Below are 288,358 nucleotides of genomic sequence, written 5' to 3'. Positions count from 1 at the left end.
GCCGCCCGCCCCGCGCCGGGGGGTGCCGCGGCGGAGGGCAGGGAGCACTTACCTAGGGAAATTCTCCTTCAGCTTCCGCAGGCTCTGCCGGGTGGGCTGCACGTGCCCCAGGAACTGCGCTATTTCGTCGTACTGGGCTTTGCTCAGCTTCATGCCTCGCACCGCCCCCCCGCCGCCGGGGCTCCGAGCGGCGCGGCCGTGCGGGGCGGGGAGAGGTAGGAGGCACAGCGCCACCGGGGGTCGTGGCGGCCACGGGGCGCCCTTCCCGAACAGTCCGCCCAGCGCACCGCACCGCACCGCGCCGTGCCTCCGCCTGGCGCTGCCGCCCGCAGCCCCGCCCCGCTGCCCGGGGCGGAGCGGCGGGGCCGGGCCCGGCCGGGCCGGAGGTGGGGGGAGGAAGGCGGCCGACATCCCGCGCCCGCCGCTCGGCTCTGCGCAGCCGCCCGGCCGGCAGGGGAGCGCTCCGGGCCCGGGCCCCGGCCCCGGCCCGGTGAAGCAGGGGAAGCTGGGCCGCGGCCTGCTGTTCTGAAGTAAGAATTTCAAGGCCGTTTGCAAAAGTGGCTTAGAAACTGCTGTTTCTCCTACTTTTAGGAAAAAAAAAAATAATAATAATAAAATTGACATGGTGATGCTACAGCTGCAGGTCCTAACATCCTAACAGGGACCAGGACCTTCAAGGACCTGGTCCAACCATCACCCTACTACCAATATCACCCCACTACACCATGGCCCTTAGTGCCAGGTCCAACCTTTCCTTGAACAACCCTGTGGATGGTGACTCATTAAATACCAGTAGGCACGTTGCCAGCCTTAATTTCTGTGCTTGCCTTTAAAAAATAATACCAAATAAGATAGATAACATCCTTTTATTAGCAACATATATAAGCTGGATGTTATTAAGTAAATTAACTCTGAGTAACAAGTATGAGTATTCCCTTTAGTTTTGGTTGAATCACATTCATGAGCCATATTCAGGCTACATTATTGCCAAATCTATATAACTTGGAGTCCCAAACTTAAGATTTCAAACAGAATCAGACTTGCAGGATGGTTTGGTTTGGCAGGGACATTAAGGACCATCCAGTTCCAAGTCCCTGCTATGGGCAGGGACACCTCCCACCAGACCAGGCTGTCCAAAGCCCCATCCAGCCTGGCCTTGAACACTTCCAGGGATGGGGCATCCATAACTTCTCTGGGCATAACCTGCTCCAGCACCTCACCACCCTCATGGTAAAGAATTTCTTTCTAATGCCTTATCTAAATCTACCCATTTTTAGCTTAAAGCCATTAGCCCTTGTCCTATCACTGCACTCCCTGACAGAGTCCCCCCCCAGCTTTCTTGTAGGCCCCCTTTAGGTACTGGAAGGCTGCTATAAGGAGTTTTCATGTGAGCTTCTGGATCTATGGCCTAAATATAACAAGCTTCAAGCATTTAGTTGCCTCACAATAAAAGACAAGTCAGTGCCAAATTATAAGATTCCATTTATAGATACTCCATTTTGTAAGCCAAACCATAGATTCCATCCCTTACTCAAAGACCAAAAAATAATATGTGAAATTGACAGAATATAATTATTTTAAGGGAGAATATCATTTAATGTAAAAACACCTTATTTAGCTCTGTGAAGTAGTATCCTTGGTACTAGAAGATTTGTGTATTTGGGACAAAGGGAAATGTTCCTTTCTATATGATACCCATTTTAAAGGCCCATGAGGTTATAATAAAGAAACAAATAAATAGTGGTCCTAAATAAATAAATAAATCTCACTCTCTTTATTGTGAAATTGTTTTTTTAAAACAGTAATGTTACTACCTATAACTTCTAGGTTTATCTCTGTTCATCTCCCTTGTTCAGTAGTACATTTTCTTGGCTATTATTTTTAATCCAATGACACTTCAGTCTGGAATACAGATGTGGAATAGGTTAGAAGAACTGTAGTATAAAATTACCAGTTTATGGATCAAACTATGAATGTCTGATATGTCTATTAGATATGTGTTGGATATGCTTCACAGATTCTTGTACTAGAACAAGGTTTTGTTTTTTTAAATAATTTTGAAATCTACAACTAAATAACCTTCTAGCACAAAGGTTCACTGAAACCAAGATGAGCTAATAGCATGCTGTCGTAAAGAGATAATAGCCCTCAGATATAGGAACCACTGCTTTTCATCTCAGAGAAGCATTTACAGTGATATTTAAAACATAGATGGGGAGTTCTGCATACAAAACATAAGTCACTCTCTCATAAATTAGTTAGTACAGAACTATTCCAATGAAATGCTCAAAATTCCAATGAGAAAAAAAATGAGATGTTCCTATCAGTAGCAGTTGATTGCATATTTTTCCCCATCAATTAAACAGCCATTGCAATTTTAGTACACAAAACAAAGATTAGAGCATGTGTAGTTAATATGCTGGCATTTATATTGTAAGATGTTATGAATGATGGAAGCTTGCAGTAATCCAGTAAGCAACTGCATGAAATACGTGAGGGAAGAAAACTGCACAAAAGCCTTAGATTTACTTTTGGCTCAGGGAGCATCATCTACCTTGTTTGGATGCTGGGGGAGCATTCTCAGGAAACATTGCTGTGTGCTTGCTTAGCTCTTATATTTTTTCCTAGGTGTCTGACCCTGGCAGCTGTTCTTCCCAATTTTTGCCTTGGGTCTATCTGAAGAAAAAAATGGGGGAAAAAAGGAAGAAGGCTTGTAAACTGTAGGTGAAGGAAAAAAACAAAACAAAACAAAACAAAAACAAACAGAAATAACAAAGACAGGGAACCAGAGTGAAACACCTAGCAGAGGATTTGCAGTGATACCTACCATTGCTTTTAGAGAGTCAGCCCATAGTTGGTGTAGGAGGGTAAGTAATGGTGCCTTGGTCTGTTTTTGATTTGATTTGATTTGATTTGATTTGATTTGATTTGATTGTAACTGTGATTAGCAGGTGTACCCCATTACCCTGAGAAGATGATTGCATAGTGTGATTTACAGCTGAGTTCAAATACAATTCATCAGTCTCCACAGAGCTTAAAAGCACTATGTTTTGAGAATAGATAATGATAGCGTGATATTATGGGCAATCAATTTATGCCTGAAGTGCAAGTTTTGATTTGATTTTTGTGACTTTCCAACTGTCTTTTTACTTTCCCACCCCATTTCTTCACAGGCACAATCTCTGGTCCATGTTGTTTTCTCTTGCAAAATTAATGCAAAGAAAGCTAGTATTCACTTGTTTTTTTCCAGTTTGTTTGTATACGTTAGCATTGGAAACTGTGGTAAAATCTTACAACTGACTGAAGAGGCTATTAAAATTTGCTGCTGCTTGTAGTATTCTCACTTCATTCAGTTTAGTGTACATTCTTGCATGTACTTTTCAGTCTTTTGATGTATTTTTGTGTGTCTTTTGTTATGAAATGTAGCTCCGCTTATTTTACATTTTTGTATTACAAGAAAAACTTGAGCATGCTTCCACTTAACTTAGTAGCAACTACATGTATATCTGTAACAGGTCTAATAAACACCTCCACGGGGTACAGTTGTTACCTCATAAACAAGGAGAACCCTCAGTTTATCATCTCATTTGTATCCATAGGTTTTAATGTACTTTCTGAAAGTGATTGTATTGTGAAACAAACCGCAGTATGTTCAGTTTGTTACACAAAAAAAAAGGAACAGGTGGTCTATATATCACTGTTAAATATTGACTGTTTTGCCAATTCACAAGATAAGTCACTGTTTTTTTCTGTTTTTCCCCTAAAAGTGTTTGTGGGTTTGCTTGATACCACAGTAATGTGAAAAGCACAACAATAACAGAATGGTTATACATATAGCAGGATACCAATTCAAAAAGGCAGGTGGGCATCATTCTCCTTCTGGGTCTTCAGACCTATTGCTCATAATCACAGTCACTGTGTCAAATTAATGTAGTTTCCTGTACTACTATTATACCCAGTGTTTCTCTCTTTAGAATATGTATTTGCTTATTGAAGTAATTTGGAAAAAGTCTGCATTTGCACAGTGTTTTGCAAACATTGTTTTATATACATGGGGCCTGCCTGATCTATGATCGATTGAAAGTATATCAACTTTAATGGACTTGAAAACTTGGATGTTTTTTATGGTTCTAAGCTGCATGTTTATGTATTTTCTGTAAGATGCTGTGAAAGAATTTTGAAAATGAGAGTTATTTAAAAATCAATTTCTATAACTGAGATATTAACATGCTCAGAGTGTTCATATTCTGCCACTTGACTCCTCTGTAGTTCCACATGATGAAATTTCTGGAGTTTTGATCTGCCTTTTAAAACTCCCAATAGTCAGATGGAGAAACCAATGTGAAAATGTCTTTCTGCTTTCAAATTCAATTACTTAAAGTTAATTTGCCCTCTTTGTCTATATGTGTTAAAATATCATCAACTACAGCATACTGCTTTTTTTCCCCAAGGGAAAAAAAAAAAAAAAAAAAAAAGCTTCATTCCTTGTACAAAGAAAACACTGTAGCTGTGTGATAAATGAGATTGTTTTCTGTAGGACCTTTGCCTCATTTGTTGCAGAATTTGGAATATGTACCAGGTGAATGAAGCAAGAACTACAGAAAGAAAAGGTGTTAAGATAGTTTGACTATTGCCAGGTAATACGGATTCTCTCCTTGCCTCATTTGTGGACTTTTTTTATGGAAGCTTAGAAGATTTGGTAGAATTTTCATTCCATGTGGCCTTTTTTACACAACATACACGTTATTCTGTGCCAGACATATAATTGAATTACATAGGTGCCATAAGCTGCTGCCTAAAGAGATCATCCTGGCCTGTTGTGGTCAGTGTCAGACTGACCTGTGCACTTTTATTGCACTTTTATTGCTACTGATAATTTTGTGCATACAACTGTCAGGCAGACCAGCAGATCCAGCTGAAAACTTACCATGCCAAAAAAAACAAACAAGTAAACAAATAAAACTAAAAATATTATTATTCATCTAGTTCAACTTGTGGATCCAACTCGCTGAATAGCACACGTACAACAGGTGCGTAGTCAGAGGCAGCAGGGCTACTTCGCATGGATGGTGGCAGAGCCCTGGGGGACTAACCTTACAAAATAGATATCTAAATTAGGTGCCAACCATTACACAATATGATTATCCTGCATATGTTCTGCTAAGAATTTACATTTAAAAGCCTTCTTGCACAAAATGCTAAGCTCTGTCAATGGGAGTGAATTTAATGGAAGTTGTACTTTGAACATGCAGAGTACTCAGCACAGTACTCAGGAAATTGGGGTGCTAAGTATATTACACAGGAGAACCCAAAACAAAGGACAGTTTGGGCCTAAATCTTTCATCTTACATATGTATGAATGAAATACAAATATATATACACCCCTACATGAAATTATATGAAAATGCACAACAGATGAAAAGGTTTATTTTGGAAATAAATTTGTTAATATGTATCATCATGCTAGTGTTTATGCAATAAACTGCTATGGTAATAAGCTTCATTACAAATGTAAATTTCATTAGCAAAATGAAACTAGTAAGACTATTCTTAGTATATACAGCATGGACAGCATTCAATAAATAATAAGTGAGGCCAAATTTTTAATTTAGAAGTTAAAAAGTACTGGAAAAAGGTGCTGCCTGTTTTCTGTGCAAGTAAGGCAAAGGAAGAAAAAAAAAGGAAATTAAGAACTATTTTATAATGCAGATAAGCAGAAGGACTGAATCAAGGTTGCACAGCAAAATGAGCAATATAACTTCCACATTTTTCAGTCTGACGTTATAACAGTAATGCTGCAGTGTGTAAATATATTACGACAAACTTGTAACCAATTAAAATATAACAATTGCGGTGGCATAAAGATGCACTTTGTGTTAGATTGTTTTCAGTTTTCAGTATTTATTTTTTAGCCTGCTTATTAGCAAAATTCAGTGACTTTGCAATGTGTTTTCCAGGCATTCTTGTGAGACAGCATTTGCTAAGTTGTTTTTATTAACTTGGTAGAAACATAGTATGCCAGTGCATCTAACTACCCTGTCTGCTTCTCTTTTCTTACAGCCAAAAGTATATCAAATAGAAAGGTAAATCCTACACAAGCCTAAAAGTAGCTCCAGGATTGCATTTTATTTTTTTCCAACAAATTTCTTAAATATAAACAAATTCTGAACAAATTCTGCATAACCAGGAACTATGAAAGAGATACCAGGTTGGTGTTAGCTCCCTGACCCATTGACTCAGCCAGTATCTATCAGCTGGCACCAGAGATGTAGATTTGTAGGGCTGTATGCTGTTGTTTGGTTCTTTTTTTTTTTTTTTTTTTTTTTTTTTCCTGTCCATGTCTTTTTGCTTCAACACAGAGGAAATAAATGAAAAAAGCAAAGGGTTGTTTGCATAGCTTGCTATGACTCACCACATGAGCTATTTGACTTTAATGGGGGCTGCATATGATTAGCCAGCCTGAAAATTAGGATCTTATTATGCGTAGTCTGGAACTCTCAGCATATGACAGTTTTTCAGGAACTTTGAATTATTTTAGATTAGATAAGCTTTGGGAGGGACATAAAGATAAATTAAGGGTTTTGTGTGCCTTTTTTATTTTTTTCGCTAGCGGTGAAATTTCTGTTGTCACCTTATACTTAAGGACTTGTATTGAATCGTTCAGGTTTCATTCACTGATTTTCTTCCCAAATGTTTGATGTTTTATTGCCCAAAGATTCTTACCTCTCATTACATGTCAAGTATTTTCACTGTAAAGGATTGTAATATTCTTGAATGATTGTTGTCACAGAATCATAGAAACATAGAATGCAGCTAACCTGAAGAGATCATGTAGGCAGCCGGATCAGATATTTGATGGTATCTGATATAACTGCTCTGTCTCATACTGAAATATTTCTAATTTGTTATTGTAGACTTTGATAATAAGGTTTTCATCATCTCCACTAGCAACACGTTCCAGTATTTTACTTCACTTGAAGTTTGAAAGCTTGCTTCTAATGTTTATTTCCAGTTTCACGTGTTGCAAATTAAACCATTTACTTTCTGTTCTGTACTTTGAGCAAAGTGAAGAATCACTGTGTTTTTTTTTTTTTTACTTTTTTCAAGGTTATTATAGTGCTGATCCACTTCTTCCATTTTTGTCTTACACTGCATGCAAGCTCAATTCTTTCAGTCCTTTTTTGTAAGCCATTCTTTTCTCAAAGGATTGTCACTTTTTCCTTTACATTTTGCAACATCTTTCTTAAAATCCAGTGCAAAAACTACTTCAGCTGAGGCACTTTGTTTTGCTGATTAGACTGAAAATTCTCATATTTTCTAAGCGAGACTTCTGGGTATAACTTCTCAACTTAGTGAAAATAAAATCATCTTGCAAGTTTTTCTTCTGTCTTTATGCACTTGTCAGTTTGCTGTGCTAGCTCATTGAAGTAGACCATTAAGGAGAAGTAAAGTATGTGTAGCCAATAGATACTTAGGCCTGTCTCTCATACTATGAGATTCAGTGGGCAAATTACAAGAAAATAAGAATCTGAAATACCAATGGGTGAACACTAATATTTTAAATATTTTTGCATGGAAATTTTTAATAGCATTACAATTTTGTGAGTCTTCCATTTTTTCTGAAACCCACTCTTTCTAACACGTGTAAAGCATATTTGACATTTGTAATAATGGAATGATTAGGCATGTTACTGACATCAAGGTTTAAGGGACTAGGTGACATAGGGAATTTATGTTCCACTCTAATCCATTTATCGGCCTCCTCTGGGACCTGTTTTTAAATCTAACTCAAGCCATACCAATTGGAGGGAAAAAACCCTACCTAATCCAACAGCCTAGAAAACACATACATGTAAGAAATTGTTGTCTAAGATCCCCCAAAGCCCCTTTTAAGTAATTAAGTAAAAATATTAATTATTTATATTATGTCATTTTCTCTGGAATCATTTGGATATTTGTTCAGATCTAATGTTGTTCAGTTCAAGAATCAAGGGAGGTGATACAGATGGATTAGTTGAGCCACTAATAAATGAAATAGAAAAGTATGTAATTCCATAGAGCAGTAGTCATTAATGATTTCTTTGCACATCATATCATTTTTTTTTTTTTAATTATTATTAGTAGTAGTAGTTTTTTAAATCTTCCTGAATTGATAGTGCTTTCTCTTTTGGTCAGGGAGAAAAGGTTTGGGTGTACGTACATCATGCAAGTATCTACAGTAATACTAAAATCAGTTGTTTCAAAGACATCCCAAGTGGCAATGTAGATTGCCTAAATTTATACAGTCCTGAAGTAGCCTCTTATTCCCCTGTAATAAAACAGTTGCTCTTTCTGTCCTATAAACTAAGTGAAACTGCCATTTGGTTAGTAATAAGAGATGTATAGGACTAGATTTTGTTTTTATGTACCTGAGTATGAATCCAGAATTATTTAATTGAAGTCAAAGTGATGTAAGGTTGTTCAGTATCAGTCACATAGTACAACTTATATTGACATGGTTGATTACCTTTATAATGTAAAGAATGGTAACATAATTACTAGTATTACTTGATATTTGGCATTGGTATTAAGTAAAATTATCTGAAGAAATTCAACTCATGTGCTGGTGCAGGAAGCTGTGTATTTTACATGTTCATTCAGAATAATTTGCTGCCTACTGAAGTGCCGATCTCAGGGTTTAAAGATGAAAAATACACCCCTATTTTTCAAATATTTATGACTAGAACCCAACATATTTAAACTTTGCTGACCTTTACATAGTTATGACATAAATATCATCACTTGGTTATCCTTGCCATTTATCTGGCATGGAAAAAGTAAAACAAGAGGTTAAGTAGTCCCTAAGGGTAAGTTAAAATGTAGACTACTGCCGTGTTGCATGGCTTTAGTATACCTAGTGTCTTTCCTGGCAGGTTGATGCTCAAAGCAATAAAGTAGTTTTGTATATGATGCCATTTAAGAAAAAATTGTTTAGAAAATGAGTTTACAGTTTCCATATTTAGTATTGTAATTGTAAAGATTGTATTTGATAGTATTTGTGTTAGATCTACAAAGCCTAACTCTTGCTTTCTGTGTAAGCAGTTGTGTTCAAAATGAGTTTAAAATATAACTTAACTTGCTAATACATATATATGTTCTTTCTGATCTGAAGCCAGAAGGAAAGCCTTCATAACATATATGGTAGGGCTTTCATTAATTATGGGTCATAATTCAGCACCTCTGACTGAATTAGAGAACATCTTTTCAAAACAGTAACCAGAATAATCTTTAACTCCTGATTTAATATCACAGAGAAATAAAATAATCTTGCTAAGTTCTTTATGGTTAATTACTTCCACTGTTGACTGGGAGTAGCCTGATTTGCACTTGTCTAGCTTTATTTTTCTACCTTATTTTTATTACAGCTTGATTTTGGTAGGTTGTGTGCTAGTTTTATCGATTTGAAGTCACTGTTGCTGCTCGCAGTATTATCCTTTGTAACTACCAGGTGCTCTTTGGCAAAAGGAGGAAGTTAATGAAACAGGAGAAGGATTATAAAATGAAAAATGAAGCCTGTCAGACGAAGGATAACAGAAAGAACCCAAGACATCTATTCCAGGCAACATCTGGTGTCTGTGAGGCTAGAAGAGGCAGCTGAAGCGGGCAGAAGTGGTACTGTGATCTATTCAATTTTTCCAGCCCTGTTTAGTAAGGATATCTTACTTAAATATAATGATGATAATGCCCCACTTGTTTTAATCTGGTGGCTGGATCACAAGAGATGGAGGAGTGTTAATTGTTAAAACAACCCTCGTCTCTTGTCTTTCCTTGTTTCTGCTTGCCTTGATGTTTCCACTTAGTAACCAGTACCAACAGTGCCTAAAAGGAGTTTATCCATGGACATTAAGCATTCAAAACATACTGTGGTGAATTTTACTATGGATATTTACGTGTCCTTAGGAGTTTCTAAGAAAACTGTTGCACTAATTCATGTGCTAAGAAAGAATATTTAAGCTATCATATCATTTTAAAGTTAATCCAAAAGGAAGCAAATTTTCTTACTTAAAATAGATATGGATTTTCTTGGGCCTTTGTAGAGGTTGGAATCTAGTTGTCCAGATGATCATCCCTGAATTTGTAAATGTAATTTAAATTAATTGAATCTCATGGAGATCAACAAGGAGAAATGGAGTTGTACATCTTGGGAGGAATAACGCCAGACTCCAGTGCCTGCTAGGATCCTCCTGTCTTGCAAGCAGTTTTGCTGAAAAGGATTTCGGGGTCCTGCTGTACGAGAAACTGACTATGAGTCAGCAGTGCACTCTCATGGCAGAAATGGCAACAGTAACTTCATGGAGAGGAGCATTGTCATCAGACTGAGGGAAGTGATTTTTCCTCTCTATTCAGCGTTGGTGAGGCTGCACATCAAGCCCTGTGTCCAGTTCTGGGCTCCGCTCTACAGGAGAGATTCAGATATGCATATACAGATACAAAGTCCAGTGCAGGCCCACAAGGTGGAGCATCTTTCATATGAGCGGCTGAGAGAGCTGGGACTGTTCAGCCTGGAGAAGAGGAGGCTCAGGGGAAATTGTGTCAATGGGTAGAAATACTTGAATGTAGAAGAGGGAGCCATACGCTTCTCAGTAATGCCCACTAACAAGACCGGAGGCAATGGGCACAAATTAAAGCACATGAAATTCCATCTGAACACAAGAAATCACTTTTTTACTGTGAGGGTTGGCCTAGGTGAGGGTCCTTCCAATCCAAATGGTTTTGTGATTCTGTGAAATTTGTATGATGAAAGAAAGATGGTTTTAGGAAAAGTCATTGAAATATGTTTTGTTTAAACCCACTTAGTCTTTACACCTAGCAAGTCTTTACACCTAACAGGACAGTATTTTACATCTAGCTCTTTGTCTTTACTATAAGCACGACCCTTATTTTTGAGCTCTTTTAAAGCATTATATTTTTCTTCCAGTATTTATATTTAGTACAACACTTAGGCTTAATTTCTAGAAGATAAGAAGTGATTAATTTCTTACACATCTTTTATTTAGTATATCCAAATAAAATTAAGAATTTGCATCAGTAAGATTTTTTTTTTTAATCTAAGCCATTTTAAGAAAAAAATTTTTACAATTTTAGTGACACTTCTGTATAATAAGCTGAAATGGACTTTAGTTATACTGGGCAGCTTATAGACCAGGTCTGCCACATTGCATAGTCAGTCATTATATGTTAATTATTAGAATGGATATAACTGTGAGTATGATGGTGTATTTGCACTCTGTACTTTTATGTATTACTGTGGTAGTTTGTTAATCAAAGTCTTCTGCTGTGCAGGTCTGCCACTGTGGCAGAGCATCTGGCAAGCTTGGATATGTGGCTTCCTCTGACCACCTCAGAACATGGACATGATGTACTGTACCAGACTGTGTAGACATAACTGCCACGAGTTATGTGAAGGGAGTTTGCATAGCTTTGGTCAAAAATAATCAGAGAACAATATCACAAAGCCTTTTGGCTGAAATTTGATGTTGTAAACTGCAACTGAAAATCTAAATAGATTAAGGATTTGATTGTCCAGTCCTCACAAGACCCAATTTCTCACAGATTATAATAGTAAATATTTGTGGCAAATGTTAAAATTCTCGGAATGAATATCTGTAAAACTTTGTGATAAAATTTAAAAGCTAGAACTTCAGCATTCTGTTTGGCTACTTCAGGCTTTCTACTTGGGGAACTGGAGAACTGTTCCCTAGTTCTAGCAACAATTCAGGATGATGATTAATTGGAATATTCATTCTGTTAATTTATGAATGTGTATGGTGTGTTTTTTACATGCCACAAGGCTTTTCTGTGAATACATTTAGAGAGTTAACCCTTCTCTGAGTCCTAACATTAAACTCCACAACCAAATTTAGGTTAGTTTAAGGTTTTATGGAAAAGAAATAAAATATTGACACCTCCTACCCTGAGTTTCCACAGACAGTGGTGAAACTATAATGGTTGGTCTAAAATAAATTTTCTTTCAAAACTGAACAAAAATATGGAGGGGAAAAACACTAGTACACTGGAAAAAAGAAACATTTTTTAGCAACAACAAAAAAAGTGAATCCAAAATCTTTGCATGTTTTTGGTTGGTTGTTTAATCCCATTCCAGTCATTGTTCTTGACAGTGAAATGCCACAGAAAAGAACATTGGTTAAGGAAGTTTTAAGTAATAATTATAATCTTCCTGTTTATTGAAGTGAGAGAAAGACAATGAAAAGGAAACTGCTTCAGATCAATCCCTACTAATTTAAAGTATTTATAGAATCACTAATGAAAGCATGATTCTTAAAAAGCTCGGGAGAATATAATGTTGTAGCATATGTGCATTTATTTTCAAGTAAAAACTTTTTTAGGTACTTTCCTAAGTTTCTTAAGTTTCTTTCTGGTTACCACTACCACTTACCTGTCCCTGTTACCAAACATAGTGATCTTTACTGATAAACTTAGCCCCAAATCAATAATTTCACAGATAGGAAAGTAAAACAGAATATAGTCCTTTGAATGAGTCATGTTAGTTGTCAGTTTTGTAAAAACAATGTTATACTTGTCTTCTAAATAATACTGCAGAAGTCTCTTGTAAATCCTTTAGCAACTTCTAATCCTTTACAGGTTGTAAAATCATAGCTGAAAGGCAGGCAGAAAAGGAATGTGCAACTAAGACATCTGTTATTGTTGTATCAATGATGATATATAACCAGATCTGAAGTAATAACATTTTAACAAGGACTAGAGTCTTATCCAAAACAAGATCTCATCCACTTCCACGTCTACATTTACTGCATTCATAAGAATGAAGTGAAGTTTATAATTGAGCAATCTTATCAATTAGTGCTTGTAGGACATCACAGGTATACTACAGTCTGGTTTAGATTAATAGGTTTGCAGCCAAGCAGTATCTTAACATACAGAGGTATCTGTAAACCATCTTAAAAGTAATGTATTTCTGTGCTGCTTATAAAACAGTATTCATTATTATAAAAAAAAAAAAAAAAAAAAAAAAGCTATATTTTGTAAATTCAGCACTGGGAAATTTGTTTACTACTAATGTATTTTCTAGCCCATTAAGGACAAGCAGCATATTATGCTCCATTTAATAAAAGATTTACAAGTCACTTGTGTGGAGGGTTATTCTAGAACAATTTTGGGGTGTAGATGCAGCTGTCTTTTAGAGATGGTTTGTTATTGTGTTGATTTTGAAAAGCATTCTTAACTACATTTTAGTGCCACATAAGATCCAAAGGGTTAAGTGTTCAACTTGTTTGAAAATGACACAAAGCTACAAAATGGTTAAATAGTGAGACAGCTTGGAAATGGAAAAGAACTTTCCATCTGTACTGGGAAAGGAGAGATGGGGAGAAAATATATATATTTTTTAACCTATTGCCACACTTTTCAGCCATGTTAGTAAAAACAAAAATACGCAGTGGAAGAAATGCTTTTGTTTCTTTCCTTAAAGCCTTTTGGTTTAATTTTGGTAAAATGGTTAATAGTGCATTTTAGTATATTTCAATACCTATTCATCCTGTAATAGCTAGTTAGCTCTTAATTTTGGTGACTTCAGTGTGGAATTGATATGAGCTGAAAAAATGAGACCTATGTGCCATTGTTCTATATGATTAACTGTGGAGGCTGTGGCTTTATTTAAATTATGTAGCCCATGGGAATTGGTCCAAAAAATCCATGGCATTTGGTAAAAAAGCCCATGATCCAAAAGCTACTTGATAGGGCTTTAAACTTAATACTTATTATTAATTTTTAAGCTTTAAGGTTATCTGTGTTTTAGTCTATATTGTGTTACTGACACAGCACTGTAGTATTGTATTCCTACTTTTGCTATTATTTATTATTTTAAAATATCTTTGCAAATAAGTCTTTTAGGCCTTTTACCAAGTTAGATTCTTACTGGAATTGGAAAAATTAATTAACTGCCTATTGAAAATTCAGCTCCATTTTTCTTTGTGGGAGAAGACAAAGTGTATTGCTCTTTACCTTGCTTGCAGGCAACTCAGAAGTGTATTGTGTGTGTTTTTCTGTCCTTTGCAATGGATCATGCATTAGTACATATTAATACTTAGGAAACATGTGCATTTGTTTTCCTGCAAAAGTATTCCAGTTCAGAGGGACACCTACCTTTTATTGTCTAAAGCCAAGATGTATGTCTTGCTTTTTCCTTGAAAAGCATTGTATTATCATGATTCTATGCTTTAAAAAAATAAGAATATACTTACCTTTGTCTGTGAAAAATAGTTGCAAATGCTACTTCACTTCTTGAAGAACTGTTAAACAGATCCTACTGGAAGAGTACCCAGGGGTCTAGTATATATTTGGGTATATTAGATACATTCAGATTCGTGAAATATCATTAGAGACAGAAACCCTACTAGGACTTGTGTAACCATGGGAAATTAACTTCCCAGATACAGAATGGAGAACAAATGTTGCTGCTAATGTCAGAATCCAGTTCCACGTATGTGATGGCTGACATTTTTTTCAGTGTATTGTCACTAAATTTATAAGATTTGACATTGTTTTGAAAATTTGTAACGTAATGAAGGCATTTATAAATTAAGATTAAATCATGTCTAAGGAGACAGATATTATTGAAAAGTAAAACAACAGATGCAGAAATAATATTCTTCAATGAGTGTTTTGGGGGTGATTTTATTTAATATTTTCATTAATGGCACTGGCACAAGCTGGTAGATGCTCATGTTTGATGTTTGTAGGCTTTTATGCAAAAATATCTTACTGCTGGGTGACCTTGAAAATGGGCTGAAATTCCATAATACGATGTGAAAATAACAAGAATTTCAGCTATAAATTACACATTCTTGACTGTAAACTTAAAAGCTGAAGGTTCTTGTGGGTCTGATGTATTTTTAGTAAAGAAGATAAGTACTGAATCCGTCGTACGCGAGGCTGGTATGTCTGAACATCTGGAATACTGCAGTATATTTCTGGTTAGCTGCTGTCAGTAAAGATGAATTCAGATGAGATGGGGGCAGCTGAACAAAGTCAGGCAGAGCCATAAGGCTAAACTTAAGTTTAGCCCCTAAACTTAAGAGTTTAGCCTGCTTAGTGTATTAAATCAAAGACTGAGAGGTGGTACAACAGTTACCTACAAAAACATTGATGGGCAATAAACCACAAAGTGGGAAATGACCTGTTTAAAGCAAATGGCCGTTACCAAAAGAACCAATGGTCATAAGTTGGGACATTGTTAAATGTAAACTGAAAAATTACATTTCTGCCCATGAAGAGAATGAAATATTGAAGCTGCCTTATGAGTAGTTGCTCCAGAGACAAAGGAGCAAATAGTTTTCCATAGAAAGTTTCATAAATTTGACAGGTTTTATATGGTGTGGTTACCTAAGTTACTAGAGTGGGACTAGACTCCTGCAACTCTGAGTTAGCAGGGTGTACCTAAGTTTCTTGTATGATATGTTTTCTTTTGTTTCAGTCTTTTTCTCTCTCCTTTTGTAAATACCAAGAACAGTTATGTACAACCTAAATGTATATCTGGGTTAAACACAGATTGCTACTTGAAGGCTGCTCACTGGGCCTCGATGACATCCAGTTCCTGACATGTGGAGGTCTAGCTGTTCTAATGCCTTTCTGATTTTAAGTGCCTAGGTCCACTGATGGATCAAAATTTACTTCTTCCCACTATTTGGCTTGCATTGTACAAGAAACTTAAAATGAAAAAAGTAGAAAATACATCTCAAGTTGTCTTCCCATGCTTGTCCTGATCCAGTTCTCTGTTGCGTATGAATGCTGAAAAACTCCCTAGAGTCATTTATCCTTCATTCAGGGTCAGTTACTATATGTTAGGTAAAAACAGCCTTAACAGCATTTTCTTTCTCTCTCTCTCTCTCTTTTTTTTTTTTCCCCACAAGTGAAAATTAAATTCTGTTAATTATTTGGATTCAGAGCTACACGAATACCATTTAAAAACTTAATTTCTACATTTTTTAGCTCAAATCAACTTTTAAAATATAGAAAACTGCTGGAGTTTCATAGTACTATATGTAGAATTAACCCAAAGTTTTATTACACCATAATTTGTCTTGTAGTTATCTCACATTTTTAGTTTGTTTGTCAACAGACTTGACTTTAAAGAAATTCTGGAGGAGATTTGTAAATAGAAGTAATATCTTTTATTAGATCATTTGGCATATTTGGAGAAGTTAGACTTGCAGGTACACAAGTCACTCTTCCATGCGTGAAATAGCAGCAGTTGAGAGCAGTTGCTCAGAGATAGCAGACGTACATCAATTCAAACATCTTTAAAAGAAAAGCAGTTAGTACTTGTGGAAGGGACAGGATGATAGGCAGTAAGGGAACAGGAGAGAAAGACAAAAATACTTCCTCTAGGGAAAAAAGACAATGTTTATAGCACAGAGAGGTTAGTTTGGGAGGGAAAGAAGGGCGATTAAAAGGTGTTATAAAACCACTGTCTCTTGCATCCATGATTTTTGGTATTCAGTAGAGTTACAAGTTTTGATTACCAAAACTTCAATAGCATTTGTAGGTTTTACTTGGCCATAAGGACATAGAGTCTGAGCAATCGGGAAAGACTGAGAGATCATTGCTGTTTCACTTTTGGCAGATGAACACTTTTTTTTTCTTTACGGGCTGTGTCAGTTCACTCTGGGATGTAGTTTTTGCTTAGTTTTACATACATTGTGGTTATGATGGCAAGTTACTAGGATAAAATGTATTACATTCCTGAAAGTACAGTTGTAGTACTGAAAGATAGTGATGGTTCTGTTGAGAGATTATTTATTGCAGTAATAATAAAGAGGTGTTGTCAGATTTTACGTTTCTTGCTCAGATATGGTCTTCATCCATTCAGTGTGTTTGGACCATCCTTAGGATGTTTCTGATGGTGACTTTTCTGAGCTTACAGACTGTTCAAAGGCTAAGGTGGTTCTTGGAACACATCTTCAAGTGGCATCTTCTTCCAGAAGTGCTTATATGATTTGTATGATTTTAATGATATATGATTTTAATCATATGATTTTCTGTTAATGTTAATGATTTTCTGTTTAAGTCCTGAGCACAAGGTTATCTGACAGCTGTAGTTCCTTGTGTGATGTTCAGGTATATCTCTTTCAAAAAAAGAGAGCGATATTTTTATAGAAGTATGCTGGTTGATTAAAAGTCTTCTTTGGATGGATGAAACAGGTATCACAAGACTCTTCTTCAGAGTGAATGGGATGGCATCTGAGGATGCTTGATTTGTGTGCATGTGTGTTTCAGATAGCTGCAGGTTTATGGGGTTAAATTAGTTAATCTTTGGGTTTGAATGCATTTTAGTTTATAGATTACCATATTACCATCATCAACATCTTACCATGATGTTGACCTTAATATCTAGCAACAGGTCTTAGTATATGACTCTTTCAGAGGCACTTTGACAAAAGAGTCATAATTATTGAATTTGTGACTGTAATTAGTGACGAAGTCCAGTTTTCTGTTTATGGTGATGAAGATGTTACTCATACGTCTTATGACATATGGACCTGGTGGTACATACCTAGTGGTGAGTAGTTGTTCGTTTATTTAGCTCTGAAAGCTGCTGCTTCTGTTAAAGACACAAAAAAGGGTTTGTGTGCCCAAAAGTTTATCTAGTATGTTCAACAATGCCAGCTGCCCTAATCCTGCCTCTGTCCTTAGACTGTCTTGGTTACAACAAAGTACTGTGGGAGAAATAAAACCTTTCTGCCTTTCAAGCCTCCTTTTTCTTAGTTTATCTGCACTCAAGCTGACCTTTGCTAGCTCTGTTTTTAATTCTCCTCGTATACTCATTTTTAGTAGGGGATATATGTTGTAAGTAACCAAGGTCAAATTTCTGAGCCCTTGTATGTTAACCCAATGATTTCTAGACCTCTTTAATCCTTTCCTACACCAGCAGCTGTAGTAATAAGGGTCAAGGGGCTGCTAGGGATTGAGGTCATTAGCTTTTTTGTTGTATTTATTCATTTTGTTGGTGTTTTTCACTGATCAGTCTTAATGAATATTATCCATTTAGTTAGAACAGCATTTGACCTTTCCAGAAGCATGGATGTTTGATTTTTAAGTTTATTTTCTTTTGACTAATAACTAATGCTGCTTTTCAGATATGGAAAGAAATTCTTTCACTTCATCATGCTGTGAACTCTCTGTCTATTACATTGAATACCTCATCATTAATGTGTATAAAGTCACATCCCACTGGAGAAATGGAAAAACTCCACAGATTTCAATGAAAGCTTTTAAGGCTACCATTGATATTAATGATAATTTAAAGTGAAAGGACTCGGTTCCTTACTGCTTGCAACAAGTAAACTACTAGGTTTTATGTTACTGCTTAAAATAGCGACTGTGTCATTGCTTTAGCATATATTTCTGTTCTGTTCTTTTTTGTGTGATAGAACCATAAGAGTACACGGTCTAAATCTTTGGGTCTTTTAGTGTTTTGTAAACATGGAAAAATGGTGAATGCACACCATTGCATAACATGGAGAAAAACCAGAGAATTCATGTTGATCAGTTTGAGTCTTCAGCTGCTCCAATATAAACGTAAAGCTAAACTGTTAGGTTCTTTTCTACTCCAGTTTTCATCATCTCTACACGAGGAAAGCTAAGGACAGTAGGGACTAGAACATAACCTGAAAATTGACAAACTTCTGCATTTATGGACTCAAGCAGAAACTGCATACCACACGGTAAACCCCTAACTGACTGCATCATGCTTTTAGCACTCATTCTTCTGTTGTAGTTAAAATTGTTTGGTTTATGCTTTAATGTTTGAAGTATTCTCAGCTGCTACTGGTGAGAAGCAATTTCTGCACACTGAGGAGGAAAGAGTTTATCGTATTTGGTGTTGCTTTTAGTGATATGGATGCTTGCTCTCTAGGTATTGTACTGAGATCAGCTAACTCATTTCATTAAAAAGTCCTTTAGGTGGTAGTTATATTTGGTTACCACTGAGTTGATGTGGATCTGAACCAGAAACACAGAAGTGAAAGGCTTTCTATCCTACTAACAATTTCCTGAGCTTTCCATTCTCCTATATTAAGAGGGGTTGTTATAGAGTGGAAAAATGCCCCATCATAAAGCTGTAAGGTTAAAACTACAGCCCTTCTCCCTTCCCCAACACTCCTTAAACTATGGATCTTGTTTGCTATGGGAAGTGAACTGCAGGAGGAAGCCAGATGGCAGCTGTATTGAGCTGCTGCTTTGTTGTGCAGGATGGGTGCCCCTCCTCCCTTCTCCAAAGCAAATGTTGATTCACAAATGAGAGGTTTATATATCTGAATGAGGGATTCATACGATTTGTTGTTGTTGTTGTTGTTTAAATGTCTGTTCTTTTAATAGTTTGCAAAAGAAATTGGTTGTGTGCTCATAATAAGAAACAGTTTGAGCTGTATAGGTGGCAAAGTTGTATAATTTTAAGGTGAACTCTGTGAAATGGTACACATAGCCACGGTTATTTTATTACTCTCAGTTAAACTGCCTGAAGTGCTGCATGAGCACAGCACGCCTCTTGTAAAACATATTCCAAGGAGAAAAAAAAATAAAATTATATTTTATTTTAACGTAGAGTATAATTAATATGTCAGTAATGGACTAAAAAAAGTGAACTTGTTAAAATATGTTTAAATAAACACATTTCTAGCCAGAGGATGATTATTAAATCTCATCTTCACAGGGAAGATACATTGTATGGGTGTGATTTACTTCATAGAATCTGCACCAAATCTTTGAGTGCTTCGTGGAGCTTAAAACATTTATTAAAATTCTACAAATTAACTTGCTTATCCAGGATTACCAGTGATGTGCTCACATATGTTGTAGAGAACCATAAACTCTGCAATTCTTGGAAGCTAATCCTCAAAGCTGATTTTTTTTTTAATTTCTTCATAAAACAAAATTAAGTGTAAGTTTATATATTTTTTAACTGTTGGCAGACATGTTTCATTGCCATTATATTTGTGATGCAGAATAATTAAGAGTTTTAAATTTCCAAGTGTGCCAAAGTGGATCTTCAGCTAAGACCACACATGTACACAGTATAAGGTTCATAGGATAATTAACTAGATGTTTGTTTCTTTCCTTGATGACTAAGGTCATCTTCTTATAAATCCAAAAACAATGAATAGATATAACAAGAGGAGCTCACCATAAGCACTTTTTTTCAAGTCTCCAGTGCTGAATTCTGTCTGGCACGGTTGTCAGCAGCATGTTCCAGATTCTGTCTTTTGCCATAAACTGCTTTCTAAGCACAATGGAAATAGCATAGAAACGTAAGAATTAGGAAATTGTGTTATTAACAAGCTGCATTTTTAACCACCATGGGGGATTTACTTAGACTGCCTAGTGTGCTTCAGAATGTGTTTTTTAATGTAAATAGCTACTAAGAAAAAATTCAGATCCTCAGATGAATGTCAGAAATGAGCCTTAACAAAACATTTTTAAGAATATATACCAAATAAAGCAATGTGGTTTTCCCTGTTCTTTCTTCTCTTTCTTGCTGTCTTTCTCTCCTTTCTGATGTCAGTTTATATCTTTTATAATGCAGATATAAGATGAGAGAGAAAGAGGGAATAACTCTGTAGTACAGGTGGAAACAGTTAAAAGAACTGGGTTGGAATTTTAAAACTGATATTCCTCCCTCTCAGCATACCACATTAAAAAGTAGTTTGGGGTGCCTGGCATCTTCATGACTAGTAATATAAGTAAATATCAGCAGTATTTAGGATCATTGTGAATTGGCATGCATATGGTTTATATATAAATATAAATAAATAAATGCATATATATGCATTCAATGTCTTTGTGTATATTACAGATACATAATAGACAGACATATATGTTGAAATCTATGTTTCACATCAAACCTCTACAGTATGCTTCATGAGGGAGACAAGACCCATGTGTTTTGCAGAAGCTTTTAAAGCTGTTTCATTTATTTTATTAGCCTTTAATGAATGTAATTAGAACCCAAGTAATTAAATGCAATTGTGCTCAGTATGTTCCTGTTGTAAATTGCCCTAAACAATGTGCATGGTGTGAACAAATTTGTGGGATTAATAGAGGATAGATAATGTTTTTGGATAGTATTTCACACTAAACGGCCGCAGAGAGAAACAAAGAAGCTGGCGCAGTGTCATTAATCTTAGTCAACTGGCAGTTCTGGTGTAATTTGCATGACTTAGGCAGTGACACAAGATGGGGCTAGCTTGGGATGGGTGTTAGATCACTAGGATACATATGTATTTATTTCTCTTTAGTACTCTGATTTATAAGTAGAAAGAAGTTTGTTTGAAGAAACTGATTCATTCTGTTTTCATCTTTGTTTTTTATCTTAGATTAATAGAATTACTGGCAGTATATTGTATGTGTTCCTTTGTTTTTATAGTTAGCATATTGGTTTATGGATATTAAAAAACATCTGTGCATCCTTGTCATCACAGAAGAAAGGCAGATGTGCTGTGATTGGATAGTGTGTTGCTAGTGGAATAGATTTTTTCTTTACTCTCTCTGCTGTGTCTTGTTTCCTGGTTTAAAGGATATAAGGATACAGGAAGATATATCTGTATTTGTTTCTGAAAAACCTTAGAGTACTTACAGTTAGAATATACATTTCAATTCTTCATTCCCTTTATCCATATATTTATTCTAAAAATCATTGAGTGTATATAACCTGATTGAGTAGAAGCGTAACTCAACAACCATAAAATGCTTGTTATATTTTAGTAGAGTAATAAATTCTCACAAAATAGTGGTGGCCACTGTAGTTAATTTCCACAAGAATTTTTAAATGCCCTCATTTGGGTAAGTTTAAATGTTCTTAAACACAATTGGCTGGAAATGTCTGTCAAAGTGAACTGTTTTGCTGAAAGCTGGAACAGAAATATTAGAAGGATGAGTCAAATTTGAGTCTTGTTAGATGAGTATTTCTGTCCCAAACCCTAACATTGTTTTCAAAATAGCTTCCTAAAAAGCTAAGCTTTCTATATAGGACAAAGTTACTTTTCTTATAATAGATCTGTAATTGATCTGGACTCATTCCTTAACACTGAAATAACCATCCCCTGAGTTTTTTGACTAACAACCCTGCCAAAAACTTTTGTGCTGAACTTACGCATGTAAGTAAATTCTTACCCATGTAAGTAAGTTCTGGACGATGTTATTCTGTGAAATATGTTGCTTATGTACACCTAATCATGTTGTGATCCTACCTTAGTATTAACTTAGTAGCATAGCAAAATTGAATGATGAAAAAATGGAGAATCTTCAGAAACCCTTAAGACTTTGCAGTCTTAACAGATAAACAGGAAGGAATTCCTGCTTCAACAATATCTGGATCTTTTAATTACAAATTTCCAACACAGGAAGATCATGCTTAACCAGGTCTGAGGAAGGGTGACATAGGGTGTTCTGAGGCTGTTCTGAGCCAAGTAGTTTCCTGTTGTGCACATCCTATAAACTATATTTCTTATACTTCTAAAATTATATTTAAAGCTATTTCATTTTACCTTAATTTATTTTAAAATTGCAAGTTAAATAACAAAAAGAAGGAATTTAACATACAAATTGCATGGACAACTGAAGTCCTTTTAAGTGGTTTGATAATGATAAAATGTTTATGTTTATATCGCAGCATAAAAACAATATTGTCATCCTACTTTTAATACTAATTTTGCAAAGATTAGGCACTGATATATAGCCATGCTGTTGTCTGTTTGCAGTGTTGCAACATTAAGTGCTCCCAGAAACACTGTGGTACTACTATGAAACAAAAAGGTGTATTCCAGTGAAATGTGAAAACAACATGATTTTTATACAATGCTTCATAAGGTAAATATAACAACAAATACTGACAATGAAAATTTTCAGGCATTTGGTTAAGCCACCTAAATCTGAAGCTGATTTGTCACTAACTAATTGCCTTATCTTCTGAAACGTGAGCAAATAGTGCAAAAAAGTAAGTGACTTTGGTTTAAACATATTAATAATTCTACATTTGAAGAAAAAATCATTAGCAGTATATCCATACTGATGAAAAGGGTAATGTTGGCATTATAATTAATTTACTTGTAGCAATTTGGAAAAATATAAACTGCTTAAGGTATATGGTATCTTCTACTGAGAATTTTAGTAAAGGAGAAAAGAGTATTAGGATAGTAAGATGAAGTAAGTAGAAATGTACCACTGTGTATTTAACATCACCTGGATGACCTTACTTTTGATGCTTCCCAACTCCCTTCAACACATTCTTATTTTTGTTTCTTTAAGAAGACTTAATTAAGAAGTCCTGAGTAGTTATAATAATATTCCACGATAATGTTTTCATTTAGAAATGCAATTAGATTTCTAGTTCTGTCTTCATTCTGTAGAGTTTTAGTCCAGTGGAACTTCACTCTACCTAGGGAATTACACTACTCTAGATATAGTGCAGTCAAGTAGAGAATGTTGCCCTGTTGATACATGAGCACAGTGTGATTTTTTTTCTCTTCATATGGTGCAAGTAAATATGATTTTATTTTCCAGTAATGCAAGTTTTGGAGATATTGGACAGATGAATAGCTGTTGTAGAGAACTTTGCTCACACTGAAAAGCCTGGAAGTGCAAGAGATTCAACTCAATTATTTTTGTGTCAACTCTACAGCTGTCTCACCATACTACACAACATTTTTGGCATTGTAACTTAGTCAAAATATATTTAGGGGGAAATAATTCAAATCAAAACAGTATGATAATCCAAAAGTTAAGTAATATTTAAGAAATCTCTTCCCAGCATCCATGCATTTCAAACAATACACATTTATATCTTTGCTCTTGGTTAGCAAATACATGTTATGAAAAGCAAACCAAACCAAACCAAACCAAACCAAAACTATTGTTATTTCTTTGATGACCAGTATAATGTGCAAAACAGCAAAAGTAATTAATTAACAATTCATGAAAGTAGTTGACTCCTATTAATGTGCCATTGACCCAAGCACCGCTGTTCAAAATTTAAAGACCAGGGACCATAATATTTATTATGAGGTCAGGCATATCGATATAGCATTAAAATGAGTCAAATTTAGTATACTAGATACATGGCAATGCAAAAAGTGTTACAGTTACACAGTTTTTAAGCAGCAGAAAAGTTATCTGATCCAGGATTTCTTATTTGGCAATTATTCTGAAAGAATGTAGAGCAAATGTTTTATTGGATTTGTGTTTGGTGTGAGGGCTCAACAAATGTTGAGGCACTGTGGTATGCTTATGCAAAGCAACAAATTCTGTGGGCGGCAGAGTCTCCCTTTTCTGCCCTTCCAATTATTTTCTTAATTATTTTGCATAATGTTTGGAGAACTTCATCCCTCTGGTCCATTAGAACAGATTGCTTTAAACTGTAGACTTCTAGAAGAACAACATAATTTCCCCAAATTATTTTCTGTTGTATTCATAAATGTAAATCTTACACTCCCCTCTTCTTTCTATGTGGCTTGTTTCTTGCACTGCATGTATTTACTGTCTGTTCCGTGAAATGGAGTTTTTTTGAGAATAAGTTGGTCAGGGAGAAGAAACACGTATATCTGGTCTGTCTGTGTTTAGTTAACAAAGCTGTATATGGATGTTGATAACTTTAAAATGCAGATGCAAAACCAAATTACAGCTGAAAATTGAGTTCACTTTGCTAGCACTTAAAGATAGTCATTTTTTTCTTTCAGTAATTCTATTGCTTTAAACTGTATCTGCTGTATTTCAGTTATCCAGCTGAAAAGAAACCTATTTTTGATTAGGGTATCTGTATGGATAGATCCTGACTAAAATGTAATCAAATTGGAATACCATTGAGAAGTTGGATTTAATCTGGGGTTTTTCTAGGTATGTTTTGTTAATATGATATATGGAAGTCTCTGGGCTTGAGTTCATTCTAGTCTAAAATCTAGTAATAGTTTTTATGTATGAATTCACAAAAGCAAGCATACAAATCTCAAGGAAGCCAAACCTCCCAATTTCCCATTTAATGTTACGTGTACAAGGCAATTTGCAGATCCCCCTTAATCCTGTGATTAATTCTATCACAGTTTGAGGTAAATGGGAGAGATAATTCCTCATTACACATGAAGAAGCTGAGACCACTGTTATGATTTTCCTGGATTCCACACTGATTCAGATGTCCCTGTACTGTTCTAAATCTTATTCTGCAGCTAATTTCAAACTCAGGTTTACCTGGTTAGGGATTTTGTATCTCTTCCAAGGCATTTACACTTCTGTGGATTTGAGGAGATTCTTGGATGTGAAACCAACAGGAAGAGGTGGTTGCAATTTACAAAGTTTGAAAAAAATAGAGTATCTAGGAAAATTAAAATTTCTTTTTGAAGAGAAGTGGTAGCACCTGTATTTCCTGGGGTTAACAAAATAATGATTGATTTTCTGTGTGACGTTGTAGAAGGGGCCAGTTTTGTTGCTGCTCTAGGCGGGGAGATTCTTTTGACATGGTTTTGTGTTCACATTGCATGTTTGGTACCTCCACAGCAGAAATTGCTAGCATTATCTCATTAACTGCTTTTCACAATTAATTTTAACACTTTATGTTAGGTGGTATTTCATATTATTTAATCTCAGTATTAGAAATTAATCTACTATTATAACATGTTAATCCTGTTATTAGAAAGTATATTTTATTACATGTTATTGATCATCTTATAATTCAATGTCATTTTTTATTACTAAAGCTACTAATACCAACATAATTTAATTTACATATAAAAAATGAGATGTCCTTGTTGAATGGGTCAAACTCCTTGAACCATTCAACACTGACCTAAAGCAGGCAAGATGTATAGAATTTGCTGGCCACTGCAAGGATTGCTTCCTTCTCTTTACTTTAGAACCTTGGCTTGATAAGAAGGGAAATGCAATAGGTTGCAGGGTGTTCTTCAACTGTATTCATATTCATATTCACCCAAGGGTACTGAGAGAACTGGCAGAGGAGCTGGCCAAGCCACTGTCCATCATTTATCAGCAGTCCTGGTGATCGGGGGAGGTCCCAGTTGACTGGCGGCTAGCAAATGTGACGCCCATCTACGAGAAGGGCCGGAGGGCAGACCCAGGAAACTACAGGCCTGTCAGTTTGACCTCAGTGCCAGGGAAGCTCATGGAGCAGATCCTCCTGAGAGTCATCATGCAGCACTTGCAGGGCAAGCAGGCGATCAGGCCCAGTCAGCATGGGTTTATGAAAGGCAGGTCCTGCTTGACGAACCTGATCTCCTTCTATGACAAAGTGACGCGCTGGGTGGATGAGGGAAAGGCTGTGGATGTGGTCTACCTTGACTTCAGCAAGGCTTTTGACACCGTCTCCCACAGCATTCTCCTCAAGAAACTGGCTGCTCTTGACTTGGACTGGCGCACGCTTCATTGGGTTAGAAACTGGCTGGATAGCCGGGCCCAAAGAGTCGTGGTGAACGGAGCCAAGTCCAGTTGGAGGCCAGTCACTAGTGGCGTCCCCCAGGGCTCGGTGCTGGGGCCGGTCCTCTTTAATATCTTCATCGATGATCTGGACGAGGGCATTGAGTGCACCCTCAGTAAGTTTGCAGATGACACCAAGTTAGGTGCGTGTGTCGATCTGGTTGAGGGTAGGAAAGCTCTGCAGGAGGATCTGGATAGGCTGCACCGATGGGCTGAGGTCAACTGCATGAAGTTCAACAAGGCCAAGTGCCGGGTCCTGCACCTGGGGCGCAATAACCCCAAGCAGAGCTACAGGCTGGGAGAGGAATGGTTGGAGAGCTGCCAGGCAGAGAAGGACCTGGGAGTGGTGGTTGATAGTCGGCTGAATATGAGCCAGCAGTGTGCTCAGGTGGCCAAGAAGGCCAACGGCATCCTGGCTTGTATAAGAAACAGTGTGACCAGCAGGGCTAGGGAAGTGATCATCCCTCTGTACTCAGCTCTGGTGAGGCCGCACCTCAAGTACTGTGTTCAGTTTTGGGCCCCTCGCTACAAGAAGGACATGGAGGTGCTTGAGCGGGTGCAGAGAAGGGCGACGAAGCTGGTGAGGGGCCTGGAGAACAAGTCCTACGAGGAGCGGCTGAGGGAGCTGGGCTTGTTCAGCCTGGAGAAGAGGAGGCTCAGGGGCGACCTTATCGCTCTCTATAGGTACCTCAAGGGAGGCTGTAGCGAGGTGGGGGTTGGTTTGTTCTCCCACGTGCCTGGTGACAGGACGAGGGGGAATGGGCTTAAGTTGAGCCAGGGGAGTTTTAGGTTAGATGTTAGGAAGAACTTCTTTACTGAAAGGGTTGTGAGGCATTGGAACAGGCTGCCCAGGGAAGTGGTGGAGTCACCATCCCTGGAAGTCTTCAAAAGACGTTTAGATGTAGAGCTTAGGGATATGGTTTAGTGGGGACTGCTAGCGTTAGGTCAGAGGTTGGACTCGATGATCTTGAGGTCTCTTCCAACCTAGAAATTCTGTGATTCTGTGTGATATTTCCTTGTGTAAAGGGCAAATGGAATAAATAACACTAAGCTATGTTTTCCTATTGGTAATACTGGAATTTTTGTGCTACCAACATGGTACTTAGATGTTTGCATGCATGTGCACATACACTCAGGAAGTATATGTGACTGTGTTGAACTGTGCTGTAGGATAGCTGTACTTCTATTGCAAACAAATTAGGAAAAGTTTCGAGGCAACATCCAACACTAATTTAAAACAGCTTCCTATTTCATTTATTCGTCATCCTTCAACAAGTAACAGTCCCCCTAGGACACATGAATGTAAAGAGTTCAAGGGACAGTCACATGTTTGTGACCAGCTACTCTTTTAAACATTGATGTTGTTTTAATATGCTTGGGCTGCAAACTATTGATATAAATTTAATGAAAAAGCTTTTTTTGGTGAAAGAAATAGATTTATCATGACAAAACTCACTGATTTTTGCACATGAATGAGCTTCTTGAAAATACCTTGGCAGGGAAATCATAGTTAAATGCTCACCATGTCTACTTTTTATCATACAAAATGGACCTTTCCTGTTCAGTTCATGTGGTACAGTAGTATAATTGAAAACAAAAGTAGCATGCTTAACACAATTCCAGCGCTGTCATGCTTCTTTCTCTGTGCTAGGAGATGGTAAGATACAGCCAATGGTATTTTTTCTAGTAATTCATGAAGTTTGTTGAGGGAAAAAAACAAACTAGAAATCTACAAGTGTAAGCCTTACTATATTATTCAAGACACATGATTATACATAAATAAGTTGTACATATTCATATAATTGTTATATGGCATTTGTTTGAAATATTTAGCTTAGCAAGTCAATAAAAAGCAAAATTCATACACTTTATCCTAATTATGAAATGATTGACTCATCATATATAATTACTTTCAAAGTGGAATTGGTTTCTCATATAAAAATGTCCCCAATTCAATTAAGAAATACCTTCGTATTCTCTGCTGTAGCTAAGGAGTGGACAAGAACACAATCTAGTGTCAAAAGGTGCAGAGCCTATTGTCTTATATCATTTTAACCCAGCTCCAGTTTTATGCTTTTTGTAATGCTTGGAGATAAGTAGAATAGGAACAGAGCTAGTTTTGACTTCCATGGTTTGTACCATGTTTTTTTTACAAAACATGTCAGTTTTTGTACCAAACTGACTGAGGCCTTTGAATAGCCATTGCCCATTGGTAAGGGTTTTGTGTTTCCCTGCTCTCTGTTTAAATATGGGCCTTGACTCTGCCTCACAGGTGTGGGAAGTGGAGCTGCCCAGCTACTGGCATGACTGGAGGTGGCTTCCTTGCTCATCAGGGAGCTGTTCTGCTTGTAATGAGTCCAGCAGCCAGATTAAAGAGTTCAGTAGTGAGATGTTCACCTGAGGAGTTGGAAACCTATCTTTCAGGCTAGATACCACCATTACCTGCCATATTGCCAGCAGTGATTCCCATTCCCCAAAGTAGCAGCTTCCAGCTCATGTCCAGCTATGTGCGGGTTTGAAATGTCTTAATTCTGCTACTGATAGATTGCACTTGGAGAGCTGCTGCCTCCAGCACAGTGTGATTGTTCAAGCACAGAGATTGAGACAACGCTCACAATAAGCATTGCTTTGACATAGTGTTAGGTCACACTTTTAGGATAAATAGTGATGCAAACTTGCACCTGAACTTATGAACTTTAGAGGAGTGCATAGGACTTGCACAGGCGCATTGCTGACTGAGCTCAGTTAGTACCTTTGGCTGTGGTAGGATTGCTGTTTGATCATTGCCAAGTGGCTTATCACACAGCTACAACTAGCAAGCAGACAACTTGCTATGCTACCTGCCCACTTTGATGCTCTTTTAAGAAGTTATTGGTATCACTGCAATGAATAGTTGTTTATATTTTCTACCTTAATTTTACCATGCTATTGATTTTAACCCAGTAATAAACTAACTTCACAATTTTACCTATTCTGAGAAATAAAGCAATAGAAAATAATTGTAATTTTTCTGACTGTTCTGCTAAAAACCCTCCCCCTGCCCCCTTTTTTTATAAATATGGTTAAACTTTTTTTTTGCCTCAAATTCTAGCAGCATTTTGATTCAGTAAATTTAATGCTTAAGTATAGCACTTTACAATACATGTACATTAATTTGAAATAATACTCTTGCTGCATTGCCAAATTTGTCTCAGGATTGATTTTTTGAACTCCCTTTTAATGTTAGATTACATGTATGGACCAGCTCTTTCCAGAAAGACTCAGCCTGGAGGGAGTTAGAAATGCAGAAGAAGCATGATGAACACTGGTTCTCCCACTCTCTTTCTTCAGAGCTTTAGAGCACGCAAAGAACATTTATGATTTCTTGTAGCATCTTTTCTGGATTTTGTGGCTGGAGAAATCGGTAAAATGCCCACTGGGATTTGTGGAAATCTTCCCAGTGATTTTAGCATATGGCAGACTGGGCCTAAAGGAAGCAATCCCCAAAGATAGAGGGCCTGCAACTGTGAATTTACATGTGCAGTAGGAAATGTCAGATTGCAGATCCAGAAGAAAAGACGGAAGACTTTGGGAATTTCTGCCCTAAGATCTATCAACTATTTTCAGAACCATGAAGCAGAGAGCTGTTTATGTTTGTTACTACTTTTTAATTCCTGTTGGCAGTGACATGCAGACTATGAAATGTGTTAGGCTTGATTTACATAAATCAGAAGGTTGTCAGCTTCTTCTCTTTAGATGTCTATGTTGCCTTAAAATCCAAACTGATGACCTCATTGTAACACAAATAAATAGTGTTAGTAAATGTTATTATAAATTTCCTCTATTACTGAACATACAGATGGAAATGCAAAGTTAAAATTTGTGATATTTTCTTACATACACTATGCTTTGTTACCATTCTTCCATATTTTTGAAATATTCTTTTCAATTATCAAAAAAGGATTGATTATGTTTTTCGCAATGCTTAACCATATTCACTAAACTTGATATTTTGTTGAAAATATAATTTATTTCTTGGTATACCTCATTTTATACCACAATGAAACAGAAAAGAGATGAAACATTTTCATCTCTTAATTCAATAGTTATTTTTCTATGTCACCAAGAGTGCAGACATTTCGTAGGAGACATTAAGGGAAATATAGGAAATACTATAATTATAATCAGAAAAGTTCTGGATAATTTTATGACTGCAAAGAACATCTGTAGTTTTGCATGCTCGTAGCATACTAGGATTACCCAGTTGATTAGATGTGTTGTTAGATACTTAAAGATGGTTGTTTTGTTTTGTCCTGAGGCATTAACTCGTCATGAAGGGAAGTTACTGATCACAGTGCACTAATCACTTAATGATTCAACTTGCTGGTTCACCCTACACATTAAAAAACAAACAAACAAGTAAACAAAAAAACATAAACACTGTTTTTTCTAGATTTCAGAATAATTAGTGAATTGTACATAAAATGCACAATTTTCTCTTGGAATCTTGAATTTTGTACAGGTCTGTCCAGGAAGACTTTGGTTTGTCTGCCAGAAGTATGGTTATCAGGATAACAAAGTAATGATTTCAGTTGCCATCAGTAAATATCATTCTGCAAATGGAGTATCTGTAATTTTTAGAGAGGCATTTAGTGCATATAGTGTTCTCCTTAGTGGTGAATGCTACCGGTTATGTGAAATCATCCAAATCATCCTGTCACTTTTGAAATAAACTACTAAGCTCTGGACTTTTTAAAATAATACTTTTTTTTTTTTTTTTTTTTGTCACCCTTATAAATGTGCCCTTTCCAAATTTTTCTTCTTCTTGCTTTTAGAATAATGAAATGACTAAAAAGACTATGCTTGTAATTAAAAGTCATTTTTAAATAACCTCAGAAGATTGTTTCTAGAAATCAAAACATCTTTATGGTCCCATTTCTAAGGAAAGAAAGACAAGTGACTGGGATCCTGTACACTTTACTGTAGTCTACATTAATTACCTTCTATTAAAAAATGACAAAGACCTTTTTGAAAGGGAATCTGGCACTCTTTCCACAGAAATGATGGCAGACACCCTACTCTCTGCTGATTTCTTGACACTTCTAATTACCTGTATTCATTTGAAATCGTTTCCTTTGTAGTGAGTTATTGGCATGATTTTCAGAGAACAAGAGGAAAATGGAAAACATTTTAGCAAGTTAAGAAAAAAAAATCAACAGTATCATTGTTTGCAGCTTTTGTTGAAACTACCTACGTGAGTCATTTGAGGGACATGAAGGTAAATGAAAGGTTATACTTTGCCCTGCACGTTGTCGCTGGTATTTGTAATGTCAATAACTGTAGAAGGTTGTCAGGAAACTGAAGAGATAAAGGTCAATAGCAATGACAAATATATCATTGTATGTGTTTGAATATGCAATATCAGCCTAATCTCGTGGTGGAGGTTTTCACACCCTGGAAATATCAATCAGGTGCTGTATCAGAACTATCCATTGTTTTCTGGGTAGCTAGAATTAAATAGAAGATCAGTAGATTTAAGTTTTAGCATGTTTACCTTATTTTTCCCAGATTGCAATTTTTATTTAGTAGAGAGAAACAAGTTATTTTCTCAAAAAAGATGTTTTCTCTGAAATAAAACTCTAAAAGAGATTTAAAAAATAACAACAAAACAATAAACAAACAAAATATTGTAGGTTCCTTAATGTGTTCTTGGATGGGACATTGCACATTAGTTTCTATTTAACATTGGATATTGGCAAATTTTTGAAATATTTTTACAAATTGTAGCTTTCTGATAATTCTGTGTAAACCCATATTTTTTTTTTCCTATGCTATCAAGGACAACTGCATCTCACTCCAAGTGCCTCTTACAGGAATAGAGGCATTTTATTTTTCATGAACTATACCAATTTTTCAGAGCTCTGTGAAAGAAAGCAACCCCAACCTACAGTTAAATGTGTAAAGGAATAATCCTTTAGAGAGAGTTACCTTACAGTTGAACACATCAAAGTACTGGAATCTAACTTGTCACAAATGTGGTCCTGATTTAGAAAAACTTCTCATTTGACCTATAGGAGAATGCCAAATCACGTCATAACATTGTTATGTGATTTTCTGTGATTATGCAAAAACAGAAAAACAAGAGTTGGAGAACAAGGAAAGAAAATACATCCAAGCTCTATGTGACATTGACAGTGGAAACAGAACTTAGTTTGGTGCAAACCTTGAGGTAGGAAGGTAGGGGAGGGATGCACAAGGATGAGTTGTGAGAATAGCAAGAAGGAAGTATTGCAACAAAAATTGATCTTGTTTGAGAGACAATTGGAAGAAGTAGTCTTTGGGGGTAGAGTATTCAAAAAAGTGACTGTGGGAACCTAAGGGAAAAGTGAACACACAATTACTGATCAGAGATGAAGTCAAATGTAGTGAAAAAACAGTGAAAACACAATAAAGGCACAATGATACTATCATAAATGTATCGAAACATCAGTCTGTGTGAAACGTTTGTAAATCTGGATTTTTTTAAATAAACCAACTATAAAAATATTCACTAAACCCAAATTACTGCTCCCCTTTACAAGATGCTAGTACTTTGAACCTTTGTAATGCTTGGGTACCACTACTGTGAAGAGCCCTGAAATTCTGGCACCTTAATAGAGAACTCTAAGAACTTTGTGGCTGCTTGTTTTTGGATGACTTATAGTTTTAGGCTTCATTCTGTTTACAACAGTAGCGACTGATTTCAGTGATGTCACTTGCTTCTGAGCACATTTTACCTTTTAGTTTTAATTTAGTAAGCAAGCCACTTTTATGCGCTTAATTGCAATTTTAAACTGCATCATAAGTCTATGCTGTTCAGCAAAGCACTTAAGAATATGCTTGTATCCTACCAAAGTTCAGAGAGTTTAAGGAAGTCCTTGAAGAAGTCCACTGTTGGCTGAAGTGTTTTGCCTGGGTCATTTCCTAGAAGTACTTTTGACCTCCCGATGCATTTTTTTTTCTCCTTAGAGTAAACATCCTAGCTGGGTTTCCCAGGACACAGTAATGACTGAGAAGGTAGTACCCCCGTTACAGGTATAACAGTGTATCCTTCCACCTCTGCCTAATTTTAAACCATCTGTCACCCAAGTACTTTGGAAAACTTTTTCAGATTGTTAAAACAAAAATATCCCATTTTGTACAAAACATTACTATTTTCTGAAATATCACAGCTTAAGATAGTATCTTGTTCTTCAGTCACATGATATATGTACTTACATATATACTTCATTAAACCAGTTACTGAAATGCACCACTGATTAAAGGAAATTTTACAATGCTATCTGAGAAATGGGCTTGTAGTTCTCTGCTGTCCATTGCATACTCTGTTGGCCTATGAATTTTAGCCTATGTTGAAGTTTTGTCTTCCATGAACACATGGTGCCTGACATAAATGATGATCGATGAAGCTGATAATGGATGATTCTTTTTTTCTCTCTCCCTCTGTCCCTTCTCCGTTCCCTGTTTTTCTTTTCCTCCCTCCCCCCCCTTTCTCCATCTCTCCCTTTCATCTCTTTCTCCATCTCCTCCCTCTCTTTCCTCTCTCCCTCATCTCTCTCTTTCACTCTCTCTTGCCTTCTGGGCTGTGGCACAAGGGTTTTCTTTTAAAGTGCTTTTAAAGGTATTTGCCTGCCTGTTTTATGTATCTATGTAGTTCCACATATGTTGCTTCATTAGACTTCTCCCCCCTCTCTCTCTCACACACACAGGTATGTGTTAAGTTTTCCATTGGAAAGCAGACCAGGCCTTTGTTACAGACCAGCACTTCTATTTTCTAATAACTATTCTATTAGTATTAGTAAATTCTATTTACTAATAGTAAGACCAGGCTTACTATTTTCACTCAAATGCTTAATTATATCATTATCCAAGGTCTGTTACATACTCAAGATCATGACATTGCTATGAGATGGCTGCAATTAAAAGGCTGTGAGGAGACAGTCACACTGCTGTTTTGAGTCTGCATTTTAGCACTCTGGAATGGGGATAATCCTTCAGCAGTTGCAAGCTTTGTGTGTTTTTGTGTGCAAGAAACAAAAAATAATTCACAATGTGCTGCATAGCTATCAGATAGCCTCCTATGTACTGTAAAATACATGGCTGAGAATTAGGTGCTCCCAATGCCTAGGTAATTTGTAGGTCAAAATGCATTGCTTTGGAAATGGAAAACTTTTAAGTACTTCTGAAATATACATTTGCCTCCTGTATACATGTGAATTGATAGATCCATTAGACTGACGGATTCTTCTGATTTAGTTAGCATTGGATGTTTCATATAAGCAGTGAAAGTTCTGCAGCTATACATACCTGAATCAAATTTTCTAGTCTGTGGGGCATTATTTGGAGTCCATGCCTGATTCTCTGAATGAAGAAAATAATATGTCATTACCAATTAAAGGTTTTGGTACTCATTTTCAGATAAAGTAGTTCCGCACTTCATTTTGTTTTGCAGGGATTCAGCCTGGGAACACTGGAATCTAGTCTGAACTTCAGAAGAGCACTGCCCAGCTCATGAGTGAGTACTGCCTTTTCTCTCATCAAAAAGGAGTGTGTGCATACAGTGGCAGTGGGCCATAATAAAGCACATCTTTCCTACCCATTTTCTGAAGTATAGTAGCCCTTACATTCTAGAAATTTATCTGCACTGGCTTAATAAATATCCCAATAACATACATTATTTTTTCATTTTATTGCCAGGTAAACTACCGGTATTGCACAAGTCAATACATGTGTTTGCATTAATGCATAATGGCAAAATCTTTTTGGATTTTAAGAACTCTGTAAAAGTGCCAAAAATAAATTAGGTCACACTTGAATTTTTTCTTATTAAAAGGAAGAGTGCTGTGTATTTTTATCATATGTGGATATAAATATAAAAGACCTAAAAATAGACACATGCAAGTGTCTCCCAGATTCCACCTTGCTATTTAATGCGGAATTTTAAAGCCCTCACATGTGAAATGATTTTTATTTAGAAATGCGTATTTGTGATTTCTTTTTGACAAAGAAAGGCCTTTTGTTCTGGTTTCTTCAACAGAACCTCATTTTGTGACTTTCTACTGTCCCCTAGTGGCATTTTAATCTTTATAACTATTGTGATATTGCCATTTTGCATTGCTTCTGTGTTTTTCTGTTTCCTTGAGACTATCATTAACAAACATTTAAAATACTATTAAACAACCCATCAACTGACTGTGGAAGCAATAACATTGCTCTTTAGCCCAAGCGGTCCTTTCAGATATTTTAAAATGATATAAACAAAGCCAGCAACCATATGCTATCTATATAATGCATTACTTCATTACAGTAAACATTTCAGATTTGCAGAATGTTAACACAAACCTGATGAAAGAAAAATGTTATTAGTTGTGACGAGCCTATACATACCCTACAGTAGCTAAAATGTAATTTGTGACAGGTTAGAGAATTATTATCGGTAGTCTTACAGCATGTGTTCCAGCTATTCCTTTTATTTTCTTCCCTTTAAGCTCACACTGCATTTCCATTAGATTGTTTGCAAATTTACTATACCCCACAGTCTCACTTTTATATAAAATATAAATATATTACAGAGATGTACCATATTAGTAGCTATCTCAACTGATAGCTATTGAGAATGGACTTCTTAAGTTTTCCATGTGTTATACAAAGATACATACGTTTGATAGTTTTGCTTCCTTGAAACACATAGTTGCTTTTTCTTTCTTGTGGATCTGTATGTCTCCTTTCTTCACTTTAGTAAGACTCACACATGTTTTCTCAATTTCACCTTGTTTTTGGTTTGGATATGCTGGGGTTCTATTTTTTTGTTGTTTTGTTTTGTTTGTTTGTTTGTTTTCAGTTTTGTATACAACCAAAATAAGACTACTGTAGTCTCTGCTGTCATGGGCTTCAGTGATTAGTTCTCTCATGCTGATCATAGATTTTATTTTACAATTAATACTACAATATTTCTTAATCAAATTATATATATGTGTGTGTATAAATACTTGATATTACAGATTATTACCTGTAATTTTATATTGATGAGTCACACTTAATATAGGAATTTAGCTCTTCCCCAGATTTGGAAAATCTGAATAAGATAATTGACAATTTATTTAGTATAACCAAAGAAATGAAAGTGCAAAAACCCAGAAGATATATATATATTTCTAAAAAGTATACTTGCACTCACACACATAAATTCAGATTTACAAGAATAAAAACTCCTTTAAACTGTTTTTTTTTTTTTTTTCCCTGTAAGATTAACAAAATAGAGGTCAGCACAAGAAATGCATATTTAGTATCTATCATACTATCTTTAGTTAATAGCTATAAAAAATGACAGTGCTGCAAGTACAAGGTATAGTGAAATTTGGCCCATTAACTCAGTATTTTAGGAATCAAAGAGAGATATACTGCATTAACGACTTCTTGGCACTGTCACTAGAGTATTATGCATATAATAACTATGACACTAATACTACCATTTTACACTTTTATCTTGAACCAGCGCAAAGGTAGAAACCCTTCAGCCATCATATTTTCTTAGAATGGTTCATTATATGCTGTATGCCTTGGTTTGGAAATGAGAAAGAACATAGTATGACATTTTATGCAATTTATTTTGTTAAAAAGCTGACAAGAATTGGTGCCAGTTTTGAGCCTTGTCTGTCTTCAGTAGTCATATTGTGACTGTGTAGATCTGCTTATCCATCCTTAGGGTTGATTAAGATATCCCTAAACAAAGACCTGGAGTGCTGTCACTTTGGGCACATACACACAAAAATGCAACCAATGTTAACGTTCTCATTAATATTGTTTTTCAGATGTGGAAAGGAGACATTCTAAAGCCCTCAGATTATTTAGTCTCACAAGAAAGCTGAAAATCTGTTCCTCTTTATTTGTACGTTTTCATATAATGTGGTACAGCTTTCAGAATTGCTTCTTTGATGACATTCTTTTCAAACAGTAACATCTCAAATTGAAATATAGAACTTCTGCAGCTTTATTTCTCACAGATTTCTGTGTTCTTCATTTTTTAAAAAAATAATCCTTCAGTAAGCAGATTTGTATTATGATATAGCTGTTGTGCTATTGGAAACACTGCAATTACTTTGACAGGCTAAAATGGAGTGGAATTTTTTCTTTAAATGTTGTGTAGCTTTGTTTTAGTGAAACATAGTTTGTTCATAGACTTAGTTTAACAGAAAAATATATCAATATGCTTTTTATTAGGAAGCTATATGTTTCTGGATGTCTATAGAATTTCCTGAAAAAGAGTTGTTATAAGTTTGCCTAATTACTACTAAGATATTGCAGAAGATTAGAAAATAGATGGCCTGTAAATCACTAGAATAATATAACACTATCAGTGGCCTACTTCCCCAAAATTAGTTTTCTCCAAAACATCTAATAAAGTTAAGCAGTCTCACTTTTTACAACTCAGGAGACTATCTAAACAGAATGAACAGATTTATAGGGTTATTTTTAGTACGTGTCACTAGCATTACAAATTACATTTGCTTTTGAAACTTATTTGACATTCTTGGTACAAAAATATAGTCAGAAATCTCATTAAAGTCCTTCATAAAGTACAGTCTTTATAGGGTTGTTACCTCTCCCCTCAAAATGGAGGAAAAAAAACAACAAACAAACATGCATGTGCACATCATGTGGTTTGGATTTGATGTTATTTTTTAGTACTATTAAAAAAAAAAAAAAAGAAATTGAAACACCTGCAGATGAATGTGTGAAGAATGTGTATATAAATAATTGCCTAACTCACAACTAGCTAAGTAACCAAGCATTTTGTCACTGTGCAGTATTTCACAGAGCAACAGGTAAATGCTGTCATGTCTAAAATAGTACTTATTTTCTTCCGTCATCCTAATAAGTAATTGCTTACTGAGGTAAAATAAGGATTAGGTTCTTGAAGGGCAGAAGGTTGTGTTTTCTGAAAGCCATTCTTATGTGAATCATATATATATATATATATAAAGGGTTATATAAGATTCTGAGTATATTTTCTGAAAATACAGTGCTGTGCTCCATGATGAACTACAGTTACACACATATGTTAAATGTAGCTGGGGAAGAGTGCTTGTGTGTGTGTGTTTATGTTTAATAGCATACAGCTTTTGTACTTTTTTTTTTTCCCCCAAATATTTATATGAACTGCAGAACATTGAGGAGATAAAACTGAATCCATGTTTAACCAGTTTATGTGTTCTTTTATACCTATGGAAATATTTTTGTGATGTGAAAGTATAAAGGAAACCTAAACTGACATTGCTATTTTTTGCCTTCTCGAGCTATCGGATTAATCAGGTTGTGTAGAAATGTGGAATAAGGAATAAGTATTTGATGTGGCTAGGGTCATACATATCATTCAGCTGTAGAATTCAAGTAGATCTTAAATTTCAAGATATGACAACAAACAGAAATTTTACATAGACAACTCTGATAAGATTATATTTTGGAATAACATTTTTTGGAACTGCTAGAGTACTGAAATGTTCAGTGTATTGTGAGAAAAATACATTGCCTGGCAGACTAACTTCTTTTCTTATGCATATATATGTGTGCAATTCTATAGGTTTTTAAAAATCAGTTTGCTATAGCCATTTTTAAGTATTAAAAGTCAATGTGCAGCACTTAAACATTGAAACAAATCATTTCTATAAATGTATCTCTTGACAGATTGCTTTTTACAAGGCTGGTATGGAATTGAAAGAATAAAATGACACGGTCAGGCTAATATTAATCATATCTATGGTAAAGAGGAAATTGAGGTAACTTGGAAGAGTTAAAAGTGGGCTGGTTTCTTTCCAGACATATATTTAGGAGGTTTTTGTTTTATCTGGCTGAATATTAATTCAGCAAAGTAAAAGTAGCAAATGGTTACTGTAGTCTGCCAGCAAATTGTGTATGAAACAAAGAATTACTAGGTTTGTACAAGCTGATAAAAAATTACTATACAGACAAAGCCATTTAAAATTTGCAGCTCCAACCAGACAATTTTTTATGTTTTACAAACAAGTACAATTACATTTTGAATGACCTTATGCCACAATGATGATATAAAGAACAGATTTGTCTCTACTCCTGGCTCTAGCTTGTATATCCTATATACATTAGTGCATTTCAGTCTGTATAGCTGTGATTGTTTATCTTTGTCAATTTTAAGATATGAATTAAACTCAAATGTCTTTCAAATATGATACTGTACTTACTCTGTTCAAATAATAAAAATAATTTATTGCAGTAATCTGGATTTATGTCTTGGTTAGTTAGAGTAAATATATGGCCTCTATGGGATTCCCTTTTGCCCCCTAAATTCCACAGTGTTTTAAAATGTACTCCTCAATTAGAGAAAGTTTAGCATCTTTTGTACAAAATGTTATAAAATTTAAACTAGTGAGAAATTAAAAAATGTTGTCAGGCTAAACATGTTATTTCAAATACACATTTTGTCTTTAAAGTCAGCAGAGTTAAAATTAGCTCACAGGACACATTTGAAAACTAAAAGGCTGAAAAATCTATGTAATATATTTTAACCATATACATATGCCTATTATAATCAAAACATTAAAGGCATCTAAAATGTCACCAGGGACTCCTATCTACCTGGGACACCTTTTATTATACAGTATTTAACCAAGTATTTATGTTTGTATTTGTGGAGTTAAAATATTTTTCTGATTCATGGTATTATCCTGATTCATAATTTTTCCTTTTTCCTTTCTTTCATGTTCATGATAAACCCACACCTATTCATCCATCCATATTAATGAATCAGTACAAAAGTAGAGATACTAAAGAAAAATGATCTCGTTAATTGAAGACAGTCTTGTATTCTATTGCAATGGGAAATATAGAATCTGCTCAACACTTTTTAGAAAAGTCTGCTTATGGTATTTTGACTAGCAAAATCTAACGCATGTAAAAACGTTAGCTCTAACAAGAGCAATCACTCATTACCTTTTATAGATAGGCTTTTTCAGCAAAAAGTTTAATGAGAGAGAAGTGATGAGAGGATTTTCATTATTAGTAGAAAAATAGACTGCTATATGTTACAATAATTATACCTTTTCTTTGTAGTTTTGTGCATTCTGTAAAGAATTAAATTTATGAAATTATTAAAGAGAGTATACTAGTATATAATCACAATTTACCTTACTTTCTAAAATGTTGTTGTCACTGGGAACAGTGCTTTTAAATTGGGGAATGCAGATTTTAACTGTTTTGAGCCAGATACTTTTAGTTATACATAGATAAACATACATAAATAAACATTTTGTATACATACAAAATACATAATAAATATTATGAAAAATATGCATTCTGAAAAGAGTTGGCCTTTTTATATTGGGGAATAAAAGGTACTGTTCAATGTTGTTCAAGCCAGGATAAGTATATTGTTCCATCTTACTATTCCTCCACTAACTGTACCTATAAACATCAGTATTATATCTAGCACAACATGTGGATCGTTTAAATACAAGGTGATCCCCTAAATGAGCATGTACTAAGTGAGAAAGCATTTTTGATAACTTTATTGTGCATTTCTGTATCTAGGTATGCTTTTAATTAAACACTAGTCTATAAATAAGCAAATAATAGAAGTTAGCAGGGAAGCAGTTGGTCTAAATCATGACAGTAGCTCATTTATCTTTGTCCTAACAAGACAATAGGAAATGACACTAAGCCGTTGTTTTCTATGCATTAAGATTTCCTTCTTAAACAAATGCAATTGAGGCAGTTTGTTTTTCAGCGACAGCCCAGCACGCAATGCCAGTGGCCAGAGTTTTGTCTTGTCTTCATCCAGGGAAGGATTAATCTTTGTGATGGTGCAAACAAAATGTATGTCTGAGGTCAAAGTGCGGGTTGCCTTTTGGGATCTGCATTACATTAATGTCATTTTTGGGTTCCTGATGTTAATCAAAACCAACACCATAAAGCGTCACTTAGCTAATTTGTGTATTATTGTCAATGTTACCATTAATTATGCGTTTGTGAGGAAAAAGAGGATTAATGAGATGTCACAGGTAATTTACAATGATCAGGCTCCCCAGGACATTAAGAAAACACTAGCTGTGTAAGATTACCATTCAAACATAATAGTGCTCATGCAGGAAAGTCTTTGTTAAGTCTCTGAACCAAGTTTTTCTATCAGAATGGAATTTATCTTATATTGGCCATACAATATTTATTTTAAATTAATAGCTGTATATCAGTGTATATGTATATCACAGTGTATATGTATATCAGTGTATACATATATTTTGATGAGCTCTCTGTTGAACACTGAAATAAAAAAATGGTGTCACATTTTAATTGGGAAATCTTTGGAAAAATGTGCTCTGTTGTACTGAATTGTGGAGAAATACTCTCTTCACTGAGAAATTTCTACAGGCTACATCCATCACCACAAAGATCTCCAAGGAGGGAGAGTCCACCTCTCTGGGTGGACTGCTGTCTCTCTCCTGTGCCAGTAAAGTGTTTCTGGATGGAACCTCCTGTGTTCTAGTTTGTGCCCATTGCCTCTTGTCCCAGCACTGGGCACCACTGAAAAGAGCTTGGCTCCATCTTTGCATCTTCAGGTATTTATAGGCACTGATAAAGTCCACCCCCCCAAGCCTCCTCTTCTCCAGTCTGAACAGTCGAACTGTCCCAGTTCTCTCAGCAGTTTCTTACAGAAGATGTGCTCCAGCCCCTTTGACGTCTTGGTAGCTTTCATTGGACTCATTTCAGTATGCCTAGGTCTCTCTTACACTGGAGAGCCTAGAACTGGACATGGTGCTCCAGGTGCAGCCTCATCAATACTGAGTAGAGTTGACAGACTACCTGCCTTGACCTGCTGGCAGTACTTTGCCTAATGTAGACACGAAACCATTAGCCTTAGCAGCAAGGACACATTACTGACTCATGTTCAGCTTGGTATCCACCAGGGATACTATGTTTTTATTTAGGTTTAGGACATAAAACAGGTATAGAATATCTGCTGCTGTCCACTTGACATGGTGTATTAGCTATACTAAAGATTTTGAAGTAGAACTCTGTAGATAACTCATTAAACACTTCTAAAATAAATGGTGTGATATTACACAAGAACTAGAACAAAGATACAGAATGATTAAACAAGACTTTTATGATACATAGATTTTAGTGCTAGCTTCATGCTAGTTTTTAGATTACTAGTTTTTTTTTTTATGACAAACTGGGTAGATTTGGAAAGATTTATGTGTAAACTTAAAAGCTTGTATTTGCATACAAGCAAATACATCATGTAAAGCTGTCACTTCATGTAATCATTGATGATCAAGATACTAAGAAATAAGTGCAGGCAAACAGCAAATGAGAGACCTGGTGCCTATGTACTCCCTTAGCAAGCAAGATTCCATTTGCCTTTGACAGAGGACAGAGTCAGTATAAATTAAGTGAGCACATTGCGTACCCAGAATTCCCTATAACCATACAGAGATTTGGGAGAATCTCAGGGGTGTGAGGTGATGTGGATCGCCTCCCACCTCCCACACAGAGGAGAGAGTTAGAATCAAATCTCCAACATCTGGGATAAATACTGTGCCTAATGAATTACTTTTTAAGAGGTTATAATATCTCTTTCCCACATCTATGAAATATTTTATTTGCTCTGAATTCAAGATAGTAGAGAGTTGTCTTGTGATTTTGTAAAGAAACAAGAACAAGTATATCTGTTAAATTCAAAACATTTTCTCTCAACCAAACTAAAAATGAATAATTGATGCAGCTTAACTAAAGGTAGCAAAGATTTTGCTGAGTTTGGAGTTCTCTAGAGGTATTATTAAGGGACTTCTTGAATATTCTTTTACTGCTCTTATTAATTGCTCTTAGCTGAAATTTTGTGTCCTGTTTGGTCTCAGTCACATTTTTTTTTGAAAACGCAAGCTTGCGTGTTTGCAAAAATATGTCTTTTGGGTCAGTTTAATGATTGCTCTGCAGAACATAGGTTTTACTGGCTTCGTAATCCAGGTGCATGTCAGATTTGGCAAAACAGCTACAGCAAATTCAGTTTGCTCAAGTATGCTAGAAAATCAGTAGCGTGGAAAGTCACAGGTCTTTCTCTATGAATTAAGGAAGGAATCAAAGTTAAGAAAAATGGGTTAAAGCAGGATAGTAACATGCCAAACAGCTTCAGGGAAAATCTACATTTTTTCTCTGCACTCAAACAAAATACTAATGAGCTTATTAAAATAAAGTGACAAAAAAAAGATGCTTTACTTTCTCTGTTTGACCTTTGTGCAGTGAAGGTAAACATATTGCGTCTTTTGAATAATACATGCAAGACTACTTATTGGATACATTTATAATCAGTATGTACATAATTAGATGTTTTGATATAACTTCTGTTTATGAAAAAATATACTATTCTAACAGAAATTAAATCTGGATTTTGAAAAGAAATAGAATATTATCAAATATAAACTTCTATGCGACAGCAACTGCATTTTTCTCTACTAACTCTCATGGAAGAGATGAGTAATGTTTGCAACATTCTGTTTAAAAAAGCAATAAACACAATTTTAGTGAGAAACTAACTGAAGACTAATTTTTTTTGGAATTATTTTTATCTCACAAAATAAAATTTGTGATATTACAAATCGTCAATTGAGATATTTAAGTTATTAAACAATGGAAGAAAACAATGTTGCCATTGTGTAGTATTCAGATTTGACAGATGAAAGCAGATTTTCTTAGCAAACATGAAGTCTGAGGGGACTTGTCTGTCAACTTATGAGCTGAGCTGGGTGAATGTAATACATTGTCATAATGCCCAAGAAACACTGAGAATTTATAAATATTTTGGGTGCATTTAAATAATTAAACAAATATTTTATGAGATTTAGTATTTTCATCAATGACCTGTTAATAAAGGAGTTCACGGGTTAATTATAACTATTTAGTAAATGATAAAGTTGCTGTCATGTTGCCTTATTTCTCAGTTGAGTATAATATTATATGTTTATTTTAATTGTTTTATTTTACAGCTGTGATTATTTTAAATTATATGATTTTTTTAAATGTCTTTTTAAAATAAGTTTCAACCTGTTCTTTTACTGAGTTCAGACACACTAAATTAACAAATCAATACCATATCTTGGGGTTTATAAATTGAAATAATTTGCACAAGTGGTAAAAAAGCTTGTGATAAAAATAATGTGGAAATTTTTATCTCCTAAAATTGTTGACTTAAAGAAATACTATAATATAGAAATCTTTTGCTATTTCTCAACCTTAAATCTTGTGACAACTTCAAAGATTTGATTTCTCCCAACTGGTGAATTTCCTTGAAGTAAAGTAACATGATCAATGCTATTCCAAAATAAAATGCAGGACCACACGCTATGCTTGATTTTGAAATGTTGTGCAGTTTCTTTTAACTTGGTAACACAGACATCAGCACATGAAAGTTCTTTTAGTATTAGGTTACAGTGCAAGTGAATTTGAATGCAGAAAAATCATAGTATAGAGAGGCAAGTAAAGCAGACCAATCTTCAAGTTTAATAGTCAAACAGTAGTAAGCAATTATTTCTGGTATTAGTATCATCCTGTAGTATTCTTAACAGGAAATTGGAACAACTATTGTGGAAGTTGTTCTACTTACTAAAGCAGAATACGGGCAGGCAGATTAAAATGTGCATGGTATTTATTTATTTATTTTTATTTTTATTTTTATTTTTAAACTTTCTGGAATAGTTTTTTAAAACAATGCTCCCATTACATGTTTTATATTTGGTAAGTATTGCTATTGTTTCATGGGCTATCACTATAGATTCATACAAATCTATAAGCTTTGAACATCTTACTTCTTTAGAGCTCTTTCTTATTTGTACAAGTTCCTATATTTTGTTTTGAACAGTGGATCATTTGCAATTCTGCTAAGGAACACAGATGTTAAAATAAAATTGGCCAAATATTTCTTCAGGTTTGTTTAGCAGATATGATTTGGCTATTACGAATTTGGGATAATAATGCTAACTTTTAACTTTATTTCTCAATGCCTTTTACTGTATTAGACCTTTATACTCTGTTGAATGAGTGTTTACTCTTACCAGGTCTTCTGGCTCATGTGTATGTGCATTCAAACCTGCTCTGACCTTACTGAAATTAGTTTCTCATAGTTCCCTATTCTTTCTCCTGTATTCAGTCAATTTTGGTAATTATCTCAATGGCAATGGTTTCTGTTTTGTTTTAACATAGGAAACTTTAACAAGTAAAAGGAATGTAAGGTATGGTTGATCTTCTTCAATCGAGCAGAACCTAAGACCCTGATGATAATTTTCTATCATTATTTCTTTGATTCTTTTGAATACAGCAGTACATTAAATTTAAATTTGATTTCTCAAGATTTTTATCTAACTTCCCTGTATGTTTTCAGACATATTTGTGATTGATATTATAAAATCAGCATGTGTTTTTCACAGGTTGTTGTTGTTGTTTTTCTTTTCCTATTTGATGGTAGTCTTTCCTGGTTAGGGTCTCAGTCACATTTTTTTGAAACCACAGGCTTGTGTGTTTGCAAAAATCTGTCTTTTGGGTCAGTTTAATGATTGCTCTGCAGAACAAACTGCTCTTTGTTAGGTAAGGTCAATTAATGTGCAACACCCTATGTAGGTAGAAATATTTAAACAACAGAAGTCTTCTAGTCATCTGCCCTCTTTTTTATAATGTAATCTCTTATTATAAAGAGTATATTGCTTTTGCATTAAAACATTCAGATTTTGAGTATGTCCAAAATTTTTGTGGTGAAAAGAGAGCTAAGTTTTATGTAAACAAACATGCTATATGAAAACAGATGAATTTTGGGGTTGGGACTCTTGCAGATGTCATAAATGCCAACTTTTTTCCACATGGTACTAAAATCTTAAACAGAAGGAATAACATTCTATATGTAATTCTGTAGTGATTTTTTAAATTTAATTACTAGTTATATTATTTTCAATTTAACTGCAAGGTAGCCTAAATTCATTTTAGTCCTCATCTGAGCTCTGAAATTTGAACCATGACAGTAGAAGCAGAATAATTATTCCCTCGCTGTCATTAGAAAAGTACCCAGGGTAGATATTTTCTTTTTACTGTACATTAGCCAAAGGTAAGTGGTAGTTAAAAAACTCACAATTAATTGTTAGCAGAATTGGGTTTCTTTTATAGTTCAGGTACAAAAAAGCAGTGTGACTTGACAGATGTCTTAGATCTTAAATGGTTTGTTCTTAAGAATACGTTTAAAAGTATGATTTGAATATTTGAAGTTTACTTACATTTCAGCTATTTTTCTCATCTAATAAATGGGATAGTTCTGATTTTTAGCCACTGCCATTTTTTTTTCTCAATCTTTATTATATCTCTTCTGATAACATATTACTGTAGTTATAGCATCAAAGACCATCCTACATAACTTGTGCTTGTTGACAGAGAAAACTACCTTCCATTTATGAACGGTGCTCTACGTTCCCATTTAATGTAGTGCTGTGCACATTGTTTTACTCACGTATGAAAATACTTTTTTTCATTTGTAAAATGAACCTTGATTATATTTCTCTCAGAATGATTTTCAGTTTGTATTAGTAAACCCAAGTTTCATCACCATATTCTAAATGTCTCCAAGGGCCTCATGGTGATGCCCCTGAGGTCTCTGTGTGAGTCTTGGAGCTGACAGAATCAAAAGCAGATCAGGTGTTTAGTGAAGTGGAAGTACATGTATACCATTTCTAGGAAAGGGGTAAGAGCAGCAGGTCCATTGCAGCAGAAGCCAAGCTGTGCCCATGTGTTTGTGCTCCTGCAAGCTGTGACCCTGGGATTGCGATACACACCTTCCCTCAAGAGTGTGTTGACTCTGATGCTCATCTGATCTTGTGACAAGCTAGCTCAGGCAAAAAATAAATAAATAAAATTAAAATCAGCAACCATCTTCTCCCCTCCTGTTCCTTTAGAAGGGCTGTTTATGTCTAGTTTGTTTCCTGAAACAGAGCAAAGGAGACTCCAAGGGTGACAATTCCAGTTGGTGCATTCTTCTGTGGAATCCCAGTCAGAGGCTATGATATCCAGCTCAAATTTTGAGCTGGAACAAACTGCACTTTATTTATTTATTTATTTATTTATTTATTTATTTATTTATTTATTTGACAAAGGAAAAAAGCAGTCTGGCCCTAAACTTAGCCACCCATTTCAGGACTTTGCTGCTTTTCCTTCAGCATGACCATATAAAATCAAACAATCTAGGAACTGATTTAGCCAAAATCTACTATTTTTTTTTTCCCATGGTACTTTTCAACCAGATCACTTTCTCTTACAAGATTACACAAGGAAAGGACAAGTGCAGGGAGTGAGAAAATCTGGGAAGACTAACTGAGCCTACTGTTTTATGACAGGGTTTATGCTGGCTAGAAACGTTAATTTAATTACATATTGTGAAAGGCTGTTGTAGTTGCTAAGGGAGATTCATGAGGGTCCACAAAGTGTGTAGCAGCCAACAGAAGGAATTGATTGTCATTATGCACAGAGGCTCATAGCAGCTGATGAGAAAAGCCTAGACCAGATGTGTTGAAAGTTTCTTGCAGCTGATGGAAAAGGTCCAGGCTGTCTAATGTGAGAGACATACGGCAGCTGATACAGTGGCCTAAGGGTTCTAAAGAATAGTTATGGGACAAAAAATTGGTCAGGAACTTGAAAGTGCGTGAAGCTTTTTTCTCTCCTAAACAAAAACAGGTTTGCAATAATCTGCAGAGGCCCAAATCCTTCTCCTCCCACACCCCAGAGACTCCCTAATTGTGAATTTGCATTGTTCTTCTGTGCAGTTTTGCCTATGGCCTTTGGCAGCTGCTCTGTTGATCCCATCCTGCTCCAGATCCTGGTAACAAGAACCTGGCTGGACATCTGTCATCAATCATTATGGGAATGTGATGCTTGTTGCATTCAAGTAGCATTTGATATACATGTATAATTGCAGACAGGCAGGTTGTATTTTCAGTTAGTACAACAGAAGACCTTGAAGAGATAAAATAAGGGAATTGGCATTTATTTTCTTAGTCTTCTAGTATCTTTGTGTACTTTTTGAATATAAGACTGTGGGTTGGATATTAACATCAGCTAGTTTAAATATAATCTTCTTTTTCCTTTGTACCCTCAGATGTTAGATTTTCTAGTTCTGTTTAGCCACAGATAACCATTCTTATTTGCAGCAAAACCAAATGGAACTTAAACTGTTCATTTTAACAAAACAATACAAGTACTGTGGAGACAACTGTCTCCATTAAATAATTTTGCATTTTATCTATAACGTTTCTAGAACTGTAGTTGTTAGGATGTAAACATGCTTAGCTCAAAGAGCAACAAATGGTATATGTTTATTTGTCAATACAGTGAAAATACAATGACCTCTAATAGAAATCTTCACCTAAAACTGCAGCAACTCAGTGCTGTGCTTGAAGCTGCAAAAAGTCAAATCTGGTTCTCAGCTCAGTGCCAGCTGGGCTCCAGCTTCTGTTAGATTTAGTAGGATCTGGCAGCATCTGCTCCTGTCTGGCATAGGCTAGAGGATCTCAGCAGCACTGAGATCCTTGAGACCAAGGCTTATGGGTGGTTGGTGTCTGCTGGGTCTCAGAACAGACCAATGCAGACAGTCAGTGACAACTGTAATTTAGGATCCTCAGCCAGTCAACAGATAGTGCTCCTATTCAGTGCCATCAGGTATGTTGCCTGTCCTTTCCGAAAGTGCATTCTTAAAGTGTGTCTTTAAGTAAAAGTAATTGAAAAGATGCTGCATCGGATTGGCACAGTACACAAGAAACTAATTCAGTTACCATAACTTAATAGCCTAGTAGAGGTGCTGCTTCTGACATCCTTGGCTTGCATGTCACCAGCTGCCCTCACCAGTTTCCATTTTGCGTGCAATTCTATGATTGGGTTACCAGGACTGACATGGATTTCAGCATACCCTCTCACCTGTGTGAGAACTTTATGTTTGGAAGTATTTGAAAAGAATATAAGCTTTTCATGTCTGCTATGTCTTTGGGCTTTGTTACTTGCTATCATAAATTATTATTTTAATTGATTTGGGCAATTAAACTTAAATGAAAGGGGATCCGAGAGGATTTTTTTTTTCTTTAATAATGTACTTATGTTTTGCAATGAATGCTTTAGAAAAAAAAATCCCATTTGGTTTTTATTTTAGCATACAAAATCCAGGTGTTTTCTTTTCTTACGTGTGCAGGTGTTTGATTCTTATGTAGGTCTTACCTTTACTTTTCTTTGTTGTCAGGCTTTCAATATTACTCCTTTTATTAGCATTTGAATATTTACAAATTTACATGTTGCTTTAAGTTTTTAGTGCAATATCCTTAGAATACGTGGATATCCTTTTAAAGTAAAATTGTAATTCATTGTATTCTGGATCTTTATTTTAGTTTTAATCTGAATACTTAAAAGAACCTTCCTTAATCTGAGTAGGCTCGATGATTTTGTACAGGTAATTACTGATGGTTGCTGGTTAATATGTAAATGACTTTTACTGCTAAGTGCAAAGCTTTTGTTAAGACTTGTTGGAAGTCTGAAACCGTGCCACTGATAGGGGATATTTAAAGGGTCGTAAAGTCTATAGGCAGTTGTATAAACTGTGAGTTTAAAAACAAATAAATAAAGAAATTGACGAGGTTTCATGCATTCACAAAGGTCCTAGGGTCCTCAGAGAATTACTTCTATATAATAGCAAATTGGGTTGCTATTATATAACATAAAACTGGAAGATGTTTCTCTATGGTGATATTCAATTGTGGGCTGTAATTCTCAGGTAGGGAATTCTCAGTTCTTTTTTCCCTGTTCTGGAAACACTATCTTTTATTATCTTGGAAAATAATAAAATATGCAATGGAATTTGGCTGTCATAAATTGCCCATTCCCCTTAAAACTGTTTTTAGAAATCAGATAGAAATGTTTAAGTCAAATGAAAATAGATGTTTTGAAATCTACATATTGTTGTACTTACTGTCTTAGACTATTTTGTATACCTGCAGCTGCAGTTTTTTCTTGTCTCTTTATTTTTTTTATTCTTGTCAGTGGTGATTTGAGGCCAGTTACGTTCTAATAAACCCCAGGATTAATATTTTGTTTGTTATAATTTAGTAGGAAATATTGTGAGAATCAATGCTTTTGTCCCAGAGAAGTTATGAACAGAATAATGCAGGGGAGAACACATTTTGCTAGCCAGATTCAAATGTAGGATGTTCCTATTCTGTAGGAACATAGTATTATACATAAAAATCACTACTTTGTTATTCTTTCCAAGTGTTCAGGCTGAAAGCTGAAATGCATGGCCTGATAGAGTTGGGAGTTGGATCAAGCCCTGAATACTGTAATGGTCCTTTGTGTGTGTGTGTATACGTGTTTTTCTTTTACCTGCTAAGTAAGTGTTTTGTTCTGTTTTCAGAGGAACTGAGGACTAAACTGCAGTTAAGATTTAGATCAGTTTACAATGCACATCTTCTGCTCTAGCCGAGCATAACTGCAGTTATGCTTGTTCTTGGACTATTTCAGTTGTAAAGACTCCTGATACTTTTTTCTACTTACTGTGTGTGCAGGAAAAAAAAAAAATAAATCCTGTAGATTAAAGTGTGGATGAACTGATTTTAAAAGACAGATGCTGACATACAGAGAAAGGAAAGTCTTTTTGAAGGAAACTTTGTTTAAACTGATCTCAGAATACTGTAACTTTCCAACTGATAGCATACCTCTTTTTTATAGTTTATAAACAGAACCTTTTTTCCTAACCATGTATGATTCTAACTTGTTCTCTGCTGTTCTTAATTTAGACTATTGTGGTGAAGTACTGAAGCCAGATCCCATACCTTGTTATGCTGAGAAAATCTGTGTTCCATCATTTTCTTTATTGTGAAAGACTTTGTTTATTCAATGTTTAATTTACTATCCTCTAGGTGACCTAAGAGTCATCTATTTTTTTTATTTTATTTTTTTAATAAAAAGTATGTGTAGAGAAAAGTCAAGGTAATCTGCATGTGACTATTTTTGTCCTATGTTTAATTCCATTTTTTTCCCTCTGGAATACTAACAGAAAAAAATGCCAGAAGAAGAGCAGTGAAATCAATCTGTGTCCGTTTGTTATAATCATTTCCACTTAAGCCCACCAAAATCCATTGGAAAGGATATTAAATCAGAAAAGAAGTTGACAGAAAGAAATTACACAGATATAGGAGGGCCCTGAAATATGTTTTTGAATAATATAATGTTATTATCTCTGGCATTTAATACGTATTTTCACAAATCTCCAGTAACTTTTCATTGGATCAGATGGATTCAATATTAATTATAAATTTGTTTACTCATGTATACTGAACAAAAGCATCCAATTCAAAAAGTGCTTGGAAACAAGAGTGGCAATGGTAGATAGCAAGATTCTTGCATTAGTTGAGATGGAATACAAAAGAATATATATATATGTGTATATATATTTATTTAACTGTTCTTACCCTGTTTTTTAGGGCAGCCTTTAAAATCTATAATATATACTGGATAATGCTACAATAGATAGATATAGATATCCAGATATTCTATCTAATAGAGCTACAATCAAGCAGTGCAAGTCTTTTCTCACAAGAATGAAATTTATTTCATTCCAGAAGGCCAATCATGAACATCTCTTTCTGTAGTCAGCCTTAGCACTTGCTCTCTATTCAAGGATTCATTTTAATCTCAATGATTGCAGAAAACTGGCAAAGGCCAGAACTCTTTCATAGAGGGTTATCTGGCCACATGCTGGTTCCTCATTGGCTTATTTCTGGGGATAAAGCTCTCAAGTTTTGTGAGCTTTATGGGATTTAGGTAAAGATTACACTTTATTCTTCAGTCTTTAAGGATATTGCTAAAATACCAACTGTTCTACTGGCCTTGTCCCAAAAGTGAAGGTCTAGAAACAACAGATTACAATGCAGAGTGCCATAGAAGGTTATATGATTTTTTTTTTCCTTCAATATCTCATCAAACCTTTGAGTTTTCTGTATAAATTAGGTCTTCATGAAGTGCTTGAGAGACGTGGCAGATCTTGCTTAGGATTTCTGAACACATAATAGGAGAGGATGTGACATCACAAATTGTTAGCACACCAAGAGCTTCTTAAAAACATAGTCCTTCAGTATAGTTCAATACTTTAGGGATACTTTTGGCAGAGTTTTCTGTGGTAGAACCCAATATGTCTAAGCCGCTCACTGGAGTATAATTTTAGACTGGAACCCATGCCATCGTCTCTTTGAATATCAGGCGAAGATTGAAGTGGAAAGACAGCAAGAGTAACGTAGAAGGCTGCTAATTGAAAACTGGACCTGGAAGTTTAATGAAAATTATGTTCATAGTAGCTTAACACAGATTTCGTGTGTTGTGCATAGTTTCACCTTTTCCTCACAACAAGAAATGTGCTTTAGATGTAGTAGAGGTAAGTATCTTATGGAAATGTTTGGTTTTCAGTTGCCAAGTACATGCTATTCTTCCTGAAATCTGCAATTTCGAAATATTATTTAGATCCAAATAGTATGTGTAAGTATTTGACTCTTAAGATCTGCTCTGAATATGTTGACATAGTTAACTTTTTGCTCTCATCAATAAATCTTTTGAAATTGTGATGATGAGAAAATGAAATAAATGTGTACAAATATGTAAATATTTATAGGTAAAATGGGGCCAGATATTTTGCTTATGTAGTCTTCCATAACTGGTTAATTTAAGTGGAAGACTGGTGTTTTCCATCATTTGAGAACTCAGGCTAAAATATTTATATGTACATGTACACAAACATATGATAAAATGTATAAAGTTGGTCTCTTCATTATTTTTAAATTTAATTTAGTTTCTGAGTACATTACAGTAATTTTAATTAGTACATAGTGTGCCAACAGCAAATCATATATAGCACAGAAGCAATGAAGAAATTATGCCATTCATCACTGCATTGGCATCCAGGCTGAGTTTTGATCAGAGGTAAAATGAGCTGAGCAGTTGTACTGAATTGCTAACAGTGTGATGTTTAGGAGCTGGCTGTTTTTATCAAGACAGAAATTGTTTTTTATTCTTCACCTCTGATCATCTTACTTTGTCTTACCTGAAATTCAGTTTTACCTGGGATGGAACGAGGTTGCATTGATAAAATGAAGGGCCCTACTTGTTTCTTCTGTCTTTTGCATGCTGCGGCATACAGGCTAAAATTGGATTTAAGTAAAAGTCAGAAAACTTTTATTATAGTAAGGGTGGGTAACCATTGGAATAAATTGAAAGTGCCTGACTCAGTGAGAATTTTAAGAAATTAAACAAAAACTTATTAGGAAAGGTTTGGAGATAACTGGACTCTGGTCAAGCAGAGTGTTCTAATAGTTATGCTGTTAGTTGTTGAGAAAGGTTGAGAAAGAGATACTTTAGAGAGAATAATTGTATTCTTTTGAGAACTGAGCAATGTCCTTAAGTACTGTTGGTGGTAATGATGAATTATATATATTATAGCACTGCAAATTTGTGCAAAATTTACTTAGAACTGGTCCACAGTCATCAGAATCAGCATATGTAATGAAATAGGCCAGACTTTACTGATTTTTTTGTCAGTGTTTAAGATGCCTTAAAAAGGGATGTTTTTATATTTTTTACCAAGTTGAATGTCTGATCAAATTACAGAGAATGCAGTTTACTGATTGGCCCACTGTAAGCAGTGTACTGAGCACATTGTGATATTAAACATCTATTGATTAAACAGAAATAAAGGTTAAGGTCTTTAAAAAGTTTCAGAGTAGTTTGGATATGATTTCTCTACACTCAATACCTTAATTTATAAGTAATCCTCTCGATAATAATAATAAATACTGGATCATTTATAAAAATCAAGTCACTGAATGCTGCTCATAAAATAACAGCAGATTTTCTTGTACTTTTCATTTTACTTGGTCTTTATGCTTCATGCTTTCTTTATGCCTTTCTAATAATTTGTTTTATTGATACCTCCTTTTTCTACCAGCCTTTATTCTGAAAATCAGTTTATTGATTATCTTATCTGTAAACAAGAAATATGCCATTATTTTTTTAGCTTTTCCTGAGATATACAAGATATGGTATAGCTCTGTTGTAAGATGCAAGGTAGGCATGAATCTGCTTGATTCATGACTGTCTTATTCTAATTTTATGCTGATGTACCTTCACTGACTTTAGCATGATGAATTAGATTCACGCTGAGAGGGGTATTTCCACATTTTATTTAAAGATTTACTCTGCCTTCCCTGTCATTTATGAAAACTGTACTAAATTTAGTGACCCTTTAGTGACAGGAGATATGAAGGAACCTGTTCAGATGATTATAAGCAGAAAATTTTTGTGCCTGTCTGGTTTGTATTCCCTTCACCTATGATGGTTAATTTTGGTGTGACTTGCCACTGAACAACAGCTATGAGGAACAGGAGCCCTTGTGAGCAGTGAACACTTCCACTGTTTCTAATCACTTTTCCATTTATTGGACACACACATTCACCTGTTGTATAGGCTTGAAAACTTTGGACAAAAGTGCTTGAATCTGCTGAAAAACAGTTGAATGTCTTGAAGGAAATTAGTAATCTTGTCTACTGCAATGACAGTATTTCTATGCTTATTACTACACCGTGTTGATTTACTGGATGTTATTCCTGGAAACAGCCTCCTCAGAAGTGAGATAATGGCAGTGACAGCCAATACGGATCACCTAATAGTGTTACATCATTCTCTGCATTAATTTCACACATACAGTAATATTTCTGATAAACATGGCTGCTCCGTAGCTCTGTGTAAGTCATGTATCTTTACTGATTTGTAATTACAGGCTCTCTTTGGAAAAAAAAAGATACTACTGTACATCTTTCTTAGCTCTTTATCCCATTGCAATACATCATTAAACTCTTTTATAACATGTTATTTATTATGTTATGCAAAGTCTGTGGCTCTTAGGAAAAGCCTTAAAGGATTTATATTTTATTTATATATATGTTTTCACTTTTTTTTTTTTTTTTTTTTTTTTTTTTCAGTTGGCTATGGCCTATTTTAAATTATTTGAGGAAAAAATATTGCTTGTTGTAAAACAGATACCCTCAGGAATTCAAGACCATTTAGTTCCTCCTAGCCTCCCCCAGTTATGTTTCATCAGATTTTAGTTATCTCCCAGTGAGCATGGATTTCATAGATTAAAACAGCAATTGATTTTTTTTTAATCTTTTATTTGAATTTATCCATTTCACTGAAATACATTATGTGTCTCCAAAGAAAGCAATAAATTATAGACAAAGCAAAAGTTAAAATTAGATCTGAGTGTGGTGTAATGCCCAAAGGAAACTGTTTGGAAAGGTTACAAGCTGTCAAAAAACAATTTGTATGGTTAAAAGCCACACAGTTAGATGCTGTTAATGGAGTATCTGTAATGATTATTTAGGCATTGGTTGCTTATTATGTCTTTGAGGCAGCTATTCACTGTGCTACTTTGGAGGCTATAAAGACCTGTAATTCTGCACCTATTATACAGAAGAAATGTGTGCAAGAATGCACTGTACCACATCAAACAAACCTCTCCTCTCTATTCTCTAGGTTTTTAATCATTTTTCCCTCTTGGAATTATGGTTGATGCTGATTGTGAGAATAAAGACTAGTTACTGTAGTGAAAGGATCATAAAGTCAATCATGTGGATAAAATTACTTAGCAATTCAGCCAGCTGGTCTCTATTTGGCTTCACTTCAGTTCATTAGTTTATGGGGAGAACTCACTCCACATTTAAAGAAAGCAAAAACTGCATAAAAACTAGTTTGAAATTAATTGCAGTTTTATAAATAGAAATAGAATTGCAATGTGAGTATACCCACTGGGCACTGATTTTTGATTACTTTTGGTATCCTTTTAAAAATAGCGTTATTTTGTATTTACAACCTCTTCTACACACAGGTTGTACATGCAGAATTCACCTCCTTTTCTTTAAAATGATGTGTAATACTTGAAGAGTTTTCAAATCACAATATTTTGCTAGAGGAGTAGACAACTTTAAACAATTTAGGAGCTGTTTGGAAGTGTGGCTGTATAATTCTGGCATTCTGTGCCAGTGCTCTCATGCAGGTGATTAGGTGGCATTGTGTGAACACAAGCATATGTTTGAAGTGCTGTACATCATAAACATATTGTGGTTTGCATGCTTTGCAAGAGTTAAATAGCTAATGTTAATTACTCTTGTGTATAACAGTGCCAGAAATAACAAATATATTACTCTTCAAGTTTGGAAATGTTTTATAAAGAGCACATAAAAGCAGTAAGGCAACTAGGGAGTTTATATATTTCTAATCCCCTAACAGGATATCCACAATGAACCCAAATTACTCCCAGATTCTTTCAGGTCTATCTGGAGAAGCCAAAGAGGCCATGGCCCGTACATTTATGTTAGCAGTTTCACGGAATGGCTAAGGAAAAATGGTATGAAAATTTTGTCCAAAATACTTTTGTAACAAAAATGTGGAACTACTGAAAGGAGATTGTTGCTTGTCAGGCCAGATCAAACACCCATGCATTAGCTGAACACAAAGCAGTGGCCTTTTTTCAGAAGTGATACACACACAGAATGTAATCTCTGAATATACTTTGACTTTGGTGGGAGGTAGTGAGTATTGAGTGGAAGTAACTGGTTTATCCTATGTGATAAAGGTACTTGAAATGTAGATTTGTAAGAAATATCAGTGTTTCAAAATGCATTTCAGTGTTTAATTAGATCAAAGTAGATTCTGAAACACTGACATTTCTTACATTTCCGCAATAAATGTCCTATACCAAACAATATTGTTACTGTTTTGGGAGGTCTTGATACATGCTGCCTAAATCTTAGGAACTAATGTTATTTACTGAAATGACACTTTCCAGTGGAAGATATTCCTCTGGCAAGTTTACAGCTGGCTCGAGGGTTTGTGTTATGACTCTCCTGTCAGTGTGTAAGCTGGCAGAACTCAATGATATTCAGGAAGGTATAGGGCATCCTCTGAGCTCTAGGAAGGTTTCTGTATTATTTCATGAAATCTGAATACAGTTCATTTTTCCTGAGGCAGTGTAGCTGTGTCTTTTAGGCATGTATAATCATTAAAGTAATTATTTGCTTATACAAAGGACTACATAATCAACAAAATTTAGCTATGGAAAAGATAGTAATGAAGTTCTTATCCCCATGCTTCTGCTTGTTACCAGCAACACATTTTTTTAGTTGATTTATATTTCTCTCAGCTTTTTATAGTGAATATTAGTAGCATAAATGGCAATTTATTTTTGACAATATTAAGAATTACAATTTATTCTGTTTTATCATCTTTAATAGGTAGATATTATTAAAGCACAAAGGAATGAAGGAATTGGTAAAGTCAATGTTATCTAGAGAATATTGGAATTTTAAAATTTAGAGAATTTAAACTCAAGTGGCTTCATAAGCCTTGGTTAATACTGCAATGTTAAAAAAAACATGGAAAGCTTAATATTAGTCCTACTGTGAATACATATAATAGGAATCAAATCTTTTGTTCTGATGTCAAGTAACTGCACAAAACACTAAGAAGTCAATAGCATAAAGAATGTGTGAGCACAAGTGCCTATTCAAAATTCTATTATTATTTTCCAAAGTAGAAATCATGAAAAATGGGATAGGTCCCTGGCTGAAGTCTGGACTAGCATGCATAAGAAATTATGTGACATTTTATTCCTAAATAACTGCTCAGCTCCTCAGAAGGAACAGCTCACATGTTCCTTCTAATCATTTACACAGGATTCTTCCACTTTTGTGGATGGTGAAAAAAAAAAAAAAAGTAAAGCCCCTCATAACTTGTGCCTATAAATAGTGCATGCAAGGAAAAGTCTGATAGTAACAGAAAAGAAATTCAACAGTTATAGTTTGATCCTAAATCTTCTTTAACCTAACATGAATTAGACAGACCCAAAATACAGTTGCTTTTATGGACCTATCCATCCTCACCACTAAGTAGAAACTCTATATGGAGAGTCATATTATTAGATAGTGCATGGGAATTTTTAACTCCCTATACAGTAGTTAACTACTGTCATGTATTGCAGCTATTGACTGCTCAATTTCCTTAAGTTTATTACACGTCTTCATTTCCTGAATGATCGGAGATTACATTTAATTACAGAAAATGATTAGCTAAAACATTTAGCAAGCATGCCACCTCCATCTGTTTTATGAAGTACTGAAAATAGAAATCAGCAATGTTTAAAACATATATTCACATATACAATTCTTTAAAACACTTTTATTGGCGGAAGTTTAATAAGAGAATCAATAACAGGTCCTAATAACAGATTGTATGATCCAACAGGTACAGGTTAAGTCAAGATTGCAAAGAATAATTGGTTAACATGCTGAAGAGATTGAAATGATATTGTAGCTGACCAAAGCATTAAAGATTTCTAATGCAATTTGAGAGGAATTGAAAGCATAGCACATTTGTCTTCCATGCAAGACTGGGGCATGTTTACTTTAAATAATACTCCAAACAAACAAGTTTTATTTTCATAGTTAGCAATATTATTATGGTTGATACTGGTAAGATATTTTCAAGATAGAGATTATTTATCTGGCTGGCTTAATACCTATGGAAATATTGAACACAGACTGTTTAAGGTACATATGACCAAAATTCTGGGTATTTTTTGGTGTTGTAAAACTTTGCATAGCGTCTTGTTGTGCAAGATTACTGTAAAACTTGGAATTAGTTGAGTCTAGAATCTGTTTGATGTGGATTCTGTAATTTGGTAATGTAAGTGAAATTAAGTATATATGCTTGTAGTCAGAATAGGCAGAACAGCGAAACACGAAAGATAAAATTCCCAGCAGTTATTTCTCAGGATGAGATGGTTCTGTTTAATCTGTGTGTCTGTGGTTTATGTTGGTTTTTCAATATAGTTGAGCAAAACAAATAACATCGCTAAAATTCACACAATTCATTTCTTGATAACATTAAGCTTATCTACAAAACTTTAAACTATTCAACCATTATCCTAGCGTAGCATGAGGAGCAGAAATAATCAGCCATAAGCGTCACTGCTGCTTAAGCCAACAACAAATCATTCTCAGTCCTAGGATTTCTGTCAGTTGTTCAAGGCCAGTTGAAAACATGCAGCCAGAATTCATCCTCCCATGGAGAGGCAAGTGACCCCTCTGCCTTGGAACTGGTGATCCCAGCAAATGTTATATTGTAGAACTTCTTGATTTTAAGGGCTTCTGTTCATCATTAATAAAATTTAAAGTATAAAAATAAATGTTTAATATAGTCTCCTGGAATCAAGAGTACATATATACATTTAAAAATAATCCTTAAATGATGTAGGAGTGATCTGCATCCTGGTTATGTGCACCTACATTACTTCTCAGCCAACAAAACATACACTTCTCAAAATTACAAGAAGCCCCCACCCCATCTATTATGAATTGCCAAATGTTTTATTTATAAAATAAATACTGTAACAGCATCTTACAAATGCTAGATCATGTTTGGCTTGGATATGCAGGCAAAGTATGAAAAAACACCTGGTATGAGACTACACAGCAAACCTCAACTTTGCTAATAACAGTTATGATATAATTAGGAATTAACTGTTTCAACTCCCTAGGTACGGGGGATGTCCACATATTTTACAGAGGATTACTAAAATGTCTTGATTCGTATGAGAGTGTTTAGCGCTTCTACAGACTTAAGTGTTGGCTTCCAACTTTTCCTCCTCCCTTCCCAAAACATGCTCTGTTCCAGTTCATGTGCCAGTATTTTCTGCCTGTAGATATCTGACTATGTGCATATGTTCCTCTGTTGAATTTACAAATGTATTAAACAATTTCACTTCCCAGTTGTAGCTTCTATTTTATTAACACTGCTGAAAGAGTAAGTCTGACTCTTGAAATAAAACTCTTTGTTGACCATAAGCAGTTCTCCTGTAACATTAGGTCTCCTTTTTTTTTTATTTTATTTTATTTTATTTCAGGAGGGGGCTACCATTAATCTGTCCAGCTCTTAAGGCCAAGAGTCAGCCACAATATGGGTCTTAATTTATAAATTTCCCCTGCTTGTTGCTTTCTCCAATCTTCTGTGTATGTCAGGTTCTTCAGCCCCTTTGTGGCCCTTTTCTGGACTTGCTCCAGTAAGTCCATGCTTACCAGTTACCAAGCTCTCTGGTAGTGGGGAGCCTACTGGTGGACACAGCACTCCAGATGCTTACCCATGCTGAGCAGTGGGGAAAGATCGCCTCCTTCAGCTTGCTGGTGATGCTCTTCCTAATGCAATCTAGGATGCTTTTAGCCTTCCTTGCTTCAAGGGATCACTGCTGGTTCATGGTCAGCTTAGTGTATACCAAGGGCTGCACAAAGGGAGGAAGACAAATAGTGGCATCAGTGGAGAAGCCGGATCTTACCCACTCCATGACTGATATCACTAATGTTTTGCCCAGTAGCAGTTTATACAGGAGATGAGAAGCAGAGACAATATTACAATAATATGTTTAAAAAGATCACTTATGTTTAGATCATAGCATCCTGACAAAATGAAGAAAACAGAAATATTTTAATGATAATAAATGTTAACTTTATATATATAGTTTCCCAATAGAAATGTTCAGTAGAATGCCCTAGAATACCCTTTTTTTTTTTTTTTTTTTTTAATAAACAGAAAAAATTGTTATAATGCTTTAATGCTCTACTTCTATTAGAGTTTTTAAAAATAATTTTAGTTTTGGTGGAGAAGAAAACTCAGATTTCTTGATTAAAATACAAAACTAGTAAGTACTCCTGAATTAGTTTTAGGCAGAACTTAAAGTGTGCTGCATTTAATTTTCTAGAATTAGGAAGAATTACAATATACGTAAGAGGCACTTGCTTACATTAACATGTAGTGTTAGTTACATTAATTACATGTAATATTAATATTATTAATTACATGTTAATTCAATGTAATTTTATTTTATTTTATTTTTTCTACAATGTAAAAAAACAATATTATTTTTAGGTCTTAGCTACTCAGTATGTTTCAATGGCTTAAGAGTGTAAGACTGAAGTGGAATTAAATCATCTTTGTCTAACAAATTTGAAAATGTAACAATGGAGAAATACCTCAACAGCTTTTCACTATATTCAGTATCCAGTTACACAGAATCATCAATACCAAAGTAGCCACTGCAGAAAGAACAGTTTTGAAATAATGTAATTTCAGTTTTTCCTAAGTTTCCTCCTTGCTTAGTGGCTGATTTGAGCATTGCAGCAGGACTGTGAGTATTGCTTATAGTAGAAAGTATCTATATAGATCCATGCATACAGATAGCACTTGATTTGAATAGTTGTCGTGCTAATGGACAGTGATTTAGGGGCAAAAAACAAGTCACCTTACAAGAAGGAGCCTGTGGTCCTCAAAATAACCTAGGTTAAGAATTGCTCAAAATTTTAATTCCAGATGGTTGTGTTTTATCTGCTTGGAGGGTAAATATTCACAATCTTCCACAGGCTCTTTTCTTAATAATATTGATTGAATATGTTACATCAACTTTTATTGCTTATTTAGTTAGTTCTTTGGAAAACAAGTCAAAACAGTAGCAAAATCTAGCAGAGAAGTGCACTTTTCAAGGAGTGTGCATACAGTATTAAGTGTATAGGAAGCCATTTATTAATATATCAATATAAACAACAGCTATGAGATAAAGTATTTTGACAAGGCTAGTAATAATACACTCTGAGAGGTAGTTAGCACAGAGAGGGCTAACTAGCCAGCAGGAGCTTTAGGCAACTGAGCAGTGATTACTAGATGTTTATTTTTTATTTTTATTTGTTTGTTTGTTTGTTTGTTTTTAATTTAAGAATTAAACCTTTTTTTTCTCTGCATTTATAAAAAAGTAAAAATTTAAACAAAGAACATAAATACTGAATGCCTTATACTGAAGAATTACATACTCTATTTTTGTAAGAGCTGGGGGAACTTCTATTTTTACTGCTTTTTTTTCTACATCTTGTAGCAAAAATGTTCACAAGTTAATGTTAAGACTATAATGTAAAGTTTATGCAATTAAAGACCATAAGAGAGTTTATAGACCATTCGTCATTGGATATGGGTCATAAACTGTGAGTTTCTGAAAATAAGGAAGGAATTCCATTTGTAGTTCACTGTTGCCTGAAGCCTACCTAATGAAATCTTTCTTAGTCATAGAACTAACAGTGTATCTAGCTGAAAAGCACTGAATATTCACTGTGCATATTAAACTTGAAAAAGTAGAATGAAATCTTGCATACTCGCAGGGGCTTTTTGTTGGGTTCAGTTCAACCAAAATTAGACAGCTCTTGTTCATTTAGTACATGCAAAAGGAGATGAACCTTTAAAATTCCACACTGTCAGCTCCCATCATTTCATATGACAGCTGACTGTTTGAGTGTAATGCACACAAGCCATACTAAGTGAAAAGCTGCTAATGAATACAATTGCCTTTTTTAAACCAAGGGAAAAGAACACATTAGCCAGTGTTTTGTGGATATGTTCTGTGATGTGAAAAGGATTCTCTGCTCGTCTTGTTTGATCTTACCTGTGTAGCTGCATAGAACACTGGTGTAAAGAAGTCTATTGATTTTCTTTAAAGAGATAATGAATCTTCTGTTCTTTTCTGACTTTAATATGATATATAATATTGTCTCAAAAATTAAATACATGATAAAGAGGTGTATTTTTTTTTTAAGCAATTAAAAAAAAAAGATATTCCTGTTTCAGTTTGTAAATATTGTACTCTCTGGATCTCATTTCCTGAAGAGTTTACTATCTTTGTCTTTCATTTAAGTCAACTGGGAAAGTATTCAGCAGGCTAGAAATCAGTCCTATTGTAGATGTAAAATGGGATTAATCAAAATTAATTTCCTATATTTCCTGTTGCTTGTATTTTTGTGATGGTACTCTGGGAACTTTTAATTTTCATTTTTCTTTACCAAAGCTTATTGATGTGAAAAGTAGAAGAAACCTTTTTTTTCTTTTTTCTTTTTCTTTTTCTTTTTCTTTTTCTTTTTCTTTTTCTTTTTCTTTTTCTTTTTCTTTTTCTTTTTCTTTTTCTTTTTCTTTTTCTTTTTCTTTTTCTTTTTCTTTTTCTTTTCCTTTTTCCTTTTTCTCTTTCTCTTTCTCTTTCTCTTTCTCTTTCTCTTTCTCTTTCTCTTTCTCTTTCTCTTTCTCTTTCTCTTTCTCTTTCTCTTTCTCTTTCTCTTTCTCTTTCTCTTTCTCTTTCTCTTTCTCTTTCTCTTTCTTTCTCTTCCTTTTCCTTTTCCTTTTCCTTTTCCTTTTCCTTTTCCTTTTCCTTTTCCTTTTCCTTTTCCCTTTCCTTTTCCTTTTCCTTTTCCTTTTCCTTTTCCTTTTCCTTTTCCTTTTCCTTTTCCTTTTCCTTTTCCTAAGGCGACTTTTGTAGTTAGAAAGTAGGGATCTTCAAACTTTAGAGAGCCGAGATTTCCAAAATCTTCTATCAGCAAATTTTTTGACTTTTAAGGAAGAATGGTGTCCACTGGACAGGATCTTCAATGACAGTCGTAAGTGAGAGCAGAAGCTGAATCTGTCCTCTCACGTACAGAAAATAGCTTTTAAAATGTAGGGTATATTTTCCATGTTAATAAGACAATTAATATGAAATTTTACTATTTAAATGTACTAGTTTAATACATTTTGCAAGTAATACAAAGAGTATTAATATCTGCCACTATAAAACAGGGGCTGTCATACACAGGTTGTGGAATGGTCTTTAGTACTTGTGACATGCAATAAAAAAATACAATAAAAAAGAAAGAAAAAATATTTTCTTAAAATAAGTGTACTTGAATACAGAAAAATCTAGGTTCTGTTGTGATTTACTGTAAGAATCTAGTGTACTTACCTATCTATTGCCTTTATTTTTTCATTTGTAGAGGTGGGATGCATTATCATTTTCCTTAATTCATTAGGGCTTGTAAAGCACTTTGAAATGCTTGGGCAAAACAGCTTGCAGGAGTGCAAGTTATTATTTGATTAATCTGACTTTATCGGAGGCAAGCCCACTAAATTATGGTTTAATCTCAATTTCATATGAAAGACAAAGTCCTTTAAAGTTCTTTAAAGGAAAGAAATGATATTTAAAATGAAATGCTGGTGCTACTTACAGACAGATTACATATTTTAAGATATTGAAATATTGCATCCATCAAGTTTTAAAATCTTTCACTTACCATGCAAAAAGAGCACCATACCATCAAATTATATTTAAACATGCTGTATGATTTCAGGCAAAATTAGAGTTCAGATTCAAGAACAGCAAAATTACAATTTTTTGTAATATATATATTTTTTTGTCACTAAATTGCAGGCTTACCAGCTGTTGACTTCTGATTTATTTTCTTGTACTTTGAAGTCTCATTAACCTTGATAGTCCCGAACACTTTCAGGAAAATTTCTATTTGAACTGATAAATAGGCTTGGGTTGTTGATTTGATGTAGCACAGAAGTTATAAGAATACTTTAAATCTGTGCTTTGAGCTCAAAATCCTCAATCCCCTGAACATTCAAAATGTTTTGCATAGTCCCAAATTCTGCTAATTACTGTTATCTGAAACAAATGCTGTTTCATTTTAGGCATATTTTTATTACTCTTTCCATTCACTTTGTGTGGTTTCCTGGATGACAGCTGGCTTATCAGTCTGGAAATTATGAAGATAGCTTCTCACTAAGGATAAAAATTTCTAAAAGAGGAATCTCCAAAGGGAAACTGTCCTCTTATTTTGTTGTTATGCAAAAACCTGGCAAGACTTGGAAGTAATCTGGAAACTGCCTATTACGTTTTCTTTGAAATTTTCACAATTCCACCTTCTTATATTGAACTACCCACTACTGTTAGTAATGTGGAAAAACTCAATTCATGTTAAAATCTAAAATTACATGGTGGAAAAAAACAATTTGTCTATGAACTTTGAAGTTTGCATGTTTGTTTTGTGTGCTGGTGCCGCACTGTGTAATATAATATGTTATTCCTAAGATTTTTCAATAAAAATAAACAAATAACATCTATGATCAGTTTTTCTAAAATGCACATTAACATAATGGGCAGAAAGTTTAATGTTGAACATTATTTTCATACTTTTTAAATGTAATTTGGATGCTTTTTCTTTTTTTTTTTTTTTTTTTTGCATTATTTAAAATCGCTAAGAGCATATAAAAATCTAAATACTTCATGAAAGTCTAAACAGAGCTCCTTGTGGTCTGGATGTGCCTATCTCCCCCTCATAAAATCAAGCTTATCCTTTACTTTCATTTGGCTTGCCTAGATATACTTAAAGATCAAAAGCATGTGCTGTTCCAGGTGTGCTTGTGAGCAGGCACCACTGATGCGGTTTTATGTAAAGATATAAAAATTCTGTGCATGAGCTGTCACAAATTGTTTGGCTGAACAAAGTCACTGTTACTAAAGCACTGCTGATATTCTTAAATGGAAATGCAATGAGAAACACCTGTGTGAAAACTAGATTAGTAGAATTGAAAATCATCATGGATTCCAGGTCAGACCTAAGTAAATAAGATGGTTCAGGGAAGGTCAAACAGTATCCATGTTCTCAAGTGGTGATGAAAACTTCAATTGTAAAGAGTCCAGAAACAGGTGTGATTGTTGTATGGCAGGAGAATGGAGAGCTTTGCTTTAAACAGAATGTTTAAAATTCTTCAATTAAGAATGATGTACCAGCAAAGGGTATGCTTACTTATGAGCCTGGATGGGTTGCAAACTGCCTGTAGGAATCCAGAGAAAACAGTCTCCAACTTTGCCTTGATAGCTATAAGCCATAGAGCACTCAACAGAGTATAGTGTCCAAACAGGTGCACTGGATAGCATTATGCCTCTTTTTGTGAGCCCATGTAAAGACCTGACACAAACAAACAGTGGAATTTGGTCACACATTGCGTTGTATGACTGGAACCTGAATTCATCACATAGCGCAATGTATCCATTCTTCCCTCTGCTTTCATGCTTCCACAAGTATAGCACTTCCTTTGAGTGATGGGTTAATCCTGACAGGCTTTATGGAAAATTGTCTTCAGAAGAGCTATTTAAATGAAGAGGATGAATGATTACCATATGAAAACAGAAGACTGAAAATGTTTCTAGCAAAATTCAGTTTTGCTTTTGTTCAAAGGATGTTTTTGTTTATATCTGCACAATTTGGGTATGGCTGATCTAGCACAAAAAAAAAAAAAAATGTAGATTAGGAAAAGTAAAGATCACTGGAAAACAGAATACCAAGGTCCTAATTAAGCCAGGCAGAGACAGTCTACTCACTTTAAATGGAGGCATATGGCAAAGGTTGGTTCACTACTGGGACTGACAACTGGGCTCTGTTCTGTTGGTTCCAACAAAAGCAGCAGGTAGAGAGAGAGGAAATAACAAATGCAGACATGCCATAAACAAGCCTAGGGAATTACAGGGGACTAAGCTGTAAGAGTATGCTAAATTACACCTATACATTAATCTTCCTTGTTTTCTTGCTGCAAAGGAGCAAATCTAAATGTTTGTAAATAAACATGGGAAAAACAGACCAGCACTGCTAGGATGTATATATATATATATATGGGTTGCTTTAAATAGTAATTTTTTGAGACTTACATAGGAAGAATTCTAATACAAATTAATTACAAAGAGAATTTGTGCAGAAGATAGTTGACATGCATCTTTGAAACACTACTTGTGTTTGTGCCAAAACTGTGCTAGAAGTGTGAAACGGTTAGAAAGCTTTCTATGAAACATACACGTGCAATAAAAAATACACTCTTATGTAAAAAATAATAAAAGATAAATAAAGGATTTTCTTATTTATTGAAAATAACATCGATGTATTTATGAACATACTGTATTCCACTGTAGTTGTTCACTAACTTTTCTTCCACAACAGCAATGTTTCAGATTGATTTTTTTCAGTGTGAGATTTGCCAATACACATTTGCATTCCTGTATATAAAATATAAGCAATACATGTTTCCCCCACATCTTTTTAAAATCATTTTCCTCTACAAATACTTTGCTGTTCTTGATGAATATCTCAATGCAATGCACACTGAAAACTAACAGTTGGATTATCCCTCACAGTGTTTATCACTAGCGTTGGTCAAGCCTCACACCACCTTCATTGGTGTAACTTTCCTGTCAGAAAGAGAGCTGGTGAAGTGAAATCAAGCTGAATCTTTTGTATTAAGGGAAGATATTTCTTGATCTTTCATTTTTTTTCCACTTATATTCCATCCTTATCCCCCCTCTGCCTTTCCATGCAGTTCCTGGTTTCATATGACAAAGGAAGAGAAGGTCATTTTAAACAGGTAGATATTCCTTACAGACTGTTCTCTTTTCCTTTGCAGCAATGTACATCAGAAACAGTACTACTTGCACCAATTTACTCACCCCACTGTCATTAATTACTATGAAAATACAGAGAATGAAGAAATTTTTTTTTTTTTTAACTGATGAGTTGCAAACAGCTCTTGTACTTGTATTTTAGGATTATTTTCATGGTGTATTGTATGCTAGTAACTAAATCCAGAATCTGATCAGCTAGTATTCTGAATACAGAATCTGATGTGGAATTACTAGGTGGAAAGGTGTAAGTAAGACTTAAAATTTTGGATTTAATCCTTCTCTAAAAGACTAAAGTGAAAATCTGAATTGTAGGAGTAGTAAATTAGGCAGTGAAGGTTATAGTCTTTATATTTAAAACAAACAAACATTTTAAATCACCTTATAAAACTTATTTACCCACAATTCTGCTGACACCAAAAGCTTGCTAGAGCTCAGAGACAGATTAAAAATTTACAGATATGGTCTAAACATTTGCAATTTCCCTAACTAAAATTTCTGAAAAGGGTACAAAAATGGTTTTAGAAAAAGATTATTAGTTCTTGGGTTAAAAACACACACACACAAAACAAACAGCAAAAAAACACTGAATCCATTAACAGCTGGTTATATCATCATTTTGCCTTAAACAAAATCTTATTCAGGCCTGTGAAAATGGCCATTTTATCTTACAGGGCACAGCTAGACAAGACCTGAAATGATAAATACAGCTGTTCTTACACAAGTGAACCAGAAGTATATTACAAAGAAATGCTTCAGTCACTATTAAGCATTTACTAAAGACATTATTTGACTGTAATACATTGTTTCAGCAGCTCAGAAGAAAATTGTTTCTGGCATGAAGAGCTGGGTGTCACATCAGAAACAAATATTTGACATTTTCTTGTTTCCATCATGCCTTGTCAGTATAGTTTTATAAACATCCATGAAGTTTTGCACACAGTAAGGATAAAAAGGAACACTAATGATAGAGTATTCACTGAGTGGATGTCACATGCTAGAATTTATACTGCAGTAGAATTGGAAAATTCTTGCCAGTAAGAAATAATGTTATAAAATTAAATTTTCTCTTATCTTTTATCTTATCTTTTATCTTTAATGATAAAACTATGCTACATCAATATACATAGCAGCACAATAATGTAGCAGCTTTAGTATTAAAATGTGTATCTTTTTATGCTGTCAAGCAATATTTTTTATTATATTTATGAGTCAATTCTGAGGCTTATTTCATTATTTAATGCCACAAATTTTGCCAGAATTCTGATACTGATGTTATAACTGCATTTTTGAACGTGCATTCATTGTAAAAAGCTTGTCTTCTTCTTATTTTATCCCAGAAGCTAATTGTTGTGTCATATTTCATGAATGTGCCAACAAAAAATTGTGAAGAAAATAGAAAATGAGTACAATCTATTACCGTTTTTGGTACAAGTAGGTCTTATATCCCAACAGCATAAAAAAGATGAAACGATTTCAAATGTCCTGTGTTTCACATCTCAGTTCTGAATCATATAGGTTGCCCAGAAACATAAAAACCAACATACCTGATTATAATTCCTCTTAATTTTCAGCTAATATGAAAACATATTAAATAGTAAGTAAATAAAAGTAATTTCAGATTTGTCATGGTTATAAAGCTAAAGTTTGGAATTTGGAGTACATTATGGTACTCTGACAAAAATTGTCAGCTGCTCAGCTTGATGTTTTTTTGATTAGCCTATACTAGCAAATAGTAAACCCCAAAGTTCCATATTGCCTAGCTTTAATGCTATAACTGTGACTAATATTTCCAGAGAATTTGTAAAGGAAATGTGTGAGCTTATGGCCAACATTCTTAAGGGATATTATAGTGTTTTATAGCCATGTAGGAGAGTGTGGATTTAAATGTTTCTTTCTGTTCAGTTTGGATGTAGCTTTTATGTCATTTTTTTAGGGTCATCTTCCTGAAGATATGGTATTTATGATTTTTGAATACCTTCTCTTGTATCCCAACTCATTTGTAATGTAGCATATTTGAAATGAAACCAAGACACTGTTTTGTATTGCTGAACATTTTTCCTATTTTTTCTAGTTAAGAAGCTCAAATACATGTTGACTGAGAGAATTTTCACTTAATATTTTAAACTATAATAATTATTTAATTATCTATTTCAAGCCCCACCAAAATTTGATCTGTTACAGTGTTCTATTTATGATATTTGATAAATACATTTATTAGAAATAAATTTGACAGATTTATTTTTTAAGATTTTATTTTTTAAAAAAATTCTCACTGTTTTAAATCTGAATTCATGTTTGAACATGGAAAATAAGAAAAGAAATGAGTGTCATGGTAAATTTGTGTAGTGTATAATAAGGAGTATATGTATATATTTGTATAGTATGTATATAGTGTATATTAAGACGGAACAGCTGGATGAGGAATGTTATGATGTCCTTCAGTAGTGAGCTGAATCACTTTTTTTTTTTTTTTTAATTTCTGCATCAATTAAACTGTTTTTAATAGTGAAAAGACTGATTAAAATGTTCATACCAGTATAAGAATTTAAGGAAGTTGTATGTATGATTATGTCACTCTATTTCTGGAAAACTGCTTTTGAAGCAATGGAGCATGTATTTGCTTCTGAATACATTCAGCTTGAAGGACTCTTGATACTACTTCTGCAGTTACTTCAATATCTTTTTGTTTATACCAGCTTCACTATATTTTTTACTTTTTTCTAATCATTATATATATTTTGATATAAATGGATACAGAATTGCCTCTTGAGAGAGTGTAAAAATTTTTTCTTTGCCAAAGTAAGCAACTTTTCCACCACTCTGTGTCAGAATGCATGTAATTATCATTACAGAATTTTGACCAATGTGACAAAAACAAAATAAGTATCGTATGAATGAAAATGACTCAATGATAATATAAATTGCGATCCTTCTGTTTTCTCAGCTGTTATTGCAAATAATAAAGATTTAAGAATGGTTTTACAGAAGTTTCTGTGGAAACTCCAGTGATATTTTCTGTTTCCAGCTCTTTTTACTTCAAATAATTGAGGTATTTTTGATATGTAGATTACAAAGTTGAATTAAATGTGGGCCTGAAACAATGAAATAGTGTTTGAAATATTTATTTTTTTTTAAGTCAAGTCATTATGTTTGAAGAAGACATCAAAAGAAGTTTCAAATGGATGAATCAGTTCAGTTATGCCATAGTGTTGGTTAATTTTGAAACTAAGAAATTGTGGAAAACCCCCTAGCTAACAATATGTTTTAAGTGTATATGTATACATACGCATATATATGTATGTATATAACCAAACAAGTTGTAGGTAGCACCTGCAATTTGAACCATTTATTTTTTTCTAAGTTTGCAAGCATTTTTCTCATCTCTTTTCTCTACTGTCTTTTACACCACCTTACCTTTCATTTACAAAAAAAATGTTTTTTACACACGTGGTGATGTAGAAATAATAATAATGAATACGCTATATAAGGGAAAGATACTGAAGGATAAGGAATAAATGTAACAAGTGAGTTGAGTGAGACTGATTGTTGAGGCATAGTGGTGTAATCGACCGCATATTTAGCACCTTTATTAGTTTAATGATTATTGGCAGTATATATGGATCCTCAGGAAGAAATGTCATACTTTTCTATTTTTTTTTTTTTAATAAATTTGTGATTTTTATATTCTGATTTATATGGAATTTTAGAGCATTTTATTTTCATGTTAGCATGTCTTTGGCTTTATTGCAAGTCCAGCAGTGACTCCAGTGACAGGTCGATAATTTTATGTCATTCCTTTAATCTTGGCTGAAGTAGAGTTTCTATTAAGCTCACAGATCTAATTGCTCTTTCTTTAAATGTCTACTGTTATGAAAAAAATAGGTCTTGTGTCTTGGTGGTGCTCACACTTCCCAGGAATTGAAAGTATTGAATATCCTTATAAATATGAAAAGATTTAGAATCCATTACAAAACACTGGAAGGTTTCTGAATTTTTAATGGAAAAATATTATTTGCAAATTGACTTGTAAAATATTTTGTGTTTGTAGGGACTACAGTTTGAATATAGGGATGCTATTTCTGTTTTATTATGTATCCATATATATATACGTTTATATATATTCTTCCAAAAGTTGCATTATTTTAAATTAAGATGTTACATTCAAGTTCAGACATCTGAGCAGTTTCCATCCTTCCATTGGTCTCTTCATACTCGTCATTCCCACATCATGCATACATACATATGTTCAGACTCAAGTCTAGGGCTTGTAAGGGAGATTCCAGATCAACTCATCTGAATTTGTACTTTTACCCATTTTCTGAAGTTACAGGAAGTTTTAAGTTTTCTGTCAGTCTACTCTAAGTTTCATCCCCCATATCCATTACATCAGCATCTGAATGACATTTTTAATTTCATTTGTAGTGTGGTTGTATTTTCCTGATTTTGAAACTGTCACTTAAACCCAGAATGTTAGCTGAATGCTGTCATTAGCTATGAGGTAAGTGTTATACTATATTAGCATCAGAGAGTATAGTGTACGTGCCTGCAAATACGTGTGCATGTGCATGCCAGGGAGGAAGAAATATTTCTATTCGGCTAAGTAAAATACTGTTTTACATCTTCTACTCTTTCCCTGTACCTTCTCTCTGAGGCTGTAGGGGTGGAGAAAAGTAATTTTACATAATAACTGTATTTCAATATTGTTATTAGGTCATGGAGTTGTTTTATTTCACTTAGTATTGTCAAGTGGCAGAGGATTATCATAGAATCTATCATAGAATGATAGAATGGTTGGAAGGGACCTTAAGGACCATCCAGTTCCAACCCCCCTGCCATGGGCAGGACACTTCCCACCAGACCAGGTTGCGCAAAGCCTGGCCTTGAACCCCAGGGATGAACCCCTTGAACCCCTGAGCCCCAGGGATGGGGCATCCACAGTGTCTCTGGGAAGCCTGTTCTTGTGCTTCACCACCCTCACAGTAAAAGATTTCCTTCTAACATCTAATCTAAATCTCCCCTCTTTAAAGCTGTCGTTGTCCTATCACTATCTGTCCGTGTAAAAAGTCACAGAGTGAGTCATCTTTTTATAAGCCCCCTTTAAGTAATGAAAGGCTGCAATGTGGTCTTCCCAGAACCTTCTCTTCTCCTGCCAGCACATTGCCAGCCATCTTAGCTTTTCTTCATAGGAAAGGTGCTCCTATATTATATCACTTTTTAAAATATCTTTGTACATAGTTCCTATTACAACCAAATTAAAAATAGCATGCTAAATCTCTGAATACTTTTGTCAGTAAAAACAAATAGTTTATTGGACAGGACATAAAAAAATAAAGCAATTTATTTCTACTGATTCTAATTATAATAATGGAGAAGGTTTTAATTTATTAATGCATAACTGTGAATGAGTATGACAGTTTAAATGCCCAGTTTACTTTTGCCTTGCTAGGAATTGTTTTAGGACATAGAATATTAATTTAAGAAAAAATATTGCAAGCATTTGGAAGAATTACAAATAAAATCATATGAAAATCTACTATTGTTTCCCTGCTTCCCATCTTAGTTTTCACTATTAGTTTTCTACTGTAGAAATCCAAATGAAGGAGTCCAAACTTTCCACTTGTGAGGGAGAATGCCTCACAACATTTTAAATATAGACCGTCTGAATTTGAGTGAAAGAAGATATCTATATACATATTTCCAAACAACTGTGAATTGTTAAATATTAAAAAAAAGAAATGTTGGTGGGTTTATTTTACTTTATGCTTTTGTTTCTGATCAGCAGACACAATTTAAAGTCCAAGCAATTTCCTTTCCTTTCACTAGCCATTCTCCAGAAAAAAAAAAAAAAAAAAAAAAAAGTAAAATTAAAATAATCTGAGAAATAGAGCAAAAAAGTGAAAAGCCAGAAGCAACACACATTAAGCACTGGTGAGAAAGAAAACCATATGGTCCAGTGGTTAAAGACAAATTCAAAGGCAAGAAGATCTTTATTTTGAATTTCTAATTTGGAAGTCACTCAATCTCTTTCAGCTACACTCAACTTTGTTGGCAGCATGGGTAAAACAGCAGGACATCACTATAAACCATATATTTCCAGATAGTTTATCTGGGTAAACAGATACTCTTGAATGCTTTAAAATGTTTGTGTTTTCCTTTAAAAAAAAAAAAAAAAAAAAAAAAAAAAAAGGCAACTCACTACAACAGTGCAGCTTCATCAGATTTGGGAGCACACATTAAGTAGTATAGAACTGTTACAGCAAGAGGAAAACATGAAAGACAAGATACAAACCATAACACTAATCTTGAGAGCCCTCTTAGAATTGTAGAGGAGTGGAAAGAAACCAAGATTATATTAGTCAAACAGTAGATGAATAACCAATTTAGTGAGTAAAGAATGAAATGGAAACCATCCCCTGAACAAAGAGCAACATCTGCTTTCAGTCATGTCAGAATGAATCCAGAAGAACTTCAGTAACTGATTTGAATGAACTAGGTTAACACTGCATACTGGTGTATTGGTGTTATGGGGTGAATGTTTCTATAATATAGCACTTTCTGATCTAGAGAAAGAGAAATAAGCTAAAGAGTAAGAGTACTATTTGGTGAACAATAGTTTGATTTCTTCTAGTAGATCAAATGCCCTGTTAGGAGGCAATATGTTGGAGGAATTCATAAACAGATCAAAATTCAAGATGAAACAAGGCCTATACTATGGACACAAATTAGACCCATCTGCGAATTGCTAGGCCTCTGTTTCTCTCTCATAGTTTCCCAACGTGGGCAGGAAAAAAAAAATACAAGCATATTCTCACATATTAATTAGGAAAGAATTCATTCAGCATATCTCAGTTTCCTGTAAAGAGATGTATAATATTTTCCTTTTAATCTCAGGACTATGGTCAAGAAAGTAGCACTACCAGTCCACTAATGTAAAAGCTGCTTGTTCTTTAAAGTGTGGTTGAAAACCCGTTAACTTTATTTTCACCAATTTTATAAGTTTCTCTGATTGCAGACTTGCTAATGTGCATCATTTGTGTATGTACCTTATATAAAAATATTTTAAAAATAATTTTATGGAGTTTATTCAGAGCCTTTATAGATCATCAGTGACACGTGTCAGCAGTTGAGAGTCACTACACTGGAGCATTGTTTTCTGGGTAATGGAATTCAGCGCTTCTTAGTCATAACATTTCCTGCTTATTTCTCACTTAACACTTCTACTGCTGTTTTGTATGAAAAATGTTAACCTATCATTATCATCTGCTGCTCTGTTAGCCGATGTGTATGGCAATTCTAGACTTCAACTCTGCTAAAGACTTAAAAAAAAAAAGGTGGTAAATTACATAGGAAAGGGTTAAATGACAGAACTAAGAGTGGAATTTAATGCAGAAGTTAAGAAATGACAGATTAGATTGCATAAGTAAGCTTCAATTAAGTCCTGTTACATATCTTTAATTATAGCTTGTTGTATTATTATTCCACAAAATCTTGCCTCTTCAATGCCTAGAATGGATCTGTTGTATGAAAGAAGTAGGGCTATGTAGTGAACGATACAATTGTTTGTAGGACCCTTGATTCACCTGTTCATAAGGAGAAAAGCATATAATTAATGAGTCAGGATGGCTCAGAAATAAAAAGGAAGTTTCTGTTGTCAAGACAATTTGATGCTGCTATAGAGATTTAGAGTTTAATCCTGACTTTAATGCTTACCATCAATGGGCTGTTTAGCAAATCAGTAGAAAAAGACCTTTAGCAGTGTTTTTTATTGTTGTTTTTCTTTTCAACTAATGGTTATTCCCATTTTCTGTATACTTATTTTGAGACCTTTGAAAATGACTGTCAAAGATTCAGCACATGGAGGCTGTGCTTTGTACCTATCAAGTTCTATCACATGCTGAATAACTTGAAAAAATCAGGTCCTGGGACTGAAAATTATTGCATATTTTAAAGTTGCTCTTTGTATTGCTCAGTTCTAGCTGTAAATGGGGTTACTACCTCTCTTCTTTATTGTGAACAAAAAAAATAATTGAAAATGAACAGAGATTATAGTAATAAACAAATAGTAAAACAAGTAATTTTATCTGTGGAAGTACATGTATATAGCACATGGGAAAGTAAGAGCAAAAGAAAATAAGGATTTTTTTATTATTATGCAAATGCTAGCCATTCTGTGCAGTTGGGCTTCTTTAAAAATGTATATGGAACTATCATAATGTATTTATATAAATATACACAAATATATATACACACAATTTATGCATACTGAATCAAAGCTGAAGTCAATGCTTTCCTGGGTGATTTTACTAGCCTTTTTAACCTTTGTGTTTTTTATGTAATCTCAGTTTGACATAGATCACTGTAGCATATGATATTAACCTATTATATCTTGTCAATTAACTTGTCAAACTATTCTGTATGGTTTAGGATGAGGCAGCTTGAAGGTGTAGGTCAAGAGGGGGAGTATAAGGAGAATCCCTGCTGACTCACAGGCATAGTGGTATTTAAAGGAAGAAACAAGTACCTGCCGAGAGGTACTGAAAGCAGAAGGTAATGCTACTATTTCTTTTTCTTATCTGTTATAGAAAAAAAGAACAACGTTAGTTTGTCCTAGTTCCACAGTTTCATGGCTTGAACCACTTCTGTCTATGAATGAGAGTAGAAATGCCTTTGGATTGAGTTCAAACAAGGCAGCTGACTAATAGCCTCTTCTGTTAGTTGATAAGGGTCACCTGTGAAAGAGTGCTTTTTTGTAAGATTGCAGTTTTGCTAATTCCATATTTTATGAGGAACATTCACTAGGGAAAGACACAGGAAAAGTCTGTTCCTGGGTATGATAAAGGTTGTGGGAAAATTAATCACCTGGATCTGCTACACGGTTATCTAGAGACTGCAGTTTTGACCCATATATATGTTACTATTTTTAAAGACCCAAAAAGCATCTGGTATTGGTTGACAGCAAAGACAAGTAAACATGTTCATAATGTTGCAAGGTTATGGAGTTGACTTCAAAAAGCAAAAGATTTAGAAGTGGTGAAAAGTACAGAAAATAGTTGGGTTATTAATAAAACTGCTTCCTTCCAGAGGCAGTATCTTCTTTTTGTGTGTGTGTGTGTGTTCATCTGATTGCAAATTAAGGTGAGAAAAATTAACCCCAGGCATAAAAGAATATTCAGTCCCTACCTCCATGGTTTCTGGAACAAAAGACTGTAGTCTTTGGTTTTAGATTTCATTTTTTTTTTCCCCCTGCTCATAGCCATACAAAGAGATATAGCTCAATAAAATGAAAGATACAGTGTACTGTGGTTCATATTCTTGGCCTGAAGGAATTCTTAGTCAGGTTAATGGATCTGATGGTTTTCTCTTCATTGATTTTTAAGATGATTATATTTTATTTATAGGTGAGAAAATAATAGTTTATCTTAAATTTATTGAAAAGTTATTGTGAGATTGCACGAATTGATAATGCTAACAATACATTCAGGGAAGCCAAACTACTCCTGTCTTTAATCCTGTAAGTGGTGATGTGAAGCAAACCTATTGACTTGAAATTAAATGTGCTTTTACGTATACCTTTGTTCAGAATGAAAGAGTTATATTTTTCTTGTTCTTATGAAAGGTTTCATTACATGAAGCATTGGTATACCTCAGGTGTTTCTTTTGTGAAAACTGTATGTGAAATATCCAAGAGCTGAAAGCTCTTGGATAAGTGCATGTAGTCCTCTGGAGGCTATAAGATCTGATTTCTAAGTCAGCCAAGTCATTTGTCAGATAAAAAGCCTACTGGTCAACTGTAATTGTGTCCACAGGTTTGAATCTTAACATAGCATGTGGGTTGCAAATTTACAGTAGAATTTGGAGGACAGCATGAACAGCTCATTGTAACTCAGAACTCCTTTCCTGAACATTGTTATAATTTTATTTTTTTCTAATATTTTAGATGGGCTCAGAGGCTGTTTTTATTTTTATTTTTGCAAGCCAACAGATGATAACAAAAGGCGTAACATAATTTTAAAATACTAAGCTATAAAATGGCATTCATCTCTCAGTAGCACTGAATTTCAGTATTCAGCTGAATACAATAATACGTGGAACTGGGTGGCTAAGATGGAGAGATGCTGAATCAAAGTTATGCCTCAGGCAACCATAAGCCCTTGTTACACAATCCTAATGTGTGGTGAAAGTTCTAGAGTGGCATTATATTTTGACAACAAAAAAATCACTTCTCAGCAATTTCATTAGTCATAATGATCCAGATTGTGTGCATTTCTGTGAGGTAAGCTAGCAGAAAGACCAGTTTGGGAATGTGTGGCAGATTCTGTAGGAAACAAAGTAAGAAAAAGGGAGAGATCAGAACACAGCAATTACTGTTAAATTTTTCATGCTTATAATACATTATCTAAATCTGGTACTGTGTTAATGGCTGTATAAGGCCTCTGACTGGACACCTACATTAATTTTAGAGCTCCTCTATTGTTTTGCTTGAAGCAAAATTTGACATCAACACGATGTTTCACCTTAGATTGAACTTAGTGGAGAAACAACATGAAAGTAAATTAAAATCCCTGCTCACTTCCCACCACTTTTGCAATAACATCTTTTTATTTTACACCAAAAGCTGTCTAAAAACGTTTGGAAGAGATTTCCAAAAGGAAAAACTTATTTTTTATCACTTCCTTTCCCTGACTCCAAGATGCACCCAAGGCAATGTATTAAAAGTTTAAGTAGCATACAAAAATAATTAGATACGCTGTTTTTCTTCAATTTGTTTCTGTACTGATGAACCAGTGTTCTGTGTATAATTAAAAGGGAAATAAAACGAAGAGAATAGGTGTCAGAGCCTTTCCTAAGTGTAGTTTGTACAAACATAACTGTATAGAAGGGGAGGAATACTGATGTAAGAGAAGGAGCTGCATGTACTGACTCTGAAATTACCATATATGTATAAAGTATTCCTGTTGGGAAAATACAGCTGTCAAAATAGATTCACAGGTAGTGTGTGAATTGGGAAGTTTGGGACAGGAAAAAAGGGCAGAGGCTGAACAAAACCAGCAGAGGTTTGGCCTCCAGATTTGGCTATAATAAGAGATGATCTGAACTATTGCCCAGTATTCAAACCAAAAGAGAAGTGAACTTGTCAAAAGGTTTAAAAAATATTTCCTATTTTCTTGTTCCTCTGCACTTCCTGGTTCTACTTGGTTCTTTGAGCCAAGGATCAAGGCAAAATTAAAAAGGCTGATCTTGCACTATTGTCCTTACACTGGCTGCAGTGAAAGGAAGGACCACAAGAAATCTGGTACACAAGGAGGCTTCTTCTCATAAAGCAGCTAGGTAAACACTGTCCTTAATTACATTAGTTCAAATAAGACATGGAAAATTCATCAAAATCAAGTCTGTTTGATCTTCCCTATAATTAGACATAAAACAGTTCCTCTAATTTTCTTCAAACAACAAAATAATTATATTAACTTGATTAACTGAGTATCAGAGTTTTCAGACTAGTGTGGACTGCACAAACGAAGATTCTGTGAGCCTCCTCTTTCCTTCCTTTTTCTCTTTCTCTCTCTCTCTCTTTCTTAAAGGTATTAGATGAAAGAGAACAATCATGTGGCATTTGTACAAACAGTACAAACAAAAGCCTTAGGACTATTCAGAATGCATAAACTTGAGCATATGTGCAAATCTTTGCTGGATTGTGCCCAAAGGGCACATCTATAAAGAGCTACAAGTATAAAATACTAAAATTACTTGCACATGTGCTATTTAGGTCATTATCTATAGCAATTCAATATAAAGGAAGGAGTTACTTATGTTATTTGTATCTATTTATAGGCTTTGTCCAAGATTTGAAAGAACTCCCTGTGAACTATTGTGGATTGACTGTTACTTACACGTTATTTCAGGAGCAGCATGATGAAAAGAGAATAAGAGAGGAAATGCCAAGTAGTAAAGTATCTTTTTCCGTAATATGAAACAGTCACCTAACATTAAGGACTAGGGCAAAAGATGATCTACAGTGATAGTGGTAAGAACATTCTTTCATAATTCCAAGTCCTTGCAGTTACATACTTGAGTCTTAAAACTTTTCTACAAAACAGTATTTACTATCTGCTTTATGACTGTGAGGTATTTGTGTTTGTTTACATACCAAGAACAGAGAAGTATTTTAATCTGCCACATCTTAGGGATATGGTTTAGTGGGGACTGCTAGCGTTAGGTCAGAGGTTGGACTCGATGATCTTGAGGTCTCTTCCAACCTAGAAATTCTGTGATTCTGTGATTCTGTGATCTTCAGATGCGGCTTAGTATGCACTGGAAAATGATTCTTTCATATGGTAAGAGTGAGTGGTTGTCCTTAGTGAATTACATGGGATCACCCGAAAAGGTGATATTAAGCCTCAGCAGTTATAGTTTGTTCAGGCCAAGTAGCTAAACTAAGAATTTAATGAGAGTAGGCAAATAAAATAATGTATTACATTGAAAATGTAATACAAAATATATTATAAATATAAAATATAAAAATTATATACTTGTGATCTTACAAAAATTGAAAAAAAATCCAAGAAGCATTGTATTTCTCCTGTGTAAACAGGCAATTATGTTTATAGTATTTTTATAGGCTTAGAATGTATGATTTGTTTGTATCTTTTATATTCTTCTACTGAACTATAATATTAATAGCAATAATAATAAGAATAGTGCTAAACCCTAAAACTTTACTCTTGCATTTACAAGTTATTTAAATAGTTGCTGATAGTGGCATTTACTGCATCTTCTATCACTGTGACTCCCACACTTATGTCCATTTACTTTCAGTGTTTTTATCTCCTCAGCAAGTATGCAATCATTTATCAAAGAAGCCATTTTATTTTACTAACAGTAGCTTCTTTTTTACAAACTCTTTTCTTTATCAGTACTGATATAATATTTTCTAAATTTGCTGTTAAATATGAAACAAAAAACCATTAAAATAGACACAAAGTGCAGATTCCACATAATACTGCTGAATCTTGCATGTTAATTGATGTAAATAGTTTTCTTGTCAGTATGTTAAATTTTATTCTGTCATAGGAAGGTCATGCAGAGGTGTTGCTTGCCTTTCACTTGCCCTTATTTTGGAAACCAGGGCTACAGCTTTTATGCTAGATAGGCAATCCAGTTGCACCAGCTTGTCAGCACTGTTAAATGTATAAAGGGCACATACAGGTAAATGAATGGAAATGCAGAGGCAGAAGAAGTAGTCTTACACAAAATATGGCTTAACGAGTGGAACGGTGTAAATTAAGTTAAATAAAGGACAGAAGCACATTTAATGCCAGACTGGACTTCTCAACTAGTATAAAACAATTTTTGTGATTGATACACATAATTTCAAAATATTTTTTTCTTAGAGCATCTGAGCAAATGGGACTGTGAAGAAATTTTATGTGATAGCAGTATCTTTTATAGAGAGAATCAAATTTGGGTTTGGGTTTGATCTGGATATTGTTATTGGCCTTTCAGGAATTCTCCGTTTTTATCATCTTATAATGGCTATTAAAAAGAAAAAAAGTTTAAATGCTGGGTGTCCATCTCTGTTCCAGGACATGTGATTATGTGTAAACAAAGCAAACTGTACTTAGCATACCCACTGGTGCATCTAGAGCACTATCTAAATAGGTTCTCATGTTGTTTAATTACCACTTTTCTTTGTATACATTGTATAATTTCATGTACAAGTAACTTTTTAAGTGTGATCCTCTGCATAGGAGATCAGTCATACTGTTGTAACTCATATAGTTATAAAATGTGATATATAAAATGATTATATGGTTATTTCTAAAATATGATTTACATCATGCTTTGACCAGAAGGATTTTCTATTTTATGCATATGTAATATCTACATTTCATTCTCTGGTTTGACAGCACTGTAGCCTAAGGAATAGTTGGAATTTCCTTTTATTCATAAATTCTACTTTTCAGAAAAAAATCTTGCAATGGATATTTCTACAAGAGAAAGAGATTAATTAAATGATACCAATTGTAAAGACTTTGTTGCCTGTGGTTTGTCACATTAATAGTGAATAATGTTGATGGATAGAGATTGGAGTTGTATTAAATCATAGCCTGCTCCTAATCCTTTCCTTTTTCTTTGAAATACAATATAAACAGAGCATTACAAACTGCTCTTCAATCAGACAGGTGTTCATAATCTTCTCTTATAATGCAAGGGTTAAGGAGTATGGTGTTACAGAAGAATGCTGAATCATCAACAAACTTAAAAAACAAACAAACAAAAAAAAGCAAACAAAAAAATCTTACTCAACAACTAAAACCATAATGCTGATTTAATTTTTAGATTCTTATGACAAAATATTTGAAGTTTATTTTATCTTTCTTTACCTTATTTAGCATGAGTACTTTATCCTGTATTTCTCCTTCCAAGATATGAGTCGAACATTTTCTTTACATGTAGTTTAGTATGGAATACAAATACTGTTTGGTCTTTTCTTACAAGCTATTTACAAAGCAAAAACCCACAAGAAACACTGTCGACTTAAAGGTGGAGACTGCAACTGTAATTAAGAAAATAAAAGGGGAGGTCAGAGTACACTACTTCTCTTTGGCTTTTTTGTATCTTGATTTTTATCCAGAATAGTTGATGTGGGATTCAGTGGGAGACCAGAGCATGGTCAACATAGCAAGATGGCTATACAAAAAGGTATCTCCTGGGATCTGCATGCAATTCCCTTAAAACTGATAAAACAAGAACCTTTAGAACCTTTCCCATTCAGATAATGCAGATTGTATTTTTCTCACTACAGTAGTAACACAAAATTATTTTCTAGGTATTTGGCTTTTAATTTGGTTGTCTCCTTGCGTGGAGATAAATTAGATGGTAGATAAAGCAGGAGAAGAATTAATATTATTCCCTGTAACAGTATTTGTTAAAAATAATTAAGAATAAATTGATAGAACTGCAGATATGTTGTAACGTCCATTTTCCATGAAAATGTGGTGATCTACATTTGGACAAATCCCATCCACAGAAAAAAATAGATGTTTCATGCGTCTTTCAGTTTTTAGGTATATACTTAAATTTCTAATTTCACATTCTTACTTAAAAATCATTAATTAATAATGAACTAAATGTAGTTTTAACACTGACTTTGGAGAATTTAATGCTATTTTCAGTTGGTCAGTGAAGGTAAGAATGTAGCTTTCATGTCTCTTTGGAAAAGCGTTTTGGACCAAAGAGGTGCAGTAGAGGAATACGATATTTTTACCACAACATAACAATATAATAGTATCACCTTGAACACAACTTCTTCAGTGGAAGCGGAATGGCATTTCTGAGTTGCAATTTGAAATAAATAGTATCTCTGATTTAGAGAGGGTCTTCCTTCTATCTTCTCTCTCATAAGTTTTTTAGCAGTTCACATGTTTGTGACAAATTTATCAGTAGGCTATCTTGATGAGATTTGGTTAGAATAATGCTTTCCTACATTGATAAAATAAAGGATGTTTTCCTTCCTACTCTAAAATTGTGCTTTAAGTTGTTTAGAATATGCATATGAGTTGATTGATGAGTACCATAATTATGAGATGATTGATGAGTACCAAAATTAGAAGTATTTCAAACTGAGGCTGAAATTAGTTTCAAGTTTTCTTAAATTTCAGAAACAGACAAATAGGCCAATTTTAATTCCTTGATTCATCACTTAATTTGTACTTAGGCACTGCTCTTACTGTTCTTAAGAACAGCAGAATGTAACTCAAAATACTACTTTTTTAATCCCTGGTGCTTTTTTATTCTCCTTAATTCCCCTTTGACTGCTTGTTAAAATAACTCTGACTTTCTGGATGCTTGATTTGCAGGGAAGAGAACTGGTAGTGTCTAATATAGAATAAATACTACAGGAATCCTACAGGAGTGTAGAAAATCAATATATTTAATTTAAGGCAGAGCAATAATGTGACAGATTTTCATCAAAAATCAAATAGGATTTTAACATCAGCATGTTCTCAAAGATCCAAACATTTGGGAACTCTCTTTGGCCTTAAAATGACGAATGGTTGCGTATTCCTGTGACTCATTTCTAGATAAGTAATATCCCATAACAGTTTTCTTAAATGTGTAGGTTTTACAGATGCTCTCTTTTAATCAACTGATTATCGATCTGTATATGACATCACTCTAGCAGATGATCTGTCTTGCAATATTCATATATAAATAAAGAAATACAAGAAAAGACAGGGTCTGACAGTTTCATCAGAAATCTTCAGAAATCCTCTATTTTTTTTTTCATATAATTTTGTTGTTAATTCTCTAAACAGTTAGATAATCTCATTCCTTAGTTTAAATCTTCCTACTCTCTTGTTATGGTTATTTACCTAAAAAAACTAGGTCTTATTCATTGTTACCATTACAACAGAATTAACGAACACATTTCAGTAGCTAACCTTGATGCATTCAAAGCCATACCTATTTTTTACTACTATAGCCCTATTTTACTATTTCATCTCTTATAAGTAATTAGAAATGGTAATTCAAAATATTGTTGATATAGCTTCACTTGTAGTATTTTGTTGCTCCTTGGGATATCTTTGCAAAATAGATTCTTCTCAGTAGTAGTGTTTTCTTTTTCTTTCTCCTCTTAACTCAGTTTTATTAACTGACTTAACTCTAATTTTATTAACAGAAGAAGATTTTAACCCTATCTTCCTAATGAAAGAATGAAATATAGGACTGAGTCCAAACCTTACCCAAATCTAAGTGATATTCTAAGTCTTGAAGGTAACAGTATGATTAAAAGGAAAAATTATCAAATTTATTCAATATCAAATTTAGCAGGGAAATTACCTAAGATATGTTTCACAAATAGTGAAGACTAAACAGATCTGATTAAAGATTATATGTTGCAATGAATCTGTTTCCTTGTCATCACTGATATTTTGACACTTGTTGAGTAAACTGCTGTTAATATAACATTAGAAAAAAAATATCCTCCTGAGAGGCAATCTAGATAAACAAAGTGATATTTAATGTTGTCTATGATATTTATTTAGCTAAAATGGCTGATTAGATGTTAAACAGAATGGAGGTTAATGATCTTTGTTATTGGTGTTATAAAAATTAAGAAAGTATAAAATAGGGTTAATGATGTATCCCATTACTGTTATTATGGGGATTAAATGCATGCTGTTGTCCGCTGCACAGAAAAAATGGGCCCCAAACTGTGAGTAATTAACAAAATTATATTATTATCTAACCTTATACTGTAATTAATTACTCTCATCATTGTATTTTTCAGTGTTGGTTGTATGTGGTTTAGGTAGCTCTTCAGATTTGCAACTAAAACTGGATGAAATAATTTTGTGCCTGATTTAGACCAGCCTGTATACAAAAGCTTTTATTTATTGCATAAATGCAGAATGAAATAGGAGAGTGTACAGGACAAAAGTGGACTAGATTAAAGAGTAATCTGAATTTGTTTATTGTACGTAAAGGGTGTCCTTTTCACTTCATTTTCACTTTTGTTTTGAACATTTACATTACAGCAAAATGCCCACTGGGATTTATTTTTTTATTTTTTTTTAATTAATATGTATGTCAACTGGTGAGATAAAACTATCTATTTATTATTGGTTGTTTTTGTTATGATTGTGTACGTCAACCCAGAACAAGACCTTATTGTGCTAGGCTCTTTACAAACAGAGAATACCAGATGGTCCCAGCTCTAGAGAGTTTATAGTCTGAATCAACAGGGTGAAGCACGAGGCGTAACATAAAACAGTAGTGTGAACAATGTGATGGCAGCAAATGTTACATTAGTTCCATAATTTCTTGCTGAAAACAAGGAGGGAGGTTTTAGTATGTTTACTGGTGGATTAGGTCTAATATGGTGAAGGTGACCCTGTTAGCACTTTGCAGTTCTGTGAAAACTTTTGAGGGTGACACTGGGAAGCAGCCTCATGGCTACACACTTCCTTCTTCTCCCTCCAAATTGTCCCTGCACCTCTGGAGTACTAGAAATGTGTTGAAATGATGAAAAGGGTAACTGATTAAACTATTGTAGGGGAAGGACAATTTTGGACCAAGCAACTAATCGTATTTTTAGCCCCCCCCCCCCAAACAAAACAAAACAAAACAAAAACAACAAACAAACAAAAAAAATCAAAACACAAACAACAACAAAACTTATCTGCTTCGGTTGCTTTACTTTGTTCTGCTGGAGTCTCTCATTGGCTTGATTGTGCAATTTTTTGTTAAGAATCAATGGTCAGAACAAGAAGCCATGTGAAAACCTCTACCGTGGAGGGAGTTTTCCCTGTGAATGGTGTTTCAATTCTTGTATGATATGCAGAAAGAAAGACTCTTCTACTACTTGCAGTTGCAGATACAGCTCTGTCTTTTTATACTTCACCTTCATCTACAACTGCAGTCCAAATGAACTCTCGTTCAGCCTGTAGAATAAAAATTATTTGATTCCTCCAGATTTAAGGAGTTCAAGGCAGGTGATACATCTGTCATCTCCATTTTGTCTTTCCTGCACAATCTTATCAGACAGAAGAGTTCTTGTACTTCAGCCAGTTCCTTTATTTAGCTGGTGTTCCTTCTTTATGCTTTTTATCACACGAGGGATATAGAGATGCTACAGTTGCTTGCTTAGCAAGAGTAGGTACAAGGCCAAAATAGTACATCAAAAATGTTTTTTTCTGAATGCTCATAATATCAAAAGTTCAAAAACAACAAAATATTACAGTGTTTTTAAGAGAATATTAAGACAAGAGAGATGAACTCATGATATATAAGTTAAAAAAATCTAGATTTAGTTTACAGAGAATCAAACTATATGTTTTTCCATAATTTTGTCTGATGGACGAGATAAGAATTGTTTCATTTTCTGAAGATGGTTCATGTTTCATCTTTGGGAATTGGTCAGATTTTTATCTCCAGTTGGTAAATTCCATGAGATTCTCACAGGGTGCAGAAAGAGTGGGTTTCTTTCTGTCCATGTTTTGAACATAGCCTGTTAGTGTTAGAAGGCTTTTGTGTCAGGCCTGCAAATTGAAGGAACCTGTCCCACACCATAAATGATTACTGCAGTCTGCCAGAGAAAGCAGATGTTCTTTACCAGCAGTCATGGACATGCAACCATATCAACACTGCCAGCGATGTAATCAGGTCTTCAAAACCCACACCAAGCATTTTGGCAGATCCTGACTTCTTTGCATGTTCAGAGATCCCTTTTAGGTCAAAGGGAGATTGATAGAAATACAGGAGGCACATAGTCTGTCACAATACATATACTGCATCCTGGTTTAGGTAAATCTTAGTAAGAGGTATGTGGACATTGTTCACATAGAACAGGTCTGAGAAGCAGCTGTATGTCGAAAGACAGCGGTCTGTCTTCTGTGAAAATCTCACTCATTTTTCTTCTACAGACAGACAAGAAGAACTCAAAAAGAAATACAGGGAACCACAAAGCATGTTGCCTGTTCAAAAGTGATGCTGTAATTCAAAAGCATCTAAACAGAGCCATCAATTCTGTCATAAAGTATAAGAACAGAGTAGAATATAGTCACACAGGTGTTTTGTGCAGCTTCCCTTGACAGGTGAGTAAGCCAAGAGATGAGTGAATTACAGGAACACAAAATGCAAAGTATTTGTGAACAATGCAGCTCAGAGCTCTGTGCTGGCTATAAGGGGCATATTCACTGAGTGGGAAACTGCAGGAGCAGCAATGACCTATCACATATGACAAAGGCAATCAAAAAAAAAAACAAACACCAAAAAGTCACAAAACAGAAGAAAAACAGAAAGGTGTTCTACAGTTCTATGTCTGTATATACTTTCCAATATCACTTTCCTTCAGTAAAGCATAAGAAAAGATAGGAGCCTACAAAACATACGGTCCTTGTCCCTACTGCCAGTCAGAGGATAGAAGTACATGAACATTCAATTTAAATTGAATTTGCTCAATTGAAAGTGATAACTCTAAATAATAAAATAGGTAGTTAGAGAAGGACCTAAATTGAAAGAAAATATTTCAAAGCAGCCTTGACTAGTTCTCCCAGCTTTATATTTTATGTATTGTGAAATTAGGTTCAAGTTTTAAAGGAACAGTAAGAATTACTCCCACATATTTTTAGCAAATTACCTTAACAGTGAGGAAAGATTCTGTAATTGCATACAGCTTCTTGTTTGTTTTCAAAGAATTAATTTATTTCAGGTTTTGAATTCCTACATTTTGTTTAATCACACAAGATGTGTATAATTTACTACTTTATTTAAATGTTGGAGTTACCTTTTTTAGCATAATAAATTAAAACAACACAAATGATAAAAATGCCTTACATATATTTCAAATCTACTAAAAAGATCTAATTGATTTTCTGCATTCCCCCCCCAACACCCCCCCCCCAAAAAAAAAGTCATTTTGTAACGACAATATCTAGAAAAAATAATTTAGATATGCTTATCATTTCTCTCCTACATGCCATCTCTGTCATGGGACTGTAGAATTAGGAGTCTGAGCAGACATCAAATACTTCTAGGATCTAATACTTGTATAACAGCAGGAATGGAAAACTGGAAAGAAATTACAAGAAAAAAGAAGTAGCAAATTGTCACTGGAGAATAGGGGAGGGTACTGAGAAATTGTTAGGGACAAGTAAGAAAAATAATTTGAAGTAGGAAATGTAAACTAGGCTGAGACTGGTGATTGGTGGAAATAGGCAACCATTGAAAAGTTACCACAAAATGTATCAGCACTATAATACATCTTAATGAATGAATAATTTTAAGCATATATTTTACATACTTTAAGTATTTTTTTCAACTAAATATACACAAACATCTATAAGCATTATTTTCCTTTTCTAATAGTTGTATTTTTGCTGAGTCCCTTCTTTGGTATTGTTGCCAGACAGGTTAAATTCTAGTTGTCTATAATCTCTTGTACCAGAACACAAAGGATATTTGGGAACACTGGCACTTTATCCTCTAGGTACTGTATAGATTTCTATCAATTTTTGTCATTCTTTTACTTATATTAAGACTACCTTTTATAATTTATCAGCACAGGGAACACTGATCACTGGGACAGCTATATAAAATTACAGTAAAAAGAAATAAGAGAACCTAGAATGGTGGAAAGTGGATATATTTGCATTAGGAGCAAGCAGAAGAGATGCCCATCTTATGACTGTTTTCTATTCCCTTACCTATGAAATCATCTGCTTACAGAATGTTCTTTTTGTTTTGTTTTCTTTTCTGGTGCAGGGCATGCCAAATATGAACTAGGTTAGTGATAAGCAGATTGTGCTATTCATATTTTCTTTCCAAAGTACTAGCCTCTCAGAATGGTCCTAGAAACAGTAATGGACTTCTGACAAAGAAAGATGTCTTTAATATATAGACACCACAGACTGTTTCTGATTAACTGCTTTGATGTGAAGTCGAATATTTAACCTGTGTTTTCTGACAGTGCTGTTCACTGTTTTGAACTCTGTAAGACGGTTTTCTAGCCATATATTTGCATTTCTTTGATTAATAGATGCTTTCTGCAAACATATTTTGTCAACACTCCCTCTGTTAGATACCATATATTTAACTTTATGTTCTTTTCCAATGTAATTTGTGAAAACTCCTGCACCTATATGGAAATATAGGTGGGTATAATTTCCTATGGATTAGGTTAAGAACATAAGTGACACTAATAAAATAATCAAAACGAACATTGCATCACTGGAAAAGAGCCACTTCAGATTTTCCAGATTTCCAGATTTTCCAGAGCTCCAAATTTCAGTTCAACTTTAGTATCCAAAACATAGCTCTCATGTCAGTTTGGTCAAGCATCCCCTGGTGTTCTGTGAAGCAATCAGAATTTTTAAGTTCAGTTTGGGGCTTTGTGTTTAAGTCAAAGAATGTATTTTGAAGACGATTTTTATAATGTTTTGTATCATATCTTAACTTACTTTAATAACCTTATTTACCAGAAACAGGTATTTAGTACCGTCCAATAGTCAGACTGTTTTTTGCCCATTTGCACTAGAACTACTGAGAAGTAACAAATGTAGTTGGGTATTTACAATTATGTCTACACCCATACCATTAATCTTGTATTTGAATATCTTGACAAAAGAGAGTTCACAAGTCTTATGAGCCTTAGTGATGATTCTGAATGAAATGATCCAACCATTTATACTAAAAAGATGCATCCTTTAGTAAAACATTTTTTTAAATTTGTTTTATTAATAGTACAGCAAGTTTTTAAAAGTTATTGTTAACCAGAATGGCATCTTTGTTTTCAATGTTGACAAGTGATGCATGAGAAAAACAGATAAAAGCAGAGGAAGATCTGGAATGGCCTTCTATCTAGCCAGGTGTTGGACTTAAAACTTCATCAGTATTCTCATCATAAGTCAGCATTTTAAGCTTACTTCCTTATTGTCATGCTGGTATGTCATTTAATGCTTCCATGTAGCTATTTCTATGTAGTCTACTTTGCCTAAGCAGATGCGAGATATGTCTGCTTCTTACTTCATCTGCATAATATCTGTAATGACAAGCTCACCAGTTCAGTAAAGCATTTTGACATGATGAGGGCACAAGTTATTTTTAAATTTGCATTATTATTTGTTACATAATATGTTTTGGGAAAATGTGCTTCATTCTTCAACATATAAAAATATCACCATTTGCTTATATTTCAACCTTAGCAAAGGCATTGTCTTGGGAGAGGATGGTCTTAAGCACATTATGTGCTATTTTTTTGATTCAGAAGCTGTAATGTTTTGCACCTGAAAACATGCAGAGTTATGCAAATTTGTGCTTTATAGACATTTTTAAAAGAAGTTGGCCATTACAATGTCAGCTGAGTTATTTCTTCCATAAACAGAGTTTTAGGATTTTCTGTATGAAGGAACAAAACTGGCGAGAACATTTTATGAGTGAAGGAAGGGCAGTAACTCAGGCTATCAAAGAGAAAGTATTATATAATCATTATTTATATGGTGTCCTATTTCCTTCCCTGTAGTCGGTCTTATCTTAATTATTTGTTTTCCTGATAATTGCCCCATTTTATGTTGTAATTCATATGGTTCATTTTTCATCATTAGAAGAATACTACTTGCCACAATATAATGTTAGTAAAATAATTTAAAGAAATATGAAATAATGGATGATAAAACAATTCATGCAAAATATTCAAATACTTTGACCACTATATTTAAGGTCACTGTGCATAAAATGTAATGTAGCCAATGGTCCATTGCAAATGCAATATGGATACAATACAAAATTGTATCTTTGGTACAGGAAATCATAAGATTGCACCCACAAACGGTAGTGTTTCTCCCCATGAATGTAACAAACATAAAAGAATTAATAACATTCAAGCAGAATCAACCATTCTTATGTTGAAAATAAATTTTAGTCAGGCAGTGATCACATACTTCTGAATCTGAAGTCTACATTGTGAGACATATTTTTGTATTATCCTAACTTTTGAGCTTGCTGTCATTTATTCCACTCAAGTAGAAATTTTGGAAACTGTTGTGTTGTACTGTATTGTAAGGTGTATTTTTAACCTGGGGTCGCTACAAGGTAAAGACAAGGAGTAGTACACTGTTTGACCTGTCACAGGAATTCCAGATAAAACCCCAGAAGTTGAGTCAGAGATAATCACAAGATCTGGAATCTGCAATAACAAACTGTTCATATATCTACCTGTCAGCCGTCTTCCTCTAAGGGAGGGACACAAGGTCACTGAAATGGCCATTTTCCATCCTTTTTTTTTTTTTTTCTGGTCATACCATAGGGTAAATGGAGAATCAAATATTTACAGGAAAATATTTTTCCATCAGGACTGAGTAAGTTTATTTCAAATGTTTGTTAGTTTTTTTTTTTTTTTTTTTTTTTTTTTTTTGCCAGCTTCCCATAAGAAGTAGTAAGTAAACCATACAATTTTGTCTGAGAATGTTTAGTCTCTTTCTAAGTTAAATTAATGGAATATCTTATAATTAAATAAATTAGGTATTACCTTTTTCATTAAATGAAAATAAGAATGTATGGAAGGGAAGATAAAGACACAAAAACGGAAGATGGATCACTTGCTGAATTCAGTAAACCAGTTCTACCTGCAACAATGCAATACAAACATCTAACCGCACTACCTTCCCATTGTATTCCATTATAAATTTAAAAAGTTATCTTAACTCCCTAAATCCACAAGAGGTTTTGATATAAGAGCTCCTAACACAGTTACAGCCATAGCTCTTCAAATAATGAAAGTATCATTTATTGTCCAATAACAGCGGTTAAATGAATGAATAATGTTAGGTAGTGATATGACAATGCCAAACTCTAGGACTTCATTATTCTTGGTTTTCTTAATGAAAAGTATTGAAATTGTTAGAATCAGACAATTTTATCTCTGTTTTTCTCTATTATAAGAAGCCTGATTATGTGAAAAAGCAAAAGTAAGCAAGCTGGCTCTACAAGAATATTTCATCCATTTTCAATTGTATTTTGCCTGCAAACTCTGGAGAAGTAAGAGTAAGGAGAATAGAAAAATCAATGTTGCTTTGACTAACTTGGATAATATAAAAGAGAAAATAAATTTGAATATTTCAGGTATATTCAGCAATAAAGACCGCTGTGAGGCTACTGAGGAACAGAAATAATTATATCTCTGTGCCTATCCCACTATTCTGCATACAGTCTGGGTGTCTTATAGCCTTTCATTTATTTAACAGTGCAAGAGCCAGCTTTTGACCAGTGCTATTCTCATTTTTTCCTTGGCAGGGAGGGAATTGTTTGCTGCCTGGGTTCACACAGGAAGCCAGCGCAAGAGCAGCAGCTATTCTCCTGGGTCTCACGTTGGCACTCTGACAGCTGAACCCAGCTTCCTGTGCTCTGAGCCCGGACAGGACACAGAGACACATTCATTTGGCCAAGGGGGAAGGGAACCCCTGCATTCCTTCCTTATTTTGTTTGTATTTTGGAGGGGCCAGTTGCAATTTTCGTGCAGAGCAAGGTTATTTAAACTTGATAATCAGTAGCCACGTGTTTTTCGGTATTTGCTAAAGTACATAGGGGATGAATTCGAGACAGTATGTATCCACACCAAAAAGCACTCCAAAGCTTTTACCAACCTATATAATGAATGTTAATACTTTGTTGTTGGTCAGTGTGTATCTTCATTTATTATATCTTATCTTCATATGCATATAGCATATTTTTACAGGTTAAGAAAACATCATGAATAGCATATGTGCAATGAAAATAATTTTTCCCTTAGGAAAAGAACTGACTTTATCTGTATTAGAAGTGACATTTAGAAACTTTTTTTTTTTTTTTAGTTGAAAGGAAGGTCCATTGTTTTGAATGACTTCATGATCAAGCTATTTATAAAACAAAGTTTGTTTTCCTGATTTTCTGAAAAAGGTGCCTTCCTGTTTAAGTTAGTTTTATGTGTATGTAATATACTGCTGTTGTACCAAAACAGAGTACGGTAGTAATATTTTATCATACTTATTAGTGTCAGTATTTATTTATTTATTTATTTTGCTAGTTCTGTTAAGGTAGCACTACTCTTTTTCAGATGGCATCTCTGTAAAAATGAGACCATACGTTCTCTGGGGGAAAATACGTTTTTCTCATATGCAGGATATGGGTCTATGTTACTTATGTGAATCAAACACATCTTCATAATTACATAGTGTATTGTGAAAAAAAATAAGGTTAATTTTCTGTGTTTGAAGAAAGATGCAAAACTTTTCTAAGGAATGTAGTTGAGCCCAGGTTTTCTAAGAACCTGAGAGTTCTGGTTTTACAGCCTAAGATATATCTCATTAGTCATGTGCCTTTGCAACTTCAACCAAATCAATTGTATATCTGCAGTGTATTTTTGTGTAATATATTGTGCACTCTCCTTTGTAATGGGCTGAACTTAAGTAGTAGTTGTCAGTATGTCTTGGAACAGCAAAAGTGACAACACAGAGAATTATTTTTTTCCTATATAATTTTGTCAATTCTACAATGAGTTAAAAGAAGTAACTACTTTTCTTTTGGAAGTGTACTGTTTATATCACAGCAGAAGGTGGATCTAAGGGACAAAGCTGATGGCCTTATCACTCTTGATTTGGTTGCTCTCTCTATAGACTTGTTATAAAGAAGATTTTAAAAGGATGAAGTAGAGTTAAGAAAAATATTTGAAAAATTGTAAAAGAAATAAAAATTGATAATCATTTGACAATCAATATGTAAATTTTTTTTCCACTTTTGTTGTTTTATTGAATATAGAAAACTCCCTATTAGCGCTATATTTATTGTAGCTGGAAGGGAAGTGGGTAGAAGAACTGTTGAGAGGAGAGGAGAGGAGAGGGGAGGGGAGGGGAGGGGAGGGGAGGGGAGGGGAAGGGAAGGGAAGGGAAGGGAAGGGAAGGGAAGGGAAGGGAAGGGAAGGGAAGGGAAGGGAAGGGAAGGGAAGGGAAGGGAAGGGAAGGGAAGGAAAGGAAAGGAAAGGAAAGGAAAGGAAAGGAAAGGAAAGGAAAGGAAAGGAAAGGAAAGGAAAGGAAAGGAAAGGAAAGGAAAGGAAAGGAAAGGAAAGGAAAGGAAAGGAAAGGAAAGGAAAGGAAAGGAAAGGAAAGGAAAGGAAAGGAAAGGAAAGGAAAGGAAAGGAAAGGAAAGGAAAGGAAAGGAAAGGAAAGGAAAGGAAAGGAAAGGAAAGGAAAGGAAAGGAAAGTTTTTAGAAATTTTAAGTAGTGGAGGGAGAGTAGAAAATATAAAAAATAGAAAGTAGAAAATAAAGAAATTCAGATTTGAAACCAACTAAGGAACCTGAAGGTGCTAAGTCTGTGGGATACACTGAGGGAGGTTCTGAGAGAACTGGCAGATGTAGTTACTAAGCCACTAATCATTATACATGTATATGAGAAGTTGTGGTAGTCTGATGAAGTTCCTACTGACTGGAAAAGGGGAAACAACCTCATTTTTAAAAAGGGAGAAAAGAAAGATTTGGAGATCTACAGGCCAGTCAGTCTCACCTCTGTGCCCAGCAAAATCATGGAGGAGATCCTCCTGGAAATTATGCTAATACACATGGTGATTGGTTACAGCAAACAGGGCTTTACTAAGGGCAAATTATGCCTGACAAATGTGGCTGCCTTCTATGATGGGGTTACAGGATTGGTGGATAGAGGAAGAGCAACTAACGTCATCTACCTGGAGTTGTGCAAAACACTTGATGCTGTCTCACACAATATCCTTGTCTCTAAATTGGAGAGACATGGATTGGACAGATGGACTACTTGGTGGTTAAAAATTGGCTGTATGTTCATACTCAAAGAGTTGTGGTCAACAGCTTGATGTCCAGGTGGAGACCAGTGATAAGTAGTGTCCATCAGGGGTCAGTATTGGGACCAGTGCTGTTTAACATCTTTGTCAGTGGCATGGGCAGTAGGATTGAGTGCAACCTCAGCAAGTCTGCCAATGACACCGATATGTGTGGTGTGGTCAACATGCTGGAGGGAAAGGATGCCATCCAGAGGGATCTGGACAGGCTTGAAAGGTGAGCAGGCTTGAGAGGTGAGCCTGTAGGAACCTCATGAGGTTCAACAAGGCCAACTGCAAGGTCCCGCGGCTGGGGCAATCCCAAGCATAAATACAGACTGAGTGGAGTATGGATTGAGAGCAACCCTGAGGAGAAGGACCTGAGGGTGCTGGTTGATGAGAAGCTCAACATGACCTGGCAATGTGTGCTTGCAGCCCAGAAAGCCAAGTATCCTGGTCTTCATCAAAAGAAGCATGACCAGCAGGTCAAGGGAGGTGATTGTCCCTCTCTGCTCTGCTCTTCTGAGACCCCACCTGGAATAATGTATTCAGTTCTGGGGCCTCCAGCACAAAAAAGGACAAAGTCCTGTTGGAGTGAGTCCAGAGGAGGGCCACAAGAATGATCAAAGGGCTGGAGCACCTCTGCTAAGAAGAGAGGCTGACAGAGTTGGGGTTTTTCAGCCTGGAGAAGGCTCCAGGGAGACCTTATACCAGCCTTCCAGTATCTAAAGGGAGCCTATAGGAAGGCTGGGGAGGGACATTGTCAGGGAGTGTAGTAATAGTACAAAAAGTTACGGCTTTAACCTAAAGGAGGGTAGATTTAGATCAGATATTAGGAAGAAATTAGAAAGTATAAGTAATATAATATAGGAGCACCTCTCCTATGAAGAAAAACTAAGATAGCTGACAATGGGCAGGCAGGAGAAGAGAAAAAGGTTCTGGGGAGACCACATTGCAGCCTTTCATTACTTAAATGGGGCTTATAAAAAAGATGGAGTGACATTTTACATGGACAGATAGTGATAGAACAAGGACAGTTTTAAACTAAAAGAGGGAAGATCTAGATTAGGTGATAGGAGGAAATTCTTTGCTCAGAGGGTGGTGAGCAAGTTGCCCAAGAGAAGGTGTGGATGCCCCCAGTCCTTGGCCAGGCTGGATGGATCAACCTGGTCTAGTGGGAGGTGTCCCTGCTTATCACAGAGGAGTTGGAACTAGGTGACCTTTATGGTCCCTTCCAACCCAAACTGTGCTATGATTCTATGATTCTATGGCTTTAGTGTAAGTACACTAAGTGCAGTTTTTCTCCTATTTCTTCACTACCCCATCTTTATAAATGTATATGTTAAAAATGCATATTTCAGATTTTATGAATAAATTTGTTTATACATACGTGCATTCATATCTACCAACTATCTTGACCTGATTTGATTTAAGCATAATTTCTTCTTAGCTATAATGATTCCCTTCCCCAAGATGAAATAGGACCCTGAGACCTAATGTCCTATTAAAAGCACTCTAGCTCCACAGAGCCTGCTTTGCTTTATCTGAAGACTAACTGAAGATATCAGAATTGCATGTTTCAAATGGAGACTTGGCATCTCAGGAATCATGAAAGTTGAATCTGTCTTCAAGTAATTGTTTATGACAATGAAGACTCTAGTTTACAGTAAGGTATTGGGAGTCATGCTTGTCAAAATTTGTGAAGTTATTAAGTATCCTCCATCAGAGTTATAGCTTCAATCATTAAACACCATCAAGAAATAATAACTTTTAAAAAGATATTTTTATGTATGTATGTATGTATGTATGTATGTATGTATGTATGTATTTATTTATTTTTCCTGAAGGAGAAATAAGATCAGTCACTGGCAATTCCACAGAGTGCAAAGTAAGGCAAGGGAAAGCTACAAGTGTGCATAAGTTGGATTAACTGTAGAACTTCTTAGAATTTGTATAGCATTAGACTGATAATTTCATACCAGAAAACAGTTTCCAAGAGACTGATCCATTATAGAAAGAATCCATTGCAGTCATTCTAATATCATATAATTAAAAAATAAAGAAAGAAGGAATATACTGAAAACTAATTTAATCAGTTGTAGGAGAAGAGTTTTCTTGGTAGGAAAGCATATGCAAGGCAAACCTCTCATTTCCCACTTGCTGAGGGACTGAAGTTATTTGGAGCAGCCTGCAGAATAGCTTAGTCTTGCGTATCCCAAGGGGTGGAACACTCTTACTGCATCAGTCCTTGCTGACAGAGGTGAACCTGGCTGCATACCCAGATTTTGCTCTACTTAGATACAGAAAATAAGGTCTTAGATACTGAAAAGAAGGAATAAGAAGGCTACATGGAAAGAATAACATATTGTTTGAATGGAAATTATGAACTTTTATTAAGTCAGCATGCAAAATATGGCAAAAGTACAATTTCCGATTGTTGACAGCATGCATAACATTTGTCCCTCAATCAGAAGCAATAAATCAAAGTAGGAAACTAGCAAAACGTGAACCTTCCAGAGAACCTGCTGTGCATTTTCTCCAGCACATTCATCAGTGTGGGGGATTTTTCACAGCTGCTGCTAGATGATACTGGGCAGTTAAAATGTTGTGTAATTTTTGGATTTACATTGTGAATATGCAGTGAAGTGAATGCAGTCACTTTCACACAATACTATTACATGTCACCTCACATATCATTAGCATTTCATTTGATCCACTTCAGAAGAAAGCTTTTGCCTGGTGTAACCAAGATAAATGTGGCAAAGTAAACATCACAAAGGATTTTTTTTCCTTTTTTTTTTTTTTTTTTTTTTTTTGAGGACCCTCTCGTGCCTTTGTATCATTCAAGTGACTTCTTAAAGATCTGCCAAAAATAAACTTATGATGATATGCACTTATGTTCAGTTGTAAATATGAAAACAAAAAGTTAGTATCAACCCACTGAACCATAAAGAACTTTTCAATAAGATGCCATCTAGTTCATGTGGAAGATTATTATGTTCATAAATCACTTGAATAAATAAATGTGCAGGAATTTGAATTTGATTCTAGGTTTCCATTCCTCCTGTGGACATTCAGTTCCTGCTGTAGCAGCTACAAAGGGTTTGATTATTTATTTGTTTATTTGTTTCATGGAGGCAAAATGGGCTTCAGAACTAATTCAGAGAACCTGAAGATACCACCTTCACCAAGGAAATGGTATCAGAAGAAGGTTATCTGCCTTTTGGACACAGGTAGTTTAACCTTAAATACAGACAAATTGCTTGGATTTTAATAGATCTTCTTCCTAGTTATCCTCTTAACTTCAGTTACATGTCTCTTTGTTGTGCATATTTGAAGATTTTATTGCTCTTTCTTTCTTTCTTTCTTTCTTTCTTTCTTTCTTTCTTTCTTTCTTTCTTTCTTTCTTTCTTTCTTTCATTCATTCATCCATCCTTTTTTTTTGTTTGTTTTGGAAGTGGAAATCAGAAAAATCATGAAGAATTGCTAATATTCAAACTGCTTCTGATATATATATATATTTTCATGCACTTAGGTCCAAATAGGTAGTACATCTACATTTTCAAGTCATTAGAATCTAATGATTTTATTTGTGGATATGAAGCAATATCAGCAACCTGAGCACTATTAATATTTATTTGTATTTATCAAAATGTACATGTGTTACTATACCATAACAAATGACGAAGAAGGAGATTCTCAATTTTATACAATTCCTTTCTCTTATAGCAGTGCACTGTTCTAGGCATTCTACTTTTTTTTTTTTTTTTTTTTTTTTTGTAAGTACTCTGTCCTGGTTTCAGTTAGAACAGAATTAATTTTCTTCCTAGTAGCTGGTGGAATGCTGTGTTTTGGCTTAGGATGAGAAGAGTGCTGATAACACCCCGATGTTTTAATTGTTGCAGAGCAGTGCTTATACCAAGCCAAGGACATCTCAGCCTTTTGCTCTGTCCTGCCAACAGGCAGGCTGGGGGTGCAGTAAGAGCTGGGAGGGGACAGACTCAGGACAGGTGACCCAGACTAGCCAAAGGGGTATTCCATACCATCTGATGTCATGCTAAACAATATATAGGGGTGGCTAGCCGGGGGGAGGGGGCCGGACTGCTCGGGGTTAGGCTGGGCATCGGTCAGTGGGTGGTGAGCAATTGCATTGTGCATCACTTGTTTGTACACATTATTATTAGTAGTACTATTATCACCATTGTATTATTATTATTATTATTGTTATTATTATTTTCCTGTCTTATTAAACTGTCTTTATCTCAACTCACGGGCTTCACTTTCCATTTCTCTCCCCCATCCCAGAGAGGGAGGGGGGAGGGTAAGCGAACGGCTGCGTGGTTTAGCTGCTGGCCGGGTTAAACCACGACATACTCCCATTAAGTTGAATAACATTTGTGCCCTGGATGTTTGCTGAGAGAAATGTAAGTATAGGACAAAAAAAAAATCTTTACATCACCCAGCTTCACTAACCACTGTATTCTTCCATGTCTCTACCAAAAAGTCATCTTGTCCTTTCTGAAGGATGAAATCTGTCAGTCTGTGTAATGCACTATGCAGAGTGACTAGAGTAGACGTCAGATCTTTTGCTTCTCTTCCTAAAACAAATCCTTATTAACATTCTTGTGCTGAACACTTCTCAGGAGAAGTCATAGCCAAGCTGTATGTAATACATACAACTGCACGTAGGTATCCCTTACTCCATGTACTGAGTTTCTGTGTAGATCTATCCATGTATCAAATTCATGCAACTAAACCATGAATCAATATTATTGTTCATCTATCTTCACCAAACCACTCATAGGCTAGCACAGACCATATGTTAGGATAAATTAAGGGATAAGTTCCCTTATGAGAATCACCTCCAATCAAGGTGGATTTCTAGAATTCTAGTAAGACATTATTTTTCTAGTGGCAGAGGCAGATTTTTTTCTCATTGAAAACAGGAGATACAGACAAGTTCTGGTTGGCTAAAATGCTGTCACAATTTTGGAGAGAAGTAGTAAATTTATTATTAACATTTTGTTCAAGAAGAAATCTTATACTTTAGCATAATTACTGATAGTTAATAAAAGAACCTTCTATGGTATGTATGAACATTATTAAAGTTGGGATCAAATTTTCTTGAATTCTGTTTATAATTACTTTGTCTGTTGAAATCAGGTGAATTATGAGGGAGGCCCCATCTGAGGGAGAACAAAAGGGATCAATTTTTTTCATTCTGCTGTTTGAATTGTATCCTTTCCTTTCTTCTTTCATCTGTTTTCATCTTATGGTAGCTATTATAAGTGCTAATGAGACATTTGATCTTGCTTAAGGCAGTCATTTTCTGGTTAACACAACAGGGGTATCGAGCATCTATTTTGGTATTATAGGAAGGCAATGGCCTGAGGTCACATATTTTTGTCTCATACCTACCCACTTGTGGCAATTCTTTTCTGTTACCTGAAATACTTATTACACTATTTTATTTTTCTGTCTGCACCTCGTATATGAACTCCTTGTCACTAATTTGTCAGGAAAAGATATAACTCTTACAGGTGTTTCCAATTTAGAAGTCAGTCAGAACTTTTTGGAACATTTTTTTTTTTCTTTTGGGAGCTAATTCTAGTCAAGTTGAGTATTACAGATGTGTTGTTTAGTTCAAGAAACAGGTGGTGACTGATGAGCAGAAGTATCAATTGAACTTGGGACCCAAGAAGTAGAGTTTAATAATTTGGGGTATCAGTCTACAGAGAACAGTACCATTTGAAAACATGATTTCTTTCATGTTGGCTTAATTTTTCAGAAACTATAACCAAACCTGGCAGTTCTGAACTATTAATTTCATCAGTCTTATTTATCAGTGGAAAGTCAGAGAATGCTTTTTGGCCTGTATTCCTCAAGCATTGACAATTATGCATATAGACAGCACTGCTAGTATTATATAATATACCCAGGGAATTGGGAAAAGTTTTGATTTAAAGGAATCACCCATGGATAGACCCAATATATGTGTAACAGGCAGACCCAAAAGCAGATCCATTAGCAAGAACTTTGCTTTTGAGGAAATAATTCAAATAGCTCTTTGGTTATGGCATGATCAGTTTTTCATTGAAAACTTGTATGTTGAGCTCTTCATTTTTAAATTAAAATTGGTGCCAATTAGCCACTTACAGTACTTGTGAGATTTCTCCTAGAAGTGAACACAGGAGAACAGAGAGCCTAATTAGTGGAAATACTTTCCTATAATTCAGTTGTTCTAAATCATAACAATAAATGAGAAACATTCATGTTCTGAGACTTACAGCAAATGCTGCTAAATATGTCCTTGTATATGAATATGCATAAAATTTGACAGTCACTGAAATGTGTTCCCCATTTTTTTTTCACAAAGCAGAAGGGTATATGACCATCAGATGCATTCACTATGCAAAATCAAATTAGTGAGTTTTCTGCCTTTTCTCCCACCTAATATTGGGGTAGAACTTTGGGCTTAATTTAACAAACATCTTTTACTAGAACATTCAAAAGTATGCAAATACAGGAAAGAAAAAGTTGGATTTGTTTTTGGTGAGTAGAATAAAAGAGAATAAGCCAAAAGAGAAAAGAAAAAACATCTCAAACAAAGCCATCAAAAGCTGATAAAATGTGAGGAGTTTCTGGTTTTTGGGTTTTCCCCCCCCAAAAAAAAAATATTTTAAATACTGAGAGTATTTAAAATTTATTAAAATACTTATTTATCTATTGTTATTTAAATACTGTTAGTTGCTTGAGGAGTATTTGAAGTTTTAAAACCTCAAATAAATTTTAGGTTGTAGAGATGAATTTCAATGAACATTTAGTTTGAAAATTTTTCAAATTTTTTTTGGTTTTCAAATGTCTGTAAAGTTTATGAATATTTTATTAAACATTTCTGCAAGAAATACTTTTGTTCTCATTATCAAGCAGGAGCATATGGAATTGAGGATTTTAATCTATAGTCACTCAGTGTATCCTTTATTCTTATTATTCTTAACTTTAAATTATCACAAAATTACACAAATCAGTAAATATGCTTACATATATTATGTTAACTTTGGTAGAAGATAGTTCTGCAAACACTTATTAATTTATTTATTTAGGTAACAATTAGATGAATTAGTTTTACTCATAGTATAACTCTAAAACACAGATATTGCAGATTAGCAGAAAAAAAGTTTTTAAAGTGTTTACTTAGAACAGTGTTAGGAAGGAAAGGACGTGTTTTTCAAAATGGACAATTTTCTGACACATGCTGTCATATTTAGAATATTGGTTCTTGACATAGCACTTTAAGTATCAGTAGTCCTCAAATTCACAGGCACACATCAGCTTCACCAGCTGCTCATTAATTTATGTATTTTAAAGAAGTCAGAGAAACACGGAAAGCTTGTTTCTTATCAAGTGACTCAAGTATGCATGTCAACGTAATGTGGAAACATAATGGGTTAATGAGGAAAACTCCCACACTTTATTCCTTCCTGTTAGATGAGCTCCTCCACCAGAGTTTGATCCTAGTAATATGTACGTTTCTAGCACCGTATTTCTTATTTTAAAACAGTTGTGATTCATTGTACGGAGGTGGGGGAAACAGAAGTCTGTGAGCATTTGTTATTTCAAAAGAGGAAGAAAAAAACAACTTTGCCTTCACTTTTCTGGTAGAACTTTAGCAGACTCAATATTTAAGCATGATGGTTAATTTTATATCAAATTTGATCTGGCCACCAGTTACTTTCTACTTCTACAGGCTGCTTACTCTGTCACTTAGTATTAGATGTATTACCCACGGAGTAGTAATTACATTTGACACATAATTATTATGGTTTTGATGACAAGAAGGCCTTTTCTTTTCCTGCTTTCATAACATATATTCCTGATAGTGCTGGCTTGCTGAATACAGTTAGTTTAAAAGCACTTGGATTTAAATTGAACCCTGGGACAAAGAACAAAATGAAAAGGAAAAGAAAGGGCGAGCACATTTGAAAATTCCACAGATGATCTCACACAAGTAGATTTTGCACAGGAAAGAAAGCCTTTAAGTGTTGTTAATGCAAAAAGAGAAAGAGCTGCCTCACTGCAGCCATGCCAGATCCCCAACAGGAAAGGAGTGCTTTTAAAGTTAATAAACTGAAGGAGGTTTGGAAAAAAAGGAGGCTCCTGGCAAGGCCACATAAACTACACAAATGAGTTTCTAATCTTGCCACATGGGCATTTTTCCAGCTCTGCACTCTGAGTCACCCCCAGCTGCAGGCCTGGATGAGCAGTTTAACAATCCTTCACTTTTTTTTTTTTTTTTTTTTTTTTTTTTTTTTTTAATGATCAGCATCAGAGTATCATGTTTCTGGAGCCTGGGGGCTGTGAGGTATTCAAGCAGGGTGAGTGCTTGGAATTCCTCCAACCATACCTGCAGCTCCCTCCCAGTGAAGGTTAGAAACCTAAAGCTGTACCATTTGGGCTATTACCTTCTTGCTACCTCATCTCCTCTTGATTTCTTATAGCATGCGTGGGGCAAAGTACAGTTGGGAGAGTGGCAAATACTCCTCTGTCATTTTAAAAAGTAAAGTTACAAGAGATAGATGGACCAATGTTAATGCTGGGAATCCTTCACCAGGAGTTGAGCAGTTTTGAAGGAAACCTGAGGGGAATAAAATGACCTGGCTTCCTTCTCTGATCTAAGGCCTGAACATCAGCATCAAGGCAGCTGTACTTGATGTACAGGGGAGCCTTTCCTTTGATGTGAGTTTTTCAATCAGTGCCGAAACAATGATAATCAAATTAACATACTATAAAGCAGCTCTAATTTTAGCCTGGTTTGTTATTGTAAGCGTTGGTAGGGAAGTGTAAAGGAGGAGGTGGAGGCTGCTATGAATGACTAATGCTGTATTTCAGCCTCTTAAGCCATATTTAGTAATGCGGGATATAAAAATAAGCTTTCAGTACAATTTTTCCCATTTGACTTCTGTTTCCTTTCTTCTGTTCCCTCTCCTAAAGATGGATTTAACTAATTACTCCTTTAGCTAGATGTTGATAGGCAGGTATTTATTATTGGTGCTGTAAGCCCTAATTTTTTTTTTCTACAGTGAGTCCACAGACATATACATTAAACTCCGATTCTCTGGGGCTGTCAGAGTTACAGACCAGCCTGAGGCATAGCGGTATGATAAAGTTTTCAGGCCCTGTTTAGTTAAGGCTGAAAATCTGGGACCCAGCCAATCTATACCACTCAGGGCTCTTTTCACAGTCCAAAATGATTTGGCTTAAACATTTCCAACTGTGATGAGGTCCCATTTCAGTGATTATACAGTCATTCACTTTTCCACATCAACATCAAAGTCATTAACAACTGAGTATTATTGCATTGGCTGAAATTCAGTTAAGGACTAGAGGGATGTTGCTCTTTATTAAGATAAATCATTGCCTTGGTTATGTCACCCATGAAATAATCAATTTACTGTGTTGGTTAATTTCCTCCCTCTTTGATCTGTGAATTAAATTCAACAGATCATTGTTTCACACAACTGCCATGCAAAGGATGCTTTAAAAGAAATGTGCCACATTTTCTAATGGTAAGAGTCTGGTAAGTATGTAAAACAAGATGACTGCAAGTGACCTGAGAACTTTTTTTTATTTTTTTTATTTTTCATTTCATCAGTTTCATTTGAAAGCTTCAGGGGAAAATGAACCATCAGCACCTATTTGGGTGATCCTCCCTCAAAATTCCTGAGGAATTAACAAGAGGAAAGAGAAAAGCTAGCAGAATTAAGTCTGAAGCTTTTCATAGGAGTGAAGTTTGTGCCTGAGCCAATGAAAATGTTTTCATCTAGGTGTATGGAAATGTAATGATAGCTTTTAGTAAGATTTACTTACTTGGATGCTTAGAGTAAAGAATTTTTTAGAAAAATTCTACTCTCATGACAGGCCAAATATTATTATCAAAATAAATCTGAATAATATAATGCATTGGTATTAGTTTCTATTCTAATCCTCTTTTGCATTGCACTATGCATTCTAAAATTAAGAAAAAAAGTAAATTAAGTAAATCTACATCAGGTATGGGACCTGTTATGCTTATCAGTGAGAAATTGATTACAAGAAACTAAAAAACAAATTTGACTTGATTTTGCAGAATTTCACAGCACTTTATTTTTCTTATTTTCCAAAGCTTAAGGTCTTTTATTTTCCCCATAGATTAAGTGTCATAATTCATAATAATTAGAATCAACATGAAGACTTCCTCAGTACTTTTCTACTCTAATTTTATCTCAGATCCACACCTCTTCTCAAACTTGAGCTCTTCTGTCTCTGTTCTTCAAACTCAAGTCCATGGTTCAGCATGACCTTTGAAAAATAGAAGAAGCAGTGTGGGATGTGGTTTGAGAATTAAAACTCAACCTGTGCTGAAACATCTGCCTAATTATTCCCCTACTTGTAGTGTGGATGGAATGGGATGGCTAAGGCCATACCTGTTTGGTCAAGTCCATTAGTAATTTGAAGGCAGACAGTGAACAGGTTAGAGAGAACATTGCATCATTGCCCAGTCCCACATTCTTGTGCTACTAAGGTTAAAATGGTAAGTATGTAGTTCGGTAAGACTTTGAGTTAAACTTTGTGCAGTGTTAGATTTCTAACTGTAGAAGCAAGATACAGATCTTGTGAGCTTTTATGGCTTTAAGACTCTAAAACATATATTAGTGAATACAAATGCTGGTGTTTTTGAAAGAAAAAGCATACTAAAATAATTGAGCTAAAATTCCTGACTGAACTAAAAATAAACAAGTATCTTCACTATCTCCAATTCCGTTTGTATGAGAAAAACATTTTCAGTCATCCTTAGATGAAAGATATGGATTGTAGTAATGGATCACTAGACTTCTGATTTACTTTAAGAATGGCACTATGAATTCACTTCAAAATTCATGAAAGTTAATTGCAGATTTATATCTATAGCAACTACTTATAGTGTTTCTCCTTGGATTTAACATTTTAAAATGTTCTCTCCACCCTTTACAAAAGGATATGATTTCATGAAAGAAAACCAATTTACATTAACAAATGACTCTAGTGTATTTGAAATTCTTTGTGGAACAAAGTATTACATACCTGAGAATGGAAGAGAACTAACACTGTTGAAAGTTCATAGTGAAAACTATGTATAGGAGAACAATCCACTGTAAATCAGCCAAGATATTCAGATGTGAGGAAGCTTAGTATTGAACAGCTGATTGTAACTGCAGTAGACCTGATTAATGCACATGACAATTTAACCCTATTTTTCTAATAAATCTTCTCACTTGGCAATCAACCAATTATTTTGTAATGATTTCAATTTTTTAGTTTCTCCTTGTCAATTGCTTAATATTCACAGTCTTTTGACCAATTAGTTCACCTTTCTAACTGAAGCATTTGAAGGGCAGATAGTAAAACATTGCTATTCTTCATGCATGATTACCTATTTTGTCAACATGAATGCATAGCAACTGCAAGTTTCTTCAAGCTGTTGTGAGATATTTATTTCTTAGAATTTCCATGAGGTCATACACTCAGAGTTCTTAGATGACAGAAACTCCTGGTGGAGTTTTGAACACACATTTATCTTTTGTAATTCTGCTTCAGGCAGTAGTAGGCAAGTTAAACAATCACTGATTGACTTTTATTAACTCTGATTTGTAAGGCTGATAGGCTCAGGAATGCAACTGATAGATTTTTGAAACCTAGCCAAGACAAGGATCCTATAGAAATTCCAGAAATAGGAGATAATACTGTTCTTGCAAATGTATTTTTCTAATTTAAATACTATTCTTAATTTTATAAGGTGTTCTTCTACTCTAGATATCTGACATGAAATGCTCATTAATTAGTGATTATTAAAAGAAAAGAAAGAAATGAAAAATGGGAAAGGAAAGGAAAAAAAGGAAAGGAAAGGAAAGGAAAGGAAAGGAAAGGAAAGGAAAGGAAAGGAAAGGAAAGGAAAGGAAAGGAAAGGAAAGGAAAGGAAAGGAAAGGAAAGGAAAGGAAAGGAAAGGAAAGGAAAGGAAAGGAAAGGAAAGGAAAGGAAAGGAAAGGAAAGGAAAGGAAATTACCTATTAAACACTTCATCCCTTGCCATCTTATATGACAGTAATTTTTTCCATGAAGTTAGCTGAAGAATCTAAATTGAAATGTTAACTGATGTAAAATTAATGTAATGGTTTCTTTGGTATAAATTGTGGCTTTACTAGAGGAAGATGCTGCAGATTAAGACTCATGATCTGTCCTTGGATTATCCCCTTACTCTAGGGGAAACTGGAGCCACGCTGTACTGGCAAGCATTGCTTTCCCTACTGAGCAACTCCACTCAGCCCAGTGAAGGAGAGTCAGGGGCCAAAATTTCTCTAGGCTACCCACCTGGACAGGGTAAATCACAGTCCTGCAAAAAACATTCTCCATGTCATCATGTCATGCTGTTTTTCACATCTATTTCTCTGTTCCTCATATCCCGTGATCTCCCTTGATGGGTCAGATCAATACAAGTTAGTTAGTTAGTTCCTGACCGTGTAAGCTTGTGATTTTGATGTTTGTGGAATCTTGAGTCCTCCTCCGTTCTTTTTTTTTTTTTTTTTTTCCCAAGGTTTTTGTTTGGATGTAATTATTTTACAGGATTTAGTGAATCACTAGAGCTTTAAATAAAACCAATTTCTAAAATGAACATATAGTTATCATTACATATTCTAGGGAAAAACTGTAATTAGTGATTTGGGTTGCATGTCTGTGATTTATTTTGCATTCCTATGTCAAAATGCATCTGTCATAGTGTTTGGTCCTGCAAGCTTTCTGTGTATGTATTCCCAGACTTCAGCAGTACTTTAATTTTGAAGGGCTTATAGAGACAGTATCAGAATGTTTAAGTACATTTATACATTTGAAACTAGATACATTAGTTGGATCAATGTCAGTGAAATGCTTAACATTCTTCTTCAAAACAGAATCCTGAAATCTGTTAGCCTCACTCTCATTTTTCCATTATCTCTCTTCTTGCTGACTGCCAAACAGGAATAATTTTTCCAAATACTCAAATACCAAATCTATTACTCTGTTCTATATTAATTCTTATACCTTCCCATTGAGTGCTTACACAGTGGATGAGCAGTGAAAGGAGCACTGTAGTTGAAGTAGCATATAAAAGATAGAATCTGTCAGCAATTGAGATGTTACTGTAAACTGACTTTTCATTAAAATTTTGCTTTCGCTTGTCCATTCATCTGCTACATTGATAGTTTATAAGAAACCAACAGTTACTGGAAGTTCATTAATATCAAGTAAACAGCCAAATGATACTATTACCCAAATTTCAAGTGCGAGTTCTGACCATCACCCATGCTGGAAGCTGAGTTGCAATGAAATTAGATAAAGACATTTCCTCTTACTCAAGCAAAATGGTATTGCTACCTCTAAGAAGATAACTGTATATGATGAAGAAAATATTTGGCATGGTGCTTTCTGATTCAACAGAACAGACAGTGCCTCTCTCTCCCAGACAATGAGGTTCTGTGGGCAGTTAGGGACCACTGGCAGCACAGATTTTTGCAAAAACAAACAAAAAAGTACATCTTCAGCTTTCTTAGATAAATATTTTCTGCCATCCTTTCATTTCCTACTTGAATTTGCTTCTGCTGAAAAAAAAAAGAAAAAAAAAAAAAAAGAAAAAATTGAGTTATCTCAACAGCTTGTCAGAAGAGAAACATATTCCTGAAGTGACCTACCTGCCTCATATTAAAGCTTTTTTTTTTTTTTTTGTTTTCTCAACAAATTGTTGTTAATAAACATTTGTTCAACCATATATCAAGTTTTTTCAAATTAATGATTGTGTGATTTTTGTTACTGAAATAAAATATAACTGTGATCATGTTCCTTTAAACTAGTTTCCTTTCTCCATTTGTTCTATGCAGATATGTTCATTTCCTTGTAATACTCATGAGCACATAAATATGGAAAACTTTAAAAGACATACTCTTCACTGCACAGATCCATTGTTTTCCATTCCGTGGAGATCAGCAATGAGACCAGTAGTTTTTTTTTTTCACCTGGAATCATATCTAAGGACAGATATTTTTGAGAAGTGAGATGGAGATACTGGTTCCTCATATTCTGCACAAGAGTAGACAGTCTTATCTGAACCAGAAGAACAGACTCAAGTTGCATATTTCTCCTTGCCGCTTTCATTTAATTAAACTTCTGAATATTGCTGGGCATAGAGCACTTCTGTTTAATGTGCAAAGTTAATCTGAAAAAAAGAGGGGCTGAGACAAATAAAGCATTATCATTAATTGTTAAGGTGATGTAAGAGATGAGGTGATTCAGGCTCAAATTCCACCTTTAAATGATTCAGAAGAGAAACTGAAATCAAGATTTATACCTTTTGTACATGTGAGCGAGTCAGTACTCTGAGATGGCTGTCCTGTCACTGGGAATCTATAAAATTTATACAAGTTGGAAGACTTATAAGTTAGTTATTATTATTGCTGGGTGATTATGGTGCTCATCTTAGTTCTAGTCTTACTGAGTTCTCTGCACTAGTGAATATTAAATATTGTACATTAAGTATCTAAGGAAAAAATAGTTCTGCTTTAAAATAAACACCATTGTATTCATTAGGGTATCCCCAAGAGTGGGCGTTTCAAGAAAGGGGAGCTGACTCTTGATTTCCCATACCATTTATGAATTCACTGATATGAAAGCCTTCCAATATTTATGTAGGTTTGTTAAATCATCTGTTTTAAAATCAAAATATAAAACCAGATCAAACTCACAGATACTAGTTTGGAGGCATTTTTTTTTTCATTTTACTTGCCAAACCAGCATCTAGTGGCAAACAATTTGAGATTTGAGTGAGCCAGAAAATACTCTGCTAGGGGTGCAGCAGAGATCCTTGATATCACCCAAACTATCTCTGGGAAGGATAGGTACAATCTATTACATTAATTTTTGTTTTATTTCATCCAACAGTGTTTTTAAAAAGATGTGCTATACGAAGATATTATTGCATGCAGTGAAAATATATATGTATCGAGTTATTTGTGAATAATACATCATATATAGTAATTACTAGTGAAGGATCTAATCAATTTTAATAGACATCTTTTAATTCTGCTGTCCTTTTGTGTTGATACATGCTACAACTTCTGGCAATATTCTTCAATACTGTCACTAAAAGCAGATCAATTACAGCATATCCTTTTAACAAGTTTGATACAAAATATGCTAAGGACATTAAAAATGTGCAAGGTATGTTACGCCTACTGCCAGTTTCAGTACTAGTAAATTATCCTGTTTCGCAAGTCATTGCCTGTTGCTGTTCACAGATTATGTGAATAAACCTCCAGCTTGCATTCATTACCTTCTATTTTTGAGAAAGAATTTGGAGAAAAATTATATTTTTAAACGTTCATAAGTGATTAGACCCAGTAATGAAAGTAAAACCAAATTTGGCATGTTTTTCCACCTACAGATTTTCCTTTCTTTACTGTAGGATAAAATAAGTCTGACATTTTAACTTCTAGCTGCAATATAGTTTTTTTCTTATTGACACAGTTTGTTTGTTGCAAGAAGTTTCTTTAACATAGTGCTAATTATGAAATAGATTCTGAAATGTATCATTTCTGATTTAAATGGAGATCACATGGGAGAGGTTAAAAACTGGTGAAGCAAACCAGCTTAAAAGAGATAAGAGCTTTTTTAAACATGTTGCATTCTAGATTGAAGGCATATGGTTAATGTTTTTCACCCACTAGTCAAGTACTCAAATATAATATGAGAAGCAGTTTTCATAGGATTTCAACTCTTCAATACACTTGTGAATGTATCAAGTGTATATCATGTTAGGTTGTTCTCCTCCAGTGGGTAAGGCATTTTTTTCAGGAGGCTGTAGCATTAATAGATCAACAATGCATCTGCAGAATCTTGGGTTTTGTTGGGTTTCACTGGATACTCTAATGTTAACTGATGAGAATTAACCAGTCTTCGTCTTTTTCGTAGCATTCACTTGAATCTTCTGCATCCATTTTTCCCCTGCTTTCCCACATATCCACATAATATTCCCTGCAAAATATAGTATAGTATAATATAAATACTATAAATAGACATAAAGATATAAAACGATATATATATATATAGTATAAAATACTATAAATAGATAATGTCTTCACACATCACTGCTGATAATATGCTTTTGCCATTTATGCTTTCCTTTAGTGAAAAAAGTGTTGGCTCTGATAAGTTTAAGTTTTCATGTTTAAGTTTGCAGCTTAGTTTTAAGGAGCAATTATTGGCGGGAAATTTGCCAAAAATGTTGTAGACAGCATTGTTAGCTCACAGCCTGAATGATGGGAACCACAGCTTTATGTGCATTCCAGGACACTGAATCCCAGTTAGCCAAATGGGAAGGACTGGCCTGAGACTGTGACAAACAGTCTATCTGGGTTGCTGAGTTGTTGGAGCATTAACCTGTGTAATTTAAGAACTTCTGGACTGAGAGGCTGTTTATAGGCAGAAAATCTGAAGTGGCTGCGAGTCATCACTAATAGGAGTGTGTGTAATTCACTTGTTACGGATTTGCTAGCTATAAACAAATTTAACCAGCAGATAGAAATCTTCTGTAAAGTTTATTGAGAATAATCTTTATCAGAGCTCTATTTGTTTTCCATAGCCAGTTTTTGGACATACACTACAAACAGGGTGTATGAGAATTTCTTTGTTCAAGTAAAATGTGATGAGTGGTATATCAACTTTAATAAGTAAAGAAGTTACTGTGGATACTACTTATCCACTACATTTGTGAATTAAAGATAAGCTGATATACATCAGAAAAAGAAAAAAGAAAAAAGAAAAAAACAACATGTAAACATCCTCTTATTCCATCTTCAGTTTCTCTTTGGAAGGGATTTAAGGACTCTGGCCATCTGGATGTCTGGCAACTCAGTCAGAGCTGTGGCTACTGTGTGTGTGCAGATTAACTGTGTAGCACATGCACAGTAAGTCCAATGTGTCCGGTACACATCAGACCTGCTGCACATGTGCTGCACAGATGGTCTGTGCATACACAGTAAATCAGATATGTTAAGCCTACTGCGCATATGCAAACCATCTGTGCAATGCATGTATATATATATTTCTGCATGGGAAATCCCTAGTCAGACCATGAAAGATTGTGGCAGAGAGGAACTCCAGTGGTTGAGAGACCATGAGAAGCTCTGACAGTGGCATAAATTAAAGCCGCTCCTTGCCTGGTTTTGGTCTTTCCTGGACCAAAGCTGCAACAAATCAGTTCCTCAGAATCAGAAAGTGTGGATAGCTGCTTAGCTGTTTCCCTCTCTGTAGCAATTGGCTGAAGGAGACAATCTGAATCAAAACTACTGCCTAGTACATCAAAACTACATCAAAATCACTGCCTAATTTTATAGGCAGTGATTAGCAGCTCCCTATTTTCTCCCTATACTAGCTAGAGCTGCAGTTATTTCATCAGGTAGCTCAAATGAATGAACAAGGTATGGTATTTTACTTTGCTGATAAAAAGGTGGTGTTTATTCTGTTGTTGTCAGCGATATTTTTAGCCAGTTGTCTTTCTTTTATATACCACTAATCCATTTTCTTTTGTTTCAATATTTTTACCTAAGCTGTTTGAGCCTGATAGGTATTTGTACTTGTTAGGACACAGATACAGCTATATGTTTATATATTTATAAAATTATCATTTGTTCAGTGTAATTGCAAATTTATTATAAATCGTATTGTTAATAGACTTTTTTTTTTTTTTAACTGACATCCTTAAATCCCAGTCCTGGTAGTGGCTAGTGTGATCTTTAAGGTAGCCTGTATCTAGTGAATTCTATGGGTCTGATCTTGAGGGCCATTTGTTTATGTCACAAGGTAACACTGTTCATCTAACTATACAAATTATTCAAATTTCTTTCACAGCAAGTTTTTATTTCAATGTTGTACCATGTTGTTGCATTTTATTATTTGGCAGTTTCCTTCACAATAAATGAAATTATATGATTTTGCCAAGCAGTGGCAGATAGTTTTGTATCTACTGTTTCTCATTGTGTTCTCATGAGAACACAATGGGTGCCATTGTGTGGCCATTGGGTGCCATTATTAGGCTTAAAAAACTTGCTCATTTAATTAATGAAACAAAAATGTAACTACATATGCGAAGAGAATATTGCAAAATGAAACTTGTAATAAAAATTCAAGGTTTAGTCTAATTTCAATTGGCTACAAATGAATTTTTTTGTGGCAACATATAACTGTATTCAGTTCTTCAGCTCTTGGATTCAAAAATACTGAGAAATTGTAGGCCTGCATTACAAAGATCTCCATGAAGAAAATCCTTTCCTATTACAATAAGAGAAATGCACGTGAAGAGTTATGACCAATTCATAACTGATAAGCATTTTTGAAGAGGCAAAGAGAATAGCTGTGATGACTGGTGAGTGTGAGGGTAAGAAAGAAAGGTCTGTGTTGGCAGATAGAGGAAAACAAGCATGGAGGAGGAAAGAAGGGACAGTTCCAAACTTCAAGGACTTAAGAGCAGATTTCTGAAAAATGAATTCTTATATGTAATTCTAAATTCCATCTAAATCTTTCTGAGATACATATAATAAATGCATAATCATCTATATATGTAGATATTTATATTAAATTAGGAAAGCTATATATTATTATTTATGTCTCTAGTGATATAGAGCTAATATGCTACAATTCTTTGCTAAGTGGAATTATGGGTATAATGGTTTTGTTCTTTCTCTGAATATGAAAACAAAATTTCACTTCTCACAATATTTGGAAAATTGCCTTGGAACTAGGTTTGATCCATCCCATAACACTTCACTGTAAGTGTCCACAACTTACAAGGCTATATCACCACATGCAAATGAAAGTCACAGTAATGCACAATCTAATTCTAGCAAAGTCTTTGCTAACAAAACACTGAGCTTGTAAAGACAAGGTGCTTATCTCCTCTTGCCAGCCTTTGTCTTTAACCACTATTCTCTTTCCTTCCTACCCCTACCTCTCCATGCTTTATGTCTCATGTCTCCATGCTTTCTGCCTTTATTCCTGGGTTCTCACTGGAAACTGCCACTATCTATATGCAGTGAATTTATCTCTGCTTTTATTCTGGGAAGAGCTGTAACTTTATTTGCCAAAAACTTTCAGACAAAATCAGCCTCACTTGAATACTATCATTGAGCCAGGTTTTACAAGTATTTTAATATGGTAATGACACTGTGTAGTAAATCATATGGAATCAATATTTGAAGTGCTCAGTTTCAATATGCTGTGAATAACCCACTGAACCAAAGGGAAATATTAAGATGAACTAAATAGGCAGGATTTTTCTGTAAAATAAATTAGAAACACATACTTCAGTGTTAGGATGATTTTGAAACAGAATACTGGAAATGTCATAAAAGGGTAGTAAACAATAAATTATATCAAGTGATCAATCATTTCCAGTTAGAGTTCAGTCAGCCTCAGAAAGGAACAGGATAGATGGAACAGTAGAAGAAAAATAATGGGGAAAAAAAGAAGAAGGGAATGAAGGAAGGCTTAAGGGAAGGGGGATAGGGGTGGAGGTAGGAAAATTGTAGAAGATTATTTGAGGCCATCTCCTTGACTGTAGCCTACCCCCACTGCTGCAGCCACTGGTCAGGGTGAAGTAAAGCTGACAATAGTTATTCATCATACTGTTGAGTTGAATGTAAAATGAAAACTACAACTACTTCATATGATGTAAGTACAGGAAGGGATTAAATCAGTGGAAGATGTTATCCCAAAGCAAAGTAGGAATTCTCATTAAATTCATCTCTTCCTAGAAGCAAACAAGATTTCCTTCCCTTAAGCAACAAACACATTCATGCAATACACCTTCATACCTAGTTAGGTGTGTTGAAATTCTGGAGGAGTTCGTTGACCCACTCCTACAATTTCTCATTGCCATTAAGCCAAATCATAGATGATTTGCTTTCACAGCTGAACAGATTATGTACCATGAGGAAAAGAATTTAACATTTGCTTTCAGGGAAAATTCTTAGGTTTCTCTTCTCTATTTGCTTCAAAAGCTGGTAATAATTTTGATTTCTGTCTGAATTAAGAAGTCACAAAAGATATTATCCTTAGAAAACTCACTGTTCTTTCCTGCAAAGACTTGTTTCTTAGAAGACAAAAGTACAGCAGGCATCAATTTATAGTCAAAGAACTTGTGTAGCAGGACTGATATCTGAAAGTAGATGTTCTCCCCTGAAGCGTAGAAGATCATGTCTTTAAGTGCAGAAAAAGAGTTCTTATTTTAAATAAATAAATAAAAATCCCTGTTCTACCTCCTTGCCATCCCTGAAGGAGGGAAATTCACCATCAGGTGTCATGGTACTCTAGAGTAAATATCTCATAACAGTCTATTAATCTTGACTAACAAAACACACATTTTTCAAATTGCTTAAGGCGGTGCTGCAATTCTGGGCCAGTCTAGGAAGAAGTTCTATTCTTACAAAAGGGAACACAGTTTGCTTCACTTGCATGCACATGTATGCGTACATACTTTGAATAACCCCTTCATTCTACAAAGAATACAACTGTCCAAAAATATCTTTGTTTTCTGCTCTCAGTAGCAAAATACATTAATTAAAACTGTTTAAAATGAATTTACTATTTTTAGACCTGCTTAATAGATTATCCATAGAATTACCGCTTCACTGTTTAAACTGCATCTGTCTTGAATCCATGCAAAAATAGTGTAATACCTTCTTTTTCTTCCCTTAGCCCTAAAAATAACAATTGTCACAACTGAAGCGTACAGCAGTACTTCAGTTAAATTTCAGAAATCATTTCACAGACAGTGACAGCTCCAGTTCCTTGTTATAACTGGACAGGGAAGAAGCTAAAGCATATCTAAAATAGAGGTGTTGGCCCTTTCACTGACAAGTGTCATGGCACTTCAGCATGTCCAACCTCCTTTCCCAAAGATAAGATCTCCTACAAAGCTTTCAGAAGATTGTTTATTCTTAATGGAAGCTGTCTATTTAAAGAAATGGTGCATAGAAAATAAATCATTTTTTAAATCAATTTTATCAGTATAAGTAAAAATTCTGTCTGCAGCTACTGATCTTCTTAAGATCTGCTGCTAATTGTGTCACTGATTCATCATTAGAAACATAGTTTATTCTATGGAACAGATCCAAACCATTAACACACTGGCCTTTCATGATGCATTTTAAAGGCACTATAAAAACAATTTTCATATATTTTCAGCCTATACAACTCATGTTTTATTCAAATGCTATGACTGATTATTATGTATATAATTATATACATAAATCTTCCATTCTCTTCCTTTTTTTGGGGAGGTGGAGAAGGGAAGCCTAATTTAGGGATCCGTCTTTGTAGAATAATTTAAATGGTGAGAAAGCCATTATTTTGTCTATAGAAACATATAGACAAATGTTCTGTGTGGAGAGATGGATTTACGGCTTAATATTAGATGAGTAGTTCCATTTGGAAAACTGCAGTCTTTGACAGAGAATTTCTGTTTACATTTGCCATCTATATACATTACTATCATTTGAAACAATCTGTGTCCAAAATCAGGGCATGATTATTCACCTCCTTTATATGTGTGAAGTGTGTGTGGCTTAAAGAAATACATACAAGACTGAAATTTACCAGTATATAATAGATGCTGTACCACAACAATCAAAATATTAACAGCATCTCTTTCATCTGTGAATTATATCATGTTTCACTTGCATTTTTCAGTTTGTCATCAGTTGAATGTCTGCCTTTAACTACAGAAAAGTGGACATATGGTTAATATCATAGTATTCAGAGATGGAGAAGACCAGCTACAGCATCAATTCTCTATTAAGTCATACAAGTAAGAACACAACTGGCTTTGAGTAGAAAAAATGTAAACAGTAATATATTGGTAGAGCTGTGGAAATCACATACATGTATGTTAAATAGAGCTCCCTTTGATAACTTTTTGAAATAAAATAATTTTGTAAAAAGGAAGAGATCATAGAGTAATAAGTAGAGTTGAAGAAATTATTACCTATTCTTCATACAGTAAAGATTCATTATTGAAGTTGAAGATCCATTTGATACTTTAAAAGACACAGAAAAAAATTACTGTTTCAAAGATGAGGATTTTTTCTTTGCTGACAGAAGAAAACACAAAATGTGGTGTTTTTTCTAATGTTTTTATAAAATCTGATCTAGTAAAGAAACAAATTTTGAGAATTCTCTTGATTCTATTTAATTTCTTTTGTTTAATATTGATATAACTTTTTCTGCATATGTGGCTTTGTTTTTTATACTTCCTTCCATTTTACATATTTTAAAATTTTCCAGAAAGCCTTTAAATCTCTCTCATGATGTTTTTGTGTTCACTAGTCATTTTCATACAGACATCTGTTGCTTTGCTTTTGTTTCTTTATAATGCATTGCAATGTAACATGATCACTTAGAAGACAGTTTTAGTCTCACATAGTGTTGTACTTAAATTGACCATGAAACTCTGTATGCATCTCATCCCTAATTTCTTTTTTTTTTTTTTTTACTGCTATCCAGTACTTTTGAAGTACTACCATACATTGCTGTAACTGTTACTGTCATTTTAACTGCAGAATGCACTTTGAGATGGAGGATTTGTTTTGCTTAGTTCTCATTGCAAAGCAGTGAGAATATAGTAGGAAATATATATCCTCCTCTGTTAATAAAAGGAACTAAAACTCAGGACAAACTAAAGCTCCTTCCTATTGGAATCCCTACTTCAGGGATTTCATATTTGATATCTGAGGTTAAGACCTCATATAAGGCTGTATTAAATTCAGTTTGTTTTTAGTAATTTCTATTTCTAGAAACTTGCCTAAAAAAAATAAATATGTAGAATGCAAATTTCTAAGCATCTTCTGCTTGATTACAAGGAAGAAAAATAAAATAAACATTCCCTGACAATACAAAATTAGCAATGCTTTTCTTATTCACTACTTAAAATGTTTATCTAATTACTACAGCAAAACATGGTAACAGAATCTCAGAGTCTCTTTGCTTAGCTAACTGGAGAATATTAGAATTCTGTATGGTGTATTAGAATTCTGCATGGTGTAGTTCAATACTGCTCACTTACAGAAGTAATTCTAGAATTCTAGTAATTCTAAACTTATACTAGTTATGTATAGTTTTATAAAGACTGGTGTCTTTAGAGGTGTATTTGAGACTGAGGTAATACTTACCTGAAAGGAGAGTTTTAGAAATGCCTTGGATTGAAAGCCAATGAAGGGCAGGAAACAGCTATCACCATTCATCACCCAGGTAGAATAAATAGCCCAGTCTGCTGCCCACAAAAGATAAATTGGCTCTAATAAAAGTTTTTCTCAATTAAGGACAGCAGAATTTGACCCAGAGAGAGTGCAAGTGGTTAAGTGGAGGAATGTACTAACAAAAGAATAGTTAAATAACTACTGCAGTTAAATAATTAGCATGCTATTCCTCATTAGAAACAGTCATTTTGTGGTCTGTAAGTTGAAAATGATGAGAATTATAGCTCTGTGATTTAAGAAGTCCTGTTGTGACGCACTGGTGTGTTAAATGTAAATATACGTGTACTGTTAAGCTCAAGCCAAAATTGCTGTTGTGAACAAAGTCTTTGGGTAGATTGGATTCATCTCTGAACAGAAGTGCATCCTTCCTTTGTAAAAGCTCTGGGTTTAAATACAGCTACTCTTCAGATCCAAACTCAGATCCAAATTTCTTGTTGTATCCATCTGGCTAATATTAGCATGCTGCAGTAAAACTGTGTTCTTGCTAGCTTCCAAGGTTTGCTTCAAGCTTTTCAAAAAGTTTTATCTTTCATGATTAGAGATTCCCACATTAATTTTCACTCAGGAGAAAGAAATGCAATTCATCCTAAGGAGAGAACTTACACTGCATATGCAAAGAAGTTCTACATTTTTTTTTGTTGTTGTTACTGTTGTTTTTTTTGGATTTGTTTTGTTTTCTGAAAAACAAAAACAAAAAACCCTCTGTACATACTAATCTGTCTGACAGCTGGTGAGCTGAGCTCCTGTTTCCACTGCTGGTAGCCAGGGTGTGGTGAGATGAGCAAGGGCTCTTAGAACTCCTTGGGTTGAGGAGCCCAGGCAAGTTCACTGTTCATGCTTATAAGCAACTTCACAGAATCAATCACAGAATTGTCTAGGTTGGAAGAGACCTCAAGATCATCGAGTCCAACCTCTGACCTAAAACTAACAACTCCTCCATTAAACCATATCGCTGAGTTCAACATCTAAACATCTTTTAAAGACCTCCAGGGACGGTGACTCCACCACTTCCCAGGGCAGCCCATTCCAATGCCTCACAACCCTCTCAGTAAAGAAGTTCTTCCTAATATCCAACCTAAAACACCCCTGGTGCAACTTTAGCCCGTTCCCCCTTGTCCTGTCACCAGGCATGTGGGAGAACAGACCAACCCCCACCTCACTACAGCCTCCTTTAATGTACTTATAAAGAGCGATAAGGTCGCCCCATACTTGTTATCTCAGGATTCTTTGGGCCAAGGATCTGAGCTCTTGGGGTGGACTACCACTTGGACTGGCCAGTTTACACTATCCCAAATTCCTTGATACAAATCAAGAAGCATAAAAGTCTGTACACATTTGACTTGAGTCAGCACTCAGAGAAGTTTTTGGAAACCGTGAGTGTCTGAGTCTGTGACCATATATATACTAAACAGGGCTGGAGTGTGTGCTTGTGCATTGCTTAGCAATCTTCCGCACTGATTGTGAGCAAGATCCCTGCCATTGTTTTAGTACATGACAGCAGTAGTTTCCCAGTCAACATCTGAGCAGAGTTCAGGGACAGCATTAGGCTATGGAACAAAGAGGATGCTGGGCATTGTAGAGGATGACATTTTACTGGGGTGGGAGAGAGTGGAAGAGTGAGTTTGGCTGTATAAATATAGGCCATGCTATGCTGTTTCGTTTAAGGGCAAAGAATGGGCCCAGTCTGTTCAGTTTAATAATGTAGCATAGCCTTGATGTGTCCAGTCACATCTAGATTTTTCAGGGGTTGAGTACGCTTTTGCTGGTTTCCAGGATTTGCAGCTCTTGCCTAGGTTTGCCAAACAAGCTACCACAGACCTAGGACAGAAGATTTCAGTGTTCTGAGCTGTATTGTCTGTACTGAAAGCACTCCATATAACTTGCTTGTCCCAGGGCCGTACTAATTGGACATTTAAAATAAGTTCTTGTTCCCCTGACTCATTCCAAAGCATTACCCAGATAGTGCTCTGTAAAATGATTTTTTTTTTTTTTTTTAATTGTGGAGTATGAAGTTCAGTTTTATGCTCATATGTAAGGGGTTGATTTTGCGTGGGTTGGGCACAGGATGTCTTATGTGCATGAACTTAAGGTTATTACATTAACTCTTGATTGTCACGTAAATGGTTTGTCTTAGGGATGTGACTGAAACTATATCACTTGTAGCAGTTTTACAAAAGGTTCTTTTGCCCTTCTACCTGCCCTTTTTTATTTTTTATTTCTTTTTCCTCTTTTATAAGCAAAGCAAAGAAAAATAAGCAAATGGGAGATTTAAATTCAGTTAGGCAAAAGAGACGTACCCAAGGTTTGCACTCTTGTAGCACTACAAATAAAGCTATACCCTTTGTGATATTTAGTATGTAAATACACATTATTGCTTATAGTTTATTACCTGCAGGAAAGTTTTTATTAATCTGTTCATTCTTCCTACCAAAGGTATGAATTTTGGACAGTGCAATGAAGCTTTTCAATGTAGTATTTTTAAGAGTTTGCAATCCCTAATTTCGCTATCACAAATACTCAGTAACTTTGTAGTTGATGAAACAGTGGTAATTATTATGTTGTTCCAGTCCACGGTTACTTTTTTCCCAAGGTCTTTTTGGCTGTGTTAATAGGATCATAGGCACATCATGAGATTGCAATATGTTGCCGTGGATTTCAAATACATTTCAAATCCATAAAAGGTAACATATTCATCTGGCAGGAGTTCAAGCTGAGGCTGTTTGTCTGGCATGTAGCATGTTCCCTGTAATATTTGTTCATCCTCAAAGGAAGATTGCCAGAGTGCATTCTTAGTAATGGAGTTAGGTAACACCCTAGGAATGTGTAAAATCATATCCTGAGGCTCAGAGGCATTATTTTGTGCAATATCTATACTAAAACTCTCAGCAATCTTGATATTATTAGAGCTCTTTCCCCTGCAAGTCATGGCACTCTATCACGTACACAGACTCAAGAACCCTGCATATAACCTCTGTATGACTAGTATGACTAGAGTAATGTAGCGTTCGATATGTAATGATAGATAAAATGTAAAGTGAATGATAGAATTCTATAGGTATGCTCTTTGGTGCCTTCCTGTTTAAATTTATCCAAAGGATCTCTTCTTTATGCCAGAAACTTTTGTCAGCTACTAGGCTTCAAATCAATTACTGTAACCTGTTCCATGGGGCATCCTTTTTTATTGTGAATCAATAAAGCAATATTTACATTTGTGGAGTTTACCTGTTAATACCACTGTTAGTATTTGCTCCACCTTATTTTTTGTGAGTGAAAATTCAATAATAAAACCTGCTTAAATAGTTGTGACTTGGCTAAAACATAGCCAGACTGTGGAACAGTAGTTGATATAAAACAGTGGGAGGTATTCCAGTATGTTCAGGCAAAACTGTGTTTCTTCCTCTTTACAGAAGTTTCTTGTGACAGAGGACTAACACTTCCAAGATGCTGGCATATCATTTGTAGAAAACAGAATTTTAAGTATCCAAGCTTGCTTCTCTCTATCAGTATGGAAGATTTCAGAGATACAGAAAAAAAAAAAAAAAAAAAGATCGGATTCTTGAGAAGATTTCTCATAGGATGAGTGATTCTTTTTTCTTCTGATGTTTTCTCTTTCTCTTCATTTGAGTTTGTAACAGAAATTTCATTGTTTTCAGTACAAATTTGTTTATTGATTTCTCCTGTTTTGAATCAACAAACTGGAAAAAAAATACTAAAATCAGTATTAGAGACCAAAGTCCCATAGGAATTTATGATTTGTTCTTGAAGTGATTTTATTTCATTATTAGGGATTGTGTAACAGTGACTGAAAGTGTTGTAACCCTAAGACTGTGTTTCACAAATGAGTTTGTGTTTTCTTCTTTCAAATGATCTTCCATTTCCCACCAGACTAGATGCAAGGCATGTTACTGTGCTTTTCAGAATATAGGGCAGGACAGGTATCCCAGAGTTTAGAAAATACTAGAAAATTCTATTAGGCCTTCCCTAGGGGAATTTAAGTTGGAGTGAAAGAATTGGTCTCTGGGGAAAAGAAGAAAAAAAAAAAAAGGCAATTTTGTAACCTTTAAAAGTAACTTTTTAAAAAAAGTTTAAAAAAAAAAAAAAGTTTTTAAACTTTTTTTTTTTAAAGTTTAAAAAAAAAAAAAGTCATATTTCCATCTATGAAAACAGGTCAAAAACATGAAGTTGTGAAGTTGGACATAAACTGTAAAACTGTAAAATTAAATACAGTTAGGAGGACGAAGATGAAGTATTAAATTGTTTCCTTAAAAAAAAAAAAAAAAAAAAAAAAAAAAGAACAGCTATAAACTATGCTTACAGGCACTTAAACTCACTTAAACTCACTAATGACAGATGCTGACATGGTAGACCCTTCTTCTGCTCTGGTCAATACAGGAACTATGATACTGTACACCTTTGATTCCTATTCTTTGCTTAGGTGTTAATTGGGATTAAGCTCACTGGTCCTCAGTACTTAGTAATTTTATACTAATTCATGGTTTCCTCCTTGGTCTTTTCCTGACTTTAATGTGTGTTGCATTTGGTGAAACTTGTGTTTAGATGATTGTGGTCCAGTGGTTTCTTTATGTAATGAAGCTATTTTGTGAACCTTTACCAAGTCTTTTATATTCTGCCAAGAGCAGAGTATCTGTGATTACTGCAGTGTAGTTTAAAGCACTCCATTTGAGACAGAGACCAGCTCTGCTTTTGGCTGCATAAGTGAATCTCTCCTTTTCAGTAGAAGTCACAGTGGAAAGTCTGTGAAGTCTGCTGTGGAAAATAGTATTTGATGCCTCAACACTGAGGGGTCTTCTGGCCATTAGTGCCAGAACAAGAATTTACTAAGAATTGACTCAGAGAGGAAATGTTCATCAGTTAGTTCTCTCTCTCTCTTTTTTTTTTTTTTTTTTTTTGTACCACATTGAGCTTTAAGCTCTAATTAATATTTTCAGCTACTCTTTTCTGCTCTTTTGCAATATTCATCTAATAACAGTGTTTCCATTTCTATTAAAAAAAATACATCTCTAAATGCATTCTGATTTGTTCTTACAGTTGTGTGTGGGGAAAACTCTCAGAAATCAGGAAGGTAGCTCTCTAGGCTAGACTTGGGCTAAGCTGTCAGGTTTAAAGACATTTTCTATAAAAATGTGCTAGGAAATCTTCACTGAAGATAGAAAGTTTCAAGTTCTTGCATTACATCTCATGTAGGAGAAGATTCTTCTGACCCAGACATCTGTAATATCTTAGACAGTGATTCAGAAATGCTACAATGTGAAGGTCTGCAGTAACATTAATTAGATGACCTGATGTAGCAGTTGATGTTATAATCTTTTAGCTTCTTTTCCTCATGCTTTATGTTTGCTGTATTGATGATACTGTCTAAACTTGATAATAAAATTAAAATGAATCTCTATGAATATATTCCATGACATTTTCTTTTCCTTTATTAAAGACGTATTAAGAAACAAAAATATATTAGACTTGAAAACAAACAAGCAAACCTAAACTCCCCCCAAAGCAATTAAGATGTCTTTTGTGTACGGTATTAAAATCATTAGAAAAGCTATAAAGGATATATTTTCACAGTGTTCATTCCCATGTGTTTTTATTTCATTCAAATAGAAAATGTTTCCTCAGATAGGGTTGAATACTATACAGCAATTGCAAGAAAGATGAAAGTTTAAAAATGCAATCAATTTTTAAAGGACTTTTTTTTTTTTTGGAAGCATTGTGTAGCTTACGGAGATCAGCACCAAGACAGCTAACTATTTAGTGAGGAATCTTTCAGGACTTCTCTGTGATGTAGGAATTGCTATTGGATGGGGGCTTTCTTTTTTCCGTTTGTAGCCCTTTTCATGAGAAATCATGTCATTGCTTATGGCAGTACATGGTGGCAAACATGGCTTTGTGTCACAGAAGCCCAGGATTAACAAGAGAGCTTGACCTAGCTTCTTTGCTTTGCTGCTCTCCTCATTTTTTTTTCTTCCCCAGAATCTTTGTGCTAAATGGGTTGAAGTAGATTTAGTTTGTACTTCTCAGAGTGGATTCAATTTGACATGTTATGGGAAGCTCTGGCAGAAATATGTGGTAAGTAGGTCACAACAGTTATGTTGATTAGCATATTGGTGATTTACAACCACAATATCAGTTATAATGTGACAGACAGATAACATAAAATTCAGTGTATTTGTTGGGAATAGGAATTTTTCCAGCATGAGACCAAGATGAGTTACCATGCTGTACTAGCAATAGATTTATTTTTCTTAAAACTGTAACCCCCTCATGAAATGTTTTTAGCCCTTGGCTTAGCCTGAGGGTAAATCCAAGGAAAGTAGCCTAAAGCTCATGATGAATGTTTACTGACTTTTGTGGTCAGTGTTTCTCAGGAGTAAATTGTAAAGAACATATGAGCTGCACTTTATGTTTCCAGCTTCAGGCTGTGGGAAGGAGTTGGAGAAAAAGGTATGCCATTTAAAATGACCCCCCAAATTATCTTCACAAAATATGCTTCACCTTTTCAAAATTATGTATACTGAAATCACTAAATACTGCATTCTCTCCTAGGAAGCCAAATACAACCACATCATGTGGTTTAAATAAAATAAAAAGTATGTTCATTTAGCAAACAAGACAGATAATTCAACATGAAAATCTAGGGGCTGAGAAATGATCTTGGGAGCTTTTGGGTAAACCTTGAGATTTGGCACAAGGGAAGTCTGCAAAAATCCTTTTCCTTGATTACCAGCAGGATGTGTATTGCCTTTTTCCTACTTTCTTTATTCATGTTTTAGCAGCCTGCCACATGCAATATGCCAAAGCTCATTAAAAAAAATAAAATAAAAAATCACCTGTCATGCAGATTTGTGCACAAATATGGACACAGTTCAATTCAGAAGACTACATATAGACAATACTTTCTGAAGTAGAGAATTTATTGAGATACACTTGCACTGGCTCTTTGCTGAACATGGGAATTTACAAAACACATTTACAACCTTTTCTGTTGTGATTATCATGGTTATGATCTATTTCCATAGTTCAATATTTTTTTCTGTATTAATTGAAGAATTCCCTATTTTCACCTGTGTCTGAAAAAAGTATCACTGAATATCAAAATCAACATAAATAACCCCTCTCTACATGGCATCAATATGTATGCATGTTATATTTACTTGTAGAACAATGAGAGAACTTATGCAAAGCATAACCTGGAAGAGAACAACTGATCTGAAAGCCAAAATCTGAAAACAAATAAAAGGAGGGAAAAAAACAAACAGCTTTTGCATTATGTAAAATCAGAAAGTATTTTCAATCAGATCTTCTTTGGTGAATAAAGTAATGGTCTGTATAACTGAGAAATAAACACAGTGATATTAATCAAAACAGGCTTTTGTAATTACTCTCTTTTTAAGTACACAAAGCAAGGCAGCTCAGAATACTGTCCAAATCAGGTTCATCCACTTCTTCTAAGTGGTCGTTTCAACTCTGGAAAGTATCTTATGCAATGTCAAAACTTAGCTTACATTCTACTCCAATGTTGTCTGTTCTGTTTAGGAAACAGTCCATTTCCAGACATCTAATGTTTTTGTTTTGCTTTAAAGCCAATTCCATTTTTCTGCATGAGTCATCATATGGCTTAGAAAAAAAAAAAAAAAGTGGGGAGTGGAGGGAAATATTAGAGACCTGCCATGCAATACATATGGGCAAATGCTTGGAGAAACATTGGGGAATGCTTGGAGAAACATAGCTTAGGGTAAAAACTGGACTTCTTGCACTTATGTGCAATTTGCTGTGTTGCCCAGTACAGCAACATAGCAAAACAGGAGAAAAAAGTAGGAAATAGGAGCAAAGCAATCTCCAATAGGAAATTAAGGACCAGTGTAGCGAAGGAATTCAGATAAAGAAAAAGTTACTGAAGAAAAATTTTTAGGTTTTTCACAGGCCAACTGTGGAAATGTGAGATACATGTGTATGCAGATAGGTAAGACTACAATTTTACAGTCTTATTAACTAATTCCAAGAAGTTTATCATTTATGAAAGCAGAAGATAACTCTGTAGATAATTGTTCTGGGCATATTTAATAGGAAAAGAAATACAAACCTCTGTGATGCTGATCCACCCAAATCACCTGAATCAAAAATCAGTCAAGGGATGCTTTTGAAATGGTGGAGTCAATATTTGCCTAATCAAACTAGTAAAAAGAAAGAAGCATTCTGTTTTAGGGAATGGGCTGACAGTTTATTTCCCTCAGTGGAGGAAGTAAGTATCGTAGAGGAGATAAAAATGCTGAACTGTATCAGCTGTAGATTATCTCTGGTTGCTCTAGTTAGCTTACTGCAGGTAATATCATCTTGATAAAAAAACGTTTAAGGACACTTGCACATTCTGAGCTTGCCTCAGTTACATAATTTTGCATATATGCATATACATATATACATAAATATACATGTATATGTAAAAATATACAACAAAGTATATTTTTACATATGTATTTATGAACTCTCACTGAATACTGAACTCTCCACTTTTTTATTCTAATGATTTTTTTTATTATTCTTTGTGGTTAAAATGAAAACCTGTAAATACTCTTTCTTTTTTTCCTCCTTAGCCTTACCAACATTGCACATTTATAAATGCCACTGCTTGATTTTTTTATTGTCTTAAATATTTGGGAACATGTCTGTAAGTCACCCACCATAGTGTCCAGTGCAATCCTGACAACATGTAAGCATTGAGGCAGCAAGAAAATGCATCCTCAATATATAGCACCTCATTTAGCTATGAATGACAGGTGCAAAATGCTACTGAATCAGAAATGACAGGCATAATAGTGGTAAGCACAGGAGATTCGCAAACCAGATTTTCCTGTGAGCATCAACAGCAATGGATGTTCCCATATGCCTAATATGGGACTATCTAATTACAATTTTCATGTGTTAAAATGAAGGAAAATATTGATAGAATAAAATAAAAATCCCCAAAGAACGGAGCCCAGATGTTCTTCATAGTGATTTTAGCCTCAGGAAAGTTTGGGGAACAGAAGTGGCTAGAGGATAAGGGTAAATTTTCTGTGTGGTATGCAAGGCATTACCTACATAATTCCAGCTGTTTTTAATAGGACATGTCTAATTTCTTATGTACCAGGTTGAAAAATTACCCACAGACTTTCAAAGAATTTACTTTCATATTAACCTTGCTTTTAAATAGGAATCTTCAGGTGGAAACAGTGAATAAGAAGAAAATCAAGACAGGGTACGTCTTTTTTCCTGCTTCTAGGACAGCAGAAAAAAATAAAAAGCCTGTAGAAATAAATGTGCTATCTCTGCAGTGATGGTGGCTTTCCATTGTCTAGGATGAGGGCACTGCTCAAGTAAGTGGGATTCTAAACAATCTCAGATTTTTGACCAGAAACAGATCACTGTGGGCCAAGTGATTATATCACTCTTTATTTGACAAGATACAACATTTGCAGGGCCCTCCTAGGTCATTATGCCCAGTTCTACTTGCTAGCACAGGTAAATATGTCACATAAAATTAATATCAATCATGTCATTCAAAAATCTGTGTTGAGTCCGTCTTTTAACATAAGGATGTGTTACATTTGGTTTGCCTCTCCTGTGACATACAAATAAACACATAAACACGATTCAGACTATAGTTTTTGCTGAAAAGTTAGTGGCCATAAATTGGTTCTTTATGACCCTTCTAGTCCATTTGGCTATGGAGTGAAACAAGATTCAGCCTGAAAGGGAAAAGCAACTGAGAATGACAGTGAATTTCTTACAGGGCATATAAGAGGCTTCAAGGAAGAGCCTGAATTATCCCCCACCTCAGCTTCTGAGTTATTAGGCCACATCTCACTCAAAAGATTAAACATTTTATCTCACAGGTCATTCCATTTTATTGCAGCGTTGCCTTTAGCAATGCTATAGTTAAGGTTCTGTCAGTGTTTCTATTATAGGCCCCTATTTTCTGGAATTTATAACTTAGGGCTAGAAATTCCCTCTGGGTTAAAACTTGGCAACAGTATAGTAGGTCTTTTTTCCAGCAGAGAATTTCTCCCCTATCCTCGCTCCACTTTTCAGTCTGTATTTGAAGTAGATGGGAATTCCACAACCATCTATTTATACTTTTAAACTGTATTTCTTATGCCTACACCCAAGAAATTTCCAAAGATACTTAGTTCTTACTGCAAAAATGCATGTGGGGGAGATTTTAGAATCAATGAGAAACTGGAAATGCAAAATGGGTAACCTGTGTGTGCATCTCTCTGTATGTGTGCACATCTGTGCAAGCACACACAGTCTAGCATTTTTCCATAGCATTTTACAAAAATTGCCATGCAGAATTGAAGATTGAACAGCTAATGAGCTCTTAGTGAAATTAATAGGACTCAATTACATACACATCTGGCATTCAACAGCTATTGCATACAGGTTTGTTTGAATGCATTTAGTGATCCGCTTCTATCCATTTAAAGTGGAATTATGCAGTTTAACAGTTTAAAATTTCTAAATAATATTAAAAACAACAACAACAAACAAAAAAAATAAACAAAACAAACAAACAAACAACAACAACAACAAAAAAAAAACACAACAAAACAAAACATTTAAAATTGAGGTGAAGTTCATAAATTGCTTTGCAATAAATCTGTATCAAATTCCAACCCAAAAATCTGAATCCAAAATGAACCATACCTAAGGAGAAGGATGAAATTGGGGTACATAGTTGAAATAGTTTACTTTTCTATGCTAAGGCTTGTTTTAAAATATTAAAACACTCAATAAAATATCAGCTGTTGAATAATATTAAATGAGTAATGTGGCGGGAGAGCCAAGACATCCTTATTTATCAAAGCACTATCAAACACTAAAAAACCTCAAATGGGACCCACCCACTGGACCTGTAAACTGCAAGGAGTGGAGGTTGAGAAAAGAGTAGGGAAAAGACCTTAAAGCGAGTCAGGAAACAAAGCAGGCAGGAGAGAAAGAAAATCAGTCAAGGATGATATCAGTGAGAAAGGGAAAAAAACATTTGGTAAGCAGAGAAAATCTATGTGGGAAGTGGAGAAAGAGGCAATGGTGGAAATGAACAAAAAAGGTAACCCAGCTTCTTTCAGCTAGTTTTACTGACAGCTGTAGTCATCAAATTTAAATTTTAAACTGAGATACTCTTTAACAACAAAGGCAAAAATGGAGAAAAAAAAAAAAAAGAGAGAAGAGAGAAGAGAAGAGAAGAGAAGAGAAGAGAAGAGAAGAGAAGAGAAGAGAAGAGAAGAGAAGAGAAGAGAAGAGAAGAGAAGAGAAGAAAAGAGAAGAAAAGAAAAGAAAAGAAAAGAAAAGAAAAGAAAAGAAAAGAAAAGAAAAGAAAAGAAAAGAAAAGAAAAGAAAAGAAAAGAAAAGAAAAGAAAAGAAAAGAAAAGAAAAAAAGGAAACAGGAGAGTAAAGGAGGCTAAATAGTTACCGAAAGTAGAGCCCTTCTATTTTTAGCTCAGTGGTTCAAAGCCAGCATAGATCAGTAGTGACTGAAAATTATTTCCATCTGCTCTGCCTGTTTCATGAAATCTTCTGGAGCCCTTGGTTCATTTACTGCTGAACAGCTCACCATATCATGGATGTTTCCTCCAGAGTTAATGCCAAGTGGCAATTTTGTGATTTTGAAAGAATGAGGGCTATGGTAAACAAACCAACTCTTCCCTCCCTTTCCTGGTGCAACCAGAGCAGAATTGAAGCTGATCATTTGGACAGTGTAAAAAAAGTTACATTGCTGCTAATCCCACTTAGTTGCAAGTAGGCCTCTTGTGCCAGCATCTCTTATGATAATTAAAGGTGATGCAGGATAAAAGAAATTTGGGTCAGTTGACAGAGAAAAGTCCTATGTTGCAATATGATCTGTAGTGATCATAGTGTAGAGAAACACTTTGCAATATGATCTGTATTGTTTCTATTATTTCTTCTATGAGCAACAGTAGAGAAAACAGATCTCTTGTGGAGACTAACCATAGGAAATTAAATGTAGGTTTTCATATTACAGCCATCATCCCATTTTCAAATGTCAAACAACAATATTGCTACCTGGAGATCCCTGATCTGTATGACCTTAGTCAAGGCAACAATTGACTACATCAGTCTCATATCTTTAAGACAACTACACAATTAAAATTTAGATGGGGACATAGAAGCTGTTGCTCCATACATGGTTTATGGGGAGATACGTAATTTTCTAACAAAAAGTAAAAAGGCAGATAGGTATGTGCATCTAATATCCTTGTCTCAGACTTCATGTATCCTCCTACACTTGCTTCACTGAACAAAATCTGTTTTAGTGCATTGTAGATATTTAAAATGTCCCTTTTTCTCTCTCCAGTTTGCTTTCAGCATACTGTTACAGTTTCTGTTATACAAATTTTAAAAATAAATACATAAAAAGCAAAGAAACGAGGGAAAGTGTGCATTAAAAATCATCTTACACAACAAGGTAAATATAGTGTATTTTTCAGTCATTTTAATGCTGATGTATGTTAGGAAAAATAAACTGCAATCTGCATTCTTTCCCTACTGCTTGAAACTTGTGGAGTTCTTAACTAAAGAAGTTGTTTTTCTCCTTCAAAACATTAATTAAAACGCAAATGACTTTCTCCCTCTTTATATTGCCAAAAGAACTCTCATACTATGTAATTAAATCTCTGTTTTAAAGTACTTTTCTCACCAAACACTGGCTTCTAAGTTGAAGACTGCATAATAGATGTTATTAACAATAGATAAAAATAGAAAATGTCTCTTGTAAAACATTATATTTGCTGAATGAGTTTGCCTTTTTCCAAAGTCATCTCCTTATTAATGACTCATGACTTTCTTTTGTATTATTTAAAAATAATGTAATTATAGGCTATTCTGGAATAATTTAATGTATCCTATGTTCATATCCAAATCTATTAATTAAACGAAGCATAAGTATTTATAATGTCCTGTATGCTTCTATTATTCAAGCTAATCCTTTTAATCCAATCGGAATTGAAAGACAGAAGTTAATCCCAATAACGTTCTACATACAAATATTAATAAACCTGTTTCATTCTTTGCTCTCTCTTATCACTTTTCCTGGAAATGGTGAATGACTTGTCTAGTCTACTCTAGGTAGCAAACAATGGAGATGAGAAGCAAAGCATTAAAAATTGCTGCTGTGTATCTAAGGCCACAGTAACAAAAATGTGGTGTTAGAAACAGGTATTCTCATGTATGACTTCTCCTTAAAAACTAAATTCTACTGAATCTTTCAGGAGAAGCTAGTGCTAGAGTGATGTCTAGAGAATATCAACTGGATAGAAGTTTTATGTCATGTATTATAGGCTCCTTTTCAGTGTCAAGGTAGCCTAGAGGATGGCAATGGTCCCTGGCAATTTCTGTAATTTGACCTGTTTTTTGAAAACCAACAATAACATAGGGAAGCCATATTGAATGTGCAGTTTTGGATTTTCACCATGGTACTATGATCTGCACATGTGGCCGGTCACCAGAAACTGGAAAATAAGCAATTGTTTTTTCCCTGCTGTGAGCAATGGATTTGAACATAGCTCAAACTGTTTTCACACTGGCTTTTCTCCATTTCACCCTGAAACACAAGTGCAAACTGAGCTTCTGAAATTCCTTTGGGCAAAAGAAAACTATACAGTGTCTACACAAACTTACAGGTTGATTTAGATAGCTTTTGACCAGGGACATATATTTAAAATGCCATGTCAAGCCTTTGTTTTGTTAAGCAAAAATATAATTCATTGCAGTTGGAAAATTAGAAAAGATACTGAGTTTTATGGATTGCAACACCCAAACTAATTTTTATTTGGAAGCACAGACTGATATTTAGGATAATTGTTTGTTTCACTTGCCTAAGATAAAAAGCTTAAAAATAAATAATTATTTCCCTAAAAGCAGAAACTTCCTAAAAATAACAGCAACATAATTGTATCCATAAAGGTTTGAATATAGATGTAAAGTAGAGAGTCATTTTTATATTTTTTGCCGATTTTATATTTACTGAAAAATATCTGCTTTACAAACAACAAACCTAAAACTGAATTGGTGATCTGCCAAGTAAAGAACAGTCATTTAAGGAGGATCAAAGTATTGAAAATTCTAAATGATTTTTTTTGACAGAGTATATTAAGAACATCCTTTCCATTTTAAATCACTTAAGGCCTGTCAGAGATTTACATTTGCCAGTGTGAATGTACTGGAACAAGCTGATAAATTAAAGAAATAAAAGTAATCAGAACTGGATAATATACATGAAGGAATTCCAAAGTAATTTAAGATTGAGTGGTTGAACAGCTAAGCATAAATATACAGTCTTTGATTTAAAGTGGCCACTATGGCAGAGGACTAGATGGTAGCAGATGTGCTTTTCTTTTTTGAACTGAAGAAAGAACCATCCAGGGGAACAGAGTTCAATACTTTTTCAGTACCATGAAGATTAGACAAAATAATAAGTAAATACCAGATTTCCAAATACTAAGATGACTTGTCATCTAAGACATAAAAATTACGTATGGAAATACTCAATCAAATAAATATGTTCCACAGTTTCATGCTGAATACCCATGGATATCATCCCTCTTAAAAGCTAAAAATATAGGAAATATTTAAGAATTTGTTGTTAAATTACATCAAAATTATGAGAAGACAGAAAGAAGTACAAAAAAGAACTGACTGGAGAAGATATACCAGACATTACTTAATATCAGTAACAAGAGGATTTAAAAAAAAAACAAAACAACCACCTTTAAACTATTTTGTGAGATTTTCTTCTTTTCTTAAACTTTAACGCTCACTAATTCTTGTAAAAGTTTTATTTTTTTTTCTTTTTTTTTTTTTCCTTTTTTTTTTTCTTCTAAAAATAGTTAAGGTCTAAGCTCTGTGAAATTCATTTTCACAAGAAACTGTCAAAGTTAATAATCTACAGGCATTCATAATTTACAAACACAGTAGATAGTATAGAAAAGGAAAGGTTTCAGAATGAGCTCACAGAATGAATGGCAAATGCATATACAAAAACAAATATACTTAATGGCAAATTTTGAGAAAGAGACACCTGTGGACAGGTTATTTTTTAAAAATCATTTTGCAGAATAAATAGGTGATTGTGGCTACTGCAAAAGCAGAACACTGGACTAGATGTACTGTGTATGTTATCTTATGTTCCTATCATGGGCTTCTGAGCTTGGGCCATACCTTCTGAGTTTGACTCCGCAGCACTAGAAGGTTCACACCCATCTTGCAGGTGGCCTGATTTCTTATGCTGTTGCTTTCACTTCTAATGTTGATGGATGCCCTAGGCAAAGAATTATTTTACATCACTTTTGCTGCTTACAGAAATGTTCAGGATTTTTGATGTTTATTTCCTTCAGCCCTCCTCTGTTTCTTCCCCTCTCCTTCTCTCCCTTTTTTTAATAGATACCTTTTAATTTTAGGAGAGTGAGGATGAAGATGTTTATTCTTCTTTTCACCATAGCATTTTTTCAAAAGTGTGCCATCATTCTTTCACTTTCTAGTTTTTGAAATGGAAATGCATAAGCTGCTATGGGTCTTGGGAAAGAGCTTATGCAAATCTCAGTACCAAAATTTAGGGTAGTCTTTCTTAGTATTATTTATTATGTACTGCTACTTCAGTACGGTTTGGGCTTGTTGATTGAAAAAGATTATTAAAGAAGATACCAAAGTGAAATTTTCAGTAACTTCACTGAAGTGCTGAAGGAAACTGTTTTTCAATATAAATATATGAGACCTTTTAGTGTATCTTTTATCATACTGGCCTCATTCACACAACTGTACCAGGGCAGGCTAAATATTGAATTGTGAAGTGTTCTGTGAGCGCCAGGTTCTTGCTCTATGAAGCTGACAAGCATGTATACATTATCAAAAGATAGGGTTTCATATTATTAAACTTTTTGGAGGCAAGAGAAAGGAAGCAATATTCACAAGTGCTAATATGAGCATACTAATACAAGTAAGCATGCTGCTGCCAGCCTCTCTTGACACAGTCTTTGACTCAGTCTTTAACATTGACTCAGTCAATGCTGAGACACAGGTCATTCTAGAAGAGGATTCCAAATTTAAGCTCCTGCATTTTTTGTTTTAATGGAAAAGATCTCTCCTAATTTATGCTAGAGGGAGATTGGAGAGATTGTCCTTTCTAGTCTGAGGTTAGTCTTTGGAAATACATGTAGCCAGTTCAGTATAGATCACTTTAAAATTGGTTATATCAATTTGGAATTTTGCTAAGCATGTTATGCTACAAGATATACCACAGAATAATCTAGCTTTAAAGCAGTGTAAGAGTGCTCATAGTTAAAGAAATCGAACTAGTACTTGGTGTAGATTGTCATGGTGTTATCTATAGACTAAACTGATTGAAGAGATGAAACACTCACTGAAGACACTGTATCAGGAGAAGATGAGATCCTAAGCATTTCAGTTGTTTTCCAAGAGAAGATGACTAAATAAATATGGAAAGATCTATATGCTCTCTATTTCATTCATTAGTTCTCTGTAACTGTCACTTACTCCCACTAGTCTTCTTAATTAATCGTTATAAACAAATGAGGCACAATTGAGTTGGGGGATACAGGGAATATTAAGGAAAGGAATTTGCAGACAGCACAGAATGCTTCTGATCAATCATCTCCTAATTTTCAAAGTCTGCCAAGAGATGCCAACCCTTAATGTTTATTTGCGCCATGGTGATAAGAAGTGTTCTTAATAGTAGTTCCCTTGTGTTTTGTTTTCTCTCTCCAGGGCCTCGTTGTAAATAAGAGGCTCCATTTTCATGTGTTTTTATGATGAAACATTGTAGCTAAATGAATGCCATGGGACAGCTCTTAAACAAGTAGGCTACAGAGGAGCAAACCTGTTAAAAGAATATATTTCCTCTTCGTATAGAAAAACAAGTCCTAAGAAATGAATGCTTGTAGTGAAACTTCATGTGCATTTAAAGGGTAGTTTAAAGACGTGTTGCTTGTTAAGGGAAATGACCTAACAAGATTTTTGTACGGCAAGCAGCATTACAACATAGTATACACTGGGACCTTTAATAATGCACACTAATTACAGAATCATATGGTTTAAAAGAATTAGTTTTCTGTCCATTTTAGATGGCCTTCAAATAAGCGTCGATGCTATGATTGCTAAGGATCTATACTAGAAGTGTGTACAAGTACTTGTGTGTACACAGGTGTTTTATGTACGTAGATAGAGATATATAAAATAGAAGCTGCAGGGTTGGAATTCTCACCTTAAAATAGTTTTACTATGGACACATCATGCATTTTGTCAACACAAGTATTTATGCCTTGAAATAATTAGGGCCAGAGGCAGCCTAAGAAACTTCGGATTTTCATTGACAATATGAGTTTTAGGGAGGGGAGAAGCCCTCTGGAGCTCCTGAGATCTTCAAAGCTGCAGGAGGCACTGAGAAGCCAGGGGCATTCAGACACCCTATGGAGCCAAGCAGTGGGGGCTGGACTGGGGACTGCCTGCAGCAACATCTGCAGTCCAGTGAGGCAACTAAGCATCTTAGTCCAGTGAAAAGAGGAATCCTTGAGTCCTTATAAAATACCTGTGAATCTTTCATTGATTCAATGAGCTTTGGATAAGGACTCCAAACTCCCAGCAATCAGTACAACAGGAAAGAAAAAGCACATGTATATAACTATTTTTACAGTATATTGGGCAAGATAGAGCCATATATTTAAACAGACATACATGTATATGCAGTTTTCTTTTCAAAAGCTGTTATATCTGAATTAGAATCTTCCGGTCTTATTTACAATTGCACTACCTTTATAAAATTGCTAATATCATTCTGTTTTTACATTCAGTTCACATCAGTCACAAACTTATTTATTTATTTATTTATTTTTGTTTTCCTTGCCAATGAACAGACATCCCTGCATAAAGAGCTTGGTAATTATCCCCTTCCCTACAGCTCCCAACTGGTTGTCACATTTTGGAAGTTTTATTACAAAAACAAAAACAAAAACAAAAACAAAAACATTTTATGAAGTATCGCTCAAAGATAGGAAAACAGAAAACAGCAAAAAAGAAAAACTTGTCACCAAGATATTTACTGCTGAGGAACGTGTGCTGTATTTTTACCGTTTGCTGTATTTATTGAAAAATCAGTGTCAGATCTTCTACAGTGTGAATATTGTGTGACAAACTCTTATTATAGGCTAATATTCCATTACACCCATTCATTTGTGTAAAACTTTTTTCTGTAAGGGCAAATATTGATAAGATTTCAGACTGAAAAGCAAAAATTGCACTCTCTTCAAAAGGGAAGGAACATCTCTGACAGAGCAGTTCATTGAGGATGGAAAAAATGTGTTAGGCAAGATTTGCAGTATAAAATAAACCAGTTTGTTGTTGTTTTGCAAGGTGACAACAAATCTTTTATTCACAACCTTCATAGATTCTTAGAGCATATTTGCGCATACATTCATAGGCTACAAACATACCATCTACACACTCAATATTTTAGTTTAATTATGTCTTTAGTGGAAAAGTTGTTAGAATTGCAACTCTAGTGTTGTGGAAAGACTTTAAAATGTTTTATGGTTTCTTCTCAGCTGAGACAGCTGCATGTTTTTGAACTTTTCCATCAGAGTAGGAGTGTCAAACTGCACTGGAGATAGCTCATATATGTGTTTGGTCTGAAATGTGAAAACCCAGTTTTCTCTCTTAGCAAGAAATTGTTGATGTTAAATCAACATTTAGAAAAATAAGGACCAAAACATGGATACAGAAGTAACCCATTTTATGTCCATGACTCTTGTTGCAGGCATGTTAGCGAGTTACGCTCAAGATATTGAACTCCTTTGGATGTTGAGCATTTAGCTGCGTTTCTGACTAAAATGGAGCTTTCAGACTGGTATCCTCCTGACAGTTTCAAAGTGGTTTTGACCGTGTTCAACTCCTTTCCCTGTAGGGGGTTAATCTCATAAAGATTTCAGCCACACAAGTACTAGTGTCAGGGGTATAATGATCACTTTGAAGTTTGTTTGCTTTCCAGTGCATTTAAACACTTTAAGTGTTCCAGAAATAGGATTAGATGCCCCAGTGAATTCATTTCATTTACCCCCAGCAGTGGTTTTCCAATACTATATAGTGTTTACATGGGATCAATTTAGTGGCATGCTGATTTCCAAGATTCATCCCCTCCCTTATCAATTTTCTACCTCTTGATCCTACTTGAAAATGACTGTGATAGGGGGCAACTGATACCGATAAGAGGAATATTAGGATTCTGGTATCTTTGTAATTTTTTTTTCTGGGATTTTGTTCTGTTGAATTATTTGTAAAATAACATTTAATGACCAAAAGTCAGCTGTAAAATAGCTTTTTTACATTCTGAGAATGGTTGCATGTTTAATTGTGAGAAGTTTATCCTTTCCTTAAGCAGATGTGCTTCACTTGAATAATGATATTCACTTTTTCTTTTTTTCTAAGTTTCAGATTTTTCACATTACAGTTATATGGGTATTTTAGGTGAGAAGCCATGAACATTGGCCACACTGAATTCTATTGTTTTTATCTTCTGTAACAGTTTAGGGGGTATATGCATTTCCCTCCCTGGTTGAATTGTCTTCCCATAACTGCAATTATGAAGCAACAGAATTAAGTGTATAATGGAAACAATATATTGATTAAGATAGGTAGTCCAAAGAGCTTTGCAGAAGCTCTGCTCTTTCAAACGTATCTTGCTACTCATGCAGATTTCAAGAAATCACCTGCTAATGGATCTGTCTACTGCTTCTTGCAGGATAAGATGAAGTTATTGTAATTCCAATTCACATGGAAGTAAATAAAAATTGATATAAAATGTATCCATTGACCCGCATGCTATGTGCCTGTTTAGGGGCTGAATTTTATCATCTACAACTTCTGAGAATTAGAGCAAAAATCACTCCTCATTGTATATAAATCATATAATGTCACAAAACAGTGACTGTAGTGTAATAGAAAATGCTATTTCCCATGGTTTTCTCTGTCTTCAATACACAGAATTCCCATTCATGCTAATGAAGATGAGAGACGTGAATAGGAAGAGAGCATTTAGATGCACAGTTGGCCACCTAATACTCTGATTGCTACGGAGATCTCAGAATGCCTTTTCCACTAACAAAAAACTATATTTAGTATCTCCTTTTTCTAGGGCTGATAACTGTGTGAAAGAGTATTGTTTTATACAAAGTTTAGAAAGGCTCTATTCCAGAGATCACTCTCTTGAAGTGCATTTTGAGCCTTTTTAGTTTGTGTAAAAAAAAATAAAATGAAGAAATATCAGGCACAAAGAAAATACAAGTGAAAGTATTTCCCTTTTCCTGTACATCACATTTCTGTTTTTTTATACTCTTTGTTTCCAGTAGTATTTGCTACTGCAGTATCTGTTCCATTTTTTCTTTTCTACTCACACTAAGTTCTCAGTGAAAACTAGCAGATGCATCCCCAGATTTCTTCAGCTACATTAACCACATTAAACTTCATTTACCTGAATTTTTTAGTGTGTGACCAGAAAATGAAGCTTAAGTTAGATTTTATTTTTATTTTCTTGGGTGATGGTGTTGGTGGATTTAGTTGAAATGGGAATTTAGTGTACACCTGTGTGGTGTTCATAATTAAGAGAATGGGAAAAAAAAAGTCTATTCTCAATCAGAAAGGGCTTTTTTTTTTTTTCCTGCAGCATTTCATCTCTAATGACTATATCCATAATAAAACAGCCCATGCTGCTGCAGAACCAGCTAAATGGTTTATATTTGGGGCAATAAAGGTTTTTTCACTTCTGTTACCAATGGGAAATATTAGAGAGGTCTTTGCCTGTACATGCTATATGAGCAAACACCACTTAAGCCAGGCTCTGCTTCCTAAACAAGTATTTAATCTCCTCATTAAAGATATATGAAACTAGAAATCAATGAGCATTGGTGGTTAGAGCTTTTTAGCGGAACTAATGGCTACACCTTGTCTAACATTAGGAACTTCAATTGTGGTTTACAGGGTTTACAGCTGCTACACATGGAGAAACAGAAACCTAGAAGGAAAGATTTTCATTTGCGCTAATAATTATACTGAGAGTTCTGGATAATCAGGTCACTTAAATATGTAACATAAAAAATCAAACATTTTCAGTTCACATTTCAATCTTTTAAAAGACACTGAGCTCTTACTGCCAAACAATGAAAGCAATAAAAATGCTATGCCTTGAATAAAAATTTCATTCTTTTTTTATAAATTCTCTTAGAACAGAAAAAAAAAAAAATCACAAATTTGAAATGCTTGTGTTAGGAACAGTCTGAACTGGAAAGAGGTTGACAAAATTTGCTTGTATATATGTAGTGCAGATAGGACCTATTTTATGTTCTAGGGTAACAATGGAAAAAAGAATTAACCCCATTAACAGGAGAAAAAGCATATCACTGTTAGGTTTTGCTTCTGGTCCCATATCTGAATTTCATCTAAACAATTTGCAGAAGAAATAATGCAAATTGTGAGTGATATTTCACACAAAGTGACTGAAATAATGTAAGATACTAGAGTGTACAAGAGTGCACAAGAGTGCTGTTTTTGTAGCTTGAAGCCATGGAGTGTATTACCTATCTTGTGTTGAGGCATAAAGACATCTGGCATTGAAATTGCAAAGCCTTCTATGATAGTGCAGAGGGTGCAGGACTGTTACTTTCTCATCCACCCAGCCCTTTAGGAGTGATCTCTGGATGGGATGTCTTCAGTACCATGATTAAACTACTACTTTGGAGCACAGGGTAATTGATCTCAGTGAATAAAAACCAGAAAGGAAAAACAAACAAACAAAAACTCCACACACACAAAACAAAACAAAAAAAAATAGCCAACCAAACAGAAAAACCAAGCTAGTAGGGAAGCACTACGGATGATCAATAGGCCAAATCTCTGAATTGGTCACTGGCCCTGTTCTTGTATTTGTACAGCTACAGTGTACCTGTAAATAATCAATTTACGTGAATATTTACCAGTTTAAATTTAAAAAATCTATGGGTGGAAAACATTAGCATTATACTCTAATTGTCCCAAGTTGCAGTGCTGACCATATCTGTTTTAAGACATCTGTGCTGTAGTTTTTATACCAGTATATAAAAATGGCAGGTAATCTGAATAGTTATTTCATATTGATGGGAAGTTTCAGACACAGAAAAATGACTCTACAGAGAATTCAAGGCATATAATCAACCATCTGCACCCTGTCTTCATCCATTTTGGAAACATGACTACATTAGAGTGAATGGTAAAATGCTGATTTTGTAGTTGGACAACCTGAGTAGTACAGCCATTCTACTTTTTAAAATGTCATATATTTTACTAAATATAGAGAAAGATCACACATTTCTTACTGTGAATGGTCTCTTGAGTTAAAAAACTGTAGGAACAGAGCTGTAAGACAAAAACAAAAACCTCCAGATTTTAAGTAAGGAGGCAGAGCTACAAAGCAATATTTCTCAGCAGATAGAATTGCATTATAGAGTGAGTTAAGTCAGGTTGAAAACAGATTGTAGTCAACAAAGATGATTTTTATTATTTTATATTACAAGGGTAAAGAGAATTGTGTTTGTTAGACTTATAGAAATAAATTTTATTTCTGAGCATACTTTTAACATCTGTACAAAATTTGGAGGATTGCCATAAAAAGAAATCTGCCTTTTTTTACAGGAAACCAGCTTTACCCAAACAAGTACATTATTTTAATTAGAATATTTCCTAATCTAAACTAAGATGGGATTTTTCACAGAGAATTGTGTCATATTCTTCTCTCCCTGTACAATGCATGTTTATAATTTCAGAAGTACCTATTTTACTTAGACACAAAAAGTAAATAATTAGTATTAACTTTCCAACCTAAGATGCTAGAGATTTGTAAAAATGTCCGTGTCTTTGCAGAACTCCAGGCACCATCAAATGCCTTGATGCATTACTGATTTCAGTTAAGTTGGAACAGAGGTACATAGTGGACATGGTAATTGTAGGCATCAGATTTTAACACTGATTGTTACTAAAAAACATCTGTCCATTTGTATATATTTTTAAGTAAATAAATCAAAATAAAGTCTGATATACTTCCAAAATTATTTATTTCCTCTTATTTATTTATTATTTATTTTCCCCAATAACTGTTTTGATGAAGGTAAAAACACTTATGGAAGAGTTCTCAGGTACTACTGAAAATTAGAAATATGGACATGGAACATTATAAAGAACTGGGACATCTCTACCCCAGAAATAATATCTGAAGTTTTCACTCTAAGTAAGCCTACGTTTCTGCAAGTTTTTAAGTAAATCACATCACAAGGGTACCTATATTGATAAATATTTTCCAATGGTGATGGAAGCAAATAAATTGAATTGATTTATGCAATTACTGGCTTCTGGTCTCTGTATATTCATATTCTGTGTAAATTCAGCTTGAATGCTAATGGAAAAAGCTTTGTTCTGTTGTGAAATGGGGGGAAAGGATGGAATGAAACAGTGAAATAATCATTTGCCATTTGGGATTTGAATTGGTAAATTTACTACCATTCTACCATGGTACAATTTCATGTTTATTGAAGATAACAAAATGATTTTATCTTATTTTTTATGTGGGTTGCATAGAATTCAATTTATTGAATCTTTTCCAAATTGGCTGATTTAAATATCTACTATATCGTGCTACATAGCCAGTTGAAGTTCCCTCAGACATGGTATCTCCAGATTAGGGCTGTCAGCAGTCAAGTTCACTGAAAATTTTGCCCTAAGAATTGGAATTCTTAAACACCTTGTGGTGTTTAAGAATTGCACATAGCAGGATAATATATAGAGTTCTTCAAAATCCTTACCTTTGTTGCATGAATTCTTTTTTCTATTCTTAACAATAATTTCAATTGCTAATGCTTCAATCTGTTGTGATAATAATTAATATGGAAATCAAAGCTTTCAAAAGTGAAATCTTTTTTCTTTTAGGCTTTTGTACACTAGAATAAGTATTTATACATTGAATGATTCACTATGATTAAATCCTGTCAAAGCTGGGACTAATGCTTAAAACCCAACTCATCTGTATATAGTCTGTAGATACAGATGTTCCAGGAGTGGTTATATTTCCAGGCACAAAAAGAACTTAAATTTGAGATATATTTCTTAGCCTAAAAATTACCTTGATGCCTGGATATAAACAGAAGTGCAAGCTAAGAACGCTTTGGGGAGATTCATGTTTAAGAAAATTAACATCCTTACTCTGCTTAAAATTTAGGAGTTTAAAGTCCTCAAATTTATGACCAATCTGATGTGCAAGTATTTTTGACTTTCCCCAAAGTTTTTGCTCACTCACCTAGTAATCTACTAGGTGATTCTCTACTCTTTCCTCTCAAGGGTACTGAGCTTGTATTTCCAAAAGATTTCCATAGGGATCAACTTTTAAGAAGTATCATGCCAGTGTGAAAGTTTCCTTCATTGTCCTTAGGAGAGTAGAGCCTTTGTTGTTTTTTTCAGGAATGCCTCAGTCCCGGATCCACACACAACTCAGAGAAAGCTGACAATCTTTCTCTTTAGGAAGGATGTAGTTCCAAGTCTTAAATAAAATAACCATTCTACATTCAAGAATAATTGACTAAAACCTAATTCGTGATGGAAAAGAGGCCATAACCACAGTTTTGCTCCTCTCCAGGCAGTTCTCTTGCCATTGTATTAATTCTGTCTTTTTCATGGTCTGGTTCAAAACAATTCTAATTTTATGGTGATTTTGCTGTGGGATACTGGTTAAAGAGTATTTATCAACACATCTGGATTTCTGTGATCAGGAGGTGGAAGCTAACAATTCATTTTCTTCAAGATAAATTTAGCCTAGAAAGGTGGTCTTCCCATAACTAATAGAGTTTTTTTAAGCTAAGGGGGACATCACTAATTTACTAGGTGGACTGATATGTTAAGATACCCAAGTTACTTATTTAATGGGAGGACAATGAAAGACAGAGAGAGATATCTATTGGCAGATCTTCAGAACTCCTTCTTTCTTCTGTTGAGTACAGAGGTAATTATTTTAGGTGGACCAACTATCCTCACTGGGCTTATTGCCTGTAATTTCAGTAAGCACCTAATTTAAGTTTAGTACATTCTACCCATGATAAGCAAACTGCCTTTTTAAGTTTACATTGATTTTAACTGAGAGTCAAGATGAGCTATTTACAATACTTGTACATGTAATGGTACACAGCATAGGATATATTATCTTGATTGCAAATTCTTCAATTTTCCTTTTTTATATATTGTGAATTTTTCCTGCTGAGAAAAGTAATTTCTCAGCATATATTGTATACTGAGAAATATTTCTTGCATTCTCAATATAATGCTTGCATTATATTTTTATTCCTATTGCAAATTTGTAAGATGACATACTAAAACTTCAATAATAACCACCAGTTCATTGTTCTAGCTATCTTTTTTAAACACCATAAAAAAAAACTTTTTTTTTTTTTTTTTTTTTTTTTTTTTTTTTTTTTTTCCTTCTGAAGGATACTTTCCAGCATTTCCTTCTCTCTTTTGCTTGTGTTTGTAATCTTCAGCCCATTCACCATTCCAGGATGCAGTCTGAAAAACTGTGTTATATAATATATATTTGTGGTCCAAATTCTAATTTCAGACTAATTTCAGAGAAGAGTTTTCAATATACCTTACAGAGTTCCATGTGCTGGAGAGTTCATGACAGGACCCAAATGCAATGAGAATATGTTTCTTGCATACAAACAAACTGCTTTTTTAATTATATAGGAACAATATATTTAAACTGCTATTTTTTTAAGAGCATAGTGTTATAGCTGTTTATGTTCAGAAGTTTAATAGCCACCTAAAATGTACCCCGAACTCAAAACTAAACTTTTTTTTTTTTTCTTTTCATATTATCATGTTGTTCTTGTTATTACTGTTTGCTTCAATAGTGTGTAAAATCTACAAATACTGCATTGCTTGGGCCTGAGATTCTGAACGAAATATTTTCAAATCTAAAAATCGATTTACAAGAAAGCTTAATATTATCAACAATAAAATAGTAGGCCAGTATTAATTTTCAACATTTTCCTAAGAAATGTATCTTTTATAATGAAATATACTTCTTGGCTTTTCTCACTATATAAAAAAAATATTTAAAAAATTCACTGTAGTACTGACACACTGTCATCTGAAATAGTGTATATATATTCCATGTGCAAAACAGTTGCAAGAAAGGAAAAGATTCTTTCACATGATATGTATTTATCCCTGCGAAGTGTTATGCATTCATTCTCATTAACATTATGTAGCTCATATAATTTCATTGATTCTCATTTCCTCTTATTTCTTTATTTATTATGGATACAACAGAAAAAAAAATATATTTGCAGTAAATAAATACTTTATTTATGAGGGTTCTTATGACTGTTTGTCTATCATTAAAAGTGAAGCAAACACTACGTTTAATAATCCTTATTCTAGTACTAGCTATGAAAGAATACTGTGTGAAATTGATTTTTTTAAGCTATCAGGAGCTATTTTCCTTTCATAGGCATAAAAGATCTAGTTCAAAATTTTCTGTCATGTTAACATATTACATTTCAAGCGATCAGTTACTTTTGTAGTATACTGCAGTGCTCCCTGAATCTGTTAAGCCAAAATAAAAAATAAAAAATAAAATTCCTTCCATATACATTTTCACAACACTTTTCTCTCTCTCTCTTTTTTTTTTTTTTTTTAGGTTTTTAAATTATATTTTTAGTTAATGAATAATAGATATTGATATCAAGTTATCAATAAAATATGTCAAATAACAACACCATTATTGTAGGTAAAAAACTGTGTATTCCATTGAAAGGCTTTTGCATTATTTTGCACCTATACATTACACACCATGAAAATTAAATAAAATGATATTAATTTAAATATGGGTAGTGTACTGACAGCAACCTATAACAATTTAAACAGAAACTTTTAAACTTAGTTTAAATATCAGTACTTCAAAGGAGTTAATCATTGTATAACATGAGTTATATTATTTATTATTTAAAGGCTTATTTAGAGCCTTTATAGTTTTAATTTATTGTTCTAGTCCTGAAAACACTTACACATTTGAGCAACTTTAAGTATTCTGATATATTTCAGTAAAAATTCTAGTGTTGAAGCTTACTGATTTGTCTTCTTAGGCTTATATCATGTTATGTCAAAAATTCACATAATAAACTCCATTAATATTTTATATTGAAAGAAACTGTAAGACATCCGGTAAGATTGTTTGTAAAGTATCACAGATTGCTAATACATCACTAAATTGTCTTTCAAAGTCAATGAAAAGCATACATTGTAGAGACGATGGTTTCAAAACAAAAAGGAGAATGAAGAATGATTCTCATAGTAATTATCAACGAGCAGTCCCTCAAACCAATTCACTGAAACAGATATAACAGAACCCTCTAATGCTGCAGGTTACATGAGTGGGAAAGTTTAAAAAATCCATTTAAACAGGTACTGTCAAATATTACACTACTTAAAATGTTAATAATGCCTTTCTTTTATATATATATATATATTAATCAAAATTTCACTTATAATACATTTAAATATTTTCAAATATTAAAGTAGTTTACATTTATGATTACGTTTATGTCTGTCCTAAAACATCTGAGATAAGAAGGAATAATGTCAAATCAGATAAAGTGTCCAAATCTATCATATTGCGACAAATAAAATTCTAGTTCTAAAACTAAAGAATATTTTTAAAATGCAATAGTAGTCAAATAGATACAATTACGCAGAAGTAATCATATGCGTATAAAGAAAATACCTTTCTTGTGAAGAAGGAATTTATATGGAGAATTCAGTCAATTTTATATGAAGAAACCATTATGAATTTAATAGTACATGGCAAACATGAACATGCATCTTAAAGTTTTAATAACGTTAATCTAGAACTAGGTTAAGTCTCATTGCAGTGAAAGATTTGAGTAGAATATTAAGTTCAGTATAACTTTCACATCACAGGTTTTAAATTTATAGAGGACATGACTGTAGCATAATGAAGAAAAACAGATAGGTTAGGGTGATAAGGAAAAGAGAAAAATCACTTAGATGACACTGAATACTAAACATGGCATTTATATAGCTGTTGACAGTCAGTGTTTCATGCCTTTTACAATTAGGCAATTAGGAAGGAACGTCTTTCTAGTTTCAATGGTAAAGGGATTAGTAAAAGGTAACTGAAGCCTTGAAATCTATTTATTTTATTTTATTATTATTTTTATTATTTTAATCTGAACAGAAAGTTTTTTGAATATATTATACTCCAATAAGGACCTTACCAAGTTTTGTTAAGTGATCTCTGGCACAACATGTCTTCTTTGGAAACTACACAGACTATATTCTAGATTCTAGATTCTATTCTATATATTCTAGAAATTCTGTGATAAATTCTGTGATATATATATAATATATATAGTCTCTCTGTATATAGTCTATACATACTATATATATATATATATATATATATATATATATATATATATATAGTCCATACTTCCTATATAGAGAGAGACTATATGGAAATATAGACTTTCAAAAAAAAAAAATCTAGTTCCAAGAAAATTTAATGTATATGAAAAAGCTAAATCTTTAAACAAATCCTATCTTAAATATAACATTTACTTGTGCAATACCTTTGAGAAGTTGTAAAATGGAAACAGGTTTTCATAAGTAATGAGCCAAGTTTAAATGACATGAAGTATAAGATACTGATTGCTGTGCAGTGTTGATTACTACAATATTTTCTAATCACACTTAGTAAACAATAAGGGAAAGGCCAATTGCAATGTTCACTGTTAAATTTCTGTAATCTGGTGAAGTTTTCCACAGATGAAAAATAGGCTTCATTAACCCAATGCCTGGAAACAGATAACTTCATATTGATCATATTAAAGCATACCTCAATCAGCCTTGAATTGCAGGAATACAGAAGTTAATAAAATAGTTATAATTGTTAATCTTATGTATTTCTGACAATATGAGTAGATGATGGTCTCAAAAGAGCAATGTGTAAGTACTTTGCTGAATAGATTTTTTTCCCATTTATTCTACATAGAGAACAATGTGAACTGAGTATTTCTTTAAAACCCAAAGCCAGTTTATGTTATGTTATGTTGTGTTATGTTATGTTATGTTGCATTGCTATGAAATGTGATTGTATTTCTTGCTTCATAGGAATAATATACCACATGAGAGAAATGGAAGAAGGCAAATGATCTTAAACAACATTCCAAGGTGATGTTGGGAACTATTGACTAACAAAGTTTTGATTACAGGCAAGCTATGGAAGGCGTAATTGGAAAAAGATTAAAAGATGTGTGAGTAAAGATACACCAGTAAAAACTCAGCATTACTTTTTCAAAGAGGTGTTATGTCTTGGACTCCTGTTAAGTATTTGGGGAAACAACAAGAACACAGATAAGGATAATAGGATTGCAAAAGCTTTCTTTTGTTTTCAAAAAGCTTTTGGTAGAATCTCATTACAAATTTTCACAGAAAACAAGTTATCATGGAATAGGAGGGAAGGTCGTCTTATGGATTTATAGAAGACTAAAGAGAAAACGGAGACAGAATTCATCAGCAGCTTTTTAAATAAAAAGAGGTTTTCCAAGCTCTGCTTTTTATCTTATGTGCTTATCACTCAGAAAAAAAAAAAATATGTAAAAAGTGATAGTTTGTCTATGATACCAAATTAAGTGAGACAGCCAATTCTTGAGAAGTCTATAAAAAGCTGCAGAAGAATTTCAGAATTCTTTCAGGTGGAAAATAGTTCATGTAAGTATGTAACTTAGTTATGAATAAGAGTGATGTAATCTCAAATACCTGTTGCACTTTTAGAAGATTTGAAATATAAAAACACAGTATGGTTCTATATGATTAGGTAAGTTTTGGTAAGAATTCATGCATTTGATTTGAAGTACAAAGAAGGCAACTGATAACAAAACTGCTGTCATTAACTGACCTTAATTTAAAATGGGTCTGTTTAATTTGAAGGATCCAAATATAATAATCAGAGTTTCATTTTATTCTCTTAATGAAAAGCTAATCTAAATACGCATTGATGATGTGTGATTTACCACTACTGTTCTGGTAGACAAGTCTGAAAATCCCAACCCATATCTTTACTATTCTTGTTAGCAAATATTTTTTCCTTTTCCCCTAAATTAATCCTGTTATATATATTTTATAAACTCATACTTGAAGAACTAAATATGAATATTTTAAATAGAAAGTATAGCTTCCTATTATACTTCCATAAAATAATCAGAAGCTATTCTTAGTAACAGCAGTTTAAACACTTTTTAACCTCAAGTGTCAAATTTCTGACATATCTCAGTGCACTAATTTATGTTTTGCCACATTCTTCCATGTCTTGACAGCTTACAGGACACACCTTCTAACAAGATTAAATCTAATTTTAAACAGCTATTTTATTAATATAAGTTCCTTGGACTTGCAGTATGATTGAAATCAACTGGGTGTTTAACTATACTGTAAATGAATGAAAACACAAGCTCTCAATTATAAGCATATCAAATAAATGTGACTGTTTTCCTTTTTGTTAACTGTTAGGGGCCAAAAACCTTTAGTAGCTGCAAATAACCTGATCTTGAAATTTACAAGTGTTAAGTAAAACAAACTGCTGCTTTATTCTTTGATTTCTTATCTGTGGGCTTCCTTGTGCCATACCTGAACACGACTCTGGGTCTAAACATGGTAATTTGATTCTCTGCTACATCCCATGAGGTTATCTTAGAATCTAGCTATTTAAGAACTAATAGTTGTTCTTCTTATTATGGCATATTCATTCCAGAGGAGATGTTATATTTATTCATACTTTTTATTAATAAATTTACGATAGTTGTGTTTTATTTTTCCTTCAGAATTACAGCTGTACCACGGAAGACAAAAGTTATAAGAAAAAAATCTGGAAGTGAGTACTATATACTTAGGTATATACTTAGATTAAATATATAACCATCCAAACCTTTTCTCAACATCTGCCTAAGCCCTGAGGTCGCTCACAAGGCATACTCTCCCTGCCCAGAACTCCTGGGGCTCCCTAGGACCAAAGACCCCATGTCACCCCCAGGGCTGTCATCCCTGCCCCAGAAAGGCCCCAGCAGGGCCACTCTCTGGGCATAGGTCCCACTGAGCCAGGCCCACCCATGGGCCCACGTCCCAACTTGGCCTCAGCCTGTCCCTGTCACCAGAGAGGTGCTAAGGTCTGGGGCTGCCCCAGTGCCCCCAGGTGCTACCCTGCTCCTGGCTGGGGTAGTAGGACAGGCCCTAGCTGCCAGGCCATGCCCTGCTGTCCCCATGGGGTGCCCCCACCAGTACCAGCCCCCGTGGCATCATGACAATGTGGGAGCAGCATATTTGTTCCTTTAGTGAAGAGGTTCAGATTTTGGTAATAAAAATGACAGTTCAGAAGGGATTATAAGCCTGGCAACAGACTAGAGGTAGGTATATTTGTGCTGTGGGGAATTGGAATAAAGTCAAAAGAGCTGCAGATTTCCTTTTAAACCAGTTAATATGTGCACAAAGTAAATTAAATTAATATTGAACTGCATCATTCTTAAAGTGTTTCCATGATATTTTTACTTATTTCCTAGTTAGTAAACACCTGCAGCTGAATCACAGTATGCTGTCCCATAACTCCAGCATCTAAAACATGTGCTACCAATAAAACAGCTGTAGATGCATTCAATAAGGGCCACCCCTCCATGCCAGTATAAGATGAATGGAGAAGTTTATGATGAAAGGTTTGTGGTCTGGCAGAGAAGGAAGAATTCTAGATTAGCCACTGAGTGCAAGATGTTTTTGTAGCAACTTATCGTGATTAAAATAGCAGTTGATATATTTTCCACGGCTAATCTTCTACTTGGTTCAAGAGGTATTCAGTAATAAGCTAATTGAAGGACTGACAGGTAGATTGCACAACTAGCGTTTTCTTTGATCCTGTACCTTTTCTGGTGAATTTGATTCAACACATTACTATACCAATGGGGAGATAGCAGTGGCATGGGACTGCTCAAATGCATGGTAATCAGGTTTGCTCAGACACCGCAGTTAGTGCAAATGATGATGAGTAAGTTGCTGCCTATTGCATTGCTCTGGATGCAAAATATTCTACGTGTAAATCATGTACAGTGTGTTGTAAATGCATGCAAAACTTATCTAGTTCAAAATCAATGGACCCACACAGCTACGAGCCAAAGATATGCACATTTTATCACAGTTTACATTCAATGCCCAAATTAACATCCTGTTGCTTAAACATATCCTTTGCCAAGTATGTAAGGAGGCATCTTTGGTATCAGTGTTGTTGTTCTGGAGTGTTAGATGAGTGCAATTCTTTCATATCTTTGGTGAGGAGAAATCGCAAGGATGACATCTAAAGATAGTGGGACACCAACACTGAGTTTTACTTCCTTTCATCATTGCTGGTTGTTGTCTTTTTCTTTCTTAGTGTTTCTCCCCACCCCCTCTTCCCCTCCCCCCCAGCCTGTGACAGTTTAACCTCACAAAGTTGTGCAGAACACTTCTGTGGATATTTTCATCATGGAAAAACAAGATGCTGTGTAAACACTCCATGCTAACTGAAAACTAAAGCTTACGTCAGGCTTCAAGACGCACACAAGGCTCTGATTTTGTATCATTAAAGACTCATTATCTCTTGTAACTTCTGTTGAAAGCATTCATCCATAATCATAGTTACCATTGAAACAATAGAAGCTACTAGATCAGTAAATCAGTAGTAATGCATTTTTGCCAGTTTAAAAAGTCTTTAAGGAATGGATTGGATTTCACAACATAGGGTCACAAAAAACTCATATAACAGGAAAATATGGAGGGTTATTTCTTAATAACTTAAAAGAAGAGCAGGTGAGAGAGAGAGATGTAATGCTTCCTTAGTCCTACCTTTCAATCTGGGCTTTAAATTTGACTTTGGGTTAAACTTTATTTCCAGAGAACAGGAATGTAAACATTTTTAGTGCTAAATCCTAAAAAGAAAATTCTTGAATGGAACACAATGAAAAAAACTCAATATAGTGACTTTACCATTTTCTTCTGAAATAATATATAATCTTCAGGCAGCAAAACTCTCCTTTGAATTCAGCAGTGGATTATACAAACAGTAATTTCTACATTTGCAAGTTTTGTTTACATTTTCATTATATATCTCTGCTGTATTATCTGATGTCTTGATACAATTTTCAAGCTCATAGCCACTTTAATCTGCTCCTGCACTCAGCATATTTTTGTTGGCATAAGGAAATTTTGAAGGTTATATTGCAGTACATTAATCAAAATGAAATGCACTTGAGACATGATCAGCCTGTTTTAATTCATTGCAGAAAGTTATAGATACCAAAATGCATTTAATGTAATCTGATCTCTTTATTCAAACTTGAATTTATGAGCAATTCAGCAGGAGTAGAATGACAACTTTGTTCTAAAAATAGTGGCCTATACTGAATGCCATTTCAATGTATCTCTGACATATTTACATTTATCAAGTAGAGAAAAGTAGAATCTTTGAACATAAATTTCTGTTTTCACAGAAGAAGCAGGGGAATAAGATTCTTTCATTTCCTGCAATATGATATGTCATTATGATGCAGGTCAGGTTGATGATAAATGTTAAGTAAATCCTCTGCATTTGGAGGTCTGTAAACAGGTTAGGACTGTTTTTTTTTTTTTTTTTTTTTTTTTTTTAACAAAGAAAGAAATAACATCAGTGTTCACTATTCTATAAAAGGCTACTTTGCGCCTGCACAGCGCAAAGATCCTGTTTGGCTGAATATTCTTAGCTCAGCATATTAACAAACAGGGGTCTACAACTTGTTCTCTTCCTTAGAAAGGGAAAAACGGGGGAATGTAAATGTTTTGATGACATATCTGGGCAAAATGTGTTAATACAAATCATGTTAGTAATTATTCTCCCTTTAACATTTAAAATTTTATTTCATGTTTTACTGTATTTCAAAATATACAATTTCTTTTAAACTAGATGATAACTAGTGCTTTCAAACTGAAGTATTTTCAGTAAAGATTTTTCTTCTGGTTTGGTATGAAAATCGATATCAAAAGATCAGAATTCCAAGAAGAAAAAACCTCCATTTGCAACCATCTCTTCACTTCAATGAGTAACTCTGAAATTAAGTGAGTTTCTCAAGGTCACAAAGGAAGTTTTGTTTATACCCAAGAAAAAAAAGTTGAATGGTCTGATACTAATGTCAGTGTTTTATTGACTAGATTATTTTCTTTTCATCTTTCTAACTATGCAATCTAAAGTGTCCTGAAAGAGTGAGACAACTGTTACCTGTGAGTGAGATTCATTAAAAGCTCAAGTGCTTAACAATCCTTAGTATGCTAGACTACTATAGATGTGGGTTGGTTTATAAACAGAAGTATTTACTTTCCTATTGAAAGTTCAAGTATCCTCTCTAAAGAGAGTTTGCTAGCTTTTTGTATTTATATGTTGATTCTTCTGTGTATAATAGTGTGGTTTTATAAACTGAAACTATTGCTTATTTACACATTAGATGATGATTTGATTTATATATCTGTATTTTGGCCTTTCCAGAGGGTGAGGGAAGAGTAACACAGTAGGGTTCTGCTGTGTCTCTAAGTAGCTCAGACTACCAAGATCAAAGCTATAGCTGAAATGAAAGTTTCTCTGTTGATTTGGAGAAACCAAAACAGGTCTCTCAAGAAACAAATTACTCTAATAACAACCCTAGCATGATTAAGTAAGCTCAGGGTTATGCAGACACATTTTCTTTAAAAAATAAAATATGCTCAGAAACCCTTCTATGTGAGGAACATAATTCAATAAATAGTATGATTCATTACTGCTTTAAGAAAGCAGGAGGAGCTTATCAAGCAAAAAAATAGAAAACAAATTAAGAAACCTTAGAGAAGAAGTAATTTTTTTTTTTTTTCCAAATCTAGCAGGTGTATTGTTACTTTTTTCTAATTTCTTTGTAATTAAAAAAGTGAATTCTCTTTTCTACCTACTATATATTTGCCAGAGTCCTCAAGCAACTTTGGTTAGAAAACTGAAAGCCTACAGCTTAATGTCACTGGAGACAAAGACATCACTTATAGCTCTTCTCTAAAGACATTAATGGATTATCACCATTCTACCCACAACCCTCCAAGTATGTGTACTTGCTGTCACCCAGCTGAATGCTATGTGCCGCAGATGTCCTTCTCAACCCCTCTCTCTTTGGTCAGTGTTGCTTTATGTTGTATGTATTTTTTTAAAATTATTATTTTTTATTTATTTTTTTAAGTATTGAGGCAGGATTTTCATTGTCTGTGTGTTAATTGGGCATATGCACCTGGATCTCACACAGCTTCAATCAAGAGTACCAATGAAATTTACTGTTCTGCCTAGGAGTATATAAAGAATATAATTAATATAGCCTGTTCTCTGATTTGCATCTCATGAGAACTGTGGTTTAAATTTTCCCAGACTCTGAGGAATGCAGGACATCTTTTTTTGGGTGTATTGCCTGGTCTCTGAACTCAAACAGAAGATGTTCATCCACTTAAAGTAATTGCTGAAGTTAGTTTAGAGTAATCTGCTTGATTTTATACTAAAATACGTTAGTGTTCTTACGTGATGAGTAATAACTAGTTTAAAAGATATTCTTTGACCTTTATATCAACTGTCATCAGAAACATGATTCCCATTGAGCTAAATATAGCAAAGCTTTTCTCTTGAAATACGATACAAGATGATTTCCTTTTTTTCTGCTTTACCTTCGCTGCCTTTTATGTTGTTTATAGAAATAAAAAGGACACTCAATACAGCTTAAAATATATGGTGACAAAGTTGCCTCTTCAGTATATTTGAATAATTTTGATCTGCCAAGCACGTCAATGATGAACATCATGTGGCCATTCTGTAGGTGCTCTAAAACTATGCCCAACTTTAGTCCTTACTATTAGCTATTAGTTAAAATGTTGTAGATTTGAATTTCTGGTTAGTTTGCTGTTTTCTGTTCTAAGAAGAAAAACAAGAGAAGGTAAAAATCTGTTTGATTGGCTTATGGTCTGCTGAAGGGTATGATAATGGAGATGCAGTGGGAAATATCCCTTTTGATCTGCCTGGATGCTTTTGTTTGAGGAAGTGCAGCAGACATGGTATCTGTGTCCCTTAACCATGTCAGGCTTAGCCATTGTATAATGTAGACAGAGCCAACAGTGACAGCAATTTCATTATTTCCTGATTCCCCAAAGTACTGTATTATGGCCAGATTTTATGAGATGGAACAATGCATTCAAATACCACTGCAAGCCACTGGGAGATGATGAAGTGTGAGGGCTGGTTGGCTGGCTTGTTTATTATTTCACACTTCCCCAGTTTGGGCTAGGAAGTTTATTGCATTCAGAAACCCTGTGAGGTCCCCATCCCCAAAATATTTTGGTCTAACTCTTCACAGGAAAATGCAGAAGCAACAGGATGGTGATGATCTGAAAATAAGATTATTTACTTGGTGGTAGCTTGAAAGAGTCACTGAAGGAAAAAAAAAAAAAAAAAAAAGGTTTTCAATAACAATGAATCCATTTAATTTTTTTTCTGTACCAGGGTATCTATATTTTGCTATAAGATGGCTATTTGAGCTTATTCCATTTGTTATTTTTTCCCCAGTAAGAGAAAATTAAACAGTTGTTTTTGTTTTAGACTTTGATGATGTATTTGAAAGAGAAGTTATAATGTAGGTTTACCTTGCATAAGTTTTATATCATTTAAGCATATATCTAGATATCTGAAAATTCAAAAATAGGTTTCAAAATCCTGCCTGATAGTATGAATCTGCAAAATTGTGATCACATTATAAAGACAAATCAAACTAAATTTTACATTAAAAGGACGGAAACATTGTATAGTTACAGACTGCTCAGGACATGTTCAGCCTGGACCTTACTCCTAATTGTTAGCATAATCTTAGAGCAGTGTAGAATGTCCCTATCAGTGCAATAATAATGTTTTGTTAGTTTTTTTTTATTGTTACACTGGAGTGATACATTCTGTTAGTAAAGACAGAGACATCACACTTAGGCACAGAATCATAGAATCACAGAAGGGTTTGGGTTGGAAGGACCCTTAAGGACCATCCAGTTCCACCCCCCTGCCATTGGCAGGACACCTCCCACTAGACCAGGCTGCCCAAAGCCTGGCCTTGAACACTGCCAGTGATGTGGCACCCAAAGCTTCTCTGGACAGCCTGTTCCAGTGCGTCCAGTGCGTTCTGAGCGAAGAATTTCTTCCTTATTTCTAATCTAAATCTGCCCTCCTTTAGTTTAAAACCATGCTATCACTACATCCCCTCACAAGGAGTCCCCCCCCCAACTTTCCTGTAGGCACTGGAAAGGCATTATAAGAGCCTTCTCTGCTCCAGACTGAACAGCCCCAGCTCTCTCAGCCTGTCTTCACAGGAGAGGTGCTCCAGCCCTCTGATCATCCTTGTGGCCCTTCTCTGGACTCTGTCCAGCAGGTCCTTGTTCTTCTTAAACTGGGGGCCCCAGAGCTGAATGCAGTATTCCAGGGAGGGTCTAGAAAAAAAATCTTTATATTTTTCCAGTTTGAGCTTGTTTGAATTTGGATCTTCTGAAAAGTATATTTATTTTTCATCTCCAGGTAAGGCTACAAAATCAGATGCCTCTCCTGAAAAACTGCATATCATACTGTCACAATTATCAATGAACACAGAAATAGCTTATATTTACTCTAAAGCACTCTTGCAAATATTTTCCTGTTTTGGAAAAAGACTAACAACTGTTCTAAGAAATGAAGGATTGTGTTGACTTTTAAACACTTTGTGACGTGCACACTAGTATTTTTATTACCATTAGCTGGGATTTATTACTGGAAAGGATTTTTGGAACACATTTCAGATTATTAAGACAATCTTGGGTTTGTATCTCATGTATTTATTTGTACATATAACTTGTTCAGAAGATTTATTTTGTATATGCCTGATACTAAGAGATGTTTAGCATCTGTAGTTAACATTGAATTCAACAAACAGAGTCTGCACTGCATATAGCACAAAGTAATACAGAGGTGATGCTGATGACTGTTTTAAACCCTGGTCAGCTTATCTGTAGTGCAGCTAAAGCTCTACAGCTTTTTTTTTCTATCAAGACATTTTATTTTTCACTTTCTTGCAATAAAATTAGTGTTAAAAGAATAAGCAACAAAATCTTTTTCATATATCAAACAATAGAGGACAACTTCAGATATGTGAAAGGATTAAAATGCTCTTGGGACTTACCAACTCAGACCTCTATTAATGTAGACAATGATTACATGAATTTGGGAAACAATTTCTCTGTTTTAGTCATGAGATAGCAGATGGCAAAGACTGAGATCAAACAGGTTTTGGTCTGCAGAGAATAGAGCAGTTGCAAATGCATGAACTGGAATTGACACTGGTTGTGAAAACCGACATCACTCTTCTGCCAAATTGCTGAGGCGTCCTTCAAAACTGGAGAGGCAGTTGCATAGAATCAAAGATAAGTCAGGTCATGGCAGACATTGTTTGAAGAACTGTTCAGATTTAGAAGGTGTTATTTCAAGACACTTTCCTACTCTGGAGAAGGGAAAAATAGAGCTGATGCAGCTGTCATTCACTGCGTTACAGTCACTTATTCTGTGCATATATCTTCACTGGTCATCAGCAGAGCCCTGTGAGTTCTAGAGGTGCTTTAGAGTAATTCTCAGCCAACTATTTCTCAAAAAAGTGCCTGTAGTATGGGAAATTTTCTGAGGTCCAAACAAAATGGACTGGCTTTGGACTAAAGGTAAGGAAAAATATTTGATGGAATGCACTGAGTTTAATGGCGATGTTTCTCAGCAAAGAAATTCAAATTTGCTTGTAGTTCACTAATGTTCACTGTTCGCTAACATTTGCAGCAGTAAATTTGCTGGACATTTCCCATATCAAGGTGACAAATGCAATACTGTTAAAATGACATTATGGTGTTTACTCAAATATTGTGTTACAGTCAATCAAACAACACCTTTCTGACAGTGTAGTTTGCCTCCATTTTATTTAGCATTTTTGGCATTCTGTGTAAGGATCTAGTTTTCCATAATAGTTAGACTGTATCCCATCACAACAGTTTTTAGAGCATAGGTATCTAACCTTCACACTCAGTGGAACAATGTTCCCTCTAGGCCTTCAAAGCCACTGCATTTAAAGCATTGAAATATCTGTATATTGATCAGAATATACCGTAATCAATATTGCACTCTGTTCATATACAGTCTGCAAGTACTTTTCAACAATGCCGTTTTCTCATTGTTTTTTCTTTCTATGGATTTTTGCCTCGTTAAATTCTTATTTTAAAATATACTTTTTTTTTCTTTCTTTTTTTTTTTTTTTCTGTAGCTATTGAGAACTTTAGTCCTCTAAACATTTTTTTTTCTCTCTCATGGTCTTCAACATTTTATTGGAAAGCTAAATGATAATGTTATCAATTAACAATACTCGATTTTTCTGAATAGCTTCATTTGTTTCAATTGAGAATGCTCATAAATTGCAGCTTTCCACAGATGTTTTGTCTCTGCTCCTACATGCTCTGTCTTGTATAGAGAATAATGGAACAGTTAAAGAAAAATAAGCCCATAACTTGCTCCCAGGACAGTATCTTATGCAATATTCAGATGTTAATCCATCTGTAACTTCGAAAGACAGTACACACAGCCCTTTCTGGTCTTTAATCAGTGAATGTCAGCAAGCTGAGAAAATCTCGTCATCTACCCAGAGTTTTGAAGACGTATATATTCCTAGTATCCCTTGTCTGAACACTCTCGAGAGGACTGTTCCTTCTCATTTTGTTTTCCTGAGATGGATGTAATAAGTACTGAAAACTATTATGTTCTTTTATAGTTGCTCTGTGAAATGCAAGAAAGTAATTTAACAAAGTTTGTATTTCCATTATTTTCAGCTTAATAGAAAGGTAGTGGCATTAGCATACTGTAAAAATAAGTTGTCTTTAACTGGAAAATAACTGAAGTACATAAGTGATAAGTAAAGTTTCTGTTTATGCCCTGTATGCTTAGTTCAAATTACTTCAGTGTTGTTACTGGTGTTCAGAAGCATGGGTTATTCAGGTTTCAGTTTGGTGTTTCATTGAGGTAGGGAAAATAAAATTAGTTTCCTTAGATGAAAATAGGAATCTTGATATTCCTATGTGAAATGCACTTAATGAAAGGATCTGATCTGACAAGAACTGATTGAACTCTTTCAGCTCTCTTTGACTGAAAGCGAACTCTAAACAATTATTGTTGTTTTCTGCTTGTGAACTTTTCTTGAGTTTATCTTATTAATCTTTTGTGTACAATTAGTTGATTATGTTATATAGTTGTTTAATTTTATGTAAGAATCCTTTACTAGTGCTTGATTCTTACTGATTCTTTATGCTCTGATACTATTGCATGTTAAGAAGTTGAATATAATTAGTGTTTAGAGTAATTGCATTCTGTGTAGAACATGGGAAAGGGAATTTCAATTTCACATTTTTTTCTAGATTTACTATATGATGTTGAATTATTTCCCAGTTTCACTGGAAACCTTATGAAGCCAAGCAATATGTTCAAGCTCACCTATATAGCCAAACAATGAATTGCATAAATGGAATTGAGGTTAGCCAGAATTCTATACCCCTGGCATTTTATAAAGTTTGTTAACAGTGCACCAGCATGGAAGCAATGTATTTCTCTTGAAAATCCAGTATAGACTGACAAGAATTGAGAGAACTCATACATGTTGTCAGGGAGCAAGGCTTTTATGAGTGCAGCTTGAACACATCTGTGTCTTTACCAATATATGGCCAAAAGACAAAATGCAACATGAGATTTTTATACATTCCAAGTCCCATCTGCCATGAACACACACTTATCTTTGTGGCTACAAGTTTGTTATTGATCCAAAATGGTAAAGAAAAAAAAAATAAAGAAAAAAAGGAGAAGGATAGCAGAAACAGTACAAGAAAAAAGGCAACAAAGGGGAAAAATGCAGGGGAGAAAAGAACTATAAATCCATTCTTTTGTTGTTCTTCCAGCTGCATCTGTGAGTAATTGTCACAGTTACTAGTCAAACTGTATTTGACTTGTTGCCAACATGAATTTTCCAAAAACCAAATGTAAACAAACTCTGCAAGTGCTTCCTCATTTGCCAAGCCAGTAATTATTTACTTTGTTTGGGTCTAGTATTACTGTCAGTTCTGCTTTGCAGTCTGTAATGTGTTTGCTAATGAAACCATGAGGTCTAAAGCTATGTATTAACCTTGTCACCCTTCAATTTTGAGCTCAATAAAGTTGTACCATGGTTTTGTAAACTGGGGTTGAAGGATAGGCAAATGATTAATTATATTTTCTGTTTTCCTTTATCTAAGTAAATTGTTCATCTTTAAATCTGCCTTGCATTTAAGGTTAATTCACTGAATCTGAAGCACTGGGAGGATGTATCATGTAGAATGGTTATAATTACCATTTGTACTCCATATCTGAAAGCTGGCAAATATGCATAACCATACTCCACTTGATAACGCATGAAATCATTTTACAATGGTAACTTAGAGATAGTAAATGTGTAGCAAGTGGATTGGAGGCACTCAGCTGGGGGAACAATATGAACATTTAGGTTGAATTTGGGTTGAATGTTTAGGTACTACATTTTACCCTGAGCATGAAGGATGTACATGTGTTATGTTTGCTTGTTGGGTAGATTTGTGGATTATGGGTCCATTAATTCTGCAATGGGAAATTAATATCAGGGATGAGTATTGAGTATCATTTCACTACATAACACACTGAACAGAATTAACATAAATAAACATGACTACTAATTTTTCCTCTTTCCTCTTTCCAATAAAACACTGTGGTTTTATTGGGGGTTGTTTAAAGTTAGACACTCAAATTGATTAGTACAGAAACAAACTCTTAACCCCATATGACCAGATCACTGGAACAGAAAACGTTCAATTTGTATTTGATGTGTGCTGAGATTTTATGACTGTGAATTGTGGTCGAAGCCTCCTTTTTCCATCCTTTGGTCTTATGGTCATGTTTCTTGCTGTATTCAGTGCCAAGTTAAAGCCACTTGATCTGTCTACTGCAATGTAAGTCTTTAAAGAGCCTTGAGGTACTCTGAGAGTGGGCAGATTTTAGTGTGTCACAGTGTAATCCTTTATTTTTTTACATATACTTTTTTTTTTTTTTTTTTTTTACTGATAAAATAAGCAAATTGTGTTTTGAAGATTTAATTTTTGAAGAGTTTTAATTTGGGTGAAAGTTAATATATGTGATTAGAAACTGTTGATTTTTTTTCTTGTTTGTTTTGTTAGTTTTTGCATCATAGAGTTATATCTCATGCTTTTACTATTTCATTTCATGGGTTTCTTTTGAAGGTTTTTTTGGCTTGTAAGCCAAAGTTTTACACTTGAGTCATACAAAAAAATCCTCCTCTGCAACAGAAGTGTACACAAATCGCTGGCAGTGGCTAAATTGTGGATAATTGGATTGAGCTATGAGCTTAAAGATGAAGGGGACAAAAGCATGTCCCAAAGCTGCATTTGATAGTCTTAGAGTCTTATCTGAGGATGTTTTACACCAGGCTTCAAGACTGTATTTGTTCACAGTGATTTGTACAATCTACAGTGACATTTTATTTGAGCTGGAGTCATACAGACAAACCATAACATGCATTTAGCTCTTTTTTTTTTTTTTTTTTTTTTTTTTTTTTTTGGTTTTGATGAGCTATCATAGTAAAACCCTCTGTAGAAGGTTGCTTGAGAAACACAGATTTAAAATGTTGAGATGAATATTGTAAATGAACTGCAATGGTAAACTTTTATCAGAGGTAGCTTATAGAAGACATCTGTGTTAGGAGTCAGGTTCTTTCACAGGCAACACTTGCACATCTTTCATAGGGAAAAATATTACTTTAGCATGTATGCTTTGCCAAATGAATTTGTAAACTTCTTAAGGACATTTGATCATGCTTCAGAGCATCTTTATTTGCAATAGAGGTAGCTGGAAAACAAACATTGGCTTCTTCTGTAGTTACTGCAGTTACTATTTTAAAAGGAACCAAGTTGGAGGCTTTTACAAATTACTGTACTTTACTGACACAACACATATGTAACACAGAAGGAATTTCTCTCTGCAGATGTTTGTCATGGTAAAATGCCTCTGAATTTTCCCTGCTCCACAATGTTTCTTTTAAAATTATTGCTAAAGTGATTAGTCAATCAAGATAATCTATACAATGATCTATGCTGATCTTCATGATAATACAATGTTGTTCTCACCGAAGCCAGTGGTACAAAATCCCATAAGGCAAAATTAGGTCCCATGGCTACTAGGTTTAGTGTACATTTGATCAACATATTGACATATGTACATATTGATCAACAGACTGTAACATTTGTATATTTATCTTCTTCTCTGTAACATTTTTTCCTACAAAGCATATTTGGATAAAGTCAGCAGATGCTGAGATTCATAGGAAGTTTTTGATAGCGTATATATTTATTGAGACTAATGCAGATTTTATTGACATTTTTAGAGATGATATAATGCCTTAATATGAATTAATTAATGTTAAATAATTAAATAATGTTAAATAAATAACCTAAGCATGAATTAATTTATTATTGAATTAATAAAAAAGAAAAAAAAAAAAGATTTTTGAAAGGCTATTTTAAAGGAATCTTAGGTTTTAACTTCATACAATGGCACTCATTTTTGAGTACCTTTATTTGGTTCAGAACTCACAAGCGTCTTACATTAAAGATCTCCTAGTGTAAAGTCAGTTCTCTTATCATCACCAAGACTAACCAGTGGTGCCCTATGCAAAATCAGACATGAACACAAGTGTGGACTGTTCTTCATATGACAATGTCTATGGCAACATTATTTGACAGGACAAATGTGGAACCAATTTATTTTGCCCTCCAGATGGATTTTTTAGAGTAATTTTTAATTGATCAAACCCCACATTACTAATCCAACTGAAAGTGCCTATTTGTCTTTAAGTCTTGAATGGAACTTCAAAGTGTTTCAGTTATTGCTCTAATTGCTATTGGTAATAAATCATACTGAAGAAAACAGAGATCATAAGTAAGGTCAGGGTGCCACTGTGACAATAACTGTCCAAAATATACAGTGAGAAAGATGTCCTCTCCAATGAGCTTATAAACAAGAGGATGATGTTGACAAACAGGAAAAAAGGATACTGCTCACATGATAATGATCTGAAGCATGTACTCTCAAAACTGATTGATTTGGAGCATTTCAGTAGCTGAGATACTTCTCAGTGACTTGGTTTTCTAGCAGTACTGTAATATTAAGCCTGAGAGTATCAGGAAGCTTAAGTTGAATAGTCAAAACTCACTAGGTAATGTTGCCTTTTGCAACTTTCCTGTGGTCAAAAAAGAACACTGATAAAGATCATAACTGGTCCCAGTTAGTTTCGGTTCTAAAATGACCGTAAGCCTATTCTTTGTATTGTGTCTTTTCTCCTAAATGGAAAAAAATATGTCAGTATTTTTTTCTGTTCATATTATCAACTGCATTTTTTCTAATTTGGAAGACGATATATACAGTACTGGTATAATGTCATATAACAATTTGTATCACTGTCTCAATAGTAAACACCAACTATTGATAAATGGTGTGTTCTCTTTTCCCCTGCCGAGCTGTGCACTTATATTAAACTGTGACTGTGTCTGCATATTAAATGTAATTGTGGCTTAAATTGTATGTGTTTGAGAATGTGATCAGCATAGAAATAGGATTTTTGAATAATAATCCTTCCATGTATTTTAAATAACACAGTCAACAATGAAAGGGAATTCTTCCTTATTTGCATAAAGTAGACTTTCTTATTTATGACCATATCAGACAGGAATGTCTACAGACTACAAAAACTATTCTCAGAGGAACCTATTTCTGGCAATAACACAAAAATTGCTGTATCATTGTGTTCAGCAGGAAGATTATAAAACATACTCTGATTTCCTAGAAAATTCAGAAATGAAGGAAAATGCAGACTGGAGCGTTTCTAAGCCTTACTTTGAATCAAGAAGCTGTATTGTGTCTTTTAATGGGACTAGTAATTACTACACATGATGATTTTTAGTAACACTTACCCATGTTACAGTAGAAGTATATTCCTTTAAAAAATAAGGTTTAAGATTAAAAATATGCTCAGGACATAGCAACCCAGTAGACATATACTTAAATAATCATGACCTATTGCCTGAGATGTTACAGAGAGAGTTTTAGTGATGTCAGAATCTCTAAATCCAGAGGTTTGGAAAAGCATAATCCAACACTTGTTAAAAACAGGGTTGCTTAGAAGGCTCTCTCCATCAACTCATAACATTCTTTTCCACACAAATAAGTTCCTAATTCAAATGTTGAATGCTGTGGTGGTTCCACTCAAGTGGGCAGCTGAACTCCACCACAACTGCTCTCTCACTCCCCCTCCTCAAAGAGGAACAGGGAGAAAATACGATGAAAAGGGCTTAAAGGTTGAGATAAGGACAAGGAGATCACACAGTAATTATTGTAACGGGCAAAACAGACTTGGCATAGGGTAAGCTTGGCAGACGGTAAGCTTTATTGCTTATTACTAACAAGCTAGAGAAGTGAGAAACAAAGGAAAGAAACCAAAAGCACCTTCCCCCCCATCCACCCTCTTCCACCTCCTCCCCTCCCCTACCCCCCCCAAACGGCGCAGGGGAATGGGGGAATGGGGTTATGGTCAGTCTACAGCGCTTCTTCTCTGCCGCTCCTTCTCAGTCACTCTCATCCCCTGTGCTGTGGGGTCCCTCCCATGGGATGCAGTCCTTGATGAACTGATCTGGCGTGGGCTTCCCACAGGCAGCAGCTCTTCCAGAACTGCTCCAGATATGGGTCCGTACCACAGGGTCCATCCCTCAGGAGAAAACTGCTCCAACCTAGGTCCCCCATGGGCAGCAGCTCCTGCCAGGTCACCTGCTCCTGCATGGTCTCCTCTCCACAGGCTACAGGTCCAGCTTGGAACCTGCTCCGGCAGGGGTCTTCCACAGGCGGTAGCCACCGTCAGTGCAGGGCCACCTGCTCCACCGTGGTCTCCTCCATGGGCTGCAGCATGGAACCCTGCTCCACCGTGGTACTCCATGAGCTGCAGGGGGACAGCCTGCTTCACCATAGTCCTCACCACAGGCCGCAGGGGACTTCTGCTCCGGCACCTGGAGCACCTCTCCCCCTCCTTCCTCACTGACCTTAGCACCTGCAAGGCTATTCCTCACTCCCCTCACTCCAGCTGCTGTGTGGTGCAGCGTTTTTTTCCCTGTCTTAAATATGCTCTCACAGAGGCGCAAAACAACATTGCTTATTGGCTCGGCTCTGGTCAGCAGTGGGGCCCTTAACAAACATGGGGCAGCTTCTAGATCCTTCTCACAGAAGCCACCCCTATGGCCCCCTGCTACCAAAACCTTGCCACGTAAACCCACTGCAAATGCTCTGAGACTAGGCATTGCTTATGATAATGCCAACAGTAAAACCAGTCAGTTTTACAGCATTATACTAATGTTGCAGGGAAGCCTCAGAAACTTCAGAGAAAATTGTTTCTTATTGCCATTATGACATCTTAAAGATATGCAAAAATATAGTTATGTGTGTTATATGGATTGGATCTTTCTCTACAGGAATACTATGACTTGTAAATGAACTTTCCATGTGTACATGACTATTGCATTTGGAAATGATGGCTATTCTTGACTGTCAAGTTACTGAGAGGGGTCAGATGTGTTGAACAGAATTCATTTTTCCTGTATATATACGGACAAAGGGAAACCATCTAACAGGAGCTGTTGGGATGGCCTCATGTCAGGGGTTGCCCCGTGCTTGACAAAGCCATCTCCAGACAGTTTCACAGCAAGCTCCCTGCAGGCCATATTTGAGCCTGTTAAACAAGTTTCTGGCACCTTCGTAAAAACATATTTGGAAAAGAATAGAAAAGCAATGGAGAGAGAGGTTGAGTGAACGTGGAGAAACAACTGAGGAAACACCAAGAAGAATAGAAGGTGGTGTTCCATCGCAGACCAGTCATTGTAACATATAATGGACATATAATGGAGCCCTGCTTTCCTGGAAATGGCTGAACCCCTGCCTGCCGATGGGAAGCACTGAATGAATTCTTTATTTTACTTTTTTTTTTTTTTTTTTTTTTTTTTTTTTCATGCACTGCTTTTGCTTTATCTATCAAACTGTACTTATCTCAACCCACGAGTTTTCTCACTTACACTCTTCCAATTCTCTCCCCCATCCCACTGTAGGGGACTGAGCAAGCAGGTCTCTGGTGCTTAGCTGCCTACTGGGGTTGAGCCACAGCAGGGCACCACTGATATAATCTGTCAGTAGCACAACTCATTCCAAAATAACTAACAGGAAGAACCACCAACTGAAATGTTTCTTGGGCTTTGCTGATGCCAGCTGCTTGTAGGGACTGAGCAACCTCCTGGACTACAATGTTAGATATCACTGTTGTAGATAATTATCATTCACTTCACTCTGCTTGTAAAATGCTTTGATGCTATTTGCCCCTTTGGAGTTCAGCCACAACTCTGCTGGACTGGAAATATGATACTGGTTCAGCTGTGCATATTCTGTCTGAATCTGCTTCTGTATGATAGTTACTTGCAGACAGCTCAGCTCATGCAGCCTAAGCTGCTTCTGACATCCTGCTTTAAGAAAGTGAGACCTGTGCCATAAAATGACATGTGATACTTAAGCATTTGCCAAGTTCCATACATGGAATTCATCATGAATGAAAAGTTTTGAAAGGAAACAATTTATTTTCACAAAGAAATGGCTCCAGGAGCTTATATTTGATTATGATATTGGACAATTGATTATTTTGTACGTAAATAATCCATTTACTTGTGGGTTCTAGTAGATATACTTTACTGCATGTGTGCAGTAAACCAATTTAATTTTGACCTCAAAGAGAAACAAAGGGGAAAATAGTGCAGGTGTTTAATCTTTGATTTCACTTTCTAAGCCAAAAAACAACACCCAAGCAAGCAACGAACCAACCAAACAAAACCACCAACAAACTAAACCGAAAAAAAAGATTTATATAATGATCTTTAGGATCTCCTAGGGTTAAGGAATTTGAAGAATTTTCCGTATACTGACTTTAAAAGGTTAATGTAAGCTTGTGGAAATTTTAAAAGCTTTTAGAGCAAATGGAAAGTCTTGTGGCCCTTTATATCTGTATCTGGAAAATTACTCAAACTTGAAGAGAAATGACTGAGGGTATAAAGAGTGCTGAAATGTCTTAAAGTCATTCTCACGATGAGTAGGATTCTCTAACGTGCTTACTACAGGTCCTCCCAATCAAATCACTAAGAGAGCTTTTTCCATTGACCTTCCTAGGTTCAGAGTCCAGGTCCAGGATGAAAATATTTGAGAAACCTTCCCAGTGTTTTCAGCTGACAAAAGTCTGAAATTGTCACGAGAGGCAGAATCACAGAACTGTAGGAGTTGGACCTACAATTGAGATTGACCTCAAGAGATCATCGGGTCCAAACCCTCTGCCAAACCTCCCTGGGCAGCCTGTTCCAGTTCTCTGTCACCCTCACCGTGAAGAAGTTCTTTTGCATGTTGGTGTGGAACTTCCTGTGATCCATTTTGTGGTGATTGCCCCTTGTCCTATCCCCACAAACCACTGAAAAGAGGTTGGCCAAATCCCTCTGTCTCCCACACGTAAGATATTTGTAAACATGGCAGTTCTTCAAAAGATTCCTGCTCAGTGTTACAGATCCCAAAGTAACTCAAAATAATTCAGATAGGCTTTTGCTTGAATTGAAGTGATTGAGATATTGTTAGTAGTCTTTGAAGCTTTTGCGCTTCTACCACTGTTAGTTCCAGATCTATTTCTATTCTGTGTACAGATATGAATGCTGTTCAGTTAAGTATAATTTAATTTGCTGCACAAGAAAAACACTTTAAAGAATTATTTTTTAGCAAGGTGGGTTTTATTTATTTATTTATTGTCTTTCTTTTTTCTTGATGCCTGTAAAAGTTTATTCCTTCAGTAGACTGGCTTTTGTGTCTGTTATTAATTTCCCCTATTTCCTTTATATTCCATTTTGTGGCACAGTGCACATAAACTTTTAAGAGGTCTGTTTCAGTTCTTGAAAATGGTTTCATTTTTGTATTCATTGTATTAAAACACTTATATAGTGTAACCTGGATGATTCTATACCTTTTTAAAAATAATCTATTTAGATAACTTGAGACATGTAGGAGATTATTTGAACTTCATTACTTCATTCTTTTATTTGCTTCCACAAGTAATTTTTCATGTATGTGTCAGAAATTAGTGCTAAATTTAACACCAGTTATGCTGCATTTATCCAGAAAGTGTTCTTTTCCTTATAGACCTTTGTTCCATCAGGCTTTATTAAATTTGCTATTTCTAGGACTGGTCTTTTCAAGATTGTCTCATTCTTCATTTACTTATGCTTACTCTGCTCCCCATAGTGTGATAGTTGATAATCCAAAATCTAAAGAAGAAACTGAGGAGGTGACAAGGAAATCTTGTATTCCAGGATGACTATGGAAGCAAATTTTATATATTTTGCCTTATCAACTTGAGTTTCAATTTCTTCTTCTGATGTTTGTGCATTTGTCATACAGGCCTCAGAAAACTCTTTGTTCAACAATACAGTTTTCTTAGTGCACTTTTTCCGACCTAACTTCTCCACCATATGCTGGGTCTGAGTGAAGGGGATACCAGTGTGTTGGATAGATGGTCAGAGCAAAGACAAGAGCATGGTGCTCATTCAAGTTAACAGCTGAGTGCATATCCAGGTCTACGTAATCTTCTCTTAAGGACTTTTGGCTCAATGCATTGGTTGCTAGGGATGGATCAAATAAACAGGCCCCTGACTCCAATTAGAATTTGTGATTTAAAGTTCCTGTACAATATAAAATCTGAATTCATGAAAAATATCTCCGCCCAACTATCCAAGTATAAATATATCTGGAAAGCACATGGTTCTCATCTCTGATGTTACTTTCATTTGAATCCTTTGACCATTTTTTTCTTTTCTACAGCTGAAGTCATACAAGGAGGTCAAACTAGTTCTTTTGCCAAATGGAATCCAATCTTCCCCCATCTGAGCTATGCATATAGTAATATCTACCTCCTTTTGCTTGTGCTGCTGCTTGTGTGGCCATTCCTTAGCTGCCAAAAAATAATTTAATAAAATAAATGACCTATTTTCAGCCAATCAGATCACTGATCTGGCACAAAAGGGGTTGCAAAAATGTATATTTGAATCCATGGGATGGTAAACTGGTAGCTGAATCTTAGAAGAACTTAAGTGCTGCCTATGAAATTGCACTCTATGGATTTTTCGTAGTAATATTTTTATTTGTCACAAAATATATATATGCATATATTTGGTCATGATTTAGTAAGTTGGAAAATAAACTTTTATTTGATAGTAATTTTATCCTACTCTTCACTCCCTCAAATTTTCTTCTCATTTTACTGATTTGTGTGATGTCTTAACTCTGTCACCAATGTCTTCCTTCCTAACCTTGTCTTTGTGCACAACACTGAAGAAACGGCTTTAGTGCAGTATACCTAAGTAAAAATGCATGCTGTCTGTGCAGATATACGCTTGGTGTAAAATGGGTGCATTCTTAAATCTGTTAGGTACTTTGTGAATTTAGACGCTGATTGTTAAGGTAAAGATTTTGCTGTCACAGTGCCAAAACACACCCTAGGGATTCAGGCGTACTGAAAGCAATTTATATTGCATGTTTCAGCCCCCAAAATGAATTTGTGCCACAAAAAACAACACAGGACTTTTCTCCACATCCTCCTCTCAACCACATAATCTGGAAGAAAGCTAGTAGAAGCACTTCCATATGGAAAAAAATAGCAGCAGCCAAAACAAGTTGTTCAGCTTATTAGAATCAGTATGAATAAGTTCACTGAAAATTTGGCATGTCTAAATATTATTTTCTAAAGAAATGATTAAATGTTGATCATATTTCTCATTTAAATGAGATTTTGAACAAATGACAAAATATTTTGTGCATGGGGGCAATAAATATTTTCACTATGTGAAAATTTAGATTGTTGTGATAATTTCCAAGTTTTGTGAATGGCAGCATTCTAAAGCTAGTAAAAGCCAGAATGGAAAAAAAATAAAAAAAAAATAAAAAAAAAAAAGTCCAAATACCCCAAACTCCGAATGAGAAATTTATCTTTCAGAAAATAATTTCTGGAAAGAGTAATTAGGCTTACTCTTTACTAAAAACTTTAACAAAGTTCTAAGATTTGTATATATAATTCAGGCAAGTATAAATTGTGTGTCAGGCAACACAGGTAGCCTATATGAAGACTGTCATGAAGGCAAACTTTCATGAAAAACAAACAAACAAACAAACACGTGTTTTCATTTCCTAGCACCATGAAGGTGCATCTTGCTGGACTGGCTGATTCAGACCATAATCACAGAGTCATAGAACAACACATTTGGAAGGGGCCAACAAAAATAATCAAGTCTAACTGCAGGGTCTGAACAGGACCACCCCAAAACCAGACCATATATCAGAGCATTGTCCAAACACTTCCTGAAATCCAGCAGGCTCAGTGCTGTGACCACTTCCCTGGGGAGCCTGTTCCAGTGCTCAAGCACCCTTTTGGTGAAGAAGTTTTTTCTAATAACCAGCTTGAACCTTCCCTGTCACAGCCCTGTTCCCTTGGGTGCTATCACTGGTCACTGAGAACAGGTCAGTGCTTCCCCTTTCCTTGTGAGGAAGGTGTAGGCCACCATGAGGCCTACCCTCAGCCTCCTCCTCTCTGGGCTGAACAAACCAAGTGACTTCAGCCACTCCTCACATGTCTTCCCTGATAGACCCTTCACCATCTTCATAGCCCTCCTTTGGACACTCTCTAATAGTTTTATGTCCTTCTTATATCGTGGTGCCCCAAACTGCACCCAGTAGTTGAGGTGAGGCCACACCAGCCCAGCCCAGAGCAGGACAGGACAATCCCTGTCCTCAGCCTGCTGGCAATGCTGTGCCTGATGCGCCCCTGTGTATGGTTGCTCTTCCTGGCAGCCAGGGCACATTGCTGTCAGCTTGCTGACAACTGGACCTCCCCAGATATCTTTCTGTGGGGTTGCACTCCAGCTTGTGCCCTAGTTGTCCAGTATATGAAGGAAGAATATATGTTACTTACCATTTAGATAAATCAGTCAAATTCAGCCAAGTGCATAGGCCTTCTGCCTTTGAAAGGAGAGGACTGAAGATGGGAGCTGTGGATATTTTCACCTTTATTCTGAAATCCTTGCATTTTGTGTCCCAATTCTGTCCTCTGGAATAATAATATTGTCAGTTTGTAATCACCAACTTCATCTAAATTTCTTCCACTTGAAAAGGCAAGTTCAGGTCTTATATATTCTACCCTGCTTCTTACCCATCACTACCTTTACTGAATATTTACTTCCTTGCTTTTAACCATTTAACTATTTCTAAAGTTATTGATTACTAAGGTAATAGCCTAGAATCATATCCTTGGCTAATAAAAGCTATTTATGCCAAGGGACATAACCAGTGCATGCTAGCATACAAAATGCTTCAGGATAAAAGTTTATTTCTGATGCAAATTAAGGCAAAGACTGATTTTGAAAACATTTTCTGTGATTAAATCTTGGCCAATCACCATCTACCAGAAATAGCAGTGTTTGTGACTACCTGATTCTCAGTCAAATTCTCATCTCTTCTATCATGTCAGAACAGGCTTTCCATTAGATGATCCAAGACTTTCTGTCTGGCAAAGTGTATGTTTATGCATTAGCAAAAGGTTATTGGCACAGGCAACATCAACTGAAGTACATCTTCTTTTTGCACAACTTGTTTTTGCTTAAGACGATCAGGCACTTAAGTGCTTACTGCCAGTTACCTAAATACACTTCCACTCTGCCATGAAGGGTAATTATGGCAACCCTGCACAACAAGACTAATTTTGTCTGTCTATAAAATGTTTTCATGGTATACAATTTCCTTGATATTTTGACAGACCAGACATGTATATATAAATATTTGTGGTTGCTAAGCTACCAAATATATTTATTTTAGACCTTGTATAATGTTATTTTGAGGCAGAATATATTGCTTTTTTAGACCTCATAGTGAGAGAGGTTTACAGATTAATGTATGCTTTTCTGTTGTTTCCAGTGCAAGTCTTTCATGGAGTGCACAAAGGTGAGCAAGTCTGACTTATTTTGCTATGGTGTCTTCCCTCCCTTTTTGACTATTTTCTCTAACACATGGCATGTTTTATGTAACAGAATCAAAGAGCTTATAATTTACTACAAAGAGCTTATAATTACTAATACAGAACTAAAGCATGGAAACTAAAAAGTAGAATGTCTATGGTCTGCTTTTAGAATGGTATTGGGAAGAAAGAGGGAAAATTGTAGCTATGAGGACAGAGCACTGTTGATGAGATTTGACTGAGTCTGACCCCTCCAACCTACTCTGTGTTGTCATCAGCATACCTCCTGGACTTGCTAAGTCTTTCATTTTCTGGAAGAAGTTTTTGTTACTGGGTAATGAAGAATGATGCAGGGAAGGATGATGAAGTAAGCTTACCTTCAGCAGACAGAACAATGTCTTACTGAGCCTCTCTATTGAGCAGACGGTAGACATGAGCTCAATTACTTTTTCTTTCCTTTTCAGTCTCTTGGCACTCATCTAGCAACACTTTAAAAACTTGCCAGTTTTTTTCCAAGCCAACCCATCTCCCAGTTTGGATTAATGTTTGTCTGGCATAGGATCAGTCTAACCAATTTCTACTGCCTCTGATAGAAGGGCTCAGAAGGTTAACATCCAGCCACAGAACTACCACCTTTTGCCTCCCTGTAGTATCAACTTTGGGCTATAACTGCCTGACGCACATTAAAAAGTCTTGGTAGGCTGCAATAGATATGACCTTAGAGACAATGCTGATAGTAACATGTATTTAAACTGTTACGTATAGTGTGGATCTGCATTTTTAAATTCCGGTAGGATTTTTATGCATTGAGAGGCTTCATTTTCTCATGTATTCCACTTTCATTTACTCCATTTTAGGGTTCTGGATCATTCTAAAAATCAAATCTTATATGCTAATGAGAGTTGCAGTATAATTGCACTGATTTGTTATCTCAGGTTATCTCATCTAACCTTGTTATATGGTTATAATATTGTTAATTTTGTTATTTTTGTTATAATGTTGTTAATGTTGTTATCTCTTCTTATCTCATATAAGGAATTGTCTTGGGGCAAAAGGGATCACAGTCTGGAAAAGTTCTTTGTACACATTTGTTCTATGCTAGAACAATGTCTAGCACAGCAAAGTCCTTTTCTCTGACTACTGTCCTCAGGTGTTACGGCACAAAAATTCTTAATGCAATGTGTGAGCATCAGTTCAGGTCAGCTCTTACTATGACTTATCAATACTGTCAGGAAAGAGGTTATTTGTTATCAGAAAAATTCTGTACTTATTCAGTATCATGTCAGTAATGTTACCACTGCAACACTTAAAAAGGAGACAATATTTTTTTTTTTTTTTTTTTTTTTTTTTTTTTTTTTTTAAGCTGTAACACACTGTTCTTCCCATATCCTTAAGCCCTTAGGAAACACTGAATGCTTTGGTTACTCTGTAACCAGAACTGCAGGGTACTTTTAAGTAGAAAGAATAAGACCTTTTGCTGTTGAATTGTGGCAGAATAGTGAACAGTACATGAGAATATTTTAGTTGTGAATGAGGTTGTGTACCAAGTGTGTTCTTACCCACCATTTATTTGTCATTTTAGAAAACAGGTTTGTAAATTACTGTCACTTTTTGTCTTTCTCTTGTACCTTAAATAAGGAGAGATGGCATTCTTCTCCACAACTCTCTCTGAATATGGGATAGCATAAAGATAAATGCAAGCAGTAAACCATTCAGTTGCGGTCTTAGTTCTGGACTGGAACAAGTTGGATTCTTCAAAGACACAAGAGTAATAGGTTATTGGCTGCATTAAATCAGTGAGTGAGAAATCCAGCAGATCCTGGGGGCAAGCCACATATCACATCTGGCTAAAATTCAGAAACTGGCAGAGTTTCACTGCTTTGGGAAATGTAAAGTGAATGTGAAGTTCAACTTCATCAACAATTTTAGTTACTGCTTGGGAAATGGAAATAATACAGATGTCTAGCATTTACAGTCCTGTACCAAAACTTGTAAATCAAGAAGCAAAGCACTGCTAGTTTTCACTGAGTATTCAGTTTCATTATAGTCTATTTCTGTATCCCTTCAGTTTTCTTCTAAAAATAGTGATTGTAAGTACTAAATAGTTTATATAATGTTAAATAGTGTATATTCATACATAAGATTGATCACAACAGTGTTTTAAAACATATGTGAGACTGCCACTTAAAATGTTATTTCCCCCCCCCGCCCAAAAAAAAAAAAAAAGTGGATTTATTGGGTTGGATTTATTACTTTATTAATTTAAGCATCCAGCAAAATAATATTGTACACATTAAATTATAAAAAACCCTCACATAATAAAACTGTTTTGTCAACTTCATAGCATCACTCTGAACACCAGTTCTTAAAATATAAAGCCATTGTAGTTAATGAAAATATTGTCGTACTATAGAAATTCACCATATCAAACTGATGTTAATCAAAGTTGCCTGTTAAACTTAGACAAAAAATTTACAGCACTGCCTGTCACTTTCACCATCTACCTAACTGAATGAGCTTGTCTCATCAGTTAACTGTTTCTTTCTGAACACCTCTATCACTCTCCATGTATTTCTTTTGTACCTCCCATTTTGTCTTTCTTCCCCAACCCAATCTCAGATTATCCATTATCTGTTTTCATAGAATCATAGAATGGTCTGGTTTGAAAAAGACTTTAAAGATCATCTAGTTTCAACCTGCCTAGAGCAGGCTGCCCGGTCACATCAAACCTGGCTTTGAATATGCCTCCAAACATGGAGCATCCACAACCCCCCTGGGCAGTTTTCTGTACTCTATGGCTGAAAGTCCAATTTCTCCATAAACTGTTTAATTGTATCTTATCTTTAATTGTATATTATCTTAACTAATAAAATGCCCTATGAGATTTCTCTACTTCCAATCACTTTCTCAATATTTTTTTTGTGTGTGTGTTGAAGCCACCCTGCTGTTTTCCAATTGCTTGTCATGTTCATAGTCACATTTTTTTTTTTTTTTTTTAACTTGGAGGATATATGTTGTGGTTTTCCTGACTCTTCTTGTTAGCTAGGAACTAGCTGGATCAGGCTCTCAGTCTTTATTTGAGGTTTTCAGTGTATTTTGACTCAAAATTTCATTAAAAATCAAAGAAGTGAGAATGTAACTTGGAAGCATTTTCCTTAACTAGTGATTTTTCTCCATCTTAGCCACTTAAACGGAAACCAAAGCAGAGATATGTGACATAAATAAGTGTTTTTTTGTACTGGTGTTGCAATGAAATGAGGAGCTGAAATTATTAGAGTAGAAAACCAGGAATCCATACAGTGTTGGTTGTGGGGCATTTGCAAGAATAACTCTGTGGTGCCACACCTTTTCAAAACTAGTATTTTTCATGTCATTCAGCTATTATTTGTTCAGATGTTCTACTAGTGTCAGTAGTTGTCAGTGTGGTTTCCCTTATTGCACATATATCTTGTTGCACTTGTATTCTTAATATGTTAGTTGATGCCGTAGGTTTGCAGGCATTTTTCTGCCAGCTGACTTCACCTGTTTCCCAGAAGTCAGTCTTCTGAATGATCCTCTGATGATTATTTCAGTTCAGTAGTTTGTCCATAAGCAGTCTTTTTTTTTTCCTTTTTTTTTTTTTCTTGAACTGTGATGGTTCTGATGGGCTTATATTGTTAATGTGTTCATCTTCATTGTCTTTATTTTTCCTCATATATTTTAAAATTTCTAAATTTCTTAATAAAGCACAGCTATGTCTGTTAAGCATGAGTACTTTTGCTCATGCCTGAATCTGTATTTGGTAATAATGCCTGAATGTGTGTTTTCTCCAGTATTTAGGAGTCTATAATGCAAACTGTGGTTTCAAAAAAGTTTTGTAACAGACTCCATGAGACAAGTCAGTCTTGGGAGGCTTTATGTTTGCAAAAAAATGACTGTACAGCATCTTTTCTTTACACCCTGACAGCAGCACAACTCCTAGGAAGCAGTCACCTTTGTCCATGATCATCAATGAAGACTGAGAGAGGTGTGTGCAATTCAGTACTCAGCCTTTATATTTTAGCACTTCGTCTTTAAAAGGTTGTGCAGTTTTGTTTTCTCTGGGGTTGTCTTTAGGAGATTAGACAGAACCCATTAATCTCAATAAAGGTTACTGAATCAGAAAGAAATTAAACTAGTTTAAAGAAGAGAAGTAGTTTGCTTACAGACTGTAATTTACACACAGAAAACATGGTATTTTGCACCAACCTGATAACACTCTCTGTTAACCCCGTAGTACTCCTGGAGTCCTGTATTTACATGCCTTTGGTAGGACAAGTATCAGTAAATTTCTTTGGTGGGGCATCCTCTTTGTACACCAATTGGTCCTCAGAGAGTGTAACTCATAAACATACATGTATCAGGGTGTAGTTTCAATAGAATTTTGGAAAATTTTTGATTGATTTTGATTTGAAAGGAAAGCTATATGAATTCTGACCCTAATTTCATCTGGAAGTTTCCACTAACTATATTTTCTTTACAAGGGTCTTGGTGATCCCCAGTGCTAAAGGTGACAGTTTTATGTCTATTATGAGAATGACGGTCTTATTATTGTTTATTTATGTGTTAAATAGCTCATGCTGTGATCTCCAGCAGCAGCAAACTGTTTCAGAAGGATCTCTTACACTTTCCTTTTTTTTTTTTTTTTTACTGTACTATGAAAGAGAATTGATTGCCATTGAATAGCCACAAAAATTGTCACAGTGTAGACAATATGTGAAGTACGTCTTTAGAAGCATAAGAAACATGCGTGTGCACCTAAGAAGTATTCTCTTGTGATAACAGACCAAGACATGAGTTTGAATCTGTTTCTGATTAAATTTTAGAACTTGAACCATGTATAATTAATGGCATGTGGTATTTCATCTTGATGACACATCCTATCTGTCATCCTATTTGAGCAATTTCTCAAAGAAAGATGATATGTATATTACTAAGGCTTTTTTTTGCTCCCTGCCTTTTATGAAGTATGGGAATCCAAAATGGCAATTTAGAGTAAACTAGAAGGGTAAAAAGTATTTATTTTTAGAGCTGAGTATGGGACTTTCTAAAATGCAAATGAAATGCTTATAAAATTAGGAATCGTATCAAGCAATGTTTCACTATGTAAAACACATATAGTTCAGTTTATAAATAATTACTAGAAAGCATTCCTTCAATGTATGCTTAGAATTAGTAGTGAGTTTTCTTTTTAACAAATCTATTCTGATGTGTTTGCTTTTAAGATATGTATTAGGAAATCTAGATAAATAAACAGAGACAATCAAATCTGTATTACATTAAAAAATACCATATGGGTAGGCATTTACTGCATTACAAAAATGAGAAAGTGAAGGGGAGGGGGGCCTATATTTATGTGTATATGCAACTTAATGCGTATATGCAACTCCATTAAAATTAATGATTAACACACTCTAAGCGTAGATAGCATCTCATGTTTAGGACCACAACCTGGTTTTATAGAGGTGGTTCATTTGAAGCCTAACATATCATTCTTCAGTACTGTACTACTCCTCAGAATATATTAGGAAAGTTGAGGAAAGCATGGAATTTGGAATTTAGCTCCTTTCTAAAAATATCAAATCCAAGGTAACTGTGCATTCTTATCTGCCTCAATTTGTTTCCATTTGTCAGACTGTGGTCACAGCATGCTTTGTTATAATTGGCAGGTTACCAGTAGTAAATCACTTGCAAAATTTGTTAAATCTTATGTTTTATAAGAGGTCTTGCTTTATTGTACTGCTGAAATCTTTCTTAGTTGCTGAGTACAATGCCAGGTCCCATCACCATGTTGTATATATAAACCAAGGCACTATGAGGCATTCACACATAACATAGCACGAATCTTAAACTATATAATTATTTAACAACAAATAAAGAAGTTCCACTTCAGTAAGACTCCTAGGCATAGAGGTCGTGCTGGAAATCTTTGGAATGCAGAGGGGACAGACTGTGAGAGAAGCTAATTAGAATTTATGTCTAAAAAAATAGTGTTCATATTTTGTACATCATTGATATTACTCATGAACTCACGTTACCATGCATGCTATGCACTGGATAGCAATATTCCTGGCACAGCATAGCCTTTGATGACAGCAGGCTCTAAGATAAGGAAGTAAACTCCTGCACAGTTTGCACATCTTTTCATCGGCATGCAGTGAAAAATGTTAGATAAGATGCAGTCATGAGGGAGTTGATTAGGAAAAGAAAAATATGCCCTTTCTTCAGTTTTAATGCATGAACTATACTCTGCTCCTACTATGATTCTAGAAGGTTTTGTCCTTCAAATACTTATGTATATGAAAAACTTCTCTTGTTTGGTTATTGTTATTGTGGTCAACAAAATTATTCACATACAAGTATTGTTTGTGAGCTTAAATTATTTTCATGCCATGAATAAGCTAGTCTTTTTAAAATATTTGCAACTTGAAACCAAGTGTCATTGAATTTCAGCTGTTGTGAACATTTTATGAATGATGTCCTCGCTACAGTTGTATTATATATATTTTCATCAATACAAGTGAACTGCCATGGATGATGATAATAATAATAATAATAGCAAAGAGCACTGCTGTATTATACTAGCAAATAAGAAAAAAAAATTGGAAAGATGTGAGCTAGGAAAGATCTGTTGGTGGAAGGAACAGATTTAACAGCCATGTGTGTGAAGGTACTTAAATCTTACTTTCTAACTTGTTTTTTAAATCTCTTTTGTTTAGATCCAGTGCTTCTCTTGGTAAATTTTCAGCTGTTAAATGCTTGTGTTGTTAATGTCACTCGATTAATCACTTAACATGTCAGAGAAAATATTTGAAAATGGAAAACAAGAAAATTTCAAAGTATTTGTGTCAAAAAGCATGGAGTGCTGAGTGTACTCCTTTACCTCATTTGTTTGGATAAAAGGGAAAGGCAAATATTTCCAGTATTACTGTAAGCAGAAAGAGAAGTACTTTAAACAGAGAAGCTTCATAACGAATTCTGAAACCTAAAATTTCTTACCTGTCTACTTTTGTGTTATACCAAGTGATCCAGGAGTTTTATTATAGCATAGTTTGAGGGAGCAAAGAAAAGCTTCTTTCTTCATTTAGTTGGTTCAAACTCATCCCTAGAGGTCTGATTCTTCTTCCAATAAAATCAACAATAAAAGTTCTCTTTACTACCTTGGGCTTTGAAACACACCTTAAGTACATGATTGGGTCCTAGATATACATACAGAGCTGATTAATGTCTTTAAAACAACCGCCAATGTTGAACAGTTTTTCACTTGTATATCTTAACTACCAATACAGAGATAATTTTCTACATAAAATTATGAGGAAGAGCTAGTAAATATTTCAAACATAGGGACATGACCTACCCTGGATAGAAACAGACACAGCTTAAAGGACGACTGCTTTATGTAATTATGATGTTAAAAATAGCAGAAAGTGAGCTTTACTGCATCTGGATAAATACATTCCAAGGTCATAGAATCATGGAGTGTTTTGAGTTGGAAGGGACCTTAAACCCTTATAATGCCACCCCCCTTGTCATGGGCAGGGACACCTCCCAGTAGTTTGCCCAGTAGGTTGCTCAAAGCCCTATCCAGCCTGGCCTTGAACAATTCCAGGGCTCGGGCATCCACAGCTTCTCTATGCAGCCTGTTCCAGTGCTTCACCATCCTCATAGTAAAGAATTTCTTCCCTATTTCTAATCTAAATGTACCCTCATTTAGTTTAAAGCCGTTACTCTAAGTGCTATCATTGCACTTACCTGGTAAAGAGTTCTGCATTCTTGTGAAAAAAATAACATGAAGATGAAATCACAAGCCGAGGAGCTACTCTTCCTTCATGAACCTTCACGAATATCCTGCAAAAGCAGGGGAAAGAGGAAAGAATATTCATTCTGTCTGAGGAAAGAATATTCATTCTCTGGCTAAATTGTCCAGAAATGAATAGACTCCTGTCAGTAAATGTTTAATGACACATCTTTGTGGATCAATATTTAGTGATCCAAATCACTAAATCAAAACCACAGACCAATTATATAAACTTCTATAAATTTTATGAATTATTTTTATATAATTATATAAATATATATTAAGAAGGAAGCAATCAAAAACAAACAAACAAAACCAACAGAATAATTTGAACTACCTCTTATATTCTTGTGATTTTTTTTTTTCCCCCTTAATATCTAAACAGAACTTCTTTTTGTAACATCTAAACAGAACATGTTGCACCTTGTATCTGTTTCTTATTGTCCAGGGAAGTGTTGGAGTCACCATCCCTGGAGGTCTTTAAAAGACTTTTCGATGTAGAGCTTAGGGATATGGTTTAGTGGAGGACTGTTAGTGTTAGGTCAAAGGTTGGACTCGATGATCTCTTCCAACCTAGAAATTCTGTGACTGTGATTCTTTGCACTTCCAAGTGTACAGACTAAGTCAGGTTTGTCTTCTCTATAGCTTCCCATTAGGTAACTGAAGGCAGAAATAATATTTCCTCTCTACCCTCTTTTCCTAAGACTGAGCAAATCTAGCTCTCTCAGCCTTTTTCTATAAGTCAAGTTATAGCTGTAAGAGTTTAATCTAGTTCAACATTTTTTACAATATTTAAGATTTCAATGCACATCCAGGTCTCCGGTAAAATACCAGTTAATGTGGTGATTGCTGGTGATCCGACTGAGCATATTCCTGATCCTGAAGTCCCTTAGTTCTTGTTCTTTTTTATTTTATTTTATTTTATTTTATTTTATTTTATTTTATTTTATTTTATTTTATTTTATTTTATTTATTTATTTATTTATTTTTTTAGTCATACTTACTGGTCAACATGTATGTTACTAGTGCTGGGGCACAGATTTTGGACGTACTCTTTAGTTTCTTTAACATAGGAGTCAAACTACATGCTTTGCTGGTCCAGTTCCGTGTTTTATAGTTTGGATTAAATATCATTGTGATCTAAATGGAAAATACAGTAGTTTGAATGTACAGCTGCATTCTTGGTTGAGTGGGTTGAATACCAGTCAAGCTGTGAACTTAAGAGACTGAAATTTCATATCCTTCTTTAATCATGCTGCATTCTTTGTTGATGAAGCAATACAATTTAACTGTAGAGAATATTTGCTGATCTGCAAAAGAGTGTGTTTTTGTTGCCAAATATACTTGAGATTCATTGCCAAATATACTAGAAAACAAACAAGATAAAAATGTTTGCAACCTATGACATAGCAAGCACATTAATGGGCACTATGTATCTAAGACTAATAAAGAGGCTTATTCTACTTTCAGATACTCTAGAGAAAACTAGACCTTCAGAGATTTAACTAAATCTATAGCACTCTACATTAAGATCATACTATAGTTTGGGTCTGTAATTTTATCTTTGGTTGTTATTTACTAGTATATAATAAATTTAGTATATAGAGTATATATATATTGCTATTTACTAGTATATAATACGTTTAGTATATAGAGTGTATATAAATTTATATGTATATATATATATCACTTTGCAGTATAGTATAGTTGCTATGCTGTACTATACTGTATTTGTGTGTTCTGAGACCTGTGGATGAAATATGCTATACAAGCTATTTTTTAATTTCAAAGATATCTGGACTGAGAAACAACATCATGTTGTGCTGATTTCAGAAATTACTTAAATGATAAGATGTGTGCGACCTTAGCTTATGCATGTCAACTGCAACATGTTAGATTCAAAGAAGTGACTAGAACCATGTGACTGAAAAGTGATAGGAAGGTATTTTATAACTTGCTAATGAACAGCAAATTAAATTTGTAAATGTTGTGAACCTATGGAATTATCCAGAAGATGAACAGTTTTAAAATGTTGTTAACTTTTTATCTGAAAGTCTATGTTGTCTTAAAATAAAAGAGATCCTTGAATAGTAGAATAGGAGTATAATAGAAATAGGTTTTATTTTCTTGAAAATAAAGTATTATGCTAGAGAATACAGTATGTTTTCCCCTATACTTATGAGGTATATGTAGGTGAATAATTTGATTAGCAAAATGATTTCTAACTCTGTATATGAAGATGCACTGTAATTCACCAAAAGCAGGAGAGAAGATTTTTTTTAAAGAAAAGAGGAAAGCAAAGAAACTCAGAATAAGTCTATGCACTAACAGTTATGGCTCTCAATTGTGGAATTGTGGTGCATTGCTCTTTCAATAAAAACTGCAATGTAAGCACACTACTGACACATCATATTTGAAATAAGCCAAAATGAATGCAAGTAATAAAGTATCAAAAACTATGGCATTACAGTACTGTAAACTCATACCCTGCAGCAAGAGATAATACAGGATGATATACCAGCTTTTAAATCCAGGTATTTCTTTGGAATACCTCATAATTATTAGACTGGACAGGAAGATTGTAGGACTGGCAGGTAGTATGCATGTCTCTGTATTTTTTGTCAGAGTGCTGATATGTGTATGTTCATGCTGATAACAGTGGTGACAGAAATAGAAAATCCCTAACAGCTTCAGGGAATGAAAAAGAGGGCTGGAGAGTAAAGCTTCCTCCCTCTGCCCTTCTCCGCACAATGTACACCACATCAAAAGGCAGAAAGAGCTTCTCTGTTCTCTTCACAGTTAACCCAAATTCCTTTTCATTAATCTCAGACAAATGATCATCAAACAGGCATGGAGCTTTACTCTGTAACAGAGGAATGAGATCTTCACAGCATCATTAACATTCTTTAAAACTGTTTCTTGGATATCAGAAATTCTTGGCGTTGGACCTGTGAAATACATTTTTCCTGTAAGAGTTATGTTTATGGTATGTATCTCAAAATCTGCTTATAAGTGCTTATAACGCTTATAAGAACATTTAGAGGGGAATGACTCAGCAAGAGATAAATCCCATCACACATCACATAACTGATCTGAAAATGTTCATTAGCAGATGTGTAATACTTGCTTTGACGCTTTTTTGCAGAGCATCCAAACATTCTGGAATGGACATTCCAGACGGACATTTTTGGCATCACAACAGGTATGTGATCCAGGTAGTAGGCATATATCTCCCAGAGACCTGGAATTAGAGATGAACAAGCAGTGATGTGTGGTCTTTTATGGCCTGTTGTGGACATACGGTCTTCCAGTGCAAATGCAAATGTAACCTTTGTCCATTGTCCACAGAGAGGTACACACACAAACTGTAGCTGGAAAAAGCAGAGTCTGCAATAGAAGCAGAGATCAAAGATCCATAGCTGAAGAGAAAAATCTGGATACCTTCCTCACCCACCCACCAGCAATAAAAATATCCCCAAACAAACAAAAAACATTCAAACTACAATAAGATTCAAGGTTAAAAGCTTTAAAGCTCTTCAAGCACTTCCAAGTTTGGTCTGAAATTGATTTAATTTAACAGGGCTGTTTTCCATACTAGAATGCATTTATATATGTTCAGATGATCTGAAGTTAAAAAAAGATTGGGATTCAGACTCCCTCTTCAGCCTGGGTTCATATTTCACAGGCAAAATTCAAATTGCCTTGCCTGTGGACTAACAGATGGAGTTAATCTACTACTGTAGGAAACTACTTGCAAAACACACAGGCAAGCCAGCATCCATGCCCATTTTTGTATGAAACTACCACACACAGCAGCAGAGAGGAAACTTTTATCTTAAGAAATTGGCACTAGGATTCATGAAACTAAAAGGGTTTCTATCAAGAGATAGAAAGTTTTAGTGCCATAATATTACTTCATAAAAAGAAAACTGTCTGATTTCATTTACACAAACATTTATTTCAGTCAATCTAAACTGTTTCTGAAGGTATTTCAAAAGACAAAATAGTTGCCTGCTGTAGAATATTTTGCTTAAAAAAGAATTGGAAACAAGCTGATACACATAATAAGGAAAAGAATGTATGATCTGTATTTTTGTTCTGCAGTCTTTACCTTATACATGTACTTCCATGTATTTTAAGGAAAAATAAAATAAATCACTCATTGATTAGGAATAACAGAATAACTGTGGAATAACTGGTTTTGTTTGTTTGTTTGTTTGTTTGTTTTTCTCTTTAGAGGAAAAGAACAGAAGCTACCACTTAATTTTCCTTAGTGTCTAGGTGCCAAATTAATAGTCATCTTGAGAGATTAGTTGTGCTGGTTATTTGTTAAATAAACTGATTACAGGGGTATTATGGGTGCAGTTAATGTTCAAGCCATACGGAAACATGAATATCTCTTCCAAACTCTCTCTACTAGCAATATTCCCAATTTCTCCACCTTCACAAATGGATCCTCCAATTTTCAGGCAGAGTAGGTTAGATAGGAGAAAACATCCTCTGTTTTTTTATTTATGAAACCAAAAGTTTGGCTTTCGGATTATGTAGGAGTAGAGTGGTAAAGGTGTACTGATGTTTGGAGAATTACTATGGTCTTCTGTTTTAATTAATAGCTTAGTTGCATCGAATTGTCTTCTGAATACTACCTTATATTGCTATTCTTTTTACAGAAAATATCAGCAACATATGAAGAGGAAGAAGAAAAAGACATGTAAAGATACAATTAAAAGCACTACATGTACGTTAGATTAAAAAACGTAAATACATACACACACACAAAAAAGTCAGGAACTGCTAAATTGGTGGTTGCCTATGTACTCTTTTACTCTATGTAATCTCTCCCATGTGTCTGTCCCATGTACTGAATGAGGCAGGGGTCCTGTGGGAAAACAAGATGAGAGCATGTAATTAAAGACTCTATCATAATGCATATGCATATAACACTACATTGCACACACAATGTGTGGTTCATTTTCTTTCTCATCCTGTCCCTGCAGAGAAGATGAGAGAGAAAATGAACTACACATGACAGATGCTAGCAACATCAGTTACTGCATTTTTAGAAGGCCGTTAGATACTAAAGTTGTTTAAAAGATGTTGAAGATAATGAATAGAATAGAATAGAATAGAATAGAATAGAATAGAATAGAATAGAATAGAATAGAATAGAATAGAATAGAATAGAATAGAATAGAAAAGCAAATGGAGAGAAGACAGAAGGGGAGAGGAGTGGAGGTGAGGGGAAAAGGTATGTTGGTTTTCTGGAGTGCTAAAGAAAAATTTAATGTAGAAAAATTAAATCTTATGGATAGTACATTTTTGAACATGAACCTTTTCTATGACTATCCTTTCACTATTTATATATATTAAATTCATGCTATAAAAGATACATAAACTACATATTTATATGAAACTATGGGGGAAACTATAACTAAAGAGAGGGATAGACAAAAGAATTTGTGAAACCTATTATCCCATATGATGCATTCTCAGGGAAATTCATCAGTTTACTACATATTGCAAAGCCGCAAAAGACCAGATAAAAATACATTCTCATTCTGCTCTAGTGCGGTGCCGTTTTGTTTGTTTGTTTGTTTGTTTGTTCCTCCTGTATTTTTCCACTGTTTCAGTTCTTTGCCATGTCTTTTACTGTTTGTTCTTCCAGTTAGGAAGTTTTGCAATTGTCTATCTCCCACTACCACCACCTTTTCTTTTTTTTTTTTTTCTTCAATTCCCCTGTCCTATTTTTTCAAAGGTTTTGTTCTCTCTTCATTTGTAGTAATTTTATTTTTGCTGTGATGTACTTACCAATAGATGTACTTCATGCAGTATTTCAGACATTTCCGGAACAGTTGTCACTTGGATAATTATGAAAGTGTAAAGGACAAGATAAATAAATATACCAGGTATATCAGAGTTTGTCCAGTTCTGGGTTATTTCACAGTAACCAACTGAACAGCAGAAACATCAGAATCTACCTACTATCCCATAAATAGTCTTGAAGGAACTCTTACTTTGCCCTATTGGAATAGTGATTCTGCCATTCTATGCAGCCTAGTATTTCCATTATGAGTTATGGCTACAGTGAAATAGAGCAGTTTCTTCATGATTACTCCCTGAGTAGAAACTCTAGCATTAGATATTGTGCTTCTCCAGGTGATGTGCTTCTCCTTATGCTTCCATGAAAACTGGATTCATCTGGTCTCATGCAGAAATACATCCAAATGACTAATGATTTCATGTGCTTCATTTTTCTTGTAAAAGTTCATAAATGTGCCTATGCTTAGGATATCATGTTTCTTTAAGTCTTGGAATACACAAAGTTAATACATCTAAAGACCAAGCTTTAGAAAATAACCTATTTTCCTTGCAGTATACATTTAGTTTTATTTTTTACTGGGAGTTTATTTGTACTGGGAGTGTCTGAAATATTTTATACCTGCACCTACATATAAATGTGATGAATACATTCAGAATAATCCATCATAAATCCAAGTTTAAGAGAGAGCATAATCTCAACTTTTTTTTTTTTGTTTTTGTTTTCAAATAGTTGAAATAGTTGCAGTATTAGGCAAGTCCAGTGAAAAAATATTTATCTGTCATTGTAAATATTACATTGATAAAGAAATCTGTACACTACTATGGTCTGCAATTCATCAAGTGCTTAAGTATATATTCTATTTAAATAGCAGTGACGATCTAAATATGGTCAGGATTCAGGAGCTAGAAGTTAGTCTCACATGTTTCCAATGCATGAGCTAAAGTCCAATTAAATGTGATAAAAATATTCCCATCGCCTTTGATGGACTGTAGATCAAGCTCAGGCTAACTGAAAAACATCTTGCAAATGAAAGACTTCTAGAGGAAGTAAATTGCTTTCACTATGGAATTGGAATATTTTTCAGGATGTCAAATAGTAGCTACTACAATAAATGATAAATAAGTAAAGGTAAACTAATAAAGCAGAGCCCAGGTGCTAAAACAAACAAACAAACAAACAAACAAACAAAAACCAACAAAACATAGAAACAACAAAAAGAAAAACAACACATAAAATAAAGTAACTTCTTAAGTTTGATGCATTCATTGTGTGACACAGTTGAAAATTAATTAAGCATTTAATCTTTAACTAGCATATAGACTTAAAAGTAATTATTTAAAGCCTAAACTTGTATTAAATGTTAAAATATTTGATTCCTTTTCACAATTATAATTCTTCTCTAAATACAGACCTACTTGGCATACTAGTTGTGTATTTTATAGTTTTCAAATGAATTTTAAAAGCTTGCCTTTTCAGAGCAAAGAATCTAACCACCACACCAGGGAATCCATGCCTGCCAGCCTCTCCATATGTTCCCTACATTCATAAGCCCTCTTGCTTAACAAATGTAAATACAGTTCTAAACCAAGTTTTCTCTCAAATGAGCACACAGTAAAGATCAGTGTCAGTGAAGAGAAAAGAAAGGAAAGACTTTTCCTTAGTCTATTGCTGTCCAGCTTTGAACATTGTCTTATACTTAAATTTTACAAAAGTGACTGCATAAGATTAAGAAGCAGATGCTACCTAAGGGCAAAAAATTGCTGCTTATATATATCTTGCCGCTTGCCACTTATATACACCTTACTCTCTGAGTGAACCTTTTAAGTCAAGCATCTTTTTTGACTTCTGTCTGTCAAGTAATATTTTGGTATCACTGGACATGTTACAGAATGATGAGTGAGTCTGTAGAACAAAATATTTCTGAGTGTAGTTCAGTCATGGGAATATGCATATAGAGGAGTTGCCAGTGTCTCAGATACTGGAGATCAGATACTCACGGGAGGTTTCCAGTGAAATCAAAGGCTATTAATATCAGCAGCTCCTTCTCAGGGTTACTCAGGTAATTCTGAATTGATTCTGGGTAATAAGTTAGCTCTTATAACAAATGATATAACATACACAACAGCATATAACATACTCATATGTTTTTGAAATATTTTAAATATTGATTTGGGAAATTGCAGAGGATTAAAACTTAAAACTGTATCTGGTAAAGATGTTGAAATGAAACTTCAGAATAATAAAACACCTGGAAGATCATCTAACAAGAATGGCTAAACCAGTATGGTTTCTAACAACAGAGGATCAATCTGTTCACTTTCTTTGAATGAAGAAGAGAAAATCATCTGGTATAATATATTTAGTCTTTTAAAAGGCATCTGACAAGGTCTCTTACTATAAGCTGCTAAAACAAAATAGTCATGGGACGAGATGCAAATGTTATGTTAAGAGACCAGGAAAAAGAGAAGCAAATGACAATTTTAATCAAGAAAAAGGATTTTTTGAATAATATATATATTAACGAACAGAAAACACAGTGATAGATGAAAATCAGCAGTGATAACATAAAGAACATCTAACACAGAAGGGAGACACTTTAAGCGCTCATACCACTCACATGCTTCTGTATTAATCATATCAGCTCAGGAAATGAACCCCAGCATCACTGAAAATGAACCTCATCACTGAACCAGCATCACTGAACCAGCATCACTGAAATGAACCTCAGCATCACTGAAAACAACTCAATGAAGACTTCACTTCAATGTGCAATGGTACTCAGCAAGCACATACTGGATATGTGAGAGAAGTGGTAGTGAATAATGTGAAATTGTGTAAATACCATTATATACACTTTTACTTATACATTATGTTTTTTTTTTTTCTTATATCTAAAATGTTGTTGTGGGTCAAATGATTTCTGTGACTTCAGAAAACTTAGAGACAATTAAGACAACAAATAGAATTTGTAAATGGAAAATACTTGTACGAAAGAGTGGTGAGATTTGGGCTTTTATATTTTTGAAAAAAAAAAGTTTTAATCAAGTTTGTATGGAGAAGACAGTTTGAGGGTCTCTGTTTCACAACAGATGAAAACAACATTGTTCAGAAGTGGGAAGAAGCAATTAAAAATCTGTTGCTAAAAATACCCTTCCCATTTAACACATAATCACACTGCAGAACTCACCGTAAATATGTCACTAAGGCCAAAAAACAGTGAGACAGAAAATTTGCCTGAAATTAAAAGGTATAAATAACTAACAGATTGGTATGAGTTAAAATCTTTGCTCTTCAGCACTTAATCTAAATTCTTAACAGTAGTGATTAGGATGCAGGAAATCTGCCCTATGTCTGATTATTGCAGAGTATTATATTTACCAGATGTCATTCAGGCTGCTCATGCAGAAAGCTCAAATGGTGCAGGACACCTGTGGGCTTGCAACCCAGTTGTGAGCTTCAAATGGCCACTGCTTAGGAGTGGTAGAAAATACAATTTCCTGCTGAAGATGGAAGAACATTGTGGAAAATGAAGGGACTCACTCATCTTCAGAAGAAGGTATGGGATGCACTGGTTTTCCTGATAATCACATTCGTGACCTCACAGATAACATCACTGTAGAAGAAATTTAGAGTTTGACACATCATTTCATTTCAAACTGTCAGCTTCATAAAGCACCCATAACAGTATTTGAAGTCCGAATGTATACATGATGATGGCCAAGTTTTGTCCTCTTCCCACTAAAAAGAAGGTTGTTTCAGTGAGTTGTTTGACTTCAGAATTTTCCTTTGGATGTACATCAGGAAACGGATCCAGAGCAGAGGCAATGTGACCAGTTTGGACTGACTGGCCATTGCATAGAACTGATATTGAATGGAACTGGTCAGTGAATGACAGAGGTAAATACTGTAAAATTCACACTGCAGGTATGATGGGAGACATGCTGCCCCTGTCACAAGAACAGAGCAAATGGCTTGGCAAGCTCTACCATGAAAAAAGGCATTGTCCTCTCCTTGAAAAGCAGTTAACATCAAGGGGCACCTGTAAAATATACAGGAGAAGCACTGGCTGTGATACAAGTCCAGAAAAACAGGAATTAATACCTTTTTCTCTAACAGCTCATGTTGATAAAATTTAACCCAGCGAAACTCTTATTCTAAATAAATATATTTATGGCTGAACTGATTAGGTTCTCAAAATCTTGAACTGTCAAATACATTGAGAATATAAGCAGAAAAATCAATTCATTTTTATAATATGTAAAAATTTTGCAGTATTTAGAAAGCCAAAACATTTGCCCATGCTCACACATTTGTTGTATTTGGAAATGTTCCTTTTGGTTGTTAGGGCCCTCTGCAAAGCAGTGGTGCATGGGTGCTCCCTACCCTGCATTCTGTTTGCTGGGCCACCACCTCCCTTCCTGCTGCATGCACATCACAGAGGTTATATTAAGAATACCCAAGCATATTTAAGACTAGTCAAAAATTCTCCAGGGCTACATTCTGTGGCCAGTTCTCTTCAATGTTTTGGTAAATGGTCTATTTGTTTGACTCAAATGCATACTAAATTTGCAGATGGTACTAAATTAAGAGCTGTTGACTTCCTCAAGGGTGGAGATACCTTGCAGAGATATCTTGACAAACTACGGGGCTGGGCAATCACCAAGTTTAACAAGAACAAGTGCTGGAACCTGAAGCTTGGAGGGCAAAACTCTAGATATACATGTATGTATAGACGGGGGATGAGAGGCTGGAGAGCAGCCTCATGGAAAGGGATCTGGAGGGTCCAGTTGACAGCAAGCTAAATATGAGTCAGCAATGTGCCCTGGCTGCCAAAAGGGGCAACCATACACAGGGGCGCATCAGGCACAGCATTGCCAGCAGGCTGAGGACAGGGATTGTCCTGTCCTGCTCTGGGCTGGGCTGGTGTGGCCTCACCTCAACTACTGGGTGCAGTTTGGGGCACCACAATATAAGAAGGACATGAAACTATTAGAGAGTGTCCAAAGGAGGGCTATGAAGATGGTGAAGGGTCTATCAGGGAAGACATGTGAGGAGTGGCTGAAGTCACTTGGTTTGTTCAGCCCAGAGAGGAGAAGACTGAGGGTAGGCCTCATGGTGGCCTACACCTTCCTCACAAGGAAAGGGGAAGCACTGACCTGTTCTCAGTGACCAGTGATAGCACCCAAGGGAACAGGGCTGTGACAGGGAAGGTTCAAGCTGGTTATTAGAAAAAACTTCTTCACCAAAAGGGTGTTTGAGCACTGGAACAGGCTCCCCAGGGAAGTGGTCACAGCACTGAGCCTGCTGGATTTCAGGAAGTGTTTGGACAACATTCTGACATATGGTTTGGTTTTGGGGTGGTCCTATGTGGAGCTGGGAGCTAGACTCAATGATCCTTGTGGGTTCCTTCCAACTCAGGATATTGTGTGATTCTGTATTGGCTGCTCTTAGACCTTGACACAGGGGAAGCAGAACGGTTAAAGTGGCTGTTAGCTTCTATATAAAATTCAGTATGAATAAGGGTGATTGTACAAATTCTTTATATTATTAATTCTTAACTGTAAGCAAAGTGAGAAAACCCTTTTCAGTGTGACCATATGGAAAAACAAATTAAGAAACTCATCCTGTGAATGCTGTTGATTGTATAGGTTACAGAGCAGCTACTTAAAAATAACTGCTTGTGCGCAAAGAATTGTAACTATGCCTGCAACTATGCCTGTTTTTGTAAGACTGGGCTCCAAACTGGTAATTCAAGTGCAGTGTAAGAAAAAATGTAATAGTGTCACAACATCATTATTACATAGCTGTATTATAAACATCGTAAATCATTACTGAGCATGCTAATATATAAGTGTTAATGTATTGTTATTTGCTGTACAATCAGAGTAAAAAAGATAAAACTATTTTGTGGAAACCAATGCCAGCCAATAAGGAGGGTAACAAAATAACTTTTAGAAATAAAGCGCTTATGGTATGTACTCTAAATCTTATGAAATAAGTTGTGTCCCTTCCCCCACTCCCACTCCCAGAACTGTCAAAGCAGTATATGCTTAAATTATAGTCAAAGCTCACAGTCTTGTCAGCATGGGTCCACAGAGGATTACATTCTTTGAGGAAGTCAACCTACGTTGAGTTAATGTTTCTCTAACTTTCCGAGAATCTGGAATTGCCTAAAAGACTCAGCATTGGATGAAGAAAACCAAAAGGCCCATTAAGAAATGGCATCAAGCAACATACAAAGAAGGGACTTTTACTGGTATTGTGAACATTTCAGGCATTATGACAGAATCACAGAAATTGTCTAGGTTGGAAGAGACCTCAAGATCATCAAGTCCAACCTCTGACCTAACACCAACAAGTCCTCCACTAAACCATATCACTAATTTCAACATCTAAATGGCTTTTAAAGACCTCCAGGGATGGTGACTCCACCACTTCCCTGGGCAGCCCATTCCAATGCCTCACAACCCTCTCAGTAAAGAAGTTCTTCCTAATATCCAACCTAAAACACCCCTGGTGCAACTTTAGCCCATTCTCCCTCGTCCTGTCACCAGGCATGTGGGAGAATAGACCAACCCCCACCTCACTACAGCCTCCTTTAATGTACTTATAAAGTGCGATAAGGTCGCCCCGAGCCTCCTCTTCTCCGGGCTGAACAAACCGAGCTCCCTCAGCTGCTCCTTGTTCTCCAGAACCCTCCCCAGCTTCATCACCCTTCTCTGCACTCTTTCTAGCACCTCCATGTCCTCCTTGTAGTGAGGGGCCCAAAACAGTACTCGAGGTGTGGCCTCACCAGAGCCAAGTACAGGGGGACAATCACTTCCCTAGACCTGCTGGCCACACTGCTTCTTATGCAAGCCAGGATGCCATTGGCCTTCTTGGCCACCTGAGCACACTGCTGACTCATATTCAGCCAACTATCCACCAATACTCCCAGGTCCTTCTCTGCCTAGCAGCTTTCCAACCACTCATCTCCAGCCTGTAGCTTTGCTTGGGGTTATTGCGCCCCAGGTGCAGGACCCGGCACTTGGCCTTGTTGAACTTCATGCAGTTGACCTCAGCCCATCCGTCCAACCTATCCAGATCCTTCTGCAGAGCCTTTCTACCCTCGAGCAGATCGACACATGCACCTAACTTGGTGTCATCTGCGAACTTACTGAGGGTGCACTTGATCCCTTCATCCAGATCATCGATAAAGACATTAAAGAGGACTGGCCCCAGTACTGAGCCCTCTCCAGAGCACCAGATTATCTGCTCTCTGGTGGGGAACTGTCATTGACTTTTTGTGTTGGTAGGTGTAGACTGGCTTTTACCACTTGATTTTACACATGAATCATCATATGTCAAAAGGACTCTACAGGGCTCTCCTTTTCAGAGAAGTACATTGCTTGGCCTATCTGTGGTGTACATTGAAGAAAATAAAAGAAAAAAGATATTTTATTTGTAGGTGAGACATATGCATGATTTTAATTCCATTTGCTCATTTCATAAAGGGTCTGAATGTTTTCATGTTTTTTCCTGTTAATTTTTTTTCTTCCTATTTTGAAGAACTGTTTTTCCCTGTAGTCTGGCTGAAGGAAAAAGAGAGGACTCAAGTCAATTGTCATTTTCATTAATCTGAACTACAGAGTAGATGGCAGAGCTGGAAGGGAGTATAATAACATAGGACAGTCAAGTATTGTTAGTACAGGCAATAAGAAAACTAGTAATTCTACTATTTTACTACATACAGGTATTTTAAAAAAATTTAGGTAGTGATAACATTTATAGTTTAATGCAGTTGAGCAATAAAGCAGAAACATAATGGAACTGGCAGATAAGTTGCTTAGAGTCTAACACAACCATAACTTCATTAACAGCTCTAAGGTGCTGTAGGTGCAAGATTTACAGGCTCAAGTTCTGCAATTGGGTATACTAAACAATTACTAAGACGTAAGAGTTTATCTATGCAGTTATAGATGTTACACTTCTGATTACTGAGACTGCAATTTTAGAAACTGGTTCAAAGTGTACATTCTCCAGAAATAATTTGCATTCTTGCATTCTCACTTTATTTCTTTTAAAAATAATAATCATTTAAAAAAACTCAAAGGATATATTTTTTTTTTCTTTAATAGTCTGCTATCAAATCTGAAAATAATTATCCCTGGCCATCTAAGTATACATTATGTGGCCTGCAATGAGCAATATGTGATATTTTCAGAATATAAAAAGTTACTACCATCAGACAATTTCCAGAATAAAGATCACAGTTTTGCAGTTGTGGATCAAATTCAATTTTGATGGTAATCAATACTTCCCCTGGAGTTTGAGTAGCATGAATATTGAGGTCCAAAAAAAAAAAAAAAAAAAAAAAAGCTAGTTGCCCTAGCTTTACCTGCAGGCACTGGTAGCATGCAGTGTTGTACCTTTATTCTCCCTGTGTAAGATTTATCTTAAAAGAAGAATGAAAAGTGTGTTGTGCTAACAACCAACCTTCAACTCCCCAGAATTCCTTACATACACGTCTTTGAATATTTTTTGTTTGTTTGTTTGTTTTTAGGTAAAATAGTGTCTTTTGAAACCTGAAAAGCTGAAATGGTGTTAAAAGTCACAAAGAATTTTTGTTGATTTTGTTGATAAATCCACCAGTATAATACTGATCTACAACAAATCACAACCAGATTTTGCCTTCAATATTTTGTGATCTTTCACTTCCTCAAAAGCAAATATAGGAATGTCAGCATAATATAGAAAGACATTTTACTCACCTAAGGAAAACAGGTGTGCATCAATTAGTTTACAGTTGGAAAAAATCTTATGAGTAGTTAAGAAGATCTTCAGCAACTAGATGACTTGTGATCAGTAACCCTGTATTTGGAAACAAAAACTTAAAGCAAACAATATTATTTAGAATTGTAAGTGCCAATCAATCTTATCTCTATGGAGCTGATCAGCCTTTCTTTACCAAACTTTTGATAACTTTAACAGTTATCGAAAAAAAATTGATCCCTTCAGAAAGTTTTACTTATATCTTCAGCTGTTAATTCTGGCATGGAACAGTGTAAGTGTTACATTTCCGACATAGTTGTACCTGCTATAGCTGAAATACTATTTTCCTATCCATGTATAATCTAAAAGTCTAGTAATATTACTTCTGTAAAATATGAACAGAATTGCAAGATGGTTTTATCCACAAAAGCAGATGGTACATCAGAATACATTAATGATGAATGTCTCTGTGAGAAGATTAGAGAAATCAATTGTTTCTTTTTGAAAAATGTAAACCTTTGCACAAGCACTTATCCTAATTTGCATCAATGGATTTACTGGCAAAGATCTTTTCCGTTGGCAGGTTTGTGAAATATGGTTAGGATTGAAATATGAAATATGAAATATGTTTAGTATTTTTAAGTCAAACTTATTATAGATTGGGCCACAGTCATAGCAATATGAACAATACACGCTTATTTTAAAGTACACATACTTTTCTTTGTTATCTGAATAATTTTGTATTCAAAGAGAAAAACTGTCCAAAGCAAAATGTTATGTCTGAGATAAACTGAGGAAGAAATAAAATACCACAGCATCTTTGTGGTATGCTAAGTATTCTGTTGCTCTTGAAGTTACCACAGTGAACTGTCCTGAAGCATCCTCTTCAATTTATTAAGTGTTGAGTTGCTAAAAATTACTTTCTAAAAATCCGTCTTTAATAGTACTGAATATTTAGCAAGTACTAGTAATAGGGAAAACATACTAATATTCTCCTAAGGATAAGCAAAGTAGTATCAAATTAGTATTAGTGAAAAAAATAATAGATCTTTGCACATGATCAGCTCAGTGAAAAGGTATCTGTACTTAAAGTTTAACAATATTGTCTTGTTAGGCTGAGAAACAGGTATTTTCAAAGGTACAAGTTATGGTTATATGGTTATAGATGCATAACTTCCTTTTTGCATATCCCCATAGATTTTTTCTGGAGCAGCAGTTCTTTCCCTCTCACATGTTCAAGACCATATACCTATTCTTCTTATATCAGAAAGAAAAGAAACTACAGGCACAAATCTTATTCTGTTACAGCTTTTTCCAGCTCTCATTGGTTTCACTAGAAGCTGGAAGAGGACACATAAGCATAACTAAGGCAGAAATGTAAGAACAAATAGCCAACATTTTGCCTTAAAAATAATATTTTCTCTTATATTTCCCAATCTTATAATCACTTTTAGAACTTTAGGTTCCTCCATTGTATAGGACTAACCAAGAATATCACTTAGAAAAAATTAGCTGGTTTTCAGTAGAATGCCACACAGTTTCATTTGATATTTGGCTTAATCCTTTCTCAAATATGTAAATTTTTTATCTTACTATTCTACTTCAGAGGATTCTGCCTTGCTTTGACTGACATTTGTCATGTAGATGTGGTAAAGATTATTTATCTTGACAGCAGGCTGATGACAAAACATCTATACTATGATTAAGCTCATTTCTAGATTAGAAGGATTGCACTAGTACTTTCTGCAGCTGGTGTCTTTGTGACAGTTGTAGTTATCTTAGTCTACGTTTCAGTGTTTTGCATTTTTTGCCAAAGAATACCCGAAGATTTCTGATTTACAGACTGCATAAGTTCATGATTACGTTCATGACTACATTAAAAAAATGACCAGCAGTAGGATTTTTATTTTTTTTATTACAATATCCTGCTATTTGTATTCAATTTTAATAGAAATTTCATTTTGATTGTGGTCTTGAAATTGACAGCAAGTTTATAGGATTAGGCCTGGGTTTGTCCTTTTATTTTCCGATTCTAAAAACTTTAGACATCTGAGCCTTGAATTTTAGAAGCCATACTTTAATTTTTATAGTATTCAGTGTGCATATAGTTCAGCAAGTGAAGGCATATTAATGGGAAAAAAAAAAAAAAGATGGCAGGTTGGGTTGCCTGTCTATCAAAACATGGCTGCAAAAGGTAGAGGTTTTAGGAAGGTGTATTTTAAAATAAAAAACTTAGGGAAACTTGAATTTTAAGAGTTGGGTTATAATCTGAAGAAATAAAGCTAGAATTAAGACCTCATCTATTTTCTACAGAGGTTAAGGTCAAAGAGGAATTATTAGGATAACTGAACAGGACCATTCTTCAACAGGAATTACTAACCATGTTAGTGTTTTATAGATGTTACTAAGTAGATCATATGGCAATACGGATTGAATTTAAGTGTCATTCAAAACCAATACATATGATAAGGAAACACAAGGGGGATGGCATAGAGAGCCCTTGTGGGGGATTATACAATTATACAGCTTGGGGAAGGATGCAGACTGTAACTTTATCAGTTTAGATCTAACCTATAAGACTAAGCTATGTACCTTCCTAGAGACAGAGCTTGTAGAGGAATACAGAAGCATTCTGCAGCACTGTCTGTACTACTGCTGCACCTGCTAGTGCTCAAGCAAGCCTAGCCTACAGTTGAGGTAGATGCTGTATGGTCTTTGCACCAGAAACTGAATGAGTAGCAGTTTGTATCACTGAAGAGTTGGTTCAGGAAGAAAGGGTGGTTCCATTCTTGTGGATGAGCACCTTTTCCTCTTATGTTCATAGGCTTATATCAAACCAGCTACTTCTTTTTTATTATTATTTATTTATTTATTTATTTTTATTTTAACATTGGTTTTGTGCTAATAGACATTTTATGCACTGGCATTCACACATAAGGTACTTGAGGCAGTGCTTTTTTTAATAAGGCAGTGGTGTGTCCCCATGGCTCTTGTTAGAGAATCTTTTGCTCTTAGCCCAGAAAAAAATCAGTGAGACACTCCAAACCTGCAGACCAGAATATCCAGAAAGGATTATACATGCAAAGACAATCGCTTTTAATTCATATATTAGGAGAAATTTTGAACATTTCACCTGGGCAATAAATCTTCCAGTAGCTTATTTTTCTGAGGAATTATGCCTTACACACCAGCTGTGTGGCCCAGAAAGGAAAAGGAAAAGAAACTTTATACTGTTCCCATTTCCATACTTTATAAATGAAAAATGGCTTGGAGTGAAATAAGGCTTTTAAAGGCCTCTGATGTGACTTAAAGTGGAAGGTATTCAGCTGTATAAAATATGAATAGGCGAACAATCCAACAAGCAATGCCTCAGAGCATCAGAGCCCTCACAAATCAAAATTTCAAAAATGTGTTGAAGTGTCCATTTAACAATCAGGGACATGTTCAACAGCTCTTCTTGAGTAACTACAGCAAATAGAAGTTATTTAATTTTATAACTACATTATGGTAAATAAATAATACTTCTTTGCTTTCTTATGTTGCAACAGGTTCAAAAGTTCAGCTTCAGTCAATACACAGACTCATCATAGAGTACTGATTATTATACTACTGACAAATGCTGTTAAATGTGAAATACTTTTAATGTACTCATTAAGTAATACATAAAGATTCCTGTAAAGGAGAATCAAAATAGATTCATATGGTATTATTTCATTTATAAATATAGTTTATATGTATAGTTATATATGAACTTATATATACATTTTTTCAAAGTTCTTCATTGATCCCATAGAGAGACAGACTGAACATTCTTAATTTGTGGTTGCAATTAGAAAAAAGTATACTTCAATAACGTGTAATGCTGAAAACACCATCTAGACTAATTTGGTCTATTTTATGTAATTCACACAGTCCTCAAACATATAGTGATTTGTTAACCGTTCTTTAAATAAGAACTTCTGTATTAAAACACTCAGATGTGTTTCATTCTGTATGATTCTACCCCCAATGAGAAACAGCTATAAAAAGTGTTAAAATAAGAGAGTAGAAAACTTTAATTTGGTAGTATGTTACACCTGCACAGGTGATAATGAGTACAAAAGATGGATGCAATGAAGATCCAACCCCAGATACTATATATCCCAAAAAATTATCCAATATATCCATCTCTGTCACTCTTCATGTCTTCTCTTTTTCTCAGTGGCTCACCAGACGGTAATGTTCTCCGATCAAATATTCTCTATAAATTGGGAGACCATTTAGCTGATTTATGAGGCTTTTAGCTATTACATACTTACCTACTCAATAAAAGTACTTACATCATATGACACACAAGCTACCTCCACAATCCAAGAATCATTCTTAAATTGACACATACATCAAATTGTAATGTGGTTTCCTGTACCTAATATATCACTTAAGGGCAAATAACAGGCATTCCGTAGTAGATATTTTTTATTTCTTCATTAATTGTTCTTTATTTTCTCAGATAGCATTTTTTTACTCTTGTGGCTTTCTCTTGCACATAAATATATTCTTAATATTAAAAAGAATGGGAGCTGGAAGGTGGAAAGGCAGACAGAGACAGGCTGTGGGAGTGAGAGGATCACAGAGACTGTAATTTTCTTAACATTTTCTTCTTGTTTTCTGTTTTTCACTTGTAATTAAGTAGCAGTTGATGCTACTGTATAATAAAAAGGATGAATTTGAGATAGATTTTGATGAAAATATTTATCTTGTTTGCAAAATAGACTGTTTGGTTTATACCAGAACTAGTAACCTTAGATTAAATGAACATCAGAATGAAATCAGGTATATTTAATTTAAAATAACTGCTATTTCTGGCTGGCATGGTCTGCTAAGTGTGCATCTTATAACATTAGAGGAAGTTCTACTATTCAGTATAATATTTTAGAGCCTGAACTAAAAATGAACAAATAAAGCTTTTGGGTAGTAGTTAAGCATTAGTCTAAGCTTCCTGTTGCAGCTCAAGTCTAATAATGCTGTCTTGGAGAGTATGAAATTTACATCTATAGAGATGTATAGATGCTTTATAAAAATAAGTGTAAAAAAACCCTTTAGTTCTACAGAAAAAAAATATGACTTTTATCAGGTGTTTTGTAACCCGTAGGCTTCTGCTTATAACTGTTAGTTTTTCTTTCAGAGTGGCATGGATACAGCTGAACTTATTTCTGAGGGGGCATGATAATTATTTCATCAACTTTAGTCCACACCAGCAGCAATGAGGCTAGATTTAGTTTTCTTAGTATTGCAATAAGACGTGGCTATGGCTAACAGACAGTCTTGAAAGATTTGGGAATAAATATATCTTGGAATATCTTGGGAATAAATATATATTTTCTAGCTATTGTATTTCTAAAGCTGGTTAACAAAGACTATAAACAGAAAAGTGATGCAAATACGGAAACTATGGCACAGACACCTGCAAAACACATAAAAGTGAAAGGTTGTAGCATCATTAAACTGTGTTACCATTGATAATCCAGACCTGTGATGGTCTGCTCAAAGATGGATTTCAACCATGCATCAAGCATCTGGTTAGCTATTACTTTATCTTTTTGTATGTGCTTTCACTCACTACTACCTAATCAAGTTCAGGTGCAATAGATAGGCAAGATTTTCTTGGTACTGTATAAAATAGCCCTGCCCATCCTTTTTCTCTGTTGAGCATGGTGATGTGGACAGAGAAGACTTTTTTTTTCTCTCTTTCTTTAGGCTTTCTATGGTCTGTCCCTACCTTATCATCAATTATTGTTGATATATAAGCATTTCTTCAACGCATTTTTTATTTAGCTAAACTTGAAGTAGCTGCCTTATTTCTTTTTTCTTGTGTTATTCTACGTGCTTGGGAGGAGTATGGAAGTAATATCTGTGAAATTATTTCAATGCCTACTATCAGCATGCCCTTTAAACCTATTTGACTATGATGTCTAAAAAAAAATAAGAAAAGTGAAGTTGTTGTTCTTGGGATGGTTAACTGTTAAACAACCAGTATTTCTAATTATTTGTACTCTACTTGCTGTCTTTTGTTCATAGCTGGAACATAAGCTTGATGGAGCAAGAATCTTTTTGTTTGTTGTGTTCCCTTACATAACCCAGAGTACTATGGTACTGCATTTTGACATTTCTCTTATTATGGAAACAATTCTCATATCAACAAATACTGAACATCAACCTAAGTTTGTTAGATAATGTAGAGTCTGTAGGCAAGAATGGCTGATGATTACCTTTCTTACTACAGCTGCAAAGGTCTAAGTAGTTGCACTGAGAATTAAGGTCTGCCCAGCTTGTAGAATCATAGAATGGCTTGGGTTGGAAGGGACCTCAAAGATCATCTAGTTCCAACCCCCCCTGCCATAGGCAGGAATGCCACCCACTGGATTAAGTTGCTCAGGGCCTAATCTAACCTGGTCTTGAACACCTTGAGATGGGGCCTCCACAACATCTCTGGACAACCTGTTCCAGTGCCTCACCACCCTCTGAGTGAAGAATTTTCTCCTAATCTCTAATCTAAATCTCTCCTCTTTTAGTTTAAAGCCATTCCCCCATCATCCTGTCATTATCTAATTGAGCAGAGTCATTCTTTTTTATAAGTCCCCTTTAAGTATTGAAAGGCCTCAATGAGGTCTCCACAGATCCTTCTCTTCTCCAGGCTGAACAGCCCCAGCTCTCTCAGCCTTTCTTCTCAGCAGAGGTGCTCCAGCCCTTTGATCATCTTTGTGGCCCTCCTCTTGATCTGCTGTAACAGATCAACATCCTTGCACTGGGAGCTCCAGACCTGGATGCAGTACTCTATGTGGGACCTCACAAGGACAGAGGGGGGCAATCACCTCCCTTGTCCTGCTTGCCATTTCTCTGTTGATGAAACTGCTAGTTATGTCATGAGTCTTCTCTGCACTGAGGGCATGTATGACATTCTTATTGACATAGTGCAGCAAGCCAGACAACCTATAATTTTGCTGGAAGCAGCTGATAATCTTGAAACTGAGCAAGTGCTTTTGAGTTCAGTAGTAATCTGCCACACACATTTCACAAACTGTGATGAAAATGGTATGCACCAATTTTTCTATTTAAGGAAAAACATTCTAGCATAATTAATGAATATTATGCACTAAATTTAATTAAATTGAGAGAAATGAAGTTGCAACATTCTTCACCATATACAAATTTTTACAGGATTCCCGTCTCCATTAGTGATTGTTTTACGTATCAGGTGTGTTCTCACTGCAGTTCATAGAATCTGCATTAATCTTAGTTGCATGAAATATTACCATAACTTTAAAGGTGACTTTCAAGGTCATATATCTTGACAAAATATTGTACAAGTGAAAAAAATATTTGGCAGTCTGTTTTGTAGAGTAAGAGTTTATTAAGAACCCAATGGTTAATCATGAATTTAACACATACAATGATTGCCTGCTCTGCCCTCACCTTGTTTCCTATTAATTCAACATCACACCATGACAGTAGAGCAGATTGTCATCACTTCATGGCATTATACATAAACTGTGTTGTTATAAACATTGCATCAAATCAAGATGTAGGATATAAAACTAGAGTAACATGTTTGGCAAAAAGCGATACCTTATCTCTCTGAAAGTTGCTTCTGAATTTAAACATCATTGAAGAGATTTTTGTAAAATCTGTTTATCATTATTCAGTGCTGGAAAGGAGGCATACCAGAGAAACAGAACGTTTTTTCAGAATCAGGAAGTTACAGTGAGTGTCTTGGAAAGCTACTTGAATACATTGATGCTGGTACAAAAGAAACAGCACCTCGTGAAGCAGAAGAATTAAGTATGTTTCCAGTAAGTAGAAGAGGAACTGTTTATCTTGTTTTCTGGGAAGTTTTACAAGTTCAGGGTTGAGTCCTGAATTAGATAGATGATAAAGAATGGAACTCAAAGTATCTTTATATCTAAATTCTAAGAAAAAAAGTATCAGTCTTGAATTTTCAAAATGAGATGTTCAGATTTGGTTGAAATCCTGAGTTTTTCTGAATCCCTACTGAGTTTTATTTGATTAAGTTTATACTGACTTGCAAAAATAGAAAATAATTTTGAAACATGAAATCAAAATGTGCCATTCCAATGTTGTCCTTATCAAAAATCCCTTTCAACATTTTCTCTTCTAAAATTCATATTCAATGCATTTTATAACATTTCCGTTTTCTAGAACTGAAACATAAAATTTCAAACTGTTTAAAAAAAGGCAAAACAAAACCCACCACCAACAACAAAAGAAAGAGAGAAAAAGAATATAAATGAGAGTAAGACTACTACTGTGTAAAGTTACCATAAAATACCTTACTTTAAGCTGCATAACCCTGGTATAATTTGGTTGACCAAAAGGATATTTGTAGCACAAAGCCAAAACCAAAACCAAACCAAAACACACACACACAAAATGCAGCAAGAAGATGGTTCAGAACCATAGGAAATCTTTCTGTGTTTTATTCAGGTTTACTCTAAAAGTTCCTGACTTTTACCATTTTGCTTTAGAAATTATTCCACAGTTTATGTAAAGCTAGGAAAGTATTTTCTGATATTCTACATAAATTTATACCTACTAAAATTTGTCGTCTTTTTCTCATATAATGTTTTAACCCCAGAATTACTTTTTCAACCCAAACAATCTTTAGAAATAAAAAGATTATTATCATGTTATTGCTTCATCCTCACTTGAGGTAATACATTTTTTCATCCAGCTTTTCTTGAACTGAGGTCACAACTCTCAATATTATTATTTTTTTAAGCTTGAATTGAAATTGCTATTATTTGTCAATATCTTAAGGCACTGAAATGATTCATACATAATCTGATGCACAAAGGGCTGTCTTAGCAAAACTGTATAGAGACATTCACTCACCTCTTTTCCTGATTATTTGATGTCTCTGCAAAGTCTTTTCCCCTTGATCAAAAAAGTATCAATATGTAGAGTTGCATTACACAAGATATTTTTCTTGTTAAAAATAAAGAGAAAAGGCTCACTTATAATCCCCACTAATTACCAGATGTAAATTGACTTCAGTGACTGTACTTAGGTGAATGGGTTGGAAAGTGGTGTTACTGTGGTTTAACATGAGCTATGCATACAATGGTTGTGCAATGAAATCCAAATTTACATTCTTAGAAAATAGACTGATGGTACTGCTCACTCACTTTAATATATGGAACTTACCCGTGCAAATGCAAACTTGTTGTAGTGGGTTTACGTGGCAAGGTTTTGGTAGCAGGGGGCCATAGGGGTGGCTTCTGTGAGAAGGATCTAGAAGCTGCCCCATGTTTTTTAAGGGCCCCACTGCTGACCAGAGCCGAGCCAATAAGCGATGTTGTTTTGCACCTCTGTGAGAGCATATTTAAGACAGGGAAAAAAATGCTGCGCCACACAGCAGCTGGGAGAGTGAGAGGAGTGAGGAACAGCCTTGCAGGTGCCAAGGTCAGTGAGGAAGGAGGGGGAGAGGTGCTCCAGGTGCCAGAGCAGAAGTCCCCTGCAGCCTGTGGTGAGGACCATGGTGAAGCAGGCTGTCCCCCTGCAGCCCATGGAGTACCGTGGTGGAGCAGGGTTCCATGCTGCAGCCCATGGAGGAGACCACGGTGGAGCAGGCGGACCTGCACTGACGGAGGCTGCCGCTTGTTGAAGACCCCTGCTGGAGCAGATTCCGAGCCGGACCTGTAGCCTGTGGAGAGGAGACCATGCAGGAGCAGGTGACCTGGCAGGAGCTGCTGCCCGTGGGGGACCTAGGTTGGAGCAGTTTTCTCCTGAGGGATGGACCCTGTGGTACGGACCCATATCTGGAGCAGTTCTGGAAGAGCTGCTGCCTGTGGGAAGCCCACGCCAGATCAGTTCATCAAGGACTGCATCCCATGGGAGGGACCCCACAGCACAGGGGATGAGAGTGACTGAGAAGGAGCGGCAGAGAAGAAGCGCTGTAGACTGACCATAACCCCATTCCCCCATTCCCCTGCGCCGTTTGGGGGGGGAAGGGGAGGGGAGGAGGTGGAAGAGGGTGGATGGGGGGGAAGGTGCTTTTGGTTTCTTTCCTTTGTTTCTCACTTCTCTAGCTTGTTAGTAATAAGCAATAAAGCTTACCGTCTCCCTATGCTGAGTCTGTTTTGCCCGTTACAATAATTACTGTGTGATCTTCTTGTCCTTATCTCAACCTTTAAGCCCTTTTCATTGTATTTTCTCCCTGTTCCTCTTTGAGGAGGGGAGTGAGAGAGCGGTTGTGGTGGAGTTCAGCTGCCCACTCAAGTGGAACCACCACACTGCTTCAACTTATAGGTGTGAAAAACAGTGGAATAAATTGAAGTTCTCTTCTAGGAAGGTCTTAAAATATAGGGTCTCAGTGAACTCTCTATATTTTTGGTAGGGAAGTCAGTGTGATACTTGATTTCCTCTGCAGAAATGGTTGACCATGTGGCGACCACTAGATCAACCAAAAAAATTGCACTGGTGGATATTTTATTTGATATTCCCCATAACATCTGTCCTAAACTAAGAGATGCTTCTTAGATGGATGTAGCTGAGCATTGCCCTAGTCAGTGAGTGCTGATCTTTCTTCTCAGCCCTCACACTGCTCTGTCCTGTTGACCCAGATGCAAATGTTAGCAGTCCAAACAAATCTTGTTCTTGCTCTGACCAGGAGCTGGTGCAATAACCTGGAGCTTTACACAACCATTTACTCTGGAGTCTGAAATAGTTACAGTGGTTAGGGCAGCAACCCTGACACAACCATTGGATTTTTCCTGGAATTGATCATTGTGGCTGCTCTGAGATGCAGACAGTAGTTTTCTCTCTTTCAGGGCTTCTACCTTTCATCAGGACATTGTCAGAGCTGTGGTGAGAATTATTTTTCCTGCCCAAGAGTTTTCTTTCCAGTTTAATGTGATAAATTAACATTTCAGCCTGGGTTACTTGCACAGACAGTACTAGGTGAAACAGTTTTGTTGGAGATCTGGGATGCACGGCTCCTCCAATTCTTTGTGACAGCATGGGCCTAAATGCTTCCTCAGTCCTTCTAGTATCCATTGGGAAAAAATCCTTTGCAGAGGACACAACAGGTAAATCAGATAATATATAACAGATAAATCAGAAGAATCAACCCTAATGAAAAATTATAAGCACTGTCTTCTTCCCTTCCTTTATTTTCTTTTCTACTTTTGCACTATTACTTGTTTTATCATTCAGCCTTCTGGGTTACAGAAACCAATAAGTGAGAATTCAGGTGCAGTGAAGACAAGAGCTCTTTTTGGAGGCTGTGCTGGACAATTAAGAGTGCTAAGGAAAGTCCTAACTCAGCTGGATTAAACAATCTTGCAATATATTATAAATCCCCACATTATAAATACCCTTGATAAGGTCAGAACTGAAATGTATTGGAAATAAAACAAATAACTAACTTCTCCATGTGAGATAGTTTAAATAAGAGTTAAGAGCTTTGAACAATTGAGTTGGAAAAGTAGTGTCTTCTATTCTAAGCATAGGCATACTTCATAAACCCAGAGATAACATACATAAATGGAGGTTATTGTTTGTAAAAGTTTCTGCCATTGTGGACAAGTGAGAGGCTGAAAATTAGAGAATGAGGGAGGAAATATTGAAAAAAATATATCTGCGCAAAAGGGGCTGTAAAAGGTGCTGGCAAAAAGATCTGAAATAACATAGAAGAAAGGAAAAAGCATTTTGGGATATAGTGCTATAAGAAAACAAACAAACAACAAACAAAAAAAAACAACAAACAGCTTCCTTTCCATTGCTTTCCTCAGGCACACAAGAAGCCAGAGATGTATATGTTCATTATCAATAAAGAGAATTATATCAAGGTTCTGTCTTTGTTGTTGTTGTTGTTTTCTGTTTATTTTGTTGTTTGTTTGTTTGTTTTCTTCTCAGGTGCTGAAACAATAATGTCACCCTAACAATAATGTTGCCCTAACACAGCAGCTTGTCCAGAGTCCACACATAGACCTATGAAGACTCTATGAAGTTTTACAGTGGGAAACTAAACATTTATAAGCTTATCACTTTTTTTTTTCCTAAATAGTGTCATTTTCTATGTAATGTCCGGGAAGATTATCAAAGAGACTTAGGTTTGATGTTAACATTCCCCCATGCATCCCTATGAGGAGTGGCCCTTTGAAAGCAGTTCAATAAACAGATAAATCAAGGCAAGACATTCATAGACATATCAACAGTGGGATATTTAATATAAGTTACAACTTCCTCTCTTCACACTAGCAAGCTGTTAATAGCATTTGATTCTTCTGCTGCAAAATCATGCATTAATTTTTAAAGGATAGCTCTAGACAAGTAAAAAATTGGCAATGTACCATTCCAAGAATTTATTTTTAAATTGTTTTCCCAGTTGCAGGGCTGGCTGTTTCATATTTTAATAAATATATCATTCAAATTAGCAAGAGTCGTATGAAACTAAATTGGGTTTTGAACAGGAGAATTCAAATGACAAAAATTGGCTAGGTTGCTGCTTGTTTTTTGTTCAGCTCACCTTTACAAAGTGACCATATGTTATATCTTCATTTCTTGGCAACTGTAAGAGTTACATGCAGATACAGTCCTTCTGTTGATACTCTCTTTTCATTGTAGTGCTTCTGTCTAGAGGTGTCATTTTGTGAACAGCTGTAATGGTGTTATTAAAAGCAATACATATATTTTAAAACAAAATAGTAGACATATGTGCCTACTGTCAATGCAAGCAAGTCTATCTAAATGTCATGTCGAGTGTTGCGATGGCTGGAAAACAAAGCTGCTTTCTCCCATTTGCATTTCTGAAATCAATTTTGTGCCGGCTTACAATCTGTCTGCCTAAGAAAACCCATTCTGGGAGATACTCAGGTATGAACTTGGCACACACAGCTAGAGATACAGAACTTGATTCTTCACTGCCTTGCTCCCTTTGTAACCATTTACCCCTGTGGAAAATAGGTAGAAAACACAACTGTTCATTTTCAGTAATATGGCATACTTATTTTTCAGAAGTGATGACACAAGGTACAACCAATTTAAGTAATGAAGAGTGATTCTATTTGATGTTTTTATTCAAAGTGTTTGGTGCTATTCTAGCACTACCCTTTAGTAACCCCCCACCGATATCTGTGACTGTGTGATTTTCAGTAGCTGGAGTCAAGTGCAATAAGGCTATGATCTCTTGAACTTCATTTTAAAACCTGCAAAATGCTATTGGTTTTTCAGATCAGGTTACAGTGTCGAGTATCCTTTCTTATGAGTTTCTGAAATATCTTTAAGTAGAAGAACATGAACTTTCTAATCACGCAGTAAAATATGTGATTTATAATCTTAAACTACTGGACAAATAATTATATGAAATTATGAAATTATAATAGACTTATGCTACAGTATTCAAATTTTATCCTGCCTTCTGAACTACTAAAGACAAATGTTGGTTATATGTGCAAATGCAAATTTATTGTTACTAGAGAGGACTCCAGTGAGCATCTGGACTATAGATTCATAAGTGATACCATACAGAAATGAAAATGTCATTTAGTAGACTTTCTTTCAGAGCACTATGAATCTAGTACCTCCAAAAATGAATGGATATTGGAGTTGCAGAACTGAATAGTTCCATATTTTTTGCTGTCACCATATACAACTTGAGGATCACCAAGAGAAACCTCCCTTCTTACAGAAGATTTGAAAAAGCTCTTTCTTTACATACCTGCAGAAGAGGCTGATAAGTTAAAATATGCAGCTGGAGTAGTTGGGTTTCTTTATGATGAATGTTTCTGAACTAAATAGTCTACCTCTGAGGAGTCTCTAGAATGCATTGGCTTCTGTGTTACAGTATTCTGAGCAATATTATATTAAAGAAAGCTAATGTTGACAATATTCATAACAAGAAGAGACTAGAAAAAAATCCAAATATTTTAAGATGCCATATTACTTGCGTTTTTGTCCTTTTAAAATTCTCAGACTTAAGTTTAACAGCATTTTTTTGGTTTTATTCTTTTAGTGTATGTTAAGTTTATTAGATCCCCTCCCGTGTATAAATCTGGCATATCAAACCACAATTTGCATTGTCAGCTCCTATGAGTGAAATCTATTGCAGTTACAAAGCTGTCCTGCTTTTGCCTTTGTAGCAACTTTCAGACCACAATAACCATCATCAGTTTAAAGCAGGCAGATCCATTACATTTCCTCTGTTCCTACAACCCCACATTAAGCTAATATTATCTATTTCCCAAGTGAAAAAAAGCCCTTCCAGTCCTATCAATTATTAATTCCTTGCTTGCAGCTAATGTTTTGTTTGAATTATTTAAATGCATCTTCATTTATCAATAAACATAAAATGTTAAACAAAGAATACTGATGAAGGGCATTATTTAAGCCATAACATTTTATGAGATTATTTCAAGCGCCTTTTTTGATTTATTAGCACAATATGTTTTATAATTATTTTTCCATTTCTAAAAACAAAACAAAACAAGAAACACCATGTTTCTGGGTATCATCAAGAGATTTGGAGGCTTACTGACTGTTTTCAGGAATGTTACATTTTGGTTTGCTTTCTCAAAAAAGAATTTATAATACAACATATACTAAATTCACAATCCATTTGCTAAGAAAATTCAAGACATGGTTAAGATATAAGATGCATGTGATTTATTATTAGAATAACAGTTGCTGATGTTCACTCTGGTCTCCGTTTCCTCTTTTCCATTTCAGCCATTGTATCAGAACCTGATTGAAAACCAAGGCTATTGTTAAAAGACTTGAAATTACAAAAGTTGAGGCAAAAGAAAATAAGTGGTCCATAGTTTTTATTATCTTGAAATGCCTGCCATGGTTTAAAAAAATAACAGGAATAAAATCAATATTATATTGATGATTTAATTCAAGCTAATTCTATAAATTTAAATAACCCCTAATTAATATGTAACATTTAAAAAAAAAAGTTTTTTGTTTTGTTTTGTTTTGTTTTGTTTTGTTTTAGCTTGTCATAGAATACATTAAAGTAATCTTAAATTAATATTTCAGGCATATAAAAGTGATGTGAAGTTGAAAAAATAGTTAAGACTACAGCCAAATTTTGCCCCATGTCCACTGTGCCTTTACCTTCAGATGTACAATTTTCTCTGTTTCTACAATGCCATGCAGATACTTGGAGAAAACTGCAGTTAAGTCATGATTTTCAGACAAAATCTCTCACGATCATATACCTTTTTTAAAAAAAATAAAAGTACCTTCAATAGTATTTTTCTTTTCTATAATATCGAATATTGTGTTATTTCTTTGATAATCCAGATTATACAATGATTATGTCTGTGGTTTTAACACAAATATTTATCTTTCTAGTTTGTCCACTGAAAAACAACCCTCTGAAACAATTTCTTATGACCATTTTTTACAATCTCAGTAAAGGCTTCAACGATGACTTATGTTGTATTGTATAAAGCACTATACAAATACGAGATTTCTCTGAAAGTTTCCAGTCATCTAGTGAGATAGATGGAAGTTGAAAGTCAGCAAGTGTTGGTAACCCATTTTTAGGATAGACAGCCAGGGTACAGGAGTCTTGTAGGCGCTGAATGGCTCTGCTGATTAATTATTTAATAAGAAGAATTTCTCATGACAATAGTCTACATGGGTGGACACAAATAACATCAGTGGCTCCAAACTGAATTAATTATTTTCAGCCTTGGGAGTTTCTGGAACTATTGTTTCTCCATTGCCCTCCCACCTTAAGCAAAACCTGTTGAATTTTTATGTATATAACTGGTATTTAAAGAGTAGAAAAACATCTGAAGGCTTGAAAAACGCTCCTGAAATACAGAAGGACAGAAAGAATTTCTAAAAGGTTTCTCATTTTTTAAAAAATGCAATAAATTTTGAATTATTCATATTTTTGAATTATTATTAATCATTAATAATTAATGATACCTCATTAATGTGTATAAATATCTGAGGGGATGGAACCAGTCTCTTTTCAGTTGTGCCCAGCGACAGGATGAGTGGCAATGGGCACAAGCTGAAGCACAGGATGTTCCATCTCAATAAGAGGGGGCACTTCTTTGCTGTGAGGGTGACATAGCACTGGGACAGGTTGCCCAGAGATGTTGTAGAGTCTCCTTCTCTGGAGATATTCAAAACCCACCTGGATGCCATCCTGCTCTAGGTGATCCTGCTCGGCAGGAGGGTTGGGCTAGATGATCTTCAGAGGTCCCTTCAACCCTGCCCACTCTGTGAACAATTTTCATTTCATTACCCAAGAGAACCAAAGTGCCTTTCTGATGCTTTGAAGGGAGCAACAATTTGTTAGGAACAAAGTTGGAAGCTCATGCTAAATATAAGTTTAGTAGTTTCCTGTGAAAATATTTCCATTTAAAGTCTACAACAGCTGGCGTTGCTACAGAAAATAAATATTAATATTCTTCAAAAAAAATGGTTCAGCATTGATCCTATCTGTATGTAAGGTGACTATGCAAATAAACTAAGAAACTGCAGAACCAAACATGCAGCATATCCTACTAAAAGCAAGAGGATTGTTGTGCACTGAAAATTGTTTATCCAATGAGGCATAAATATGGTATACTTAGAAAGGAAAGTAGCTTACTCATTTTGAGCTTCCAAATGCAGTTACAGAAATAAATTAAATTCTAACACTGAAATATTTTTATAGTGGATATCTCTGGAAAATTAAATTTGTATTAAAAACACAAAATTAAAGAAGTTTCGTTTGTTTGTTTTAATGAACTATAGAACGTTTCCAGTATAAGAGTAGTATTTCTTGCTTGGAAGAATGCTAAGTATACCCTAAATACATTTAGTGTGTCTGGTAATATGCAGGTAATATTTCCAAGAAAAAAAAAACAAGTAAATTAATCCAGGAACTGGTTTCTTTTTTTTTTTTTCTACTGGTAGCTTGAATCATACACTCATGAAAATGTAGATTGAAATAAATTAGTGGAAGTTGCTTATTCCAATTTGCTGTTCAGTGTGGGTTTATCACTCTCATTTTGTAATTTTACATCTTTCTGTGAAATATAAATGTTAGGTGAGATTAGGGGTGCAATCCACTGGGTGAATACTCTGTTTTCTCTACTGTAAAATAAATGAAAAAAAAATGGAGTTATGTAGGTAGTAATGAATTATTATGTTTTGTTTTGTTTTGTTTTATTTTGTTTTTTAGATTTATTGTCCAGGAAAAGAGCCTTGGCTTGCCCCAATATACAAAATTAAGACAATTGTCTGCATCCAAGACTCATTATTCTAAACCAGGCAGTTACAAAACAGAAGAGACACAAGGAAAGCGTGATACGCGAGGAAAGACAAGAATGTGGCAGAAGACAATTTTGAAGATTCCCATTGGAAATGTATCTCTGAAGAAGTCCTGTCCCTCTGTGTGCAAGAATGAGTGTTCCCAAGCTCCTCCTAGACCCCAGAAAGCATCATCAGAGCTTTGATTTCATTCCGAGAACTACTAATCTCCCACATCAATATTTCCTGGAACAGGACCACAATGTTGAAAAGCTGGCTGTTGCTGTAGGCAATAAGTCATGGAAAATGCAAAGCATATGTAAGCATACCTGCAAGTGTGGGCATGGGATTAGGATGTGGGCACCCTCTTGTATCCACCAGAAGGTAACATGTCAGTAGATTCATCCCTACCCCTATGTAAAAAGCTTTTCAGTGTTATTTATCAATTTACGTCAGTCTTTCAAACTATGGTACATTAGTTAATTCCTATATTACAGTGAAATTCCTATGGAAGTACATATTATAGCCACATTAATATCACATTAGCTCATCATGATTAATGTTATTGCAATGAATGAATTAATAATGATTTGCCTCTTTACCAAGTTTTTTTTTTTTTTTTTTTTTTTTTTTTACCCTGACATGAAGAGGGTCCATGACATTGATTATCACAAATATAATGGATTGATTCATCATTTATGGGAAAAGAGTCTGCTCTTCCCATAAAGCTTTTTTTTTTTTTTTTTTTTTTCCTCCTTTTCTTAGTAGATGTATTATCTTTGGCAGGAATTCAAACCATATATAGATCATTCATGAAAGTCAACTCAGCTTCAAGTACTGTGACTTGAATGCTAGCTGTGAGAGAATGAATGGAACTCAGGCAAATGGGTTGTCAAATATAAACTCTGTCACAAAAGAAGAGAGTTATTCTGGATAATGAAGGTTAGGCATTAATGGCTGCCCTCTGTACAGTGAGATTAGGTGCTATTGCAGCTATTTAATTATGGATAAAGGTGATCTACCAGAATATGTTTTGACACTCAGGTATATAAAAGCATCATGATATCCAGTGCTTCTCTTTCGCCCAGCAGAAGGCCAAGGCTTATGTCCTCACTGAAATGAGAAGTCATTGAAATTAATTTCTTGATTGCTTCAGTGTTTTTATTACTAGAAGGTAGTCAATGTTTATATACTGAGTACATGATTATATACTAGGAGAATCACTTGTTAGTGAGCACTTGGTCCTGTTGTTTTTTCTGACAATATTTTATGGTTGTTGTAAAAGTGATAGTTTTCCTGCTTTTTTTTTTTTTTTTTTTTTTTTTTTTTTTTTTTTTTTTTTTTTTCTGCTGTAATGTAACACTAAGGAATAGAAGAGATTTGAGTTTTCTTTTTCCATCTTCAGTCTTTCCAGGACTTATTACCTAAATCAAAGTTGCAAGAGTATAATGAAACACAAACCAAGGAAGAAACTGGAGCAAAGACTAAGAATGTGGGTTTATCAATAAGTAAGGACTAAGTCCTTATATAAAAGAATACACCTTTCAAAGCACTGTTAAAATGATGCAAACTCTACCTGTTCTAGCCTGTTCTAAAATGGAAAAGCAACTGTTTTGCTCTCAGAGATCATGCCAACAGATAAAGTTTGAAGCCTGCAGATGTGAAGCCTGCTAGAAGCAAGCATTCGCAGTGGCGTCCAGCTGCTCACACAAATCACACTGCCATATGTCCTGCTTTTGTGTATGTATGGTAGAGGGGCAAATTTTTCATGCTGATGTCAGTTGTGACATTGGGAATTTATCAACAGTACACTTAAAATACCCATTTAAACAGTCATCATGATTTTAGTCTTTTGCTATTGACTTCTAAATTTTATTTCTTCAAATTGATAATGAAAATTTAATACTTTAAAATCAGATGATAATTTTTTTTTTTTTTTTGGAGAAGTATCTCAGGGAGAAAAAAAATAAATATATCAAGATTTACATATGAAACTTAAATTCAACAAAACCCATACAGCCTTCCAGAGTATTGAAAGTGGATAATGTGAAGTTCTGTTGTTGTTTCTCAAGATTTTCTATTCTGAATTCCACTACATGCTGATAAGAATCCTATCAATAGATATTATACATGACAATAAATAATGACAAAAAAAAACAATGTATGTTTTACTTTGCATGTAAAGTTCAATTTTGTCCACCTTTTTCATTCTTCCTGACTTGTGAAGATAGTTTTTAAAAATACTTTACAGGTACACACACACACACACACAAAAGAAATGTAGGCAGCCTCATAAATTCAGAAGGAAACTGCCTGTGAGATTTCCACATCTACAAAGTTGAAAAATAAAAATAAAGTATTACTGGAGAAAGTTGGGTTTTCCATTTTGTTTCCAAAAGTCAGAAAACCATGTTTGACCACTCTGCATATGAACATTTTTCTGATGAAGAGGATAGTATAAGGAGCACTTCCACCTTGAACTGAGAGTTTAAGAATTCACTGAAAGTCTATATATTAATAGTAAAGCAAACGTGAATTTTCTTTGAAGGTCCAGTCTGACTTTAGGCTCTGACTCTAGAGGTTGTTTGCAATTACATTCTACACTACTAGAAATTCAAGTCACCTAACACCTATAGATAAAAGATCAATGTACTGTTTTGATGATTTTAAAAATAATTTCAGAATAAATGTTTACTATAAAATTGTGTATTATTTCTCTCAGTAGCTGATTTTTTTTTTCAATGTAGTTAGAAGAAAGACAACTTTTTTTCTCCCCAGAGTTTCTTTAAACCTTGGAGAACAGTTCATTTAATCAAGGGCTCAAGAAAAAGGATCATATAACAGGCTCAGTTACATGTATGTAAGTAATTCCAGATTCACACCTATTGCTGCACATTGATATAAAGTAGACACTGGAGGCTTCTCTTCCACTCACCCAGTCCTAACCTCTTTTTCTCCACAATTATTACACAAGTCTCTAGGTTCACTTAATAGTTAATATGCTGAATCTTCAGGACAAATATCTGAATGGATCAAACACATTTATAGTGGCAGGAAGGAAACATTTAAATTTTATAGCTCATCCCTCCCCCAAATCCTATACTGCAAACATAACTGAAATCTACTTGCCTTTACTGATTATTTTTTATTTCTTTATTCTTTTTTTTTTTTTTTTTTTTTTTTTTAATTTTCCCCCCCCTAGGTCTTTTGCTTTAAATATAATAGGATTTTAGATAAATGGTAGAAATGTATTAGCATTTTTAGCAATGTGTATTAGCCATATTTCTGATGAAGAGGCTTGGACTAGACCTACAGAAATCTTATTGTACAGTCTACAGCAATGATCCGCATTCTTCCCTGGTCCACAAGCAACGCTGCTGAAAAATTAAATAAATAAATCAATAAATGTACTTTGAAGACATATTCACAAATCTTGGTATATTTCAAAAATCTTTGGTATGATCTATCAGTAAATGTTATACATGTCTTGATGTTGTACTTTGCATGTAAAGTCCAATTTTGTCCACTTTTCTCATTCTTCCTGATTTATGCAGGGAGTCTTTTAAAATACTTTGCAGGTAGACAACAACAAATATATATATATATAGGCAGCTGTACAAGAGGATTCTTATTCATTAGTTGTGCCTGTTTAAGAGCCAAATGCTCTTAACCAGGATTCCTTGACCAGAATCTCATCAAATTTCAAAATCAATTAAACTTCTCAGAACATCTCAGGCTTGCCCTTAATTTGGTCATGGCTTAGTTACTGCTCTATTTTATAAACATTTTTAGTCGAATTGCTTATTTTCCCTAGCTGAAAGAAATTGGAGTGAATGATCTTTTCAGCAAAACACAATAAAATATGAGGAGTTTTTTTTTGTTTTTCTCCAGTAGTGATTTTTCAAGCCACAGATAAGGCAGAGTTACAGCCTACTGTGATGTTTTTACTAAACTCTCTTCCTGTGTCTTAGAGCAACCCTAGACAGCAAATACGCATTATGTTCAGGATTACGGTCAATGCCAGTGAATATTCATGCTGCTGTATCAGCCACAAAATAGGTCTGAACTTCCTTTGTCAGTGAAAGAGAATGCCACTCCTGTATTAACTGTAGAATCTGCAACACAAATATCTTGGAGCAAATTCTGACCTCAGTCAGAATATAGGGGCAATAAATAGCTACATAATTTTGGATAAGCTCATAGCTAGGGAAGAATATATTGCTGACGTATCCTTGAAGTATCTTGAGGGAAGAACAACAACAGAACATAATGTGAAGCTACAAGGATAGTGATCTACAAAACATCACATCCAGTTAAAAAGGGACAATATCTATTGCAGTATGAAGCTAGAACTAATTTATACACCATCATCTTGCTTCATTAATATCCTGTAAATTGATTGCTCATGAAATATAACAAAAGCATAGGCCCATGATATGTGATTTGTCTGTTTCTTTATGGGCGTACTCAAATACAGATCACACTGCAAAAGAAAAGAAAAATTTGCAGGCCATAGCCTAGGGCATAACCTTTCCTGACAGAAGAGTTTTTTTGAAATGTTACGGCCTCTCAAAACTAGACAACAATATAAATGCCAAAGGCAAACAGCAATATTCTTATGTTACTTTGTCTTTATTCTTCTAAGACATCATTCAACCTAGATACATTTTTACATGATGTCTTTTATTTTACACACTAGTTCATTTCCTTGAATGTGGTAGGTATTTTATATTATATATAAACCATACTTTTTAATTTTTGATTGAAGGGTTTCTTTTCTTTTATTTATTTTTATTTTTATTTTTTAAGATAAAAATTTAAAAAGTCCTTTATTTTTGATTTTATTTACTTTACAAACATGGAAACCTATTTTGGGAAATTCCAACAAATCTGGATTTTTGAATCATATTCATCCACATATGGTATTAATTTATCTTTGTCTTGCCTTCATGCAACACTGGAACAGATGTTGAACATTTCTGCTTTCTAATAGGCCTCTGATCTTATGAAGATCCTTTTCAGGAACTGGCAGAAATATGTTTATACATTACAGCTCATTTACGAAGTTGTCTCTGATGAAGTTTGTTTTACTAACAAAATGGATTTAGTCCCTTTTTCAGATATTTTGACTTTTATATCTGCAGTGATTTTGCGTTGCAAAAAATGTAATGTTTAAAAGATGTCCTTTTTGTAGACTAGATTAAACTAGACATGGAGACATAGAGTGCTGACCTATATTCATGAGTTTAATTGCTGCAGTGTACTTTAACTTCTTACAGATGTACTATTGAAAAGGTTAACCTTTACTGACTATCTTCACTAATATGACCTTATCACTTCATATTCTGATTTTTTAAGGTGGATCTTAAAAATAAAATAATGTTGAAAGGTTGTATTTTCTAATAAATTTGGGGCAATTTCAAAGAAGGCATTGGCCAAGTCTCATCAATACATGTGAACTGATTTGTGTGGTATCACCAAGTCAAAATAACTGTAAATCCATCTGAATCACCCAGATGAGACCTACATACATGTGGTTTACATTGGGTAGAGCAATACAGAGCAGCTGGAATGTATTGGTAAATCTGACCTGCTATTTAGTAATAATTTATGAATTGCAAGGCACATGTTATGTGGGTGTATATCAGCAGATATATATACATATGCAGAAATTTGCACACAGGTGCTATACAGATAATCTGTACCATGGACAGAAAAATAAGAGATGCACTGTGTGCTTATTGACTAATTTGAATTAGTAACATTGGGGAAGGGAGAAGATGGCTTAATGCACCTTAATGTAGGCTATGCATCTTTTCTCATGCATAGCCTACAAGACTTAAGAACAAGTATGGTGAATGGTCGTTCTTCATTCAGATAAACAGAAACATTTCATATATCATATAAATTTTACATACATATGCAAATAAGAAGGTTTTGCTCTGGATTTTTTTTTCCCCACATATATATGTTCAAAATGCTTAGATTAATTTTACTGGATAGAGAAAATAATTGTTCATGTGATTATTAGAACATTACTAAGCCATCCTTGACTACCAACAGAGCTTTGTGTGAGATATTATTTGGAGAGCTGGAAGCAGATTCCCCAGGTCTTTATGTCTTCTTCAGTTTAATGAAACTCAGGAATAGTCATGAAATACTTTGAGTAGGAAAAAAAAATAAAAAATTAAGAAAAGTAAGAAAAGAAAGTAAAAAGGAAAGCAAAACAGAAAGAGAAAGATGGGGAAGAAGAAAGAGAGAGAAAGAGAGAAGCTCCAGAAAGTGCTACAAAATATTTATTGTAATAATCTGTTAGACTGTTTTAAATTTCAAAGTTAAAATTTGTTTTGAAGTGGAAAATTAAGCATATGAAAGTCTTGAAGTAGAGTATTTCAAAACTTTTGCATTATTTCAGGAGATTTTGAATTCATTGATATTGATCACCTTCCAATTTCAACAAAATATTTGTTTTATCAAGACATGTTTTTAAATATTCTGTTCAACTTAATTAATAACAAATGTGCAAAAAAGAAAGGTAGTGAAAAGAATAAAAACAACCAGAAATTGAAAACTCGGAGTCTAAAGATTTCATACCTTCCCACAACTAAAAAAATTGAAGATCCAAATCATTTCCTACAGAAAATTTACACCTACCTTATTGAGTACATAAAAACCTTCTGAAAGCATGCTCATAGATCAACTTCTCCATTCTGCAGTGTGTTGTGTTTTTTTTTTTTGTTTGTTTGTTTGTTTTTTTCCCTTAAATCTCAGAATAATGCAAATTATATTTGATAATTTATTTCCAGTGCTGTTAAGGATTACATATTTGTGACAGTGGTAGTGCCAGACATGGTAAAGGTTGTCTAGGTAGAGATGAAGCACTGGATATTACTAACATTCACTTATTCACCTGATGTTTCCAACTTAGTGTTTTTAGCTTTGCTTTTTGGAGAATCTGTAAATGCATTAGTCCTAAACACAACTAAGTCTCAGGGTTATCATTAGGGTTATTAGGCCTCAAGAACACATATATTTAGAGACTATACTATGCCCTTTAAATTACTTTTGATCTGGACAGTTACTAATTAGTATTAATTTTCTCTCTGCACTGACTTGGGTTTTCAAAAAGTCATCAGTAAAAAGTGAAAAAAAAAAAAGTCATGCCCTGGAAGAATCAAGTTTTTGACGTTTACAAAGCTTTTTGATAAGACTATATTGTACTCAAGAGTTTCCAAAGGCTAAGTTTGGAGATGTATTATCTTCTATTCATATACCCCATTTCAGTCCATAAATGCCTAAAGTTTGATCACTGAAGGCAGAAGAAGAAAACAGTTTAAAAATTTAAAAAGTTTAAACTTCATCCTTTTCCTTTTCTTAAAGTTGCAAAATTCATCTTTGTCAACGAGCCTGCTTATAATTTATTGGATCATCCTGCAAAAAAACTGTTTAGGGAAGTTGGTATTGAAAGTGATAGCCAAGTATGTAACATAAAAATAACTTATGTTATATAACAAACTATACAGATAATGCCTGGGTTAACGGAAATCAACAGTAAGTAGTAAACAAAAAGTCGAAATTTTACTGAAAGATTAAAAAAATATTTTTGTTCTTACTAGTGCACATGGATATAACCATCATGTACCTTATCGTCTTGTATATCTGTTCAGCAATATTTTTCTTAGTGAATTTATTTCTCTGTTGCTTGCTCAGAATATAGGAACATCCAATTAATTTCCCTGAAAACATAAGGGAAGACATCAGAGAAGACAATCATCTCCTTCTGAGGGTTTTGCAAATGAGCTACATGTTATTTGGCTTGTTTGCTTTTGGGTGTGTGCATCAGATACAATTGTTGATGTCAGATATAGCCTCCATTATGCATTATTGCCCAAGAGTGTTTTGCTCATATTAAACTGCATTATTTTCAGAAAACACTAAATAGATAACATGCATAATGATCTTGCAGCCTTGTTTATGTTTATGTATTTATTGTGATACAATGCACTGTAGGTAGGTGTATGGCTCAACAATGAATTTTTATCATGTCTGAGTTAGTGGGTAGAATTACAATAAGATCCAAAACCACCCTTTTTTTATATACATATTTTTGAACTAACAAAAAGTATAAAGAGAACAGAATTTTTATGTTTTGGGACCTAGAGTTAGGTACTTGGAAAAGGTTGGTATTTATTCTCTCTGCTCAGTGGCATTTTTCTCTTTTGTCAAAAAAGAGAATGCTGTCTGGATTCTGAAAGTCTTCTCTATTAATTTATACTACAGACTGGTAATATTGCCTCTCCATAAAACAAAGCAGACAAAGCCCAAAACAAATAAAGACACCCTCAAACCAATTTTCAAGTCTAATGTAAATCTGATGTTAGAAAGAGACACTTCTTGCCAGTGGGCTTTTTGAATGACTACTGAGCATTACATTGCTGTTTTTACAAGGAGTTGTTAAAAAGCTAAGCCAGAAGAAAAGCCAGCTTGTAGAAAGAGTAAAAGTATACAGAATAAATATTTTTAACCTGGAAGTTTTTTACAAAATTCTCAGTGAGTTCTTATCTAGCTTGCAATTGATGTGGCACTTTATGAATTATCTATGCAAAACTTCATGGAAGAATTAAACAAGATGACAGTGTCTTACACGCATCTCAAGCACAAGATGTTTAGTTGCAATCTGCTCTGCTAATTTAAGGTACAGTGTGCAACCACATGCATTCTGTGTGCCACCTGTGCAAAGGACTGAAGGAAGGAAGGAAGGAAGGAAGGAAGGAAGGAAGGAAGGAAGGAAGGAAGGAAGGAAGGAAGGAAGGAAGGAAGGAGAGAGAGAGAAAGAGAGAGAGAGAGAAAGGCAGGAAGGCAGGAAGGAAGGAGAGAGAGAGGGAAAGAAGGAAAGAAGGAAAGAAGGAAAGAAAGAAGGAAAAAAAGAAGGAAAGAAAGAAAGAAGGAAAGAAGGAAAGAAGGAAAGAAGGAAGGAAAGAAAGAAGGAAGGAAGGAAGGAAGGAAGGAAGGAAGGAAAGCAAGCTGACTATCTTATTCAGATATTTGCACTTAGTGCTTTTTTTTTTTCATTGTTCAAATAGCCTTAGTGCCCATGCCCACTAGTAGATAAAATGCAGTGGTGTCTTATGTCTGTGTATCATAGTTCATTTGTCCCTGTTCAAGTATTAACCCCCACACTGGCATGCTACCTTACTTTTCTATGAGAGGTAGTGCTCTCCCAGGCAATAACAGATCTTGCTTTGGGGAATAGAATGTGCAACTGTCCATCCCCAGTAGGCTGTTTTGATGGGTCTTTTCCAGTTTGGAGGGTAAATTTACACTGTAGTTTACACTGTAAATGCAAGCTGGAATGTTTCTCTTAGCCTCAGGGTCAAAGAACGTTTCCTGACTGGTTTTGTTTAGTAGTACAGACACTGAGTAACTAGAAATGCACATTTGGAAACTCCTCAATAATTTCCAGTGGAAACTCCACTGGAAATACTATCAGATAAAACTCTCCTAACACTCTCATCTAGCCCACCACTTATAGAAACAAGAAACTACCATAAAGTGATTCAGAGATCTATGAGGGGAGCAAGAACACAGTAGAATATCTGATAAAAGAATGATATAACATATTTTTTTTCATCACATTTTTTTTTTCCTCACTGAGTTTCCTGGGAATCTTTCAGGTGCAATGGATGAGTTTCTTAGAACTACAGTTTGCTCTCAACTGAGATTTACCTGGTGTAGTGTAAGTATTATTAAAAGGAGAAAAAGTGTTTAGTTGCAGGACTTGGGAAAAAAAAAAAAAAAAGTTTTTTTTTCCCTACTTCCTTTCTCCATCCAATTTGGGCATTGTGTTGGGAAAGAAGGAAAGATCAAAAGCTATTCAGTGATAGTTAAAATCAGCAATAAATCTCATATGTGATTGTATCGAGAAAGATCCATTAGGTGAACTGGAGTTTTGCAGCTTTGCTTCTTGTCTGATGTCAAGAAAATTATTACTTTTAGATTTTTCTATATTTTTTTTCAACAAAGAAAGGTGATAGCAAAGATATAAAGTATGAGAAAGAAAAAAATAATACAATCTGACAATTCTCCTGCTATTGTTAATAATATATATATATAAATATATATATATTTATTATATATAATATATATATATTATATATATATAAATATATATATATAATCCCCCAGAGTTCCATTTTAGGGCCAGTCCTCTTCAATGTTTTTGTAAGCAATTTGGATGTTGTTTTGAGCATATTTGACGATGACACTAAGCTTGGAGGAGTTGTGGACTCTGTTGAAAGTTGAAAGGCCCTCTGTTGAAAGGCCCTGCAGAGAGATATGGACAGATCGGAGAGCTGGGCAGTCACCAGCCACCTGAAGTTTAAAAAGAGCATGTGCCGGGTCCTGAACCTGGGACAGGGCAGCCCTGGCTTTACGTACAGACTGGGTGACAAGATACTGCAGAGCAACCCTGCAGAGAGGGATCTGGGGGTTATGGTTGACAGCAAGTTGAATATGAGCCAGCAGTGTGCCCTGGCAGCCAGGAAGGCCAACTGTATCCTGGGGTGCATCAAGCACAGCATCACTAGTCGGTTGAGGGAAGTGATTTTCCCTCTCTACTCTGCACTGGTACAGCCTCACCTTGAGTACTGTGTGCAGTTCTGGGCACCATAGGACAAAAGGACGTAAAACTGTTGGAGAGTGTCCAGAGGAGGGCTACAAAGATTGTGAAGGGCCTAGAAGGGAAGACATATGTGGAGCGGCTGAGGGCACTGGGCCTGTTCAGCCTGGGGAAGAGGAGGCTGAGGGGTGACTTCATTTTGGCCTACAGCTTCCTCACAAAGGGGAGTGAAGGGGAAGGTGCTGAGCTATTCCCTTTAGTCACCAGTGATAGGTAGGACCTGTGGGAATGGGGTCAAGTTGAGGCAGGGGAGGTTTAGGCTAGACATCAGAAAGATGTTCTTCACTGAGAGGGTTGTCGCACACTGGAACCGGTCCCCCAGGGAATTAGTCACTGCTCCAAGTCTGCTGGCTTTTAAGAAGTGTTTGGACTGTGTACTTAGTCACATGGTCTGGATTTTTAGGTAGACCTGTGTGGTGCCAGGAATTGGACTCAATGATCCTTGTGAGTCCTTTCCAACTCTGGATATTCTATGATTCTATGAAAATTTTAGGACTTTAAATTCATTTTCAAATAGTTTTTCAGTTTTGTGAATCAGCTTTTCCATTTGGAAAACATTTTTTCTATTGTGGCAAAGTGAGGATGACAATTCCTTTCTAGGTTTGCTAGCAATGCAGATCAACTGAAGGAAGAACACCTTCAGAAAACAGTTTGAAAGGCAGGCTCTAGATGACAATTGTGACTGACCTTTCAGTATTGATGCTACTTCCAGGTGCACAGTGAGTCTTTCATTGAGTAGCAGCATCCAGAACCCAGAAACTGCACTCTGCTCCCAAAGAAAGACTGAGGCTACGTTTAATGAATGTCTGGCAGGGCTGACAGGAATCATAGCTGACCTAGGATACAAACAACTAGGTTAGTAAGAGCCCATGGGCCAACTCCAATGCTTCCCATCACTAAAAATTCTTAACAATTAATTAAACAGTAATACCAGGGTGATGATTATAACTGTCTACTTCACCTACTGGAAAAGGCAATAAAAGAGAAGGCCAATTTACAAAGTGTACGTGTTGGTGTATAAAATCCTATTTGCCTTTATTAACAAGTGTTTAAAGCTAATTTCTCAGCAAAGAGTTTAATTTTATCTTTTCTTCATGGATAAAAGCGTGTAACCCTGTGCTTTAATCAGAGTTACATCTAGGGGTCAGAAAAACTCATCAGTGGAAGGGTGGCTACTTCGTTTGTTTTTGATGGAATGCTTGAATTAGGTCACCCCCAAAAAAGTGTGTTTTAATAACCTATGTCATTACAGAGCAAGGGAGGTTTAAATTCTACTGTAAAGAGGCTTCTCTAACATCAGACATCTGTTCTAAAACTTACTGTGGCAATATACTCACTGGATTGCATGTACAAATTTGATTAGCTGGAACTTCCAGGAAAGATTTCCAACTAATTAACCCAAGGACCTTATCATCAAATATTGGTGTTGCATAGATTGACCAAAATTCCAGCTAACATCAGGTATTAAAGCCTATAATTGCAACTTAAGTGGGAGATGAAGGAACTTAATGACAAACAGAAGACAGTGTTCCTGGTATTGCCTTAGCAACTGAGTGATCATTTAATTCATATCATGATGTCAGCAGAAAGCAAGCTTGCATTTTTTCAGCTTCCTCTTCCCAAACTTCTGCCCAGTGACAATTCTGCACTGCATTTTATTACCTTTCTAAGGCTTTTATTCTGTTTCTTAAAATGAAAAGGTGACCTTAGGAGTAATCACTGTTAATGACATGTTTTTTTTTTTTTTTCTTTTTTCTTTTTTTTTTTTTCTGTTTTTTAATTGCCAAGGAAACATAAATAGCAAAATATGTGGCATTTTAATGCATCCCTTTGCAATCCAGAACAATAAGGCCCTAATGTGCCATACAAATTTAAAGTGAGATCACTGGGTAATGGGGTACATATGGTGATCCTAAAAGAAAAGGTTACTATGGAGAATAATTAAAAGGCCTTTTAAAAATTATTTTTGCTGCTTAGGTATTAGTTTTAGGTGCAGAGGGGGATTTCCTTTTCCTTACCAGATGTATTGTCATTTTAGATTCTTCAAATTTGTGGTTTGGGAGGCTACCATTAAAATATGTATTGACTTCAGATTAGAAGCATCAGCTTTTATTGGACTGTCCCATCCATATCTGCATCCCCTTCATCCATGAATGATCTGTGGCAGAAAAAGGAAAGCAATTAGAATTGTCCAAAAGTCAGCTCTTAGATTAGCAGCGTAGCTTTTGTAGTGCCTTGAGAATAAAAGGGTAGTTAAATGACCTTGTCTTTAGTGCCCAGTTTTATCCTGACTGGCTGTTGAAGCACATAATTCAGTTCAGACCTGTTAAGGACTGAATCACCTTCTGGAACAGTGCAGTCCGCTCCACTCTTTGTAACAAATGCCTATGTTTATAACTTCAGCGATTGCATTGATAGTTAAGAGGGGAGAGTATTTAGGCCTCACTTCTCCGTGCTCTTCATCTGTAAATGATAAACTGATACAGATGTGTTTGATGGTTAATTAATGCATAGAATGTATGGGAATGTCCCTTAAAAAAGTGCTAAATATTATGGTTACTGAGGCAACTACAGATATCACAGTGCCTAACAAGAAAACAATATTTTATTCTGGGCAAAGCCCAGTAACATTCTTACTGTTAAAATTTAAATGGAATTGCCAGGATTCAGACTTTGGGAATGACCTCTTGAATCCAGAACAAAATAAAGCCTCAGAGGCCAAAACTTTAACATCTCGCTCTCAGGGGAAACCTTGGGCCACATGAAAAGTCCCAGCTTACTGAAATTAAAATTTTGTACTCAATTTCTCTCTTTTTTTTTTTTTTTTTTTTTTACATCTGGTTATTCATGATGAGCAACAAGTGCAGAGGATTGTAACAAGGAGATAAATTGTAGCACTTGGAAAGATGACAGGTCCACACTGATGTGGAATGGTATTATTCTAGCACTGGAGAATGACAGAATAAAGAACTACATCTTCTTTTAAATTGTTGAGTAAATAGAAAAAAAAAATATTATTCCTTTCCAGGTAGGAGGTCATATCCATATATTTCCATATCCTTCATATTATTAGAGAGATGATAGTGGAGGAGGTCTATTTTGACTTGTCTTTCCTAAACTCAGTGAAAGATGGTGGTATACTTTAGAGGTCCAGGACCTTCAGAACAAGATTGAATGTCCTTTATTTTCAGCTGTAAATAAGCTTTTCTAATAAAGACACATTTGAACAGAAAACTAGTTAACCGACCCTCTGCCTTAAAACTATTCCAAAAAGACTAGAGAAGTTTTATACATTTTTAAAATAAAGAAATGGAAGCTTGAATAGGAACACATCCTCATTCAATTTTGAAAGTATCAAAAAAAAACAAACCAAACGAAACCAAAACAAATCCAAACAAAAAATACCTGCATACCCACAAGCAATCACATAAAGATCTGCTAGTAGAAGCCTTATTTCCAAGACCATCCTGAATTCTTCTCCCAAACATGGACATTTTTAGAACAGAAATGAATCAAAGTCTGTTTTTAGTCTGGGGGTAAAACTGGACTATCAGAACCAAACTTCTTTCTCGGTTACCAATGTCAACGGACACCTTATGGGTGAATTGGTTAAGCAGAGTATAAATGACAGAATTTTTGCTATATTTCTGGTGTGAGTCCATGAGCTCTTTATAAGAGCCATAAACAGCTAGAGTTCCACTAGCATGGAACTGGTCCTATGAAATAGCTGTGTTTTAATTAAATTTACACCACTTTTATGATGCAGTATGTAGCCTCTAATGCCACCCAATGAAACCTCAGGGCCATCATATGTACTTCACAAATAATTAATCTCCAATGTTCAATTTTGTTAGGTAAATAACAGTGCTTCATAAAATAAAACAGAACTTCATAAAAGAGATAAAAGAGCCTTTGACTGGAAATGGTTTTCAAGCAGTTTCCTAAGCTTGATCTTTAGAAAAATGAGGAACAAAATCGCACATTATATAAAAGCAACTGGTGTTTCTAGTGTTTCTGATTTTAATTTTTTCTCCTCTCTCAAATAATTTCTTTGTTTGTTTGTTAGTGGCATTAAAAATTACTATTTCCTCATAGGTGAAATGTTTAATCTATTATCCTTTGGTTGTAATTCTTTTCTGGAATTGTCATCATATTCAGGAGTTGAAGAGAACACCACTTCTACTTAATACCCAACCATAAATTCACTTTCTAAAGTAAATATTACTGACTTATTATTATGCATTATATTCTTTACAGCTGCTAGCTGGCTAAGAGTTTTTACAGCTGCATTATCTGTCTGGCAAAGGAACAGAAATTATATTTCATCTTTGATGAGTACTTCCTTTTATTCTTTGAGCCCACACCATACCCAATATTTAGGAAAGAGTAATGACTCGCTGTCCTGAATAGTCTTTTGCTTCATTTACGTGACATGTAAAGTCCTGTGATATGGCTTCAAGTACGATATATAAACCCTGTTCTTTCTAACCAATGAAAAAAGGTCACACATATCGCACCATATACATCACCCTCATGCACTCACAAAGTATTATCATGATTGCCTTGATTGCTAAATAAAGTAGCTTCAAAAATCTTTCAAACTCTGGATCAACTATCAAAAAGTTGAAAGAATTCTCCAAGGAGAACCAACCTTTTAAAGCATCCACTTTTAAAGGCCATATATATGTTAGGGATTTTAGTTTTTTTGTTTTTGTTTTTGTTTTGTTTGTTTTTTTTGTGTGTGTGTGTGTGTGTACAGATCTATCATATAAGATGTTCAAAGATGGGCATATGATAGTGAAAAGGTCTAAAAGCAAGCTGCTTTTTCCATGGTTTCCCATGAGTTTCTTTCAGCAAAAGTATATATCATACCCTTTTGCTAAGTCTGGAATAAAAAGTATGCTTATTAACCCCAACAGCAAGTGAAGATCAAGGTCATGAACATGGATTACTCGTGTCGCTACAGCTGTGCATCTGTTCTCTTTTCCTTCCATTTTCAACTATGAAATCGTTATGTCACATTTAATAGGAAGATTTGAATGAATTTCTTACGAATGTGTATTCATGTACTTGTTTATTGTTATTTATATCAGTTGCAAATTTAGGTATGTGTAAAGACAAAAATAGTAACTTGTAAATACAGGTCTTAAGTTTGTATGCAAAATCCCTCAACATTACTTTAAAATGAGAAGCAATCTTCATGTATTGATACTTCTTAGCATAAGTAGCTAAATGACTTTCAAAACTTTCTAATTTATATATGTTAATGACATAAAACATACGAATAATCTGAATGATACTTATGATTTTTTTCTACACTTCCATGACAAATTAATAGATTTAGACTTTTCTATCAATCCTAACATGCATGAAACTCTATTAGAAGCATAAAGGATAAGAAAAGTTTATCATTATTTTGGTGTTATCTATATTCATAATAAAGAATTTCTTCAGTGTTCACTAACCTGAAGAAAGTAAGATTTTAGAGCAATGCCCAAATAATTGACAAGTAATGAGAATATAAGATCCTTTCATACCTGAAGAGAAAGTAAGTTCCCTAAAAAATAAGACTGAGACACAGGCTACTAGAAGGAGAGATCTACTCAGTAGAAGAGTCATCAAGAAGAGTCATCATAAGCTTAAGAGACCTCAAGTAAGGTGAGACTGGAGCTAGATTTTGAGATATTAACTTCAGAAATCATATGGGCAAGACAAGGATTGTGCAAAAGACTAGTGCCCCCTAGTAAAAGCAGTTCAGAGCAGTCTGAAAAGCAACTTTTAAAAGTTCTTAAACTGTCATGTTTACTAAGTAAATGTGCTTTGATTGCTCTTCAAGTTCATTCTGATTACTATGCTAACCACATGTTACTATGTTAATCACAGGAAACTTTAAAAAACTCATAAAGTAGCAGTCTCAGAGCAACACTTATAAGTTGGCTGAAAAAGAGCTAGACACACAGGATGATCATGACTAGGAAATCGGGGAACACTTCCTTGTTCCTGAGACCAGATGAATAATCCCACTGAGTCACAGAAAAACCTGGGTTTGTACTGCACATGTGCTGCATCTTGCTTTACACTGTGAAAAGGAACAATGACATACTAACAGGAAGGTAAATCTAGCAGAGGCATAAGCAACCAAGTATGAATAAGAATAAATTATGTAGTTTTTGTGCTCCAGTCATAGGAATTTTAGCTATATATGGCTGTGACAGAGGAGGCATGTAAAACACAGCAGCATGCACATATGCTCTAAATGAGACTATAAAAGGTAACTGTAATTTCTGGTTGTGATATTCCTGATTTCAATTATTAGTATGACATTCTAGAATTGCAGTGGCTTCCATGTGACTTCATGCAGCTTCTGTAAAGGTAATGAATGAAGTCTTATCCCAGATAGGAAGGGCAAAAATTTCAGAAAGTCAATGATTGAAAAACTTTGCTTAATTAATGTCTTACTAAATAGTAGCACAACCCTCTAAATGTATAATCAGCATTCCACAACCCAGTGGAAAGACTAAACATTTTATCACTTTATTATGCTATACAGAATGACGAACAAAAACTTGAGTTTTGAGAATACACTAATTAAATGGTGGAGTGTAATGATGCAGAATACTGCATTGGTGGTTGGACATCTACATGTATGTAGCATACAAATGTCAGTGATCACATTTTCTATTCCTTAGGCTGATTCTGTAAGTCATATAAAGAACATTTACAGAATGAAAATAGAGGTGTCATAAAATTGAATATTTTCTTTTCTGTATAAAACAGGCTACTCAGGATTCTTTGGCTTGTCCAATTATGTTAATGTAGTCCAGAGATTAGCAGAAAAACTGAGAGCAGAAATCTGTTTTTGAATCATTATTAAACTGGATGTATATGCAGCAAAAACAGGATATGTGGCAGAAGTAAAAGAATTATAATGTCATATAAATATATTTTGGAGAACTTGGATCATTGTAAAGAAAAAGAAGAAAAAAAATGTATCTGCTTGATGCCAAGTAGAACAAGGAAATGTGAGCACAATATCTTTGATAATGGCTGAGATTCACTGTGGTTTTGGAGCTTTTTCCATTGGCCCAGAGCCATTGAATAATATAAAGATATAAAAAGTAGGTGAGAAATGGATATCTGTAAGCCATGTAGATATAATACTCTACATGGTGATTCCAGCATGCAATCCCTATATTCTATGCTGAACGCCAAGCCTGTATCACTTAATCTCCATGCATAACTTTTGCATAATTAACCATTTTTTAAAATATTACAATCTATATGAAAAACTTCATCTGTCTGCTTACAGACACCCTGAGAAAGCAACAATACATTCAGGGCATTTTCTTTTTAAACACAGACTTCAACTTAAATGCAGTTGAAAATCACAATAAATGTTATTCAGTAATATTTCACATTAAAATTAAACTGTCAATTAGTGTTAAAAGAATTGTGCAAATATTCCTCTAATTTTCACAGATCTATTTTTCTCTGATTGTTACCATCATGGCCACGAGGGCACTCGCAGGCATTACTGGCCCTGCTGGATTTGATGGGATAGGCATAGGCACAACACGGCATGGCATGGCATGGCATAGCATTGGAGGGCTGGCCCCTGGAAGGCCCACACAAGACTCCAGCAGTGAGCTGGAGTAAGGACTGAAGGTCCATACCTGAGTTGAAATGTGTGTGGAGGCTCTGGATGAGGCTAGTCATTAAAGCTTATTAAAGCATTCAAAGCCCTGCGAGTCTGCGAATCTGTGAAGTTCTTCACAATTATGCTTCAATCCAGCACCACCCCCCCCCCCAAAAAAAAAAAAAATCACTGAGAAGTGTATTTTATTTCTAAAAAAAAATAAACTGTCTTAAAAAATATTACTCTGAAATGAAAATAAGGACAAATCTGACAGGTAATCTGATTTCTTTACTGGTTTAGTTCACAAAACTTCTACAATAGTAGCGCAGAATGGAAACAAAATCTAATCTGTAAAGCTTGACTAGTGGGGAAGTATTATGCTGATTTTTGTCTGTTGTTTTTCTAGAAATGAATAAGTGATCATGAGGGATCAGGTGCCCCATATTTTGCTGCTTTTTAAAAAATAATAAAATAATTCAGTATTCCATTTTTTTCTTCCTTGAGGAAGTAAACATATTGATGAATCACTTCAAACAATGCTAATCAACAGCATGAGAAGTCTGCAAGAAAGGACATTGACAGGAGAAGTACTATTACTAATTTATTTGTCTTTTTATGGTTCAGTTAAAGGAATATCTTAGGGAGCACAGCACATGTCAGTGTTGTCAAATGTTACATGGTAGCTGTCAGAATTTTGACTGATGTACAAGGACTACCTGCTCATGTTTGCCCTTCCTTTCTGTTGAGTGCACACAGGTAAGACAGCTTGTTGGTAATTTTTATTTAATGCTTTCAGTATCTGCAGCTGCTCTTTTATTGAAAGTTCTGACAAGAAGAGATTCCACTCACTGAGATTTCCAAGATTTCCACTGCAAGGATTTCATCACTTAAACAAGGTTTTCCTCTGGGATTAGAACACTCTTCACATTCTTTTTCTGATGCCTTGTAATCTCAGAGGTAACAGTTTATATTTTGATTTACTAAAGTCCTCTGAAAAGCTTGTACTAAAAAAATAAAATCATGGAAATTAAGGATGCAAATGGCTTGGCCAGACAAGGTATTTTTCTTTTCAATATTTTTTTTCTGACATAGACATGTCTTAAATCTCACTTTACCTGGAAAAGTTCTTCCTTTTTTTTTATATATGTATATATATATATATATACACACACACATATATATATACATATATAAACCTATAATCCTATACTCATATCTAAGCCACATGACATGAAGTCATACAACAACAGCTAGATAAAAAAGGAAGCATTACTTTTTAATGTGCAAAATCAGATGAAATCTTTAAACATAAATTGTGAGATGATCTATTGCTTAATGCTATACATTAAGAAGCAAGAACAATTTTTTTTTTTTTTTTTTTTAAGAAATTGAAGAAGAAATTTTGAAGAATTATTTGAAAAATGCTGGGAAAGACCAACTAGATTTATAGCTGAACAGTTGAGATGTGTTGCACTTGTTCCAGGGAAGGAGAGGAGGTTGTTCCTAGATGCTGAAGTGAGACCTTTTCAACATTTAGAAATTCTTTCCAGATAATTCTTTTCAGACAAATAATACAGAAAAAAAATCAGCATGATATCTTAAGGTTATTTCTCCAATATTATTGGCTCCATGAATCCTAGGCCTTAAAAGAAATGCCCATATGTTTAAAAAATATTTTCCCCTACCTTTGCAGTTTAATTTGGAACACAAATTCTGTTTTCCAATTTTTTTTCTTTTCTTTTTTTTGTTTTTTCATCCCCATTGTAGATCTTCCCATTTTGTATTTTCATCTGAGCATCTGGTTCCACTCTTCAGTTAGCAAAGGCCAGTCAAACAGAGTGCAGATGGGCAGCAGTCACGTGTGTTTCTCATTTGCTTATCAAAAAAGTTATAAGTTGTGGTGTTATGCTGAATAAATTTGATTGTCTTTCTCAATAATGTAAAAATCAGTTTCTAAAGTAACCGTAGAAGCCTCTGATGCATTTTTTGTTTTGTTGACTTTATTTATTTATTTATTTATTTATTTATTATTTATTTTTTTTTTTTTCCTGCAATGCTGTTTTTGTTATTCTAAGACCATATTTGTCTCACTGGGAGTCATTTTTCACTCAGAGGAATGTGGTTCTGCTGTATCTCTTTAAGGAATCATAGGAGCCCTGTAGTTTCTATGAACTCAGATGTTTTCAGGATATCAGCTGTGAAAATCATGCATTCACAAGAATTGAAGCTGTCTGGCAATCCCTGGAGGTAAGCAAGTCTACATTTTCAATCATGAGTATGAACAGTGATGAAAAATGTGGGCATTTGTGTACCAAGCAAATGCAACTGCTGAAAAATTTATCCCATCTCCAGGTTGGCTCTTATAACAATGTAGGATGAAAATATCACTGGAAGTATTCATAATGAATATTAATAAAAGAATAAATCAAACTCCTGAAGATTTAGAATATTGGCAGAATTGGAAGCCATACAAGTAGAAAAGACCAGCTTTTATCCAAAGTTATTGCTTTCAGTGCAGAATGGAATTTCTTGATGCTAGTTCCATAACTTCAATTTACTCTTAATTTATTAGTACTTATTTAACAGTCTGAGTTTTCTTCCTGCAGATGTAAAAAGCAAAGTATTGGTATTACAATGTCCAGAACATAACTTGGCCATGGAGTCCACCATTCCTTTCATAAACAGTGTTGGCTTTCATTTCTTAAAGCTGAGTTAAGGCCATCATTTCAATCTCTCATCATGGCCAGTGGTACCTTATCTTGATCTCGGTTCCACAAAAGTGGAGGCCACTAACAAAAGTGAAATTACTTACATTTCACTGAATGAAGCACAGCATAAGGAGATGTTTAAAGTTAAGCACAAAGTTGAATGTATTTTGGGAAGAAATGAATTTACATACATGCTTAAGTGCTTTGCTGAAATAAGGCCAACATAGTAAATATATGTGAAGGTAACAGAATATAGGAGAAGATCCCAGCCATCCTGAAGCTGAAGCAACATTCCTAAAGGGAGCATAACTGTACTGTAGAACTCAGGGTGAAAACACAAACTGGAATGCCATGTCTGGCAAATTGGAATGAGCTTTATGTAAGTGTATATATATATATATATATATATATATATATACATACATGTATATATACATGTATATTTATATGTCCTTACTGCTAAGGTGACTTAAAATTTGGAGATTCCTATTTTTAAGGACCTTAGTAAGAAATTATTTTAGCCAACCTTATTATTTTAAACAAACTTTTATTTATAGTGGTGGCCAATGCAATATTTTTAAATGAAAATACTCAGATATTTCAAATGTTGTAATATGTTTTTATGAAAAAATAATAATAAATAATTGCTAGTTCATTAACAGCTAATATGACTCTTGTTAGTTCCTGTGAAGAAATGACATGAAACATAAGATGCAATCAGACCAGTCACTCAGAGGACACTGGGCAAAATAAGTTTGTTCCTAAACACAACAAAAGAAAGGCATTAGTATGAGAAATAAAAGTGCAAATGTATACAGCATAGATGTATTTCTGTATGACAGCATAGGACAATATTGCCTCTCTTGTGACAGTTGGCTACTCTGTAATCTATCAGTAGTGAAAAAATGTAGGGTTGGAAGGATTGTGATTCTTTTTGTTATTTTTGTGTTTACAAAACATTTGGTAATAAGAAAACCATGTAACAGTACATGCTGGAGGCCATAGAGCAGGAAAGAAGCTTAACAGAAAAGAACCTGGGGGTCCTGGTGGACACAAATTTGAACATGTTGCAGCAATGTGCCCTTGTAGCAAAGACCAGTGGTATTTGGGGCTGCATTAGGAGGAGTGCTGCCAGCACGTCAAGGGAGGTGTTCCTCTCTGCTCAGTACTGGTGAGGCCACAGCTGGAGCACTGCATCCATTTCTGGGCTCCCCAATACAAGAGAGAGGTGAACATACTGGAGAGAATCCAGTGCAAGGTAACAAAGATGATGAAGGGACTGTAGAACCTCCTCTATGAGGAAAGGCTGAGAGAGCTGGGACTGCTCAGTGTGGAGATAAGATTCAGAGAAGATCTTAGCAATGTCTGTTGATAAGATCTAAAGGGAGGGCGCAATGAAGAAGGAGCACCCAGGCAATGGGCACAAACTGAAACACAGGAGGGTCTGTCTGAACATCAGGAATCATTTTTTCTCTGTAAGGGTGACTGAGCACTGGAACAGGTTGCCCAGAGGAATTGTGAAGTCTCCCTCCTTGCAGATATCTTAAAGGTGTTTGGACATGGTCCTGGGAAACCGTCTCTAGTTGTCCTGATCAGGGCCTTGATCAGGGCCAACTTGTGTGGGACAAGATGACCTCCAAAAGTCCCTTCTAACTTCAACTATTCTGTAATTCAGTGATTAATTTACAGAATTAAGAATACTAGCTTTCCAAATGAAAACATTCCTAAGAAAAAAAACCTTGAACCAATAAAGATTTTCTATGACAAATATGAACTGGATTTAGTTAGTGAACTATTTATAATAAATGTAAGTGAGAAAAATGTTTAATTGCTAGTTGAAAAACTGCAAACAAGTTAGACTGGCAATATATTAATTCTATAAAATATTAAAGAGATTTACAAAGACTTTTAAAAGAATCTCTTAAGTCCCAAAGGAAGAGTATAACAGTAGTTTTATTTTGGAAAAATAAGTAAGAACTGCTTTATTTCTACTCTGGAATGGAGATTTTAAAAGTCTAAAATCCACACAAAGTGTTGAGTCAATTAAATTTGCTAGGTTGACTAGATTCTACCTTCTGTAACCTGAAAATTCTTGAATGTGGCTGCAGCTCTCCTAACAGACATGGGAGTGAGATGACATCTCTGAAGGTCAACCAGAACACTTATTGCTTAAAGTGAAATTGTTTCTGTCTGCACTCTGGATAAATTCTTGTCTACCTCTTATCTTAAATTCACTTCTGAAACTAGCCAGAGTGCTGGCTTAGCTGACCCACTGGCCCAGTAGACTTAGAGAGCTTTGCACACATTAGCAGCACTGAGTCAGCATAAAATACAGAAGTTTTTTTCACTCAAATATGCATAGTTAGGCTGTGTTTAACAAAGAAATATAAGATCTTTTAATTGTCTGAATTTATGGAACAAAAAATCATATTAGTTAGCTAAGATTTTTTTATGTTATTTATTTATTTCTTTTACCAGTTTAATAGTTTTATATTGCAAAATTCAAAAACGAGAGAACTGGAACCCAAATTCAGCATGCTCTCTTTTAGCTTTTGGTATGAAATATTAGTCTTTGGTTTAATTCAGCATAAAACAATAAGGATTTTTTTGTTCACAGACATAATATATGTCATTGCACTTAATGTATCCATTACTTTACTGAATTAAGAAAGACCATAGTCAACGACGTGTCAAAATGGGAGTTCTTTATTACATATTATTCTAAGTGACTTTACTACATCATATGCTCCCCACAAAATTGTAGGTGAGGAATAGTCATGTTAGATCTCTGCTGACGTTGAAGTAGAATTACAGAAAAGCTACACATGCATTGTAATGTCCTTGAAGTAAAATACAAAATATTTTATTTTATACAAATTTATTGCCATAACACACATGATAAACCTTTCACGATAAGCATTTTCTTTGGAACTTGGTGTTTAATTGTATTTAAATGTTAGTTGACACCTGATGCTAATACTGTAAGAAGAATGTTGTTTCTGTGGAGGAGGATCAATCCTGCAGTCTGATTGTTGGTAAGGGGTTAAGTTCAATTCTTCGCTGTTGACAAGAGATCAAGATGATTTCAGACAGATTTTCTACCATGTTCTAGCACCCAAAGATTTCCTTTCTTCCTTTCTTCCTTTCTTCCTTTCTTCCTTTCTTCCTTTCTTCCTTTCTTCCTTTCTTCCTTTCTTCCTTTCTTCCTTTCTTCCTTTCTTCCTTTCTTCCTTCCTTCCTGGCTATCCACAGCAATTTCTGTTACTGCTGGCAAGTTGATATCCATTTTGAAAGCTAAAACATGAATTTTGATGGCATAAGGAATAAAAAAAAAGAAGTGACTTTAAGGCGAGGATAGTTTGATGGACCATTCTTTACTTGTAACGTTCCTTCTAACTATCATTTATGAAGGACATCTTCACATCAGCACATTAATGTTTTTTTTTTCATATTTTTCTCCTTCAAAATATGAGTGCACTGTGGCCACTGTAAGGGAAAATACTCCTAATTTTAGTGCATGTAGCTTTCCTTCTAAGCCTCTTCTTGCCTTCCACAATTTTATAGGTTAGCAGGTCTTTTTTCTATTAAGATAAACAAATTATGAGCTCAGACCTTTGTTCTAAAACAGCAGCTGCTGTGATTGGTGTGGTTTTTGCATATCAGCATCATCCTGTGTTGATGGTATTTTTTTATAATTCTTTTGGTATATGTTGATTGGGAATCTGCCCCTTGATTCCATTTCCAGCAATAATGTACAGTATCAAGTGCTGCCAGGAATGCCACAGGCAAGACAGCAGCAAGGCTAGCAACTTCTGAAGAGAACTGTATTAAGGCAATTCTCTTTCACTGGCACCATGAAACTAAAATTCAGAGAAGGCCATCTAAAATAATCAAAGGATTGAGAAATGAAATCCATAAGCAATGTTAAGAGAGAGAAACATGTGTACTTTACAGAAGGGCTGGTTGAGTGGGAGGACAGGAAACATGAAAGCATTTTACATAAAGCAGTACATATAAATAGATATTCTAAAAATCTCAATTTAATTAACTATAGCTATCAACAACAGAGATAAGAGGCCAAAGCCTGCAGATCTACTCTTTTTTTTTTTTTTTTTTTTCAGAGTATGCAGTACAGAAGTACAGATAAGAATGATAGCTTATACAATAGAAGATAAAAAACAAATTTTTATTGTACATATATACATATAAAACACACACATATATGTTACATACATAAAATCTTACATTTCAAATTCCCAAGACTACATTTTTAATGTGTGTTAAGTGTTGTAAATAATGTATTTCTCTCACAATTGATTTACTGTTTTTCTTTTTTTTCTTCTTTTTTTTTTTTTTTTTTTTTAATATAAGCTTTTGTCTTACCGTTACTCTCGGATATTCCAAAGGTTTCCTTTTCTGTTCTGTTAATATTACCTATAGAAAAACAAACAAGCAAAACACGTTTTACCTACTATTTTAATATTTACATATTATTAATGAAAATTGAGGAAATCTGTATAACGATGATAGGTTAGTCATCTTTATGTGTATTGGTAACATTTTATCTATTACATTTGGTGCAGCTTGATACCATCTTAATATGTCAGGTCATATGATCAGCAAACACATCTGAATGTATACAGTTTTTATGAAATGAGGAAAACACATCTCTTACGTGTACCATTTTGATTTGGTAAGTTAGCTTTTACTGTGTTTTATAATATTCACAATTTATATTGCAGATTAAATCTACCAGTTAAAAAATTTAAACTAATTTATAGTTTGTGTATTTTCAATAGCTTGTGAATGACTGTGATTTTTATGACTTTTATTTTTATTTTTTTCCAACTGAGAAGGAGTTATTGGACATTATTTCTGAGTATTTCATATATCAAATTTCATCATTGGTTGAATGCAGGTGTTAGAACTATGTTTCAATTGCAATGAAGAAAAGTTCTGTTGGCTTTAGTGAGGGCCAGAGTCTACTGTCTCTGAGCATCTCTTAATGTTATCTGAAATGTAGCTATTCTTATATTCACATCAACATCAACAACAAAAATGACTCTCCTCAAATAAATTTCAGACGGGTGGTCCTGTGTTATAAATGGAGTCACTTTAGGGTTTATAAGCAACAATCAGAAATTTTTATTTTATGTACTAGAATACAAATACAAAAGAGGTGTAAATACAGAATAAAGATGTTCAGTGTTATATGTAAGTAAAACCATATAAATCACTGTAAGAATATACATAGAATTTTTAATAGATATTTACCTCTCCTGCTTCCAATATTCTAGTTGCTATTGCCTAAAAGGATTTGAACTGTTTTGGAAAAATGTCCAAATTTGGTTTCTTATGTAAATTTCTGACTGGAAGAGAGTATAAAGTAGTGACAGCATTGTTTGTCAACGTCCTCCAGTGATTGTTAGCAATGCATTCTTGCACATATTGTTTCAGACAAAAAAATTAGTATTTTGCATTAGCTGAAGATAATTAGGCAATAAGATACAAAAGAGAGTAGGGTTATCATGAGATAAACACACACATGGGGTGTTATGAGGCACAGCCAAGTATCTGCAATCCCTCCGGGGTATGATTATCTCGTGATAACCACACACCCTGGAGTTGCCTTATTGCTATTATAAAATATCTTTATTATAGGAAGAAATGCACATTTTTGTGCTGAAAGAAGACAAAGGTGGCAATTTAGAATGCTGAACAGCAGTTTCAGCTGAGCTGTGTGGTTTACATAGATTAATCTATCCCATTGGAATGTTTCCTCAGCCAAAAAAATGTTCCCTAAATCCAAGCAGTCATAATCTGTAGTGATGTGCAGCTATTTGGAGTATTTGAGAAATTCCCTCCTTGGTTCTTTTGCTGTTCATTTGACTGCAACGTATGCATATAAAAACATGAGATGGAGAAGTGTTAACAGGATGTTGAGCATATTGAATGTGTGATAATATTTCTAAAGTCTGGATTCTTCCATTTCACTTTTATGCAAACTATGTGTAAACTCTAGAAAGCTTCAGAGAGTTGAATAATACCTCTAAAGCTAATTGAAAACTCTTGGGAGAGAGAAGTTACAAAGTACAAACAATGTCAACAGGGCTTTAAAAGCTGGGAAACTGATGAGCCAGAGGGAAACAAGAAGCGTCTTCCAAGCAGAGTAGTAGTTTCCCTGCCAGATAGAGAGATGGTGATGTGGCAAGCTGGATAGATGGAGAATAGCCTCTGTACAATATTGGAGCTGTGCCAATGCCTTCAGTAGTCTAAGGTTTTTACCAAGAGAATACTTAGCATCATTTACTTATATACGCAATAGCCTGGTCCACATGAATGACCTATCTGAGTTAACATTCCTGCTACCTGTCTTTGTAGGCACCACTTGGGAATGAAAGCAACTTCAGTTGCTTGGTTGCAACTTGGTAGATGTAAACTTTTTTGAGTAATGTTCTAAAAGGAAACAATTCTTGTCTCTGTAAAAACGTTTATAGAAAATCATTTGTAGATCTTGTAGGTCCTTCATCAATAGTTATGCTGATCTCTTTTTAAAGACCTCTCTTAATAAATAGATAAATAAATAAATAAATAAACCTTTGTATACTATTATCACATTATTAATGAAAAGCATTATAATAGAATCATGGAATGATTTCGGTTGGAAGGCACATTAAAGATCATCTAATTCCACCTCCCATGGGCAGGGGCACTTTCCACTAGACAAGGTTGCACAAAACCCCATCCAGCCTCGCTGTAAACACTTTCAGTTATGGGGCATCCACGATTTCTCCAGGCAACTTGTTCCAGTGCCTCAACACAGTCATAGTAAAGAATTTCTTCCAAATACCTAATTTAAATCTACTGCCTTTGTTTGAAGTCATTACCCTTGTCCCACACTATCCAATAAAGAGTTCCTCTTAGGCCCTTTATGTACTGGAAGGTTACATTTTCGTATTCCAGTGCAACAGAAGGAAACACAGGGAGCATTGTGTTTCTGTAAGTTTATAATATTATTGAACAAATAATAGGAAGAAATAAGCTTTGAAAATAGCTTACATATTGTTTGTTAAAATGTAATCAATATTTGTATTCACGTTTGGGCATAAAAAACACACAAAGAAAGTCTTGTAGAATTTATTTCTTCTTAGAAACTTGTAGCATGGCCTTCAAAAGTGTCAGCTTTAATTTAAGATTGGTGTTTAATATGGAATATGGAGATCAATGTAATTGATTTGATTGAATAAAAAAGTCCTTGTAAGGATATATGGTGCACATTTTTAAATGCAACAAGCCCAATAATTGGTTTAAATGTAAAAATAAATTGTGTCTAGAGATATCTATCCCAGCCAGGGGTGATGCTTTATTGGTTTTTGCATTTCACTAACTGATGTGCTTTCATGTAAAATCAATATTGTGCAGTCAAATATATTTTGCTTTGTTGTATAGCAGTCTCAGTTAGCTAAAATATAATTTTAAACATAGCATACATGACCTTTATTTTAAAGTTAACTTTTTGTGAAGAAATAAAAACAAATTTTAAAGAGATATTTTTAGCTTCTTAAATGTTCTGTAGAGTCCCTTGCATAATGTATAGATTTTTCATGTGCTTCTCCAGCATTTTAGTTTGCTAACTCTCAGCCTTTTAATTAAGTCCCTAGCCATTCCTCTGAAAGTAATTGCCATCTGTGGAATATTAGACACCATTTCAAGTCATGCATATATACTTGCTTAGAAGAGCCGTGTAAAACTAGACATCACACTTTCTACCTCTACCAAAGCTGAAAATGTATTTGCCTTCTTCTTTTTTTTTTTTTTTTTTTTAACTTATCATAAGGAGAAAATCTATTTATCCATGTAGTCAATTTTTACATTTTTAATACAATCAAAAGGCATCTTTTTTTAGAAAAAAAAAAATACTTAACTCATACAACTTTTATGTTTTTAGAATTGTTATGTTTTCCTCACAACTGTGGAGAGCTGGGGATCAGATCAAAAAGGGAATTTTCTGCACCTCACTTGATCTTACTTTAAAAGTTACCTAAATGATCAGGGAAAGCCACTGCCGCTACAGAAAGTCTCAGCAGAGGCAGAATACTAGACAAGAGAATTCTAATGGATACAATTAATCAATTCAATAGGATACAGTCAATATAATTAGTTTTAAAGGGCCCATAAACATCTGCCAATTTTCTTAAATTTTGTGCCTCTCTCATCATTAAGAAAAACAGATTATTTGAAAAATCTATTAGCATCCAAAGAGGAGATTTTATTTTGAAGATTTATTTCAGTGGATTTTCTTGATGTACCAGTTGAAGAAGGTTGTGAAGAAAAGACATATTTGCAAGTGTTATTCTAGGAAATCAGTCTTTTAATGTCTTTTTTGTCATCTAAATTCTAAATTACAGTGCTTCATTCTGTTTTTATTTTCCTTACTGCAGGAAGCTGAATATACATTTAGGGTTTGTTTTTCCCCTCTTTCTCCCTCCCTCAGTACTCTTGAGGAAGTAGGTACAATTTTGCAGTTTGATTTGCAAGCTGTTATTATTGTAGAAATCTATATTGTTGTGTAAAAATAAAAAATATTTTCTGTTCTATAAAGTTTGCATACATAAAGCTGGTATTTCTGATTAAGTACTTCTTCAAACCCTACAATTCTGAAACACTCTAAAGGTTTGGAAAAAAAAAAAAAAAAAAAAGAAGAAGAAGAAGAAGAAGAAGAAGAAGGAAAAAGTAATAGACAAAGAAAGTGAATGTACATACTGCTTATTGAATTCAACAGAGCAGAGAATTTTTTCTGGACTAGTGATTTCATAGACCAGTTTTACACTTTTTAGTCATGCCTTAAAACAATTGAGCACATGCCATAAACATTGAGTCACTGGAAAATGAAGACTGGTGAACCATTCACAACCCAACTGAACTAATATGTCAGAATGTTATAGCTTCAGAATGTGTGAAGTGAATCCTAAACCTACTTGCAAGTCATTTTGGTCAAGCAGTTTTTGAAAAATGTTTGCACAGCAATATATATTTTTTCAAACCAAAAATTACCAGGATGTGGAATGCTGATTTTAGAAAGACCTTGCTAAAGAAGAAGAAATGGGCCTGCGTATGTTTAAATCAAATCTTTGGCAGTATTTAAGACTACTTGGATAGGGATGCATTATTTGGCTACTTATGCAATTCAATATGGTTGAGATGTTACATGTCTGTTATTGTCATCATAGCCAAGAAGCTATTTTCACTCTTGTCTTGACTATCAGGTAACAAATAGAGGAGCTAGGTGGAAAACCTAGATTGATGAGAGAGAAAAACATTTGAATAGGTGTCATGAAAAAAGAAAGCATTGCAAATTACAAGACTTGTTCTTAAAACTAACCTTTTTCAAGGTGTTATAGGTTATCATTCAAAGGAAAGATTTCACCAGAGAATTAAGACTCCTGTAACAAGTTCTTAAAACTAGCAATGCAGTGAAATTTGTAAGGCTCTGTGGAAAAGCTAATCACTAGGATGAAGAACAATGAACCAGTAAGGGTCACCTTTTGGGTGTTTTTGTTTTTCTTTATTCAACTTTGTTTGAGGTCCATTAAGTTATGTGTTTGTACAGCACTGTCTTGGTTTAACCCAGCAGCCACCACACATTCACTCACATCTCCCCACACAGTGTGGGACTGGGAGAAAATTTGGAAAAAAAATAAATAGGAAAATACTCATGGGTTGAGATAAAGATGGTTTAATAAGACAGAAAATGAAGGGATAATAGCAACAACCATAACCATAACGATAATAATAATAATAATAACAAGAGAAAATACAAAGCAATTGATACACAGTGCAATTGGTCACCGTCTGCTGACTAATGCCCAGCCAGACACAGAGCAGCAGTCCACCTTCCCTGGCCAAGCCCCAGTTTTATTGTTCAGCATGATGCCACATGGTATGGGACATCTCTGTGGCCATTCTGGGTCAGCAGTCCTGGTTCTGTCCTCTCCCAGCTCCTGGTACACCTCCACCCTCCTCACTGGCAGGGCAGTGTGAGAAGCTGAAAAGTGCTGTCTGCAACAACTAAAATATGTGTGTGTTATCAGCATTTTTCTCACCCAAAATCCAAAACACAGCACCATGCCAGCTACTAGGAAGACAATTAACTATACCATCTGAAACCAGGACAAGTGCCTATTGTAATGGGGCCTAATTGCAGAAGGAGGGGTTAAGGCAAAGGTGTAGTACAAATAATAATAATAATGTATCAAGTGAGGACCACACTGCATATTTTTAATATATCATAATGTCATGTAAAGGTACAAAAAATCCTTCCAACTAAAACCCTGTTGGGGATGTTTAACTATAACTCCCAGCCAGAGCAAATTCCAGCAGGAAGGCAATGCCATAGTATGGAGCATCTCTTGCTCCTCCTGCACCTGACAGCAGCTGCTTGTACTGGTAGCCTCCACACCTCCCTCAACTTCACACTTCACAGACAACAGCTCAGGAAATATACAGTCCGTTATTTGAATTTTACTCATGCTCCAACATAAAACAATGACTCTTTCAGCAATGACCTACTGGTTAACTTTGTTCAAAATTTTGTTCATTTATAGAGTAAGAAATAAGTCAGATAATGCTAAAGGACAACAAAACTAAAGCAACACAAATAGTGTTAATGTGTTACAAAGTGTGCTGCTGATTTTTGGAGTCTAAAAAAGCCCATGAAACAAGTGGTTTCACCACCAAAGTTGAGGCCAGGACACCACCTGAAACTATCATGACAGCAAAAGTCTGCATTCAACACTGCTGCCAGCCTGTGAAGTTCTTTTTTCTCATTCGTATTGGTATTATAGAAAAGAGAGGTTTTACAGTTACATGTAAGTTCTTTCAGGTACTTATATTGTATCTTTTTTTTGCAGGGGATAACTGAAAACAATGAGTCTTGAATTCCAATTAGAAGTACCCAGAAAAGCTGCTGACATCAGTCATATTAAAAAGAGTGGCTCCCAGTTTTAGCACGATTTCTTCCTCTTTCTCTTTTTGTTCAGACAGTAAAAATCAAAACCACCAAAGCTAAGTGGAGCATTTAGCTCCTGAAGGGAATACGTTATCCAGCTCCCTTCAGAAATTCAACAAACTGCCTAGTAACGATTAGTACACCCTGATATATTTATAGATAGCAATTGTAGTTCCTCTCAACATCAAAAGTTATGCTCAAGAGTGCTCTCATAAGATAGGCTTTCTGTTACCCATGATCATCTTTGTATCTTTGATTTGGCATATATCTTGAAATGTAGAACTATTAGGGTTATTTGGTACATTTTGCTGGAGAGAAAGAATGAATAATGGCAGAAAAAAATACTTTGTGACATGTGAGGGTGAAATGTAGGTCTGATACCTAGAAATGCAAGTTATGCTCCTTATTATACTGATCAGAAGATTCAGGTACAATACAGAAATAATCTAGCCTACCTGTTTATCCTAACGGGGTTTTGTGATATGATAAATATGATAGTTAGTTTTCAGAACAAACCACTGTTGTCCACTTCCCACTGTTGTCTTTTCACTTTTAATAGTAGAAAAAAAAATAAATCAAAAAATCAATCAACCATGAACTTAGCTAGAAGTATGTGACGCTAAAATGATTTTCTTGCTTTTCATGTATTTTTGTATTTTTACATTCTGGGTATATGTGTCCAGTGCATTTGCAGAATTAAAGAACTAGTTATCTTTTTAAAAGGAAATGTTAGTTTGTAACAGCTAATTGATCTAACTGGCTGAGTGGGTTTGAATGATCTAGCTGATTTCTTGGTGGGGACTGTTGATCCAAAGAGGAGAGTTTCATTTTCTTCTTGTTCTTTACCCAGGAAAACAAACAAACAAACAAACAAACAAACCACCACCATCACCAACAAACACTCTTTTGTATATTCAGGTGTTAGTGGAAATATTGCTAAGAAACTTGAGAAAGACATAATACCTTGCAAATGAAGTTTTAAAATGTCAAAGCACAGTTTTCAAAGGTAATGAGCTCAATATATCCCTGCCAAAACTCTGCTGACTTCACTGGTGCTGCATGAGGGAAAAGATTAATGCAGAGAAATGCAGAAGGACAAAGAAGTTGAAAACTAGTGGCTCCATATCACTGAAAGAGTCTGACTTAGAATAACAATGGAGAGTGTTTTATTGCAACCACAACAGCATTGGTTATATCTTTTGCTTGTAAAAAATAAAATATATTTTCTCTTAATAAGTGCCTAAATTTTACCTATGTTTGTGGTCTTTTTACATTGTGGTATATCCTGTTTTATAGAAAGTGCTTCTTCAGGAACTGTACATTTAAGTCTTGGTTTCTCATGTCATCAACCTACACAATCCCTAATCCCTGATTTTTCCTAATACATCTGAGACAGAAAGATTTCTATGGACTTTGATGACTTTTTGCAGTTTCTTCAGCTGAAAGTAGAACAAATCAGCATTAAGTCTTAGTATTCTACAGTTATAAACGTCTTTTAAAGAAAAGTCAATCTAAGCAAGCCTATACATGGCAGATTTGCTGGCATGTTGGCAAAGGAATTTATATGGAAATGTTTTCTAATCACTAAGTTATTTTATATTTTATTTATATATGATTTTCAACAGTCACCATCTGTTTCTGAGTTATGTATTTAATATTCAAAACTGATCATTTCAACCATTTTGTTGTTCATAACATGCTAAGTTCCTAATTAATAAATATAATTGACAAAGTTAATAAACAAACAGTATAGGTGATGACTCAAAATAGAAATGGCTTTGATGTATTACACAATATACTGTTTGTTTCTTTAGAATAGCTATTTTACATAAATAACAGTATTTTTTTACGAAAGAATGGATAGTACAGATATGCACAAGTGAACAAGTTAGAACAAATTGCCTAGAGAGGTTGTGGAGTCTCATTCTTTGGAGATATTCAAAACCTGCCTGGATGCCATCCTGTGCAATGTGCTCTAGGTGATCCTGCTTGGCAGGGGGGTTGGACTAGATCAGAGGTCCGTTCCAACCTCAGCCATTCTGTGATTCTGTGACACTGTGAAATGTATACTTGACTATATGAAGTCCCAGTCATAATTAGGATGGGGGTTTCCAGCCATTTCAAGAAGCAGAACACAGAATGTTGCACAGTGCTTGGCCTTTTTTATTTTTAAAAATTCCCTTCTCCAAAACACTACACTGCAATGTGCTGTGATGAATGTAGCTAAAAGAATTGTTTGCCTATGAAAATTATAAAGAAACCCAAAACTTATTACTGTCATTGAAGCAGCAATATGAATCAAAGTATCAGATGAAACAAACAAACAAACAAACAAACAAACACATTTCCTCAGTACTTCTTACCTTCTTTAGTAGGAGTATTTGCAGTAACACTGGTTTTATTAAGAACAGTATTTTCTTGATGGACAGCGTATTGGATTAGATATCACTGCATTTGGGAGTCCTAAGACTGGTCTGAATAAACAAGTAAACCTCTGTGCCACTTTATTAGGTCTTATTGTCTCTGCTGCTGTTTGGCCTGCTTAGCACAGGGAAGAATATTTTTCATATATTCTGTCTTTCCATCTGGATCATGTGCTAAGAGTTGGAAGTGGGCAGGAAAAGGTCCAGGTTTCAGCTGTAAACCTTTGACGTTGCCTCCCCCATAATTTCTTCCATAGTTATTCAAAGTTGATGACTATACCAATTTGAATATTATGCGTCTTGTAAGGAAGAGCCACTCAGTAATGAAAGCTGTCGATTGCTCTGTCATAGACTATTATGGTTCCCTTACTAAGGTGTCAAAATGCTGCTACAAAATGAATGCTTTAATTTGCAATAAATGTTACAATCGTAAGGTAAACTGAAATGATAATTTACCATAGACATATCCCCAAACTTCCATTGAGTGGGCAGAATTTTCTCCCTCCTCCTTTTGTCAGCTGTCTCTTTTTTGTTATAAGGACAAACTGTATTGTAGCAAGTCACTGTTATTTACAAATTACCTGTGTCTGATGTAGTAGCAAGGAAGAAGGTGGAAACCTCTTACTGAAAGGTGTCTGAGTGATTGCAGCAAAGAAAATGATGGTGTTTGAATGTTGCTTCCATCAATGTCACAAATGTGGCATTCATTTTCAGACCTGAAATGTGCAACAAAATAGAAACAGAAATAAATTATAATAATAAAAACCCTAAAACAACAACCTAAAAATCCTGTTAACATCAGTTCAAATTACAGGAGGCCAAATAAATACACTAATGTGCTTTAAAGGTATCATTCTAATCATATTGTCTGACTTCTTAGACAGAAAATTTTAGACCAAAGATTTTCATTCAGTTTTCCTGTAGCAAACACTAACCCACAGAGGCATGACAAAATATCTTTTGGGAACCCATTTTGATTGAAAGACTCTAAGTTATGAAAAAAATATTGTTTTCCTTGGTAAACTTTTGCAGTAGTTAATTGTTCTAATCATTTAAGATTACATCTTATTTCCAGTTTGCACTTTCCTGCCTTCCACCTTCAGCCACTTGACATTATGCTTTTGTCTGCAAGTTGAAATAATGTTCCAATATAAGTCCTATTTAGATAATTATAGACCATAAACGTGTGCTTTGTCTTCCTTTAAGTTAACTTCTGTGACTATGCCAGTAAGTAAATTTCCTAATAGAATAGTTAAATGAAAAACTGAGTTGTCATCAAATACAATGTAATGAATTTAATTTTCAGATTGATATTTGCAAATACACTTCACCAAGAAACAGCTCAAATCACTAGATTAGCCATCCAGCAGGCCAAATCTTGCCTTATAATTTGCAGAATATTATTGAAATATTAGTTTTGTTTTTCTTTTCACTGCAAATGTTTATGAGTTTGCAAATAGAGATACGTGTATAAACTAAATGTTTGCATTGTTTTACTTCATGGTTTCTAATTGAAGCCTTCATATTTCCAAAACATCTTTAATTAAATTATTATGCTTTTTGGTAACGGGTAGGCAGAACTCACGGTCATATAAAAGTCATATCTTATATACAGCAATTTGTACAGAGGATGTCTGATCTTGGAGGCTTCCTAGAGGAAAAATCAAATATAGTTTCCAAATGTATTCTTTGTTTTTATCATGGATTAAATCCTCAACAAGGAAAATCCAGTTCTTTTGATTAAATAAGAAGTAGAAGCAAACATAAAGGAATGTAAGATAAAGCATTTGAGACTAACTAAACTTCTAGTTTATTTTCTGTAGAATATTTTAAACAAGACACAAAGGTTTCAATTATCTGATATTTAATTTCTCCATGTCTACTTTTAGTAGACAACATTGCTCAAGATTACTGTTTATCAGCTAATAAATCTGCAAGTATGCAACTGGCTTATTCCCATAGCTGTAAAACTTATCAGCCCTGAGCCTTCTTGCCAGGTAACAAGGTCTAACTTTTCATTCCAAAGATTTCCCTTTTCATACACTGCGAGGTTCACTAAATTTTCCACCTTTTATTTATAGTAGTGTCAGTACCAGTGAATTCACCTTGCAGCTGATATTTATTATGCTGAGTAATATGATGTCACTTAGCCTCTCCAAAGGGCCTTTGTTATATCACAAAGAACGTCAACTCCAGTTGAACCTGTATTAATAATTGTGGGTAAGAAGAGTTCTGAGTTACCATATAGATAAGAAAGTGTTCATGGAAAGAAGTATAACATTCATATTGAGTATATATCTGTTCCTGATATGAGCATCAGCTATGATTGGATCAGAGAGCATATACTATATACGAACACAAGCTAATATACAAATTATGTGTTAAGTATTGTTTATATAGCAAAGGGTGGTTTTTTGTTTGTTTGTTTGTTTGTTTTTTCAAACATAAATACATTAAAATTTTTTCTCTTGTACTTTAATTCTTTCTAATGCTTAATCTTTGCAGTAACAATCTTTTTTCAAAAACAGCAAAATTATGGCCTGTAGGTGACTATAATAGTGTGAAAGGCTGGAATTTAATTTACTTTTCAGTGCTTCATTTTTAAACAATTAATTGGAACACAGCAATATCCAAATCTCTGACCAGACATGGTGATGGTAATTGGACACCCTTCTCACTGGGGAATGGAAGAGCAGGGCAGAACTATAAAGCCTATGATATTCTTAAGACTTTTACAGAGAAAAGTCCTCAAAGAAAACGTAGTGCTCTTTAGGTCTGAGATATCCCTGTATATCTATGCTCAGCAGGTATTCTTCAGATTAGGTAGTCATGGTTCTATTCTGCATATTCTAGTAGGAATCTCTTCTATAGCCACCCTAGATGTAGTGCACCAGCTGCTGATGACTGTCGCTAGCAAGCTATTCCCATGTGTTTCCTCCTCCTGCTGAGCTGTCTCCATCCAGTCAGGAAAACAGATTCACTTCTTAGTAGATATATCACATTAACTTCTGTTGCTCAGTTGAGTCATTATGTAATGTAATAGTTGTTCTTTAATAAATCAGTTTGTTTTTTTCCATATATTCACATTTTAATTCAATTCCAAGCATTGCACTCTAGATTGCTGCATCAAAAATATGCATTGAACTGAAAAACTTAGAGCTATGTGGTGTCTTAAATTTACAAAGATTAACCTATCTGTAGCAAAATAATTATCCAAGAAAAAACAGTACATGACACAAACTTTAAAAAAGGACTGTGTGGTACGACTGTATTGAATTATAATAAAGTCAAGGTTTGTGTTTTCAGAAGTACACCTTATATAACTGCACTTGTAATATGTGAAAAAAATAATTTTAATGTACAGCTATCAAAGTTATATATGTTCTTGCAATTTTATATATGTAACAAGATTTATTACAAAGGCAACTGATCATTTACACATAAGACAACTACAGTTTTATTCATTTGTTTGGTTTTAGTTTTGTGTGTGTGTGTATGTGTACAAATTATACCAAATCACAAACAAGCATTACAGGCCTGAGAGAATAATTCAATGTGAGAGCTGCCTACTTTGTGAATAAATCAGAGGCGTCATTTCAGATGATAGAACTGTTCAGCTAGACTCAAGGGAAAGAGGGCACAAGGGATAAATCATGCAATTCTGCAGTACCTCAGCTTCTCAAAAATTTCACGAATGGAAAACATTCAGTACTGCAATTGCAATTCAAAGTAACAAACAGCCTTCAGTAGTTGAATTGCCATGCTTTACATCATTTACTGCTAGATGCTGTTGTTCCCAGAATGATGTCTTTCAAGAGACAATGCATGATATTCTAGAACATGGGTGTCCCTACATATAGCAAAATACAAGGCGCAAAATCTCTTGGCTCTGGAAAAACAATTCTTTGTAACAATCCAACAGAATTTTGAAGTATATAGAAGCATAAATAAAAGAAAAATAGCAAAAATGTTTATTCTCAGCTATTAGCAATTACCACTGAAAACTGCTACTTCCATGTCTGTTAGACCCTACATAATATTTTACAACCATATTCTCCTCTTAGAAAAATAAAACTTCAACAAAAACAAGACTTTCTTTTGAATTGTGATTATATTTCATGATTTTTAAGTATCGTTTTATGATACTTAAAAATGTTATTAAGGTAGAAATATATTTTGAAATTATTTGAATGGTAAATGTACTTTTTTCTTCAAATACATGATTTAGAGAAGTCAGTTTCATAAACACAAACTATTTGCAACCAAACTGAGAATAAACTTTAAATAGAGCATTAACTAGGCATTTTTGGTGGAAACAACAGAACATATAACCAGTATATAACCAGGACAGTTCAAATTTCAATAAGAATCTCAACGTTTTTACTGTTTCTTGGACACATGTTGAAGATGTTAGAATTGTTCAGAATGACTTAATATGAGTCAATGGCAATTCTGAACATTCATCAAATGTCTTCATTTCATCTTCATTCATCTGGAGTGCAGCGATTTCCATGTTAACTTAGTAAAGTACTAGGTTAAAAAAAAATAATAATAAAGATATAAGTTTGCTTAATAAGTGTTTCAGGCAGATATTCATCCCTTCTATTGTCTTCTGCATTGTCGTTTTTCATGTCCTGGATAAAATTTGAGGGGAAAAATCAGGATTTAATCTCCTCCTCTCTCTCTAATTCCAAGTACCTTGTCTTTTGACACTGGGTGTTGACATGTAACACACTCTGTTCTTTTCTTTCTTGTTTAAGATCAAAAAGGATAGAGAAATGAAGGAATCTTGGAGAGACAATTCTGGAGTGCAACTATGAAAACTGAAATATTACATTCATGACCTAATACAGGTCTCTTCTATGAATAATCCTAGTACTTCTGAAATTAATTTGTATATAACATTTTAAGACATTCTTAACCTTAGCTCTAGCATCTTTTCATTCTTATGCTTTTGTACTATGGATTATGTCTCTCTTTCTTTAACTTTTTATAGACTTAATATAGAAGTGCTTTAAAGTGTATCCAAAGACTACTTTACGTTGACATGTGTTTTTCAAGTTTTGTTGTTGTTGTTGTTGTTGTTTGTTTGTTTGTTTGTTTTGTAATTTCCAGTGCATTTCTGATTTTTCTGATGAATACTGTGCCAAAAGCATTTCTGGAAAGTATTGTGGGTATTTGGCAGGAATCCATATTTCCATATATTTTCATATATTTCCTGCCAATCCATAAGGAATTATTATCAGAGATTAGATAGCCATGAAACACAGGTAACTTTTATTATCTACCTTATAAATTTCCTTTGGTTCATGTTTCACCGCTTGCACATCCCTACTCCAAATGTTTATACAATATCATCTGAAATTATGGTTTTTGTTTACATTCAAGCTGCCAATCAAACATGATGCCACAGACAACAGTAATTAGCTGTGTTACCCAATTAGAAAAGAGAAGGAAATATCTTATTGGCACTCACAGTAAGTAATACTTGACATGCAGCTTGAATTTTGAAGGATTTTGTGTTGAGGAAAAAAAAAATCACTCCAAGATTTTCAATAACTAAATGAAGTGCTGAACAGTTATCATTTTTTTTTTTTCAAGAAAACCTTGAAACGAGAACCAAAATGTTGAAGAGCTAAGAAGCTTTATCATCATTTTTTAAAATGTTTTCCTTCTTAACCATTTAGGGGAACTGTGACAAAGCAGAAACTTTTATTTGCAGAATGTTTGGGATCAAGAATACTGAGTCATTTATATCACATTCCTTGGACATTGTTTTTCAATGGAGATATGACAAGGGACATCACTCTCTCGCATATCACTGTGGAACTCATGTGAATTCTTTTCCCCAGCACATCTTGGTAGAACATTTCCTACTTACATCACTGGAAATCTTCATAAATAGGTGAATGGTCTGAGGAAGAAATGCAGAAAAAAATGAGTCATCCATATACACATGGTATCTTAGCAATGAGTATTGCTGAAAAGATCCATCATATTATGGAGAAGGATTTTTTAAGAAAATTAAAAATACGTCCCCTTAGTTAAGCATTATCACAACAAAACAGTGCTTTATCTTAAATTGAGTAGTTTAAGGAAAATCAAGCTGACAGTGATATCTAGCAAAAAGAAAGGACATTTTATATCAATTTGTGCAGAACAGAATGTTGTGGATATCCTTTGTGTCCAACAGGTACACACTTCAGTGTGTACTAGTATGTCCAATGGGAGGCACTTAAGCTTCAGTGACTTATTTGAAGATTTATGTTTGTACCCTTTACACGTCACATTTATTTTAAGCACTATTCCAGTATATTCTATTGGATTTACCCAACTGTTTCTTTTTACCTTGGACTTTACACTAACATGTTCTTAGGCTCATTGAAATATAGCAGGATTCTTAATTATGTTTCTTATTTTTAATAGTTTTACAGTATATATAGGTTGCACAGAAGTAAAATCAGTTGATTATTACTGTTGTTGGTAATGATGTTTTTTTTTGTTTGTCTGTTTGCTTGCTTGCCTTTCCTGTTAAGTAATAATTTCTAATGTAGTGTTTAAATTAGTGATACACTTACCAGCAGATTCTCAGCAAAGCTTAACTGGGTTGCCTAAGCATGTGAATGTAGACAATGTAAAATGCATTTGAGCCCTGCAGAGGAACAAAGTGGTCTTATTGCTAGAAAGATGCAAAAACATTTTGTTGTTCAGTGAGTTATTCACATAGAACTTTAGAGCACTTTATATAACATGCTTTACATTAACACCTTTCAGCTATTTTGGTTTAATTTTCCCAACTTTCTCAGGTTGACATACCCCAAATCTGCATATCTGTGTAAGGTGTAAGGTTGTTGTTGTTGGTTTTACGATGTTCTTTGACAAACCATGAAGAGGGAAAAGCTTCTTTAACAACTTCTTTAAAATTCTTATTTAAAAATCAGGTTTAAAACAAGAATCTAAACCTAACCTGATATTTTGTTTTTCATACTATTTCCTTATTAGAAGTAGCTTTATTCTTTGTCATAACTGTTATAGTTTGGAGCAAGATCAGATTCTTTTGCAAAGTAAAAACAACTGCAATGTTTTACTTATTACCTGGACAATGCACTAGTAATTCATTGGATCTCTTTTGACATTAAAATGGATTTGCATTGAAGGGCAAACACCACCTCCTTATGCATCCAGACTGCATTACAATCTAATCCATCACATTATATATGTATAGGCATCTACCATATTGCTATTACACACGTTCAAAAAAAAAAAAAAAAAAAAAAAAAAAGTTCCATATGAAAAGCTGGTTTAAATTTCATGCATTTTTGCTTACAAAGTGTCTGGTTAGATGAGCTTGAACATGAATATGTAAAAAGCTATGAAAATGACATGAACACCAGTTTCTGTATTACCTTTTCTGTATTCTTTGCTGCTAGGTGAGTTTTAGACTCAGGCAATCTGCAAATATCATTAAAAAGTTTTCTAGCATTGCACATTAGGAAATAAAAACATTACCTATGCACATGGAAAATAAATATGTACACAGCTCATATTCCACCTAAGGACAATTATGGCTCAGTGGACATCTGCTGTGAACTTACTGTACATATGAAAGTTATTCATCCTGGGGTATGCTTTCAAAATGTGAATGGCTGCATACCTACAGCCTTGATTATTCATTTATGGTATTTCTATGAGTACATCCCATTTATGCTTTAGAAAATTGTCCCCTAATATTCTGTCATAAAAATCTGCTTTACTTCCTTAATTGATTGTCTATTTACTAATATGAAAGCAACAGCTTTCAATGTTGAAGTACTTCCCACTGAGAGAAAATTATCCTTCTCTTTCTTAGCCTTTGCAGCTGATTTTGCAGCAATATTTTCCATTTGCTGTAATTAGATTTAATATCTCTTCACATGAAAGGTATTTGAAAAGATAAGGACTTTCACCATGATAGAGATTAGTATTGTGTTAATAAATAAATAGATAATTAATTAAATTGCATATTTTTATAGAACTTTTTAAAAAACAATATGCTATAACATGATATACATGTAGATGTATAAAATAATATATTCTAGTTTTAGATGTGATACTTGTGAAAGATCATGCTAGATAATATCATGAAAAAGTAAATGATATGCAGTTTGTTTTTTTTTGTTTGGTTGGTTTTTTGTTTTGTTTTGTTTTGTTGTTTTTTTCCAGTTTCAGGGTGTTATAGAAGCATTGTTTGTTTTTCCATTAAGTGGAAGACTTAACACTGCATTAACATGGACAACATTCCGAACACAGGTCATTCACAGAAAAGAGAAAACTCCAATTGTGGAAGCACATAAGAAAGTTTCCACAGGGGAAGAAGTTACTTTTCAATTTTCTGCTGATCTCTCTTCCTTTTTTCTTCATCCTCAGAAAGGCAAAGGATTTAGATCATAAATCCAGATGGGGTCAACAGACATATAGAAGAGCACACAGAAGGTTCTTGTGTAGGCATGCTGCCCTTGTGCCTTTTTAGGTTGCCAATCCCCCAGCTCTGATATACTAACATTGTCACTGATATGGTCAGAAACCTTGAGCAACATAAAAACATAGGATAGATAGATTAGGTTTTTGCCCACTCCTGGTCTTAGAGTAGAGCTATGGAAGAGACTAGCCAGTTCTTCGCTTTCCCCTTCCCATGTGGCTGAACTGTGCTCTCATGGGAGCAGGGAGGCCACAGAGCCAGCACATCTCTATAGAGACAGTTTCTATCTTTCATCATGATCACTATGGGAAAGGATATTGAAAATTTCAGGATAGATAAATTCCAAATGAATTGCTAATTGTAAATTAATGATAAAGGCATATTAAGGAAGCAAGATAAAAACTCACAGCACCAGTAAATACTATAAAGAGAATTTAATAGCTTTTAAATTGTATATATACACACTTCTAGTTTTCAGATCTCTCAGATATGTCTAAGATCTCAGAGGCTCATCATATGCCTGACGTTTTAGCCATCAGATTTTGGGACTAGCTTTTATATTATTAAGGACATTCAAAATCACATTTTTAGCATGGTCGAGAAGTTATTTCCTCTGTCTGGGTTAGAGTAGGTTTTCTGCATAACAGTGCAATCAACACCTCAGATACTTATTAGAAAATTTTATCAGGTATTTGGGGAGATTTTTACAGGTATTTGAGGACAGAATATGTTTGAACACTTGGAGAAACACAAGTTGTATAAATTTAGTCAAAACCTTTACTTAAAAAATGCAGAAATGCCTGCTATTTGCTTTTAAAGAAATGGTTTTTGGTCTGGCAAAAATTAGGATGTAGGCTTCACATATTTCTGAAATTCAGAAATTATTTTCCCAAGAAAGATCTAATGATGTTGAAATAATGAGCTCAACTTACCTGTCTCTGTATCATTTAATACTAAAAAACAGAAATCTTAAAGGATAAGATGCATCTGAGACAATAATACATGACTTGGGCCCATTGCTGTCAGAACAAAATGAGTAACAATATGTTCATTTAGTTCATTAGAGCATGTGCCTACACTTGGTATTTACTGGCACAGATTTTCTGCAGCTGGGAAAGCAGGTGAGGCTTTTGCAGACAGGAAAGGGGGAGGTTAAAAAGACTTCATTTTTTCTGTTAGTCCCAGACTTTGACCTTCCCATGCTTTCTCTCCCACCTTTTTGAGCACTTTCAAACTCCCTACCTGCTTCTGAGGCTAACAGCTCCTCTCAATCTACACCACACCACAGTCCTGTCTCCACAGCTGGAAAAGACACAAAGCTTGCTATCCCTTTCCAGTGGACAATCAGAGGCAGTGCTGAAGTGCCAATGAAACACATTGTCACCCCCACACATTTTGATTTGTTGTTGCCCCATACAGGAACAAAGGGGTCTCTGTACGTTCTGGATATTATATTGAATTACACCAATATTGTGCTTTGCTTTAATTTGATGTGGCTCTTGTGGTGGAAATTGCCAATGAAAATAAGTAAAGCTACTATTTGCACCCCAAAACGGATGTATGTCTTCCTCAAAATGAGATTTCCTCAGTGTGAGCTGTTTGTGATAGAAATATACATGTATGTCAATCCAGTCCAGAGCTGCTGGCTCAAATATAAATTTTTGTTTGCTTATTTCTTATTTTCTCTACAAATCCAGATCTAGAAACTGCTTCACTTACTCCTTAAATCCAGTGCTTCTTTCTGGAAGAAACACAGCTGGAAAACCCAAATATAGCTTAATAAAAATCCTATTCTAATCATTGTATGATGATCTCCACCCCACCCTCATTTTATTTAATTATTTACTTTTTTTAAAGGAATTACTATTGGGCACAGTGAAGGAATGATAAAGGAGCAAGGAATGATAAAGGGGGAGTGTGGAATATGTAATATAATGTTCTTTGAAAATAAGGAAAAAAGTTGTGAAACACACAAGTTTTGGGCAAAAGGGAATGTAACTGGGAATATCTAACATGGGAACAAAACAATCACAATTATTTTTTATCTTTGTTTGGAACAAAAAATATATATTATACATACAACAACTGAAGTAATAAAGTAGGTTGTAATGAATATACCCTGTCAAAGCACTGCAAAATATTGAGTTTCCATAACCAAGAAGCCAATATCATCCAGTGCATAATTATTTTACTTCACGTCATGTAACCCAGCATAACTTGATGGTAGATTTAAAACAAACAGACAAAAACCGCCAGCAACAACTAAACAACCAAACAAAAAAGCTTGTTTTGAGTAGATGGCTTCAGTAAGAAATAGCAGAAGGTTATAATTTTAAGCATGTGACGTTACTGAGTAGACAGTAGGGAAAGAATTTGCAGGGACTGTGTATATATAGCTTCAGATGTATATCTTGGAACATACTAGAAAGGTAGAAAATTGTACAGGGCAGAAGGAATTCTGTTCAGCTCAGCCAGCCAAAATACAACAGACTGAACAGGAAAGCACTGAGATTTTTTAGATGCATAATGTTCTTACAAATGGCCCATGCTGTGCTAATAAAACTATTGTGACTGGGAGCTTTTGCAGTGGAAGCTGACAGATGAAGCGGAGTTAAGTACTTTTTCAGACAAGCTACTACAGTAAATCATTAAAACACACAAACAATCATCCTTCATCAGCCTGCGATTTGTTTTATAGCAATTGCAAATCGAAAACAATGTAAACAAACAAATCGACAACTAATGAACATTCCCCCACTGCTCACTGTAAATAGATCTACAACTTTAGAAGAACACTTTATCCAACACATTGTCAACTCATTGTAAACACATCTACAACTCATAAACAACTCATTACCCAGTATGTTGTCACCTCATTGCAATTAAAGTTGAATGCTAACTGTACTGCATTTCCCTGAACTGAATCAATTCAGAAGCCTGGAAGAAAATGTCTAGATGTATTAGTCCAATAAGTTTTGGGACTTTTAAGAATATCTTTTCAATGTAATTGGAGTTTTTCTTACAATTTTTAATGTGAAAATCGAACTAAATTGCATCGCTTATTATTCTATCTCATAGCTAAGATTATTTAGTTAGACTTCCCATTTATATATTACAACTTCTATGGAAATTTTTAAAATGAGAAAAGAATTCCCCAAAAGGTTGTGAAACAACCTGTTTCCTTGGAACTGATTTGCTTGAACTACATTGAACAGTCTGATTATTTAATTATTTATCTATTTTCTATGTTACTTGAAATTTCTACTTTATTTCTAAAGCATGGTAGGTGCTAACTTGGATATTATTACTTATGTGTGGCCTCAACTACTAAAAATAGATCTTCTAGTGAAAAATACATTTACTGAGTGTGGGGTGGTGGTGGTATGGGGGGAGCACATAAAAATAATACTCTTAGGTCTTTTCCTATGTCATATTTATATTGTAAATTTTACACAAATTTACACAAAAAATGTAAAACCTATTTATTCCTCTTTTTTATACTGAGTCTAAGACATTATTATAATGTAATTTTTCTGTATGGGATATACACCTGAAGATTATTCTGGGGACTTCTGAATTTAAGAACAAACTTCGTGTGCATTAGACTCCTATTTAGGGCAGAGTTTATGAGAACCGGAAGTATCTGGCATTGTTTTTGTGAACTCTTCTGCTGGGCTGTATGTAACAATATGGTTCTTCTCAGAAAAAAAAAAAAAAAAAAGGAAATCCTTTTGGGCCAAGGACTGTCTTCCTCCTATATGTTTCCTCTTAGTACACAATACCATTGTGATCTGCAAGGCTCTGGTTCTGCATGATTATCATCACATTTTGAGACTGAACGTTTAGAGTTTCTCATATGCAAGATTGCTACTGAGCTTCTCAATTAAATTTAGAATCACAGTTTTTGGTTCCTTGATGTAGGGAACCAAGCCAGGTGGCTTACAAATCTGTCTCCACAACAGAATCACATCCTTAATCTTCTCCCTCATTTCACAAAAAACGTTTTTAAAAGCATCATTATCTTCTATCTTTTATCTTTTATCTTTTATCTTAGACTGCTCAAGAACTCTCTTTTATATTTTTTGCATTGCTCTCATGTCACCTTGGCATCCAAGTATCTTTCAATACATAAATCGTTAGATGAGTGTCACCATAAATGAATTAAACAGATATGGGTGATAAGTAGAAAAGGTACTCCACATACAGAGTAATACAAGGTATTCCTCCCTATCCTTTTTTCAGCAATGTTTTAGAGAGAATAAGAAGCTTCAGTCACCTTTGGAAAAAGGTATACTACAAGGACTTCATGCCCAATGAAACCCAACAGTTTGTTATACTTAAATGAGGTAGGAATGTAGAGTGGCTGAGGTAAAATTCAGGAAATTTGACAATAATTTGAATGGTCAAAGGCTGACTTATTATTTATATTTGTAATAGATATGTAATTTATATATGTAATAGATATGATCTTTTAACAAAGTGAACTATTCTAGAATTTCCAGGATAACACTGAGAGCTGAAAAGGCCTTTTCCATGACTTTTGTCTGTCTTTATTCCCTACTCAGATGCAAACTGTACTAAGGTAAACATGTATCTTTCTCTTCCTATTTTAGCCTAATACAGGCCTTAGGAACTCTGAAAGTTATTTATAAAATATGAACAGTAAGGGTAATAAAATGTGCAACTATGAAAAGGTAAAAAAAAAAAAAAAAAAAAAAAAAAAAGTGTTCTCCAGGACATAAGGTGAAGATCAAGGTTTATATGTCTATTTAAATGATGTAATTTAACTCAACCAGCAGTTACAGTCTGACTGATAGTAGGAAAAATATCAAGAAACTTAGAATTTAATATATCTAATAGTTCATAAACTATGAGAAAAAATAGAATTGTTCTACTCAGGTTATACTGAATCCAGAAAGTATGCTTTGCAAATCAAGAGTTTTCTTCTAACACACATTTACTTTATAGTTTTTCATATATTTGCTTATGTATCACTGGATGTAGGTATTCAGTGCCACTGGAAATTATCCTCATCAGAATATCATAACCTGTCCTCTGGGTTGTTCATTCAAAACTAGACTAACAGAAGGAGACAAAGGACACAAGAAATTCTAATGTGCCTTTCTATATGCAAAAGCTTTAATAAATCCAGGGAAGCCTACTTTGTATTATTCTCAGAGAGGTGTCAAATTACTGCTTTTTCATGACACTATTATTTTCTTTTCTCCATAGGGCTGAGTAACCCACTGGAAGGAAATTAATTGTATATTTTAAAAACACCCAAATCTTTGAATACATTTGTGTTTTTACTCTGTCTTTTCTATAAACAGTAAAAATTAAATAAATTATTTTTTGAAGACTGCTTCAGGACAATTTGACAAAATTAAAAGAAATATTATTCAACCACCAAAATATTTATACACCAAACCCATATAAATGGAAAGTTACTCTTTAACTTCAGAAAGTTTTGATCCTGCCCCTAATATTTACCAAAATTTTACTGTAATTCTAAGTGCCTCCTTATTGTAACTTAAAATTATTCTAAGGTTTTGAATTAACTACATTACATTCCATTGGAAACAAGGTTCCTATTTTTGGCACAAGATTTTTCTCAACCATTTATAGAAAAATGTCCTCTGTTTAAGGCCTGTCTCCTTCACAAGTTTTGTTTTATGTGTTTGAGTGTACTTTTATTTTCCTTTTTCTATCAGCACATGAGGTTTACAACTAAACCTTTGGGACAAGTGATCTCTATTTTCTTTAATATGTCTCCAGATTGTCTCTGTTGTGTCAGACAAAATATTTATGTCTGTTTCCTTGGTATATTTGATATCATCAGAGACACTGATTTATTTTGAATACAGTGTCTAAATTCTATTTTCAAGTCTCAGAATTCTAAGATCATACCAGCTTTTGGCAGATAGATACCTCCTTTTTTTTCTTCCACTCACTTACGTGAACTGGAAGAAAAATGTCTATGCATGTTTTTCTACTGTTTCATTATTTTAGCAATTTAATGTCACTTATATGTTATATAGAAAAAAATATACACACAATTTCATAAAAAAACTAAGCTTACCCAGTGTTGTGTCAACAGATACAGAACATCTGAAGGCAAAATAAATCTCCAGTAATAACAGTGAATATCTTACTCAGGTGGATACTCAATGATGCACGTGATGTTGTGCAGCTTTTGTATTACGGTTGAATACCTTTCCAAAGGTTTTGAAAATAAATGTTAAATTTGATGAAGAAATTGCTGCACACTATATGAGATACTGTTTTATATGAGAAAGTACTGTAGAAAAAGAATATATCTTCTAATTAAAATCTTTGAGAATAAGCATCTTTCACTTTGCCGTATATCTGCAACAATACTGAATGTTGTTGACCAAGATAGCAGTGCAACGTATTTGGAGTTTAGATATTACCTAGTGCTGCACTCAGCTTCTCCAATATCTTGAGCAGATATTGCAGATGGACTCAATATTGAAAGGTGTAAGAAAGGGTAAGTGACAGCAATCACCATGGAACACCAGAATTCAGATTTGCTAGACAAAAGGAAAACAGGCCTGAAAATCAGGCTTATTTCAGCTATAATAGAGTTAAGTCTCTACGTGTTTTCTGTATTTTCACATTCTGAATGATCATCTGAAGTAAATATGCTGCTACATACCTGATATACTGCTCACATAGGTTCATATTTATATTTTATGATCCTTTTTTATCCAATTTTTATGTTACAGGTTAGGCATTGCCATTGAAAAGTCCTGGCTACAGAACTGACTGTTTATAGCAAACAAAAGCAGTCCTGTACATTGGATTTAAAAGTGCTGTATACATTTTTATCATGCATGGTAGTGAAATAGATGGGCAGCTCTGCATGGACAGCTTAGCCCACCACAAATGAGAGAAATAGTCAAGGGAAGTATTCTACTACCTTATCACCTCAGCTTTCCAGGAAGTTTTCTTCCTTCTTTCTTCCTAAAAGTTCAGTGCATTCTTTCCCTTCCCATTTTTTTAAAGCTCATATTACCTATGCCTCAGTTCTTGCCTGTCAGAAACTTCAGCAGTGCACGTTGTAAGTAGTTCTGTCAGCTGAAAGTTCAGAAGAAAATATTCAACAGTGGATTGCTCGTATTTACACAAGATATTATGGGCAGAAAGGCGAAATCTTCTGCCCTTGCTGGAAGTAAATAATTCTTCAATATCTACATCATCTGTGCCTTTTTCCTACTGAGCACTGAGAAAATAGATTTAGTGAGACTTTCAAACATTATTCTAAAATTCTAAAAATCCTTACTTTTTCTTGTAGATCCTATTATAATACACTGGAAGTTTATGAACTTCTAAGGAATAATGTTGATCACCAAAAAATTCTGTTTCCTTCTGGTGGCAGTGCCTTAATCTGAAAGGCTGCAAAAGAAAACAATGATGACAACAACAACAACAAAATGCACCAACAATATATATATATATATATATATAAAATTATTAATTCCCTCAAATGGATCTGAAACAAAACTACAGATTCCAAACCCCTCAAAACACTGAGATGTGGAGTCTAAACCTGTCATTGCAATCTCCATTAGAAAAGACATTCCAAAATGTCAGAAGCATTTGATCATTTCATCATGAATCCCATCAAGGAGATCTAAGGCTGCAGATCTTGGAGTGGGTGAGACAGGGAGAGTGGTCATGAGTACATAGCTGATGTGAACAAGTGTATAGATAAGGATTGCATTCATTGGGATGAACGAGATATTGGAACCATTCACACAGGTAGCACCAGTGCTGTGATACGTGGTCCCATAGTCAGTGAAATAGTTGGGGCTGCAGGGCTTCTTCAGTTAAACTGTGGGTGTTAAATTAGGGATGTTTCCATATAGCCACAGCATCTGCAAGAAGCACCAAAGTTTCTTTCAGCTGTGCTTTGTTTTAGCTTCACTTTTACTTTTGCTTTTAGTGTCCTCTTGACCATGTATTTGGCTTTGGTCTGTATTTTAACCTCTCCTATATTCTCATCTTCATTCATCAGCAGAATAATAATCCAGTCAAAAATCTAAACATTTCTATATTTGGATGAATATATTTTGTATGAAATGCCCAGGGATAAGATTTTTTATTCTCTCAGTTAAAGGTGAAATAAATAACTACATAATACATCTCTGCATTGGTTTGAACTATAAATATATAGGGCAATACACGTATTTATTTTTTTCTCCCCCAAAATTACTTAAGCCTGCTATCTATTCCAGGTTGGACAGTTATTTGGCCCATCAAATATTCTGAGTGAAATCCTGAGTGAAACCACTGGCCTAAATCACGGAGTTCAAATTCCGTGTTTGCTTTCTTTTATCTCACATTAAGAGGTTTTAAGAAATCAAATTATATCATAATATTGACTATGAGGCATCCCTCTTAAATTTCTTATTAGAATATATGCTTTATTTGCTTGCCATAGTATGTAGAATTTAACCTTTTTTATACAGTTGGTATAATTCTGTTACTAAGAGATTACCTTTTTTTCAGGCTTGTATTAACCAGGAGAGACATACAGGTCAACAGATTAGATGAAAAGATTCAGGGCACAGAATTAGCCAAAGCTAAGATTCCTCTCAGGGTGCGTGGAGAACAACAGATAGGTGCAGGGAGCAGGACTATTTAAGACTACTTATTTTATCTAATTGTGAATACCACTACAATAAAAAGACTGCACTGAAAAAGTATCTCCAACGTATTTTGACTGAAGTTTGGGGCCAAATGACAAAAGGTGCACAAAAGTGCTTGTATTCTCTGATTTCGAAGTCACTCAGAGAAGTATGGTAGTATTCCTTGTTCCTGTCTGAACTAGCAAGATAAAAAAAAATCATAAACATTGTGCTTTGAAATTTCAGTTCAGGGAACTGAAACAAAAGGCAGAAAATTGCAGCACTATGTGTAATAACTAAACCTCTTGTTACATGCTGCTGTATTAAATATAAAACATTTTCATTTCCTTTGTATACAAAATTCAATAGGACCTGAAAAAGGGGTCAACCAAGTACTGTGACTCCCACTATAAAATGTGAGTGGTACTAATATTCCTTTTTCAACTCTCATGTGACTGCAAATAACCAAAGAGATAAAATATAGATTTCATAAAACTGGAGGTTTGGTAGAGAATTAGCATGAGAGTTGTGCAGGCGACTTGCAAACGGAAGGCTGGCCAAGAGCTCAGATTTATGCTATGAAATTTAAATGGTTTTCTCCTGAGGTTTTCTTGAAAATATCACTGCATGGGGTCATGTTGGTTTACTGGCATATTTTCCTGGGACTGTTTTCAAAGTGAAGGGGGGAGGAGAAGGAGGAGGAGAAAGTCTGTTCCTTTAAGAGACACATAACTATCAGAGCATTAGGAAAGCACATGAGGAAAAAAAAATGTTATAAACAGCACAAATTGGAATTTTAAACATTCAGGCACATCCATATTTGGATTAAGGAATATTTATGGAAATACGTAAAACATGGCCAAAGCAGGGTTGAAATTTTTATCTTATTTTAAATGGACTGTTTATAGTGTCACAGATTTTATCCCCATAGATTTCAGCCATAATACACGAACACTAGAAAATTCAAAGAATCAAATATTTAATTCAAATATAAGCTTATAGAATTTTTTTCTGACCATCTATTTTAGCTTCAGAGTGATTTCAGACACAGGTATTTTGAAGTCAAACAACATTATTCCTGGTACATTCAGTACAATTTTAGTAACACAGAAACAAGAGATCATAGACTGAAATTAAGGAGGAAGCTTATAAGCAATATAAGCCTATAAGCAATTCAGGCAGAATTTAATTACACAAAGGGTAGCTGAATTATGGAACACATTGCTGAAGGCAGCAATAGATGCACAAATTATAAATCTGTCCAAGAAAGAGTTCAGAGAAAGGAAATCAAAAAGTAAAACAAATCAGTCCTTTTAAAAACATCCCAGGGTTAAATGGGGCAGGCCACAGTGGACTCCACAGTCAAGCTCTTTTCCTTTAAATATTCCAGTGTTTCCTAAGGAAGAAACTAAACAGTCTTTCCATTGATTTTCATAATGGCTGTATTTCATTACCAAAAATACATGAGTGTGGCTTTTGTACTTCACCTGTGCTTACAGAATTCTGTTGCATTTCCTTTTATTTCAAATTCCATTTACACTGGTACTGTTTTACATGACTCTGGCAGTATAAAGCAACCATGTTTTAAGTGTAAATATGATTTATGCTCCCTTTACACTAGCAAAGTGATGCATAGTGTCCTTAGGGAATGTGAGAATCATGCCTAGTGTGTGTGAAACAGACACATAAACTTCATTTAATTAAATTTAACAAGCACATTTCTATTTAATGTCTTTTGATATCATTTTAAGACTCATATTTTTTTATTTTCCTTAAAGTAGACTAAGGGCATTGAATTCAGTGTTCTCAGTGTATTAATATTTTATTAATTTTATATATATCAAAGGTGATACACATCTAAACAGGTCACTATTAATAGATCTCTATTAATTTGTCTTATCTGTAATATTTGCAGTCATAGAAATATCAAAGGTAGAAAGAGATAAGTGAAGCAATGATTACTCAAGATGATTACAGCTGCATTATTTTGATATCAAAATTGGAGTAGTTCAAGGATGATTACTGCATAATTGATCAAGCACCCTACCAAATCCTTCACTTAATTGCAATGTTGATCTTCAGGTTGATTAAACAGAAACAAAGAAATAAAACTTTCATTTGCATGAGAGAAAAGTCTTCTGAAAATTAGTTTGCTTAATCTGAATGTATGCTTACAATAGTTTTATGAAAAAAAGAAAGTGAAAAACTAGGTACATATATTTTTCTACAGGTATATTCTCAGTTTCCTGAATGTTGGCTGTGGGAGAGATTGTGGCTGAAGCCAATATTAATTTATGTTCTGGGTATAACATGCATTGTTCAGTTGTTTGAATGTCAGCATGGAAAGAAGCCTTTGTGACACTGCTATTGCCTACACCTTTTGTTAAAAATGATACAGTTTGATGTCTGAACTCTGGTGCAAAAACAAAACAAAACAAAACAAACAAACAAACAAACAAACAAAAACAAAATCAAGTGCTTGAGAAATTAAAACTTTTTTTTTTTTTTTTTTTTTTTTTTTTCCCTCCCAACAATTTTTAAGGTGCTTCCATAAAGATTTATGATGCTGACAATACAATGACTGGAATATCCATTATGTATGCAGTAATCTTGTGCTGCACATTTGGGATGTTATCATCAGTACTAGCCTTATAGTTTCTGTGGCATTCAGAAACTGGGGTGCTCAGAAACACAGGGCTTTAATTCAATCCCTCGACAAAACATGTCCACATACGTCTGCAATATTACTGAAGTCAGTAAAGTAAAAAATGGCTTTAGGACCAGTTCTTTAGAAATGGGGTGCATTGTCCTGGGTGGTATCAAACTGTAGAAATTAAATGTAATTATCCTGTTTTATTTAGTTTGAAAAGCTATTTATGAATATGTGATGTTTAGTTTTTATTTAAGCATACAGAAAAAAAATCTAAAAGCCTTATTTATTTATTTATAGCAGTTATTGATTCCAAAATGGAAACTGTCTGCTTGAAATAAACAAAATCATAATATATAATAACTGGCATTAAAACTAAAATAGAAGATCAGATTTAAAGTGGATGCGCATGGCAGATGTGGTTTATGCTTTTTAATGTGTGTTTTTTTTTTTTTATTATTATTATTATTTTTTTTTCCACACCAAAAAGAAATAAAAGATTATAGAAAAATAAATAAAAGTGAAGAAACTACTGATGTGGCTATACATGAGGAACATCATTTAAATATATGCATGGGAGACAAAGAAATTTATATAAGCCGCTGCCTGTATCTTCCCACCCATAGTTATGTTAAAAAAAAAAAAAAGTGCAATTGCTTTAACATTATTTTACAGAAGCATTTTTTTCCTTCTCTCCTATTGATTTACACCTTCTCACTTTCCTTACCCTTGTCAAAACTTCATGCATGCCTCCTAAGCACAGGAACAGAAATCAGCCTTGTCTTGTTTTGACTGCCACTGCTTTGTGATCTTAAATGGTCCCTCAACCCTTTTGTCAATATTTATTGATGGGATCCACAGGCGCTCTGAGTGATCCCACTCTTGAGGGGCATAAACCTGGCAAGCTGGGAAGGGAGGGAAAGGAGGGGGCCTGCTCCAGGCAAAACTGGTTAGGAAATTTCAGAAAGCTCAGGAGCCATTGACAAAATGTCAAACATTTCAAATCCCTGATTGTTTCTCTCACTAATGCCATGCTAAACAGAACCATTAATTTGCCCCTAAAGCAGAAACAGATACATATACATATATGTACAACACATACATCTGCCCACCTCCATGCACGCAAATACACACAAGTACTCTGCGGGGAAATTAGGCAATGCCAATGAAACCATGTACAGAGAAAGTTCTTGGATAAATTAACAGTGCAATTACATTACATGACATGCCACAAGATGGATGAGGAAAACTTGGCTGGTATTATGTTCTGTTTTCAAATTGCAATTTATTTGAGGGTTTTAATGGATGCCTTATTAAAACATCTCAGCATTGGTCAGGTTTCAGCATATGTCAGAGTAACCCATGATTGATGACACCCTCTGCTGCTTCCCTTGCACATTTGCAGGGAATTTAAGCAAAGAGGGAATGAACAGAGCCTCAGATTTGTATTGATCGTGTGAAGGTGCACTGCCTGAGAGCACAGTCTAATAACATTCTCTTAGCTGAACTGCCTCACATGAAGGCATTTATTACAAGAACTAAAATGTTATATTGCTCAGGATAAAAGAGCATTGTACAAACAAAAGGGTAAGCAATGGACAAGAAAGGGAAGGATAGAAAATAGAAAGAAATACAAATGCATAACTTTAAGCAATGAAGTGTTACCATCTCTTAAGAGCATACTTTGCACAGCCAAAAGAATGATGAATTTAAGTGTTTTCTATGTGTGCATAAAAGGGAGTTTTCTGCGGAAAAACTGGACACAGTGATTTGTCTTTCTTCTTATTTTTTTTTATCCATTTCATTTAGATGAGATCCTGTAATTATATTGGTAGTAATGATGGTGGAGATCAAAGCTAAACACAATTAGGATTTTGAACATCAGAATGGATAGCTTAACATTAATCATTTGACCATCCAATGTCTTTCTTCATCACTTTAAGTACTATATACCATAGTTAATCGATCTGACTGTCACCCATTTGATAAGCAAAAAGCACTTGTACCTAACCACCGTAAATCTTAAAGAAACCCCCATGCTTCTATAGGGCAGATTCTTGATATATTGGGGTTAGATCCTCATAATGTAAGAAACGTTTTGTTTTATGCTGTGAGAGATTTGTAAACTATCTGATTGAAAAATGGGAAATTTCCATGATCTCAAGCTCCAACTGCACCGTTGGATTTTACCTCCAAAAAGTCTTTTAAAGAAATCCACATAAGCATCACATCATCAATGTTTGGTTAACTGATTCATTTTTTTCATTGTAAATGGAGTCAAGCTGAAGGTAAAATGAGATAATCAACTACAAATGAGGTAGAGTAGAAATACTTTTGCCCCTAGGTACCTCAAAAACACAATACAGATTACAAATAAAAATTCAGGTTGGGCATTAGAGCCCAATTCTTTCAGATGCTGAGTACTTGTCAGTACCACTACTTTAGCTGTATTCCATTCACTTTGACTTTCTCTTGGCCTTCAGGAAGCACTCAGCATCATCCATGCACCTCCAGTGCATCCAAAACACTCCCCAAATATCTATGCTTGGGGCTTGGTTAAGTACTGTATCATCTCTCTCATCACTGCCTCTGGCTGTTTGCAACTCTGGTACCATTCCAGTTTCAATTCCAGGCCTAAAAGATTATTTGTTTGACCTGCCTTGCTCATCATTATCTGAGCTGCTAATTTTATTATTCTGTTAGCACCCTGGGCTGCACGGTATAAAGTGACACTATAAAAGTGTAGTTTGATTATATTGGAATCATTCAGCTTCACAGGCTCAGCAAACAAAATGCAGCACTCCCACCCACACTGCTGTGGTAGCAAGGAAGAGGCAGTAAAGAAAAGGGGGAAGGGAGGATAAAAGCTGTAAGAACGATAAACAGGGATAAAAATGCCAGTGCAGTTGAGGCTCTTTACAGATACTCACAGGTTAGAGATGGGCAGATTTTTTATGAGCCTTTCTGAGTGATCCTGTAGTCAAAACAATTTTAAAGAAATTTCATTAATAATAATTAAAAACAACAACAATAACAAAACAGTAACAAAAAAAAAATACAAACGGGATCAGAAATCTGCGAAGGATGTGTTGACTAAAAAAGTCAGAAATATCCAAGTCTCTAGGTCTTTGAATTAACTTATGAAAAGATGACTAGGACAGCTTAGAAACCTTGATCAGAGTATAAGGCTTAGTTTGAACTTATAGAACTTGTTTTGTTTTTGCTGTTTGCTGTTCAGTGTTCTCACTTATTTTTGCCACAGCTTCACTGCCTTCTCCTTTTTCTTAGACATATTTAATTAAATGGGCTCCTTAAACAGTTAAATCACAACTTTTGTACGTTTAGTTTAAATATGAACAGGGACCTTCAACAGACTTGAACTTCTAAAAGGAAAAAAGTTAAAATCTAACTTTTAAACTTTGTAGTCCATACTATTCTTGATACTGCAGACCTGATGTTTGTTTAATTGTTGGAGAAACACTAAAATAGCTGCCTCATGTTGCAGACATTGTATAGCATAGGAAAAATGGCTTCTGAAGCAGAAAATTTCACACACTTACACTAGAATACTTACCTTTTTGATTAGCCTTCTGTGGCTATTTTAGATTAGTATATGTTACATGAGCAAGCTTTTCATAGGTAACCTAACCAACCATAAACTTGATCATGATCCTCAAAATAATTCCATACTGAGTAGCATTGTTTTCAAATATTTTCTGAATAACATAATTCAATTTCAACTGCTTTTATGTAAATGAAATAAAAGAGATGTTGAATGTTAATCAACTTTGACTTTCTCATTCATAATAATTGAAAATCTCATACTAAGTGTACCTCAGAAGATGCAGCTCCAGTAACTTTAATTCTGGCAAGTCACATTGCTCTCGGCTTCTTGATTAGAAGCAGTAGCTAAGTCTATTATAGCTAAGATAAATAAACAGATATTTTCTAGCTGTTTAGTGCACAAATGTAACCTCTTAACTCTCAACATCAAAAGGTCAAAAACTGCAAAACCTAGTCCATTAACCTTTGTAAATGGTTGTGATATTAAAAACTGACTCTCAATATCCAAGGGTCATGATCTAGTGCAATAACCATCAGCAATAAAGAGTTATGACTATAGTACATTATCCATCTATAAAATGTCCATTTATGACACCTGCACATTGGCTATCTAACAGGAATGGACCACCCATTTCTAAGAATCATTATACACTTTCAATTATGAGGTTATGATATAAGTCAAGAAAACATTAAGTTTTAAAACAGAGCACAGAACTACTTTCTGTATATTTACCAAGACAGGAGAACCCACTCTAGAAAATAGCAGTTTAAAAGATTTTGCCAGTCTAGTACTGGCACAACATAGAAATTTCAGATGTAACTAGATATCATCTAATTAATGGAGATCTATAGATAGGTAGATACCTATCAAGATTCAGAAAGGCTCTTTTAAGATAAGGGTCATCTGTTTTGTGTTTGTAGCAACCTTACCTTGCTGTTAAACAGAGCAGTATCTCTCCAAACAAAGCAAGGTGTTTGAGAAAATTGCTGAAAGCAAAAGCCACCAAAATCACCCATCTGATGATCAGTAAAAAGTGGTGTCATGGAACAGGAATAGCAAGAACAACAACCACACTTTCAATGGTGTAAGTATCTTTTACAGAGTCACAGAATCACAGAATTGTCTAGGTTGGAAGAGACCTCAAGATCATCGAGTCCAACCTCTGACCTAACACTAACAGTCCCCACTAAACCATATCCCTAAGCTCTACATCTAAACGTCTTTTAAAGACTGCCAGGGATGGTGACTCCACCATTTCCCTGGGCAGCCTGTTCCAATGTCTAACAACCCTTTCGGTAAAGAAGTTCTTCCTAACATCCAGCCTAAAACTCCCCTGGCTCAACTTAAGCCCATTCCCCCTCGTCCTGTCACCAGGCATGTGGGAGAACAGACCAACCCCCACCTCGCTACAGCCTCCTTTAAGGTATCTGTAAAGAGCAATAAGGTCACCCCTGAGCCTCCTCTTCTCCAGGCTGAACAAGCCCAGCTCCCTCAGCCGCTCCTCATAGGACTTGTTCTCCAGGCCCCTCACCAGCTTCGTCGCCCTTCTCTGGACTCACTCAAGCACCTCGATGTCCTTCTTGTAGCGAGGGGCCCAAAACGGAACACAGTACTTGAGGTGCGGCCTCACCAGAGCCGAGTACAGGGGGAAAATCATTTCCCTAGATCTGCTGGCCACACTGCTTCTTATGAAAGCCAGGATGCTGTTGGCCTTCTTGGTCACCTGAGCACACTGCTGGCTCATATTCAGCCGACTATCCACCAATACTCCCAGGTCCTTCTCCACCAGGCAGCTTTCCAATCATTCCTCTCCCAGCCTGTAGCTCTGCTTGGGGTTATTGCACCCCAGGTGCAGGACCCGGCACTTGGCCTTGTTGAAATTCATGCAGTTGACCTCAGCCCATCGGTGCAGCCTATCCAGATCCTCCTGCAGAGCTTTCCTACCCTCAAGCAGATCGACACGCACCTAACTTGGTGTCATCTGCAAACTTACTGAGGGTGCACTCAATGCCCTCGTCCAGATCATTGATGAAGATATTAAAGAGGACCGGCCCCAGCACCGAGCCCTGGGGAACGTCACTAGTGACTGGCCTCCAACTGGACTTGGCTCCATTCACCACGACTCTTTGGGCCTGGCTATCCAGCCAGTTTCTAACCCAACGAAGCGTGTGCCAGTCCAAGTCAAGAGCAGCCAGTTTCTTGAGGAGAATGCTGTGGGAGACAGTGTCAAAAGCCTTGCTGAAGTCAAGGTAGACAACATCCACAGCCTTTTCCTCATCCACCCAGCGCGTCACTTTGTCATAGAAGGAGATCAGGTTCGTCAAGCAGGACCTGCCTTTCATAAACCCATGCTGACTGGGCCTGATCGCCTGCTTGCCCTGCAAGTGCTGCATGATGACTCTCAGGAGGATCTGCTCCATGAGCTTCCCTGGCACTGAGGTCAAACTGACAGGCCTGTAGTTTCCCGGGTCTGCCCTCCGGCTCTTCTTGTAGATGGGCGTCACATTTGCTAGCCGCCAGTCAACTGGGACCTCCCCCGATCGCCAGGACTGCTGATAAATGATGGACAGTGGCTTGGCCAGCTCCTCTGCCAGTTCTCTCAGTACCCTTGGGTGGATCCCATCCGGCCCCATCGACTTGTGCACATCTAAGTGCCGTAGCAGGTCACCAACCAGTTCTTCACGGATAGTGAGGGCCACATCCTGCTCCCCATCCCCTTCCACCAGCTCAGGGTACTGAGTATCCAGAGAACAACCAGTACTGCCACTAAAGACTGAGGCAAAGAAGGTATTGAGCACCTCCGCCTTTTCCTCATCTCTTGTAACTAAGTTTCCCCCCGCATCCAGTAAAGGATGGAGATTCTCCTTAGTCCTCCTTTTTGTGTTGATGTATTTATAGAAACGTTTTTTGTTATCTTTAACGGCAGTAGCCAGATTGAGCTCCAGATGAGCTTTGGCCTTCCTAATTTTGTCCCTGCACAGCCTCGCTACATCCTTAAAGTCCTCCCTAGTGGCCTGCCCACTTTTCCAAAGATTATAAACCCTCTTTTTTCTCCTAAGATCAAGCCACAATTCTCTGTTGAGCCAGGCCGGTCTTCTTCCCCACCAGCTCGTCTTTGGGCACGTGGGGACAGACCGTTCCTGCGCCATTAAGATTTCCCTCTTGAAGAGCGCCCAGCCTTCTTGGACCCCTCTGCCCTTCAGAACTGCCTCCCAAGGGACTCCACCAACTAGTGTCCTGAGCAGCTCAAAGTCAGCCCTCCAAAAGTCCAATACAGCGGTTTTACTGGTCCCCTTCCTGGCCTCGCCAAGAATAGTGAACTCCACCATTTCGTGGTCACTCTGCCCAAGACAGCTCCCGACAATCACATCCTCCACCAGTCCTTCTCTGTTTGTGAAGAGAAGGTCTAGCGGGGCACCACCCCTGGTAGGTTCACTAACCAGCTGCATCAGGAAGCTATCTTCCACACTCTCCAGAAACCTCCTAGACTGCTTTCTCAGGGCTGTGTTGTGCTTCCAGGATACGTCAGGGAAGTTGAAGTCCCCCACGAGTACAAGAGCTGACGATTTTGCAACTTCTGTCAGCTGCCTGTAGAGTTCCTCATCCGTCTCCTCATCCTGGTTCGGCGGTTTATAGCAGACCCCGACCAGGACACTAGCCTTGTCCCTGCCGATCCTAACCCAAAGGGACTTGACCTTGTCATTCCCAGCCTCGAGTTCTACAACCTCAAAAGACTCTCTAATATAGAGAGCCACACCACCACCCCTTCCATGCTGCCTGTCCCTTCTAAAGAGCTTATAGCCAGGCATTGCAGTACTCCAGTCATGAGACTGGTCCCACCACGTCTCCGTGATGGCAACCAAGTCGTAGCCTGCCTGTTGCACGATGGCTTCCAGCTCCTCCTGTTTGTTACCCATGCTGTGTGCATTGGTGTAGATGCACTTCAACTGGGCCATTGCCTTATCCTCCGGCCTTGTCATCGTTCCCCCTGGCACAGCCCCAACAATCCTAGCTTCAGCCCCATCCCCCTTCCTACCTAGTTTAAAGCCCTCTCAATGAGCCCTGCCAGCTCCTGGCCCAGGATCCTTTTTCCCTTAAAAGATAGGGACCCGTCTGCAGCCATCAGGCCAGGTGCTGAGTAAAGTGCCCCATGATCAAAAAAAACAAGATTTCTGCGTTGGCACCAGCCCCGGAGCCACGTGTTTAACAGGTGAGCTTTCCGTGTCCTCTCTGAACCCCTCCCTGCCACCGTAGGGATGGATGAAAACACCACCTGCACTCCCGCTCCATCCACTAACCGACCCAGTCCCCTAAAGTCTCTTTTGATAGCCTTGAGGCTTCTCTCTTCGATGTTGTCACTGCCTGCCTGGACTATCAAAAGAGGGTAATAGTCAGAGGGGCGTACCAGGTTGGGAAGCTTCCTGGCAACGTCCCTGACCCTGGCCCCAGGGAGACAGCAGACTTCCCTACGGGTAGGGTCAGGCCGACAAATAGGGCCCTCTGTTCCCCTAAGAATCGAGTCTCCAACAACAATAACCCTCCTGTCTTTCTTGGTGGAGGCAGTCCTGAGGCCTGGAGTCGACCTCCTCGCCCTAGGCATCCATCCATTCACCACGACTCTTTGGGCCCGGCTATCCAGCCAGTTTCTAACCCAACGAAGCGTGTGCCAGTCCAAGTCAAGAGCAGCCAGTTTCTTGAGGAGAATGCTGTGGGAGACGGTGTCAAAATCCTTGCTGAAGTCAAGGTAGACAACATCCACAGCCTTTTCCTCATCCACCCAGCGTGTCACTTTGTCATAGAAGGAGATCAGGTTCGTCAAGCAGGACCTGCCTTTCATAAACCCATGCTGACTGGGCCTGATCGCCTGCTTGCCCTGCAAGTGCTGCATGATGACTCTCAGGAGGATCTGCTCCATGAGCTTCCCTGGCACTGAGGTCAAACTGACAGGCCTGTAGTTTCCCGGGTCTGCCCTCCGGCTCTTCTTGTAGATGGGCGTCACATTTGCTAGCCGCCAGTCAACTGGGACCTCCCCCGATCGCCAGGACTGCTGATAAATGATGGACAGTGGCTTGGCCAGCTCCTCTGCCAGTTCTCTCAGTACCCTTGGGTGGATCCCATCCGGCCCCATCGACTTGTGCACATCTAAGTGCCGTAGCAGGTCACCAACCAGTTCTTCACGGATAGTGAGGGCCACATCCTGCTCCCCATCCCCTTCCACCAGCTCAGGGTACTGAGTATCCAGAGAACAACCAGTACTGCCACTAAAGACTGAGGCAAAGAAGGTATTGAGCACCTCCGCCTTTTCCTCATCTCTTGTAACTAAGTTTCCCCCCGCATCCAGTAAAGGATGGAGATTCTCCTTAGTCCTCCTTTTTGTGTTGATGTATTTATAGAAACGTTTTTTGTTATCTTTAACGGCAGTAGCCAGATTGAGCTCCAGATGAGCTTTGGCCTTCCTAATTTTGTCCCTGCACAGCCTCGCTACATCCTTAAAGTCCTCCCTAGTGGCCTGCCCACTTTTCCAAAGATTATAAACCCTCTTTTTTCTCCTAAGATCAAGCCACAATTCTCTGTTGAGCCAGGCCGGTCTTCTTCCCCACCAGCTCGTCTTTGGGCACGTGGGGACAGACCGTTCCTGCGCCATTAAGATTTCCCTCTTGAAGAGCGCCCAGCCTTCTTGGACCCCTCTGCCCTTCAGAACTGCCTCCCAAGGGACTCCACCAACTAGTGTCCTGAGCAGCTCAAAGTCAGCCCTCCAAAAGTCCAATACAGCGGTTTTACTGGTCCCCTTCCTGGCCTCGCCAAGAATAGTGAACTCCACCATTTCGTGGTCACTCTGCCCAAGACAGCTCCCGACAATCACATCCTCCACCAGTCCTTCTCTGTTTGTGAAGAGAAGGTCTAGCGGGGCACCACCCCTGGTAGGTTCACTAACCAGCTGCATCAGGAAGCTATCTTCCACACTCTCCAGAAACCTCCTAGACTGCTTTCTCAGGGCTGTGTTGTGCTTCCAGGATACGTCAGGGAAGTTGAAGTCCCCCACGAGTACAAGAGCTGACGATTTTGCAACTTCTGTCAGCTGCCTGTAGAGTTCCTCATCCGTCTCCTCATCCTGGTTCGGCGGTTTATAGCAGACCCCGACCAGGACACTAGCCTTGTCCCTGCCGATCCTAACCCAAAGGGACTTGACCTTGTCATTCCCAGCCTCGAGTTCTACAACCTCAAAAGACTCTCTAATATAGAGAGCCACACCACCACCCCTTCCATGCTGCCTGTCCCTTCTAAAGAGCTTATAGCCAGGCATTGCAGTACTCCAGTCATGAGACTGGTCCCACCACGTCTCCGTGATGGCAACCAAGTCGTAGCCTGCCTGTTGCACGATGGCTTCCAGCTCCTCCTGTTTGTTACCCATGCTGTGTGCATTGGTGTAGATGCACTTCAACTGGGCCATTGCCTTATCCTCCGGCCTTGTCATCGTTCCCCCTGGCACAGCCCCAACAATCCTAGCTTCAGCCCCATCCCCCTTCCTACCTAGTTTAAAGCCCTCTCAATGAGCCCTGCCAGCTCCTGGCCCAGGATCCTTTTTCCCTTAAAAGATAGGGACCCGTCTGCAGCCATCAGGCCAGGTGCTGAGTAAAGTGCCCCATGATCAAAAAAAACAAGATTTCTGCGTTGGCACCAGCCCCGGAGCCACGTGTTTAACAGGTGAGCTTTCCGTGTCCTCTCTGAACCCCTCCCTGCCACCGTAGGGATGGATGAAAACACCACCTGCACTCCCGCTCCATCCACTAACCGACCCAGTCCCCTAAAGTCTCTTTTGATAGCCTTGAGGCTTCTCTCTTCGATGTTGTCACTGCCTGCCTGGACTATCAAAAGAGGGTAATAGTCAGAGGGGCGTACCAGGTTGGGAAGCTTCCTGGCAACGTCCCTGACCCTGGCCCCAGGGAGACAGCAGACTTCCCTACGGGTAGGGTCAGGCCGACAAATAGGGCCCTCTGTTCCCCTAAGAATCGAGTCTCCAACAACAATAACCCTCCTGTCTTTCTTGGTGGAGGCAGTCCTGAGGCCTGGAGTCGACCTCCTCGCCCTAGGCATCCATCCATTCACCACGACTCTTTGGGCCCGGCTATCCAGCCAGTTTCTAACCCAACGAAGCGTGTGCCAGTCCAAGTCAAGAGCAGCCAGTTTCTTGAGGAGAATGCTGTGGGAGACGGTGTCAAAATCCTTGCTGAAGTCAAGGTAGACAACATCCACAGCCTTTTCCTCATCCACCCAGCGTGTCACTTTGTCATAGAAGGAGATCAGGTTCGTCAAGCAGGACCTGCCTTTCATAAACCCATGCTGACTGGGCCTGATCGCCTGCTTGCCCTGCAAGTGCTGCATGATGACTCTCAGGAGGATCTGCTCCATGAGCTTCCCTGGCACTGAGGTCAAACTGACAGGCCTGTAGTTTCCCGGGTCTGCCCTCCGGCTCTTCTTGTAGATGGGCGTCACATTTGCTAGCCGCCAGTCAACTGGGACCTCCCCCGATCGCCAGGACTGCTGATAAATGATGGACAGTGGCTTGGCCAGCTCCTCTGCCAGTTCTCTCAGTACCCTTGGGTGGATCCCATCCGGCCCCATCGACTTGTGCACATCTAAGTGCCGTAGCAGGTCACCAACCAGTTCTTCACGGATAGTGAGGGCCACATCCTGCTCCCCATCCCCTTCCACCAGCTCAGGGTACTGAGTATCCAGAGAACAACCAGTACTGCCACTAAAGACTGAGGCAAAGAAGGTATTGAGCACCTCCGCCTTTTCCTCATCTCTTGTAACTAAGTTTCCCCCCGCATCCAGTAAAGGATGGAGATTCTCCTTAGTCCTCCTTTTTGTGTTGATGTATTTATAGAAACGTTTTTTGTTATCTTTAACGGCAGTAGCCAGATTGAGCTCCAGATGAGCTTTGGCCTTCCTAATTTTGTCCCTGCACAGCCTCGCTACATCCTTAAAGTCCTCCCTAGTGGCCTGCCCACTTTTCCAAAGATTATAAACCCTCTTTTTTCTCCTAAGATCAAGCCACAATTCTCTGTTGAGCCAGGCCGGTCTTCTTCCCCACCAGCTCGTCTTTGGGCACGTGGGGACAGACCGTTCCTGCGCCATTAAGATTTCCCTCTTGAAGAGCGCCCAGCCTTCTTGGACCCCTCTGCCCTTCAGAACTGCCTCCCAAGGGACTCCACCAACTAGTGTCCTGAGCAGCTCAAAGTCAGCCCTCCAAAAGTCCAATACAGCGGTTTTACTGGTCCCCTTCCTGGCCTCGCCAAGAATAGTGAACTCCACCATTTCGTGGTCACTCTGCCCAAGACAGCTCCCGACAATCACATCCTCCACCAGTCCTTCTCTGTTTGTGAAGAGAAGGTCTAGCGGGGCACCACCCCTGGTAGGTTCACTAACCAGCTGCATCAGGAAGCTATCTTCCACACTCTCCAGAAACCTCCTAGACTGCTTTCTCAGGGCTGTGTTGTGCTTCCAGGATACGTCAGGGAAGTTGAAGTCCCCCACAAGTACAAGAGCTGACGATTTTGCAACTTCTGTCAGCTGCCTGTAGAGTTCCTCATCCGTCTCCTCATCCTGGTTCGGCGGTTTATAGCAGACCCCGACCAGGACACTAGCCTTGTCCCTGCCGATCCTAACCCAAAGGGACTTGACCTTGTCATTCCCAGCCTCGAGTTCTACAACCTCAAAAGACTCTCTAATATAGAGAGCCACACCACCACCCCTTCCATGCTGCCTGTCCCTTCTAAAGAGCTTATAGCCAGGCATTGCAGTACTCCAGTCATGAGACTGGTCCCACCACGTCTCCGTGATGGCAACCAAGTCGTAGCCTGCCTGTTGCACGATGGCTTCCAGCTCCTCCTGTTTGTTACCCATGCTGTGTGCATTGGTGTAGATGCACTTCAACTGGGCCATTGCCTTATCCTCCGGCCTTGTCATCGTTCCCCCTGGCACAGCCCCAACAATCCTAGCTTCAGCCCCATCCCCCTTCCTACCTAGTTTAAAGCCCTCTCAATGAGCCCTGCCAGCTCCTGGCCCAGGATCCTTTTTCCCTTAAAAGATAGGGACCCGTCTGCAGCCATCAGGCCAGGTGCTGAGTAAAGTGCCCCATGATCAAAAAAAACAAGATTTCTGCGTTGGCACCAGCCCCGGAGCCACGTGTTTAACAGGTGAGCTTTCCGTGTCCTCTCTGAACCCCTCCCTGCCACCGTAGGGATGGATGAAAACACCACCTGCACTCCCGCTCCATCCACTAACCGACCCAGTCCCCTAAAGTCTCTTTTGATAGCCTTGAGGCTTCTCTCTTCGATGTTGTCACTGCCTGCCTGGACTATCAAAAGAGGGTAATAGTCAGAGGGGCGTACCAGGTTGGGAAGCTTCCTGGCAACGTCCCTGACCCTGGCCCCAGGGAGACAGCAGACTTCCCTACGGGTAGGGTCAGGCCGACAAATAGGGCCCTCTGTTCCCCTAAGAATCGAGTCTCCAACAACAATAACCCTCCTGTCTTTCTTGGTGGAGGCAGTCCTGAGGCCTGGAGTCGACCTCCTCGCCCTAGGCATCCATCCATTCACCACGACTCTTTGGGCCCGGCTATCCAGCCAGTTTCTAACCCAACGAAGCGTGTGCCAGTCCAAGTCAAGAGCAGCCAGTTTCTTGAGGAGAATGCTGTGGGAGACGGTGTCAAAATCCTTGCTGAAGTCAAGGTAGACAACATCCACAGCCTTTTCCTCATCCACCCAGCGTGTCACTTTGTCATAGAAGGAGATCAGGTTCATCAAGCAGGACCTGCCTTTCATAAACCCATGCTGACTGGGCCTGATCGCCTGCTTGCCCTACAAGTGCTGCATGATGACTCTCAAGAGGATCTGCTCCATGAGCTTCCATGGTACTGAGGTTCAAACTGACAGGCCTGTAGTTTCCTGGGTCTGCCCTCCGGCCCTTCTTGTAGATGGGCATCATGTTTGCTAGCCGCCAGTCAACTGGGACCTCCCCCGATCGCCAGGACTGCTGATAAATGATGGACAGTGGCTTGGCCAGCTCCTATGCCAGTTCTCTCAGTATCCTCAGCTGGATCCCATCCAGCCCCATCGACTTGTGCACATCCAAGTGCCGTAGCAGGTCACCAACCAGTTCTTCGTGGATAAAAATTAAATAAATCATCGTGGATTTAAATTAAATAAATCATCTCTGGTGAAAGAATCAGACAAGCTAATATGATGATCAATTCGAACATTAAAAAATGTTCAGAACTGGTCAAAAATAAATATTTTTGCTGCATTATATTTTTATATGTACAAATATATATGAATGGCTAGAAAACTTTTTTAATTCGTATAATGTCTACTAAACTGCTATGATGTCTTTTCTGGAGAAATTTAGTCCAGTGAGTTATTTAATCAATCACTAAAACTTTGATGATACATTAGCTTGGAAGGCCTGCAAAAATCCAACCCACTCTCCCTTTTAGAGAGCAGCTGGTCTTACTAATAAAAATGGAAAAACTCCATTCATCTTCATTTGCAGGAAAGTCACCCAGACAGAGACGTAACTTCATCACCCCATTGTAGTTTCACAAAATACTTGCAAGGGCCGGAGAGGAAGTAGAAATTATCCGTTATTTCAATTTTGACAACAGACATGGAGAAACCTTTTAATCGTAATTAGATGTGAAGGGTTATCAAAGCTAAAAGCAAGTAGCATACCAATTTTGTTTACTCTTTCTTTCCTCTACATTTAATGAATAATTTAAGTGGAGTCAACAACTCCCTTGCAGGAGTAGAATTAACTACACCTACATGGTCTTACCATTTTGTTCCATTGACTGAAAAGTAAAGAAATGCATGAAAATATAATAGAGATTTTAAGAGTCATTATTCATTTAAGCTTTTAGCAGATAATGTTTTTGTTTTTCTTTGTTGTTGTTGTTGTTGTTTTGTTTTCCTGTAGCTGGTAGCAATAATAACAAAATCACAGCTAGAAGTTTACTTCTGCACTTTTTCTTGCTTCTCTTCCACCAATGACCTTTTAAATTGTTTTTGCTATGAAAACAAAAGAAACATGGAGAAACATGGAGAACTAAGCAGGTCTATTTACCTACTGATACCTACTAGGTTCAGCATGGCACTGGACATTAGGACCCAGAAGTATAACATTTACTCATAAAGTGGTTTAGATGAAAATTACCTACATTTGGCTAATGTTGCTTGCAAAGAGCAGAGAAGTGGTAGGAGACGGCACCCCTGAGCAGTACTCTGGAGATAGTGATACACTATGACACCAAACAGGACAAAAGTAAGCTGCAGTTCTGCTTAAAGACTTCCTTTTCTGAAAACTCTGTGCATATAGAGTTGCATGAATAGCATCTACTTTTGTCTCTTTCAGGTCTTTCCCCAGCGTAGTCCCTGAAGGCAGAAGTCACTGCAACATGCATCCTCTTACAGCAGTGGAGGCCAGCTCATCCACTGTTCTCCAGTCTTTTGCATTAAAAGGGAAAGACCAGAGTATAGCACGTTGAGTTCCAACAGTGGACACAAAGATAAGATTTTATTAATGAGATTTGATAGAGAAGCCTTTTATCAGCAGAACACCTCATTTTCAATGGGCTTAACAGCTGGCAAGCTCTGAAGGATGCTTTAGAGCATCTTTTCTATTCTACCTGTGCAACTGCTTCCTTCCAGGCTGGGCCAGCCTATGGTTAGTGTGCCAGATCTCCTTCATTAAGAGATGCTAAAACACCACTTGTCAGAATCTGCCTTCTACTACAATGATTAATAAAAATGGTAAAACACAACTTTGTTTCAGATGTTGTCATCTTTCCAGATATGAGCTTATTTTCACTGGATGTATCCCGACAGCTTTTGCCCTAATTCAGGTGCACTAAGACGAGCATAAGTGAATAAATTTTGTCATGATACCTGTGCACAGGGTGCACAAACAAACTTCCTTTGGGAATTTTCTATGTTTCATACACAGGTTGGCGTAACCTTACTCCATTTTAAATATACTCTTCTCTGAAACATTTTCTTCTTTTCCCTGCTTCCTGCCTTTTTTCCAGTGCTTCATTTTATTAGCATTATTGAAATGTGGAAAAATAAAATTCTCTTTTATTCTAAAATATCAGGTCCTGAAATAAATAAACTATATCTGTCAATTTTAAGCTGGAAAAAAAATACAACTCTTCCTTGAATATTTTTCTATTACAGAATTATAAATATCCAAAGGTTTACCAAATAAATGATTAGACATTAGAGATATTGTGTTCTGGTGGTCTTCTCTCCTCTTCTCTCCTTTTCTCTTCACCAGTTTTATAGGCAAGAAAGTCCATTGTATGATCTACTTAAACTAGCAACCATTCAGTTGCTTAAGTTATATGAATTGCTTAAGTATCTCATTGATTATAGGTTGTATTGCTCCTTAAGAGAGAACATCCTCATTCTGAAGGAATATATTGGGGAACTGGAGGTATGAATCAGTTATCACTCTACTAGCCTGAACAAGCCTTGATGCTGTTGTGTCTTTGGACATTTAAGGCTTGTGTTTCCAAAATAGAGTAGTCTGGGTGATTTAATATATAAAAGCACACCCTGATATAAAATTCAGCTGCAGCTATTGTGTACATGAACATTTTTCAAAGCATAGAGTTAACATTTTTTGTTCTATCAAAATATTCACAGGAAAATCTTGCTGAGTTTATTAAATTCTTCAGTCATGTCCAACCAGCACATTTGACTTGCAATGTGAATTCTTTACTGAAAAAGTAGAAGATAACTGACTTTGTACATTTCATTCACAACATTTTACTCTGCACAGCCACACTTCTCAGCAGTATGGCTGTGAAAGCTGTAGATCAGGACCATAAGTATTCAGGAATTACTCCTAACCTTTTCCTCTGTGTCTTTATTTAGTTGAAAATAGATTATTTTTTATGCTAATATTGCAAATTAGGAATTGTAATCCTTCAGATGTCACTGAGGAAGTGGTAACATTTGAACACCACCACCAAAATCTCACAGACAATTAGTAGTTTGCTGAAATATGATTTGACAGGTGGAGTAACAACAATTGGCAAATGGTTATTGAGTATATAGTACTGCATAATGGACCTTCAGCTAGTTATAATAATCAGATGTATTCCATGACATGCTCTGTCAAGAAAGCTCTTAAGATTATTTCCATAAAGGATAGGGTAGGCAATTCTTTCAGGAGGTTCCTGGGACTTATGTATTCAGTCATAGCACAAGCAACAGAACTGATCACACTAAAGGATTAAACACAGTTAAGGGAGCTGAATAAATGTTAATGCTTCATACAGAAAAGCTACATTTCAAATTATTTCTATTAAGTTATTTTCTTAACTGCTAGAAGTGTCAAATTTTATTAGCACCCATCAGATCAAATTTTGAAAATAAATTACAATTACTTCCCATGTAAAGAGCTAAGTGCATTAGAAGAGCCCAAACATTCAAGTACAAAATGCAGCCACACAGGAAAAATGATATGATACTTCAGTTCCAAGAAATACATACACTTCAGCAAATCAATTATTGTTTTTATAAATCCATTTTACATTGTTAATATTTACAATTAATACATTAGACTCTAACTTGAGCTTCATTGACATTCCTTAAGGTTTTTACTATATTTGCGACATTCTGATAGTTCTTCAGAAATCCAGTCTAAAATTATGGTATATTCAGTTGAGATATTAAAATCATATTTACAAATTAAACAGGGTCTCCTTTGCTTAAATCATATGCATTTTTGGTATTTTAATATATTTTTAATGTAGAAATAATCATTATAAGAAATAAACAATCAAAAATGTTAGATAAAAGATATATTCTCATAAAGCATCTTAACATAATAAGTAAATAAAAAAATATGAAGATTCTTTTATTACCAAACTCTGGCTTCCATTTGTGAGCAGGTAATTTGTGAGCAGGTAATTTCAGGCCTTTGATTACTTTGTATAACACGTGGCTGTCACAGAAAGCATTTTTATTCTGTTTAGAGCTGTACTAAACTGAGAGAAAAATCTGCTTTGTGACCTTATGCAAATTTGCTTGCGACTAAGCAGGAACATGTATTAAATAACATCCTTGCTCATCAGTACTTATTCAAAGTTCAAGATTCTTCTTCCTTCACAAAGTCTAGATATGAAATAAACCTTAGACAAAATGCTGGGGTCTTTCTCAGGGAGAAATTGCTGCAATACCATATAGAAGATGCACTCTGGAAACCTGGTATATCCCTAGCAGACTTTTATCTCCCACCTTGTACTCCAAGAGTTGAATGTTACACTTTCCATTTTATTTTATTTGGATGTACCAAGAGTATCTTGTGCTTTTATGTGTCTCTTTATTTTATTGATCCTCTCTGCACTCTTAAAAATAATGGGCTTTTAGAATCCCAGTGCTACTAAAATTTATCTTTCTCACTTTCTTGCTCGTTCCTTTTTAAAACACGCACATTTAATGGATAACCTTTTACATGATCAGATGTGATCAGCCAATTGATAACACCAAAAACCAATCCTGTCTATTAAAGTTTACTTTGTTAAAAAAAGGCATACACACAGATACATGCTGCTTGTTGTCTCACTGTTACCAGGCTACCCATTAACTATTTTACTGAAATCTTTGTTGGTGTAAGTTTGTGTGATAGGCATGTATGTCCTCCTCATGCTGGTGAATTAAAATTCAGCTTTCAGTGAATAAGATAAATTGCCCATTTAACCAAAGCTGGATTCATTCTGTTATTGGGGCAGGGGAGGGGGGAGTGGGGGATGCTGGAGGGCCGAAGGTGGGAAAAGCAAGGGGCAGAGTGCCAGTTAGGCTGCAGTGTTCAGTTACACGTGAAATGATTTGTAATTCTGAGTAATCACTTAGGACAAGCCCTTGCACCATTTTATCTATACATGACTCTAGGCCAAAGTCAATACTCATAGTAAAATAATGAGATGAAGCTAACTGAGTCCTTTTATTAATGCTCCAAGGAGCAAATCTGATGCTTGAGCTTCTCCCATGGAAACTATCCGCTTCTTCCTCAAAATGAAAAAGTGGGTCATGGTGTCCAGTAGTAACCAGGGCTCTTCCCCCAAAAAACAGGGAAAAATCTTCTCTCTTATCTGTGCACCATATCAGGCTTTGCCCAGCTGTAGGTGGAGGCATATGAATTTTGCATTACCTGTAGGCTCATTAGAGAAATCTATCTCTCTCATAATAGTTTTTCCTGACATGGTGAGAGGAAAAAAAAAAAAGCACACAAAATACAATAAACCCAAAGGGAAAAAAAAAAAAAAAAAAAAAAAAGTACTCTGTTTGAGATAAGCGTTTTTATTCTTGCTACTGCCAACACTACGAAACAAATCAACTACACTAGGAACACCAAGCCAATGTAAGGAGAGGAGCTCTCACTGTGGTTTTCAGTTTAGTCATGTCATACCAGGAAGCTGGTATGCTTCAATGCCTGCAGCAATTGGAAATATTCTTTGCCCTTGTTTAATTCTTCTATGACTGCTCATGTTGTGAGATCCTACTGCATCAGTGATCTTTTGCCCTGGAACATTCAGTCCCTTACCCATGGCTTTGTAACTCCTATTCTACTACAACTTTCTGTGTAGTTTTCAGTATTTCAAGTCTGAAAGTTGTTTGGAAAGTTTCAGGTAAATTTTGCTTTGGTCTTACTTCTAGATTTTCATTTTTTTCAGGAAATTCCTAAATATTGATTTTTGTTTCGAACCAAAAGTGCCATTCAAACATTGAAATTAATTTTGGCTTTAAGTGTGGAGGTAATCAGAGCACTGCATTGGTTACTACTAGTTCATACCTTTTCTGGGCCATGTAATTTTCAGAAATACTAATATAAAATTGAAAGATGACTTAAGCTTAGCTAGGTCAGCTGTAGGCTAATAATTTTCACAGAAAATAGTGCAGCTCAGCTAATGCCTGGTCCCTTGTTAGCTGTGGTAATTCATTCTGCAGGTAAGGAAAATGTCATTTTGCACCTTAATTATTGGATACACTACAGGTAGCCTTCTTAATGAGGTCCATCAAGGATCCCATTTTATGTTGCACTAGCTGTGCACTGGAACTGAGTGTAAGAATTTATATCACCCTTTTCACAGAATCACAGAACAGTTGAGATTGGCAAAGATCTCCAGAGGTGATCTGGTCCAATGCCCATGCTCAAGCAGGGTCACCTAGAGCAGGTTGCCCATGACCATGTCCAGAAGACTTTTGAATATCTTGAAGGAGGGAGGCTCTGCAACCTCTCTGGGCAACCCGTGCCAATGCTCATTCACTGTCACAATAAAGTGCTTCCCAATTTTTAATCTAAATGTCTTTTGTTTCAGTTTGTGCCCACTATCGCTTGTCCTAGCACTGGCCATTGCTGAAAAAAAAGCCTTGCTCCACCTTCTCAGCACCATTCCTTAAAGAATTTATGTATATTAGTAAGATTCCCCTGTGCCATCTCATCTCCAGGCTGAACAGTCCCAGCTCTCTCAGCCTTTCTTCATAGGAGAAATGCTCCATTCCTTTGATCTTCTTAATGGCTTTGCACTAGACACTCTCCAGTATGTCCATGTCTCTCTTGTACTAAGGAGCCAGGAACTGGGCACAGTACCCAGTGCAGCTTTGCCAGTTCCAAGTAGAGGGGAATGATCACTTCGCTTAGTCTGATGGGAGCTAATGCAACTCAGGGTACAGATCCATCAGGACAACCAGGCATTCCAGGTGGGCGGCCCCCAGCATGTACTAGTACATGAGGTTGTTCCTCTTCAGGTACAGGACTTTGCACTTGTTGAACTTGATGAGATTCCTGTCAGCCCATTTCTTTATCTTATTAATGTCCCTCTGAATGGAGCAGGATCTTCTGACTTATGAGCTGCTCTTCCCTCTTTGTGTCATCTGTGAACTTGCTGAGGGCACACTATGCCCCATTAACCAGATCATTAATAAAGATGTTAAACAGAACTGGACCCAATATTGACTCCTGGGGTACATTGCTAGCTGCTGGTCTACAGAGTAGACTTTGATCCACTGATCACAATTCTCTGAGCCCGGCCATTCAGCCTGCCTTCTATCCACCTCAAAACACTTTTTAGTTTTGAGGCCCTTCTTTGAGGCCCTTATTTCTATTCAGTGCCTGAAACGATTTTCATTGTAGATTCCTCCTATAATTCTGAATCATGCTCTGTGGAGAGGTGATTATTTAGGTGATTTAAAAATACACACAGAAGAATTAACAAGGATCCAGTAAATCCAAATGGATTCACCAACTACACAGTCTGAATTCAAGGAAGTGAGGAATAGAAATCCAATGGATTCAATCTACTCTGTAACCTGGTTGTAGTCTAAATCAATTCTAATCAAAAGATTGCTTAATTAGGCAGAATTAAAAAAAAAAAAATCATATTCTTTGGGATGTCATTTTCATTGTTGAGGTTATTTGCTTCTCATATAATTATTTTCACACTTACTTAATCAGAATTAGTTCCTCTATGCACAGCTTTTTCTAATGCTGTAGGTAATAGAAGATTTTCATAAAATTATTTCAAAAAGTTATTTCATAGTTTGGAACTGGACTACCTTGACAAGCATGATATACTCAATAAATACTTTGATAGTATATTTGCACTTTTAGGAAACTAACACTGTAAATATCCAATTTTTCTAATCAGAAGAATAGAAAGAAAATATGAAAGCATAATGGAACAACTTGTTTTGTAGAAGGTGGAGAGAAGCAGGCTTATAGGAAAGTCAACATGCATCAAATAACTTTATCATGTAGCTTAAAACAAACAAACAAACAAAAACTAAACAAGCGATGAAGCCTCATAAAGCTTGCACAGAAATCTACAACCCTTTGAAATCTGAGTTCCCCCTGAAATACAAATAGTTCTTGATAATGCTTTATAAAAATAAAGAAGTTTGCATGCTCTTATGTCCAGGTGAAACACTAAAAAACAGATTGCACTTTTCTTTAGAGATAGCAAGTCTGTAAGTGCATGGTCTAACTTGATAACCAGAATGTTACACCAAAGTGTTCCTATCAGGGGAAATCTTTCTTAAGCTTGAAAGAGGTGTTTCCTTGTATATCTTCTATTGAGGAATTAGTGAGTAATTTAGTTGTCAGTAACTGAGTACCATGGAGTAAGAGTTGCTAAAAAACAAACAAACAAACAAACAAACAAACAAAAAACCCCACCTGTCTTTATGAACTGTGTATGGTGAATTAAAATGACTGAATAGAAAATAGCAGTTAACTTCAGAAGGCCTTCAGAAGTTAACTTCAGATATGGACCTAGCTTTAGGAAGCCTATTTCCAAAATCCTTGTAGGCCTACAAATCACAAAGGTGAGCCCTGTACAATCCTTCAACAAATGGGTTAAAAAAAGAATGGCATCATGCACAGCCTAAAAATGTCTCTCTCAATTTCATCTACTTCCTGGTAAGAAACTTAGAAACAACACTATCTTGGTGTGAAAACATCTATGTGGGGCAAATGCATCTAGGTCATGCAGAAAACAGTATGTTGCCATAGCTATCATTAGTGTAATACACTTCACAGCAAGTCCTACTGTGAGCTAAATTCAGGCCCAGTGGGTGCTGCACTATTGACTTCAATGAAGCTGCACCTGCTTATGCCCTATCTGAATCGGTGCTTGTGTGTACAATAAGAATAGTATTTCAATCACTGACATTCAATGAATGCTATTTCAGCGGCTTCTCAGTGTGAATTCTTGCTATAAAATATTTGTTATGCTGTAGCTGGCTATTCCTTTCCACCCTTCTTACCCTCCCCTCCATCATTCCTCAGAGCAGCCCTCCATCACATTACAAACTGCTTCTGGCAGCACTGATCCAGTCA

At 35.4% G+C, this 288,358-nt stretch overlaps 2 protein-coding genes and 1 long non-coding RNA gene across 17 annotated transcripts in view; 1 reads left to right on the top strand and 2 right to left on the bottom strand.

Moving 5' to 3' along the window:
• Window positions 1-321, bottom strand: part of CDIN1 (CDAN1 interacting nuclease 1) — a 137,180-nt gene extending 136,859 nt beyond the window's left edge. For 4 of the 11 annotated variants that reach the window (XR_014693421.1, XM_084520504.1, XM_084520505.1 and 1 more), the window contains exon 1: window positions 53-317. Coding sequence is in view for 9 of the 11 variants with exons in the window: in XM_084520504.1 (XP_084376630.1) it covers window positions 53-153 (101 nt within the window). In the remaining 2 variants the exon portion in view is untranslated. Of the gene's footprint in view, window positions 1-52 lie in introns of all 11 variants that reach the window. The other 7 variants (XR_014693422.1, XM_084520509.1, XM_084520511.1 and 4 more) reach the window with 6 other exon arrangements.
• Window positions 322-49,122: 48,801 nt separating this feature from the next.
• Window positions 49,123-188,493, top strand: LOC311437363 (uncharacterized protein). Of its 5 annotated transcripts, XM_084520531.1 has the most exons (6): window positions 49,123-49,221; window positions 147,883-147,942; window positions 149,592-149,641; window positions 182,996-183,052; window positions 184,521-184,588; window positions 188,313-188,487. In XM_084520531.1, the coding sequence occupies exons 1-5, from the start codon at window positions 49,145-49,147 to the stop codon at window positions 184,538-184,540; spliced, it is 264 nt and encodes an 87-aa protein (XP_084376657.1). In that variant the 5' UTR covers window positions 49,123-49,144; the 3' UTR covers window positions 184,541-184,588; window positions 188,313-188,487. The 5 variants fall into 5 exon arrangements, 4 of the variants coding, with proteins under 4 accessions (XP_084376657.1, XP_084376655.1, XP_084376656.1 ...); XM_084520529.1 differs by lacking the exon at window positions 184,521-184,588 and having other exon boundaries at window positions 188,313-188,493; XM_084520530.1 differs by lacking the exon at window positions 188,313-188,487 and having other exon boundaries at window positions 184,521-185,942.
• Window positions 58,976-65,072, bottom strand: LOC311438260. Its single transcript, XR_014694035.1, has 3 exons — window positions 64,913-65,072; window positions 60,782-60,919; window positions 58,976-59,792 (listed from the first exon to the last, which is right to left on the bottom strand). It is a non-coding gene; the product is annotated as an uncharacterized lncRNA (long non-coding RNA).
• Window positions 188,494-288,358: the final 99,865 nt, after the last annotated feature.

Source organism: Aythya ferina (genome assembly GCF_964211825.1).
Source record: "Aythya ferina genome assembly, chromosome: 5".
Taxonomy (NCBI): Eukaryota; Metazoa; Chordata; class Aves; order Anseriformes; family Anatidae; genus Aythya; species Aythya ferina.
This window is presented reverse-complemented; position numbering and strand designations above follow the sequence as displayed.

Coding starts and splice junctions, on each gene's coding strand:
- LOC311437363 (XM_084520529.1), top strand. CDS start 49,145: ATGCAGACAGTCAGTGACAACTGTAATTTAGGATCCTCAGCCAGTCAA. Junction 149,642..182,995: donor TATAAGAAAAAAATCTGGAA/GTGAGTACTATA, acceptor GCTTTTTTGCAG/AGCATCCAAACATTCTGGAA. Junction 183,053..188,312: donor CATTTTTGGCATCACAACAG/GTATGTGATCCA, acceptor TAATCATATCAG/CTCAGGAAATGAACCCCAGC.